Below are 288,358 nucleotides of genomic sequence, written 5' to 3' on the forward strand. Positions count from 1 at the left end.
ACCCTCAGTGAGAGGATAGGAAATATACACAAGATATATATACACAATAGCAAAAATATGCAGTATAGTCTTAGAAAACAGTGCAAACAATGTATAGTTACAATAGGATGCAATGGGGAAACATAGGGATAGGGGCAACACAAACCATATACTCCAAAAGTGGAATGCGAACCACGAATGGACCCCAAACCTATGTGACCTTGTAGAGGGTCGCTGGGACTATTAGAAAATAGTGAGAGTTAGAAAAATAACCCTCCCCAAGACCCTGAAAAGTGAGTGCAAAGTGCACTTAAGTTCCCCTAAGGACAAAATAGTCGTGTTAGAGGAATAATGCAGGAAAGACACAAACCAGCAATGCAACAACTGTGGATTTCCAATCTAGGGTACCTGTGGAACAAGGGGACCAAGTCCAAAAGTCACAAGCAAGTCGGAGATGGGCAGATGCCCAGGAAATGCCAGCTGTGGGTGCAAAGAAGCTTCGACTGGACAGAAGAAGCTGGTGTTTCTTCAGGAACGAAAAGGGCTAGAGACTTCCCCTTTGGTGGACGGATCCCTCTCGCCTTGGAGAGTCGTGCATAAGTGTTTTCCCGCCGGAAGGACGCCAACAAGCCTTGCTACACGCAAATCGTGCATTTGGCGTTTTTGGACGCTGCTGGGGCCCAGGAGGGACCAGGAGGTCGCAAATTGGACCTGCAGAGAGAGGGGACGTCGAGCAAGACAAAGAGCCCTCACTAAAGCAGGTAGCACCCGGAGAAGTGCCAGAAACAGGCACTACAAGGATGCGTGAAACGGTGCTCGCCGAAGTTGCACAAAGGAGTCCCACGTCGCCGGAGACCAACTTAGAAAGTCGTGCAATGCAGGTTAGAGTGCCGTGGACCCAGGCTTGGCTGTGCACAAAGGATTTCCGCCGGAAGTGCACAGGGGCCGGAGTAGCTGCAAAGTTGCGGTTCCCAGCAATGCAGCCCAGCGAGGTGAGGCAAGGACTTACCTCCACCAAACTTGGGCTGAAGAGTCACTGGACTGTGGGGGTCACTTGGACAGAGTCGCTGGATTCGAGGGACCTCGCTCGTCGTGCTGAGAGGAGACCCAAGGGACCGGTAATGCAGCTTTTTGGTGCCTGCGGTTGCAGGGGGAAGATTCCGTCGACCCACGGGAGATTTCTTCGGAGCTTCTGGTGCAGAGAGGAGGCAGGCTACCCCCACAGCATGCACAAGCAGGAAAACAGTCGAGAAGGCGGCAGGATCAGCGTTACAGAGTTACAGTAGTCGTCTTTGCTACTATGTTGCAGGTTTGCAGGCTTCCAGCGCGGTCAGCGGTCGTTTCCTTATCAGAAGGTGAAGAGAGAGATGCAGAGGAACTCGGCTGAGCTCATGCATTCGTTATCTAAAGTTTCCCCAGAGACAGAGACCCTAAATAGCCAGAAAAGAGGGTTTGGCTACCTTGGAGAGAGGAAAGGCTACTAACACCTGAAGGAGCCTATCAGCAGGAGTCTCTGACGTCACCTGGTGGCACTGGCCACTCAGAGCAGTCCAGTGTGCTAGCAGCACCTCTGTTTCCAAGATGGCAGAGGTCTGGAGCACACTGGAGGAGCTCTGGACACCTCCCAAGGGAGGTGCAGGTCAGGGGAGTGGTCACTCCCCTTTCCTTTGTCCAGTTTCGCGCCAGAGCAGGGGCTAAGGGGTCCCTGAACCGGTGTAGACTGGCTTATGCAGAATTGGGCACATCTGTGCCCAACAAAGCATTTCCAGAGGCTGGGGAAGGCTACTCCTCCCCTGCCTTCACACCATTTTCCAAAGGGAGAGGGTGTCACACCCTCTCTCAGAGGAAGTTCTTTGTTCTGCCATCCTGGGCCAGGCCTGGCTGGACCCCAGGAGGGCAACTGCCTGTCTGAGGGGTTGGCAGCAGCAGCAGCTGCAGTGAAACCCCAGGAAGGGCAGTTTGGCAGTACCAGGGTCTGTGCTACAGACCACTGGGATCATGGGATTGTGCCAACTATGCCAGGATGGCATAGAGGGGGCAATTCCATGATCATAGACATGTTACATGGCCATATTCGGAGTTACCATTGTGAAGCTACATATAGGTAGTGACCTATATGTAGTGCACGCGTGTAATGGTGTCCCCGCACTCACAAAGTTCAGGGAATTGGCTCTGAACAATGTGGGGGCACCTTGGCTAGTGCCAGGGTGCCCTCACACTAAGTAACTTTGCACCTAACCTTTACCAGGTAAAGGTTAGACATATAGGTGACTTATAAGTTACTTAAGTGCAGTGTAAAATGGCTGTGAAATAACGTGGACGTTATTTCACTCAGGCTGCAGTGGCAGGCCTGTGTAAGAATTGTCAGAGCTCCCTATGGGTGGCAAAAGAAATGCTGCAGCCCATAGGGATCTCCTGGAACCCCAATACCCTGGGTACCTCAGTACCATATACTAGGGAATTATAAGGGTGTTCCAGTAAGCCAATGTAAATTGGTAAAATTGGTCACTAGCCTGTTAGTGACAATTTGAAAGTAATGAGAGAGCATAACCACTGAGGTTCTGGTTAGCAGAGCCTCAGTGAGACAGTTAGGCACCACACAGGGAACATATACATGCACACCTATGAGCACTGGGGCCCTGTGTGACAGGGTCCCAGTGACACATACATATAGGCCACAAACCTATGAGCACTGGGGTCCTGACCAGCAGGATCCCAGTGACCCATAACAAACATACTGAAAACATAGTGTTTTCACTATGAGCACTGAGGCCTGGCTATCAGGATCTCAGTGAGACAGTGAAAACAGTGACAAACACCCTGACATACACTCACAAACAGGCCAAAAGTGGGGGTAACAAGGCTAGAAAGAGGCTACCTTCTCACACCGTCTTCGTCGGCGGTCTCGGTCATGGAGGTATATGGCAAGGAGCAGGGCTGGCATGATCTGCTACTCTCTATCCATGTATGCTTTGGCATGTTGTGTGTGCCTCCGGCGAGTGTTTCCTTTTATTTGGTTAGTTTCCACCTGGCTTGGCGAGGCGGTGGTTCCCATCCCGGAACTGACGGCGGTCCAGTGCTTCATTATTTGTTGGGTGGGTAGGGTCTTTCCGTCTGCCTGTGTTTAAGGTAGTTCATTATTTGGCGGTTCAGACCGCATGTCTGTTGTTACCACCACCGCCGGCGGTGCGCTGTTTACCGCCGTGTTCATAATGAGGGCCATAGTGTGCAGAGAGTCCAGGGGTTCCCCAGAGGCTTGATAGAGGCTGAAATAGATAATAGTAATGCTCTATGGTGGTACTGTTGTTGAGCAGTTAGGCTTATCAGACGGTAGTGTTTAGCATTTGTTGTACACACACAAGCAATAAAAGAAACACACACTCAATGACTTAACTCCAGACCAATAGGATTTTATATAGAAACATATGTTTTGTTAATTTATTTCTAGAACCACAATATTCAGTTTGCAGGTAACAACATAAAATAAAAGGTACTTTGCAAATATATATAATCAGGACTTTTGAATAGAATCGACAATGTATTATGGAAAAAAGCTATTTTAAAAGTGGGCACTGTGCATTTTTCAACAGTTCCTGGGGGAAGAAAAGATAGTACAGTGTTCCAGGTAAGTATACAACTTACAGTTCTTATCTCTGGGGTTTAGGTAGTCCGTTGTTGGGGGTTCAGGTTAACTCCAAACATCCAACACCCACCACCAGCAACACGGGCCAGTCAGGTGCAGAGGTCAAAGAAGAACCAAATTAATGTGGGTTCCTATGGGGACAGGGGGCACTCGGAACTTCGTTTGCTGGCAGGTACGTACCCGCGGTTCCAGAGGGCAGACCGGGGAGGGGGGGTTTAAGAGAGCACTGGAGGGGCCCCAAGTAGGCACCAAACACGCACCCTCAGCAGCACTAGGGTGGCCGGGTGCAGGGTGCAACATGGCATCGGGTCTTAAATGCAACTCTATGAGGGGAACCTGGAGGTCATTCTGAGGCTGCAGATGAGGTCCAGGGAGGCTTCTTGGGTAAACCACCGGCTGGACAGAGAGCAGGGCTGCCTGCAAGTCGATGCTGCACCAGGGGTTGGATTCTAAAGCCCCTTCTTGCTGGGTGGACTACCCAGACACGGGCCTTGGGCGTCAGGTGCACAGGGGTCACGACTCACACATCTGGAGTGAGGTGGGAGTCCTTGGTTGTAGGTTTCTTCAGACAGAGCCGCTGTCCTCAGGAGTTATTTTGGGTTGGCAGAGGTCGCTGGGTCAGCTGGATGCGTTTCTGGTCTTTTTGCAGGTTCTTTGAAGCAGGAGACAGGCAGATAGGGTTGGGGCCAAAGCAGTTGTCGTCTTCCTTCTTCTCTGCTAGGGGTTTCAGCTTCTTGTAAGTCGCCAGGAATCTGGTGAGCTGGGTTCAGGGAAGCCCTTAAATACAAGATTTAGCGGCGTTACAGGGGTCAGAGGGCAGTAGCCAATGGCTACTGTCCCTGGGGGTGGCTACACCCTACTTGTGTCCACTCCCTTTGGGGAGGGGAACACATTCCCATCCCTATTGGTCCCTGTCCTCCAAACCAAAATGGAGGATTCTGCAGGGAGGGGGTCACTTCAGCTCTGGACACCTTAGGGGTGGTCCCAGCTGAAGTGGTCACTCCCCCTTGGTTTTCTTAAGTTTCCCACCGAACTGGCCACCAAAAGTGGGGGCTTGCACGGGGGGCAGACATCTTTACCAGCTGGAGTACCCTGGGGCACTGTAACACGAAGCTTGAGCCCTTGAGGCTCACTGCCAGGTGTTACAGTTCCTGCAGGGGGGAGGTGTGAAGCAACTTCACCCAGGACAGGCTTTGTTCCTGGTCACAGAGTGCACAAAGGCCCTCACCCCATGGGGTCAGAAACTCGTCTGCTAGTGGCAGGCTGGCACAGAGCAGTCAGTTCTACACCAGAGGATTGGGTAAAAGAGATGCCGCCCTCTGTGTGCATTGTTTTTATAAATCCCACCCTGGCATCAGTGAGGGTTTATTGTGCTGAGAAGTTTGATACCAAACATTCCAGTATTCAGTGTAGCCATTATAGAACTGTGGAGTTCCTTTCGACAAACTCCCAGACCATATACTTCATATGGCCACACTGCACTTACAATGTCCAAGAATGGACTTAGACACTGTAGGGGCATATTGCTCATGCAGCTATGCCCTCACCTGTGGTATAGTGCACCCTGCCTTAGGGCTGTAAGGCCTGCTAGAGAGGCAACTTACCTATGCCACAGGCAGTGTTTTGTGGGCATGGCACCCTGAGGAGGATGCTATGCCGACTTTGCCTTTTTCTCCCTACCCACACACACAATCTGCAATGGCAGTATGCATGTGTTAGGTGAGGGGTCCCTTGGGGTGGCACAACACATGCTGCAGCCCTTAGGGGCCCTCCCTGGTCACAGGGCCCTTGGTACCACTGGTACCTTTTACAAGGGACTTATCTGTGTGTCAGAGGTGTGCCAATTGTGGAAACAATGGTACATTTTTAGGGAAAGAACACTGGTGCTGGGACCTGGTTAGCATGATCCCAACATACTCTCAGTCAAGTCAGCATCAATATCAGTTAAAAAGTGGGGGGGGGGTAAGGGGTAACTTCAACATGTGCCCGTTTCCTACACCCACCATGTGTTGCTTGCTTACACCAGTACTTGGAGCCTGAAATAATTGTATTTCAACTGTTCCTTGCTAACCTCATGTCTGATTTCAACTGGAGATGGGACCAAGGGACTCTGGTTTGAGCTAGTCTAGTACTGTCCTGTTCATCCCTGTTCATCCCTTCATACCTCTTCAACATCTCGTTCCCATCATACTAACGTGCAGAAGACATCTCTTAATGTGCCACCCCCTGGACCATGACAGTTCTTACCAATTAAAACCTTATGCATTACTTACTGAACTGCAGCAGAACTGTAGGGCAAGGCCACACAGTTGCAGGTGTTCAGATGCCTTCAGACATTAGGAATCCCACCATTCCCACCTACGCACATGTCAGGTCCTTCAAGTCACCCAATGCACTGATGTCCCTCCCCTAGGGGCACATGACACAGGCACACTGCGGTTGCTTGACATACATAATGATACCCCTATAAAGCAGGAGGGAAGATGCCCATATAGCAGACCTTAGATGTGTTTCTCTCTCCTGGGGATCTCACACCTCAGGTCTTACATGTCCATATTATTTTATATTGACCAGTTGAATAGATCAGGTCTCTTGGGAATACTTCTTTCAGATTGGCCTGAATGTGTTCCCTGTGTGGTGCCTAACTGTGTCACTGAGGCTCTGCTAATCAGAACCTCAGTGCTTATGCTCTCTCTGCCTTTAAAATTGTCACTGCAGGCTAGTGACCATTTTCACCAATTCTATTTGGCACACTGGAACACCATTATAATCCCCTAGTATATGGTACCTAGGTAGCATTTCTTTTGCCACCCTTAGGGTGCTCAAAAATTCTTACACAGGACGGCCACTGCAGCCTGAGTGAAATCACATCCACGTTATTTCACAGCCACTTTACACTGCACTTAAGTAACTTATAAGTTACCTACATGTCTAACCCTCACTTAGTGAAGGTTAGGTGCAAAGCTACTAAGTGTGAGGGCCCATAGTTCAGGGCACTTTCCCCAGACTTTGTGAGTTCCTGCTCTGGTGCGAAACTGGACAAAGAAAAGGGGAGTGACCACTCCCCTGTCCATCACCACCCTAGGGGTGGTGCCCAGACCTCTGCCATCTTGAATCCAGAGGTGTGAGGGCACAATGGAGGCCTCTGAGTGGCCAGTGCCAGCAGGTGATGTTAGAGACCCCTCCTGACAGGTGCTCACCTGACTAAGTGGTCAATCCTCCTCTGAGGGCTATTTAGGGTCTCTCCTGTGGGTTTCTCAGCAGATAACGAATGCAAGAGCTCACCAGAGTTTCTCTGCATCTCCCTCTTCGATGTCTGCCAAGGATCGACCGCTGACTGCTCCAGGACGCCTGCAAAACTGCAACAAAGTAGCAAGAAGACTACCAGTGACATTGTAGCGCCTAATCCTGCTGTCTTTCTCGACTGTTTCCTGGTGGTGCATGCTCTGGGGGCTGTCTGCCTTCACCCTCACTGGAAGCCAAGAAGAAATCTCCCGTGGGTCGACGGAATCTTCCCCCTGCTAACCAGGCACCAAACTTCTGCTTCACTGGTCCTCTGGGTCCCCTCTCACCATGACGAGCGTGGTCCCTGGAACACAGGAGCTGGATCCAAGTGACCCCGACAGTCCAGTGGTCCATCTGTCCAAATTTGGTGGAGGTAAGTCCTTGCCTCCCCATGCCAGACAGTAATCCTGTGTACTGCGTGAACTGCAGCTGCTAGGGCTTCTGTGCACTTTTGCAAGGAATCCTTTGTGCACAGCACAGCCCAGGTCCCCAGCACTCTATCCTGCATTGCTCAACTCGCTGAGTTGACCACCGGCTTCTAGGGACCCTCCTTTGTAGTGTTGAGACGACTGCTGTGATCAGTTTTCTTGAACCTGTGTTCAAGTACTTCTGCAGGTTCTGCCTTCTTTGGCATGGGCCCTCTGTGTTGCTGAGTGCCCCCTCTGTCTCCTCTTCCAAGGGGCGACCTCCTGATCCTTCCTGGGCCCGGGCAGCACCCATTTTCTTCAACAGCAACCTTTGCAGCTAGCAAGGATTGTTTGTGGTCTTTCTGCGTGGAAACAACTCTGCATCCTCCAGTATGCCGTGGGACATCTTCTTTGCAAAGGAGACGTTCCAGGCATCTTCAGTTGTTGCAGAATCTTCAGCTTCTTCCACCCGGAGGCAGCCATTTTGCACCTTCATCCGGGGTTTAGTGGGCTCCTGCCCCCCCGGACACTTTTGTGACTCTCGGACTTGGTCCCCTTCCTTTGCATGTCCTCTGGTCCAGGAATCCGTCTTCAGTGCTTTGCAGTCAGTTGTGGTCTTTGCAGAATCTCCCATCACGACTTTAGTGTATTTCTGGGGAAGAAGGGTAACTTTACTCCTGCTTTTCAGGGTCTTGGGGTGGGGTATCTTGGACACCCTTAGTGTTTTCTTAAACTCCTAGCGACCCTCTACACACTACACTAGGCCTGAGGTCCCTAAGTGGTTCGCATTCCACTTTCTTAGTATATGGTTTGTGTTGCCCCTAGGCCTATTGCATCCTATTGTATTCTACAGTGTTTGCACTACTTAGAATTACCTGATTTTGGTTTGTGCGTATATTGTGTGTATTTTACTTACCTCCCAAGGGAGTATATCCTCTGAGATATTTTTGGCACATTGTCACTAAAATAAAGTACCTTTATTTTCAGTAACTCTGAGTATTGTGATTCTTATGATATAGGCGGTCATTCTGACCGCGGTGGTCGGCGGTCGCCGCCCGCCAAGCGGTTCCCGCCGAAAGACCGCGGCGGCCATTCCGGCTTTCCCGCTGGGCCTGCGGGCGACCGCCAGAAGACCGCCGGCCGGCCCAGCGGGACAGCCCCTTCAACAATGAAGCCGGCTCGGAATGGAGCCGGCGGAGTTGAAGGGGTGCGATGGGTGCAGTGGCAACTGTCGCGATTTTCACTGTCTGCACAGCAGACAGTGAAAATCTTTGTGGGGCCCTGTTAGGGGGCCCCTGCACTGCCCATGCCACCGGCATGGGCAGTGCAGGGGCCCCCAGGGGCCCCACGGCAGCCGTTCCCGCCATCCTGGTTCCGGCGGTGGACACCGCCAGAAACAGGCTGGCGGGAAGGCGCTCGGAATCCCCATGGCGGTGCTGCAAGCAGCGCCGCCATGGCGGATTCCCTGGGCCAGCGGGAAACCGGCGGGAAACTGCCGGCTCCCCTTTTCTGACCGCGGCTTTACCGCCGCGGTCAGAATCGCCCAGGAAGCACCGCCAGCCTGTTGGCGGTGCTTCCGCCGCCCTCCGCCATGGCGGTCATGGACCGCCAAGGTCAGAATGACCCCCATAGTGCTCTATGATATAAGTGGTATAGTAGGAGCTTTGCATGTCTCCTAGTTCAGCAGAAGCTGCTCTGCTATAGCTACCTCTGTCAGCCTAAGCTGCTAGAACAATACTAATCTCCTAATAAGGGATAACTGGACCTGGCACAAGGTGTAAGTACCACCAGGTACCCACTAAAAGGCAGGCCAGCCTCCTACACCGGTTTCTGGGATGCTGCAGCAGCAGGACAGGTTAATTGCTCCTCAAGGGTCAGGTGCAGCAGACAGGCTGGCAGTGTTGGCGCCAAGTTGTCACAGGGTCCTTTCTTCTGGATCTGCACGTTACTGAACAAAGGCCCACCTCCTGGCGTCACCAACTCAGAAAGCTATTATAGCACAGAGTTATGGTGAAGCCAGTCGGGGTAAAGGGAATTAGGGAAGGGAACAGCAGGGAAAGAGATCTGAAAAGGAAAGGTTAGAACAATATGCATTTACTCATTCATAGAAAACGTAAATCACTTATAGACTCTTGACTAAATGTGTCTCCGAGATATCAGGTGGAGACTTCTTCTGAAATGCGGGCGAAGCCCCTTGTAAAACACGACCTCAGATTCAAGAGATGGCAAGAACGTTGAATTAAGATTTTACGCAGAATATCAATCCTGTAATATTTATATATTCACAACATAAACCTTTGATCATGACTTAGAAAATCTCAAAGACTTAACTATGTTTTTTCATATCTTAAGTTATTCAAAGAACAATGAAAACTTTGATTGGTGCATCTCCAAAATACTTTCACATTCATAACAATAAATGTCAAAAAGCTTTTACTCATTAAAACCTAAAACGCTTTACTTAATAACACCAGGAAGCGCTTTTACTCAAGTTGTCTAAATCACTTAGATCGTTGTGCCAATAACCTTTTCCTTCTATGAATTGAAGAGCCTTCTGTCTGGGAACTGAAGCGCCTGAATTATCATGCCCTGAGCGCTTTATGTCTAAGAACTGAAGCGCTTGGAATTACTGAGCAAAAAAAGGGCTTTACATCTGTGAACGCAAACACCTTGAATTACGTGTGTACAAAGCGCATTATCTCTGTGAACTGAAAAGCTTTGAATCACTGAGCCAAAAGAGCGCTTTCCATTTGTGAACGGAAACACCATGAATTACATGTGCACAAAGCGCGTTATCTCTATGAACTGACCTCTTGGAAGTAATAACTTCCTCCAGACTTGGTTTCAGCAAGGCCTTACCACCACAAGTACGACCTACCCATTTTTGTATGCGCCTATGGACTCTGGTTAGACGATACTCTGCCATTCAGAAACTCTGGACTTTTCCAGAGAAACCTCCATGAGGTCTGGCTGCATCGAAGTCTTCAAAATAGTGAGCAAGGTGCTTGGGTGTGGCTGGGCTTTCTAGGCCTGGCACACCCCAAGATGGCCGCTGCCTCTAAAAACATGGGAAATGTAGTCCCTTCATAGGATAGCACTGATAAGAGCATCTTAACCACCAATGCCCTGAACCTGCAGCTACGTGAGCTTTACCACAGGGCAGACGACGCTGATGGCCATTCTTGAAACTAGCGGGGATGACCAGTGGTGCGCATAAAGCGCCACAGAGTTGCTTAGTGGAATTTTGGGCGAGACCTGGACTGCGCCTGGCCTTATTCCTGACATTACACCCCTCTCCCAAGCGTGTTCCTAGGCCGGGTTTATTAGGATGGAGGAGGTGAAATCGTCGCACCAAACGTGGTGCATGAACATGTCTTGCAGGTTCCTAAGAGTCATATTCCGGTCCGTATCCTTTCCAGGACACCAAGTACCAAAGGGAATAACCCCTAAATTTAGAGTCTAGAATAGCTCGCACCTCATACTCCCAATGACCTTGAACTAATAGAGGAGCAGGTTGTGTGACGCTTGAGGGCGAAGCTGGTTTAAGAAGCGAAGTGTGAAAACACTGGATGAATTTTCAAAGATAACGGTAATTTTAGCTCATATGTTACTGGGTTCACTTGTCGTATTACTTCATAGGGCCCTATGAATTTTGGATGAAACATATTTTTCTTTTTGAATACAAAGTTTTTTGTGGACAACCAAACTCTATCTTTGGTTGTATATTGGAGGACGAGGCTGGTGTTTTTTTTCATATTGCATTTTGTATTTTTTCTTTGCTGGACAAAGATTTTTTTGTAATTGTGCATGTATCTTTTGCATATGTGTTAGCATGTCCTTGACTACTGGAGTGGTTTGAGTACATGTAGGTAACGTAACTGGCAAAATATGCGGATGACGTCCATATAAACCATAGAAAGGAGTTTAATTTATTGACGAGTGGTGAGAGTTATTGTAAGCCAGTTCTGCCAGCCATAAAAGATCCAGCCAGGTTGTCGGAGACTTTGCTGCATAAAATCGTAAATATTGTTTCAGAGTTTGATTTAGTCTCTCTGTTTGACCATCCGTTTGTGGATGATAACTAGTAGATAAAGTTGAATCAGTTTGTAGAGCCTTGCACCATTGTTGCCAAAAACGTGCAGAAAATTGTGTTCCTCTACCAGAGAGGATAATTCTTGGAAGTCTGTGAAGCCGAACTATATTTTTTAAGATGATAGTTGCTAAGGCATCGGAAATTGGGAGTCCTTTACAGGCAATGAAATGTGCATATTTAGTAAGACTGTCTATTACCACTAGAATAGTTGTAAATTGTTTTATCTGCAGAAGATCAGTGATAAAATCCATAGAGATATGTTCCCATGGATGATTGGGAACAGGTAGAGGTATCAATAGACCTTTGGGCTTACTATGTTCGCTTTTACATCTTGCACATACTTCACATGATCGTAGCATTTGCTTAAGGTTGTGAACGAATGTAGCCCACCAGAAATACCTGTTCATATGTTCTATTGTTTTTTGAGGACCTGGGTGACCTGCCAGAGGATGCTTGTGTAACCAATGAAAACCTGTCTCTCTTAACTCTTCAGTAGGTAGAAATACTTGAGATTCATGTAGAGGGATGCCTTGTTGAATAGACCTCTTGGTGTCTTGTTGTAACCACTCTTGCCACTAAGTGATGTGAAAATGATTATGTATGAGATCGAAAAATTTCTTGGCAGCTATTAAACACAACACTTTTGAAGGTGTTATAATAGGCATGGGTTTTTTGTTCAGTAGGTGTGATTGAAGAATCTTGTCTAGATAATGCATCTGCCTTACGATTATCTATTCCTGGTCTGAAAGTCACTATGAAATCAAATTCTGCAAAGAAGAGCATCCATCTTAGTTGTCTTGGAGTTAGTAGCCTGGCAGAACTCATAAATTGTAAATTTCTATGATCAGAATATATAGTTATGGTGTGTTTTGCTCCCAACAGATAATGTCTCCATTCTTTTAAGGCATTACGAATTGCTAGTAATTCTTTTTCTGCTATGGTGTAATTCTGTTCCCCTTCATTCAATTTTCTTGATGCATATGCTATGAGGTGCAAATGTCCAGTTTCTCGATGAAGTTGAGACAGGATGGCCCCAACGGCGACATAATTTTTTAAATCTTGAAATGGTTTTTCTGTCTCTTGGGACCAGTTGAAGACAGCCTTTTTTCTTAACAACTTGGTGATTGGGGCTACCTTTCGAGAGAAGTGATGGATGAAACGTCGATAAAAATTAGCAAAACCCCAAAAACATTGAATATCTCGCACTCATTTTGGTGTGGGCCATTCGGATACAGCTTGAATTTTTCTTTCAGTCATTTGCATGCCATCAGGTGTTAGAATGACTCCTAGAAATTCAACTTCTTTGGTATGGAATTCACATTTACTTAGTTTACAAAACAAATTATGTTTTTGTAGAGTTTTTAATACTTTTTTAACATGTTCTTCATGTATATCTTCAGAGTTTGAATAAATCAGAATATCATCAATGTAAACGATGACAAAGATGTCTAGATATTCTCTCAGAACATCGTTTAGGAAATATTGAAAGGCTGCTGGGGCATTACACAGACCAAACGGCATCACTAAATACTCAAAAAGGCCATATTGAGTCTTAAAAGCCGTTTTCCACTCATCTCCTTCTCGAATTCGAACTAGGTGATAAGCACCTCGTAAATCAAGTTTAGTATAGATAACGGTGGATTTTACCTGATCTAACAAGACTGGAATGAGAGGTAGTAGATATTTATTCTTAACTGTGATCTTATTAATTGCTCTAAAGTCAATAGAAGGTCTCAAATCGCCATTTGCTTTTGGTACGAAAAATAGTGGAGAAGCCGCTGGAGATCGTCATGGCCGGATTAACTTGTTGGCTAAACATTGATCAAGGTATTCTCGTAGGACTTGATTTTCTTTCTCTGATAGTGGATAGATCCTACAATTTGGTATATTGGTGGCAGGTACAAGATCGATCTGACAATCGTACGGCCTGTGAGGTGATAATGAGCTTGCTTCCTTTTCACTGAAAACATCTGTATATTCAGCATACTGTGATGGTAACTCAATTTCCTTCTCAACTGCAGTAGCTATGGCGTGTTGAAGATTTCCTTCTTTGTTTTGTTTTGATTGAAAACATTTCTTTGCACAAGAAGAGGAAAAACGCAAAACTTGGTTGCGCCAGTCTATGCATGGATTGTGTGACATTAACCACGGCATTCCTAGGATGAAACCATATTAAGGTGCTTGGATTATATCAAAACAAATTACCTCATAGTGAATCTGATTCTTCTCATCTTTACAAATCATTTGTATTCGTGAGGTTTGATTAGTAACAGGGCCTCTTGCCAAAGCAATTCCGTCAACTGCATACACGACTTCTGGAACCTTTTTCTTGACACTGGGTATATGCAGGTCTAGTGCAGTCTGTTGGTCCACAAAATTTCCTGTTGCCCCTCAATCAATTAGAACTTGAACATTATGGTGTTCCTGGCGGACGGTGTTAAAGTGGCGGTAAAACCGCCAACACGCCGGCGGTAAAAAAAATGGAAATTACGCCCGTGGCAGAAACCGCCAACATAGACATCCACTTTAACACTCCGACCGCCACGGCGGTACATACAAACACCGCAGCGGTAACCGCCAATAGACAGGCGGAAGACAATGTACCCCCTACAGAATTACAAGCCACCAATCCGCCACCTTTTCCAGGCCGGATTCACCGCGAACAAAAACACGGCGGAAACAGGACTTCGAAGGGAAAACGCTCACCTCTACACACCCCACGAGGAACAAGGATGCCATGGAACTGGAACTTCAGATACTGCCAGCCTTTATCTTCCTGCTCCTCTACCAGGAGCACAAATGCCGGCGGCGAAGACCACGGTGAGTGCTGCACCAACTACACCGGGGAGGGGGGAGGGAAAAAACAGTGACACACACACGCAAAACCCTCACCCACGACAACACACACACCAATACAGCAGTCCGTGGACCACTGGGCCCAAAAGGCATGGGCGAGGCCCACACTCAATACCCGAACAAGACGGAGAGAACACTGTAGGGGCATCAGATGGAAATAAAAAAGGCACCTCAGGGGGAAGGGAGGGGGGCACCTCAGCCAGATGAGTGCATGATGCCAGCTCCACGAGGGGGCTCCATGCCCATTGATGTATCCTGGGGAGTGCAAAGCCACAGTCTCTCAAGTCTCTACAGTGGGTGGGTTGCCCACTGTTCAATCCTGTGGAGTGGAAAGCCACAGTCTCTCAAGTCTCTACAGTGGGCGGGTTTCCCACTGTTCAATCCTGGGGAGTGCAAAGCCACAGTGTCTCAAGTCTCTACAGTGGGTGGGTTGCCCATTGCTTTATCCTGGGGAGTGCAAAGCCACAGTCTCTCAAGTGGATAACATTCTCCACTGGTTCTGGAGGGGGCTTGGTGCCCAGAGTGCTTCATCCTGCCAAGGACAGAGGTAGTGGATGCAACACCCCACTGGTTCTGGAGGTGGCTTGGTGCCCAGAGTGCTTCATCCTGCCAAAGACAGAGGTAGTGGATGTTAATCTCCACTGGTTCTGCAGGGGGCTTGGTGCCCAGAGTGCTTCATCCTGCCCGTGGCAGCCTCAGTAGCGTAGTTATCATTGGCGCTCACTGTCCTGCGGTGGTGCTGGCGGTCTTGTCCTGGGCAGCGGGCTGCTGCTGGCGGTCCTGTCTTGGGCAGCGGGCTGCTGGCGGTCTTGTCCTGGGCAGCGGGGCTGCTGCTGGCGCTCCTGTCTTGGGCAGCAGGGCTGCTGGCGGTCTTGTCCTGGGCAGCGGGGCTGCTGCTGGCGGTCTTGTCCTGGGCAGCGGGGCTGCTGGCGGTCTTGTCCTGGGCAGCAGGGCTGCTGCTGGCGGTCCTGTCTTGAGCAGCGGGGCTGCTGGCGGTCTTGTCCTGGGCAGCTGGGCTGCTGGCGGTCTTGTCCTGGGAAGCGGGGCTGATGGCGGTCTTGTCCTGGGCAGTGGGGCTGCTGCTGGCAGTCTTGTCCTGGGCAGCGGGGCTGCTGCTGGTGGTCCTGTCCTGGGCAGCAGGGCTGCTGGCGGGCTTGTCCTGGGCAGCAGGGCTGCTGCTGGCGGTCTTGTCCTTGGCAGCGGGGCTGCTGCTGGTAGTCTTGTCCGCCGTGCTGATCTTCCCAGACTAGCCGGTTTTAATGTGCCCCTTCCCCAGCTTGGATGGTGTCGCAGCTGTCTCCACACTCCCAACTGTACCCCTGGGAGCGGCTTTGGTGGCTGATTTCTTTCCCCTCTCCCGCTGGGCACTGGCCAACTTTTTATGCTTGACAGGTGGGGGACTGTCCGTACTCTGAATCCATGCCACACTGGCTGCCCTGCTGCCTGGTGCAGTCCATAACCCGTTGACTACTGGCACCACTGGTCCTGCCGATGTTGTGGCTGAGGTGCTAGGTTGGGACCTGGAGAGTTGGGCCCTAGGAGACTAAAGGGGTGGGGGAGGTGAGGGAAAGAGGTCAAGGTTGGCCAGGAGAACTTTTTTTGGAACACTGGGATGGGGAGCTGGAGGGGGTTTGGGAGTGGAGGAAGAGGTAGTGGTTGTAGGAGGTGTGCGTTTGCTGACTTTGGGTGAAGGTGCATGGGCTGGAGGCTGTCGTGAGGTGGATGGCTGTTGGGTGGGTGTGTGGCTGCATCTGTGTACCTTGGGAGGTGGCCCCACAGACACACTGGGAGAGGACACAGGTGACGTGTGAATGGTAGTGGGGGAGGTGACTGCACGTGAGCGGGGTGTGCTGGTGATGGACGTAGTGGCTGAGAATGTAGTGCATGCAGGTGTGAGTGGAGACGACACAGGGAGGGTGGAGGGAGACGAGGAGGGGGACAAGGTTGAGGCAGTGGATGTTGGTGTGTCTGCATGTGTGTGATGCTTGCGTGAGTGCCTGTGGGATGTTTGGTGCTTATGTTTGCCTGAGCTTCCCTTGTGTGTTGAGGTGTGTGCATGCTGGTCTTGGTGTGCTTGAGATAGGCTGAGGTATTGGGGTGTGGGTCTGGGTGGAGGAAGTTAGAGGGGGTAGGCTAGAGACAGGGACAATGCCTGCCATCAGTGCTGAGGCCAGAGTCTGAAATGCTTGCTGAAGGGCTGCCTGACCAGAGTGAATGCCCTCCAGGTATGCATTGGTTTGTTGCAACTGCCTCTCTACACCCTGGATGGCATTCAAAATGGTAGACTGCCCAACAGTGAGGGACCTGAGGAGGTCAATGGCCTCCTCACTGAGGGCAGCAGGTGTGACTGGGGCAGGGCCTTAGGTGCCTGGGGCGAAGGTGATGCCCACCCTCCTGGGTGAGCGGGCACGGGACAAAAGCTGAGGGGCTGCTGGGAGGGCGGTGCTGGTAGGGGGGGTGGCGGCTGTACCTGTAGATGCGGGGGACACAGATGGGCCCGCCACTGCAAGGGAGCTCCCATCAGAGGAGGGGTCCGTATCGCTGGTGTCAGCTCCTGTCCCCGTCGTGGAGCTCCCTTCGCCCTCAGTCCCACTGGTGAATTCAGACTCCATAGTTTCGCCCTCCAGGGCCATGTGGGATGCAGCTCCCTCCTGCTCCGGTGCCACTGCTCCTCCGCCTGATGATGCTAATGCACACAAGAACAGGGAGACCACAAAAAGGGGGGGTGGGGGAGACAGAAGAAAGACATGTTGTGTGCATGCAATACCGCTACCGTTGGCGGACACAACAGACACAGAAGCCCCCTGCACTACGCTGCGCACTTGGAGTCCACTATTCAATCCCAGGGACATGGGTTACAAGGCTATGGCCGATTTCTGCACACATGGATGTCACAGGAGCCTGACTAGGTGTAGTTGGCACTGTACACAGGTGGGGTGGGGTGCCACGGGGCTTGCCTGAAGAAGGGACCTTGCCTACTAAAGTCGCCCTGGCCTAGGGGAACCTACAGCACACCTCCCCCACCCAGACACCTACAATGCGCGCTGAATCAGCAGAATGAGAGAGAACTCACCCTCTTGTGGCTGCTGTGATGCCCTCAAGCGCCCATCCAACTCCGGGTACTCCACCGCCAGGATCCTGAACATCAGGAGGGTCATAGTGTGATGGGCACCCCTCCCACATTGGGAGGACAGCCGCAGCTGGGCCTCCGCCGTCTTCTTGCTCTAGCAGCGAATGTCCTCCCATCTTTTCCGGCAGTGGGTGCTCCGTCTGTAGTAGACCCCCAGGGTCCGGACTTCCTTGGCGATGGCACGCTAAATATCCTTCTTCTGGTGGGCGCTGACCTACAGGAATAGCACAGGGGAAAAGGAGAAGATATTACCTCCCGCACCGTCACAGTCATTGGCCCGCATCCCTATCCTTGCCATGACGCACATGCACTCACCGTCTTTTCATGCACGCCTCATTGTCACCCCCCCTAACTTTAATCCACCCTACTCCACACAGGCATTGCCCATACAGCATGCTCACAGTGTACTTACCTGTTTGTCTGGAGGACCGTAGAGTAGCGTGTACTAGGGGAGGACCCCATCCACGAGTTTCTCCAACTCCTCCGTGCTGAAGGCAGGGGCCCTTTCCCCAGACACACCAGCCATTGGTGGTCATTCTGACCTCGGCGGTAAAAGGCGCCTACCGCCGGTCAGAAATCATCCATAATCCCGCCGCGGTCGCGGAAACCCGCCACGGTCATTCTGACCCGCAGAAGGCAAACCTCCGAAAATCCGACCGCCACAACAGACCGCCAGACCAGCAGTCGGCGGAAAGGTGGAGGTGACCAAACCTCCACCGCCACGCCAACAGAAATACGCCCATCCCATTACGACCCACGAATCCACGCGGCGGTCATTCAAACGCGGTATTCCATTGGCGGGACACACCGCCGCGGTCAGAATACACACAAACGAACAAAACTCAGCCACATTGGACGATTTGAATCCCACACACCTGATACACATACACACACCACTCCCACACACACAATACAATATAAAACACACACCCACATCACCCACAAACCCCTACGCTAAAAAATTCGGAAAGAAGGCAAGAGCGAGACACCAGCATCCAAAAAATAACAGCCACAGCCACTCAACACCATCACCCACACACTATCCACACACAAAACAACACACACCACCACACTCAACTCACTTAAATACACATACTCCACCCCACACATCATACACACCACCCCATGGCACCCCAAAGACAACCCCGCTTCACAGACGAAGAACTCAGGGTCATGGTGGAGGAAATCGTTCGGGTAGAGCCCCAGCTGTTCGGCACACAGATACAATACACCAGCATTGCCCGGAGGACGGAGCTATGGCAGAGGATTGTCGACAGGGTGAACGCAGTGGGACAGCACCCCAGAAATCGGGAAGACATCAGGAAGCGATGGAACGACCTACGGGGGAAGGTGCGTTCCATGGTATCCAGGCACAACATCGCCGTGCAGAAGACTGGCGGAGGACCCCCACCTCAACCCCCACAATTCACATCATGGGAGGAGGAAGTCTTGAACATCCTGCATCCTGACGGCCTCGCAGGAGTCGGCGGAGGAATGGATACTGGTAAGTTGAAGCTTCAATACTGCTTCCCCCCCACCTGCATGCCAAATCAGACCCCAAACCTCACCCCCATCCTCGAACCCCACCCTCACCCCCACCCCCATCCTCACCCCCACCCTCACCCCCACCACCATCCTCACCCCCACCCCCAGCACACCTATTCCCCGCCAATGTCTCACCATCACAACCCACACATCCCAAAACCTAGGCCTGCATGCGTCCACTAAGCATGGACACCCATCACCAAAGCATGCCCAATGCATATACACATCCCCCCCACAAGCCACCCTCACCAAAGCCCCCACACACGAATGCCAGCACTTGGGGACACGAGAACCCACAGATACACCCATATGCGACACATTTAAACTATAACCATACCTCTATACCCCTGCAGGACCCGACCGTCAACACACCGCGGCGGAGGGGCCAGAATTCTCCACACCCCCCACCCAAGAGGCCGTCAGCGATGACAGCAGCTCTGTCGACCTGGACACCGATGACCAGCCCGGACCATCGGGGACCTCTGGACAGTCGGTTCCCCTCACACAGGCCCAGGCCACTACAGACCCAAACCCCTCTGGGAACACCAGCACAGCTCCCACCCAGCGGGCCCATGCCTCTGTCTCCAGGGCGCGTCAATCTGCGGTGTGTCTACCACTACAGGGCACCCAGGATAACCCACCACCCCAACAACAACAGGGACCTGGGGGCAGTGGTAGTGGGCACACCGGCCAGGGGGCAGAGGCCCAGGGAAACAGGGCAACTCGGCGGGCAGCTGTGTGACAGGGGGGGGAGGAGAGGCCCAGGGAACCCACTCTCCACGAGGTCCTCACCACCATCATGGGAGCATACAACCGCTCCCAGGAGACGATGGCGACGGTACTGGCCCGGTTCCAGGAGATCCAGGTGCTGCAGGAGGAACACTATCGGGGGTACAGGGAGGACATCAGAGCCATCAACACCACCCTGGTTACCATGGTAGGGCTGCTGCAGGACCTCGTAAACAGCAGGGCGGACACTGAACAACACCCAAGGGCCCCTGCCACTAGCCTGGACCAAGAACAGCCATCCACCTCCGCCGGCGCTAGTGGACAGGAGGCCCCCGCACAGCAGCAGCCCACCAGACCCCACCTCCTGCAGGAGAAGAACCACCCCGCAAGAGGGCCCTGAGATCTCGCAAGAAGACAGAGTAGGATGTCAAGACCCCCGCCAGCAAAGGATACCACCTGATGTCATCCCACTGTCCCACATTGTCACCCTGTCCATCCTTGAACTGCCCATGCTCCATCTCTCCACAGGCCTCTGGACAATGCACCTGTGTGACTGTTACTCTGGACTCTGCCATGGACATTCCTTCACCATAGCCCCCACCCACTTGAAACCACCCATCCCATTTTGAGCACTTAAATAAACACGTATTTTGCACCAAAATATCAGGAGTCTGGCTGTGATTTCAATAGATTGTAATTGACATGACAGTGCAAATATGTCCTTGTACATGGTGAAGTCAACAAACAGCTGCCACAAAGCTGTAGTCCATGGGGAAACGAAGCACAGGACTCGTAGTGGGGACCCCAGATCTGAAATAGGGAGGGAAAAGCCAAAACTCGGTCATCATACACTGGGGCAAATAGACAGGCAGCAGAGATGCTGGAGAGTAGTTAACATTTACTAAATTATCTTTGAAATGTTACCTGTGTCCTATTGGAAGTACTGTTCAATGATTCTGTCCCTGTTGTCTGTTTCAGCCCCGTCGTCTTCCTCCTCGTCACTCTCCTCAGGTTCCACCGCTGCCACAACACCACCGTCTCGACCATCCTCCTGCAGGAAAGGCACCTGGCGGCGCAAAGCCAGGTTGTGAAGCATGCAGCAGGCCACGATGATGTGACACACCTTCTTAGGTGAGTACATTAGGGATCCACCTGTCATATGCAGGCAGCGAAACCTGGCCTTTAGGAGGCCAAAGGTGCGTTCGATCACCCTCCTAGTACGCCCATGGGCCTCATTGTACCGTTCCTCTGCCCTGGTCCGGGGATTCCTTACTGGGGTCAGTAGCCACGACAGGTTGGGGTACCCAGAGTCCCCCACTAGCCATACACGGTGTCTCTGTAGCTGTTCCATCACGTAAGGGATGCTGCTATTCCTGAGGATGTAGGCGTCATGCACTGACCCTGGGAATTTGGCATTTACATGCGAGATGTACTGGTCAGCCAAACACACCACCTGGATGTTCATTGAATGGTAACTTTTTCTGTTCCTGTACACCTGCTCCCTGTCTCTTGGGGGAACCAAAGCCACATGGGTCCCATCAATGGCACCAATTACGTTGGGAATATGTCCAAGGGCGTAGAAATCACCCTTCACTGTAGCCAATTCGCCCACCTCAGGGAAAATGATGTAGTTCCTCACGGATTTCATCAGGGCAGACAACACTCTGGATAACACCTTCGAAAACATGGGCTGAGACATCCCGGAAGCAATTCCCACGGTTGTCTGAAATGACCCACTTGCCAAGAAATGTAGTACTGACATGACCTGCACCAGAGGGGGAATCCCTGTGGGTTGGCGGATGGGGGACATCAGGTCGGGCTCCAGCTGGGCACACAGTTCATGGATAGTGGCACGGTTAAGACGGTAGGTCAGGATAATGTGGCGTTCTTCCATTGTCGACAGGTCCACCAGCGGTCGGTACACGGGAGGATTCATCCGTCTCCTCGCCCAACCCAGCGGACGGTGCCTAGGAAGGACAACATGGAGCACACAGTCAAGCAACCCACAGGTACGTACTCACAGCTAGCACAGTATACGATTCTCTATGCAGTGAATGGCGTGTCTGAGTGGCTATGCAAGGCCTAGGCCTGTGTGACGCAGTTGAAATTGAGCCATGTGGGCCCTGGAAATGGCGGCTGCCTGACCTGTGAAGTGTGACAATGGGATGTGAGGTCAATGCGCTGGCGTGGCACACCGCGGCGGGCGGCGGGCGAAGACCGCGGCGCGAAGCCGCATTGGTTAACATTGAAGCCTATGGGTTTCAGGAGCCAAAGGCGAAGGGCGCCGGCGGTGGCGGGACGCACCGCCGCGGTACGCACCGCCGCGGACGTGACCGCCATTTTCTATCTACTTATCCACTTGCGACTTGAACTTTCACAGGAGAGGACCTATACTGCAAGTGTTGCTGTGACCTCGGTCTGGAAGGGACAATGGCTGCTGCGACTGGGGAAAGGGCCCCTGCCTTCACTGGAGAGGAGTTGGAGAAACTTGTGGATGGGGTCCTCCCCCAGTATGCGCTACTCTACGGTCCTCCAGACCAACAAGTGAGTTTAATTCAATATGGATTTGGGGCCACTGGCTGGCTTGGGGGCCTGGCGGGGATGGGGGGCATGTTGGGGCTGGCGGGGGGCCTGGCGGGGGGCCTGGCGGGGATGGGGGGCATGTTGGGCATGGCGGGGGGCCTGGCGGGGATGGGGGGCATGTTGGGCATGGCGGGGGCCTGGCGGGGGGCCTGGCGGGGATGGGGGGCATGTTGGGCATGGCGGGGGGCCTGGTGGGGATGGGGGGCATGTTGGGCATGGCGGGGGGCATGGCGGGGGGCCTGGCGGGGATGGGGGGCATGTTGGGCATGGCGGGGGGCATGGCGGGGATGGGGGGCATGTTGGGCATGGCGGGGGGCCTGGCGGGGATGGGGGGCATGTTGGGCATGGCGGGGGGCCTGGCGGGGATGGGGGGCATGTTGGGCATGGCGGGGGGCCTGGCGGGGATGGGGGGCATGTTGGGCATGGCGGGGGGCCTGGCGGGGATGGGGGGCATGTTGGGCATGGCGGGGGGCCTGGCGGGGATGGGGGGCATGTTGGGGCTGGCGGGGGGCCTGGCGGGGGGCCTGGCGGGATGGGGGTCATGTTGGGCATGGCGGGGGGCCTGGCGGGGGGCCTGGCGGGGATGGGGGGCGTTGGGCCACTGGAAAGGAAAATGCTGAGAAACTTGAACGTGGTATTTCTCCCTCCCTGTACGTGTCACATAGGTCCGCGCCCATGAGAAGATGCCATCGCCAAGGAAGTCCGGGCCCTGGGGGTCCACCATCGACGGGGCACCCACTGCCGCAAGAGGTGGGAGGACATCCGCCGCGGGACCAAGAAGACCGCCGAGTCTCTGCTGGGGATGGCCTCCCAACGTAGGCGGGGTGCCTGCCGTCAACTGAGCCCCCTGATGTTCCGGATCCTGGCGGTGGCCTACCCTGAATTGGATGTGCGCGTGAGGGCAGCACAGCAGACACAAGGGGGTGAGTACAAGCATTATCTACTCTGTTGTCGCGCAGTGGAGGTGTCTGGGTGGGGGAGGAGGGCTGGGGGTCCCCCTAGGCCAGGGCGATATCTGTAGGCTGGGCACCCCCGTAAGCCCCTGTGTCCCCAGCCACCACCCTCAGTAGTTTGTCAGTACAGCCATCCCTGGGCCGTGTCATCCATGGGTGCAGTTGTCAACTCTAGGCGTGTAGGGCATGTTCCACGGAATGCGTAGCGTACCCCAAGTGCGCAACTTAGTGCAGGGGGCATCTGTGTCTGTCATGTCCGCTAACTGTACCGGAGATCCATGTACTCAATATCCCTTTATTTCTCTCTCCCCCCCCCTTTTTGTTTGTCTTTCTGTGCTTGTGTGCATCAGCATCATCAGGCGGAGGAGAAGTGGCATCGGGGCAGGAGGGCCATGCCACAGAGTCAGACTGGACCAGTGAGACGGAGGGCGAGGGGAGCTCCACGACGGGGACGACTGGACCCTGCAGCGACACGGACACGTCCTCGGAAGGGGGCTCCCTTGCGGGGGTGGCACCATCCGTGCCCCCCGCCATTACAGGTACAGCCGCCACCCAGCGCACCATCTCCGCCCTCCCAGCAGCCCCTCAGCGTTCGCCCCGTGCCCGCTCTGCCAGGAAGCCGGGCATCTCCTTCGCCCCAGGCACCTCAGGCCCTGCCCCTGTTACCCCCGCTGCCCTCAGTGAGGAGGTCATTGACCTCCTCCGAACGCTCATTGTTGGGCAGACTACCCTTTTGAATGCCATCCAGGGGTGGAGAGGGAGGTTCATCGCAGCAATGCGTACCTGGAGGGCATTCATTCGGGTCAGGCTGCCCATCAGCGATCGTTCCAGGCTCTGGCCTCAGCACTGACGGCAGCCATTGTCCCTGTCTCCTGCCTGCCTCTACTAACTCCCTCCTCCCAGTCTCCTGTTCCTCTGCCTGTCCCACCCACACCATCAGACCAGCCTGCACACACCTCAACACCCAAGAGAAGCTCATCCAAACATAAGCACCACAGATCACGCAGACATTCACACACGCAACATTCCGATGCAGACATGCCAACAGTCACTACCACCTCTGTGACCCCCACCTCCTCGTCTCCCTCCTCCCTCCCTGTGACGTCTACACTCACACCTCCATTCACCTCACCATCAGCCAATGTTTCCATCACCAGCACACCCTCCACTCCAGTCCGCACACGTGCAGTCACCACCCCCACTGCCATTTACACGTCCCCTGTGTCCTCTCCCACTGTGTCTGTCACCCCCTCTTCCACACCACACAAACGCAGCCACCCACCCACCCAACAGCCATCCACCTCACGACAGCCTATCCCTCCTGCACCTGCACCCAAAGACAGCAAACGTGACTCACCTACAACCACATCCTCTCCCTCCACTCCCATTCCCACTGTACCTACCACTCTCCATTGTCCCAAGAAGCTCTTCCTCGCCACTACTAACTTCTTTCCTGACCCTGAGCCCCCCCCTCCTTCTCGTCGGGGTAAGAAGAGCACCTCAGCCACCACCAGCCCTGCAGCCCCCTTGACAAGGGTGCAGGGGTATTGGAGCCCGCCAGCCCGCATGTCTGGATCTTCGCCCAGCAGCAAGGGGACAGCCAGCCCACCCCCTGGGAAGAGGAGCAGAAGGCGGAAGGGTCGCCGCAGGAGCCCGCCTTCTACATCCCCCCGGACACCACCCAGAGACAGTCACCAGCCACAGCTCCAAAGGGAGGAAAGGGCCACAGGCCCACGACTAAGGAGGGCAAGGGCAGCAAGTCGGAGAGGTCAGGCAGCAGGCCTGCTGCCCAGGAGGAGCCCACAACCCCCATAGCCGCTGCCCCGGGAGGAACCGGCACAGCTGCCCCGGGAGAGCCCACCACCCCCATAGCCGCTGCCCAGGGAGGACCCAGCCCAGCTGGCCAGGAGGGCCCCACCACCCACAGCCCAGGTGGGCAGTGAAGGAGCACCATCCCCGCTGCCCAGGAGGGCACCACCAGGAAATTAGCAGTTGGCCATAGACCGGCCGCCGTCTCCAGAACCGCTGAACTGGGCCCCGCCGTCTCCAGAACCGCTGAACTGGGCCCCGCCGTCTCAAGAACCGCTGAACTGGGCCCTTCAAGGCAAGGAGCGCTGAACTGGGCCCCGCCGTCTCAAGAACCGCTGAACTGGGCCCCGCCGTCTCAAGAACCGCTGAACTGGGCCCCGCCGTCTCAAGAACCGCTGAACTGGGCCCTTCAGGGCAAGGAGCGCTGAACTGGGCCCCGCCGTCTCAAGAACCGCTGAACTGGGCCATTCAAGGCAAGGAGCGCTGAACTGGGCCCCGCCGTCTCAAGAACCGCTGAACTGGGCCCCGCCGTCTCAAGAACCGCTGAACTGGGCCCCGCCGTCTCAAGAACCGCTGAACTGGGCCCCGCCGTCTCAAGAACCGCTGAACTGGGCCCCGCCGTCTCAAGAACCGCTGAACTGGGCCCTTCAAGGCAAGGAGCGCTGAACTGGGCCCCGCCGTCTCAAGAACCGCTGAACTGGGCCCCGCCGTCTCAAGAACCGCTGAACTGGGCCCCGCCGTCTCAAGAACCGCTGAACTGGGCCCCGCCGTCTCAAGAACCGCTGAACTGGGCCCTTCAAGGCAAGGAGCGCTGAACTGGGCCCCGCCGTCTCAAGAACCGCTGAACTGGGCCCCGCCGTCTCAAGAACCGCTGAACTGGGCCCCGCCGTCTCAAGAACCGCTGAACTGGGCCCTTCAGGGCAAGAACCGCTGGCCCTTTGGCAGACGTGGCAGGGCAGGATCTGTCTCGGGCAGGGCTGCAGGATGTCCTCTGGCCAACATGCCTCCTCCAGTGGCAGTGGAGTCTGTTATGGACTGTTTGGACTGTGGCTTTGCTCTCCCCAGGATGGCCCAGTGGGCAGGCCACCCACTGTATGGACTGTATGGACTGTGGCTTTGCTCTCCCCAGGATGGCCCAGTGGGCAGGCCACCCACTGTATGGACTGTATGGACTGTGGCTTTGCTCTCCCCAGGATGGCCCAGTGGGCAGGCCACCCACTGTATGGACTGTATGGACTGTAGCTTTGCTCTCCCCAGGATGGCCCAGTGGGCAGGCCACCCACTGTATGGACTGTATGGACTGTGGCTTTGCTCTCCCCAGGATGGCCCAGTGGGCAGGCCACCCACTGTATGGACTGTATGGACTGTGGCTTTGCTCTCCCCAGGATGGCCCAGTGGGCAGGCCACCCACTGTATGGACTGTATGGACTGTGGCTTTGCTCTCCCCAGGATGGCCCAGTGGGCAGGCCACCCACTGTATGGACTGTTTGGACTGTGGCTTTGCTCTCCCCAGGATGGGCCAGTGGTCATGGAGTCCCCTCGTGGATCTGGCGTCGTGTACTCAAGTGGCTGAGGTGCCCCCCCTTCCCTTCCCCCTGAGGTGCCTGTCCTATTTTCTTTCTGATGCCCCTGCAGTGTTCTCTCCGTGGAGTTCTTGTCGTGGGACTGGGCCTTGCCCCTTTGCACAGGACCCCTGTGATCCACGGACAGTGGTTGGACTACATTTAGTAGCTGTATATATTTTGTACATAGTTTATTTATTTATTGGGATTAATGGTGTCCATATTTCAATATATCTGCCCGTTTATGATCTCTTCTTTTGGTCTTTGCATTATTTCGGAGGGGGGTGGTTTGTGGGTTGTGACAGTGATCTGTGGGAATGCATTGATGTGTGTGTTGTAGTGGGTGTGGGTGGGTGGGTGTGTGCCGGTAATCTTTTCCCTCCCCTGTGTCGTAGGTGCCGTACTCACCGATGTCTTCCGCGCCGCCGGGCGTGCTCCTGGTATATGAGCAGGAATAGGAGTGCGGGGATGACCTGCAACTCTGGCTCCATACTGCCGGAATCTCGCGTGGAGTGCGTAGAGGTGAGCGTTTTCCCGTTCGTAGTCTGTTTCCGCCGTGTTCTTATCGGCGGTGCTCCCGCCCCGGAAAAGGTGGCAGATTGGTGGGTCGTAATAGGGTGGGCGGTACTTTGTCTGCCGCCGGGCTGTTGGCGGGAACCGCCGCGCTGTTTGTTTGTACCGCTGTGGCGGTCGGAGTGTTAAGTTGGCGGGCTGTGTTGGCGGTTCCCGCCAGGGTCAGAATTGCATATTTTAGACCGCCGGCCTGTTGGCGGCTTGGCCGCCGCTTTATCACCGACCGCCAGGGTCAGAATGAGGGCCATTGTCTCTTCCAGACTGAGGTCACAGCAGCACTTGCAGTGTAGGTCCTCTCCTGTCGAAGTGATTAAACAGAGAGAAAATGGCGGTCACGTCCTCGATGGTGCGTACCATCACCGCCGGCGTACATCGTCATTGGCTCCTGGGACCCATAGGGTCCAATGTTAACCAATGCAGGATTGCGCTGCAGTCTTCGACCGCCTATCGCGACAGTGTACAACGCCAGCGCAGTTACCTCATATTCCCTTGTACCACTTTACAGGTCAGGCAGCCACCATTTCATGGGCCCACATGGCATTATTTTTGACTGCGTCACACATATGTAGGCCTTGCCTAAACACTCATACAGGCTAATTTCGAATTTCGAATATTTTCAGAGTAAGCTGTGTTTACGTACCTCAGAGTTGGTTGACTCTTTGCTCGCTGTTCTCCTCCATAGGCACCGTCCGCTGGGGCATGTGAGGAGATGGCGGCATCCTCCGGTGTACAGACCGCTGGTGGACCTGTCGACAATGGAGTAACGACATGTGATTATCACCTACAGGCTTGATCGTGCCACAATCCAGGAACTGTGTGCCCAGTTGGAGCCAGACCTGATGTCAGCTAGCCGCCATCCCACAGGAATCCCCCCTCAAGTGCAGATGCTGTCAGTATTCCATTTCCTAGCAAGTGGGTCTTTTCAAAGTACAGTGGCCATAGCATCAGGGATGTCCCAGCCTATGTTTTCCAACGTGTTGTCTGCCCTGCTGAAACACATGCTGAGCTACATCGTTTCCCCTGAGGTGGAGGATTTGCCTACAGTGAAAGGTGACTTCTATGCCCTGAGACATATCCCCAACATCCTAGGTGCCATTGATGGGACACATGTGGCCTTGGTACCCCCCCCGCAGGAGTGAACAAGAAACCGGAAGAGTTACCATTCCATGAATGTGCAGATGGTGTGTTTGGCAGACCAGTACATCTCCCATGTTAATGCCAAATTCCCTGGCTCAGTGCATGACGCTTACATCCTGCGGAATAGCAGCATCCCTTATGTGATGGGGCAACTTCAGAGGCACCGGGTATGGCTATTAGGTGAGCACATGGACCCAATACAGTGGGAATAGTTGTCTGGGTCTGTGGATGTCCCTATGAGTTTGTGTGTGTCTAACAGTTGTCCCTCTCCATTTGCAGGTGACTCTGGTTACCCCAACCTGTCATGGCTACTGACCCCAGTGAGGAATCCCAGGACAAGGGCAGAGGAACGCTACAATGAGGCCCATGGGCGGACTAGGAGGATTATAGAGCGGACCTTCGGCCTCCTGAAGGCCAGGTTCCGGTGCCTCCATATGACAGGTGGTTCCCTATTCTACTCACCAAAGAAGGTATGCCAGATCATCGTGGCCTGCTGTATGCTTCACAACTTGGCTTTGTGACGACAGGTGCCTTTTCTGCAGGAGGATGGTCCGGATGGAGGTCTTGTGGCAGCTGTGGACCCTGTGGACAGTGAAGACGAGGAAGCAGAAGAAGAGGACATCGACAACAGGAACACGGTGATCCTGCAATACTTCCAGTGAGACACAGGTAAGAAGACAACACTGCCTGCTACATCTGATTTAAATGTACTACCTCTCTACTGTCTGTCATGTTCACCCAGTGTATGGTCACTGAGTTGTCACTTTCCCTTACGATTTCACAGATGTGGGTCCCATTGTGTGACATCTGCTTTGTTTCCTTATGGACTATAGCTGTATGACATAGGTATGTTGACATTACATTTGAATGAGCATTTTACCACTGTAATTGCTAATACACTATTTAGAAATCACAGACAGACTCCTGATTGTTTTGTGCTTCAAGGGTGTTTATTTAAGTGCTCAATATTGGAGGGGGTTGTAAAATGGTGAGGGGTGATGGTGGAGGAATGTCCATGGCAGAGTCCAGTCTATTAGGCTCACAGGTGCATTGTCCAAAGGGGCATAGGAAGTGGAGCTGGGGCAGTTTAAGAATGGACAGGGTGACAAGGTGGGACAAAAGGATGACAATCATGGTGGTCTCATTTCTTGGTGGGGGTCTTGGCATCGTTCTCTGTCTTTGTCCTGGATCTCAGGGACTGTTTGTGGGGTGGTTCTCCCTCTGCAGGGGGTGGGGTGCTGGTGTGGTGGTCCTGTGGCGGTGCCTCCTGTCCACTAGTGCCGGTGTAGGTGGTGGGCAGTTCATCGTCCAGGCTAGTGTCAGGGGCCCCTTGTTCTGCCACAGTGTCCCTCCTGGTGTTGACGAGTTCCTTCAGCACCCCTACAGTGGTACCCAGGGTGGAATTGATGGATTTGAGTTCCTCCCTGAAGCCCAAATACTGTTCCTCCTGCAGCCGCTGGGTCTCCTGAAACTTGGCCAGTACTGTTGCCATCGTCTCCTGGGAATGGTGGTAGGCTCCCATGATGTTGAAGAGGGCCTCGTGGAGAGTGGGTACCCTGGGCCTGTCCTTCCCCTGTCGCACAGCAGCCCTCCCAGTTCCCCTGTGTTCCTGTGCCTCTGTCCCCTGAACCGTGTGCCCACTGCCACTGCCCCCAGTTCCCTGTTGTTGTTGGGGAGGTGGGTTAGCCTGGGTTCCCTGTAGTGGTGAACACACTGCTGCTTGACGTGTCCTGGGGACAGAGGTACGGGCACGCTGGGTGGGTGCTGTGCTGAAGTTTCCAGAGGGGGGAAGAGCTGTAGTGGCTTGTGCCAGTGTGAGGGGAACCGACTGTCCCGAGGTCCCAGATGGGCTGGGCTGATCATCTAGATCCAGTTGGACAGAGCTGCTGCCATCACTGTGGGCCTCTTCTGTGGGTGAAGTGGACATATCTGGACCCTCCTGTCCAGTGATGTTGGGTAGTGGTCCTGCAGGGGTGTAAAAGCATGATGATTGCATCTGTGTGTGCCATGGTGTGCAATGGGTGGGTGACAGTGTACCCCAGTGCTTACATTCCTGTGTAGGACCTTGTGTGATAATGGTTTAGGGGGGTGTATGGGTATGTGCAGTGGCCATGCTTTGGTGATGGGTGTCCATGCTTTAGTGTTGCATGCAGGGCTGGGTTTGGGATGTGTGGTTAGTGATATTGGGACATGTGTGAGGAGTTGGAGTGATGGGGGTGAGGGCGAGGGTGGGGGTATGTGTTGGCATGCAGGTAGGGTGGGGGATGAAGTAATAAAGATTTGTCTTACCAGGGTCCATTCCTCCAGCTACTCCTGCAAGGCCCTCAGGATGCAGTATAGCCAAGATCTGGTCCTCCCATGTTGTTAGTTGTGGGGGAGGAGGTGGGAGTCTGCCACCAGTCCTCTGTACAACGATATGGTGTCTTGAGACCACGGAATGCACCTTCCTCCGTAGGTCGTTCCACCTCTTCCTGATGTCATCCCTAGCTGTTGGGTGCTGTCCCACTGCGTTGACCCTGTCCATGATTCTTTGCCATAGATCCATCTTCCTAGCTATGGAGGTGTGCTGCACCTGTGATCCGAATAGCTGTGGCTCTACCCGGATGATTTCCTCCACCATGACCCTGAGCTCCTCCTCAGAGAACCTGGGGTGTCTTTGCGGTGCCATGGGGTGGTGTGGGTGATGTGTGGGGTGGTGTGTGTTGTGATGTGTGGGGTGATATTTAGAGGTGTGTTGTGTGAGGTGCGTGGATGTTATGTGGGTGATGGTGTTGAGCGCCTGTGGATGCTAGTTTGTTGATGGTGGTGTCTCTCTCTGGCCTTCTGTCGCGATTGTGGTCGTAGGGGATTGTGGGTGATGTGGGTGTGTGTTTTATATTGTATTGGATGTGTGGGAGTGGTGTGTGTATGTGTTTCAGGTGTGTGTATTTCGAATTGTCCAGTGTGGTAGTGTTTTGTAAGTGTGTGTGTATTTTGAGCGCGGCGGTGTGTACCGCCAATGGATTACCGTGGTTGAAAGACCGCCGCGTGGATTAGTGGGGCGTGATAGTGTGGGCATATTCCTGTTGGCGTGACGGTGTTGGTTTTGTTATCGCCAGTTTCTCACTGACCTTTGGTGTGGCGGACTTGTGGGGGTGTCTAGATTTTGGCGGATTCCGGGCTTTGGGTCATAATAACCGTGGTGGAATTCCGCGGCCGCGGCGGTGTGTTGGCGGTCTTCTGCACGGCGGTAAGCGGCTTTTACTGCCAATGTTGTAATGACCCCCATATCTTTTGCCCCGCACAGTCATTTGTACTAAGATTCGGAAATGTTTGACATAATGATTTCTGCAAGAGCACACTGAAAGGATTGTCAATTTGCCCAAGACGTCCCCTTCATTTTTTCTTGGGCATTTTAGTTTTCCTGTGAACTTTCTAAAGCAACTGCTATCTTTTTCTTTGTCACAACTGTTGGATCAATCTTGCCTTTGGATTTCTTTTGGCACTCTCTTATAAAATGACCCTTTTTTCCACAATACAAACACTGACCATTTTTTCACTGCAAGTCTTTCTCCTCTCAGGTCAGTGATGGGCGAACAGTTCCGATATCCATCAGTTCTATCATAGAATCTATGAATCGAAAGTGTCTGGATCTTTCCATTCGCCAATTTGTTTTTTTCCCATTTTTTCCTTGCTCCTTTTCTTTCCGAACGTCTGTGATCTATCCATAGGGTTAGATTGATTAAATCAGTACAAGTTTCTGATTGTGGTTCAACTTGGGCTAATACATCTTTTAGTTCGTCTTTTAGCCCCTGATAAAATACTGCTGACCTTTTTTCCTCAGGCCAAGCAGTTTCCACCACTAACCGGCTGAAATTGGACAAATAAGTTATCAAGTCTTTATCTCTGTGAACTGAAACGCTTTGAATCACTGAGCCAAAAGAGCGCTTTACATCTATGAATGTAAACACCATGAATTACATGTGCACAAAGCGCGTCACCTCTTGGAAGTAATAACTTCCCCCAAACTTGGATTCAGCTAGGCCTTACCGCCACGAGTACGACCTACTCGTTTTTGGATGCACCTATGGACTCAGGTTAAACAATACTCTGCCATTCAGAAACTCTGGACGTTTCCAGAGAAACCTCCACGAGGTCTGGCTGCATAGAAGTCTTCAAAATAGTGAGCAATGTGCTTGGGTGTGGCTGGGCTTTATAGGCCTGGCACACCCCAAGATGGCTGCTGCCTCTAAAAACATGGGAAATGTAGTCCCTTCACAGGATAGCACTGATTTTTTTTTCTTTTTTTTTTTAAATATATTTTTATTAACATTTTGCTGTTATGCAGTTACATACTTGTTTATTTCACATGCATTTTTGTTCCTGATTCTATGTTGTACTTTTCGTTTATTGTTTGATCTTTTTATTAACGTTAGTCTTATTTTTCTTTATTCAACAAACTGTGTTCTTTTATAGTTGTTGACTTGAGGGTACTATGACATATCCATTTTTTGAGCGGGGGGGAATGTCAGCCCAGGGCGCGCCGGCACATCGTGGGGATGGCGGTTCGCTCACATTGCTTGCCATGTCTGTCAGTGGGGTGGGGGTCTGAGGTCCATCTGTCTTCAAACCTTTACTCTCAATGAAAGCTATGGGTGGGCTGGGTCTGTTTTGGGTGCCTGCCTATGTGCTTCTATCGCTTGGTTCCATTCTCGGCGTGGGTTGGGATTCACTGGTTTCTATTACTGGGCTTGCCAGTCTCTTAGTTATACTCTCCCAGCTCGTCATTAAATTCTCCCACCCCAGAGCTATAAGAACCTGGCGGATATTCCTGGCTTCTTCTGCTTTTAGGACCTGTAGTTCAGCTCTAGACCATGTTGATATATCATTTTTCCAGTCGGTCAGCAGAGGGCGATCTGCGGCTTTCCAGCCCCTCGAGATTAGTCTCTTATAAAGGGCCAGAATGAGGTCCAGGAAGCGCCCCTTCACTTTTCCGCAGAGTGCAGCTGGTCTAAGACCCAGCAGGCACATCTCGGGGGTGGGTCTCAACTCAAACTCAAACAATTCAGTTAGGGTGGGCAATATTTCCCTCCAGCCAGTCTGGATCACCGGGCAAGTCCAAACCATGTGGTCAAAATTCGCCCCTCCTCCTCCGCATCTCGGGCAAGTCCCTGGGGTTCCTCCGTATATACGGAATAGCCTGTGGGGTTTGAGGTACGTTCTGTGCAAATAATTATATTGAAGGTACCTTAACCGTGTATTGCGTGATACCTTCCGGGGGTAAGCCAGTATTCTCTTCCACTCTGAGTCTGTGAGTTCCCGCCCAACTGTGCCCTCCCAACGTCCTCTCAGCGACCGTAGGGGGTCTAAGGCTGCCTCAACTTGGGCCCGATATATTTTGGTGATTAGATGTGTTTCCTCTCCTAATGTCAACAGCGAGTGCAGAACCCCATGTGTGTCAGGTTCCGCGTTCACCGTATCCCAGTGAGCTTTAAGAGTGTGTACTAGCCTCCCGTACAACAGGAACTGTCCCCTGGGGACACCCTCCTCCGTCAAATCAACAAATCCCCTCAACACTCCCTCCTTGAAGAGTCCTCCCACTGCTTCTATTCCAGCTGACAACCAGGGGCCAAGTCCCGTGTTTCCCGGCCCCCTCCCCCTAGTTTCTATGGCAAGCACCGCCAGTGGCAGAGCTGGGGAATATGGATGACCAACTCCCACTCTTTTCGTACATCTTTTCCAACATGCTATTGCCACTTTTATCATTATATTGTTCCGGGGGGGGGTTATCTTTCTGTTTGCCATGCATGCCGCAATCCACGCCGGATCAATTACTCCTTGGGCTGTATGTAAATCCAGTTGGCCCCGGCCCATAAGCCACCCGGGTATCCACCGTAATTGGGATGCCAAGTAATATGCCTCAAAGTCAGGGGCCCCCAAGCCTCCCGCGTGGGGAAGTCTGCAGATAGTTGTAAGTGTAGTTCGTCTTCGCCCATTGTCCCATATTAGTTCTCTGAGTAATGTGTTCAGACCACGGAACCATGCCCGGGGTATTAACAGTGGTAAGTTGGTGAAGTAATAGAGAAGTCGGGGGAGCATGATCATCTTGGAAAGCGCCACTCTGGCCATCACTGACAGTTTCAGGGAGCGCCAAAATACTACTGATGATCTCAGGGATCGGAGCGTTCTGCCAAGATTGCCCTCTCTTAAGTCTACCATGTCATGGTAGATCTGGATCCCCAGGTATCTAAATGTCCGTGGAGCCCATTTCAGGTCTGCTGGGCACGTTGCAGGACATTTATATCCAGCCGTCAGGGGGAACACATATGTTTTATTACGGTTAAGTCTTAATCCTGATACCTCTCCAAACTCCTCCAGCACGTTCAGGGCCCAGGGGAGACCACTCACCCCGTCTCTAAGATAAATCAAGATGTCGTCTGCATATAGCGAGATAATGTGATCCGTTGGTCCCCACTGAATCCCTCTGTCCGCTCCTTCTCCGCGTACCCACGCCGCCAGGGGCTCCATCGCCAGGGCAAACAACAAAGGAGATAGGGGGCATCCCTGTCTAGTTCCACGGTGCACTGGGTAAGCAGCAGAGATTGTCCTACCTGTCTTGACCCTTGCCAGTGGGGACGAATATAATAGGTCAACCCATCCCTCACCCAGGCCCATTTTTAACATTGTCGCCCTCAGGTAGTCCCATCTGATTGAGTCGAAGGCCTTTTGAAAGTCCACTGCTAGCATGGTCCCGGCTGGCGGCTTCGATTCACCGGGCATATGTATTATAGAGAGGATACGCCTAAGATTCAGGGAGGTGCTGCGACCAGGTATGAAACCGTTCTGGTCAGGATGTATCAGGGTTGGCATAAGAGGTAATAACCGGTTGGCCAGGATCTTACTCAGGATCTTAAAGTCGCTATTTAGCATTGATAGTGGGCGAAAGTCTGTTACCGATGCCTCCCTACTATTTGTTTTTGGAAGTGGCACTACCAATGCCTCACGTAGTGTGCGTGGGAGTACTCCGTTCTTTGCAGATTCCATATACATTTCTATCAGTCTGGGGGCTAATAAGGATTTATACTTTTTATAAAAATCCATCGGAAGACCATCTGTTCCAGGGGTCTTCCCAGGGGCCAGCTGCGTGATTGCCTCAGTTGTCTCCTCCGCGGTCACTGGACCCCCCAGGCCGATCCTGTCTTCTGGGCCCAATACCGGTAGGGGTATCCGAGTTAGGAAGTTATCAAGAATCCCCGTCTCCAAGTCTATGGGCTTCCTGTATAAGTACGTATAGTAATCTCTGAATGCGTCGTTAATGGATTCTGGACTGAGTCTGCGTGTCCCCCCCCTGTCTAGTACACTTGCAATAGGGTCACTATCTCCGTTCGAGCGCACTAGCCATGCCAAGAGTCTACCGGATCTCCCCTCCTCTGATTGTATGGATGCCAAGTATCTTTGCATACTGTGGCATCTGAGTCGCTCTTCTGCTTGGGAGTGCTCTCTGCGCGCACGCTCGTACTCTTCATCCGCCTGCCTTGTGGGGCCCTACCTCAGCTCCCCCTCGTGAATGACCTTCTCCAGTGCGTTTAATTCTCTCTCAAGTGTACGTTTTATCCCCACCGACTGTCCAAGACAGTGACCCCGCGTCCCCACTTTGAGTGTCTCCCACTCTATGCCTCTGGAGGAAGTGGATCCCTGGTTATCTTCTATATGTTCTGTTAGGTAGCATCGTAATTCCTCCCTGTATGCCTGGTCTTCTAACGCCGACGGAAGCATTTTCCATGCCGGTATGGGGGTCTGTCCTGTGATACCCTCATTGTCATTAATAGAGGGTTGTGATCTGATATTGTGCGGGCAAGGTACTCCGCGTGGGTCATACTTCGGGCCAGTCCCGCCGTGCAGACTATCCTATTGATTCTAGTGTGTACCTGGTGGAGGCCCGAGTAAAATGAATAATCCCTGGCCACTGGGTGTTGAAGCCGCCAAGCATCTACCAGCCCCCAGGCGTCTAGCCACTCTACTAGTTTTTTTGCTGTTTTAGTTGATGTTGCTCCCTGTAGTGGGGGGCTAGATCTATCTAAGTCGATGTCGAGCACTGTATTAAAGTCTCCTCCTATTAATACTTTCCCCATGTGTTGACGAGTGAGGTGCCCAGACAGGCCCGTCATAAATGATGTTTATTCCTGGTTGGGGGCGTATATACAACTCAGGATCAACTGGAGCCCCTGTAATTTCCCTTCTAAAATGACAAACCTTCCCTCCCTGTCTATGTTGGAGGAATCGATCACAAATGGGACCCCCGCTCTAATCCAAATCAGAGTGCGTAAGCTGAATATTCTGTGGCAAACACCTGACCCCTCCATCTCCGCCTTAGTTTCTCTCCCTCTCCGGGTGCGAGATGAGTCTCTTGTAACATAGCTATCTGCACTCCTCTTCTTTTTAAAAAGGAAAGAATTCTATGTCTCTTAGCAGGAGTACCCATCCCCCTAACATTCCAGGTTATGATATTGTAGTCCCCCATCTTATTCTTAGAGCCTGTTGTATATAGGGTCGGCACGCCCTTGGTCCCGACCGACCCCCCCAAAACCTTGTACCTTCATTATACTCAGACCATTTCACACATATAGTCGATATAACTAGTAACAGCAAACCCCAACTCCCCTTCCCCAGGGCACCTTCGAAACTGTAGGCTGCCCAGTAAGTTCTGCAACACTGCAAATCATACAAACACATCAATGCAATACTCGCCGGTCAGGGCTGACAGGCGAGAGACAGGTCCGGGGGAGTGGCCAGGTCCGGAGGGGCCATTTCACTTCTTATCTTGTCTCGCCTTTCAGCGCCGGTGCGGGTTCGATCTACACAAGTTCATCAGCTGTCTGCGGGGTCACCTCCGGTGCGCAAGCCGAGTCCCCAGAACCAGCAGGCGAGGACACCACCGTGTCGTCCGATTCTTCTTCAGAGACTTCCGGGGGCGATGACTCTCCGCCCATCTTGGCCGCCGCTTCTAGGGCCTCTCTTTTGCCAGTCTCACTCTGTGCCCGCGTGGGCGCCAGTCGCCGGCGGTCCCCGGGCCTTTTCCCCCTCGGGGCCCGCCGGGATCCGCCCGCCCCACGGTTCTCTGGTGCAGGCCGCGCCGGCCTTGACCCTGATCTCTCGAGCCACTCCCATGCCTCCTCCGGGGTTTGGAAGAAAGTGGTTTTCCCCTCCGCAATCACTCGTAGTCTTGCTGGGTAGAGCAGTGAGTACTGTATCCCCTCTTCTCGCAAAGTTCTTTTAACGGCTAAGAAGGAGGCGCACTTGTTTTGAACCTCCAAGGTGAAGTCAGGGAATAGTGTCGCTTCGCCATTGGCTACTTTAAACGGGCCCGTTTCCCTGGCTTTCTGCAAGAGGATGGCTCTGTCTCTGTAGTGCAGGAGTTTAGCAATTACAGCCCGGGGTGGCCTGCCAGGAGCGAGTGGTCTAGCCGGCACCCGATGTGCTCGTTCCAATGAGTAAAAGGGGGTCAGACATCCTGGTGCCACAACTGTGCATAGCCATTTCTCCAGGAACTCCACCATATTCGTCCCCTCGGCCCCTTCAGGGAGGCCCACCACGCGAATATTGTTCCTCCTGTTTCTACCTTCTGCGTCCTCAGCTCGTTGTTCGAGCTTCGCCACTCTGCTAGCCAAGGAGGTCACCTCCGCTGATACTTCTACTTGTTTTGGGACGACTTCCGCTAGCGTTGCTTCCGCTTCTTTTACTCTGTCAGTCAATTTGTGGTGATCAGCTCTCAGAAGGCCCACCTCTATCGCCACCTGATTGATGTCACGCTGTAATGTGGATTTGGTGTCTTCAATGGCACCCAGTATCTTGTCTAGGGTGTCTTGTACTTTGATTTGTGACTGGCTTTGCATGGTCGGCTCATTGTCCCCCATTGATGTCGGTGTCAGGGGGTCCATGACTTTGTTCTTATGCCTGCCCTTGGGGGGCATTGGTCAGGCAGAGAGGGGCGTCTCAGTGAGTCTGGCGCGCTGTGCAAGTGCCTATGCTGCTTGCTGTTGGTTTGTCCACTAGTCCAGGGCTCTGTTACCACGGTCTCAGGTTCCGGTCGCTTCAGGGGGAGTCACAGGCACCCCGCCAGCCACCCCCAGCACGGGCGGCGGCAAGCGGGCGCGCCGAGAATCTCCGCCAGTGTTGCGTAGTCCATCCTCGTCGAGGGTCCCCACCGGCGCCGCAGTCTGGCCCCAGTGGGACCCCTCGTTCGCGCGGGCCACCGCGTCCGTCCCTCGTTAGGGAGTCATCTGGTCCAGTGTGCTCATTCCCAGGTCCGCCGGCAGTCCACCACGGACCAACCGATCGTACGTGTGCTGTGCTCAGCCCCCCGGTCGCGTCCCAGCTACTCCATAGCTGAGAAAAAATTGTCTTAGGTTAAACCGGGGCTGATGTTTTCCTATAGAATTGCGTCGTTGTGTATGGAAAGGGTAGGTGCGACAGGCCTTCAGCTCGGCGTTGGACGTGGCAGTGAGAGGGGGCCCCGCTCCTGGCAACAAGGGTACACGGCCTCCAATCCTGACAGACAATGGCGACCGGCACAGGGTGATTCCGTGTTGCCACGCCCCGCAGTGGACAATCAATGGTTATCCCGGGCTGCCTCGGACACAGAGGGTTTCATCATTGGCATCTGGGGGCTCCCGGGTAGCAATCACCGACGCTTCGGTTGTGTGTTCCCCAGGGGGTGCATAAGAGGCAGGTTCCTCACCGGACAGCGTCGGGTGGCCCCTCGTCCCTTCAGTGTCAGTAGTCCTGCGGTTGGGAGGCACCAGGCCCCGCCCCCCGGGCGGCTGACTCTTCACTGGCAGGCGCCCACACCCGGTGCTCCGGCTTGCCCCCCACTCTTCAGGGTGGGCCCGTGACTGGTTTTGGTGCCGGGCGCTGCACGCCGCCCGGTTCGGGGCCGCGGCCGCAGTCCGCCGATGACCTCCCGGGCCTCGGTCCTCGCCGGGGCGCCCGAGTCCGCTGGGGGCCGCCCCTGGGGCAACGGCCTCGCGTCAGCGGCACCGCCTGTGATAGCCGCTCACCTACCCTGCTGTTCCGGCTCGGGGAGCCTCCCGGTTCAGCGCGATCTGGCCCCGCCTATCGACAGGGCCGCAGCCTCCTCACAGCCCCGAGCAGCTCCAGCCGCCCGTGTGCCCGCTCCGGGGGCGAGACCGCAACTCCGTTGTCCCCCCCCGTCCACAGCGGTCGTGTCACTCTTTTCTGAGTGCAATACCGCCCGCCACAGCGCGTCCAGGCACAAGTTTGCAGTCGGCCCCTCCGGAGCCGAACGGTTAAGCGTGCGCCATGCTCGGCTCCATGGCCACGCCCCCCATAGGATAGCACTGATAAGTGCATCTTAACCACTAATGGCCTGAACCTGCAGCTACGTGAACTTTACCACAGTGCAGACAACGCTGATGGCCATACTTGGAACAAGCGGGGATGACCAGTGGTGCGCATAAAGCACCGCAGAGTTGTGCAGCGGAATTTCGAGCGAGACCTGGACCGCGCCTGGCCTTATTCCTGACACAAATCCATTGTGCTCCTTGGTTCTCGGGTCAGCAGGCTTCTTGTCCACTCCTTCGTTTGTGTCCAGCAAAGATGTTTTCCTGCTATCAGGAGGTCAAATCAAATCAAATCAAATCATTAACATTTATAAAGCGCGCTACTCACCCGTGCGGGTCTCAAGGCGCTAGGGGGAAGGGGGGTTACTGCTGCTCGAAAAGCCAGGTCTTGAGGAGTCTCCGGAATGCGGAGTGGTCCTGGGTGGTCCTGAGGCTGGTGGGGAGGGTGTTCCAGATCTTGGCTGCCAGGTAGGAGAAAGACCTCCCACCCGCCGTGGAGCGGCGGATGCGAGGGACGGCAGCGAGCGAGAGGTTGGTGGAACGGAGGAGATGGGTGGGGGCGTAGAAGCTGAGGCGTCGGTTGAGGTATTCAGGTCCCTTGTCGTGGAGGGCTTTGTGTGCGTGGGTGAGAAGTCGGAAGGTGATCCTTTTGTTGACTGGGAGCCAATGCAGGTGTCTCAGGTGTGCAGAGATGTGGCTGTTGCGGGGTACGTCGAGGATGAGGTGGGCGGAGGCGTTTTGAATACGTTGCAGACGTTTTTGGAGTTTTGCGGTGGTCCCAGCATAAAGGGTGTTGCCGTAGTCCAGGCGGCTAGTGACTAGGGCGTGGGTCATGGTTTTTCTGGTGTCGGTGGGGATCCAGCGGAAGATCTTGCGGAGCATGCGGAGAGTGAGGAAGCAGGAGGAGGACACGGCGTTGACTTGTTTGGTCATGGTGAGAAGAGGGTCCAAGATGATGCCGAGGTTGCAGGCGTGGTCTGAGGGGGTCGGTGCGGTGCCAAGGGCCGTGGGCCACCAGAAGTCGTCCCATGCGGTCGGGGTGTTGCCGAGGATGAGGACTTCCGTTTTGTCAGAGTTCAGTTTTAGACGGCTGAGCCTCATCCAATCTGCGACGTCCTTCATGCCATCTTGTAGGTTGGTCTTAGCGCTGGCGGGGTCCTTGGTGAGGGAAAGTATAAGTTGAGTGTCGTCGGCGTAGGAGGTGCTGATGATGTTGTGCTTGCGTACGATGTCGGCGAGGGGGCTCATGTAGACATTGAAGAGTGTCGGGCTGAGCGAGGAGCCTTGAGGGACGCCGCAGATGATCTCGGTGGGGTCTGAGCGAAAAGGTGGGAGGTAGACTCTTTGAGAGCGGTTGGAGAGGAAGGAGGCGATCCAGTCCAGGGCCTGGCCTTGGATCCCGGTGGAGCGGAGGCGGGTTATTAGGGTGCGGTGACAGACGGTGTCGAAGGCAGCCGAGAGGTCGAGGAGGATGAGGGCGACTGTTTCACCGTTGTCCATCAGGGTTCTGATGTCGTCTGTGACTGAGATGAGGGCGGTTTCAGTGCTGTGGTTGGTTCGGAATCCGGATTGTGAAGGGTCGAGAAGGATGTTGTCTTCCAGGAAGTAGGTAAGCTGTTTGTTGACGGTCTTCTCTATTACCTTGGCAGGGAAGGGGAGGAGCGAGATGGGGCGGAAGTTCTTCAGGTCGCTTGGGTCAACCGTAGGTTTCTTTAGTAGGGCGTTGACTTCGGCGTGTTTCCAGCTTTCGGGGAAGGTAGCAGATGAAAATGAGGAGTTGATGATGGTCTGGAGGTGCGGGGCGATGATGTCGTCGGCTTTATTGAAGATGAAGTGAGGGCAGGTAGACTCTTTGAGAGCGGTTGGAGAGGAAGGAGGCGATCCAGTCCAGGGCCTGGCCTTGGATCCCGGTGGAGCGGAGGCGGGTTATTAGGGTGCGGTGACAGACGGTGTCGAAGGCAGCCGAGAGGTCGAGGTTGAGGGCAGGGGTCCGAGGGGGCGTCGGAGTGGATAGAGTTCATGGTGGTTTTGGTCTCTTCAGTGTTGATGTGGGTCCAGGCGTTGAGGGTGATGGCAGGGGGTGTGGGTTCGGTGTTGCTTGGCTGGGTCTGGTGTCCAAAGCTGTCGTGGAGGTCGGTGATCTTGCGATGGAAGAAGGTGGCGAGGGAGTTGCACAGGTCTTGAGAGGGCGTGATGGCGTTGGCGTTGGGGTTGGAGAACTCTTTAACGATGCTGAAGAGTTCTCTGCTGTTGTGGCTGTTTTTGTCCAGTCTGTCGGTGAAGAAATTCCTTTTGGCTGCGCGGATCAGGTGGTGGTGTTCGCGGGTTGCGTTCTTAAGGGCGGTCATGTTGTCAGCGGTGTGGTCCTTGCGCCAGGCTTTCTCGAGGGCGCGACAGGTTTTCTTCGATTCCTTAAAGGTGTCAGAGAACCAGAGAGGTTTTTTTTGTGATGGCCTGTCGATGCGTGCGTCTGAGGGGAGCAAGGTTGTCTGCGCAGTTGGTGATCCAGTTTGTGAGGCTGAGGGCTGCGTCGTTGGGGTCGGTGGTGAGGGTAGGTTGGTTGACGGTGAGCGCGGATGGAAGGTCCGAGGATGGAAGGTCCTATAAATACTCAATTTAGAGTCCATTGGGGGAGTGAAAGGTAGTAGCCATTGGGCTACTTGCCTTTGGGGTCACTACGCCCCCTCGATGAACACTTTCTTTGGGAAGTGGGCATCGCCCTGTCCTAGAATTCTTAATTCTACCACTCACACAATATGGCGAAATTCCTACAGATGTGCTCATTTCAGGCTTGTCCACCTAGGGGTGTGTCCAGGCTGGAAATTTGAAAACCTTCTGGATATCATATATGGAGGGAGTATTATCTGACTTGACAATAAACTGAACAATAATGAATAATGCCAAGTGAAACGGGGAGTTTAGGCTGATTAGTGAGGGATATTTGCTATTGTTTGAAGGGTGTCTTTTTGCACTTTAACAATAGTATGAATTACTAAAATACTCATTTTTTCGATGATAATTTGTAATCATAATTCATGAGAATAGTTTATAAAATTCAAAGGTTAGTTTTGCACTAATGTTGCGAGTTTAAGGCATGGCTCTTATATCTTCACCCTGTAAGATCAAGAGATTCTTTGACAGGTTTTTTGCAATACAAACAATCTCTCCTGTGCATTCAACTAAAATGCAAGAGTAAGAAATATTTGTCTTCTTTCCTTTTTCTGCAAGGTTTATAGCTTAGTTTGGGAGCTAGGAAGATCTACTTGGTTGTGACTTCAGTTAGAGCTTGGTTCTCAATGATTCACAAAAATGTGTCTGTTTTTGGTGAGCTTGTGGCTCACTTCTTTTTTTCTACTTCTTCCATTTATTCCTCAAGCATAATAGCCCTTCCCTCTAACTTAATGACCCACTCATTTAATTAATCAAATTTACCATCCAGAAATGATTTACATTTCTTGTATCTGTTCAGAGCCACTGATATTGGACCACTGATTGGCTACGTGGAATCGTCAGGGGACTGGTCATTGTCTTTTTGCCTGTATTTCAAGCAATTAAGGTTAAAAAAGTCAAATTCTTCATCATGCATGCATTGTCACTTGCAAGATCTATTGTATACAGCAAAAGGCTTGGAGCCCGCCCATTGCTACCATTTGTTGGCTTCATTGTCATTCTAATTTGCTGCCTCCTAACTGGACAGTGCGTGCCAGCTTCACTTCCTCTTCTTTTATCTGGCATGGACCAAGTACTGATTGCTTGGTTTTTCACTGTCCTTTCGACACTCCTGTTGTGATTAAGGGTCTATTTTCTTCTTCCCCATGTAATCCTAGTCCCATGTTGCTTATTCCGCTCCGAACCCACTTTGTCCATGTTGCTTCTGCCCCTTTCTCCCCCACACTTGTCTTTTTTGCGTCTTATCTTCCACCCTCCCATGCTTCTGTGTTGCCCGTCTAACGAATGAACTCCGTGTGGTAATACCATGTCCTTCCTGCTGTCTTGCTGTTTCATTCACCTGCCCCCATGAAATGTGCTTGTTTTGGGGTTTGGTTCAGGAATGACGATCACAGTGCCACAGTGGTGATATGAATTTGCACTTATGTGATTGGTTATTGTGAGCTACATAATGCACATGCAGAAATAATAAATGTTGGTATGCATGAAATATGAAACCACTGTAGGTAGTAAAGTATATCCAAATGCAACTTGTGGGCAACAGATAATAATCCCAGAGTGGGTAATTATGATTGGCTGGACGAGGAAAAAGCATAGCAGATGTATTCTTTACAAGATTACATTGAGGAAGAGCCAGAATTAACATGAAACGCAAGAAGGTTCAAGATTATGTATGTACATCACGTGAATCCCCTGCTTTAGCAGTTATGGCTGGGATGGGGTTTTTATAGGCCTCCTTTATCTGCAATATGGCAGATAAAAACTGACAATTAACACAAGAAGGGTGGGCTCAAAGAAAGGGGAAGAAGGATGATCGGGTGGATGCATGAATGGGGGAAAGTATGGATGGATGAGTAGGTGAAAGAATGGTGGGTGAAAGGATGGATGAGTGGGTGAAAGGATGGATGAGTGGGTGAAAGAATGAATGGATGAGTAGGTGAAAGGATGGGGGATGAAATGATGGATGGATGAGTGGGTGAAAGGACGGATGAGTAGGTGAAAGGATGGATGGAGGGATGAGTGGGTGAAAGGATGGGGTGAAAGAAAAGATGGGTGAATTAAAGGACAAGTGGGCGAAAGGATGGATAAGTGGGTGGCTGAAAGGATGGGTGAGTACAAGGATGGATGGGTGGGTAAAAGCATGGTTGGGAAAAGGGTGGATGGATGGGTTAGTGAAAGGATGAGTTGGTGAAAGGATAAGGGTGAATGGGTAAAATGATGGGTGGATGAGTGGGTGAGGAGATGGGTAGATGGGGGATGAAAAGATGGCAGAGTGAATGGAAGTTTGAGAGCCTGGTTGGGTGGTTAGGTGAAAAGGTGGGAGAGTAAATGGAAATCTATGCGGATGGATGGGTGGGTGAAAGGACGGTAGAGTGAATGGAAAACTCGGAGGATGGATGATGAATGCATGGATGGATGAATGGACAGGTGGGCGGATGGACAGACGTATGGATGGATGTGGGTTAATGGATGGATGAGTAGGTGAAAGGATGGATAAGTGGGTGAAAGGATGGGGTGAAAGAATGGATGGGTGAATTAAAGGATAAGTGGGTGAAAGGATGGATGAGTGGGTAAGTGAAAGGAGGGATGAGTGAGTGAATGGATGGTGGGTGAAAGGATGGATGGATGAGTGGGTGAAAGGATAGTGGGTGAAAGTATGGATGGATGAGTAGGTGAAATGGATGGGGGATGAAAGGATGGATGGATGAGTGGGGGAAAGGATGGATGAGTGGGTGAAAGGATGAGGGTGAATGGGTAAAAAGATGGGTGGATGAGTGGGTGAGGCGATGGGTAGATGGGGGATGGAAAGATGGCAGAGTGAATCGAAGTTTGAGAGCCTGGTTGGGCGGTTAGGTGAAAAGGTGGCAGAGTGAATTGAAAACTCAGAGGATGGATGATGAATGCATGGATGGATGGATGAACGGACGGGTGGGCGGATGGACAGACGTACGGATGGATATGGGTTAAAGGATGACAGTGTAAATTGGAATTTGAGAAGATGGATGATGAATGCATGGATGGATGGATGATGGATGGATAAACGGACGGTGGGAGGATGGACAGACGTATGGATGCATATAGGTTAAGGGATGACATTGTAAATTGGAATTTGAGAGGATGGATGGGTGGGTGAGGGACAAGATGGTATGGGAAATGGAAATCTAAGAGGATGGAAAGACTGGTTGTGAAAGGATGGCAGACAGCGGCAGACACTCCATTAGGGCAGAGGCGCATCGCCCCCCTGCTGACAGCGCCGTAAAGGTGAAAATTGAAATGGTAATAAAATGAATTTATTAAGATTTTATTTTTCCCTTTTGACAGCCGAGCTGTGTTTGGGGGCAGAGCCACTGCTGCTGACCGGCAGCAGGGAGGGATGCTCACTCCACCAGTTTACACTGCGCATGTCACTTGGGCCGGCTAACTTGCGACGGCCAGCCTGACATGCGCAGTGTAAACCTCTCCACCCAGCTGTCTAAGACAGTTAGGTGAAGAGCAGGCACAGGCCCCCCTGTAACTACAGGAGCATAGAGGCAGCCCGTGCCAGCCAATCCTGGCGCTGCTCTCATACTGCTGAACATTATCAGCAGCATGAGTGCAGCACCTAGATTGGTGTGGAGAATTTAATTGCTGCAGTCAGAGAGCCCAAGGTACTCAAGCACAAGGGCCAGAGGACGCGAACCAGCAGAGGTAAGTACATTTTTATTTTCTCACTAACAAAAACTGTATGTGTTCCTTCAACAAAAGCTGTGGCACGAATAAAACCACTGACCTGAGTGATTGACTGTAAACAATCAAATATATGGATGTGCCAAGGATGCACAAAGGCACAAACACAAGGGAAAAAAGCACAATATGACGTATTTGCAATAATCATATCAAAACAAGTGACTATTGCGGCATGATAGAGATGCAGAGATGTTCAGTTTACTTTTATACTTTGCCTATCCTCTGATATAGTTACCTCCAGCCAAATAAATAATTCAAGAAACATCAGTCAGGCAAAAAAGTGTTCTTGGTGAAGCTTATGATGGGTTTTGCTGCTGTTTGCTTCTCTTCAGAGAACTCAAACAGCCTCCGGTTCATAAAGTTGGTACTTATAATTGCAGACGATGTTAGGATTAATCCCTTAAAATTTATCTAGTTATGTCTAGACTGTTATGATGGTTTTGGCATAAAGAGCTGCTGTTAAAGCCTGTGAGTGCAGCACCCTGCTGTACTCACAGAGAGAAATGTTATTCTTGTTGGAGTGGCACCAAGGGAGCACACTGTGGACACTTTGAATCAGGGGCGGACAATGCAGCCCCTCTGAGAGCTGACCAGCACGGGCAGATTTTGACTGACCCACTTGAGAGAGGGAGATGGGCTTTGATTGATGACAGGTTGTTGTCTTGTTCTTAGGTCAGTAAACTGTCTTCTGGTTCCAAAATATACATTTTATACATTTAGCACACCACCCCTTGCTGTATATATATATATATATATATATATATATATATATATATAGCTAGAAGAAAGCCAGACAAGTGATAGAGCACTAATATTTATATAACTACTGAGGTATCTCGGTGGAATAGAGGGCCTGCTGCAATGCTGGTCTCAGCTTCATAGTGCTCTCTGTTGCCTTACTTTTTCCAGACAGTCTGGTGGTCATTATGACCCTGGCGGTATTATAACCGCAGGGCCAAAACGACGGGAGTACCGCCAACAGGTTGGCGGTGCCTCCCGGTGTATTTTGACCGCGGCAGTAGCGCCGCAGTCGCACCTCCGGGGCCGGCGGTTTACCGCCACAATGGCCCCGGCGGATGTAATCCGCCAGGGCAGTGCTGCTTGCAGCGCTGCCCAGGGGATTACGAGTCCCCGACCGCCAGCCTTTTTCTGGCGGTCTGAACCACCAGGAAAAGGCTGGTGGTACGGGGAGTCGTGGGGCCCCTGGGGGCCCCTGCACTGCCCATGCCACTGGCATGGGCAGTGCAGGGGCCCCCTAACAGGGCCCCGGACAGCTTTTCACTGTCTGCATAGCAGACAGTGAAAAGAGCGACGGGTGCAACTGCACCCGTCGCACGGCCGCAACACCGCCGGCTCCATTAGGAGCCGGCTCCTATGTTGCGGCCTCATTCCTGCTGGGCCGGCGGGCGCAAACTTGGTTTGCGCCCGCCGGCCCAGCGGGAATGTCGTAATGGGGGCCGCGGGAGTGCGGCCGCATTGGCGGCCGCACAGCGGTTACCGCTTGGCGGGCGCCGGTAGCCGCCCGCCAATGTCGTAATGACCCCCTCTGTCTTTCAGCTTGGAAAGGACAATATCTGTTGTTACAGTGCTCGGGACTAGAAGATATGACAACTCAAGATAGCAGGTGCTCTAAACCCTACATGGCTGGTGAGCACAGAGACGATATTCCACTCTGGGTTGGCTTTCTGTCTGCCTAATGACGTACACTGCCTTCAGCCTCACCCTCAATGCCACAGCTGTCAGTCATGGCTCGTTATAAACGCTGTTTATAACAAGCCATGACTGACAGCTTTGGTGTTCCCCTCATGCTGGTCAGTGGTTGGCTGGTTGCCCCACCAAATATTTAGGGTACCAGCCGCCACAGATGGCAGAGTGAATGGAAAGCTCAGAAGATGGATGGATGAATGGATAGATGGATGGTTGGACGGACAAATGGATGGATGGCAGAGGAAATAGAAATATTAAAGGAATGGATGGGAGGTTGAGAGGATGGATGAGTACGACCCCTCCACCACCAGAACCAGCTTCCACAGATGCATGACAAGTATTGCTGATTGGATGAAGAACAACTGCCTGCAGCTCAACACATACAAGACAGAAGTACTGATCTTTGGCAACATCAGTGTTAGAAATGGGGTCTTAAGTAGGCAGTTGGTTTGCACCCTGTCCAAGTAGGGACCCTCACTCTACTCAGGATAAGGGAGATACCCGCTCAGATAACCGTCACAACCAAAAACCAGAGTCCAAAAATATCTCAATATCTCTAGAAAGACACCAGAGAACAAAAAGGAAAACAGAGCACTCATTGCTGCCACAGACGACATCAGGACCATGCTCGACAAAGGAGAAACAGCAGCACTCATCCTCCTGGACCTCTCCGCAGCCTTCAACACGGTATGTCACCAGACTCTCCGCACACGCCTCCACAACGCTGGAATCTGCAACAAAGCACTGGATCTTGTCATTTCTCACGGGCAGAACCCAGAGAGTTCTGTCAGAAGCCTCTGGAATCACCTGTGACGTCCCCCAAGGATCCTCGCTCAGCTCCACCCTCTTCAACGTCTACATGGCCCCCCTCACCAACATCGCACAAACATACCACATGAACATAGTATCCTACGCAGACGACACCCAGCTGATCATCTCCCTCACGAAAGATCCCACAACAGCAAAGGACAACCTCCACAACAGACTTCATGCCATCGCCAGCTGGACAGAATCAAGCCACCTCAAGTTAAACACAGACAAGACAGAAATACTCATCTTTGGCACCAACCCCTCAGCTTGGAACGACTCCTGGTGGCCCACCTCCATAGGATCCGCGCCCTCACCCACCATCCACGCACGCAACCTGGGCTTCATCTTGGATTCCACACTCAGCATGACTCGGCAGGTCAATGCCATCTCCTCTTCCTGCTATAACACCCTCCACTTGCTCCACAAAATCTTCAAGTGGATTCCCGTCGACACCAGGAAAACCATCACCCACGCCTTGGTCAGCAGTTGACTGGACTACGGAAACGCCCTATATGCAGGAATAACAAACAAACTCCAAACAAAGTTGCAAAGAATCCAGAACGCGTCCGCCCGCCTCATTCTAGACGTCCCAGGCCGCAACCACATCTCACCCCACCTCAGAGACCTACACTGGTTACCAGTATCAAAGAGGATCACCTTCAAAATCCTCATCCACGCACACAAAGCCCTCCACAACACAGGTCCTGCCTACCTCAACGACAGACTCAACTTTCACACCCCCACCCGCAACCTTCGGCCTGCCAACCCCGCCCTCGCCTATATCCCCCGCATTCGCTGCAACACCGCTTGAGGAAGATCCTTCTCTCACCTAGCCGCCAAGACCTGGAACTCCCTACCGCTCCACCTCCACCTGACCCAAGACCTCCTCTCATTCAGGAAACGCCTCAAGACTTGGCTTTTCGACCAGTAGCTCCCCCCCCCAGTGCCTTGAGACCCTAACGGGTGAGTAGCGCGCTTTATAAATCATTGATTGATTGATTGATTGATTGATATAGTATGTGGTACGTAGTGGTCTACGATATGATACAGCAATCACTGTAGGTCAAGTGCAAATGCAACTCCTATCCTCACCACTGACAACCAATGTTAGAAATGGGGTCTCTAGTTGGTAATTGGTTTGGACCCTGTCTAAGTAGGGACCCTCACTCTAGTTAGGATAAGGGAGATACCCGCTCAGATAACCCCCGCTCACCCCGTGGTAGCTTGGCATGAGCAGTCAGGCTTAATTCAGCAGCAATGTGTAAAGCATTTGCACATAACACACAGTAATAAGTGAAAACACTACAAAAGGAAACCACACCAGTTTTAGAAAACTTATCTGTGTAAAACAAGACCAAAACAATAAAAATCCAACATACAGTGTTAAAGGTAAGAATTTTGCAAGATTTACTCAAAAATACAGTTCCTTGAAGTCGATAGCTCCACCTGGGGCTATCACGGCGTCGTGGTCAACAAAACCAACAGCTCAGGCTGGCTGCAGCGTTGCGGGCCAGCTACGGTGTCGGGGAGACCCGAAACAGTACCTTTGGAATTGCAGGGTGTTGTGATCCTCGAAGTAAGCTCCAGAGAGCTGCGTCGCTGGTGTTGCGGTGTTGGTTCCGAAGTCGGTGCGGGAGTCATCGGGCCCTTGAAGTCACAAGCGTTGCAGATCGAACTCCGGGCTGATGAAGTCAGGAGTACTGGTGTGGATGGCGTCAGGGCTGCAGTGCGAAGCAGGACGATGCGATGTGCGGTTCCCACAGGTCACGGTGCAGGCAGCGGCTCGGTGACAGCATCCAGCAGCGTCGGTGGGACCAGGGCTGCGGAGTGAAGCGGGGCGGTGGGACGTGCAGTGTCACCCGATCACGGTGCAGGCAGCGCAGTTGTCGTTGCTGAAGCGATGTCATCGGTAGGCCCAAGCCGGCGGTGCAGGACGGGACGGTGTTTCGTGACCCTCACGAGCGGTATCCACAGGCCACGGTGCAGGCAGGGATGCCTGGTGACGACATGGAGTCGATGGTGCTGACGTCAGTGGACCGGGGCTGCGGTGTGGGACGGGATGGTGCTTCCTATACCTCAAGAGCGGTGTCCACAAGCCACGGTGCAGGCAGCGGCACCGGTGTCAGAAGGAGCGGTGTGAGGAGGCGATGCCGGAGTGCAGGCCCACAGGTCGCAGTGCAAGCAGTGGCTCTGTGAATTCATCTGATGACGGCGTCGGTGAGACCAGGGTCGCGGTGCAAAGCTGGGCAGTGTGTCTCCCTGTGGTGTCAGCAGGTCACGGTGAAGGCCAGCGGCGTCGTTGATGGCGTCACAGTGGTTTTTCTCCTTGGACAGCACAAAACATACAGGTCCCAGTGCTGTAGGAAGAGGAAACTGAAGTCTTAGATATCCCTGAGACTTCCAACAGGAGGCAAGCTTTACTCCAAGCCATTGGAGAACTTTCTCAATCAGGACACACAGCAAAGTTCACCCTTTGCACTCTTTGCAGGCAGAAGCAGCAACTGCAGGCCAGTCCAGCAAGCAACATAGCAAAGGGACAGTACTCCTCCTCCAGCTCTTCAGCTCTTTTTCTGGTTCCTCTTGATTCCAGAAAGATTCTAAAAGTCTGGCGTTTTGGGTCTTCTTCTTATACCCCTTTCTGCCTTTGAAGTTGGTAAACTTCAAAGCAAAGTCTCAAGTGTTTGTGAGATCATTCCTTGTCCAGGCCAATCCCCAGATGCACACCAGGGGGTTGGAGACTGTATTGTGTGAGGGGAGGCACAGTCCTTTCAGGTGTGAGCGACCACTCCTCCCTCCACTCTAGCTCAGATGGCTCATCAAGATATGCAGGCTACATACCAGCTCCCTTTGTGTCACTGTCTAGAGGATAGGTGTGAACAGCCCAACTGCCAAACTGACCCAGACGGGGACTCCACAAACAGGCAGAGTCACAGAACGGTTTAAGCAAGAAAAGGCCTACTTTTTAAAAGTGGCATTTTCAAACTCACAATCCAAAAACCAACTTCACTAAAAGATGTATTTTTAAATTGTGAGTTCAGAGACCTCAAACTCGATATTTCTATCTGCCCTCAAAGGAAATCTGCGCTATAAAGTTATTTAAAGGGAGCCCCCATGTTAACCTATGAGGAAGATAGGCCTTGCAACAGTGAAACCAGAATTTGGCAGCATTTCACTGTGAGAACATATAAAACATACCAGTACATGTCCTACCTTTTAAATACACTGCACCCTGTCCATGGGGCTACCTTAGGTGTGCCTTACATGTACTAAAAGGGAAGGTTTGGACCTGGCAAGTGAGTACACTTGCCAGGTCGAATTGGCAGTTTAAAACAGGTCAAAAAAATTAGGAAAAAAGGAGGCAAAAATATTAGGGATGACCCTGCAAAAAGGGCCAGGTGCAACACAACCCCCACCAACCTAAAGCCAGGGGAGACCAATCAATACCTTGATGGACTTCCCTGATTGGGGTGATAGAACAGGGACCCTGGCCCACAACAGCAGGGGCATGTTCCAGTTCTACGCCATCCTGACTATAGTTGGATCCCTCTGTCCATACTCTCAGGCCCACTAAGCAAACCCATGGCGAACACTTTTCCTCACCTTCGGATACCATCTGTGCAGTATCTAACCTTACTTTGCTCACAGATGTATCCCAGGGGGCAGATAGCACCACTATCGGCAACACAGTGGTGTAGCCCACTCTACCCCCAGGGTGTGACTCTTGTCCCCCCCAGGGGCCAACTCTGTCCACCAGGACAGCAAGCCACAGTGCCACTGCCAGCTGTCAGGGATGAGAGCCAGGCCCCAGGCCTTTCAAGGCTCTCCAACCACTGTGGGGAGTGTTAGGCAGTAGGCCCAGGTGCCTGGCACCCTTTCACCACTCTCCCTTCCACCAGGTCAAGGGTGACAGCCTGACACTGGTCTTCCCCTCTGGGGCTCTGTACCCTCCCTCTAGAAGCAGCACCCACTGAGTCCAGAATTGTCAGGCTGCTTGTAGAAGTAGTCCTGAACAATTCTCCCACCAGTGCAGGGATGCTAACCTGCAACTGGTCTTCCAACCTAGGGCTGTACCTTCAACTTGGACCGTGGTCCGGAGTGAGGCTTCCCTCCCCTTGCCCCACCTTCTGGGGTCCTGCACCCCCCCACTTGGAGTGACCCCCCCATAATCTAGAATTGTCAGGGTGTTTCTTAAAGAAGCAGTCCTGTACAATTCTCCCACCAGTGCAGGGGTGTTAACCTGCAACTGGTCTTCCAATCTGGGGTCGGTACCCCCCGGTTGGACCAGGGTCAGTGGTGCGGCTTCCCTCCCCGTACTGTTCCTTCTCGAGTCCTGCACCCCCCAAATAGGAGTGACCCCCCCCCCCAGAATCCAACATGGTAGGGGCACTGTTAGCAGTAGCCCTTCTCTCCATGTCAGGGACGACACCCTGAACCTGATCATCCAATCCAGAGTCACCACCCTCAGGCTGGACCACTGCCTGGCAAGCCAGGACTTCCTGGGGAGCACACCAACCCCCACAAGGAAACCCCCTCCTGTAAGGACCATATGAAAGACTGGCTGGCGCTAGTCCCCTAACCTCTGCCCATCAGGCATAGCCTGGATCCTCCCAGAACAGAAATGGTATCACCAAGGTCATTCCTGGGGGGCTCTGACCTCAGAGCTAAGCCCTGGCCCTCCAGGTTCTCCACTGGGGCCCGCAACCCCCTCTCAACACTCTGTCTGGACTTCTGCACCCCCTCACTAAGAGTGGTGCCGTCAGACACCAGAACTGGTGGGGTGCCGCCCCTCCCAAGTTCTCCTGAAACTATGGGGTCTCCCTCAGCAGATGGCCCTACGGTACATGCTAGGTTCCCCTCCTGGCGTTCCCTCATGGAACCCTCCAGGACCTGGGACTGGATCTCGGGCACCCTGGACCTTGGCCCACCCCCATTCCCTCTCCTCTGAGACTGGACATGGGATCCCTCTCCCATCCCACTACACTGGGACCTACCTGGGACACTGCAATCCTTCCCCACCTCACCTTGTTGGGAAACACCGAGGCCATTCTCTTCAGGAGCACCCCCAAATGCCTCTTCAGACTCTCTGGTACTCAGCTAGAGGTCTGCCTCCAGTGTAAGCTCCCTGGGGTCAGAGAACTCACACTCCACTGGGTGTTGGCGTAGCTCTGGAAAACAATTACTGGACATATGCTCTCCAGCAATTACATCAAACAGCCCCTCACATGAATTAACCACACTACCCTTCACTCAAACATCAAGTGACTCAGCTTTGAAACAGTACCCCACATCACCCTCTTGAGACTGGTGAGACAGTACCTGACTGTCCCTGACACTCAAATCACACTCTTCTGAGATGTCTCTACACTCCATAACCAGGACTTCTACCTGGGGGGAACCCCTCTCCCTGTCACTCTCACCTAGAGCCAGGAGAGTGTCCCTCCCACCACTGGGAATATGACTCCCCATGCCAGTTCTACAATCCATCTCAGGGACCCTGAGCACCTCTGGGGCTACCTCATACTCCTGAACCTCCTGGTGTGTGTTAACCCCCTCCTTCAAGTCAGGCACCAAGTATCTGGGCATGTGCACCTCTTCATCAGCACTGGACATACGATTTTTGCTGCCACCATATGAACTGGACTCAGCCCTCATGGCTTCCAGCTTCAGCTCTTCACAGCTCAGTTCCTGAGCTGCACAAAAAATCTTTTTCCTTAGCTAAGGCTCTCTTAGCCTCAGTCCTCTCGAGCTGGTCATCCAGCTCTCTCATCCACTGCTCCTGAGCTAGGAGCCATCCTTCTTTCTCTGGTTCAATTTCAGGGCCACTGCTCTCCTCATCAGCGTAGTCCTCCCCTCAGAACGATTTGGTATGGCTGCTTCCCAGTATTTCATCTCATACTGAAACAGGGCTGTCTCAAAGACCCACCTCGGGGACCTTCTCTTCACAGCCAGCCCCCTTTCCTTGCAGAAAACCTTTAGCTCCCTCAGTGTGTAGTACTCTAGGTGCCAGAAGATAACTTCCATTCTGCAAAGGCCTCACAACCAAAAACCAGAGTCCAAAAATATCTCAATATCTCTAGGAGGACACCAGAGAACAAAAAGGAAAACACAGTATGTGCTACGTAGAGGTCTACGATATTGTATACCAATCACCGTAGGTCAAGTGAAAATGCAAGTCCTATCCTCACTGCTGACAACCAATGTTAGAAATGGGGTCTCTAGTTGGCTGTCGGTTTGCACCCTGTCCAAGTAGGGACCCTCACTCTAGTCAGGATAAGGAAGATACCCGCTCAGATAACCCCTGCTGACCCCCTTGGTAGCTTGGCAAGAGCAGTCAGGCTTATCTCAGAAGCAATGTGTAGAGCATTTGCACATAACACACAGCAATAAGTGAAAACACTACAAAAGGACACCACACCAGTTTTAGAAAAATACCCAATATTTCTCAGTGTAAAACAAGACCAAAACGATAAAAATCCAACATACAGTGTTAAAGGTATGACGTTTTGCAAGATTCACTCAAAAATACAGTTCCTTGAAGTTGATAGCTCCACCTGGGGCTATGATGGTGTTGTGATCCTCAAAACCAACAGTTCAGGCCGGCTGCAGCGTCACAGGCCAGCTACGGTGTCGGAGAGACCTGCAAACAGTACCTTTGCAATTGCAGGGCGTTGGGATCCTCGCAGTGAGCTCCAGAGAGTGGTGTCGCTGGCGTTGCGGTGTTGGTTCCGGAGTTAGTGCGGGAGTCGTCGGGCCCTTGAAGTCACACGCGTTGCAGATCGAACTCCGGACTGATGAAGTCAGAAGCGCGGGCGTGGATGGCGTTGGGGCTGCGGTGCGAAGGGGGACGATGAGACTTGAGGTGCCCACAGGTCACGGTGCACGCAGCGTCTTGGTGACAGCATCCAGCGGTGTCGGTGAGACCAGGGCTGCGGTGTGAAGCGGGACGGTGCAACGTGCAGTGTCACTCGGTCACGAGGCAGGTAGCGTCGTCGTCGTTGCTGAAGCACTGTTGTCAGTAGGCTCAAACCGGCGGTGCGGGATGGGACGGTACTTGGTGACCCTCACGAGCGGTGTCCACAGGCCACGGTGCAGGCAGGGTTGCCTGGTGATGACTTTGGAGTCGATGGTGCTGACGTCAGTGTACCGGGGCAGCTCTTAAGCTCTTCTTCTGAGCAGAGGTTCCTCTTGATTCCAGAAAGATTCTAAAAGTCTGGGGTTTGGGGTCTTCTTCTTATACCCCTTTCTGCCTTTGAAGTTAGCAAACTTCAAAGCAAAGTCTCAAGTGTTTGTGAGATCCTTCCTTGTCTAGGCCAGGCCCCAGAAACACACCAGGGGGTTGGAGACTGCATTGTGTGAGGGCAGGCACAGTCCTTTCAGGTGTGAGTGACTCCTCCTCTCTCCATTCTAGCTCAGATGGCTCATCAAGATATGCAGGCTACATACAAGCTCCCTTTATGTCACTGTCTATAGGAGAGGTGTGAACAGCTTAACTGTCAAACTGACCCAGGCAGGGAATCCACAAACAGGCAGAGTCATGGTTTAAGCAAGAAAATGCCTACTTTCTAAAAGTTGCCTTTTCAAACTCACAATCTAAAAACTAACTTCACTAAAAGATGTATTTTTAAATTGTGAGTTCAGAGACCCCAAACTCCATATTTCTATCTGCCCTCAAAGGGAATTTGCCCTTTAAAGTTATTTAAAGGGAGCCCCCATGTTAACCTATAAGAGAGATAGGCCTTGCAACAGTGAAACCCGAATTTGGCAGTATTTCACTGTTAAGACATATAAAACACACCAGTACATGTCCTACCTTTTAAATACACTGCACCCTGCCCATGGGGCTACCTAGGGCCTACCTTAGGGGTGCCTTACATGTACCAAAAGGGAAGGTTTGGGTCTGGCAAGTGGGTACACTTGCCAGGTTGAATTGGCAGTTTAAAACTGCACACACAGACACTGTAGTAGCAGGTCTGAGCCACGGTTACGGGGCTGCTTATGTGGGTGGCACAATCGGTGCTGCAGGCCCACTAGTAGCATTTGATTTACAGGCCCTGGGCACCTCTAGTGCACTATACTAGGGACTTACCAGTAAATTGAATATGCCAATCATGGATAAATCAATCAACAGTCTAATTTACACCAAGAGAACATGCACTTCAACACTGTTTAGCAGTGGTAAATTGCCCAGAGCCCCAAAGCCAACAAAAACGGGTCAGAAAAATTAGAAGGAAGGAGACAAAAAGATTAGGGATGACCCTGCAAAAAGGGCCAGGTTCAACAATCAGCAACATATGGAATGACTCCTGATGGTCATCAGATCTAGGACCCACACCCACTCCCTTTGACCATGACAGAAACCTCGGAATCATCATTGACAACAAGCTCACCATGAAATCACTGATCAACAACATCTCCTCCGCCTGCTTCCTCACTTTGCGCATGCTATGTAAGATCTTCAAGTGTCTACCTCTACATAGGAGATGCACCATGACACAGGCCCTAATCAACAACCGACTGCAGTACAGCAATCGCCGCAACCCTCCTACAGAGACTTCAGACCATACAGAACACTGCCACCAGACTCATCTTAGGCCTTTCCTGACAAACCCACATCACACCCCACCTCAGGCAACTCCACTAACTGCCCATACCGAAGAGATGCCAATTCAAGCTGCTAACCCATGTACACAAGGCTGAACACAACCAAGGACCCACGTACATTACCATCGCCTGAACTTCCACCAACGGTTGAGGAGACTATGTTCTTCCTCCCCCCTTTCACTTGCCCATACTCCCTGCATATACCCAAGCAGAAGTAGAGGACACTCCTTCTCTCACATCGCAGCAAAAACCTGGAACAGCCTCCCCACACATCTCTGGACCATCACCTCAGTTTGAGAATTCCAAATGGCCCTCAAGATGTGGCTGTTTGAATAAGCCTCTGGGACCTGCAAGCGCCTGGATACCCTATCAGGTGATTAGCCGCGCTTTATAAATCCTCATTGATTGATTGATTGATTAGGATAGGAGGATGGTTCGGAGGGTGAAAGGGTAGTAGAGTAAATGGAAATATGAGAGGATATAAAGATGGGTGCTTGAGAGTATAGCAGAATAAATGGAAATCTAAGAGGATGAATGAAATGATAGATGGCATAGTAAATGGAAATCTGAGAGGATGAACGGATGGACGGATGGATGGATGGACAAAATGATCAAATGTTGATGAAAGGCTTTATTGTTGGATGGCTGTAAAATTATTAATGTATCGGTAAATGGATGTGTAGATGGATACATGCATACATTATGGATGTGTGAGTGGACAAATGAAATTGCCAATGGATGGATACAGTGGGGAAAGATTAAATGATGGATGAAAGAATGAATGGCCAACAGAAAGTAAAGGTTAAATTGTGGGTGAAAGAATGAATTGATAGATGCTTGGATAGAAGAGAAAGGGAAGCTCTTCTACAGAGGTTAAGGCTCTCTTATTTCGATCGCTTGGTGCCATCAGAGCGTTGGTTTCAAGTATTTAAAAAAATAAATAAATCTGCTACTCTCTTGATGTGCACATTATTGATATTGTGATGATCTGTATGTTGATGAAATACACTATGTTTTTTAGATTTCTTTTTGCTTTTTTACGCTCACCATAGAGTTTTAGATTATTTCTCCTTTTGTAGATGGAAGTAATCAGTTGAGCAGTTAAGTACCATACTTCTTCTTATTGGACTCTCTATTTAAGAATTAAAGGCTTGTAAAATGTTGCAAGTACATTCGAGGCGAGGCCAGAGAGGTAGAAGGGCTTTGCTACCCGGAAATGTAATATATTGCATTTGAACGTGTGTTCATATGATGGAGGGGTGGAGTATTTATTTTACTTATTGGACACACAAGCTCCAATTCAGCACAGTAACATGGCGTCCATGACTGTCTTCCTGAGTGTGGTAATAAGTTTAGCAGTCTAGTTGTTTTGGAGAACTATATGTGTTTTTTTGCGTCTTTGTGTGCGCTTTCGAGTCTCTGGCCACCTGCCCAGTTCTAGTAGGGCGACATTTTGAAACACATTTTGTTTCAGGCTGGAGACGCCGTACATAACATATTTTCGAAGCCATGCCGTCACGCTTTTCTCATCCTAAAATACAATTAACTCTTTCTAATAAAATATTCCAGTATTTGCCAAATATACTAGTTTGAGATGCTACCTACATTATAATAACGTATTTATAATTATTTTTTCAATGTGCTGTGAACATGTGTTATAACGAAGATACCCATTTTTGGCAGCTCATTTGAGTGCTAGAAGCATCAAAGTCAGTCAGGGGCTATAAGCACCGCCTCGCTACAGGGGCGGTCATTTTAACATCTTGCCCTGTCACAGTTTGATAGCGCCACTGATTTGCCAATTTGTTGTTACTAAGCACGTTGGTCCTTCCTGACCCTAAGATGGCCGCCACTCCAACACGTGCACGCTCCTAGATCAAACTGTCACCGCAGCTTCCTAATTAGGGCTGCGTAAGGAGTGCGCACGCCCCGCCCACTAACAGTTGGACGTTGAGCGTCCTCCTTCCAGGAAGGTTCCGGAAGTCGCGTGCGGAGCAGGCTTTCGCAGTGTATTGTGGGAAGGTCTCTTTTTTTTGCCGGCTCCAGTGCAGACGGGTGTGAGACAATAACGGCCTCAAGATGATGGTGAGTTCATCCGCCGCCATCCGAGGCTGAGTTGCGGCCCGACAGTGGGGTCACTCTGGGCCGGGGCTCAGCTACTGAGGGTTGCACCGACTCTGGGGATTATGGGACCCTACCTGATGCGGAGTCACTGCCCCTGGGGGTGGGGTGACAGCGACACCGGCAGTTGGGCTTCATCTCCAGCCGCCCTCCTTTGTTTCTACACAAGTTCCCGGTGCTGGGTCCGGTCTTCTCTTCCCCCCCCCCTTCAAACTAGGTAGGGAGGCTTCAGCCTGGTGTTAATGCTGTTTGACCCTAAGCAAGGAGGGAGGGAGACAGACCCTATGCAAGGGGGGTGGGGGAGACAGACCCTAAGCAAGGGGGGGGGGAGGGAGACAAACCCTATGCAGGCGGGAGACTCCCTATTTCTGAAGCCAAAAGTGTTTTTACTTTGATTGTCTCTCGCCTAAAATATAAGTTAATGGGGGAAATGCATTCTCCAAATTATTTTAATCTCTCTTCTAAAATGTTGTCATGTATGGAGAGGGTCTGCTCTGCATCCAGTCTGTTCCTATCCAGTTTGCCGAAATAGTAGCATTTCCCCCGCCTCCTTCCAACACCCGCTCCCGGTCCCTCTAATATCAAGTTTATGACATGAGGCCAGATCGGTCTATGACTGTCCCCTTTACTGTTTTACTGCATGTGACACATAGACCACTTCCCCTCTGCCCACGACTGACTGCGTGACATCTCCCTGTCCCAGGAGCTCTGATGCACTGCTTGGTGCTCCAGGGCCGAAGTTCCCCGGTTGGTGGTTTCAGGAATCGACACTTCCTGGTCTTTCTTTACCCGAAGTGATTGTGTCTGATCCCTCACAACCTGACATTTCTTTGCTCCTGGGAGTGGTTGCAGCAGACCTGAGACTGCCTGGCAACGCTTGTCCCTGGGAGAGGTTTGCAGAATGGTCACTGCTGTGATTTCCCCAGGACTAACACGAGTTGACATTTCTCAGCACCTCTCCTGATTTAGGCACCGCCCGTACCCGGTCTTTCAGCAGCACTCTCTAGCGCCTTGGTTCTTGCTTCAGTTCGGCTCGTGTCATACATTTATATGGCCTACGGTTATTACTTCATTTCTGGCGTTGTCTGTTTAATTTCTCTCCAGAATAGCCGACATCTATTTTGACGTGCCTTTGGGCTCTCTCCTTTCGCCTACTATTGAATTCTTACTTGTAATGTTGGGTATTTGACGTGTGTGGCCGTCACATAGTGCCACCTCAAGCTTAAGATGAGCCTCGAAACCTTTACAACTCGCCTCGCAACTTTTTACAGGTTCACATTTGGGTGCAAAAATTGCACTTTGTAAACTTATACCAACGTTTTCTGAGGTCCTCTGAATCCTGCAGCAGGAACTACATTCACCAAATCTCACAATTTGGGAGGGCTCTCACAGTGACCTGTCCTATTCCCACTAAATAAATGAGTCATCAAAAACTGCCCCCACTCCCTGTATCTCTGCTATTCGTCTACTGATTACAGGGATCAGTATAGTCAGTGACCGACCTGGTTATGTCCTTTTTGACTTATTACAATATAGCATATGTACAGGTCTCCCTTTTTTTCTAAACTCCAGAGAATTTTTTTTCCCTTGCTTAAAGAGATACTATAATACCAGCCCAGAATTCCCTGTAAGTAACTTTACTGTTGAAAAAGTAAATCTCAGCCCTGCAGTGATTAGTCTACGCTGATGCACTTCTGGACCTTTGTGAGAGCGCACTGTAGTACACACCTCAATAATTTATATACCCTTGACTACATATACTCATTCTGCTTGGTGATTAGCTGTATTGAAACTTTTGTATATGTTTGCATAGTTTCGGGAGTGTTTGTATATTTGTATAAATGTTAGTTTTCATCCTGTTGATGTCGGTCATTGTTTTCAAGTGCCTTCTACATTCTGGACTTGAATATATATCATGCAGTGTTACATCCACGCAATAGCTTGTCTACATAATAAACCCAGTGTTGTGGAATCCCTATAGCCCAACTCCCAGGACGTGTTGTTTGGGGTCAAGGTCAACACATTTTCATGTTTATTTTGTCCTTTGGACAAGAAGGCTTAACTCCCTGCAACATAAACCCTTTGGTTGCCAGTTTACAGGTAAGAGAACTGTCTGCAGGTGAGGCAATGTTTGTGTTCATGTGTTAATGCTGTTCGCACTTGCATTTATGGTTCATCAAAGCAAAACCTTTATTATTAGGGTGAGCTGTCTTAAAAAAAAAAAAAAAGGTGTAAGCTTACTGCACTACTGACAGTAGTTCTACCCAAAAAAATGTGCATTCAGCTGTTTGAAAAGTTCAACAATATGAGGCTGTGTAATGCGCCCAGACTTTTCTCTAATTAGATGCAAATGAGTGCAGAACCGTGTAAGAAAGATCGATGATTCCTTGCTTTAAAAAAATGTTCAGAAAAAAAGGCAACTAGGAAAAAAGCTTTTGCTAAATTACTGTGAACGTTTAGGTACCATTTTCTATGAAGCATCATCTAGTAAAATCTGTTGATGCATGCTAGTATTTCACAAAAATATTCATAAAAGAAAATCAATGTAACCAGGTTCCACAAGATTATGGGAAACAAGAAAATAAACGAGCACTGGCGAAGCCAACCGATCTGACATTGGCTGTCAGTCTTTTGGATTTGTCAATGTGTCTTGTTTTGACATGGCTTTTGTAACACTTTATTGTTGTGGGAGCTGCCAGGACCTCACCATTGTAAACAAACATTGGTAAAAATACAACAAATCTCCAAAACTACACATTGCCACAATAGTTCCAGGCACTGAACAAAACAACTTTGTGTGCTAATATGCTCCTTTTGAAAAGCAGAATGCTGTCACTCCCGGTAAAGCCAGCTGATTGGTGGATTGCGAGAGAAATACAATTTTAATAAAAACAAAAAGCCTACGTTAAAGCCAGACTTAATTATCAGTCTAGTGATTAAAGAAAGTCCCAAAATGTTCCCATGGTATGTCTTTGGATTATTGCAGAATTATGGGCATTCGTGAATTCAGAAGAATTTACGGAAGTGGTCTGGGAAAGTATACTCATAGAAAATATTTGTGAACTGTATTTTAGCATGAGTAAATGTGCATGTGTAGATTTGCTCATGCAAGAATCTATTGAGTGGTTACAAGTTCACTTACCCTCCGACCACTTTCTCCCACCCCAGAAGAACCCCTATTTCGGGCCTTGTCGGGAGTAACCCTCTCTTAGTATGAGAAGATTTAAGAGGTGGTAAAAATCCTTCAAACATGCAAGTTAGTAGGTTTGCATTCCAACCCTGGAACTGTTGCTTACTGCTTCCTCCAACACGTAGCTCTGCAGAAAGGTGACAAAATAAAATTACTAGTATTCAAACCCTAAAATAGAATTAGCCCTGGCACCAGAGAGGATATTATCAGAACTCTTTTATAATGAGACTGTTGCCATAAGTTGTTGAACTACATGGTACCAAAGGGACACGTATATTTTTTTTTTCCAGGACAAGTAGCTTTAAGAAGTACCCTGTCTCATGGACAAGTAGATATTTTATTAAATCCCGCAACCCTGTAAACCACAAATGTGTCATGCATTTAACAGGCAGATTTTTAAGGCAGTTCGGGTTTAAGTGCTGTTGATTCTCAAATAGTTTCTAGTGATTTGATTTCTGCATTCCTTGTTTTGACCGTGTCAAGTGTCTTGTATTTTCTAGCTATCATTGGTGTATGTAGTGATGCTTGAGGAGCTCATGTTCAATAGTGCAGCTGTCTCTCCCTTAACTGGGAGCGTTACTTGACTGTTCATTGCATTCAGCAGTCAGCACCAAACTCAGCTAGTTATGTCATACTAGCTACTCGTTGGTGTGTTTGCTCTATTCAACATAACTGTCTTAATGCAGTCATCACAGCTTGGTTACAGGCTTCTTTGTTTACTGTTTGTTGTATTCAGCAATGAGCAGGGCTACCTTAATGCAGTCATGATAGCCTAGGCACAGTCTTGTGTGTTTGCTGTTTTGTAACATGTAACAACGAGCACAGTTGTAATAAAGGTATAAAGTAACCTGCTATACACTATAAGCAGGGCCACTGGAATTATGTGGCAGTAGAGGGCCAAATTATTTGGCAGGATTGAGTACATTTTGCAGCAAGATAAAGCAAATTATGCGGCGCAATACCACACATTTTGTAATAATATATATTTCGTAATTTCTAAACTTGGTAACACTTTCCCGGGCATTGGTAGCACCTCATTAGTACCAGTTTAGCACCCAAATACAGCAATAAGCAACAGAAGCGTGACCAGTCCAGCTTTGCAAAGGGCAGTCTACTGCACAGCAACAATTGTTGCTGCATTTTAGTAATAGTCGAACTGTTTGAGCTAGGAACATAATTTTTTTTGTCAAGACCTGCAGATTATGCTGCAGATAACGTATTATGTGGCAAATGCAGCAACACTGTAATTATGCAAAAATAGCATCAGCCACACAATCGCCTAATTCCACTGGCCCTGAATATAAGGATATTGCAAGTCACAGAGTAATTCCATAACCACATAGAGGAAAAAGGCCAAAGGTAGAGTTCCTTTATAAGTTCATGGAACTCTGAGATGTATTGCAATATTCTTGTGTGTGGCAAGGGGGTATGCTATCCCATATAATACATGGACACATCATCACCTTTCTCACAAACCACTTAACACCTTTGTGCATAAAGAAAGAGAAAACATGTTTGCAAAATTGAAGAATAAAAAGTAGAACTTCTAGTGCAAAATTAAACACGTCAAAAACCTGCTAGATATTTGTTGCAAAAAGATGTTAGAAACGGTTTAATACAATACAGTTAAAACACTGCAGTAGCTTAGAATGTGTGGAAACCTGCAGTAAGAGTCTAACTTTCCCTTAATTATGTAATGAGTGCAAAACGTAATTATGTGCTTTCTGGAAGTCACTGTAAGCTAGAATAATAGACCAGAAGAAAGGGAAGCAACATTTTATTTTTGTTGCTAGAAACGGTGACCTGACTTGTCTTCCATCTTGGATGGTGACCCTGGTTGCAGCCATTGCTTCGTCAGAGCTCGACTATTAACTTATTGCAGCCGAGTTTGGACGTCTTTTCTATTTAATCGGTGACTCCCAGCATCAGAAGCCTTTGATTATAAAGAAATTGGAGACAGGAATTTATACACTTGATTGCAAAATCCCATGTATTCTATAGTGCTTAATTCATGGCATACAGCAGTGAGCAGGGCTATCTAAAATGCAGTTCTGTCAGCCTGGTTACATGCTAGTGTTTGCTGCTCCTGGAGTACAGCATCAAGTGTTGCTGTCTTAAAGAAACTTTTGTCAGTCTAGATACAGGCTGGAGTGTTATCTGCTCGTGGACTGTAGCATTGAACAAGACATTGTTAAAGGTAGATTTTTCAGCCTACTTCATGTCATGGAAGTGTATTTAGAATCCTTGTAGTTGACTGCAGAGATGCGTGTTTTACGTTGAAACTAGCTGAATTATTGCTGTACAACCAGAAAGGACGTTCAGTTAGTAGTTGTGTGGCTCCAGTCTGTTACGCGCTGGTTGTACTATCCCACTGTTTGCTTGATTTGGGCTTGCAGTTGTGGAGGGCGAGACTTCATGTTCTATCGCCATTGATGGAGCACTGTGCTTCTTGCGCTGCTTTTGTGATCCCACGCTATGTACCATCTCTGACACTGGACAGGGTGGTACCTGGCTGGCAACACCCCGCTGTGCAGCAGCGCGTCATATATTACTTGCTGCATTGAACCCGTGTCGTTCCACGTCAGTGTTATGATAGGATAGTTAGTACTACTCACTACAGGCTTCCTTAATGCATATTCACCATCTTTATTTCCTGTCAGCGAGAGCAGGGTTATAGCATACTTCAAAATGTTGACATTTTATACTGACACTTTCAGAACCTTGTAAACATTGGCAGTGTATGCCAAGAAATTTTCAGAACCTTCTAAATGTTGACATTAATTTCTAAACCAGCATGTAAGAAGTATGCCCTGTGCCTTTCTGTTGGGGAAATTCAAGGAAAACAATTTTTGACCCACAATTTGTTTTGACTTTGGCATTCTTATTTAGATTCGTCATAAATGGCTTAAAGAAGTTAGAAAGATAATGAGGTTTCATTTTTAGGTTCAGTGCTCAAGGTCTTGTGACCCGTTGTAAGTACTTTGGGCTTCTAACCACACCCACCTCATGCCCATTACTTTCATTAGTTCGTGGGCTTGTGTAAAGAAATGGCTCCCTGTTGCAGTTACCCCCCACTTTTTTGCCTGATACTGATGCTGACTTGACTGAGAAGTGTGCTGGGACCCTGCTAACCAGGCCCCAGCACCAGTGTTCCTTCACCTAAAATGTACCATTGTATCCACAATTGGCACACCCTGGCATTCAGATAAGTCCCTTGTAACTGGTACTTCTAGTACCAAGGGCCCTGATGCCAAGGAAGGTCTCTAAGGGCTGCAGCATGTCTTATGCCACCCTGGAGACCTCTCACTCAGCACAGACCCACTGCTTGCCAGCTTGTGTGTGCTAGTGAGGACAAAACGAGTACGTCGACATGGCACTCCCCTCAGGGTGCCATGCCAGCCTCTCACTGCCTATGCAGTATAGGTAAGACACCCCTCTAGCAGGCCTTACAGCCCTAAGGCAGGGTGCACTATACCATAGGTGAGGGTACCAGTGCATGAGCATGGTACCCCTACAGTGTCTAAACAAAACCTTAGACATTGTAAGTGCAGGGTAGCCATAAGAGTATATGGTCTGGGAGTCTGTCAAACACGAACTCCACAGCACCATAATGGCTACACTGAAAACTGGGAAGTTTGGTATCAAACTTCTCAGCACAATAAATGCACACTGATGCCAGTGTACATTTTATTGTAAAATACACCACAGAGGGCACCTTAGAGGTGCCCCCTGAAACTTAACCGACTATCTGTGTAGGCTGACTAGTTTTAGCAGCCTGCCACAAACCGAGACATGTTGCTGGCCCCATGGGGAGAGTGCCTTTGTCACTCTGAGGCCAGTAACAAAGCCTGCACTGGGTGGAGATGCTAACACCTCCCCCAGGCAGGAATTGTCACACCTGGCGGTGAGCCTCAAAGGCTCACCTCCTTTGTGCCAACCCAGCAGGACACTCCAGCTAGTGGAGTTGCCCGCCCCCTCCGGCCAGGCCCCACTTTTGGCGGCAAGGCCGGAGAAAATAATGAGAAAAACAAGGAGGAGTCACTGGCCAGTCAGGACAGCCCCTAAGGTGTCCTGAGCTGAAGTGACTCTAACTTTTAGAAATCCTCCATCTTGCAGATGGAGGATTCCCCCAATAGGGTTAGGATTGTGACCCCCTCCCCTTGGGAGGAGGCACAAAGAGGGTGTACCCACCCTCAGGGCTAGTAGCCATTGGCTACTAACCCCCCAGACCTAAACACGCCCTTAAATTTAGTATTTAAGGGCTACCCTGAACCCTAGAAAATTAGATTCCTGCAACTACAAGAAGAAGGACTGCCTAGCTGAAAACCCCTGCAGAGGAAGACCAGAAGACGACAACTGCCTTGGCTCCAGAAACTCACCGGCCTGTCTCCTGCCTTCCAAAGATCCTGCTCCAGCGACGCCTTCCAAAGGGACCAGTGACCTCGACATCCTCTGAGGACTGCCCCTGCTTCGAAAAGACAAGAAACTCCCGAGGACAGCGGACCTGCTCCAAGAAAAGCTGCAACTGTGTTTCCAGCAGCTTTAAAGAACCCTGCAAGCTCCCCGCAAGAAGCGTGAGACTTGCAACACTGCACCCGGCGACCCCGACTCGGCTGGTGGCGATCCAACACCTCAGGAGGGACCCCAGGACTACTCTGATACTGTGAGTACCAAAACCTGTCCCCCCTGAGCCCCCACAGCGCTGCCTGCAGAGGGAATCCCGAGGCTTCCCCTGACCGCGACTCTTTGAACCTAAAGTCCCGACGCCTGGGAGAGACCCTGCACCCGCAGCCCCCAGGACCTGAAGGACCGGACTTTCACTGGAGAAGTGACCCCCAGGAGTCCCTCGCCCTTGCCCAAGTGGAGGTTTCCCCGAGGAATCCCCCCCTTGCCTGCCTGCAGCGCTGAAGAGATCCCGAGATCTCTCATAGACTAACATTGCGAACCCGACGCCTGTTCCTACACTGCACCCGGCCGCCCCCGCGCTGCTGAGGGTGAAATTTCTGTGTGGACTTGTGTCCCCCCCCGGTGCCCTACAAAACCCCCCTGGTCTGCCCTCCGAAAACGCGGGTACTTACCTGCAAGCAGACCGGAACCGGGGCACCCCCTTCTCTCCATTCTAGCCTATGTGTTTTGGGCACCACTTTGAACTCTGCACCTGACCAGCCCTGAGCTGCTGGTGTGGTGACTTTGGGGTTGCTCTGAACCCCCAACGGTGGGCTACTTTGGACCAAGAACTAAGCCCTGTAAGTGTCTTACTTACCTGGTTAACCTAACAAATACTTACCTCCCCTAGGAACTGTGAAAATTGCACTAAGTGTCCACTTTTAAAACAGCTATTTGCGAATAACTTGAAAAGTATACATGCAATTTTGATGATTTGAAGTTCCTAAAGTACTTACCTGCAATACCTTTCGAACGAGATATTACATGTAGAATTTGAACCTGTGGTTCTTAAAATAAACTAAGAAAAGATATTTTTCTATATAAAAACCTATTGGCTGGATTTGTCTCTGAGTGTGTGTACCTCATTTATTGTCTATGTGTATGTACAACAAATGCTTAACACTACTCCTTGGATAAGCCTATTGCTCGACCACACTACCACAAAATAGAGCATTAGTATTATCTATTTTTACCACTATTTTACCTCTAAGGGGAACCCTTGGACTCTGTGCATGCTATTCCTTACTTTGAAATAGCACATACAGAGCCAACTTCCTACAGCTTGGCTTTCAAAAATCCCTTGATGTCATTGGCAAATGCTTTACGTTTGTCCCACCTTAAGGCTGCTTTACTGCTGCCTTGGAGACCGACCCTATTGTGCGGATAATTACATGAGTGGCGATATGCTTTACTGTGAGTGAACTACTTTATTATTTGGTTTCTCCCCATTGCGCTTTCAAGTCTTACACAGTGCAAACTCGATTGGCAGTATTCGCTTTGCATAACTACTAGTTACTTTACATTATTTATTTTATTTATAACTGTTGCAGCGCGGTACGCTGCGCTTTATCCTTAGTTTGGCGGCCACACCGCTTGCTTTACTTCCTCTAGGTGTTCAGGCATTCACCCAACGGGAGTTGTTTGCAGGCATTCTGCAATTATCATTTTGTTTTGTTTAACAGTTGCAATGTATTTAATTAAATAGTTTTTTTTAGTCACAAGAGAGCCCACGCCAAGACTTAAACCTGGCTCCCCAGCTCTAAAGTCGGCCGCTGTAGATGCTATGCCTCATCCTCTCTATATTTGTGTGATTAAAACAGTTTCATGCTCTGTGTTTGATTTATAAGGGCTCGTTGTTGTATTTGTAACCATGCCCCACCCCACGTTCCCTTCCGGTCTGTCCTGGGATATCCGAAAATATTGTTTGGAACTCTTAACATGGGAACCACATGGCTGCAATATTTTGGCCTGCTATAGATTAGCTGAGTGAAACCACGAGCTGTATGAGGTGCTTGTCTGTTATGTGCATCTGATGTCTGAGGCGTAACCTCAGTTCCCTCTTTTTGACATTTTCACAGAACACACCTCTCCTCTTGTCTCCTTTTCATCATATCTCCTGTTTTCCTAGTTGCCTGTAGCATCCACATCCTGCCTTGTAACCTCCTCATGTATTGTGAATGTTATTTTAAGCTCTTATTATACACTTCTTTCTATTAAGTCCCACACTCTACGTCTTTCTCTCCATCCTCTTGCTTCCTTCTGTTTCTCTCCCCTTGCTTCCTGTCTAGCCCTCTCACACACTCAACCCTTATCCCCCACCATCTCGATTCCTCTTTTTTTGCCTTAACCCCTTTTTTCAGCTGTTTCCACCCTCTTACTTTTTCACACAATTCACACGTGCTCTTCTGACCGCCCTTTCTCATTCCTCTAACTCGTTTAGCCCCTCTTCACCCTTTCTCACTTTTTATGTTCAAGCCATTACATTGTCGCTCTCTCCCTACGTCCCTCTTCTACTTCCCAGACCTGTCTCAATCTTTTGTTGCACCAACACACTCGCACTGTTTCCTTCATTCCCTTCCTCTTTTACCCTAGCTCCATCTCACTCTCACATTGCTTTAGCCCCCTCACTCTTTCTCTTCTGCTCTCCGGTGAGCACCTGCCACTCCTCTGCCACCCCTGGCAAACGTCCCTATGTTGTGTGACACCTATGCCCAGACTTGGCCCTGTATCTAGCTGCTGTTTCCATACTTGAACTTTTTGCCCCAACTTGGTACTTTGATAACCACAAGTTCCAGAATGCCAAGTGCTGTTGTCTTTACAGTGTGGTACATGACAAAGGTGCAGTCAATGGCACTCATCCCCGTATTAGGTTTGGGTCTCTAGGGATGGGCCATCCCAGTTGCAGGCCCAGTGTATCGAGGGTGTATTTCCAGTATGCCACTAGGACAGGACATTGCCAAAAAGTGTGTAGTATATCTTCCTCCAGGTGGTTGAGATGCAAGCAACCATCCAAGGGGATCAACACCGTCATGTACAGTCATGTTCGTGTGAAGTACGTTCTATGTAGCAATTTGAAGTGTATTAATCTAAACTGGGAGGCGATGACCACTACTTGCTGGGCCGCTATGGCTTCATTCCAGTCCAGTCTTTGTGTTCGAGGGAGCCCATCAGATTTCCAAGCCCCCTGCACCCTAACCATACAGTCCAGCATGTTCTGAACAAGCTTGTAGTAAATGTCTGTTTATGTCCTTTGATGTTATTCAGAAGCAACTTAGCCTCCAAGGGGGAGTACTCCGGGACATCTCTCTACTGGGCAAGTAGAGCTGAAGTGCGTGCCGTAGTAGAAGGTATCTGAAAAATTGGGATTGGTGGAGGTCATATTCAGCTTGCATATCCAAAAAGGATGTAATGAATCCCTCTTGTATGACGTCTCCTAATGTGGAGATTCCAATAATGTCCCAGGCAGAAAAGCCACCAAGGGCCGTCACCTGTGTGAGTCGGGTCCCTTTCCACAGTGTGGTCTGGCGTGTAAATTTGGAAACTCACCCCATGGTTTGAAGTGTCTGTCCATGCCTTCAGCACGGTCTGGGTAGCAGAGGGCTTCTAGACTGCACCTCCATACAAGGGGTGAGCAAAGTTGGCATGTCCAACTACCCATTCCTCTGATGCATAGGCCAGGTCATTAAAGTCTTTAAACCACCAATCATTTAGGACTAAAAAATGGGCCACCTGATACCATGTTATTTTTAGATGATGACTGTTGTCCTTTGGTTGAAACTGTAAGCTTTGGTGATGAGAGCCCTTCAATTCTAAGTTACGTTACGCTTTTATTTAATAGCAGTAGCCAACTAAAATATTTAGCAGGTGAATGCAGTTTTGTCATAAGGCATCAATTTATAATTGGATAAGCTTGATGCAAGTTGCTCGGTCAAAAGCTTTTATCACCAGCCTCCCTCCACAGCACCCTTGTTATTGGACACACAGATGTCTTCATGAAGCTGGCAGTATCCTGGACTAGTTCTTTTTTGTAAATCTAGGACCAGGGTTAGTTTGCATTCTTCAAGGACTTAATTTCCTGTCTTTTTAACATGCATTCTGGTATACATCTGCCTCACGTTTCCCTCCCATGCAAAGAAAACTTTGTCCAGAAGCTGCTACAGTCTATGCTTTAGAATATGCCCAGAAGAAACCACTTGGGCACCAGGGATCTGTGTGTGTGTTGTTTGGGGCGGTCCATTGGGAAAGGGTCACTCCACATTGGGGCATATTACTGTTCGTTTCTGCCCACCTTGGGGGCAGATCAGCCTTTTTTTATTTATTAGGCCCGTCTGCCCTCAAGGAGGGCAGAAACCACTTAGGCACCAGGGATTGGTGTGTGTGTTTTGTTTGGGGGTGGGGGAAGGCAGCCCCTTGAGCAAGGGTTGCTCCCCATGGGGGCACATTACTGATGGCCATTTCTGCCCCCAGGGGGTCCAGAAAGCCCACTAGACACCAGGTAATATTTATTTTTATTTGTTTATTTATTTTTTAAAAAGAGTTGGGGGTATGTCCATACCCCCCCACCTCAAATAAATGGGAACAAAGTTGTGCCCACCGGTGGACAGCTGGGGTAATTACCCCCGATCCACTCCCTGCAAGTGGGGAGGGGGTGATGGCTAGAAGGCCTATTAGATGCCAGAGAATAAAAAAAAATAGAGGGGTTGGGGCTGCCAACCAGTATGGGCATGATTATGCCCCCACCCCAACTGAAGGTGGTAACAATCTTTCAGCTCCACCCCACAAACTAAAGAATCCTGTCCCAACAGCAAGCAAGAGGACATTTGATTATTTTGGTTTGGGATTTTACATTTGGGCCAAGGGAGCTTGGCCAACTTGGCTAACTCATTTTCGTCCCACTTGGAATGGTGAGTGGCTGCACTTACTTGGAATTTTGTGACGGTGCCACCTAGAAAAAGCTACCAGACCTAGACACATCTGAAAACTAAACATCAGGGTGAGTCCAGGGTGGTGTGCTTCACATGCATGCACCCCACACCATTTTCTTACCCACAATGCCCGCAAATCTCCAGCTTTGCTTGAAATCACTAATTTTCTCTACATTTTTGTAATGGAACCTTCTGGAATTCAAAAAATTCCTACCACCCCGCATTGTTGCATCTACACCGATGAAAATTCTGCCCCACTTGTCAGCTTCAAAACGTTTTTATTCAAACTGCCCTTTTGGACCCGCTTTGGTTCCCTCTCAATTTCAACATGTTTTTGGCCCTTCCCTGTCACAGGCACTTGGCCCACCTACTTACCTACCTACCAAGGAGAATGTTGGGTGGTAGGAAATTTGTGCCATTGTAGTAATTCCACACAGAAATTGTGAGAAAAATTAGATTTTAAAAAAATATATATATTTTATTTTTTAGCAAAATTTGAGATTTGCTGAGGATTCTGGTTAAAAAATCACTGGGGGATCTGCGTAAGTCACACCTCCCCAGACTCCCTTTAGTGTCTAGTTTTCAGAAATGTGAGAGTGTGGTAGGTTTCCCTAAATGGCTGCTGAGCCCAGGACCAAAAATGCAGGTCCCCCCCCTTTGCAAAAACAGTTAGTTTAGTAAAAGATAATTTTGATGTGCCTATGTTGTGTTTTGGGGCATTTCTTGTTGCGGACACTAGGCCTAACCACACAAGTGAGGTACCATTTTTATCGGGAGAATTGGGGGGGGAACGCTAGGTGGATGGACATTTGTGGCTCCTCTCAGATTCCTGAACTTTCTGTCACCAAAATGTGAGGAAAATGGTGATTTTTGCGGTGATAAAATCACCATCTTCCCAGCTTTCAGGAACAGGCAGACTTGAATCAGAAAACCCAGTTTTTCAACACAATTTTGGCATTTTACTGGGACATACCCAATTTTTACTATTTTGTATTTAATTTTTTTATGCTTTCAGCCTCCTTCCAGTTAGTGACAGAAATGGGTGTGAAAAGTAGACAAAATTCTGAATTCAGCAAGTGGTAATTTGTGTAGATCCTTTAGGGGTTTCCTACAGAAAATAACAGCTGAAAAAAAACAAAAAAAACATGGAAATTGAGGTAAACAAAAAGCCATTTTTCTCCCTGTTTCTCCCCCCCCCCCCCCCTTTTTTTTTAAAGCAATATACTGTTATGTTTGCTGGACTCTTCTGGGTACGGGGATATATAGGGCTGTTAGGTTCATCAATAACCCTAGGTACCGAGAGCCAAGAAATGAGCTGCACCTTGCAATGGGTTTTCATTCTATTCCGGGTATACAGCAATTCATTTGCTGAAATATAGAGAGTGAAAAATAGGTACCAAGGAAACCTTTATATTTCCAAAATGGGCACAAGATAAGGTGTGGAGAAGCAGTGGTTATTTGCACATCTCTGGATTCGAGAATCCCCCTACTAGCATGTGAATTATAGGGCATTTCTCAAATAGACATCTTTCTTACACACTACATTTGGAAGGAAAAAATGTAGAGAAAGACAATGGACAAGAACACTTGGTTTTCTAGCCTGTGTTCCAGAAATGGCCTAAAATAAATTTGCCTCCCAGGGGAGCGACCCTTGCCTAAGGGGTCGCTCCCCATACATAAAAACATAAAGTAAACAAAAATAAATACATCCCTGGTGTCTAGGGGTTTCTGCGCCCCCCTGGAGGCAGATCAACCTAATTATAATATCCCCATTTAAAACTTTGGCAAAGCTACATCATACAAGAGAACAAGATTCAGCATAAAGGAAATAGAAGTCTGCCTGGTGAAGTAGATGTACGTCTGGTGGGGATAATACCCCTAACACTCTACTTGGCAGTTCAGCTAGGGAAGTTATTTTCAGTTTTTTTCAGTTATGGCCTCTCTGGATTTCTCTTTAGTGGTATGGTGATCTGCGACACAGGCTACTATCTGACATGCTTCTTTGGTATAACATTGACTTAGTGTCTAACTTTACCGTTGTGAATATCAAAAAGTATTAAAGTTAGGCTTTTGGTTTAAGTTTACCTTTGTGAATTGGGCCTTAGTTTCTTAAACCAGTCTTGTATCAGGGCCTACCTGTTGCAACAGTCATGCAAAGTTCCTCCCTGTCGCCAGTATATGGTAAAGTCACTCCTACACTCCATTAACTCTCTGCTCCATAAAACCAGCAAAATGTATTATTTGCCCAGCCTCACAAACAGCATTGTAGTGCTCAGTTGTTATCATTCCCAGTGTAATGCCTGTGTGGGTCTTCCTTTGCCGCATTGTCTGTACTCCTTACTGTGTGCTCCTTAGCCTCTGCATTGCACCACAGACTTATTAAACCTGCCACCCACTCACTGTCTTTTAGCAGTCTGCTGTCATTGAATAGGCAGGACCCTATGCACTGCCTCCACAAGGCAGATGATCGCTGCAGTGATTCCCTTCTGGGCTGCGCCCCGTTGGGCTGCTCAGCAGCAATGCATTCGGCTGGCGCGTCTGCATACTGCAGCACCCACAGCTCCCTTTCACTGCTCACCCTCCCAGCGTAGTCTGCTCAGCAGCCAGACCACTCCCTTCTGTCCTTATTTAGTTGTCTGCCTCTCTGCACCTTGCAGCTCAGCCATCGGCAGGTACCGCCTGGCCACTCTGTATTTCCTTTGTGTGAGGGCCTGGAAGGGACAGCTTCATTGTTGAAGGCCACGCTATCTCATGTTGCTGTCTTCGACCACAGATGGTAAGATGCTCGGTTGTTCATCTTGGCACTGTGCAGGAGGGTACAAGCTGCCTAGGATGCCTGTTGGTTTTTTACAGTGGATAAAGAAGCCATGTTATAGTGTGACAATCTGCCAACTAGCATGCTGCCCCTCCTCCCCAGAGATCTGCTAGAGACATGGTACCAAAGATCTCGTGCACACAATTGCGTTGTCATGATAGCAGAACTAGACGTCCCAAGACTGTTGGGCAGTAAGTTAATTCAGGGTAGACAGTTACTCTTGTGACTGGGGCACTATAGATGTCTTAATTGAGCACCTTGTATAATGGCCCTGTATCTCTTAAGCAGCAGATCATACTCAAAACGTTTGCCATGTGCAGAGGGCACCCATGGTTCCTGAGGCACACACCTGTCCCACAACAAACTGAGATTTAAAGTGAAAGCCCTATCACATGCTTAACGGACAGCTAGCCTTGATCACAGGATATCATCCTAAGACTGATATATCGGTGAAGTGGTGTCAGCAAGTAAGAAGCTAGTTTTGGACAGGTAAGCATGGAAGGGAATATGATTAATTATTTTACGGGGGTGACTTGATTCAGATCATTGGGCATTGTTGCTACTCCTCAATGGCTGGCTTGAATGGTTGAACAAGCTGGGAAGAGGCATGATAAGAGTGAATTCAATTAAAGTAAAATATAAGCCAATGCCCATTGCTCTCTATTTAAAAAAAAAATTAATTACAGCATAAAAGACTAGGGGCTCGTATGGATATAATCAGTATTATCCTCTAAGCTATGTCCCCATGCTTATGTTTGAACTATTCTCATTGACGGAACTAATGGCTCCACGTTTTTTTTTTTTTTGTTTTTTTTTATTTATTTACGTTACACTGGCCTCTTTAATTTCACCTAGTGCTGAGCTTATTGGAGTCTGACATACTGAACCTTTCGTAAACTGTCACATTCAAATAGATTGGAATCAGAATCTATTAAATAAATTCGATGCTGTAGCATTAACTTTGATATTGCTTTGTAATTCTAACAATTCCACATTGAGTGATGACTTAAGAGCTGGCTTCTCAAGATCGGTATTTTTTAACGTTTGACTATGGTATAGAGAATCATTGAAATTGAACAGTCTGACCTGTCTTATATTTTATTTCCCCCGTATGGTTCCCTATTTCTAGCTGTGGAGAAAGGTGTAATTCTGAGGTACCTAGATTTTTAAAAACCGGTTGGGGAAGTTACATGGATGGCTCAAAAACTACACTTGTATTTTTGACCACGTCCCCAATTGTGTGTGTTTATTTTTTTAAATTTTTTTTTCATGCAATAACAATGATATAATCACAGAAATGTTTGTACGTTAGCTTGTGGCTGTCCTTCAGACTTTGTATGTAATGCTATGGAAATCCTGTAATGAGACTAAAGGTTACCCTTTTATCATAATTCCTTTTAGTCCGCACCAGTGATCCTGCTGAAGGAGGGAACAGACACCTCCCAGGGAGTACCTCAGCTTGTTAGTAACATCAATGCCTGCCAAATCATTGCTGAGGCCGTTCGCACCACTCTGGGTCCACGTGGCATGGATAAGCTGATCGTGGACGATAGAGGTAAGCTCTGCATTAAAGGCCTTTTATGTGTGTATTAGGTGCATCTTCATATATTAATATATAGCAAATAGGTCACCTTTTCAGTGCTTCTTGGTTCTCTTGTCTTACTTTTGGCGTCAAAGAAGGATACATTGCTTAATTTTTCTAAGCTATTGAAAGCACCTGTTGTACTTCTTTACATTTAGCAGTAAACTCTCGGCTTCATGAAATGCAGATGATTGTGTGTTTTAGAAAAGACCCAGTCAAATCCAGCCTCTAAAAGCAGCATCTCAGCTGGTCGTTTCTTACACCCCCCCCCATTTACTTTGTCCCGCTTGATGTTTTAATGGCACATTATAGCTAATAAATGCTGGTTGTGTGGTTTGCCCCTTCCTCACCTCCTGAAACTAAAGCATTTGACAAAGTTGGCTTTCTTATGAGACCGTATTGCATTAATAGACACTTCTAGTAGAGTTTAACTTAACCTTATTGCCAAGGATAACTTGGTGTAAGGAAATGCCTCTTTGGCATGGTTGCCCCCTGACTTTTTGCCTTTGCTGATGCTATGTTTACAATTGAAAGTGTGCTGAGGCCTGCTAACCAGGCCCCAGCACCAGTGTTCTTTCCCTAACCTGTACTTTTGTATCCACAATTGGCAGACCCTGGCATCCAGATAAGCCCCTTGTAACTGGTACTTCTGGTACCAAGGGCACTGATGCCAAGGAAGGTCTCTAAGGGCTGCAGCATGTCTTATGCCACCCTGGAGACCTCTCACTCAGCACAGACACACTGCTTGCCAGCTTGTGTGTGCTAGTGAGGACAAAACGAGTAAGTCGACATGGCACTCCCCTCAGGGTGCCATGCCAGCCTCTCACTGCCTATGCAGTATAGGTAAGACACCCCTCTAGCAGGCCTTACAGCCCTAAGGCAGGGTGCACTATACCATAGGTGAGGGTACCAGTGCATGAGCATGGTACCCCTACAGTGTCTAAACAAAACCTTAGACATTGTAAGTGCAGGGTAGCCATAAGAGTATATGGTCTGGGAGTCTGTCAAACACGAACTCCACAGCACCATAATGGCTGATACCAAACTTCCCAGTTTTCGGTGTAAACTTCTCAGCACAATAAATGCACACTGATGCCAGTGTACATTTTATTGCAAAATACACCCCAGAGGGCACCTTAGAGGTGCCCCCTGAAATTTAACCGACTATCTGTGTAGGCTGACTAGTTCCAGCAGCCTGCCACACTAGAGACATGTTGCTGGCCCCATGGGGAGAGTGCCTTTGTCACTCTGAGGCCAGTAACAAAGCCTGCACTGGGTGGAGATGCTAACACCTCCCCCAGGCAGGAGCTGTAACACCTGGCGGTGAGCCTCAAAGGCTCACCCCTTTGTCACAGCACCGCAGGACACTCCAGCTAGTGGAGTTGCCCGCCCCCTCCGGCCCGGCCCCCACTTTTGGCGGCAAGGCTGGAGGGAACAAAGAAAGCAACAAGGAGGAGTCACTGGCCAGTCAGGACAGCCCCTAAGGTGTCCTGAGCTGAGGTGACTCTGACTTTTAGAAATCCTCCATCTTGCAGATGGAGGATTCCCCCAATAGGGTTAGGATTGTGACCCCCTCCCCTTGGGAGGAGGCACAAAGAGGGTGTACCCACCCTCAGGGCTAGTAGCCATTGGCTACTAACCCCCCAGACCTAAACACGCCCTTAAATTTAGTATTTAAGGGCTACCCTGAACCCTAGAAAATCAGATTCCTGCAACTACAAGAAGGAGGACTGCCTAGCTGAAAAACCCCTGCAGAGGAAGACCAGAAGACGACAACTGCCTTGGCTCCAGAAACTCACCGGCCTGTCTCCTGCCTTCCGAAGATCCTGCTCCAGCGACGCCTTCCAAAGGGACCAGCGACCTCGATATCCTCTGAGGACTGCCCCTGCTTCGAAAAGACAAGAAACTCCAGAGGACAGCGGACCTGCTCCAAGAAAGGCTGCAACTTTGTTTCCAGCAGCCTTGAAAGAACCCTGCACGCTCCCCGCAAGAAGCGTGAGACTTGCAACACTGCACCCGGCGACCCCGACTCGGCTGGTGGAGATCCAACACCTCAGGAGGGACCCCAGGACTACTCTGATACTGTGAGTACAAAAACCTGTCCCCCCTGAGCCCCCACAGCGCCGCCTGCAGAGGGAATCCCGAGGCTTCCCCTGACCGCGACTCTCTGAAACCTAAGTCCCGACGCCTGGAAAAGACCCTGCACCCGCAGCCCCCAGGACCTGAAGGACTGAACTTTCACTGGAGAAGTGACCCCCAGGAGTCCCTCTCCCTTGCCCAGGTGGAGGTTTCCCCGAGGAACCCCCCCCTTGCCTGCCTGCAGCGCTGAAGAGATCCCGTGATCTCTCATTGACTAACATTGCGAACCCGACGCTTGTTTCTACACTGCACCCGGCCGCCCCCGCGCCGCTGAGGGTGAAATTTCTGTGTGGGCTTGTGTCCCCCCAGGTGCCCTACAAAACCCCCCTGGTCTGCCCTCCGAAGACGCGGGTACTTACCTGCAAGCAGACCGGAACCGGGGCACCCCCTTCTCTCCATTCTAGCCTATGCGTTTTGGGCACCACTTTGAACTCTGCACCTGACCGGCCCTGAGCTGCTGGTGTGGTGACTTTGGGGTTGCTCTGAACCCCCAACGGTGGGCTACCTTGGACCAAGAACTGAACCCTGTAAGTGTCTTACTTACCTGGTAAAACTAACAAAAACTTACCTCCCCCAGGAACTGTGAAAATTGCACTAAGTGTCCACTTTTAAAGTAGCTATTTGTCAATAACTTGAAAAGTATACATGCAATTGAAATGATTCAAAGTTCCTAATGTACTTACCTGCAATACCTTTCAAACAAGATATTACATGTTAAATTTGAACCTGTGGTTCTTAAAATAAACTAAGAAAATATATTTTTCTATAACAAAACCTATTGGCTGGATTTGTCTCTGAGTGTGTGTACCTCATTTATTGTCTATGTGTATGTACAACAAATGCTTAACACTACTCCTTGGATAAGCCTACTGCTCGACCACACTACCACAAAATAGAGCATTAGTATTATCTCTTTTTACCACTATTGTAAGGAAATGCCTCCTTGGCATGGTTGCCCCCTGACTTTTTGCCTTTGCTGATGCTATGTTTACAATTGAAAGTGTGCTGAGGCCTGCTAACCAGGCCCCAGCACCAGTGTTCTTTCCCTAACCTGTACTTTTGTATCCACAATTGGCAGACCCTGGCATCCAGATAAGTCCCTTGTAACTGGTACTTCTAGTACCAAGGGCCCTGATGCCAAGGAAGGTCTCTAAGGGCTGCAGCATGTCTTATGCCACCCTGGAGACCTCTCACTCAGCACAGACACACTGCTTGCCAGCTTGTGTGTGCTAGTGAGGACAAAACGAGTAAGTCGACATGGCACTCCCCTCAGGGTGCCATGCCAGCCTCTCACTGCCTATGCAGTATAGGTAAGACACCCCTCTAGCAGGCCTTCCAGCCCTAAGGCAGGGTGCACTATACCATAGGTGAGGGTACCAGTGCATGAGCATGGTACCCCTACAGTGTCTAAACAAAACCTTAGACATTGTAAGTGCAGGGTAGCCATAAGAGTATATGGTCTGGGAGTTTGTCAAACACGAACTCCACAGCACCATAATGGCTACACTGAAAACTGGGAAGTTTGGTATCAAACTTCTCAGCACAATAAATGCACACTGATGCCAGTGTACATTTTATTGTAAAATACACCACAGAGGGCACCTTAGAGGTGCCCCCTGAAACTTAACCGACTGTCTGTGTAGGCTGACTAGTTCCAGCAGCCTGCCACACCAGAGACATGTTGCTGGCCCCATGGGGAGAGTGCCTTTGTCACTCTGAGGCCAGTAACAAAGCCTGCACTGGGTGGAGATGCTAACACCTCCCCCAGGCAGGAGCTGTGACACCTGGCGGTGAGCCTCAAAGGCTCACCCCTTTGTCACAGCCCAGCAGGGCACTCCAGCTTACTGGAGTTGCCCGCCCCCTCCGGCCACGGCCCCCACTTTTGGCGGCAAGGCTGGAGGGAACAAGGAAAGCAACAAGGAGGAGTCACTGGCCAGTCAGGACAGCCCCTAAGGTGTCCTGAGCTGAGGTGACTCTGACTTTTAGAAATCCTCCATCTTGCAGATGGAGGATTCCCCCAATAGGGTTAAGATTGTGACCCCCTCCCCTTGGGAGGAGGCACAAAGAGGGTGTACCCACCCTCAGGGCTAGTAGCCATTGGCTACTAACCCCCCAGACCTAAACACGCCCTTAAATTTAGTATTTAAGGGCTACCCTGAACCCTAGAAAATTAGATTCCTGCAACTACAAGAAGGACTGCCTAGCTGAAAACCCCTGCAGAGGAAGACCAGAAGACGACAACTGCCTTGGCTCCAGAAACTCACCGGCCTGTCTCCTGCCTTCCAAAGATCCTGCTCCAGCGACGCCTTCCAAAGGGACCAGCGACCTCGACATCCTCTGAGGACTGCCCCTGCTTCGAAAAGACAAGAAACTCCCGAGGACAGCGGACCTGCTCCAAGAAAAGCTGCAACTTTGTTTCCAGCAGCTTTAAAGAACCCTGCAAGCTCCCCGCAAGAAGCGTGAGACTTGCAACACTGCACCCGGCGACCCCGACTCGGCTGGTGGCGATCCAACACCTCAGGAGGGACCCCAGGACTACTCTAAGACTGTGAGTACAAAAACCTGTCCCCCCTGAGCCCCCACAGCGCCGCCTGCAGAGGGAATCCCGAGGCTTCCCCTGACCGCGACTCTTTGAATCCTAAGTCCCGACACCTGGGAGAGACCCTGCACCCGCAGCCCCCAGGACCTGAAGGACCGGACTTTCACTGGAGGAGTGACCCCCAGGAGTCCCTCTCCCTTGACCAAGTGGAGGTTTCCCCGAGGAACCCCCCCCTTGCCTGCCTGCAGCGCTGAAGAGATCCCTAGATCTCCCATTGACTTCCATTACAAACCCGACGCTTGTTTCTACACTGCACCCGGCCGCCCCCGCGCTGCTGAGGGTGAAATTTCTGTGTGGGCTTGTGTCCCCCCCGGTGCCCTACAAAACCCCCCTGGTCTGCCCTCCGAAGACGCGGGTACTTACCTGCAAGCAGACCGGAACCGGGGCACCCCCTTCTCTCCATTCTAGCCTATGCGTTTTGGGCACCACTTTGAACTCTGCACCTGACCGGCCCTGAGCTGCTGGTGTGGTGACTTTGGGGTTGCTCTGAACCCCCAACGGTGGGCTACCTTGGACCAAGAACTAAGCCCTGTAAGTGTCTTACTTACCTGGTTAATCTAACAAATACTTACCTCCCCTAGGAACTGTGAAAATTGCACTAAGTGTACACTTTTAAAACAGCTATTTGTGAATAACTTGAAAAGTATACATGCAATTTTGATGATTTGAAGTTCCTAAAGTACTTACCTGCAATACCTTTCGAATGAGATATTACATGTAGAATTTGAACCTGTGGTTCTTAAAATAAACTAAGAAAAGATATTTTTCTATACAAAACCTATTGGCTGGATTTGTCTCTGAGTGTGTGTACCTCATTTATTGTCTATGTGTATGTACAACAAATGCTTAACACTACTCCTTGGATAAGCCTACTGCTCGACCACACTACCACAAAATAGAGCATTAGTATTATCTATTTTTACCACTATTTTACCTCTAAGGGGAACCCTTGGACTCTGTGCATGCTATTCCTTACTTTGAAATAGCACATACAGAGCCAACTTCCTACAACTATTTTACCTCTAAGGGGAACCCTTGGACTCTGTGCATGCTATTCCTTACTTTGAAATAGCACATACAGAGCCAACTTCCTACACTTGGTATGTACTGGGCATGTCCGTCGCTTGATCTGTTCAGGCTTCTGAAACTCTCTTCCTAGTTTTTATTAGATATTTGCATCTGGAGTTTCACTCTTAAGACTTCTTGGTTTTGATATTTATGTTGATATCCACCAAAAAGTTAGACGTTCCCTTAAATGAAACCGATTTTGGTCATTGTTCTACCATCTTCCGTTTTATTACGAATAATAATTGGAGAAGGCTAATTTATTGTACTCCACGATCTCCTCATCTATCATTAAGAGTCAACCCTTCAGAAAAAGATCTAAGCTGAGTACAACGAAGATGTAAAAATGGAGAAGCCAGATTTCTCGTGCTCTGAAAGCTCATCGCACACTACCACCCTAATCTGGTCTTGGAAAGCAGTGCTTCAGAATATTATGCCATTGTTCATTAAACATTCATCTGTCCCATTATTTGAGTCTCACCATGAGCAGGAATCTGAAAATCTTGTGAGGGTTAAAAAAAAAGATTTCAGAGGAATGCTTTCTCAGCATTTACATGCTGAAGTGATGTGATGACAGTGGTGTACAAAGCGGCGGTGTCACCCCTACGTTAATGGGGGTGTGATGCAGAGTCCAGTAAGGTGCAATGTCCAGATACACTGTACACTCATTCTGTGATTGAGTCCGTGTATCTTACTGGGATTAGGTTAAAAATACATTTAGAGGCTCCTATTCCCACCCCCTACTTCTGACCATCCAGGGATCTGCACTCCTTACCTGCACACTTGTCCACCCAACAATAAATTCAGGTTGAAGATGTTATAGATGCTTTTACCTCCTTACCAGTTTGTATTTTAATTTTTGTTTATGCTTTTTTGCCTCTGCTCCAAAAATAATGTATTATCAAAGACGATTTCATCAGCCTGGGTTACAGGCGTCTCTTGGGCGTCTCTTGGGGTGGGAATTGATATCAGCGTTAGGGAGTAAACTCTGGCTAAGAAGAGCACTTAGTATGTGTAGGACGTTGGCTCTGTATGTGCTATTTCAAAGTAAGGAATAGCATGCACAGAGTCCAAGGGTTCCCCTTAGAGGTAAAATAGTGGTAAAAATAGATAATACTAATGCTCTATTTTGTGGTAGTGTGGTCGAGCAGTAGGCTTATCCAAGGAGTAGTGTTAAGCATTTGTTGTACATACACATAGACAATAAATGAGGTACACACACTCAGAGACAAATCCAGCCAATAGGTTTTTATGTAGAAAAATATCTTTTCTTAGTTTATTTTAAGAACCACAGGTTCAAATTCTACATGTAATATCTCATTCGAAAGGTATTGCAGGTAAGTACTTTAGGAACTTCAAATCATCAAAATTGCATGTATACTTTTCAAGTTATTGACAAATAGCTGTTTTAAAAGTGGACACTTAGTGCAATTTTCACAGTTCCTAGGGGAGGTAAGTTTTTGTTAGTTTTACCAGGTAAGTAAGACACTTACAGGGTTCAGTTCTTGGTCCAAGGTAGCCCACCGTTGGGGGTTCAGAGCAACCCCAAAGTCACCACACCAGCAGCTCAGGGCCGGTCAGGTGCAGAGTTCAAAGTGGTGCCCAAAACACATAGGCTAGAATGGAGAGAAGGGGGTGCCCCGGTTCCGGTCTGCTTGCAGGTAAGTACCCGCGTCTTCGGAGGGCAGACCAGGGGGGTTTTGTAGGGCACCGGGGGGGACACAAGTCCACACAGAAATTTCACCCTCAGCAGCGCGGGGGCGGCCGGGTGCAGTGTAGGAACAGGCGTCGGGTTCGCAATGTTAGTCTATGAGAGATCTCGGGATCTCTTCAGCGCTGCAGGCAGGCAAGGGGGGGATTCCTCGGGGAAACCTCCACTTGGGCAAGGGAGAGGGACTCCTGGGGGTCACTTCTCCAGTGAAAGTCCGGTCCTTCAGGTCCTGGGGGCTGCGGGTGCAGGGTCTCTCCCAGGCGTCGGGACTTTAGGTTCAAAGAGTCGCGGTCAGGGGAAGCCTCGGGATTCCCTCTGCAGGCGGCGCTGTGGGGGCTCAGGGGGGACAGGTTTTGGTACTCACAGTATCAGAGTAGTCCTGGGGTCCCTCCTGAGGTGTCGGGTCTCCACCAGCCGAGTCGGGGTCGCCGGGTGCAGTGTTGCAAGTCTCACGCTTCTTGCGGGGAGCTTGCAGGGTTCTTTAAAGCTGCTGGAAACAAAGTTGCAGCCTTTCTTGGAGCAGGTCCGCTGTCCTCGGGAGTTTCTTGTCTTTTCGAAGCAGGGGCAGTCCTCAGAGGATGTTGAGGTCGCTGGTCCCTTCGGAAGGCGTCGCTGGAGCAGGATCTTTGGAAGGCAGGAGACAGGCTGGTGAGTTTCTGGAGCCAAGGCAGTTGTCGTCTTCTGGTCTTCCGCTGCAGGGGTTTTCAGCTGGGCAGTCCTTCTTCTTGTAGTTGCAGGAATCTAATTTTCTAGGGTTCAGGGTAGCCCTTAAATACTAAATTTAAGGGCGTGTTTAGGTCTGGGGGGTTAGTAGCCAATGGCTACTAGCCCTGAGGGTGGGTACACCCTCTTTGTGCCTCCTCCCAAGGGGAGGGGGTCACAATCCTAACCCTATTGGGGGAATCCTCCATCTGCAAGATGGAGGATTTCTAAAAGGTAGAGTCACCTCAGCTCAGGACACCTTAGGGGCTGTCCTGACTGGCCAGTGACTCCTCCTTGTTATTCTCATTATTTTCTCCGGCCTTGCCGCCAAAAGTGGGGCCTGGCCGGAGGGGGCGGGCAACTCCACTAGCTGGAGTGTCCTGCTGGGTTGGCACAAAGGAGGTGAGCCTTTGAGGCTCACCGCCAGGTGTGACAATTCCTGCCTGGGAGAGGTGTTAGCATCTCCACCCAGTGCAGGCTTTGTTACTGGCCTCAGAGTGACAAAGGCACTCTCCCCATGGGGCCAGCAACATGTCTCGGTTTGTGGCAGGCTGCTAAAACTAGTCAGCCTACACAGATAGTCGGTTAAGTTTCAGGGGGCACCTCTAAGGTGCCCTCTGTGGTGTATTTTACAATAAAATGTACACTGGCATCAGTGTGCATTTATTGTGCTGAGAAGTTTGATACCAAACTTCCCAGTTTTCAGTGTAGCCATTATGGTGCTGTGGAGTTCGTGTTTGACAGACTCCCAGACCATATACTCTTATGGCTACCCTGTACTTACAATGTCTAAGGTTTTGTTTAGACACTGTAGGGGTACCATGCTCATGCACTGGTACCCTCACCTATGGTATAGTGCACCCTGCCTTAGGGCTGTAAGGCCTGCTAGAGGGGTGTCTTACCTATACTGCATAGGCAGTGAGAGGCTGGCATGGCACCCTGAGGGGAGTGCCATGTCGACTTACTCGTTTTGTCCTCACTAGCACACACAAGCTGGCAAGCAGTGTGTCTGTGCTGAGTGAAAGGTCTCCAGGGTGGCATAAGACATGCTGTAGCCCTTAGAGACCTTCCTTGGCATCAGGGCCCTTGGTACTAGAAGTACCAGTTACAAGGGACTTATCTGGATGCCAGGGTCTGCCAATTGTGGATACAAAAGTACAGGTTAGGGAAAGAACACTGGTGCTGGGGCTTGGTTAGCAGGCCTCAGCACACTTTCAATTGTAAACATAGCATCAGCAAAGGCAAAAAGTCAGGGGGCAACCATGCCAAGGAGGCATTTCCTTACAGTATGCCACTTGGGAAAACAGAAAACATCATGCTGATAAATGCATGTAATTTAGTAAAAGGCACTCTTTATTGAATGCTGACATCATTTGTTAGTCCTTTCCTCGTTAGTCCTTTCCTCGTTCCTCGCTGGTACTTTGTGTCAGAGGTGGGCCTCCACCCCTTCGAAGGTCTCCATGTCTCACTTCCTTATTTCTGATATATATGATAACACTCTGGACACACTTAGGGTGACAGGCTTGTCAGGTGGTTGCTGGCATGTATTTGAGTGAACCTTTATCATGGATAACTAAACATAACAGCAATGTTAAGTAAAAAAAAAAAAATAATTCTAGCATGCCCAGTGCTTTTGGCTAAAAAGCCAGGACTGGGTCGAGGTGTCATGTGACTTGGATCTATTTACCAGCCCTGTCTAATATGAAAATAATACAACGGAAGAATGAATATCAGTTGTCAGTTTCCTTACACCATTTGTGGCTGCACTGCTTATGCCATTTTTTTATATTTTACTTAAGGGATTTGCTATAGAGAAAACATTTTGAAAATTACCTTTGAGAAATAAATTTATGACTTCACTGTAAGAGAGTGGCTTTATTAAAAGACTACAATCTGTCACCAGTAAACCAGCTCATTTATTTGCCTCACTGAGGCTGGAATTTGGTATATAAATTATTTTATAAGGCTGCGTCCACTTCTCCTGCGGATGAGAATTTGGTCTAGGAGCGAGACCGCTTGTAACAGAGCTGTGCTTGCTGCTTGCCTGAAATTGGACCGAGGTCTGTCCAGTCCCGGTATAAGATATCCGTGACACTTGCCTAAGTTTGGGGCTTGAAGTCCTGCCCACTTCTCCGGGGCAGCTGCGTACAACACTCCTGTTAAAAAAAAATACGTTTTTCAGCAAGTCGAATGGATGAGAGAATTCGGAGGGTGGTAGATATGCCTACTGTCAAAGGGTACATGCGGATTTGTGGATACACTGGCACTGCCCCTTACCTTACATGGGTGTGCACCGAATAGATTTTTGTTAGTCAGATTTAGACTATGCACTGTGCACTTTCTGGCTGCTCTTACCTGCCGGGGCGCCTATTACAGTAGTTCACCCATTTCCACTGTGACTATCATCCAGCACAAGTCACTTGATTTTTTGGAAATTTTACTAATTGCTGAGAACGCTGCTTGCTACTTGCTTTAAAAGAATTGAACATTTGTTTCTGCAAAGCACCTTCTAAATATTTACAGTCTCTTCCTTTTGTAAAAATGTGTTTAACTGCCACTTTTATTCCGTGTGTGATAAAGCAGAGGGTAGCGTTGATTATGTAGTTATTTATGTACTTTGTTTTAATGTGTATGTCTGCTTGGACCCTGTATATCTCATGACGATCTGTTTTCAGTGGCTCTTATTGTCTTTTAATTGGACCTCGCTTTCTGTATGATTTTATTTTGGTTTGTATTTATCTGTATGGATCTATTGTCTTGTACTTTTATGGTCTAGCTGGACCAGATAAAGTTGCTTCTGACTGTGTTGCAAATGTGGCCACCACTTGCTCTATTATAAAGATAAGACTGTATTTCTCTGTGTCCATTTTAGGAAAAGCAACAATTTCTAACGATGGCGCAACTATTCTGAAACTTCTGGATGTTGTACACCCTGCTGCAAAAACTCTTGTTGACATTGCAAAGTCCCAGGATGCTGAGGTAAGCATGTGATCTAATTTGCTAACTGTTTGTTGTTTAGGGCTTCTGGGCTGAAGTGTGTATTGAAGGCCCTGTGCCTGGATGCTTAATTCACGGGCTGTTGGACTATTCAACTTATTTTTTCTGTCTTAAGTAACAGTGGTGTTGCAGACAGGTGAATAGAAGCAACTGGGAAGGAAATTGTCCTAGTGCAGTGAACCAAGTTTATACTGAAGATCTTTTAGCTTTTTGTCAGGAGTAAGTTGTAATGAGAGGGTTTAGTAGTAAGTCATGGTTGGCAGTATTAAAGACCGCTTAACGATCAGGAAGGTGAGAAATTTAAAATGAGCTGAGGGTATGTAGTTAAAGGCATGGCTCGGTGTTATTGCCAGTAGTGTGACATTCCAACTCCCAACTAATAGGCAGCTGTAAGGAAATGCCTCCTTGGCATGGTTGCCCCCTGACTTTTTGCCTTTGCTGATGTTATGTTTACAATTGAAAGTGTGCTGAGGCCTGCTAACCAGGCCCCAGCACCAGTGTTCTTTCCCTAACCTGTACTTTTGTATCCACAATTGGCAGACCTTGGCATCCAGATAAGTCCCTTGTAACTGGTACTTCTAGTACCAAGGGCCCTGATGCCAAGGAAGGTCTCTAAGGGCCGCAGCATGTCTTATGCCACCCTGGAGACCTCTCACTCAGCACAGACACACTGCTTGCCAGCTTGTGTGTGCTAGTGAGGACAAAAACGAGTAAGTCGACATGGCACTCCCCTCAGGGTGCCATGCCAGCCTCTCACTGCCTATGCAGTATAGGTAAGACACCCCTCTAGCAGGCCTTACAGCCCTAAGGCAGGGTGCACTATACCATAGGTGAGGGTACCAGTGCATGAGCACTGTACCCCTACAGTGTCTAAGCCAAACCTTAGACATTGTAAGTGCAGGGTTGCCATAAGAGTATATGGTCTGGGAGTCTGTTTTACACGAACTCCACAGCACCATAATGGCTACACTGAAAACTGGGAAGTTTGGTATCAAACTTCTCAGCACAATAAATGCACACTGATGCCAGTGTACATTTTATTGTAAAATACACCCCTGAGGGCACCTTAGAGGTGCCCCCTGAAACTTAACCGACTGTCTGTGTAGGCTGACTAGTTCCAGCAGCCTGCCACACTAGAGACATGTTGCTGGCCCCATGGGGAGAGTGCCTTTGTCACTCTGAGGCCAGTAACAAAGCCTGCACTGGGTGGAGATGCTAACACCTCCCCAGGCAGGAGCTGTAACACCTGGCGGTGAGCCTCAAAGGCTCACCCCTTTGTCACAGCACCGCAGGACACTCCAGCTAGTGGAGTTGCCCGCCCCCTCCGGCCCCGGCCCCCACTTTTGGCGGCAAGGCCGGAGAAAATAATGAGAATAACAAGGAGGAGTCACTGGCCAGTCAGGACAGCCCCTAAGGTGTCCTGAGCTGAGGTGACTCTAACTTCTAGAAACCCTCCATCTTGCAGATGGAGGATTCCCCCAATAGGGTTAGGATTGTGACCCCCTCCCCTTGGGAGGAGGCACAAAGAGGGTGTACCCACCCTCAGGGCTAGTAGCCATTGGCTACTAACCCCCCAGACCTAAACACGCCCTTAAATTTAGTATTTAAGGGCTACCCTGAACCCTAGAAAATTAGATTCCTGCAACAACAAGGACTGCCCAGCTGAAAACCCCTGCAGAGGAAGACCAGAAGACAACAACTGCCTTGGCTCCAGAAACTCACCGGCCTGTCTCCTGCCTTCCAAAGAACTCTGCTCCAGCGACGCCTTCCAAAGGGACCAGCGACCTCTGAATCCTCTGAGGACTGCCCTGCTTTGACGACGACAAGAAACTCCCGAGGACAGCGGACCTGCTCCAAAAAGACTGCAACTTTGTTTCAAGAAGCAGCTTTAAAGAACCCTGCAACTCCCCGCAAGAAGCGTGAGACTTGCAACACTGCACCCGGCGACCCCGACTCGGCTGGTGGAGAACCAACACCTCAGGGAGGACCCCCGGACTACTCTACGACTGTGAGTACCAAAACCTGTCCCCCCTGAGCCCCCACAGCGCCGCCTGCAGAGGGAATCCCGAGGCTTCCCCTGACCGCGACTCTCTGAAACCTAAGTCCCGACGCCTGGAAAAGACCCTGCACCCGCAGCCCCCAGGACCTGAAGGACCGGACTTTCACTGCAGAAGTGACCCCCAGGAGTCCCTCTCCCTTGCCCAAGTGGAGGTTTCCCCGAGGAAGCCCCCCCTTGCCTGCCTGCAGCGCTGAAGAGATCCCTCGATCTCTCATTGACTTACATTGCGAACCCGACGCTTGTTCTAACACTGCACCCGGCCACCCCCGCGCCGCTGAGGGTGAAATTTCTGTGTGGGCTTGTGTCCCCCCCGGTGCCCTACAAAACCCCCCCTGGTCTGCCCTCCGAAGACGCGGGTACTTACCTGCAAGCAGACCGGAACCGGGGCACCCCCTTCTCTCCATTATAGCCTATGCGTTTTGGGCACCACTTTGAACTCTGCACCTGACCGGCCCTGAGCTGCTGGTGTGGTAACTTTGGGGTTGCTCGGAACCCCCAACGGTGGGCTACCTTGGACCAAGAACTGAACCCTGTAAGTGTCTTACTTACCTGGTAAAACTAACAAAAACTTACCTCCCCCTAGGAACTGTGAAAATTGCACTAAGTGTCCACTTTTGAAATAGCTATTTGTGAATAACTTGAAAAGTATACATGCAATTGAAATGATTCAACGTTCCTAATGTACTTACCTGCAATACCTTTCAAACAAGATATTACATGTTAAATTTGAACCTGTGGTTCTTAAAATAAACTAAGAAAAGATATTTTTCTATACAAAACCTATTGGCTGGATTTGTCTCTGAGTGTGTGTACCTCATTTATTGTCTATGTGTATGTACAACAAATGCTTAACACTACTCCTTGGATAAGCCTACTGCTCGACCACACCTCCACAAAATAGAGCATTAGTATTATCCATTTTTACCACTATTTTACCTCTAAGGGGAACCCTTGGACTCTGTGCATGCTATTCCTTACTTTGAAATAGCACATACAGAGCCAACTTCCTACAGCAGCGAAGTGGCCAATGGTGACAAGGTGATGTGTAAAACACCAGCGTTTAATTTGTTTAGAAGAGGTGTAGGAGAGCAACATTTCTAGTGTACTTGTGTTTGGTTGCATCAGTAAATCACTTTATTTTGGCTATAGCTGTTAAATTGGGGCTCAGAAATAGAGAAGAAACTGGTTAAAATAGTTTTTGTTTGCAAATAACTTTGTTGGTGTAAGTGTGGATATTGGAGCGTGATCTTTAGAAGTAGGTTGCAGGGGAGATTTAGGCATTGCAGGGTCTGAATGTTAAAAAGGAATATTTGGGAGTTTGTCAGCAACTATTTGGGAACTGAAACAGAAGCTCATATTTTTGTTGTCTGGAGGAGAGTGCCAGCTCGTGGAGGAGGCAGTTTCACCTCTGGGTGTGTAGAAGTAGGAATATAGTTAGCTGTGCTGCGGATCCAAATTCAGGGCTTGAAAAATCCACTCGCATTGGCGGGCCTTAATTGATCAGGTTGAGCTATTTTTAATACTTACTCATTGTAAAGAAATGGCTCCCTGTTGCAGTTACCCCCCACTTTTTGCCTGATACTGATGCTGACTTGACTGAGAAGTGTGCTGGGACCCTGCTAACCAGGCCCCAGCACCAGTGTTCTTTCAACCTAAAATGTACCATTGTCTCCACATTTGGCACAACCCTGGCACCCAGGTAAGTCCCTTGTAACTGGTACCCCTGGTACCAAGGGCCCTGATGCCAGGGAAGGTCTCTAAGGGCTGCAGCATGTCTTATGCCACCCTAGGGACCCCTCACTCAGCACAGACACACTGCTTGCCAGCTTGTGTGTGCTGGTGGGGATAAAATGACTAAGTCGACATGGCACTCCCCTCAGGGTGCCATGCCAACCTCACACTGCCTATGGCATAGGTAAGTCACCCCTCTAACAGGCCTTACAGCCCTAAGGCAGGGTGCACTATACCACAGGTGAGGGCATAGGTGCATGAGCACTATGCCCCTACAGTGTCTAAGCAAAACCTTATACCTTTTAAGGGCAGGGTAGCCATAAGAGTATATGGTCTGGCAGTCTGTCAAAAACGAACTCCACAGCTCCATAATGGCTACACTGAATACTGGGAAGTTTAGTATCAAACTTCTCAGAATAATAAACCCACACTGATGCCAGTGTTGGATTTATTGAAAAATGCACACAGAGGGCATCTTAGAGATACCCCCTGTATTTTACCCAACTGTTCAGTGCAGGACTGACTGGTCTCTGCCAGCCTGCTGCTGAGAGACGAGTTTCTGACCCCATGCGGTGAGAGCCTTTGTGCTCTCTGAGGACAGAAACAAAGCCTGCTCTGGGTGGAGGTGCTTCACACCTCCCCCTGCAGGAACTGGAACACCTAGCAGTGAGCTTCAAAGGCTCAAGCTTCGTGTTACAATGCCCCAGGGCACTCCAGCTAGTGGAGATGCCCGCCTCCTGGACCCAGCCCCCACTTTTGGCGGCAAGTCCAGGAGAGATAATGAGAAAAACAAGGATGAGTCACTGGCCAGTCAGGACAGCCCCTAAGGTGTCCTGAGCTGAGGTGACTCTGACTTTTAGAAATCCTCCATCTTGTAGAAGGAGGATTCCCCCAATAGGGATAGGAATGTGACCCCCTCACCTTGGGAGGAGGCACAAAGAGGGTGTACCCACCCTCAGGGCTAGTAGCCATTGGCTACTAACCCCCCAGACCTAAACACGCCCTTAAATTTAGTATTTAAGGGCTCCCCTGAACCTAAGAATTTAGATTCCTGCAACTACAAGAAGAAGAGGACTGCTGAGCTGAAAGACCCCTGCAGAAGAAGAAAAGAAGACACCAACTGCTTTGGCCCCAGACCTACCGGCCTGTCTCCTGCCTTCTAAAGAAACCTGCTCCAGCGACGCTTTCCCCAGGACCAGTGACCTCTGAATCCTCAAAGGACTGCCCTGCTTCAAGAAAGACAAGAAACTCCCAAGGACAGCGGCCCTGCTCCAAAAAGACTGCAACTTTGTTACAGAGGAGCAGATTTAAAGACCCCTGCAAATCCCCGAAAGAAGCGTGAGACTTGCACCCGGCGACCCCGACTCAACTGGTGGAGAACCAACACCTCAGGGAGGACCCTCCGGCGACTCCGAGCCCGTGAGTAACCAAAGTTGTCCCCCCTGAACCCCCACAGCGACGCCTGCAGAGGGAATCCCGAGGCTCCCCCTGACCGCGACTGCCTGACTCTAAAATCCTGACGGCTGGAAAAGACCCTGCACCCGCAGCCCCCAGCACCTGAAGGAACAGAACTTCAGTGCAGGAGTGACCCCCAGGAGGCCCTCTCCCTTGCCCAGGTGGTGGCTACCCCAGGAGCCCCCCCCCCCCCCTGCCTGCACCGCTGAAGAGACCCCTTGGTCTCGCATTGACTCCCATTGGAAACCCGACGCTTGTTAGCACACTGCACCCGGCCGCCCCCGCGCTGCTGAGGGTGTACTTTTTGTGTGGACTTGTGCCCCCCCCCCCCCCCCCCCCCCCCCCCGGTGCCCTACAAAACCCCCCTGGTCTGCCCTCCGAAGACTCGGGTACTTACCTGCTGGCAGACTGGAACCGGAGCACCCCTTTCTCTCCATTGAAGCCTATGCGTTTTGGGCACCTCTTTGACCTCTGCACCTGACCGGCCCTGAGCTGCTGGTGTGGGAACTTTGGGGTTGCTCTGAACCCCCAACGGTGGGCTACCTTGAACCCAAAACTGAACCCTGTAAGTGGGTTACTTACCTGCAAAAACTAACAATACTTTACCTCCTCCAGGAACTGTGAAAATTGCACTGTCCACTTTTAAAACAGCTATTTGTGTTTTATGTGAAAAGTATATATGCTACTGTAATTATTCAAAGTTCCTAAAGTACTTACCTGCAATACCTTTCAAATGAGATATTACATGTAGAATTTGAACCTGTGGTTCTTAAAATAAACTAAGAAAGGATATTTTTCTATAACAAAACCTATTGGCTGGAATTGTCTCTGAGTGTGTGTTCCTCATTTATTGCCTGTGTGTGTACAAAAAATGCTTAACACTACTCCTTTGATAAGCCTACTGCTCGACCACACTACCACAAAATAGAGCATTAGTATTATCTCTTTTGGCCAATATCTTACCTCTAAGGGGAACCCTTGGACTCTGTGTATGCTATTCCTTACTTTGACATAGCACATACAGAGCCAACTTCCTACACTCATCCCTTCTGGTGAGTTGACACTGAACAGGTTTTCTGTTCAGTTGAGAAGTGGAGTGTCAATAAAAGATGCCTTTAAATCTTGTTCTTATGTCACATTTGCCCTGTGTTCACAGAGGTCAAAAGTCAGTTTTTCTTAGGAATAGGACTTTGTAAGGTGAACTGTGACCTGCTGTTCAGAATGTATAATAAAGGGAAATAAGGTGTCAGGTTTTTCCTAACACACAACATTTAAATGTCAACTGTGCAAACATATGTATATATATTTTTTTAAATATTTCTATGTGATGAAGAACTATTTTAATAGGATGAAAATAAATCTGAATACTTTACCTGTTGGTAAAGGATATGTTTTCTGAAACCCAATTTTCATGGATTGTTAATATACTATATAGTTTTATCACCAAAGCTGCAAGTTAGTGGACATTTCTTGGAAAGTTACCTTGTGTAGATGACCATGTCACTACATCATGGTTTAGTAATAATCACAGCAATAAATTGAGTGTTTAAACAAACTGAGACACACTCCTGCCCTGATGGCAGTGCTCTTAGTAAACTAAAAGAAGTCCTAGGTTATGTGGGCTAGACCTCATGGGTCAGTGGGCTAGATTCTTGTGATGCATGCAGCAAACCTTAGTCTACTTAATCAAACAAAATAGTTTTGTTTTTTTTGTACTGCAGAAATGCTGAGCTCTAATATTTGAAGGTGCAATCATATCTGAGAATTAAGAAAAAGGCGAGACTGTAAACTATTCGCCTAGGATCACACAATTTGAGACCCGTTTACGGGTCAAGTACATTACAGTTAGGTCGAGTAGATTATCTAAGCTACTCGACCTGCAGGTCTAGTAACATTTTTATGATTTTTCGAGCCCTAATTGCTCGACCAAATTAGTAGTTTTTTTTTTTGTGTGGTTTTTTTTTTTTTTTTTTTTAAAGGTTAATTTGTTACTTTGGCAGTTATGGAACCTACATTGCTCTGACGGCATGGTGGTCTTGCAGTTTTAAGAATATGCACTGGCATGGCCTAACGTTTTGTCCTTGTACTTTATCCTGAAACCTACACTGAAATATAGTTGTTTCTTTTTGTATAAGACATATTTAAATCCCATAGTGTGATCCAGCCTTTTCCTAGGTGGCAGTCACTGATTTGCCCTTTATCCAGTTGCTTCTGCACAAGGGACTTGTGTGCGATGTCGCCTGCATTACTTCTCATTTCTTATTTGTTCTAGGTTGGGGATGGGACCACTTCAGTCACGCTCCTGGCTGCAGAGTTCCTGAAGCAGGTGAAGTCCTATGTGGAAGAGGGTCTACATCCCCAGATCATCATCCGTGCGTTCCGCACTGCAACCCAGCTGGTACGTTACTCGCCAGGATGTGGAAAGGACTCTTGTGAATTCTGGATGCTGTGAATGACCTTTATCAATATAGTCAGTGACTATCTATACAGACCCTTACATACATTCTACAGAAGCAAGCTTTCCTCCCAGTGCTTATGCTTTTAAAACAAAAAAGATGTACAAATTGCTGTGAGTTCCCCGAAAATAGTGGTTGCACACTCTTTATTCTATCTTAGGTTGTCATCGATTCAGTCGTCTGTGCCAACTTGTACGATTCACTCGACTTTAAAAACGTATAGTTGAAAGTAAATGTTCGATGGCATCTGTCGCTGTAGATACGCATGTTTTGCATAGCTCGCCATCTGGTTTTGGGCCGGAGTGTTACAAGTTGTTTTTCTTCGAAGAAGTCTTTCGAGTCACGGGACCGAGTGACTCCTCCTTTTGTCTCCATTGCGCATGGGCGTCGACTCCATCTTCGATTGTTTTTTTTCCGCCATCGGGTTCGGACGTGTTCCTGTCGCTCCGAGTTTCGGAACGGAAAGATAGCTAATTTCGGAAGATTTTCGTCGGTATTGTTGCGTTCGGGATCGGCGTAGTTAGATTCAACACCGCGTCTAAGATCGAAGTGCTCCGGTGCCCTTCGGGGTAATTTTTTCGATCCCCCGTCGGGGCCTGGTCGGCCCGACCGCGTGCAGAAGAACGCCGATGGAACGGACCCCGTTCCGTTTCTGTCCCAAATGCCACAATAAATACCCCTATACAGACCAACACTTGGTCTGCAACCTGTGCCTGTCACCTGAGCACAGTGAAGACACCTACGAGGCCTGTCGTGCGTTCCGGTCCCGAAAAACACTCCGAGACCGTCGAGCCAGAAGACTTCAGATGGCGTCCGCGCCGACAGCCCACCGGGAGTTCGAGGAACAAGAAGAGGAGGGAACCTTTTCGATCCAAGAATCGGACTCCGAAGGATTCGATGATACACAACCCGTGAGTAAGACGTCGAAAACCACTCAGAAGAAGATTTACAAGGCCCAGGGGACGCCACTGCCACCAGGCCATGGCTCGACCCATAAATTCGGTGACCGACCGTCGGCACCGAAAAAGGCCCAAACAGTGCTGAGATCGTCCGACTCTGGTCGAGACACCGGCACGCAGCCTTCTCGGGACCGAGAAAGTGCTGGAGACAAGCATCGACACCGAGATACCGGTGTAGACACGGCTCGACGCCGAGACAGCGGCACCGAAGAAGATCGACGCCGAGAGGTTTCGCACCCGAAAAAGAAAAGTCATCTCTGAGCCGAAAAAAGATGCAGACAGGGTTTCGGTGCCAAAACAAACTGCAACCGACCCAGTTTCAGGCTCTTATACAGAAGAGCACTCGCTAACCTCCCAAATGCAAAAGCATAGGTTTGAGGAAGAGCTACACTCAACTGATGTAGACCATACGCAAAAGCGTATTTTCATACAGCAGGGGACAGGAAAAATAAGCACCCTTCCCCCTATTAGAAGATTGGAGTTCCAAACTGAACAAACACCACAAACAAAAGTGGTGAAAAAAGTTACCCCACCACCCTCTCCTCCACCTGTGATTAACGTCTCACCAGCACAAACTCCATCACATTCCCCAGCTCACACCACCATGAGCCAGGGTGACCAAGATCAAGACGCATGGGACTTATACGACGCCCCAGTGTCAGATAACAGTCCGGAGGCATACCCTACGAAGCCATCTCCACCAGAGGACAGCACTGCGTATTCTCAAGTGGTGGCTAGAGCAGCACAATTTCACAATGTAAGCCTCCACTCAGAACAGGTCGAGGATGACTTTTTATTCAACACACTCTCCTCCACCCACAGCTCCTACCAAAAGCCTGCCTATGCTCCCTGTGCTCCCTGGTATGCTCCGGCACGCAAAAGAAATCTTTAAGGAGCCGGTCAAAAGTAGGGCAATCACACCAAGAGTGGAAAAAAAGTATAAGGTGCCTCCTACAGACCCGGCTTTCATCACTACACAGCTGCCACCAGACTTTGTCGTTGTAGGAGCAGCTAGGAAAAGGGCCAACTCCCACACATCTGGAGATGCACCACCCCCAGATAAAGAAAGCCGCAAGTTCGATGCAGCTGGTAAGAGTCGCAGCACAAGCTGCAAACCAGTGGCGCATCGCTAACTCCCAGGCACTACTTGCGCGCTATGACAGAGCCCATTGGGATGAGATGCAACATCTCATTGACCATCTGCCCAAGGACCTACAAAATAGGGCAAAACAAGTGGTTGAGGAGGGACAGACCATTTCCAACAACCAAATCCGCTCCTCCATGGACGCTGCAGATACAGCTGCACGGACAATTAATACATCTGTAACTATCAGAAGGCATGCATGGCTCCGAACGTCTGGATTTAAACCGGAGATTCAGCAAGCAGTTCTCAATGTGCCTTTTAACGAAAAAGAACTGTTCGGTCCAGAAGTGGACACAGCGATTGAGAAACTCAAAAAAGACACGGACACTGCTAAAGCCATGGGCGCACTCTACTCCCCGCAGAGCAGAGGGAATTACAGCACATTCCGTAAAACACCCTTTAGAGGGGGGTTTCGGGGTCAGAGCACACAAGCCAGCACCTCACAGGCAACACCGTCCAGTTACCAGGGACAGTACAGAGGAGGTTTTCGGGGACAATATAGAGGAGGGCAATTCCCTAGGAATAGAGGAAAATTTCAAAGCCCCAAAACCCCTACTACTAAGCAGTGACTCACATGTTACTCATCCCCTCCACACAACACCAGTGGGGGGAAGAATAAGTCATTATTACAAAGCATGGGAGGAAATCACTACAGACACTTGGGTTCTAGCAATTATCCAACATGGTTATTGCATAGAATTTCTACAATTCCCTCCAAACATACCACCAAAAGCACAAAATTTGACAAAACATCATTCCAATCTCCTGGAGATAGAAGTGCAGGCACTATTGCAAAAGAATGCAATCGAATTAGTGCCAAACACACAAATAAACACAGGAGTTTACTCACTGTACTTTCTGATACCAAAGAAGGACAAAACGCTGAGACCAATCCTAGACCTCAGAATAGTGAACACATTCATCAAATCAGACCATTTTCACATGGTCACACTACAAGAAGTATTACCATTGCTAAAACTACACGACTACATGTCAACTTTAGACCTCAAGGACGCGTATTTCCATATACCAATACACCCATCGCACAGGAAATACCTAAGGTTTGTATTCAAAGGAATACATTACCAATTCAAGGTACTGCCTTTCGGATTAACAACCGCACCAAGAGTCTTTACCAAATGTCTAGCGGTAGTCGCTGCACACATCAGAAGGCAGCAAATACATGTGTTCCCATATCTAGACGACTGGCTAATCAAGGCCCATTCGTTAATAGAGTGCTCAAATCACACAAATCAGATCATACAAACCCTCTTCAAACTAGGGTTCACCGTCAACTTCACAAAATCCAACATTCTGCTGTGCAAGGTACAACAATACTTAGGAGCCATAATAGACACAACAAAAGGAGTAGCCACTCCAAGTCCCCAAAGAATTCAAAATTTCAACACCATCATACAACGCATGTATCCAACACAAAAGATACAAGCAAAGATGGTATTACAACTCCTAGGCATGATGTCTTCATGCATAGCCATTGTCCCAAACGCAAGACTGCACATGAGGCCCTTACAACAGTGCCTAGCATCACAGTGGTCTCAAGCACAGGGTCATCTTCTAGATATGGTGTTAATAGACCGCCAAACTTACCTCTCGCTTCTGTGGTGGAACAACATAAATTTAAACAAAGGGCGGCCTTTCCAAGACCCAGTGCCACAATACGTAATAACAGATGCTTCCATGACAGGGTGGGGAGCACACCTCGATCAACACAGCATACAAGGACAATGGAACGTACATCAAACAAAACTGCATATAAATCACCTAGAACTTCTAGCAGTTTTTCAAGCACTAAAAGCTTTCCAACCAATAATAGTTCACAAATACTTTCTCGTCAAGGCAGACAACATGACAACAATGTATTATCTAAACAAGCAAGGGGGGACGCACTCCACGCAGTTAAGCCTGCTAGCACAAACAATTTGGCGTTGGGCAATTCACAACCAAATTCGCCTAATAGCACAATTTATACCAGGGATCCAAAATCAACTCGCAGACAATCTCTCTCGATTACCAACAGGTCCACGAATGGGAAATTCACCCCCAAATTCTGAACACCTATTTCAAACTCTGGGGAACACCTCAGACTTGTTTGCGACGAAGGAGAACGCAAAATGCCAAAACTTCGCATCCAGATACCCACACAAACAGTCCCAAGGCAATGCCCTATGGATGAACTGGTCAGGGATATTTGCTTACGCTTTTCCTCCTCTCCCTCTCCTTCCTTACCTGGTAAACAAACTCAGTCAAAGCAAACTCAAACTCATATTGATAGCACCAACTTGGGCAAGGCAACCCTGGTACACAACGCTGCTAGACCTATCAGTGGTACCCTGCATCAAATTGCCCAACAGGCCAGATCTGTTGACACAGCACAACCAAAAGATCAGACACCCAGATCCAGCATCGCTGAATCTAGCAATCTGGCTCCTGAAATCCTAGAATTCGGACACTTACAACTTACCCAAGAATGTATGGAAGTCATAAAACAAGCAAGAAGGCCATCCACCAGGCACTGCTATGCAAGTAAATGGAAGAGGTTTGTTTGCTACTGCCATATTAATCAAATACAACCATTACACACAACTCCAGAACATGTAGTGGGTTACTTGCTTCACTTACAAAAATCTAACCTGGCTTTCTCTTCCATTAAAATACACCTTGCAGCAATATCTGCATACCTGCAGACTACCTATTCAACTTCCCTATATAAGATACCAGTCATTAAAGCATTCATGGAGGGCCTTAGGAGAATTATACCACCAAGAACACCACCTGTTCCTTCATGGAACCTAAATGTTGTCCTAACTAGACTTATGGGTCCACCTTTTGAACCCATGCACTCCTGCGAAATACAGTTCCTAACCTGGAAGGTTGCATTTCTCATCGCCATTACTTCCCTAAGAAGAGTAAGCGAGATTCAGGTGTTTACAATACAAGAACCTTTTATACAACTACACAAGAATAAGGTCGTCCTAAGGACTAATCCTAAATTTTTGCCAAAGGTTATTTCACCGTTCCATCTAAATCAAACAGTGGAACTTCCAGTGTTCTTTCCACAGCCAGATACCGTAGCTGAAAGGGCACTACATACATTAGATGTCAAAAGAGCATTAATGTATTACATTGACAGAACAAAGAACATCAGAAAGACTAAACAACTATTTATTGCATTTCAAAAACCTCCTGCAGGAAACCCAATATCAAAACAAGGTATAGCCAGATGGATAGTTAAATGCATCCAAATCTGCTACCTTAAAGCTAAACGACAGCTGCCCATTACACCAAGGGCACACTCAACCAGAAAGAAAGGTGCTACCATGGCCTTTCTAGGAAACCTCCCAATGCAAGAAATATGTAAGGCAGCCACATGGTCTACGCCTCACACATTCACCAAGCACTACTGTGTAGACGTGTTATCCGCACAACAAGCCACAGTAGGTCAAGCCGTATTAAGAACATTATTTCAAACTACTTCAACTCCTACAGGCTGAGCCACCGCTTTTGGGGAGATAACTGCTTACTAGTCTATGCAAAACATGCGTATCTACAGCGACAGATGCCATCGAACTGAAAATGTCACTTACCCAGTGTACATCTGTTCGTGGCATCAGTCGCTGTAGATTCGCATGTGCCCACCCGCCTCCCCGGGAGCCTGTAGCAGTTTGGAAGTTACCTTCAACTATTTGTATATGTATCATCTCAACCTTAAATAGGTACATACTTAGTCACTCCATTGCATGGGCACTATTACTACAATTCAACTCCTACCTCACCCTCTGCGGGGAAAAACAATCGAAGATGGAGTCGACGCCCATGCGCAATGGAGACAAAAGGAGGAGTCACTCGGTCCCGTGACTCGAAAGACTTCTTCGAAGAAAAACAACTTGTAACACTCCGGCCCAACACCAGATGGCGAGCTATGCAAAACATGCGAATCTACAGCGACTGATGCCACGAACAGATGTACACTGGGTAAGTGACATTTTCAATTCTACCTAAGCCTCTGATCCTTTTGACCCTTATACACAGTGAATTATTAATTTTAATGAATGTTACTGCTCTATCTAGTGCTAACCTGGTAAAATTATGTCACGGTTTGAGGACAGAATGTGCAGTCATTCTTGGTCTGTTTGATTTGTCCTTTGATGCACATGGTTCCAACCCAGTTTTCATCTTCAGTAGGCAGTTTGCATGTTCACTCCCCTCCTTCATGATACTTGTAAAAGTACATACCTGAAATATTTTGATGAAACGTTCCTAAATGCTCTATGCTGCTGATGCTATAATTGTTTTATATATCTTCGTATGGTTGGGATGGGTTGGTCTAGCTTAGATGATGTTTTGTAGATCTTGATAATGAAAGCCTGTTTTAATTCAATTTCCAGGCTGTGGATAAAATCAAGGAGATTGCTGTAACTGTGAAGAAAGAAGATAAAATGTAGGTTTTCTGTCTTCATCCTTCTTTCCTAGTGTGATGTGCTTTGTGTAGCCAATGTTAAAATTCTACTCCAATAAATACAATTTGCATTCCTGTTTTAATCCTCATGAAGCACATATCTTGAAATACTTCCAAAACCAGGGTCTTAGGATATTGTTTGTTTCCAGGGAGCAGCGCCATTTGTTGGAGAAGTGTGCAGCGACCGCCCTGAGTTCCAAGATGATTGCCCAGCAGAAGGACTTTTTTTCCAAGATGGTGGTAGAGGCGGTCATGATGCTGGATGATTTGCTTCAGCTCAAAATGATTGGCATCAAGAAGGTTCAAGGTGGTGCTTTGGAAGTGAGTGTGATACTTTCTAGTGCAGTGCTAGAACATGAGTGCCTGAGAGGGTTAGGGAGTTCAGTGAAGTCTCATGCAATCACCTCTGTGGTTGAGCAGTTAAGCTTGATTTGCAGAACATCACCCTTTCTAGGTGCTGTATATTTTTTCTGGCAATAGTTAGATCAGTGAAGATACAGGAGTTTTTGTACTTTAGTGGACTGACAAAGAACATCCTCTGGAATGCCGACATTGGTGGCTGAATGATGGGAATAACATGGTGAGGTTGTTTGGTAAATGTCCGTAGTATCTTTTGTGACTCACTGACAGTTATTTAATAAACCACTTATCACACTCGCTTTCATCAGATGTCTGTAGCTGTGGTGTTTGTGCAAGCAGTGGCAAAACCAAAATGGATCTGCTGAAACTGGGTTATATAAAATAAGCCTGACAGAAAAGCCGTGTTTTAAACTTAAGTGAATTATATTTCAAGACTCAATGCAGCCAACAGAGTATTACATCGCAGTGCGCTTTAAGTATGTATAACCATGGCCTCTGGTCCTTTGGTTACGCCATCATTTGACCGTCAAAAGATTCTCTGAAGAAGAGCGAAGAGTCCTGATTAGACATTCTTTGGGGACCTCTAGTAATAATGCTGGGGAATGGCCTATTAATGCCTTATCCACAGTACAGAGGGCCTGGATTTGAACCCTAGGTTAGCATTTGCAAGGTTAGTTCCCCCACAAGCAGTCAAGGTGCTGTATCTTGTACAACTGTAATAAAAACAGTTGCAACTCCAGAACGAATAGGAATTAGCACACTAGAGGCGATGACCTATCGCACCCAAGAGTGGCATATGCCTACAGTCCAGCAAGAACCGAGGAGGCAATCTTTTTTTAAACACTGATGTTATCGTAGGACCATAAAACGGAAGACATGGGCTGCAAAACAAGTTAACAGTTGATCTTGACTCCTCAGCTCTTTACCTACATGGGAGCACCTGGTATAGGGCACTTCTCTGCTGACTGCTGAGCTTTCAACCAGTGACCATTAACTATGAGGATCTTTGTCTTGCCTGCATTTCTTGCCTGCGTTCAGCCTAAGTTAATTTCACCCCATCCAACATGAGTCTTAGTTTGCTGGAACAGTGTGATGTGGGCTATTATCACAGCAACAGTTCATTCATTAAGATGCAGTGTTTCGTTAGCAACCAGTGTGTGTGTGTGTGTGTGTGTGTGTGTGTGTATATATATGTATATATATATATATATATATATATATATGGAAATGCCTCCTTGGCATGGTTACCCCCTGACTTTTTGCCTTTGCTGATGCTATGTTTTGAATTGAAAGTGTGCTGAGGCCTGCTAACCAGGCCCCAGCACCAGTGTTCTTTCCCTAACCTGTACTTTTGATTCCACAATTGGCACACCCTGGCATCCAGATAAGTCCCTTGTATCTGGTACCAAGGGCCCTGATGCCAGGGAAGGTCTCTAAGGGCTGCAGCATGTATTATGCCACCCTGGAGACCCCTCACTCAATCAATCAATCATGGTATTTATAAAGCGCGCTATGTACCCGTCAGGGTTTCGAGGCGCTGAGGGGGGGGGGGGGGGGGGGGAGCGCTGCTGGATTAGCGGTCGAAGAGCCAGGTCTTGAGGAGCCTTCTGAATGTGAGGAGGTCCTGGGTCTGGCGAAGAGATGTGGGGAGAGAGTTCCAGGTCTTGGCGGCGAGGAAGGAGAAGGATCTGCCGCCGGATGTCTTGCGCTGAATTCGGGGTACGAGGGCGAGGTTGGCGGATCGGAGTTGACGTGTTGGAGTGTAGAAGTTGAGTCTGGTGTTGAGGTAGGAGGGTCCGGTGTTGTGAAGTGCCTTGTGAGCGTGGGTCAGGAGTTTGAAGGTTATCCTCTTGTCTACCGGGAGCCAGTGGAGTTCCTTTAGGTGAGGGGAGATGTGACTTCGGCGAGGTATGTTGAGGATCAGTCGGGCGGAGGCATTTTGGATACGTTGGAGGCGTTTGATGTCTTTGGTTGGTATGCCTGTGTAGAGTGCTTGCCACTGCTTGCCAGCTTGTGTGTGCTAGTGAGAACAAAATGAGTAAGTCGACATGGCACTCCCCTCAGGGTGCCTTGCCAGCCTCTCACTGCCTATGCAGTATAGGTAAGACACCCCTCTAGCAGGCCTTACAGCCCTAAGGCAGGGTGCACTATACCATAGGTGAGGGTACCAGTGCATGAGCACTGTGCCCCTACAGTGTCTAAGCAAAACCTTCGACATTGTAAGTGCAGGGTAGCTGTAAGGAAATGCCTCCTTGGCATGGTTGCCCCCTGACTTTTTGCCTTTGCTGATGCTATGTTTACAATTGAAAGTGTGCTGAGGCCTGCTAACCAGGCCCCAGCACCAGTGTTCTTTCCCTAGCCTATACTTTTGTATCCACAATTGGCAGACCCTGGCATCCAGATAAGTCCCTTGTAACTGGTACTTCTAGTACCAAGGGCCCTGATGCCAAGGAAGGTCTCTAAGGGCTGCAGCATGTCTTATGCCACCCTGGAGACCTCTCACTCAGCACAGACACACTGCTTGCCAGCTTGTGTGTGCTAGTGAGAACAAAACGAGTAAGTCGACATGGCACTCCCCTCAGGGTGCCATGCCAGCCTCTCACTGCCTATGCAAGTATAGGTCAGTCATCCCTCTAGCAGGCCTTACAGCCCTAAGGCAGGGTGCACTATACCATAGGTGAGGGTACCAGTGCATGAGCATGGTACCCCTACAGTGTCTAAACAAAACCTTAGACATTGTAAGTGCAGGGTAGCCATAAGAGTATATGGTCTGGGAGTTTGTCAAACACGAACTCCACAGCACCATAATGGCTACACTGAAAACTGGGAAGTTTGGTATCAAACTTTTCAGCACAATAAATGCACACTGATGCCAGTGTACATTTTATTGCAAAATACACCCCAGAGGGCACCTTAGAGGTGCCCCCTGAAACTTAACCGACTATCTGTGTAGGCTGACTAGTTCCAGCAGCCTGCCACACTAGAGACATGTTGCTGGCCCCATGGGGAGAGTGCCTTTGTCACTCTGAGGCCAGTAACAAAGCCTGCACTGGGTGGAGATGCTAACACCTCCCCCAGGCAGGAGCTGTAACACCTGGCGGTGAGCCTCAAAGGCTCACCCCTTTGTCACAGCCCAGCAGGGCACTCCAGCTTAGTGGAGTTGCCCGCCCCCTCCGGCCACGGCCCCCACTTTTGGCGGCAAGGCTGGAGGGAACAAAGAAAGCAACAAGGAGAAGTCACTGGCCAGTCAGGACAGCCCCTAAGGTGTCCTGAGCTGAAGTGACTCTAACTTTTAGAAATCCTCCATCTTGCAGATGGAGGATTCCCCCAATAGGGTTAGGATTGTGACCCCCTCCCCTTGGGAGGAGGCACAAAGAGGGTGTACCCACCCTCAGGGCTAGTAGCCATTGGCTACTAACCCCCCAGACCTAAACACGCCCTTAAATTTAGTATTTAAGGGCTACCCTGAACCCTAGAAAATCAGATTCCTGCAACTACAAGAAGGACTGCCTAGCTGAAAACCCCTGCAGAGGAAGACCAGAAGACGACAACTGCCTTGGCTCCAGAAACTCACCGGCCTGTCTCCTGCCTTCCAAAGATCCTGCTCCAGCGACGCCTTCCAAAGGGACCAGCGACCTCGACATCCTCTGAGGACTGCCCCTGCTTCGAAAAGACAAGAAACTCCCGAGGACAGCGGACCTGCTCCAAGAAAAGCTGCAACTTTGTTTCCAGCAGCTTTAAAGAACCCTGCAAGCTCCCCGCAAGAAGCGTGAGACTTGCAACACTGCACCGGGCGACCCCGACTCGGCTGGTGGCGATCCAACACCTCAGGAGGGACCCCAGGACTACTCTGATACTGTGAGTACCAAAACCTGTCCCCCCTGAGCCCCCACAGCGCCGCCTGCAGAGGGAATCCCGAGGCTTCCCCTGACCGCGACTCTTTGAACCTAAAGTCCCGACGCCTGGGAGAGACCCTGCACCCGCAGCCCCCAGGACCTGAAGGACCGGACTTTCACTGGAGAAGTGACCCCCAGGAGTCCCTCTCCCTTGCCCAAGTGGAGGTTTCCCCGAGGAATCCCCCCCTTGCCTGCCTGCAGCGCTGAAGAGATCCCGAGATCTCTCATAGACTAACATTGCGAACCCGACGCCCGTTCCTACACTGCACCCGGCCGCCCCCGCGCTGCTGAGGGTGAAATCTCTGTGTGGACTTGTGTCCCCCCCGGTGCCCTACAAAAACCCCCTGGTCTGCCCTCCGAAGACGCGGGTACTTACCTGCAAGCAGACCGGAACCGGGGCACCCCCTTCTCTCCATTCTAGCCTATGTGTTTTGGGCACCACTTTGAACTCTGCACCTGAGCTGCTGGTGTGGTGACTTTGGGGTTGCTCTGAACCCCCAACGGTGGGCTACCTTGGACCAAGAACTAAGCCCTGTAAGTGTCTTACTTACCTGGTTAACCTAACAAATACTTACCTCCCCTAGGAACTGTGAAAATTGCACTAAGTGTCCACTTTTAAAACAGCTATTTGTCAATAACTTGTAAAGTATACATGCAATTTTTATGCTTTAAAGTTCCTAAAGTACTTACCTGCAATACCTTTCGAATGAGATATTACATGTAGAATTTGAACCTGTGGTTCTTAAAATAAACTAAGAAAAGATATTTTTCTATAACAAAACCTATTGGCTGGATTTGTCTCTGAGTGTGTGTCCCTCATTTATTGTCTATGTGTATGTACAACAAATGCTTAACACTACTCCTTGGATAAGCCTACTGCTCGACCACACTACCACAAAATAGAGCATTAGTATTATCTCTTTTTACCACTATTTTACCTCTAAGGGGAACCCTTGGACTCTGTGCATGCTATTCCTTACTTTGAAATAGCACATACAGAGCCAACTTCCTACAATGAAAAAGAACTGTTCGGTCCAGAAGTGGACACAGCGATTGAGAAACTCAAAAAAGATACGGACACTGCCAAAGCCATGGGCGCGCACTACTCCCCGCAGAGCAGAGGGAATTACAGCACATTCTGTAAAACACCCTTTCGAGGGGGGTTTCGGGGTCAGAGCACACAAGCCAGCACCTCACAAGCAACACCGTCCAGTTACCAGGGACAGTATAGAGGAGGTTTTCGGGGACAATATAGAGGAGGGCAATTCCCTAGAAATAGAGGAAGATTTCAGAGCCCCAAAACCCCTACTACTAAACAGTGACTCGCATGTCACTCACCCCCTCCACACAACACCAGTGGGGGGAAGAATAAGTCATTATTACAAAGCATGGGAGGAAATCACTACAGACACTTGGGTTCTAGCAATTATCCAACATGGTTATTGCATAGAATTTCTACAATTCCCTCCAAACATACCACCAAAAGCACAAAATTTGACAACACACCATTCCAATCTCCTGGAGATAGAAGTGCAGGCACTATTGCAAAAGAATGCAATCGAATTAGTGCCAAACACACAAATAAACACAGGAGTTTACTCACTGTACTTTCTGATACCAAAGAAGGACAAAACGCTGAGACCAATCTTAGACCTCAGAGTAGTGAACACTTTCATCAAATCAGACCACTTTCACATGGTCACACTACAAGAAGTATTGCCATTGCTAAAACTACACGACTACATGGCAACTTTAGACCTCAAGGATGCTTATTTCCATATACCAATACACCCATCGCACAGGAAATACCTAAGGTTTGTATTCAAGGGAATACATTACCAATTCAAGGTACTGCCTTTCGGATTAACAACCGCACCAAGAGTCTTTACCAAATGTCTAGCGGTAGTCGCTGCACACATAAGAAGGCAGCAAATACATGTGTTCCCATATCTAGACGACTGGCTAATCAAGGCCCATTCGTTAATACAGTGCTCAAATCACACAAATCATATCATACAAACCCTCTTCAAACTAGGGTTCACCGTCAATTTCACAAAATCCAAAATTCTGCCGTGCAAGGTACAACAATACCTGGGAGCCATAATAGACACATCAAAAGGAGTAGCCACTCCAAGTCCACAAAGAATTCGAAATTTCAACACCATCATACAACGCATGTATCCAACACAAAGGATACACGCAAAGATGGTACTACAACTCCTAGGCATGATGTCTTCATGCATAGCCATTGTCCCAAACGCAAGACTGCACATGAGGCCCTTACAACAGTGCCTAGCATCACAATGGTCACAAGCACAGGGTCACCTTCTAGATCTGGTGTTAATAGACCGCCAAACTTACCTCTCGCTTCTGTGGTGGAACAACATAAATTTAAACAAAGGGCGGCCTTTCCAAGACCCAGTGCCACAATACGTAATAACAGATGCTTCCATGACAGGGTGGGGAGCACACCTCGATCAACACAGCATACAAGGACAATGGAACTTACATCAAACAAAACTGCATATAAATCACCTAGTACTTCGAGCAGTTTTTCAAGCACTAAAAGCTTTCCAACCAATAATAGTTCACAAATTCATTCTCGTCAAAACAGACAACATGACAACAATGTATTATCTAAACAAGCAAGGGGGGACGCACTCCACGCAGTTAAGCCTGCTAGCACAAAAGATTTGGCGTTGGGCAATTCACAACCAAATTCGCCTAATAGCACAATTTATACCAGGGCTCCAAAATCAACTCGCAGACAATCTCTCTCGAGATCACCAACAGGTCCACGAATGGGAAATTCACCCCCAAATTCTGAACACTTATTTCAAACTCTGGGGAACACCTCAGATAGACTTGTTTGCGACAAGGGAGAACGCAAAATGCCAAAACTTCGCATCCAGATACCCACACAAACAGTCCCAAGGCAATGCCCTATGGATGAACTGGTCAGGGATATTTGCTTACGCTTTTCCTCCTCTCCCTCTCCTTCCTTACCTGGTAAACAAACTCAGTCAAAACAAACTCAAACTCATATTGATAGCACCAACTTGGGCAAGGCAACCCTGGTACACAACGCTGCTAGACCTATCAGTAGTACCCTGCATCAAATTGCCCAACAGGCCAGATCTGTTGACACAGCACAACCAAAAGATCAGACACCCAGATCCAGCATCGCTGAATCTAGCAATCTGGCTCCTGAAATCCTAGAATTCGGGCACTTACAACTTACACAAGAATGTATGGAAGTCATAAAACAAGCCAGAAGGCCATCCACCAGGCACTGCTATGCAAGTAAATGGAAGAGGTTTGTTTGCTACTGCCATATTAATCAAATACAACCATTACACACAACTCCAGAACATGTAGTGGGTTACTTGCTTCACTTACAAAAATCTAACCTGGCTTTCTCTTCCATTAAATACACCTTGCAGCAATATCTGCATACCTGCAGACTACCTATTCAACTTCCCTATATAAGATACCAGTCATTAAAGCATTCATGGAGGGCCTTAGAAGAATTATACCACCAAGAACACCACCTGTTCCTTCATGGAACCTAAATGTTGTCCTAACTAGACTTATGGGTCCACCTTTTGAACCCATGCACTCCTGCGACATACAGTTCCTAACCTGGAAGGTGGCATTTCTCATCGCCATTACTTCCCTAAGACGAGTAAGCGAGATTCAGGCGTTTACAATACAGGAACTGTAGGAAGTTGGCTCTGTATGTGCTATTTCAAAGTAAGGAATAGCATGCACAGAGTCCAAGGGTTCCCCTTAGAGGTAAAATAGTAGTAAAAATAGATAATACTAATGCTCTATTTTGTGGTAGTGTGGTCGAGCAGTAGGCTTATCCAAGGAGTAGTGTTAAGCATTTGTTGTACATACACATAGACAATAAATGAGGTACACACACTCAGAGACAAATCCAGCCAATAGGTTTTTGTATAGAAAAATATCTTTTCTTAGTTTATTTTAAGAACCACAGGTTCAAATTCTACATGTAATATCTCATTCGAAAGGTATTGCAGGTAAGTACTTTAGGAACTTCAAATCATCAAAATTGCATGTATACTTTTCAAGTTATTCACAAATAGCTGTTTTAAAAGTGGACACAGTGCAATTTTCACAGTTCCTAGGGGAGGTAAGTATTTGTTAGGTTAACCAGGTAAGTAAGACACTTACAGGGCTTAGTTCTTGGTCCAAGGTAGCCCACCGTTGGGGGTTCAGAGCAACCCCAAAGTCACCACACCAGCAGCTCAGGGCCGGTCAGGTGCAGAGTTCAAAGTGGTGCCCAAAACGCATAGGCTAGAATGGAGAGAAGGGGGTGCCCCGGTTCCGGTCTGCTTGCAGGTAAGTACCCGCGTCTTCGGAGGGCAGACCAGGGGGGTTTTGTAGGGCACCGGGGGGGACACAAGCCCACACAGAAATTTCACCCTCAGCAGCGCGGGGGCGGCCGGGTGCAGTGTAGAAACAGGCGTCGGGTTCGCAATGTTAGTCTATGAGAGATCTCGGGATCTCTTCAGCGCTGCAGGCAGGCAAGGGGGGGGTTCCTCGGGGAAACCTCCACTTGGGCAAGGGAGAGGGACTCCTGGGGGTCACTCCTCCAGTGAAAGTCCGGTCCTTCAGGTCCTGGGGGCTGCGGGTGCAGGGTCTCTCCCAGGTGTCGGGACTTAGGATTCAAAGAGTCGCGGTCAGGGGAAGCCTCGGGATTCCCTCTGCAGGCGGCGCTGTGGGGGCTCAGGGGGGACAGGTTTTGGTACTCACAGTCTTAGAGTAGTCCTGGGGTCCCTCCTGAGGTGTTGGATCGCCACCAGCCGAGTCGGGGTCGCCGGGTGCAGTGTTGCAAGTCTCACGCTTCTTGCGGGGAGCTTGCAGGGTTCTTTAAAGCTGCTGGAAACAAAGTTGCAGCTTTTCTTGGAGCAGGTCCGCTGTCCTCGGGAGTTTCTTGTCTTTTCGAAGCAGGGGCAGTCCTCAGAGGATGTCGAGGTCGCTGGTCCCTTTGGAAGGCGTCGCTGGAGCAGGATCTTTGGAAGGCAGGAGACAGGCCGGTGAGTTTCTGGAGCCAAGGCAGTTGTCGTCTTCTGGTCTTCCTCTGCAGGGGTTTTCAGCTAGGCAGTCCTTCTTCTTGTAGTTGCAGGAATCTAATTTTCTAGGGTTCAGGGTAGCCCTTAAATACTAAATTTAAGGGCGTGTTTAGGTCTGGGGGGTTAGTAGCCAATGGCTACTAGCCCTGAGGGTGGGTACACCCTCTTTGTGCCTCCTCCCAAGGGGAGGGGGTCACAATCCTAACCCTATTGGGGGAATCCTCCATCTGCAAGATGGAGGATTTCTAAAAGTTAGAGTCACTTCAGCTCAGGACACCTTAGGGGCTGTCCTGACTGGCCAGTGACTCCTCCTTGTTTTTCTCATTATTTTCTCCGGCCTTGCCGCCAAAAGTGGGGCCTGGCCGGAGGGGGCGGGCAACTCCACTAGCTGGAGTGTCCTGCTGGGTTGGCACAAAGGAGGTGAGCCTTTGAGGCTCACCGCCAGGTGTGACAATTCCTGCCTGGGGGAGGTGTTAGCATCTCCACCCAGTGCAGGCTTTGTTACTGGCCTCAGAGTGACAAAGGCACTCTCCCCATGGGGCCAGCAACATGTCTCGGTTTGTGGCAGGCTGCTAAAACTAGTCAGCCTACACAGATAGTCGGTTAAGTTTCAGGGGGCACCTCTAAGGTGCCCTCTGGGGTGTATTTTACAATAAAATGTACACTGGCATCAGTGTGCATTTATTGTGCTGAGAAGTTTGATACCAAACTTCCCAGTTTTCAGTGTAGCCATTATGGTGCTGTGGAGTTCGTGTTTGACGGACTCCCAGACCATATACTCTTATGGCTACCCTGCACTTACAATGTCTAAGGTTTTGTTTAGACACTGTAGGGGTACCATGCTCATGCACTGGTACCCTCACCTATGGTATAGTGCACCCTGCCTTAGGGCTGTAAGGCCTGCTAGAGGGGTGTCTTACCTATACTGCATAGGCAGTGAGAGGCTGGCATGGCACCCTGAGGGGAGTGCCATGTCGACTTACTCGTTTTGTCCTCACTAGCACACACAAGCTGGCAAGCAGAGTGTCTGTGCTGAGTGAGAGGTCTCCAGGGTGGCATAAGACATGCTGCAGCCCTTAGAGACCTTCCTTGGCATCAGGGCCCTTGGTACTAGAAGTACCAGTTACAAGGGACTTATCTGGATGCCAGGGTCTGCCAATTGTGGATACAAAAGTACAGGTTAGGGAAAGAACACTGGTGCTGGGGCCTGGTTAGCAGGCCTCAGCACACTTTCAATTGTAAACATAGCATCAGCAAAGGCAAAAAGTCAGGGGGCAACCATGCCAAGGAGGCATTTCCTTACAGGAACCTTTTATACAACTACACAAGAATAAGGTCGTCCTAAGGACCAATCCTAAATTTTTGCCAAAGGTTATTTCACCGTTCCATCTAAATCAAACAGTGGAACTTCCAGTGTTCTTTCCACAGCCAGGTACCGTAGCTGAAAGGGCACTACATACATTAGATGTCAAAAGAGCATTGATGTATTACATTGACAGAACGAAAAACATCAGAAAGACTAAACAACTATTTATTGCATTTCAAAAACCTCATGCAGGAAACCCAATATCAAAACAAGGTATAGCCAGATGGATAGTTAAATGCATCCAAATCTGCTACCTTAAAGCTAAACGACAGCTGCCCATTACACCAAGGGCACACTCAACCAGAAAGAAAGGTGCTTCCATGGCCTTTCTAGGAAACATCCCAATGCAAGAAATATGTAAGGCAGCCTCATGGTCTACGCCTCACACATTCACCAAGCACTACTGTGTAGACGTGTTATCCGCACAACAAGCCACAGTAGGTCAAGCTGTATTAAGAACATTATTTCAGACTACTTCCACTCCTACAGGCTGATCCACCGCTTTTGGGGAGATAACTGCTTACTAGTCTATGCAAAACATGCGTATCTACAGCGACAGATGCCATCGAACTGAAAATGTCACTTACCCAGTGTACATCTGTTCGTGGCATCAGTCGCAGTAGATTCGCATGTGCCCACCCGCCTCCCCGGGAGCCTGTAGCAGTTTGGAAGTTACCTTCAATTATTTATATATGTATCATCTCAACCTTAAATAAGTGCATACTTAGTCACTCCATTGCATGGGCACTATTACTACAATTCAACTCCTACCTCACCCTCTGCGGGGAAAAACAATCGAAGATGGAGTCGACGCCCATGCGCAATGGAGACAAAAGGAGGAGTCACTCGGTCCCGTGACTCGAAAGACTTCTTCGAAGAAAAACAACTTGTAACACTCCGGCCCAACACCAGATGGCGAGCTATTGCAAAACATGCGAATCTACTGGGACTGATGCCATGAACAGATGTACACTGGGTAAGTGACATTTTCATTGTCCCCCCTGAGCCCCCACAGCGACGCCTGCAGAGGGAATCCCCAGGCTCCCCCTGACCGCGACTGTCTGAACTCCATTTCCCCGACGGCTGGAAAAGACCCTGCACCCCCAGCCCCTAAAGAAACGTAACTTCTGTGCAGGAGTGACCCCCAGGAGGCCCTCTCCCTTGCCCAGGTGGTGGCTACCCCGAGGAGCCCCCCCCCTTGCCTGCCTGCATCGCTGAAGAGACCCCTTGGTCTCCCATTGAAAACTGAAGGAAACCCGACGCGTGTTTGCACACTGCACCCGGCCACCCCCGCGCTGCTGAGGGTGTACTTTCTGTGCTACTTTGTGTCCCCCCCCCGGTGCCCTACAAAACCCCCCTGGTCTGCCCTCCGAAGACGCGGGTACTTACCTGCTGGCAGACTGGAACCGGGGCACCCCCTTCTCTCCATTATAGCCTATGTGTTTTGGGCACCTCTTTGACCTTTGCACCTGACCGGCCCTGAGCTGCTGGTGTGATAACTTTGGGGTTGCTCTGAACCCCCAACGGTGGGCTACCTTGGACCAAAAACTGAAACCTGTAAGTGCCTTACTTACCTGTTGAAACTAACAATAACTTACCTCCCCCAGGAACTGTGAAAATTGCACTAAGTGTCCACTTTTAAAACCGCTTATTGTGTTTTATGTAAAAAGTATACATGCTAAAGTAATGATTCAAAGTTCCTAGAGTACTTACCTGCAATACCTTTCAAAAGAGCTATTACATGTAAAATTTGAACCTGTGGTTCTTAAAATAAACTAAGAAAATATATTTTTCTATACAAAACCTATTGGCTGGATTTGTCTCTGAGTGTGTGTACCTCATTTATTGTCTATGTGTATGTACAACAAATGCTTAACACTACTCCTTGGATAAGCCTACTGCTCGACCACACTACCACAAAATAGAGCATTAGTATTATCTCTTTTTGCCACTATCTTACCTCTAAGGGGAACCCTTGGACTCTGTGCATGCTATTCCTTACTTTGAAATAGCACATACAGAGCCAACTTCCTACAATATATATATATATATTGTAAGGAAATGCCTCCTTGGCATGGTTGCCCCCTGACTTTTTGCCTTTGCTGATGCTATGTTTACAATTGAAAGTGTGCTGAGGCCTGCTAACCAGGCCCCAGCACCAGTGTTCTTTCCCTAACCTGTACTTTTGTATCCACAATTGGCAGACCCTGGCATCCAGATAAGTCCCTTGTAACTGGTACTTCTAGTACCAAGGGCCCTGATGCCAAGGAAGGTCTCTAAGGGCTGCAGCATGTCTTATGCCACCCTGGAGACCTCTCACTCAGCACAGACACACTGCTTGCCAGCTTGTGTGTGCTAGTGAGGACAAAACGAGTAAGTCGACATGGCACTCCCCTCAGGGTGCCATGCCAGCCTCTCACTGCCTATGCAGTATAGGTAAGACACCCCTCTAGCAGGCCTTACAGCCCTAAGGCAGGGTGCACTATACCATAGGTGAGGGTACCAGTGCATGAGCATGGTGCCCCTACAGTGTCTAAATAAAACCTTAGACATTGTAAGTGCAGGGTAGCCATAAGAGTATATGGTCTGGGAGTCTGTCAAACACGAACTCCACAGCACCATAATGGCTACACTGAAAACTGGGAAGTTTGGTATCAAACTTCTCAGCACAATAAATGCACACTGATGCCAGTGTACATTTTATTGTAAAATACACCACAGAGGGCACCTTAGAGGTGCCCCCTGAAACTTAACCGACTATCTGTGTAGGCTGACTAGTTTTAGCAGCCTGCCACAAACCGAGACATGTTGCTGGCCCCATGGGGAGAGTGCCTTTGTCACTCTGAGGCCAGTAACAAAGCCTGCACTGGGTGGAGATGCTGGCACCTCTCCCAGGCAGGAATTGTCACACCTGGCGGTGAGCCTCAAAGGCTCACCTCCTTTGTGCCAACCCAGCAGGACACTCCAGCTAGTGGAGTTGCCCGCCCCCTCCGGCCAGGCCCCACTTTTGGCGGCAAGGCCGGAGAAGATAGTGAGAATAACAAGGAGGAGTCACTGGCCAGTCAGGACAGCCCCTAAGGTGTCCTGAGCTGAGGTGACTCTAACTTTTGGAAATCCTCCATCTTGCAGATGGAGGATTCCCCCAATAGGGTTAGGATTGTGACCCCCTCCCCTTGGGAGGAGGCACAAAGGGGGTGTGCCCACCCTCAGGGCTAGTAGCCATTGGCTACTGACCCCCCAGACCTAAACACGCCCTTAGGTTTGGTGTTTAAGGGCTACCCTGAACCCTAGAAAATTAGATTCCTGCAACAAGAAGAAGGACTGCCCAGCTGAAAACCCCTGCAGCGGAAGACCAGAAGACGACAACTGCCTTGGCTCCAGAAACTCACCGGCCTGTCTCCTGCCTTCCAAAGATCCTGCTCCAGCGACGCCTTCCGAAGGGACCAGCGACCTCGACATCCTCTGAGGACTGCCCCTGCTTCGAAAAGACAAGAAACTCCCGAGGACAGCGGACCTGCTCCAAGAAAAGCTGCAACTTTGTTTCCAGCAACTTTAAAGATCCCTGCAAGCTCCCCGCAAGAAGCGTGAGACTTGCAACACTGCACCCGGCGACCCCGACTCGGCTGGTGGCGATCCAACACCTCAGGAGGGACCCCAGGACTACTCTAAGACTGTGAGTACAAAAACCTGTCCCCCCTGAGCCCCCACAGCGCCGCCTGCAGAGGGAATCCCGAGGCTTCCCCTGACCGCGACTCTTTGAACCTAAAGTCCCGACGCCTGGGAGAGACCCTGCACCCGCAGCCCCCAGGACCTGAAGGACCGGACTTTCACTGGAGAAGCGACCCCCAGGAGTCCCTCTCCCTTGCCCAAGTGGAGGTTTCCCCGAGGAACCCCCCCCTTGCCTGCCTGCAGCGCTGAAGAGATCCCGAGATCTCTCATAGACTAACACTGTGAACCCGACGCTTGTTTCTACACTGCACCCGGCCGCCCCCGCGCCGCTGAGGGTGAAATTTCTGTGTGGACTCGTGTCCCCTCCGGTGCCCTACAAAACCCCCCTGGTCTGCCCTCCGAAGACGCGGGTACTTACCTGCAAGCAGACCGGAACCGGGGCACCCCCTTCTCTCCATTCTAGCCTATGTGTTTTGGGCACCACTTTGAACTCTGCACCTGACCGGCCCTGAGCTGCTGGTGTGGTGACTTTGGGGTTGCTCTGAACCCCCAACGGTGGGCTACCTTGGACCAAGAACTGAACCCTGTAAGTGTCTTACTTACCTGGTAAAACTAATCAAAACTTACCTCCCCTAGGAACTGTGAAAATTGCACTAAGTGTCCACTTTTAAAACAGCTATTTGTCAATAACTTGAAAAGTATACTTGCAATTTTGATGATTTGAAGTTCCTAAAGTACTTACCTGCAATACCTTTCGAATGAGATATTACATGGAGAATTTGAACCTGTGGTTCTTAAAATAAACTAAGAAAAGATATTTTTCTATATAAAAACCTATTGGCTGGATTTGTCTCTGAGTGTGTGTACCTCATTTATTGTCTTGTGTATGTACAACAAATGCTTAACACTACTCCTTGGATAAGCCTACTGCTCGACCACACTACCACAAAATAGAGCATTAGTATTATCTATTTTTACCACTATTTTACCTCTAAGGGGAACCCTTGGACTCTGTGCATGCTATTCCTTACTTTGAAGTAGCACATACAGAGCCAACTTCCTACATTGGTGGATCAGCGGTGGGGTACAAGACTTTGCATTTGCTGGACTACTCAGCCAATACCTGATCACACGACAAATTCCAAAATTGTCATTAGAAATTGATTTTTGCAATTTGAAAAGTTTTCTAAATTCTTAAAAGACCTGCTAGGGCCTTGTGTTAGATCCTGTTTAGCATTTCTTTTAAAGTTTAAAAGTTTGGTAAAAGTTTGAATTAGATTCTAGAACCAGTTTTAGTTTCTTAAAAAGTATTCCAACTTCTAGAAGCATAATGTCTAGCACAGATGTGAATGTGGTGGAACTCGACACCACACCTTACCTCCATCTACAGATGAGAGAGCTAAGGTCACTCTGTAAACTAAAGAAAATAGCAATGGGCCCCAAACCTACCAAAGTACAGCTCCAGGAGCTTTTGGCAGAGTTTGAAAAGGCCAACCCCTCTGAGGATGGCAACTCAGAGGATGAAGATAGTGACTTGGAGGGAAATTCCCCCCCTCCAGTCCTACTTAGGGAGAGCAGGGCTTCTCAAGCCCTGACTCCACAAATAATAGTCAGAGATGCTGGTTCCCTCACAGGAGGGACCAACAACTCTGAAATCACTGAGGATAACTCCAGTGAAGAGGACATCCAGTTAGCCAGGATGGCCAAAAGATTGGCTTTGGAAAGACAGATCCTAGCCATAGAGAGGGAAAGACAAGAGATGGGCCTAGGACCCATCAATGGTGGCAGCAACATAAATAGGGTCAGAGATTCTCCTGACATGTTGAAAATCCCCAAAGGGATTGTAACTAAATATGAAGATGGTGATGACATCACCAAATGGTTCACAGCTTTTGAGAGGGCTTGTGTAACCAGAAAAGTGAACAGATCTCACTGGGGTGCTCTCCTTTGGGAAATGTTCACAGGAAAGTGTAGGGATAGACTCCTCACACTCTCTGGACAAGATGCAGAATCTTATGACCTCATGAAGGGTACCCTGATTGAGGGCTTTGGATTCTCCACTGAGGAGTACAGGATTAGGTTCAGGGGGGCTCAAAAATCCTCGAGCCAGACCTGGGTTGACTTTGTTGACTACTCAGTGAAAACACTAGATGGTTGGATTCAAGGCAGTGGTGTAAGTAATTATGATGGGCTGTACAATTTATTTGTGAAAGAACACCTGTTAAGTAATTGTTTCAATGATAAACTGCATCAGCATCTGGTAGACCTAGGACCAATTTCTCCCCAAGAATTGGGAAAGAAGGCGGACCATTGGGTCAAGACAAGGGTGTCCAAGACTTCAACAGGGGGTGACCAAAAGAAAGGGGTCACAAAGACTCCCCAGCAGAAGGGTGATGAGACAACCAAAACTAAAAATAGTAAAGAGTCTTCTACAGGCCCCCAAAAACCTGCACAGGAGGGTGGGCCCAGAGCCTCTTCACAAAACAATGGGTACAAGGGTAAAAACTTTGATCCCAAAAAGGCCTGGTGTCATAGCTGTAAACAGCATGGACACCAAACTGGAGACAAGGCCTGTCCCAAGAAAGGTTCCACTCCAAACTCCCATCCAGGTAACACTGGTATGGCTAGTCTCCAAGTGGGATCAACAGTGTGCCCAGAGCAAATCAGGGTCCACACTGAAGCTACTCTAGTTTCTGAGGGTGGGGTGGATTTAGCCACACTAGCTGTCTGGCCGCCTAACATGCAAAAATACAGACAGCAACTCTTAATTAATGGGACTAGAATAGAGGGCCTGAGGGATACAGGTGCCAGTGTCACCATGGTGACAGAGAAACTGGTTTCCCCTGGCCAATACCTGACTGGAAAAACTTACACAGTCACCAACGCTGACAATCAGAGAAAAGTACATCCCATGGCGATGGTTACTTTAGAATGGGGAGGGGTCAATGGCCTGAAACAGGTGGTGGTCTCCTCAAATATCCCAGTGGACTGTCTGCTTGGAAATGACCTGGAGTCCTCAGCATGGGCTGAGGTAGAACTAAAAACCCATGCAGCAATGCTGGGTATCCCTGAACTGGTGTGTGTGAAAACAAGAGCACAATGCAAGGCACGGGGTGAAAAAGTAGAGCTGGAGTCTGGAAAAATGGCCCAGCCTACCAAGAGAACAGGAAAGTCAGTTGGGAAACCAACTGCAACACAGCAAAAGAAAGGGAACCTCTCTTCTCAGGAAGAAGTTCTGCCCTCTGAGGGAACTGAGCCTTTGGAGCTTGAACCTTACCAGGTTGAGCTCTTAGGCCCAGGGGGACCCTCCAGGGAGGAGCTGTGTAAGGGACAAGAAACCTGTCCCTCTCTTGAAGGCCTTAGGCAGCAAGCTGCTGAAGAGTCCAAAGGCAAGAAAAATGGAACGCATAGGGTCTATTGGGAAGATGGACTCCTGTACACTGAGGCCAGAGACCCCAAACCTGGTGCCACTAGGAGAGTGGTAGTGCCTCAGCTGTTCAGAGAGTTCATCCTAACATTGGCCCATGACATTCCCCTTGCTGGACATTTGGGACAAACCAAGACGTGGGAGAGGTTAGTCAACCACTTCTACTGGCCCAATATGTCCAACATGGTTAAGGAGTTTTGCCTCTCCTGCCCCACCTGTCAAGCCAGTGGTAAGACAGGTGGGCACCCAAAGGCCCCCCTCATTCCACTTCCAGTGGTGGGGGTGCCCTTTGAAAGAGTGGGTGTGGACATAGTTGGTCCACTGGAACCTCCCACAGCCTCAGGAAATATGTATATCCTGGTAGTAGTGGATCATGCTACCAGGTATCCTGAAGCTATTCCCCTTAGGTCGACTACTGCCCCTGCAGTAGCCAAGGCCCTCATTGGTATCTTTACCAGAGTGGGTTTCCCTAAGGAGGTGGTGTCTGACAGAGGTACCAACTTCATGTCAGCATACCTAAAGCACATGTGGAATGAGTGTGGAGTGACTTATAAATTCACTACACCTTACCATCCACAAACTAATGGCTTAGTTGAGAGATTCAACAAGACATTAAAAGGCATGATCATGGGGCTCCCAGAAAAACTCAAAAGGAGATGGGATGTCCTCCTGCCATGTCTGCTTTTCGCTTACAGGGAGGTACCACAGAAGGGAGTAGGGTTCTCACCCTTTGAACTTCTGTTTGGTCATCCTGTAAGGGGACCACTTGCCCTTGTTAAAGAAGGCTGGGAGAGACCTCTCCATGAGCCTAAACAGGACATAGTGGACTATGTACTTGGCCTTCGCTCTAGAATGGCAGAGTACATGGAAAAGGCAACCAAAAACCTTGAGGCCAGCCAACAGCTCCAGAAGTTTTGGTATGACCAAAAGGCTGCACTGGTTGAGTTCCAACCAGGGAAGAAAGTCTGGGTTCTGGAACCTGTGGCTCCCCGGGCACTCCAGGACAAATGGAGTGGCCCTTACCCAGTACTAGAGAGGAAGAGTCAGGTCACCTACTTGGTGGACCTGGGCACAAGCAGGAGCCCCAAAAGGGTGATCCATGTAAACCGCCTTAAGCTCTTCCACGACAGGGCTGATGTCAATCTGTTGATGGTAACAGATGAGGATCAGGAGGCAGAGAGTGAGCCTCTCCCTGATCTTCTGTCATCAGACCCAAAAGATGGTACAGTAGATGGAGTGATCTACTCAGACACCCTCTCTGGCCAACAGCAAGCTGATTGTAGGAGAGTCCTACAACAGTTTCCTGAACTCTTCTCCTTAACCCCTGGTCAGACACACCTGTGTACCCATGATGTGGACACAGGAGACAGCATGCCTGTCAAGAACAAAATCTTTAGACAGTCTGTAGGAAGTTGGCTCTGTATGTGCTATTTCAAAGTAAGGAATAGCATGCACAGAGTCCAAGGGTTCCCCTTAGAGGTAAAATAGTGGTAAAAATAGATAATACTAGTGCTCTATTTTGTGGTAGTGTGGTCGAGCAGTAGGCTTATCCAAGGAGTAGTGTTAAGCATTTGTTGTACATACACATAGCCAATAAATGAGGTACACACACTCAGAAACAAATCCAGCCAATAGGTTTTTATATAGAAAAATATCTTTTCTTAGTTTATTTTAAGAACCACAGGTTCAAATTCTACATGTAATATCTCATTCGAAGGGTATTGCAGGTAAGTACTTTAGGAACTTCAAATCATCAAAATTGCATGTATACTTTTCAAGTTATTGACAAATAGCTGTTTTAAAAGTGGACACTTAGTGCAATTTTCACAGTTCCTAGGGGAGGTAAGTTTTGATTAGTTTTACCAGGTAAGTAAGACACTTACAGGGTTCAGTTCTTGGTCCAAGGTAGCCCACCGTTGGGGGTTCAGAGCAACCCCAAAGTCACCACACCAGCAGCTCAGGGCCGGTCAGGTGCAGAGTTCAAAGTGGTGCCCAAAACACATAGGCTAGAATGGAGAGAAGGGGGTGCCCCGGTTCCGGTCTGCTTGCAGGTAAGTACCCGCGTCTTCGGAGGGCAGACCAGGGGGGTTTTGTAGGGCACCGGGGGGGACACGAGTCCACACAGAAATTTCACCCTCAGCGGCGCGGGGGCGGCCGGGTGCAGTGTAGAAACAAGCGTCGGGTTCGCAATGTTAGTCTACGAGAGATCTCGGGATCTCTTCAGCGCTGCAGGCAGGCAAGGGGGGGGTTCCTCGGGGAAACCTCCACTTGGGCAAGGGAGAGGGACTCCTGGGGGTCACTTCTCCAGTGAAAGTCCGGTCCTTCAGGTCCTGGGGGCTGCGGGTGCAGGGTCTCTCCCAGGCGTCGGGACTTTAGGTTCAAAGAGTCGCGGTCAGGGGAAGCCTCGGGATTCCCTCTGCAGGCGGCGCTGTGGGGGCTCAGGGGGGACAGGTTTTGGTACTCACAGTATCAGAGTAGTCCTGGGGTCCCTCCTGAGGTGTTGGATCGCCACCAGCCGAGTCGGGGTCGCCGGGTGCAGTGTGGCAAGTCTCACGCTTCTTGCGGGGAGCTTGCAGGGTTCTTTAAAGCTGCTGGAAACAAAGTTGCAGCTTTTCTTGGAGCAGGTCCGCTGTCCTCGGGAGTTTCTTGTCTTTTCGAAGCAGGGGCAGTCCTCAGAGGATGTCGAGGTCGCTGGTCCCTTCGGAAGGCGTCGCTGGAGCAGGATCTTTGGAAGGCAGGAGACAGGCCGGTGAGTTTCTGGAGCCAAGGCAGTTGTCGTCTTCTGGTCTTCCGCTGCAGGGGTTTTCAGCTGGGCAGTCCTTCTTCTTGTTGCAGGAATCTAATTTTCTAGGGTTCAAGGTAGCCCTTAAATACTAAATTTAAGGGCGTGTTTAGGTCTGGGGGGTTAGTAGCCAATGGCTACTAGCCCTGGGGGTGGGTACACCCTCTTTGTGCCTCCTCCCAAGGGGAGGGGGTCACAATCCTAACCCTATTGGGGGAATCCTCCATCTGCAAGATGGAGGATTTCTAAAAGTTAGAGTCACCTCAGCTCAGGACACCTTAGGGGCTGTCCTGACTGGCCAGTGACTCCTCCTTGTTATTCTCATTATTTTCTCCGGCCTTGCCGCCAAAAGTGGGGCCTGGCCGGAGGGGGCGGGCAACTCCACTAGCTGGAGTGTCCTGCTGGGTTGGCACAAAGGAGGTGAGCCTTTGAGGCTCACCGCCAGGTGTGACAATTCCTGCCTGGGAGAGGTGTTAGCATCTCCACCCAGTGCAGGCTTTGTTACTGGCCTCAGAGTGACAAAGGCACTCTCCCCATGGGGCCAGCCACATGTCTCGGTTTGTGGCAGGCTGCTAAAACTAGTCAGCCTACACAGATAGTCGGTTAAGTTTCAGGGGGCACCTCTAAGGTGCCCTCTGTGGTGTATTTTACAATAAAATGTACACTGGCATCAGTGTGCATTTATTGTGCTGAGAAGTTTGATACCAAACTTCCCAGTTTTCAGTGTAGCCATTATGGTGCTGTGGAGTTCGTGTTTGACAGACTCCCAGACCATATACTCTTATGGCTACCCTGCACTTACAATGTCTAAGGTTTTGTTTAGACACTGTAGGGGTACCATGCTCATGCACTGGTACCCTCACCTATGGTATAGTGCACCCTGCCTTAGGGCTGTAAGGCCTGCTAGAGGGGTGTCTTACCTATACTGCATAGGCAGTGAGAGGCTGGCATGGCACCCTGAGGGGAGTGCCATGTCGACTTACTCGTTTTGTCCTCACTAGCACACACAAGCTGGCAAGCAGTGTGTCTGTGCTGAGTGAGAGGTCTCCAGGGTGGCATAAGACATGCTGCATCCCTTAGAGACCTTCCTTGGCATCAGGGCCCTTGGTACTAGAAGTACCAGTTACAAGGGACTTATCTGGATGCCAGGGTCTGCCAATTGTGGATACAAAAGTACAGGTTAGGGAAAGAACACTGGGGCTGGGGCCTGGTTAGCAGGCCTCAGCACACTTTCAATTGTAAACATAGCATCAGCAAAGGCAAAAAGTCAGGGGGCAACCATGCCAAGGAGGCATTTCCTTACACAACCCCCCCCCAAACGAAAGAGGATGAGACTAACCTTTCCCAAGAGAGTCTTCATTTTCTAAGTGGAAGAACCTGGAAAGGCCATCTGCATTGGCATGGGCAGTCCCAGGTCTGTGTTCCACTATAAAGTCCATTCCCTGTAGGGAGATGGACCACCTCAACAGTTTAGGATTTTCACCTTTCATTTGCATCAGCCATTTGAGAGGTCTGTGGTCAGTTTGAACTAGGAAGTGAGTCCCAAAGAGGTATGGTCTCAGCTTCTTCAGGGACCAAACCACAGCAAAGGCCTCCCTCTCAATGGCACTCCAACGCTGCTCCCTGGGGAGTAACCTCCTGCTAATGAAAGCAACAGGCTGGTCAAGGCCATCATCATTTGTTTGGGACAAAACTGCCCCTATCCCATGTTCAGAGGCATCAGTCTGCACAATGAACTGCTTAGAATAATCTGGAGCTTTGAGAACTGGTGCTGAGCACATTGCCTGTTTCAGGGTGTCAAAGGCCTGTTGGCAGTCCACAGTCCAGTTCACTTTCTTGGGCATTTTCTTGGAGGTGAGCTCAGTGAGGGCTGTCACAATGGATCCATATCCCTTCACAAACCTCCTGTAGTACCCAGTCAAGCCAAGGAATGCCCTGACTTGAGTCTGGGTTTTTGGAGCTACCCAGTCCAGAATAGTCTGGATCTTGGGTTGGAGTGGCTGAACTTGGCCTCCACCTACAAGGTGTCCCAAGTAAACCACAGTTCCCTGCCCTATCTGGCATTTGGATGCCTTGATAGAGAGGCCTGCAGATTGCAGAGCCTTCAAAACCTTCCTCAGGTGGACCAGGTGATCCTGCCAGGTGGAGCTAAAGACAGCAATATCATCAAGATAAGCTGTGCTAAAGGACTCCAAGCCAGCAAGGACTTGATTCACCAACCTTTGGAAGGTGGCAGGGGCATTCTTTAAACCAAAGGGCATAACAGTAAACTGATAATGCCCATCAGGTGTGGAGAATGCTGTCTTTTCTTTTGCTCCAGGTGCCATTTTTATTTGCCAGTACCCTGCTGTCAAGTCAAAGGTACTTAGAAATTTGGCAGCACCTAATTTATCAATGAGCTCATCAGCTCTTGGAATTGGATGGGCATCTGTCTTGGTGACAGAATTGAGCCCTCTGTAGTCCACACAAAACCTCATCTCTTTCTTTCCATCTTTGGTGTGAGGTTTGGGGACTAAGACCACTGGGCTAGCCCAGGGGCTGTCAGAGCGCTCAATTACTCCCAATTCCAGCATCTTGTGGACTTCCACCTTGATGCTTTCCTTAACATGGTCAGACTGTCTAAAGATTTTGTTCTTGACAGGCATGCTGTCTCCTGTGTCCACATCATGGGTACACAGGTGTGTCTGACCAGGGGTTAAGGAGAAGAGTTCAGGAAACTGTTGTAGGACTCTCCTACAATCAGCTTGCTGTTGGCCAGAGAGGGTGTCTGAGTAGATCACTCCATCTACTGTACCATCTTTTGGGTCTGATGACAGAAGATCAGGGAGAGGTTCACTCTCTGCCTCCTGATCCTCATCTGTTACCATCAACAGATTGACATCAGCCCTGTCGTGGAAGAGCTTAAGGCGGTTTACATGGATCACCCTCTTGGGGCTCCTGCTTGTGCCCAGGTCCACCAAGTAGGTGACCTGACTCTTCCTCTCTAGTACTGGGTAAGGGCCACTCCATTTGTCCTGGAGTGCCCTGGGAGCCACAGGCTCCAGAACCCAGACTTTCTGCCCTGGTTGGAACTCAACCAGTGCAGCCTTTTGGTCATACCAAAACTTCTGGAGCTGTTGGCTGGCCTCAAGGTTTTTGGTTGCCTTTTCCATGTACTCTGCCATTCTAGAGCGAAGGCCAAGTACATAGTCCACTATGTCCTGTTTAGGCTCATGGAGAGGTCTCTCCCAGCCTTCTTTAACAAGGGCAAGTGGTCCCCTTACAGGATGACCAAACAGAAGTTCAAAGGGTGAGAATCCTACTCCCTTCTGTGGCACCTCTCTGTAAGCGAAAAGCAGACATGGCAAGAGGACATCCCATCTCCTTTTGAGCTTTTCTGGGAGCCCCATGATCATGCCTTTTAATGTCTTGTTGAATCTCTCAACTAAGCCATTAGTTTGTGGATGGTAAGGTGTAGTGAATTTATAAGTCACTCCACACTCATTCCACATGTGCTTTAGGTATGCTGACATGAAGTTGGTACCTCTGTCAGACACCACCTCCTTAGGGAAACCCACTCTGGTAAAGATACCAATGAGGGCCTTGGCTACTGCAGGGGCAGTAGTCGACCTAAGGGGAATAGCTTCAGGATACCTGGTAGCATGATCCACTACTACCAGGATATACATATTTCCTGAGGCTGTGGGAGGTTCCAGTGGACCAACTATGTCCACACCCACTCTTTCAAAGGGCACCCCCACCACTGGAAGTGGAATGAGGGGGGCCTTTGGGTGCCCACCTGTCTTACCACTGGCTTGACAGGTGGGGCAGGAGAGGCAAAACTCCTTAACCATGTTGGACATATTGGGCCAGTAGAAGTGGTTGACTAACCTCTCCCACGTCTTGGTTTGTCCCAAATGTCCAGCAAGGGGAATGTCATGGGCCAATGTTAGGATGAACTCTCTGAACAGCTGAGGCACTACCACTCTCCTAGTGGTACCAGGTTTGGGGTCTCTGGCCTCAGTGTACAGGAGCCCATCTTCCCAATAGACCCTATGTGTTCCATTTTTCTTGCCTTTGGACTCTTCAGCAGCTTGCTGCCTAAGGCCTTCAAGAGAGGGACAGGTTTCTTGTCCCTTACACAGCTCTTCCCTTGAGGGTCCCCCTGGGCCTAAGAGCTCAACCTGATAAGGTTCAAGTTCCAAAGGCTCAGTTCCCTCAGAGGGCAGAACTTCTTCCTGAGAAGAGAGGTTCCCTTTCTTTTGCTGTGTTGCAGTTGGTTTCCCAACTGACTTTCCTGTTCTCTTGGTAGGCTGGGCCATTTTTCCAGACTCCAGCTCTACTTTTTCACCCTGTGCCTTGCATTGTGCTCTCGTTTTCACACACACCAGTTCAGGGATACCCAGCATGGCTGCATGGGTTTTTAGCTCTACCTCAGCCCATGCTGAGGACTCCAGGTCATTTCCAAGCAGACAGTCCACTGGGATATTTGAGGAGACCACCACCTGTTTCAGGCCATTGACCCCTCCCCATTCTAAAGTAACCATTGCCATGGGATGTACTTTTCTCTGATTGTCAGCGTTGGTGACTGTGTAAGTTTTTCCAGTCAGGTATTGGCCAGGGGAAACCAGTTTCTCTGTCACCATGGTGACACTGGCACCTGTATCCCTCAGGCCCTCTATTCTAGTCCCATTAATTAAGAGTTTCTGTCTGTATTTTTGCATGTTAGGCGGCCAGACAGCTAGTGTGGCTAAATCCACCCCACCCTCAGAAACTAGAGTAGCTTCAGTGTGGACCCTGATTTGCTCTGGGCACACTGTTGATCCCACTTGGAGACTAGCCATACCAGTGTTACCTGGATGGGAGTTTGGAGTGGAACCTTTCTTGGGACAGGCCTTGTCTCCAGTTTGGTGTCCATGCTGTTTACAGCTATGACACCAGGCCTTTTTGGGATCAAAGTTTTTACCCTTGTACCCATTGTTTTGTGAAGAGGCTCTGGGCCCACCCTCCTGTGCAGGTTTTTGGGGGCCTGTAGAAGACTCTTTACTATTTTTAGTTTTGGTTGTCTCATCACCCTTCTGCTGGGGAGTCTTTGTGACCCCTTTCTTTTGGTCACCCCCTGTTGAAGTCTTGGACACCCTTGTCTTGACCCAATGGTCCGCCTTCTTTCCCAATTCTTGGGGAGAAATTGGTCCTAGGTCTACCAGATGCTGATGCAGTTTATCATTGAAACAATTACTTAACAGGTGTTCTTTCACAAATAAATTGTACAGCCCATCATAATTACTTACACCACTGCCTTGAATCCAACCATCTAGTGTTTTCACTGAGTAGTCAACAAAGTCAACCCAGGTCTGGCTCGAGGATTTTTGAGCCCCCCTGAACCTAATCCTGTACTCCTCAGTGGAGAATCCAAAGCCCTCAATCAGGGTACCCTTCATGAGGTCATAAGATTCTGCATCTTGTCCAGAGAGTGTGAGGAGTCTATCCCTACACTTTCCTGTGAACATTTCCCAAAGGAGAGCACCCCAGTGAGATCTGTTCACTTTTCTGGTTACACAAGCCCTCTCAAAAGCTGTGAACCATTTGGTGATGTCATCACCATCTTCATATTTAGTTACAATCCCTTTAGGGATTTTCAACATGTCAGGAGAATCTCTGACCCTATTTATGTTGCTGCCACCATTGATGGGTCCTAGGCCCATCTCTTGTCTTTCCCTCTCTATGGCTAGGATCTGTCTTTCCAAAGCCAATCTTTTGGCCATCCTGGCTAACTGGATGTCCTCTTCACTGGAGTTATCCTCAGTGATTTCAGAGTTGTTGGTCCCTCCTGTGAGGGAACCAGCATCTCTGACTATTATTTGTGGAGTCAGGGCTTGAGAAGCCCTGCTCTCCCTAAGTAGGACTGGAGGGGGGGAATTTCCCTCCAAGTCACTATCTTCATCCTCTGAGTTGCCATCCTCAGAGGGGTTGGCCTTTTCAAACTCTGCCAAAAGCTCCTGGAGCTGTACTTTGGTAGGTTTGGGGCCCATTGCTATTTTCTTTAGTTTACAGAGTGACCTTAGCTCTCTCATCTGTAGATGGAGGTAAGGTGTGGTGTCGAGTTCCACCACATTCACATCTGTGCTAGACATTATGCTTCTAAAAGTTGGAATACTTTTTAAGAAACTAAAACTGGTTCTAGAATCTAATTCAAACTTTTAACAAACTTTTAAACTCTAAAAGAAATGCTAAACAGGATCTAATACAAGGCCCTAGCAGGTCTTTTAAGAATTTAGAAAACTTTTCAAATTGCAAAAATCAATTTCTAATGACAATTTTGGAATTTGTCGTGTGATCAGGTATTGGCTGAGTAGTCCAGCAAATGCAAAGTCTTGTACCCCACCGCTGATCCACCAATGTAGGAAGTTGGCTCTGTATGTGCTATTTCAAAGTAAGGAATAGCATGCACAGAGTCCAAGGGTTCCCCTTAGAGGTAAAATAGTGGTAAAAATAGATAATACTAGTGCTCTATTTTGTGGTAGTGTGGTCGAGCAGTAGGCTTATCCAAGGAGTAGTGTTAAGCATTTGTTGTACATACACATAGCCAATAAATGAGGTACACACACTCAGAAACAAATCCAGCCAATAGGTTTTTATATAGAAAAATATCTTTTCTTAGTTTATTTTAAGAACCACAGGTTCAAATTCTACATGTAATATCTCATTCGAAGGGTATTGCAGGTAAGTACTTTAGGAACTTCAAATCATCAAAATTGCATGTATACTTTTCAAGTTATTGACAAATAGCTGTTTTAAAAGTGGACACTTAGTGCAATTTTCACAGTTCCTAGGGGAGGTAAGTTTTGATTAGTTTTACCAGGTAAGTAAGACACTTACAGGGTTCAGTTCTTGGTCCAAGGTAGCCCACCGTTGGGGGTTCAGAGCAACCCCAAAGTCACCACACCAGCAGCTCAGGGCCGGTCAGGTGCAGAGTTCAAAGTGGTGCCCAAAACACATAGGCTAGAATGGAGAGAAGGGGGTGCCCCGGTTCCGGTCTGCTTGCAGGTAAGTACCCGCGTCTTCGGAGGGCAGACCAGGGGGGTTTTGTAGGGCACCGGGGGGGACACGAGTCCACACAGAAATTTCACCCTCAGCGGCGCGGGGGCGGCCGGGTGCAGTGTAGAAACAAGCGTCGGGTTCGCAATGTTAGTCTACGAGAGATCTCGGGATCTCTTCAGCGCTGCAGGCAGGCAAGGGGGGGGTTCCTCGGGGAAACCTCCACTTGGGCAAGGGAGAGGGACTCCTGGGGGTCACTTCTCCAGTGAAAGTCCGGTCCTTCAGGTCCTGGGGGCTGCGGGTGCAGGGTCTCTCCCAGGCGTCGGGACTTTAGGTTCAAAGAGTCGCGGTCAGGGGAAGCCTCGGGATTCCCTCTGCAGGCGGCGCTGTGGGGGCTCAGGGGGGACAGGTTTTGGTACTCACAGTATCAGAGTAGTCCTGGGGTCCCTCCTGAGGTGTTGGATCGCCACCAGCCGAGTCGGGGTCGCCGGGTGCAGTGTGGCAAGTCTCACGCTTCTTGCGGGGAGCTTGCAGGGTTCTTTAAAGCTGCTGGAAACAAAGTTGCAGCTTTTCTTGGAGCAGGTCCGCTGTCCTCGGGAGTTTCTTGTCTTTTCGAAGCAGGGGCAGTCCTCAGAGGATGTCGAGGTCGCTGGTCCCTTCGGAAGGCGTCGCTGGAGCAGGATCTTTGGAAGGCAGGAGACAGGCCGGTGAGTTTCTGGAGCCAAGGCAGTTGTCGTCTTCTGGTCTTCCGCTGCAGGGGTTTTCAGCTGGGCAGTCCTTCTTCTTGTTGCAGGAATCTAATTTTCTAGGGTTCAGGGTAGCCCTTAAATACTAAATTTAAGGGCGTGTTTAGGTCTGGGGGGTTAGTAGCCAATGGCTACTAGCCCTGGGGGTGGGTACACCCTCTTTGTGCCTCCTCCCAAGGGGAGGGGGTCACAATCCTAACCCTATTGGGGGAATCCTCCATCTGCAAGATGGAGGATTTCTAAAAGTTAGAGTCACCTCAGCTCAGGACACCTTAGGGGCTGTCCTGACTGGCCAGTGACTCCTCCTTGTTATTCTCATTATTTTCTCCGGCCTTGCCGCCAAAAGTGGGGCCTGGCCGGAGGGGGCGGGCAACTCCACTAGCTGGAGTGTCCTGCTGGGTTGGCACAAAGGAGGTGAGCCTTTGAGGCTCACCGCCAGGTGTGACAATTCCTGCCTGGGAGAGGTGTTAGCATCTCCACCCAGTGCAGGCTTTGTTACTGGCCTCAGAGTGACAAAGGCACTCTCCCCATGGGGCCAGCCACATGTCTCGGTTTGTGGCAGGCTGCTAAAACTAGTCAGCCTACACAGATAGTCGGTTAAGTTTCAGGGGGCACCTCTAAGGTGCCCTCTGTGGTGTATTTTACAATAAAATGTACACTGGCATCAGTGTGCATTTATTGTGCTGAGAAGTTTGATACCAAACTTCCCAGTTTTCAGTGTAGCCATTATGGTGCTGTGGAGTTCGTGTTTGACAGACTCCCAGACCATATACTCTTATGGCTACCCTGCACTTACAATGTCTAAGGTTTTGTTTAGACACTGTAGGGGTACCATGCTCATGCACTGGTACCCTCACCTATGGTATAGTGCACCCTGCCTTAGGGCTGTAAGGCCTGCTAGAGGGGTGTCTTACCTATACTGCATAGGCAGTGAGAGGCTGGCATGGCACCCTGAGGGGAGTGCCATGTCGACTTACTCGTTTTGTCCTCACTAGCACACACAAGCTGGCAAGCAGTGTGTCTGTGCTGAGTGAGAGGTCTCCAGGGTGGCATAAGACATGCTGCATCCCTTAGAGACCTTCCTTGGCATCAGGGCCCTTGGTACTAGAAGTACCAGTTACAAGGGACTTATCTGGATGCCAGGGTCTGCCAATTGTGGATACAAAAGTACAGGTTAGGGAAAGAACACTGGGGCTGGGGCCTGGTTAGCAGGCCTCAGCACACTTTCAATTGTAAACATAGCATCAGCAAAGGCAAAAAGTCAGGGGGCAACCATGCCAAGGAGGCATTTCCTTACATCTGACCATGTTAAGGAAAGCATCAAGGTGGAAGTCCACAAGATGCTGGAATTGGGAGTCATTGAGCGCTCTGACAGCCCCTGGGCTAGCCCAGTGGTCTTAGTCCCCAAACCTCACACCACAGATGGAAAGAAAGAGATGAGGTTTTGTGTGGACTACAGAGGGCTCAATTCTGTCACCAAGACAGATGCTCATCCAATTCCAAGAGCTGATGAGCTCATTGATAAATTAGGTGCTGCCAAATTTCTAAGTACCTTTGACTTGACAGCAGGGTACTGGCAAATAAAAATGGCACCTGGAGCAAAAGAAAAGACAGCATTCTCCACACCTGATGGGCATTATCAGTTTACTGTTATGCCCTTTGGTTTAAAGAATGCCCCTGCCACCTTCCAAAGGTTGGTGAATCAAGTCCTTGCTGGCTTGGAGTCCTTTAGCACAGCTTATCTTGATGATATTGCTGTCTTTAGCTCCACCTGGCAGGATCACCTGGTCCACCTGAGGAAGGTTTTGAAGGCTCTGCAATCTGCAGGCCTCTCTATCAAGGCATCCAAATGCCAGATAGGGCAGGGAACTGTGGTTTACTTGGGACACCTTGTAGGTGGAGGCCAAGTTCAGCCACTCCAACCCAAGATCCAGACTATTCTGGACTGGGTAGCTCCAAAAACCCAGACTCAAGTCAGGGCATTCCTTGGCTTGACTGGGTATTACAGGAGGTTTGTGAAGGGATATGGATCCATTGTGACAGCCCTCACTGAACTCACCTCCAAGAAAATGCCCAAGAAAGTAAACTGGACTGTGGAATGCCAACAGGCCTTTGACACCCTGAAACAGGCAATGTGCTCAGCACCAGTTCTCAAAGCTCCAGATTATTCTAAGCAGTTCATTGTGCAGACTGATGCCTCTGAACATGGGATAGGGGCAGTTTTGTCCCAAACAAATGATGATGGCCTTGACCAGCCTGTTGCTTTCATTAGCAGGAGGTTACTCCCCAGGGAGCAGCGTTGGAGTGCCATTGAGAGGGAGGCCTTTGCTGTGGTTTGGTCCCTGAAGAAGCTGAGACCATACCTCTTTGGGACTCACTTCCTAGTTCAAACTGACCACAGACCTCTCAAATGGCTGATGCAAATGAAAGGTGAAAATCCTAAACTGTTGAGGTGGTCCATCTCCCTACAGGGAATGGACTTTATAGTGGAACACAGACCTGGGACTGCCCATGCCAATGCAGATGGCCTTTCCAGGTTCTTCCACTTAGAAAATGAAGACTCTCTTGGGAAAGGTTAGTCTCATCCTCTTTCGTTTGGGGGGGGGTTGTGTAAGGAAATGCCTCCTTGGCATGGTTGCCCCCTGACTTTTTGCCTTTGCTGATGCTATGTTTACAATTGAAAGTGTGCTGAGGCCTGCTAACCAGGCCCCAGCACCAGTGTTCTTTCCCTAACCTGTACTTTTGTATCCACAATTGGCAGACCCTGGCATCCAGATAAGTCCCTTGTAACTGGTACTTCTAGTACCAAGGGCCCTGATGCCAAGGAAGGTCTCTAAGGGCTGCAGCATGTCTTATGCCACCCTGGAGACCTCTCACTCAGCACAGACACACTGCTTGCCAGCTTGTGTGTGCTAGTGAGGACAAAACGAGTAAGTCGACATGGCACTCCCCTCAGGGTGCCATGCCAGCCTCTCACTGCCTATGCAGTATAGGTAAGACACCCCTCTAGCAGGCCTTACAGCCCTAAGGCAGGGTGCACTATACCATAGGTGAGGGTACCAGTGCATGAGCATGGTGCCCCTACAGTGTCTAAATAAAACCTTAGACATTGTAAGTGCAGGGTAGCCATAAGAGTATATGGTCTGGGAGTCTGTCAAACACGAACTCCACAGCACCATAATGGCTACACTGAAAACTGGGAAGTTTGGTATCAAACTTCTCAGCACAATAAATGCACACTGATGCCAGTGTACATTTTATTGTAAAATACACCACAGAGGGCACCTTAGAGGTGCCCCCTGAAACTTAACCGACTATCTGTGTAGGCTGACTAGTTTTAGCAGCCTGCCACAAACCGAGACATGTTGCTGGCCCCATGGGGAGAGTGCCTTTGTCACTCTGAGGCCAGTAACAAAGCCTGCACTGGGTGGAGATGCTGGCACCTCTCCCAGGCAGGAATTGTCACACCTGGCGGTGAGCCTCAAAGGCTCACCTCCTTTGTGCCAACCCAGCAGGACACTCCAGCTAGTGGAGTTGCCCGCCCCCTCCGGCCAGGCCCCACTTTTGGCGGCAAGGCCGGAGAAGATAGTGAGAATAACAAGGAGGAGTCACTGGCCAGTCAGGACAGCCCCTAAGGTGTCCTGAGCTGAGGTGACTCTAACTTTTGGAAATCCTCCATCTTGCAGATGGAGGATTCCCCCAATAGGGTTAGGATTGTGACCCCCTCCCCTTGGGAGGAGGCACAAAGGGGGTGTGCCCACCCTCAGGGCTAGTAGCCATTGGCTACTGACCCCCCAGACCTAAACACGCCCTTAGGTTTGGTGTTTAAGGGCTACCCTGAACCCTAGAAAATTAGATTCCTGCAACAAGAAGAAGGACTGCCCAGCTGAAAACCCCTGCAGCGGAAGACCAGAAGACGACAACTGCCTTGGCTCCAGAAACTCACCGGCCTGTCTCCTGCCTTCCAAAGATCCTGCTCCAGCGACGCCTTCCGAAGGGACCAGCGACCTCGACATCCTCTGAGGACTGCCCCTGCTTCGAAAAGACAAGAAACTCCCGAGGACAGCGGACCTGCTCCAAGAAAAGCTGCAACTTTGTTTCCAGCAACTTTAAAGATCCCTGCAAGCTCCCCGCAAGAAGCGTGAGACTTGCAACACTGCACCCGGCGACCCCGACTCGGCTGGTGGCGATCCAACACCTCAGGAGGGACCCCAGGACTACTCTAAGACTGTGAGTACAAAAACCTGTCCCCCCTGAGCCCCCACAGCGCCGCCTGCAGAGGGAATCCCGAGGCTTCCCCTGACCGCGACTCTTTGAACCTAAAGTCCCGACGCCTGGGAGAGACCCTGCACCCGCAGCCCCCAGGACCTGAAGGACCGGACTTTCACTGGAGAAGCGACCCCCAGGAGTCCCTCTCCCTTGCCCAAGTGGAGGTTTCCCCGAGGAACCCCCCCCTTGCCTGCCTGCAGCGCTGAAGAGATCCCGAGATCTCTCATAGACTAACACTGTGAACCCGACGCTTGTTTCTACACTGCACCCGGCCGCCCCCGCGCCGCTGAGGGTGAAATTTCTGTGTGGACTCGTGTCCCCTCCGGTGCCCTACAAAACCCCCCTGGTCTGCCCTCCGAAGACGCGGGTACTTACCTGCAAGCAGACCGGAACCGGGGCACCCCCTTCTCTCCATTCTAGCCTATGTGTTTTGGGCACCACTTTGAACTCTGCACCTGACCGGCCCTGAGCTGCTGGTGTGGTGACTTTGGGGTTGCTCTGAACCCCCAACGGTGGGCTACCTTGGACCAAGAACTGAACCCTGTAAGTGTCTTACTTACCTGGTAAAACTAATCAAAACTTACCTCCCCTAGGAACTGTGAAAATTGCACTAAGTGTCCACTTTTAAAACAGCTATTTGTCAATAACTTGAAAAGTATACATGCAATTTTGATGATTTGAAGTTCCTAAAGTACTTACCTGCAATACCTTTCGAATGAGATATTACATGGAGAATTTGAACCTGTGGTTCTTAAAATAAACTAAGAAAAGATATTTTTCTATATAAAAACCTATTGGCTGGATTTGTCTCTGAGTGTGTGTACCTCATTTATTGTCTTGTGTATGTACAACAAATGCTTAACACTACTCCTTGGATAAGCCTACTGCTCGACCACACTACCACAAAATAGAGCATTAGTATTATCTATTTTTACCACTATTTTACCTCTAAGGGGAACCCTTGGACTCTGTGCATGCTATTCCTTACTTTGAAGTAGCACATACAGAGCCAACTTCCTACATATATATTTTATTTTTTTGGCCTAGTGCACATAATGCATGTGTAAAGCCCCAGAATGATTCTGTGACTGTGAAGTGTATATTTGTTCCTTGTTGCACTCTGGCGAAGAAACTGTTGCTGTAATTGAGTCTAAACAAGCCACCAGAAAAGATTTGTGTGCGCTCGGATCTATGGCGAATTGTCAGGAGAGAGACTGGCTCAGTCCAGAAGGCTACATCTGAGGCAACACTTATTTGAGAGACAAAGAATAAGTCGATAAGACACCTAACACAGGGTTGCAGGTAAACTAGTTCAAGGTGTGGATTGGACGGCTAGCCTTGTAATTGGGGTGAGACATCTTGGTCCATCTGTAGTTCCTAGATTTGAGGCGTTCAGGCACAAGGTTTGATCATCAGTCCCTGCATATGAAGTCCTTTGGAAAAATCCTATATTCTATGAATATGGTGTAGTTTATTATTTTTTTTATCAACATTTTTAAATGTCTCCCCGCCCTCCCCACCCCCTGAGAGTGATGTAAGTGTACGTTTTTATTTAAGCATATTGCAGTTGATGCTGCAGATGGACCCACGTGTTTCCAGCTTAAGTATTGTGTGTCGCAGGATTCTCAAATGTTCCCTTTTTGTTAGGTAAGCTGTCGCATAACTTGTACCCCATGGAAGATGTGATTAACTCTAACCCAGAATTATCCTATTTTCACAGGACTCCCATCTGGTCGCTGGAGTAGCTTTTAAGAAGACCTTCTCTTATGCAGGCTTTGAAATGCAGCCGAAAAAGTATGAGTCTCCGAAAATTGCTCTGCTGAACATCGAGCTGGAACTGAAAGCTGAGAAAGATAATGCAGAAGTGAGAGTGAACAACGTAGAGGTAGGCTCCAGAGAGAGTGTGATCGATACCCGAAGGAACAGCCCCACTATTAGTTATTCTTTTATAATGTGTGTTACTAGCACTGTCTTTTTTGGACACGCCTCCGGCCAGGCTGCTTCTAAAAACTGAGTCTTCTATATTGAGATCTTATAATTTGGAGCATAAAAGTGTACTGCAGTATTGGGTTCTATAGTAAATTGTGTATTGCTCAAATACTTGCTTAAAAGACACTTATAAGAATCACACAACTATAAACAATGAGAATCCAGAGAGCTTTAATGCTCTGTTGGGTTAGATAGATCCTCCAGCTTTTTTGTGGATTGCTAATTCGATGTGAATTTAACAAAGGCAATTTCTACCTAGCTGCTCGGCAAAAAAAAAAAGAGAAAAAAAAGTTTGCCTGTTGCCATTGTTTTCCTTTCTTGTTGCCGAGCTTTCCCCCCACCCCCCCCCCCTTTTTTTTTTTTTTTTTAAATATGAGGTGGACAACCAGCTTATTGTTCTCCCTGTCTCCCGGCTGTGAACCATGAATTAAGCCACTAACAAGGCGTACACATAACAAAATTTGATTCGCTTCTTGTTCCATTGAGGTCAAACTGTGGGGTCAGTAAATTGTGTATCTTGGTATCCTATGGTTCTCTTCCAGGGGATCCTCATCAATAATCATAAACCATGAATATTCCCGCCCACGTGCGGGGACCCTAGAGCAAATATAAACACATGTATATGTATCAAATGTATATAAAAAAATAATGATTCTAGTAGAGAATATTAATACAAATATATACATGTGTAAGCAATAATGCAGTCAATGTTGAGAAACAGCCTACAAATGCTTTATTTGTGAAGTTTCTTGATATAAATTAAACTCTTCAATTAAAGGAAAAAAAACCTTCCTGCATTCAAAATAGAAAGTTTAAACAATCCACTGTAAAAGAAAAAACTACATTGAAAATAAAGGAGCATTATTAGCCAATAACCTCCATGCAGCCTAACACAGCAGAACCCAAAAAACTGTCACTGTGCCTTTAAGGCCCTGAGCACCTCCAGTATCCCACCATGCCTCAGGGGTGAAAGTGAGGTGACAGTTGGTTCACAGTTAGGTCACTTCTTTTTTCCGGCTCCTTCTGTGAGTATCCTAGTCGATTGAGCTCTTATTTTTTCTGAGTTTTTTGCCAGAAAAACTCTTTGGAAGCATTATTTCTCTGCTTTACTCAGGTAGTAAGGTAAAACATCGAGTAAAGTAACATTTTTCTTTAAAAAATGCCTTCACTTTTTGTGAAATGCCCTGTTTGTGGCAAAAAGAAGGCCCAGTCAAATTCACACTCGGTGTGCATAGTGTGTTTGCCACAGAGTCACTGTCTTGAGACCTGCAGACACTGTAAAAATATGTCTAAGAACTTTGAAGGACAGAGAAAGGATTTGTCTGCATGGGCTGCATGAGAGAGAAAACATAATCCTCTCTTCATAAGATCATCTCCAGAGACCAAGACTCTTCTGATAAGCGGCGAGCAAGATCAATGTCGGCTGGTAGGAAAATTCCTGTTTGTTCGCTGTCGACATCATCGCTTCTGTCGTCACATCAAAATCGCCAACCAATGTCGGAGTACTCCTCCGTCGACAGCGATTCAGACGACGTCTAAAACAACTCCCTCAACGGGATAGATCTCCTTCGACGGCCACCCACCGATCAATGTCGAGTAAGCACAGCTTTGCTCATACGCCGTCAGAGGCAGACCAAGATTGTCTGATGTTGAAACATCCAACGTCAAAATCGACGTCAATGTCGCGGTCTGAGCTGACGACAAAACTTCACTCGGCGCCAAGGCACTTGCCACCGTTGGGCCATCACTCGACGTCGAGCCGGTCAGCGCCGAGACATACCCCATTGTTGGGTCATCAGTCGCCATCGAGGCGGTCAACTTCGAAACTACTGAAGTCAAGAAGGTCACATTTGGCGGCAAGGGTTCAACTATCTCCGTCAACATTACATCGCCGTTAGACGTTGAGACACTCCTCACCTTTGACGGTTGCATCACAAATGGCTTCTCAATGTCCCAGTCCTCCTCAAAAGACAGCGGCGGGGCAAATTTCAACTCCTGAGACGAATTTACCTCCTCAGGACCAAGTTGTCGCTATACCAAGTACATCATCTGTGGCATCCTCAAGGGCCTCATCTCAAGGCCAGCTCTCCCCTATAAATCTGTCTCCGAGGTGGTTGGAAAGCCTTACTAAAACTCTGGCTAATCAAACTCCAGATTCACAATAATCCCGGCTATATTCTCCTCTGCTTCTTTTCCACTAACGCCATCTCCAGCAACTCCTGCCAAGCGGATGACAATTCCATCCTCTGACAAGCTGGTCGCGCACAAGGAGTAGATCACATTCCAGGCGAAGATCAAGATGCCGGGTCTCTAGATCCCGTCACCAGAGACGCAGATCCCCTTCATGATCCACGGCTTCTGACACTTCGATAAAAGACTGTTCGCATACTCTGACAAATACTCCGGCGGCAAGAGTTTCTCAAGTGGACAATATAACCACTTTCAATTAGGTGTTGGTTAGAGGAGCCCAGAAACTCAATATAGACCTTTCGGAACCGACAACATAATGGTCGGTAACTTTTGAGACCCTACACCATCGTCGTACTTCCAGGCAGCAGCTGCCATTAGTTCCTGGTCTTCTGCAGCCAGCCATGTACACTTTTCTGACACCAGCAACCCTGCATGCAGTGCAGCGCAGGCGCTGATCCTAAAGAAATATGAAGTCACAGACCAGGATCCTTTATTTCTCAGAGCTGTTCCGCCGCCGGACTCGGTCATTCTAGCTGTAGCCCGAAAGACTCATTCTGTGGCCTCCTCATCAACGGTCCCTCCAGATAAGGAGAGCAAGCATCTGTATTCGCTCGGTAGGAAAATGTGTGGTACCTCGGCAGCTTTTATGACGGTCTCTAGTGGTTCTGCACTTCTAGGAAGATACGCCTGTTCTTTGTGGGACTCTCTGAACAGGTTTGTAGATAAATTGCCGCGAGAAGACAGACAGGATTTCCAAGAGATCCTTCAGGAAGGAGGTCTAGTAGCCAACCAGGTGATCAGTGCATCTGCGGATGGCTCGGACTTAGCGGCTCATGGATATGCACATGGCATATGTGCAAGGAGGTCATCTTGGCTGTGCCTCACAGGTTTAAAACAGGAGGCTCAACATCGCATCCTCAACCTGCCATTCACTGGGAACTCCTTGTTTGGGACCCATTCGGATGATGAGATGGCCAAAATGAAGACGGAGTTGGACACACTGAAAGCCGTAGGGCTAGACAGATGTAAGGAATACCGATGAAGGTATAGGCCATTTGATAGGCTTACTTATCAGCAGAGGGTTCAAACCCCTCATTGGCCCCAAAAGCCACAGCAAAGACAAGGACGACTGTTCTATCAGTCCAGCAAGACAACAAGAGAACATGGTTCAAGTAGGCAAAATCCGTCTACCCCCAAAACATCGGGCAAACAATGAGAACTCTCTTCCCCTGATTCTGACAACCACTCCAGTGGGTGGGCGGGGGAAGTATTGCAAATTTTATAAACGAGTGGCACGCCATAACATACAACAAATGGGTGCTAAATATTGTCAAGAATGGGTATTCTCTACGTTTCAAGTCTCCTTCTCCGGTGCTACCAGCAAAGTGTCTTCCCCAGTCTTTGCTACAGAAAGAGGTTATCATTCTGCTACAAAAGCAAGCTATTGAAAAAGTTCCACCTTCGCAAAGAGGAAAAGGGGTGTACTCCCGCTTATTTCTAGTACAAAAGAAAGGTCAAGATGGGGTTTTCAGACCCATTTTGGATCCGAGACATCTGAACAAGTACATTGTAGGAAGTTGGCTCTGTATGTGCTATTTCAAAGTAAGGAATAGCATGCACAGAGTCCAAGGGTTCCCCTTAGAGGTAAAATAGTGGTAAAAAGAGATAATACTAATGCTCTATTTTGTGGTAGTGTGGTCGAGCAGTAGGCTTATCCAAGGAGTAGTGTTAAGCATTTGTTGTACATACACATAGACAATAAATGAGGTACACACACTCAGAGACAAATCCAGCCAATAGGTTTTTATATAGAAAAATATATTTTCTTAGTTTATTTTAAGAACCACAGGTTCAAATTCTACATGTAATATCTCATTCGAAAGGTATTGCAGGTAAGTACTTTAGGAACTTCAAATCATAAAAATTGCATGTATACTTTTCAAGTTATTGACAAATAGCTGTTTTAAAAGTGGACACTTAGTGCAATTTTCACAGTTCCTAGGGGAGGTAAGTATTTGTTAGTTTTACCAGGTAAGTAAGACACTTACAGGGTTCAGTTCTTGGTCCAAGGTAGCCCACCGTTGGGGGTTCAGAGCAACCCCAAAGTCACCACACCAGCAGCTCAGGGCCGGTCAGGTGCAGAGTTCAAAGTGGTGCCCAAAACACATAGGCTAGAATGGAGAGAAGGGGGTGCCCCGGTTCCGGTCTGCTTGCAGGTAAGTACCCGCGTCTTCGGAGGGCAGACCAGGGGGGTTTTGTAGGGCACCGGGGGGGACACAAGTCCACACAGAAATTTCACCCTCAGCGGCGCGGGGGCGGCCGGGTGCAGTGTAGAAACAAGCGTCGGGTTCGCAATGTTAGTCTATGAGAGATCTCGGGATCTCTTCAGCGCTGCAGGCAGGCAAGGGGGGGGTTCCTCGGGGAAACCTCCACTTGGGTAAGGGAGAGGGACTCCTGGGGGTCACTTCTCCAGTGAAAGTCCGGTCCTTCAGGTCCTGGGGGCTGCGGGTGCAGGGTCTCTCCCAGGCGTCGGGACTTTAGGTTCAAAGAGTCGCGGTCAGGGGAAGCCTCGGGATTCCCTCTGCAGGCGGCGCTGTGGGGGTTCAGGGGGGACAGGTTTTGGTACTCACAGTATCAGAGTAGTCCTGGGGTCCCTCCTGAGGTGTTGGATCGCCACCAGCCGAGTCGGGGTCGCCGGGTGCAGTATTGCAAGTCTCACGCTTCTTGCGGGGAGCTTGCAGGGTTCTTTAAAGCTGCTGGAAACAAAGTTGCAGCTTTTCTTGGAGCAGGTCCGCTGTCCTCAGGAGTTTCTTGTCTTTTCGAAGCAGGGGCAGTCCTCAGAGGATGTCGAGGTCGCTGGTCCCTTTGGAAGGCGTCGCTGGAGCAGGATCTTTGGAAGGCAGGAGACAGGCCGGTGAGTTTCTGGAGCCAAGGCAGTTGTCGTCTTCTGGTCTTCCGCTGCAGGGGTTTTTCAGCTGGGCAGTCCTTCTTCTTGTAGTTGCAGGAATCTAATTTTCTAGGGTTCAGGGTAGCCCTTAAATACTAAATTTAAGGGCGTGTTTAGGTCTGGGGGGTTAGTAGCCAATGGCTACTAGCCCTGGGGGTGGGTACACCCTCCTTGTGCCTCCTCCCAAGGGGAGGGGGTCACAATCCTAACCCTATTGGGGGAATCCTCCATCTGCAAGATGGAGGATTTCTAAAAGTTAGAGTCACCTCAGCTCAGGACACCTTAGGGGCTGTCCTGACTGGCCAGTGACTCCTCCTTGTTATTCTCATTATTTTCTCCGGCCTTGCCGCCAAAAGTGGGGCCTGGCCGGAGGGGGCGGGCAACTCCACTAGCTGGAGTGTCCTGCTGGGTTGGCACAAAGGAGGTGAGCCTTTGAGGCTCACCGCCAGGTGTGACAATTCCTGCCTGGGAGAGGTGTTAGCATCTCCACCCAGTGCAGGCTTTGTTACTGGCCTCAGAGTGACAAAGGCACTCTCCCCATGGGGCCAGCAACATGTCTCGGTTTGTGGCAGGCTGCTAGAACTAGTCAGCCTACACAGATAGTCGGTTAAGTTTCAGGGGGCACCTCTAAGGTGCCCTCTGTGGTGTATTTTACAATAAAATGTACACTGGCATCAGTGTGCATTTATTGTGCTGAGAAGTTTGATACCAAACTTCCCAGTTTTCAGTGTAGCCATTATGGTGCTGTGGAGTTCGTGTTTGACAGACTCCCAGACCATATACTCTTATGGCTACCCTGCACTTACAATGTCTAAGGTTTTGTTTAGACACTGTAGGGGTACCATGCTCATGCACTGGTACCCTCACCTATGGTATAGTGCACCCTGCCTTAGGGCTGTAAGGCCTGCTAGAGGGGTGTCTTACCTATACTGCATAGGCAGTGAGAGGCTGGCATGGCACCCTGAGGGGAGTGCCATGTCGACTTACTCGTTTTGTCCTCACTAGCACACACAAGCTGGCAAGCAGTGTGTCTGTGCTGAGTGAGAGGTCTCCAGGGTGGCATAAGACATGCTGCATCCCTTAGAGACCTTCCTTGGCATCAGGGCCCTTGGTACTAGAAGTACCAGTTACAAGGGACTTATCTGGATGCCAGGGTCTGCCAATTGTGGATACAAAAGTACAGGTTAGGGAAAGAACACTGGTGCTGGGGCCTGGTTAGCAGGCCTCAGCACACTTTCAATTGTAAACATAGCATCAGCAAAGGCAAAAAGTCAGGGGGCAACCATGCCAAGGAGGCATTTCCTTACATACATTTAAAAAGAAAAGTTCAGAATGTTGGCCCTTCATCAGATTTTTCCTCCGCTCCAAGCATCCTACAGGATGCATATTTTCACATCCCGGTTATAGTGAAACACCGCAAATTCCTTAGCTTCGTTGTTGCATCCCAACATTACCAATTCAGGGTACTGCCCTTCGGGCTGAAATCAGCTCCTCAAACATTCTCCAAATGTGTAGCAACAGTAGCAGCACCCTTGAGAAAGAAGAATATCTTCATTTACCCGTATGTCGACAATTGGTCACTAAAAGGCAGCACTGCAGAGCAAACTTTGAACCACCTTGATGGGCACCTTCAACACTCAGGTCTGCAGGTCAACCTTCAAAAGTCCATACTAACTACAACCCAGAGGCTCCATTACCTAGGGGCAATACTGGACACCAATCTAGAAAGTGTATCTTTCGGAGGAGAGACTATTATCAATAGCACAGAAGTGTCACACCATTCTTCACTCTATGACCTACAGTTAGGCAAATAGCGTCACTACTGGGCTCCATGGCCTCCTGCATTTTCATTGTCCCGAATGCCAGATTACGCATGAGACCTCTTCTTCAGGAGAACCTGGAAGATCAGTGGAGTCCACTCGCAGCCAGATGGGAAGACAGAATAATCCTCTCACCTGTGGCAAAAACCTCGCTACAGTGGTGGACTCGCCAACAACATCTGTTAGTAGGGGTTCCTTTTCATCAGAGCACTCCTACTGAGACTCTTGTAACGGATGCATTGCTACAAGGTTGGGGAGCTCACATGGGTCCTCTCCAAGCCCAAGGCCTCTGGTTGAAAAAGGAGCAGCAATACCACATCAATCTGCTGGAGCTGAGGGCAGTTCATCTGGCTCTCAAGTCGTTTTACCCATCCATCAAGGGCACATACATTTGAGTCCAAACAGACAACATGACCACAATGTACTATTTAAACAGTTAAGGGGAACCAGATCTCCCCCTCTGCCTCCTGAATCACAAACCATTTGGCACTGGTTACTAGCGAGGAGGTTGTCAGTCACAGTGGTTCACCCGCCGGGGGAACATAACACAAAAGTCGATTCCCTAAGCCAAAATCTATCAGACTTGCACGACTGTTTGCTTCACAATGACGTTGTAGCAGACATTTTCCGGCTATGAGGGCATCCTCAATTAGATCTGTTTGCTGACAAAACCAACAAAAAATGCCCAGACTTCGCATCCAGGTTTTATCGACCAGGGAGAAGGGGAATCCCCTGTTGATTGGTCAGACATTTCTCTATGCTTTTTCCCACCAGTTCCCCTAATTCCCATGGTGATCAACAGACTCTACAGGTCCAGAACCAGGATGATACTAATAGCCCCGAAATGGCCTCGCCTATATTGGTACACAGATCTCCTTCAGTTGTCAGAAAAAACTCACAAGGGGTTGCTGTGCAGACCTGATCTTCTCCACAGACTAGAGGGGAAAGTTCTACATCCCAATCTTCCCTCGCTGAGCTTGACGGCATGACTCCTGAATTCTTGCAGTATGGGCATCTAGGCCTCTCACAGGAATGCACAGATATTTTATAGGCATCCAAAAGACCCTTAATGCAACGCTCCTATGTGTTCAAATGGGAAAAGATTCTTCAGGTGGTGCAGACAGAAAGATTAATCCTGGCTCAAGAGGAGGTTATTCTGCCTTACCTCTTTCACCTTGCGAAGTCAGGACTGCAGTTTCCTCCATTATGGTACATTTGTCTGCCATTACGGCTTATCGTAAATCGCCATCACAAAAGTCCTTCTTTACTATGCCAGTGGTTAAGGATTTTTTAGAGGGTTTGAAAAAGTTTTTCTACCAACTTGTACACCTTCACCTCCATGGGAGTCGAATGTGCTCTTGTCTAGATTTATGGCCGCTCCCATTGCTTTATTGCAACACCTTACGTGAAAGACCGCTTTTCTTTGTGCCATTACTTCGGCTAGAAGGGTCAGCCAAATTTAGCTTCTCTGTTCAAAAGAACCCTATACAGTTTTTCACAATAACAGAGTAGTTCTATGGACCCAACCGAGTTGTCGTGTGTTTTTTTTTTTTTTTTTTCTTTTTCTTTTTTCAACTTAAGATGGTTTTGGACTTCCATATTAATCAAACCATATCGCTTTCAACTTTCTTTCCCAAACCAGCTACTCTGGCAGAGAGAACCTTGCACTCACTGGACTTGAAGAGGGTGCTAACATTTTATCTTGATAAGACCAAGAGCATCAGACAATCTGATCACTTGTTTGTGAACTACGGACACATGGGAACAGTCAGGGCGGCCACAAAACAAACTATTTCTAGATGGATTAGTTTTCATGTATTGTGACTGCATACCAATTGGCTAACATACAGTTGGCTGCCAAGCCTAAAGCTCATTCTACAAGAGGCAAGGCAGAGACAATAGCACTTAGGAATGTACCCATCTCTGAAATTTGCAAGGCAGCAACATGGAGATCGGTGCATACCTTTACAAGACATTACTGTCTGGATTCAGATGCTAAGACAGACACTCAAGTGGGTCAGGCTTCATTAAGAAATTTATTTAACTAAGACAAATAGACTGCTTGTGCTTCTACCTCTCCATCCGCAGGGGTATGGGATGGGCTTGCTAATCTATTCAGTGTTTATGACTACTGATGAGGATCCCCTGGAAGAGAAGGATAAGTTACTTACCTGTAAATCCAAGTTCTCTTCCAGGGGTATCCTCATCAAAGTCCTAAACAACCCACCCTCCTCCTCAGACGTGATCTTAGAGGTACAACAGTACTCATTTGTCTAATCTATCTCTTCTTAGCACTGTAAAAAAGGTACTGACCTAACTGTGAACCAACGGTCACCTCACTTTCAGCCCTGAGGCATGGTGGGATACTGGAGGTGCTTGGGGCCTTAAAGGCACAGTGCCAGTTTTTGGTTCTGCTGTGTTAACCTGTATGCAGCCTATTAGCTAATAATGCTCCTTTATTTTCAATGTCGTTTTTCTTTTACAGTGGATTGTTTAAACTTTCTATGCAATCTACTTTGATTGCAGAACATTTTTTTATCTTTAATTGAAGAGTTTAATAAAAAAGAAAATCACAAAAAAAGCATTTTTAGCCCGTTTCTCAACATAGACTGCATTATTGCTTACACATGTATATAATTTTTATTAAGTCTCTACTAGAATTATTTTTTTTAATATACATTTGATACAAATACATGTGTGTTTTATATATGCTCTGGGGTCCCCACAGGTGGGCGGGAATATTCAGTGTTGGACTTTGATGAGGATACCCCTGGAAGAGAACCAGGATTTACAGGTAAGTAACTTATCCTTTTGTCTGCGCTATCTGTCCTTAGGATCTCTTTCACTTCTCATGTGTGGTCCATGCTCATATTTGTTCCAGACTTACAGGTGAATTCTATTTTTTTTAATGTAAATCAGTATTTCAGTATAAGCAATGTAGCAGACATGGCATTTATCCGATGTATGCATCTTGTTATAATTCTACTTCATGTTTATTTCATGCTCCTTAGCAGTTTAGTATCGAAGTTGATATTCAGCTGTTTGCCTTCCCAGGACTACCAAGCCATTGTGGATGCAGAGTGGAACATTTTGTACGACAAATTGGAGCGGATCCACAAATCCGGGGCCAAGGTGGTATTATCCAAACTTCCCATCGGTGATGTGGCCACCCAGTACTTTGCTGACCGAGACCTTTTTTGTGCCGGCAGAGTCCCAGAGGAAGACCTCAAGAGGACGATGATGGTAACTAACATTTGTATAAAAGGAGTGGTTGCTGATTATTATTTTTCTTATTCTTATTATTCTTTTTTGCAAACTATTCCCACTTGATGGTGAGAAAGCTGTGTTTTTTTTGTTCTTCTTTTTTGTTTGGTTTTTTTTTGTTCTCTTAAGTTATTTGGCTGCCTGTTAGTCTGGTCACCATGTCGGTCACATTGTATTGAGCAGCCGATTCTTTTTAAAGTTCAGTTTACAGCCCGATCTCTTATTTTTTCCATTTGAAACAGGCCTGCGGTGGCTCGATCCAGACCAGCGTGAATGCTTTGACTGATGATGTGCTGGGACAGTGTTCACTCTTCGAGGAGGTTCAAGTTGGAGGAGAAAGGTTTGTTAACATCATTTACAGTGCAGCGTCTACCTGATCTTCCACTGTGGGTATTGGGCGCAAATATTTTTAGTACTTATTTGTTTCATTTGGGACATGTCAAGATTTCTGTTCACGGGCCCACACACGATCTGTAACCTCCTTTCTGTTTCATGCATACACCCTGACCATGATTCACTTTAAGAGTTTCAACCAGCCTGTGTTACTATTTTTTTAGAGCTAGTGCGACAGAAAATGTAGTGAATCTTGGACTCGTGGGTTTATAGTTACGGTTTTCATAGATTACGATTTTTGGAGATTCACAAGTGTCCTAGGTGTGTGTTCAGTCCCAGTGCAAGTATGTTTAACAACTTCGAGTGGAGGGTTCTCCAAACATTCCACTGGCCACCTACCATCTCCTGGTACCTCATGTTTTCTACTACTAACCCAGACTGATCAGTATGCACACTTTTTTTTTTATCTTCGCAGACTTTACACAGTTCTCAGTTTTGCGTATTCGCACACATCTGCGAATTCTGGAATCTGTACCTCACAATCTATTATTTGCACATGAAACTTTTCTTGCTTCTAAAATTTGTGTACAAAAAAAGATACAGGCCATTAAAAGTTACTGTACAGTAAAACAGAAAAAGGGTATTTTACAAAACCATATAGAAAACGAAAAATAAGCCTGATAAACCGATGCGCTGTCAAATATGATTCATTGTAATATACTGAATAATGCAAAATGTTACAACTTTGATGCTTTTGAGCAAGAGCCCCTGGGTGCCATCTGTCTTGTCACCTTCACTGGCTCAGTCTTCCTTTTGTATTCTCAGATCTGCTGATTCTATTCTGATGCTATTTCCGATAAATAGAAATAAATAAAAAAATCCCACGTTAGTGTTTGGGGGGGTAGTGGGTATTTGGAGGACTATAGGCATCGGTGGAAAGTCTGGGTTCTAGGCTGCTCGCGCTCTGAGTGCTTTGTGCTTCCCTGCGTATGCCCAGTTGAGTCAACCGTATTGTAATGATCATAGATGCGCACAACAAAGAAATCCAGTGCACACGTGTCATGCGGCAGCCATATTAAGAAAAGTTCTGGGGTCATTCATACTTCTCGGATACACCTGCAGCCCAGTGTGTTATGGGAAGAATTCCAAAGACCGCTAGTTGGAGTGTGCACACTTGTTATAGACTGAATTGCCAGTTCCAGTAAAGCCTAGTACTGACCATGGATTATCAGCTGTTTCCTGAAAGGCGAGCATGTCTGCAATACTCGTGGCCAAGAACTAGGACTATCAGGAAGTAGCTTTCTTTTTATGGGCACTGCATAGAGTATCAAACTTTCCAAAAATCACTGGAAAATATTGCTTAGGGGAAGGTATGGATTTGTAAATTAAGACATTTGAGTAACAAGTTTTGTTTAAACAGTACCTGAAAACACAGTTAATATCCAGGCTCAAGTCCAAAAGCATTGAAGTAAGCCAGTTAGAAAATGGCTGTGCAGCTTGTATTGTCAGCCATACACTCGGTGGCTATTGATTGGTCAAGACTGACCAGAAAACATCAGCTAGTACTGCAGGTCCAGCTCAGATGCTAAAGCTCGTCCTTAGACACATTCAAGCCTAGCCTTACATTCATTTTTCTAGACCAGGAGTAGTGCCATGTGTGTTTTTTTTTTTTTTTTTTTTTCTCCAAGCTGTCCATTTTTTTTCAAGCTGTCCATTGAATATGTAAATGCATTAAAATTCAATGAATTGCATGTAATTTTATTTTATGTGGATAATCCTGAGAATCTGGCATGAACTAGCCTTCCTCCTGGACAGCGTTGAGCTAGATGGAGGGCGCACTCCAAGCAGAAGCACAGCATTTTCACTACAAAAGCCAGAGACACGTACAGCCCCCGAGCCAATCCGATTCAAAGAAGATCACATAGAACTATCTGTCAATCTTATTATAGTACACATTCCCTTAATTTTCTAGAATCAAGACCACTCACAATGTCACCTATATATAAACATTTAAAGCCTTTTAATTACAACTTGAATAGATGTCACCTAAAAAACACTTAAGCAAAGTAACCACAAGTACAGTTATTTCAGAATATCGTTTTTTAAAATTGTAGTATTGCCCACTTTCAAAGTTGTTTAACTATTGGTGCCAGTTTGTTACCAGCCTCAGCCAAACTGAACAAAGCAAACTAGTAACCCAGGCCAGGGTCTTTTGAGTATCCAGCCGTTCAGAGAAAGTCTCGGTGCTGTGTGGTTCATCTGCTTTACCCATTTAAAAGCTATGTGTGGATTCAGAGACTGAAACATCTGTGGCACTTCTGCCACATTTTGTACTCCGAGTGCTACATCTCAGTTGCTACTCCAGTTTCGGTGGGCATTATCCTGCACCCAGTGGAACATATGTCCAGAGTAAAAGCAAGCTCTAAAGTCAGTCATAGCAAGACCTATGTCCTATTTTTTTTATTTTTATTTATAGGCTGCTTGACTGCCTCATTGTGTTACTGCGTGACCATGAACGTTGCCTTTTGTAACAATGTAACTCGTTCTTCCTATCCCGAAGTTCATTATCATTGTAGCGCATAGACTATTGTTTAACAGTGACAATGTTTATCCTGCTTGTAAAGAACTGGCTCCCTGTTGCAGTTACCCCCCACTTTTTGCCTGATACTGATGCTGACTTGACTGAGAAGTGTGCTGGGACCCTGCTAACCAGGCCCCAGCACCAGTGTTCTTTCACCTAAAATTTACCATTGTCTCCACACTTGGCACAACCCTGGCACCCAGTTAAGTCCCTTGTAACTGGTACCCCTGGTACCAAGGGCCCTGATGCCAGGGAAGGTCTCTAAGGGCTGCAGCATGTCTTATGCCACCCTAGGGACCCCTCACTCAGCACAGACACACTGCTTGCCAGCTTGTGTGTGCTGGTGGGGAGAAAATGACTAAGTCGACATGGCCCTCCCCTCGGGGTGCCGTGCCAACCTCACACTGCCTATGGCATAGGTAAGTGACCCCTCTAGCAGGCCTTACAGCCCTAAGGCAGGGTGCACTATACCACAGGTGAGGGCATAGGTGCATGAGCACTATGCCCCTACAGTGTCTAAGCAAAACCTTAGACATTGTAATGCAGGGTAGCCATAAGAGTATATGGTCTGGGAGTCAGTCAAAAACGAACTCCACAGCTCCATAATGGCTACACTGAATACTGGGAAGTTTGGTATCAAACTTCTCAGAATAATAAACCCACACTGATGCCAGTGTTGGATTTATTTAAAAAAATGCACACAGAGGGCATCTTAGAGATGCCCCCTGTATTTTACCCAATTGTTCAGTGCAGGACTGACTGGTCTGTGCCAGCCTGCTGCTGAGAGAAGAGTTTCTGACCCCATGTGGTGAGGGCCTTTGTGCTCTCTTGAGGACAGAAACAAAAGCCTGCTCTGGGTGGAGGTGCTTCACACCTCCCCCCTGCAGGAACTGTAACACCTAGCAGTGAGCCTCAAAGGCTCAGGCTTCGTGTTACAATGCCCCAAGGCACTCCAGCCAGTGGACTGGTTTATGCACAGAGGGCACCATATGTGCCCTTCAAAGCAAACCAGTGGCTTGGGAAGACTACCCCTCCCAAGCCAGTCACACCTATTTCCAAAGGGAAGAGGATGTTACCTCCCTCTTCCCAAAGGAAATCCGTTGTTCTGCCTTCCTGGGCTTGATCAGATCAAGCAGCAGAAGGGCAGAAATCTGAGGGGTGGTAGCAGCTGAGCTGCCTGGAAAACCCTATAAGATTGGTGGTAGCAATGCTGGGGGTCCTCTAAGGAGTCCCCAGAGTGCATGGAATCATACTTCATATACTTGCAGCAGTTTTGGGGTATGATTCCGACATGTTTGATACTAAACATGCCCAGGTTCAGAGTTACCATTATGTAGCTGGACAGAAGTAGTGACCTATGGCCAGTACACGTGTAAAATGGCGCCCCCGGTCTTACAAAGTCCAGGAAAATGGATCTGGAGTTTGTGGGGGTACCTCTGCTAGTGGTACCCCCACACACAGGTACTTGCACCCTGCCCTCTGGGCTGAGAGGTCCTACCATAGGGGTGACTTACAATGACCTGGTGCAGTGACCTGTAGTGAAAACAGGTGCATGCACTAGTTTCATGCAGGCTGCAATGGCGGGCCTGCAGAAGCCTTTGCATGGGCTCCCTATGGGTGACAGAATAACTGCTGCAGCCCATAGGGATCCCCTGGAACACCAGTGTCCTGGGTACCTAAGTACTATGTACTAGGGACTTACATGGGGGGGACCAGTATGACAATTGTGGAAGAAAAAGGTACAATTTAGAGGAGAGAGCAAAACTACTGGGGTCCTGGTTAGCAGGAACCCAGTAGCCACTGTCAAACATACTGAAAACAGGCAGAAAATGGGGATAATAATGCCAAAGAAAGAATGTACTTTACTGCAAAATGGGTAATGATTTTGTTTCGTGAGTTGTGGTAGAGTGAGTGGACATTATAGTACAGATTTTCATTAGGGGGCTACTTTTTTTTTTTGTATGGTTTTAGCGATTCAGTGCTTCATCCCGATGCTGTACACATGGCTGAAGAGCAAACAGAAAAAATGGCGCTATGACTAGACCATCTTTACCTTTTTGTAGGCATGGACAACACACATACACAAGACTACAAAATGACTCTGGTACTTATTTTCTTTTTATTTACCATTCTGAGTTGGACTGGTAAAATATTTTAAAGTATTGCAAAGGCATTTTTATTTTTTGATGTGCAGATAGGAGGAAGCAACACTGAGCGGTGGCAAAGGAAGCAGCAGAGGGAGGAAGCATGTGCAACATTGGGCATGGGCAGAGGAAACTAAGGAGGGTGGGATGTGAAACAAGGAGGGAGAGAGTGTAGCGTAAGAGAACCACACAGGCTAGAGAGGCACATTGGCAGTCTTGAAGGAAGCATGCAGGCGAGAAAGCAGCACATGGAGAGAAGAATATGAGGGCAAGCACAACATGAAAGGGGACAGCGGAGAAGCACACAGATGAGAGAGCAATTTGGAAGGGTGAAAGCAGTAGAAGCGCTGAACCCCCCAAAAAATGCAGTGCTTCAAAAGTCAACAGTCTAAGGACACAAGTAATGTGACTATGCTCCAGGGGAAAGACAAACACAAGAAAAGTAAGTAAAGTCCATACATACTTATAGTCCGTAAGTAAAGGTGAGTTCTAAAAACCGTCATCCAATCTAGCAGAAGCAACACTGATCTGACTGACAGCTGGGGGCAATGTTAGAATTCCATGACCATCTGAGTTACACTTCATAAACCACTCTGAGACAATGCCTTGATGAGCATTGCATCCAGGACTAAACCAAATGTGCTGACAAGGAATCAAATGAGGCCTCTTAATATTGACGAAGAAGCATAGCATGGCTCTAGTGGAAAGGAGATGAAAGTGGAGGCTTTCCTGACAAGTAGCCCTCACCGGGTAGGTAAGGTTACAGAAATTGTTGTTGGTATTTATCCATATTTATTTTGTTTTGAGAATAAATGGAGTCATAAAATGGTATATTTACACATTTATTTAACTGACAAACATGCATTTATACTTTGCTGCCTGACACGTTTTAGCAAATTAAGCAGTCAAATATAGTAAAACACTACACCAACCTGTAAACAGTAGCATTATAATACAAATAAATGTTAACATATGCTTGTGTTTAGGGAAATCTTTTCCGTTTTTGTAACTTCCCATGTGGTCTATCTGCTCAGTCAGTTATCCTGGAAATCACAAAAGACAGCTTGGGAAGTCTCCAACAACAAGCTCAATTTTCTGTATTTTGGTGCATTTAAAAATAGAAAGAACCTATTGTTTTCTGTCTGTATTTATCTGTAAAAATCAGTGAAAATGGAAACCTGGGAGTTTTAATTAAAAAGGGAGGTTTGCAGTTTGCCATTACTTTACAGCTGCTAACTCGACTTAGCAATTTAAACTGCCCCTCCAGTCTACAATGCCATATTCTAATCCATGTTTCACCTTTTTGTACTCTGGGTGGCGCAACTATTGCTGCAGTCCACGAGAAAAACCTCACCTTACAGGCCCTAGGTCTCCCTAGTGCTGTTACCAGGAACTTACAAGTAAGGTGATGTAAGGAAATGCCTCCTTGGCATAGTTACCCCCTGACTTTTTGCCTTTGGTGATACCAAGTTATGATTTGAAAGTGTGCTGGGACCCTGATAACCAGGCCCCAGCACCAGTGTTATTTCCCTACACTGTACCTTTGTCTCCACAATTGGCACAACCCTGGCACCCAGGTAAGTCACCTGATGCCAGTGAAGGTCTCTATGGCATAGATAAGTCACCCCTCTAGCAGGCCTTACAGCCCTAAGGCAGGGTGCACTATACCACAGATGAGGGCATAGGTGTATGAGCATTATGCCCCTACATTGTCTACGCAAAACCTTAGGCATTGTAAGTGCAGGGTAGCCACAAGAGTATATGGTCTGGGAGTCATTCAAACACGAACTCCACAGCACCATAATGGCTACATTGAAAACTGTGAAGTTTGGTCTCAAACTTCTTCGCACAATAAATGCACTCTGATGCCAGTGTGCACTTTATTGTAAAAATACACCCAGAGGGCATCTTAGAGATGCCCCCTGAAAACATACCCGACTTCTAGTGTGGCTGACTAGTTTTTGCCAGCCTGCCACACACCAGACGTGTTGCTGGCCACATGGGGAGAGTGCCTTTGTCACTCTGTGGCAAGGAACAAAGCCTGTACTGGGTGGAGGTGCTTCTCACCTCCCCCTGCAGGAACTGTAACACCTGGCGGTGAGCCTCAAAGGCTCTCACCCCCTTTGTTACTGCGCCACAGGGCATCCCAGCTAGTGGAGATGCCCGCCCCTCCAGTCACTGCCCCCACTTTTGGCGGCAAAGCTGGAGGAGATAATGAGGAAAACAAGGAGTCACCACTCCCCAGTCAGGACAGCCCCTAAGGTGTCCTGAGGTGACTCTTACTTTTAGAAATCCTCCATCTTGCAGATGGAGGATTCCCTCAATAGGATTAAGGATGTGCCCCCCTCTTCACAGGGAGGAGGCACAAAGAGGGTGTAGCCACCCTCGGGGCCAGTAGCCATTGGCTACTGCCCTCCCAGACCTAAACACGCCCCTAAATTGAGTATTTAGGGGCTCCCAGAACCGAGGAAGATAGATTCCTGCAACCTAAAGAAGGAGGACTGCTGACCTGAAGCCCTGCAGTGAAGTCGGAGACGACAACTGATTTGGCCCCAGCCCCACCGGCCTGTCTCCCTACTTCGAAGAAAACTGCAGCAGCATTGCATCCAACAGGGTCCAGCAACCTCTGAAGCCTCAGAGGACTACCCTGCATCTAAAGGACCAAGAAGCTCCTGAGAACAGCTGCCCCGTTCAAGAAACTACAACTTTTTGAAACAAAGAAGCAACTGTTAGACCACACGTTTCTCGCCGGAAGCGTGAGACTTTCCACTCTGCACCCGATGCCCCTGACTCGACCTGTGGAAAACTAACACTACAGGGAGGACCCCCCGGCGACTGCGAGCCCGTGAGTAGCCAGAGATGACCCCCTCCCCCCCCCGAACCCCCACAGCGATGCCTGCAGAGGAAATCCAGAGGCTCCCCCGGATCGCGACTGCCTGCTTCAAGGAACCCGACGCCTGGAAACCACACTGCACCTGCAGCCCCCAGGACCTGAAGGAACCGAACTCCAGTGCAGGAGCGACCCCCAGGCGACCCTCTGCCTAGCCCAGGGGGTGGCTACCCCGAGGAGCTCCCCCTGTGCCTGTCTGCATTGTTGAAGAGACCCCCCGGGTCTCCCTATTGAAAACCCGACGCCTGTTTGCACTCTGCACCCGGCCGCCCCTGTGCCACTGAGTGTGTACTTCCTGTGCCCCCCACCCCGGTGCCCTACAAAACCCCCCCTGGTCTGCCCTCTGAAGTCGCGGGTACTTACCTGCTGGCAGACTGGAACCGGAACACCCCTATTTCCATTGAAGCCTGTGTGTTTTGGGCACCACTTTGACCTCTGCACCTGACCGGCCCTGAGCTGCTGGTGTGGTAACTTTGGGGTTGCCTTGAACCCCCAACGGTGGGCTACCTTGGACCCAACTTTGAACCCTGTAAGTGTTTTACTTACCTGTGAACTTAACCTTTACTTATCTCCCCCAGGCACTGGTTATTTTTGCACTGTGTCCACTTTCAAAATAGCTTATTGCCATTTTTGTCAAAACTGTATATGCTATTGTGATTATTCAAAGTTCCTAGACTACCTGAGTGAAATACCTTTCATTTAAAGTATTGTTTGTAAATCTTGAGCCTGTGGTTCTCAAAATAAACAAAGAAAATATATTTTTCTATATAAAAACCTATTGGCCTGGAGTAAGTCTTTGAGTGTGTGCTCCTCATTTATTGCCTGTGTGTGTACAACAAATGCTTAACACTACCCTCTGATAAGCCTACTGCTCGACCACACTACCACAAAATAGAGCATTAGAATTATCTCTTTTTGCCACTACCTTACCTCTAAGGGGAACCCTTGGACTGTGCACACTATTTCTTACTTTGAAATATTATGTTCGATGGCATCTGTCGCTGTAGATACGCATGTTTTGCAATAGCTCGCCATCTGGTGTTGGGCCGGAGTGTTACAAGTTGTTTTTCTTCGAAGAAGTCTTTCGAGTCACGGGACCGAGTGACTCCTCCTTTTGTCTCCATTGCGCATGGGCGTCGACTCCATCTTCGATTGTTTTTTTTCCGCCATCGGGTTCGGACGTGTTCCTGTCGCTCCGAGTTTCGGAACGGAAAGATAGCTAATTTCGGAAGATTTTCGTCGGTATTGTTGCGTTCGGGATCGGCGTAGTTAGATTCAACACCGCATCGAAGATCGAAGAGCTCCGGTGCCCTTCGGGGTAGTTTTTCGATCCCCGTCGGGGCCTGGTCGGCCCGACCGCATGCTGAAGAACGCCGATGGAACGGACCCTGTTCCGTTTCTGCCCCAAATGCCACAATAAATACCCCTATTGTAAGGAAATGCCTCCTTGGCATGGTTGCCCCCTGACTTTTTGCCTTTGCTGATGCTATGTTTACAATTGAAAGTGTGCTGAGGCCTGCTAACCAGGCCCCAGCACCAGTGTTCTTTCCCTAACCTGTACTTTTGTATCCACAATTGGCAGACCCTGGCATCCAGATAAGTCCCTTGTAACTGGTACTTCTAGTACCAAGGGCCCTGATGCCAAGGAAGGTCTCTAAGGGCTGCAGCATGTCTTATGCCACCCTGGAGACCTCTCACTCAGCACAGACACACTGCTTGCCAGCTTGTGTGTGCTAGTGAGGACAAAACGAGTAAGTCGACATGGCACTCCCCTCAGGGTGCCATGCCAGCCTCTCACTGCCTATGCAGTATAGGTAAGACACCCCTCTAGCAGGCCTTGCAGCCCTAAGGCAGGGTGCACTATACCATAGGTGAGGGTACCAGTGCATGAGCATGGTACCCCTACAGTGTCTAAACCAAACCTTAGACATTGTAAGTGCAGGGTAGCCATAAGAGTATATGGTCTGGGAGTCTGTCAAACACGAACTCCACAGCACCATAATGGCTACTCTGAAAACTGGGAAGTTTGGTATCAAACTTCTCAGCACAATAAATGCACACTGATGCCAGTGTACATTTTATTGTAAAATACACCCCAGAGGGCACCTTAGAGGTGCCCCCTGAAACTTAACCGACTATCTGTGTAGGCTGGCTAGTTTTAGCAGCCTGCCACAAACCGAGACATGTTGCTGGCCCCATGGGGAGAGTGCCTTTGTCACTCTGAGGCCAGTAACAAAGCCTGCACTGGGTGGAGATGCTAACACCTCCCCCAGGCAGGAATTGTCACACCTGGCGGTGAGCCTCAAAGGCTCACCTCCTTTGTGCCAACCCAGCAGGACACTCCAGCTAGTGGAGTTGCCCGCCCCCTCCGGCCAGGCCCCACTTTTGGCGGCAAGGCCGGAGAAAATAATGAGAATAACAAGGAGGAGTCACTGGCCAGTCAGGACAGCCCCTAAGGTGTCCTGAGCTGAGGTGACTCTAACTTTTAGAAATCCTCCATCTTGCAGATGGAGGATTCCCCCAATAGGGTTAGGATTGTGACCCCCTCCCCTTGGGAGGAGGCACAAAAAGGGTGTACCCACCCTCAGGGCTAGTAGCCATTGGCTACTAACCCCCCAGACCTAAACACGCCCTTAAATTTAGTATTTAAGGGCTACCCTGAACCCTAGAAAACTAGATTCCTGCAACTACAAGAAGAAGGACTGCCTAGCTGAAAACCCCTGCAGAGGAAGACCAGAAGACGACAACTGCCTTGGCTCCAGAAACTCACCGGCCTGTCTCCTGCCTTCCAAAGATCCTGCTCCAGCGACGCCTTCCAAAGGGACCAGCGACCTCGACATCCTCTGAGGACTGCCCCTGCTTCGAAAAGACAAGAAACTCCCGAGGACAGCGGACCTGCTCCAAGAAAGGCTGCAACTTTGTTTCCAGCAGCCTTGAAAGAACCCTGCAAGTTCCCCGCAAGAAGCGTGAGACTTGCAACACTGCACCCGGCGACCCCGACTCGGCTGGTGGAGATCCAACACCTCAGGAGGGACCCCAGGACTACTCTGATACTGTGAGTACCAAAACCTGTCCCCCCTGAGCCCCCACAGCGCCGCCTGCAGAGGGAATCCCGAGGCTTCCCCTGACCGCGACTCTTTGAACCTAAAGTCCCGACGCCTGGGAGAGACCCTGCACCCGCAGCCCCCAGGACCTGAAGGACCGGACTTTCACTGGAGAAGTGACCCCCAGGAGTCCCTCGCCCTTGCCCAAGTGGAGGTTTCCCCGAGGAATCCCCCCCTTGCCTGCCTGCAGCGCTGAAGAGATCCCGAGATCTCTCATAGACTAACATTGCGAACCCGACGCCTGTTCCTACACTGCACCCGGCCGCCCCCGCGCTGCTGAGGGTGAAATTTCTGTGTGGACTTGTGTCCCCCCCGGTGCCCTACAAAACCCCCCTGGTCTGCCCTCCGAAGACGCGGGTACTTACCTACAAGCAGACCGGAACCGGGGCACCCCCTTCTCTCCATTCTAGCCTATGTGTTTTGGGCACCACTTTGAACTCTGCACCTGACCGGCCCTGAGCTGCTGGTGTGGTGACTTTGGGGTTGCTCTGAACTCCCAACGGTGGGCTACCGTGGACCAAGAACTGAGCCCTGTAAGTGTCTTACTTACCTGGTTAACCTAACAAATACTTACCTCCCCTAGGAACTGTGAAAATTGCACTAAGTGTCCACTTTTAAAACAGCTATTTGCGAATAACTTGAAAAGTATACATGCAATTTTGATGATTTGAAGTTCCTAAAGTACTTACCTGCAATACCTTTCGAATGAGATATTACATGTAGAATTTGAACCTGTGGTTCTTAAAATAAACTAAGAAAAGATATTTTTCTATATAAAAACCTATTGGCTGGATTTGTCTCTGAGTGTGTGTACCTCATTTATTGTCTATGTGTATGTACAACAAATGCTTAACACTACTCCTTGGATAAGCCTACTGCTCGACCACACTACCACAAAATAGAGCATTAGTATTATCTATTTTTACCACTATTTTACCTCTAAGGGGAACCCTTGGACTCTGTGCATGCTATTCCTTACTTTGAAATAGCACATACAGAGCCAACTTCCTACACCTATACAGACCAACACTTGGTCTGTAACCTGTGCCTGTCACCTGAGCACAGTGAAGACACCTGTGAGGCCTGTCGTGCGTTCCGGTCCCGAAAAACACTCCGAGACCGTCGAGCCAGAAGACTTCAGATGCCGTCCGCGCCGACAGCCCACCGAGCGTTCGAGGAACAAGAAGGGGAAGTTACCTTCTCGATCCAAGACTCAGACTCCGAAGGATTCGACGATACACAAACCGTGAGTAAGACGTCGAAAACCACACAGAGGAAGATTTACAAGGCCCAGGGGACGCCACTGCCATCAGGCCATGGCTCCACCCATAAATTCGGTGACCGACTGTCGGCACCGAAAAAGGCCCAAACAGTGCCGCGATCGTCCGACTCCGGTCGAGACACCGGCACACAGCCTTCTCGGGACCGAGAAAGTGCTGGAGACGAGCCTCGACAACGAGATGCCGGTGTGGACACAGCTCGACGCCGAGACAGCGGCACCGAAGAAGATCGGCGCCGAGAGGTTTCGGCCCCGAAAAAGAAAAAAGTCACCTCGGAGCCGAAAAAACACGCAGACAGGGTTTCCGTGCCAAAACAAACTGCAAGCAACCCAGCTTCAGGCTCTTATACAGAAGAGCACTCGCTAACCTCCCAAATGCAAAAGCATAGGTTTGAGGAAGAGCTACAATCAACTGATGTGGACCATACGCAAAAGCGTATTTTCATACAGCAGGGGACAGGAAAAATAAGCACCCTTCCCCCCATTAGAAGAAAGAGAAGGTTGGAGTTCCAAACTGAACAGACACCACAACCAAAAGTGGTGAAAAGTTACCCCACCACCCTCTCCTCCGCCCGTGATTAACGTCTCACCAGCACAAACTCCATCACACTCCCCAGCTCACACCACCATAAGCCAGGGTGACCAAGATCAAGACGCATGGGGACCTATATGACGCCCCAGTGTCGGATAACAGTCCGGAGGCATACCCTACGAAGCCATCTCCACCAGAGGACAGCACCGCGTATTCTCAAGTGGTGGCTAGAGCAGCACAATTTCACAACGTAAGCCTCCACTCAGAACAGGTCGAGGATGATTTTTTATTCAACACACTCTCCTCCACCCACAGCTCATACCAAAGCCTGCCTATGCTCCCTGGTATGCTCCGGCACGCAAAAGAAATCTTTAAGGAGCCGGTCAAAAGTAGGGCAATCACACCAAGGGTGGAAAAAAAGTATAAGGCGCCTCCTACAGACCCGGTTTTCATCACTACACAGCTGCCACCAGACTCTGTCGTTGTAGGAGCAGCTAGGAAAAGGGCCAACTCCCACACATCTGGAGATGCACCACCCCCAGATAAAGAAAGCCGCAAGTTCGATGCAGCTGGTAAGAGTCGCAGCACAAGCTGCAAACCAGTGGCGTATCGCGAACTCCCAGGCACTACTTGCGCGCTATGACAGAGCCCACTGGGACGAGATGCAACATCTCATTGAACATCTGCCCAAGGACTTACAAAATAGGGCAAAACAAGTGGTTGAGGAGGGACAGACCATTTCCAACAACCAGATCCGCTCCTCCATGGCCGCTGCAGATACAGCTGCACGGACAATTAATACATCTGTAACTATCAGAAGGCATGCATGGCTCCGAACATCTGGATTTAAACCAGAGATTCAACAAGCAGTTCTCAATATGCCTTTTAACGAAAAAGAACTGTTCGGTCCAGAAGTGGACACAGCGATTGAGAAACTCAAAAAAGATACGGACACTGCCAAAGCCATGGGCGCACTCTACTCCCCGCAGAGCAGAGGGAATTACAGCACATTCCGTAAAACACCCTTTCGAGGGGGGTTTCGGGGTCAGAGCACACAAGCCAGCACCTCACAAGCAACACCGTCCAGTTACCAGGGACAGTATAGAGGAGGTTTTCGGGGACAATATATAGGAGGGCAAATCCCTAGGAATAGTCGAAGATTTCAGAGCCCCAAAACCCCTACTACTAAACAGTGACTCACATGTCACTTACCCCCTCCACACAACACCAGTGGGGGGAAGAATAAGTCATTATTACAAAGCATGGGAGGAAATCACTACAGACACTTGGGTTCTAGCAATTATCCAACATGGTTATTGCATAGAATTTCTACAATTCCCTCCAAACATACCACCAAAAGCACAAAATTTGACAACACACCATTCCAATCTCCTGGAGATAGAAGTGCAGGCACTATTGCAAAAGAATGCAATCGAATTAGTGCCAAACACACAAATAAACACAGGAGTTTACTCACTGTACTTTCTGATACCAAAGAAGGACAAAACGCTGAGACCAATCCTAGACCTCAGAGTAGTGAACACTTTCATCAAATCAGACCACTTTCACATGGTCACACTACAAGAAGTATTGCCTTTGCTAAAACTACACGACTACATGGCAACTTTAGACCTCAAGGATGCTTATTTCCATATACCAATACACCCATCGCACAGGAAATACCTAAGGTTTGTATTCAAGGGAATACATTACCAATTCAAGGTACTGCCTTTCGGATTAACAACCGCACCAAGAGTCTTTACCAAATGTCTAGCGGTAGTCGCTGCACACATAAGAAGGCAGCAAATACATGTGTTCCCATATCTAGACGACTGGCTAATCAAGGCCCATTCGTTACTAGAGTGCTCAAATCACACAAATCAGATCATACAAACCCTCTTCAAACTAGGGTTCACCGTCAATTTCACAAAATTCTGCCGCGCAAGGTACAACAATACCTGGGAGCCATAATAGACACATCAAGAGGAGTAGCCACTCCAAGTCCACAAAGAATTCAAAATTTCAACACCATCATACAACGCATGTATCCAACACAAAGGATACACGCAAAGATGGTACTACAACTCCTACGCATGATGTCTTCATGCATAGCCATTGTCCCAAACGCAAGACTGCACATGTGGCCCTTACAACAGTGCCTAGCATCACAATGGTCACAAGCACAGGGTCACCTTCTAGATCTGGTGTTAATAGACCGCCAAACTTACCTCTCGCTTCTGTGGTGGAACAACATAAATTTAAACAAAGGGCGGCCTTTCCAAGACCCAGTGCCACAATACGTAATAACAGATGCTTCCATGACAGGGTGGGGAGCACACCTCGATCAACACAGCATACAAGGACAATGGAACATACATCAAACAAAACTGCATATAAATCACCTAGAACTTCGAGCAGTTTTTCAAGCACTAAAAGCTTTCCAACCAATAATAGTTCACAAATTCATTCTCGTCAAAACAGACAACATGACAACAATGTATTATCTAAACAAGCAAGGGGGGGACGCACTCCACGCAGTTAAGCCTGCTAGCACAAAAGATTTGGCGTTGGGCAATTCACAACCAAATTCGCCTAATAGCACAATTTATACCAGGGATCCAAAATCAACTCGCAGACAATCTCTCTCGAGATCACCAACAGGTCCACGAATGGGAAATTCACCCCCAAATTCTGAACACTTATTTCAAACTCTGGGGAACACCTCAGATAGACTTGTTTGCGACAAGGGAGAACGCAAAATGCCAAAACTTCGCATCCAGATACCCACACAAACAGTCCCAAGGCAATGCCCTATGGATGAACTGGTCAGGGATATTTGCTTACGCTTTTCCTCCTCTCCCTCTCCTTCCTTACCTGGTAAACAAACTCAGTCAAAACAAACTCAAACTCATATTGATAGCACCAACTTGGGCAAGGCAACCCTGGTACACAACGCTGCTAGACCTATCGGTAGTACCCTGCATCAAATTGCCCAACAGGCCAGATCTGTTGACACAGCACAACCAAAAGATCAGACACCCAGATCCAGCATCGCTGAATCTAGCAATCTGGCTCCTGAAATCCTAGAATTCGGGCACTTCCATACATTCTTGGGTAAGTTGTAAGTCATAAAACAAGCCAGAAGGCCATCCACCAGGCACTGCTATGCAAGTAAATGGAAGAGGTTTGTTTGCTACTGCCATATTAATCAAATACAACCATTACACACAACTCCAGAACATGTAGTGGGTTACTTGCTTCACTTACAAAAATCTAACCTGGCTTTCTCTTCCATTAAAATACACCTTGCAGCAATATCTGCATACCTGCAGACTACCTATTCAACTTCCCTATATAAGATACCAGTCATTAAAGCATTCATGGAGGGCCTTAGGAGAATTATACCACCAAGAACACCACCTGTTCCTTCATGGAACCTAAATGTTGTCCTAACTAGACTTATGGGTCCACCTTTTGAACCCATGCACTCCTGCGAAATACAGTTCCTAACCTGGAAGGTGGCATTTCTCATCGCCATTACTTCCCTAAGAAGAGTAAGCGAGATTCAGGCGTTTACAATACAGGAACCTTTTATACAACTACACAAGAATAAGGTCGTCCTAAGGACCAATCCTAAATTTTTGCCAAAGGTTATTTCACTGTTCCATCTAAATCAAACAGTGGAACTTCCAGTGTTCTTTCCACAGCCAGATACCGTAGCTGAAAGGGCACTACATACATTAGATGTCAAAAGAGCATTGATGTATTACATTGACAGAACAAAAAACATCAGAAAGACTAAACAACTATTTATTGCATTTCAAAAACCTCATGCAGGAAACCCAATATCAAAACAAGGTATAGCCAGATGGATAGTTAAATGCATCCAAATCTGCTACCTTAAAGCTAAACGACAGCTGCCCATTACACCAAGGGCACACTCAACCAGAAACAAAGGTGCTACCATGGCCTTTCTAGGAAACATCCCAATGCAAGAAATATGTAAGGCAGCCACATGGTCTACACCTCACACATTCACCAAGCACTACTGTGTAGACGTGTTATCCGCACAACAAGCCACAGTAGGTCAAGCCGTATTAAGAACATTATTTCAGACTACTTCCACTCCTACAGGCTGATCCACCGCTTTTTGGGAGATAACTGCTTACTAGTCTATGCAAAACATGCGTATCTACAGCGACAGATGCCATCGAACTGAAAATGTCACTTACCCAGTGTACATCTGTTCGTGGCATCAGTCGCAGTAGATTCGCATGTGCCCACCCGCCTCCCCGGGAGCCTGTAGCAGTTTGGAAGTTACCTTCAACTATTTATATATGTATCATCTCAACCTTAAATAGGTGCATACTTAGTCACTCCATTGCATGGGCACTATTACTACAATTCAACTCCTACCTCACCCTCTGCGGGGAAAAACAATCGAAGATGGAGTCGACGCCCATGCGCAATGGAGACAAAAGGAGGAGTCACTCGGTCCCGTGACTCGAAAGACTTCTTCGAAGAAAAACAACTTGTAACACTCCGGCCCAACACCAGATGGCGAGCTATTGCAAAACATGCGAATCTACTGCGACTGATGCCACGAACAGATGTACACTGGGTAAGTGACATTTTCAATACAGAGCCAACTTCCTACAGGTGAGTTATGCCAATTGAGGGCAAGAGAAATAAACATAGACAATTTTAAGTGTCAGAGTACATGCTCCTAGTCCTGTTTTGCAGGGCTCGGTGCATTTCACAGCCATTACACCAGTGCCTAGTAGTCAAAATGGGAGGAGGCGGGAGGGAGAGAGAGTGTGTGTGTGTGTGAACGAGAGAGAGAGAGTGAGTGTGTGTGTGAACGAGAGAGAGAGTGAGTGTGTGTGTGAACGAGAGAGAGTGAGTGTGTGTGTGAACGAGAGAGAGTGTGTGTGTGAACGAGAGAGTGTGTGTGAACGAGAGAGAGTGAGTGTGTGTGTGAACGAGAGAGAGAGTGAGTGTGTGTGTGAACGAGAGAGAGAGTGAGTGTGTGTGTGAACGAGAGAGAGTGAGTGTGTGTGTGAACGAGAGAGAGAGTGAGTGTGTGTGTGAACGAGAGAGAGAGTGAGTGTGTGTGTGAACGAGAGAGAGAGTGAGTGTGTGTGTGAACGAGAGAGTGAGTGTGTGTGTGTGAACGAGAGAGAGTGAGTGTGTGTGAACGAGAGAGAGTGAGTGTGTGTGAACGAGAGTGAGTGAGTGTGTGTGAACGTGAGTGAGTGTGTGTGAACGAGAGAGAGAGTGTGTGTGAACGAGCGGGAGAGAGAGTGTGTGCGAACGAGCGGGAGAGAGAGTGTGTGCGAACGAGCGGGAGAGAGAGTGTGTGCGAACGAGCGAGAGAGAGAGTGTGTGCGAACGAGAGAGAGAGAGAGTGTGTGCGAACGAGCGAGAGAGAGAGTGTGTGCGAACGAGCGAGAGAGAGAGTGTGTGCGAACGAGCGAGAGAGAGAGTGTGTGCGAACGAGCGAGAGAGAGAGTGTGTGCGAACGAGCGAGAGAGAGAGTGTGTGCGAACGAGCGAGAGAGAGAGTGTGTGCGAACGAGCGAGAGAGAGTGTGTGCGAACGAGCGAGAGAGAGAGTGTGTGCGAACGAGCGAGAGAGAGAGAGTGTGTGCGAACGAGCGAGAGAGAGAGAGTGTGTGCGAACGAGCGAGAGAGTGTGTGCGAACGAGCGAGAGAGTGTGTGCGAACGAGCGAGAGAGTGTGTGCGAACGAGCGAGAGAGTGTGTGCGAACGAGCGAGAGAGTGTGTGCGAACGAGCGAGAGAGTGTGTGCGAACGAGCGAGAGAGTGTGTGCGAACGAGCGAGAGAGTGTGTGCGAGCGAGCGAGAGAGTGTGTGCGAGCGAGCGAGAGAGTGTGTGCGAGCGAGCGAGAGAGTGTGCGAGAGAGCGAGAGAGTGTGTGCGAGAGAGAGAGAGAGAGTGTGTGTGCGAGAGAGAGAGAGAGAGTGTGTGTGCGAGAGAGAGAGAGAGAGTGTGTGTGCGAGAGAGAGAGAGAGAGTGTGTGTGCGAGAGAGAGAGAGAGAGTGTGTGTGCGAGAGAGAGAGAGAGAGAGAGTGTGTGTGCGAGAGAGAGAGAGAGAGTGTGTGAACGAGAGAGAGTGTGTGTGCGAACGAGAGAGAGAGAGAGTGTGTGCGAACGAGCGAGAGAGAGAGTGTGTGCGAACGAGCGAGAGAGAGAGAGTGTGTGCGAGCGAGAGAGAGAGAGTGTGTGCGAGCGAGAGAGAGAGAGTGTGTGCGAACGAGCGAGAGAGTGTGTGCGAACGAGCGAGAGAGTGTGTGCGAACGAGCGAGAGAGTGTGTGCGAACGAGCGAGAGAGTGTGTGCGAACGAGCGAGAGAGTGTGTGCGAACGAGCGAGAGAGTGTGTGCGAACGAGCGAGAGAGTGTGTGCGAACGAGCGAGAGAGTGTGTGCGAACGAGCGAGAGAGTGTGTGCGAACGAGCGAGAGAGTGTGTGCGAACGAGCGAGAGAGTGTGTGCGAACGAGCGAGAGAGTGTGTGCGAACGAGCGAGAGAGTGTGTGCGAACGAGCGAGAGAGTGTGTGCGAACGAGCGAGAGAGTGTGTGCGAACGAGCGAGAGAGTGTGTGCGAACGAGCGAGAGAGTGTGTGCGAACGAGCGAGAGAGTGTGCGCGAACGAGCGAGAGAGTGTGCGCGAACGAGCGAGAGAGTGTGCGCGAACGAGCGAGAGAGTGTGCGAGAGAGAGCGAGCGAGTGTGTGCGAGAGAGAGAGAGAGAGTGTGTGCGAGAGAGAGAGAGAGAGTGTGTGTGCGAGAGAGAGAGAGAGAGTGTGCGAGCGAGAGAGAGAGAGTGTGTGAGCGAGAGAGAGAGAGTGTGTGAACGAGAGAGAGTGTGTGTGCGAACGAGAGAGAGTGTGTGTGCGAACGAGAGAGAGTGTGTGTGCGAACGAGAGAGAGTGTGTGTGCGAACGAGAGAGAGAGAGAGAGTGTGTGCGAACGAGAGAGAGAGAGAGAGTGTGCGAACGAGAGAGAGAGAGAGAGTGTGTGCGAACGAGAGAGAGAGTGTGTGCGAACGAGAGAGAGAGAGAGAGTGTGTGCGAACGAGAGAGAGTGTGTGCGAACGAGCGGGAGAGAGTGTGTGAGACCCTACCTACAAAAAGCCTGTTTATTACAGTTGCAAAGAATTTACATGCCTTTGTTATGATGAAAAGGAGGTTCAGATGGTCCCTTGGTCATATCCTGAGCAAGTGATGGTGAACCATCCGAAGGGTGGTAATTTGCACGAGTAATTTAATAATTTATGGTAGTCTGTCAAGGTTAACCATTGTTTCAGGTCAGTACGCGTTGCCTATTAACAAATTAAAAGCATACTATAAGCCTAGATTCAATCCATTTCTGAAAACTCGATGCAAATAGCATTCTTACTGTTCACTTTTGTGTTACTAAGTTTCACTATATCTTTTGATAGGTATAACTTCTTTAAGGGGTGTCCAAAAGCAAAGACCTGCACAATAATCTTGAGAGGTGGTGCAGAGCAGTTCATGGAAGAAACAGAGAGATCGTTGCATGATGCCATCATGATCGTCAGGCGAGCAATCAAGGTATGAAACAACCCCAGAAGGTATTGCATTTTTTTTGTAGAAACATTGGTTCCATATGGGAAACCTTTTTTTAAATGTACTCTAAAGTTTGAAGATATCTGACAATTTTGCAAACTGTAAATTTTAATGTCGCTCAGGGTATTTTCAACTTGATCCTTGACGACTTCAGTGTTACTGTCACTTTGGCTCTAGCCTACGCTTATGCTTTCCTTTCACTCTGGCAGTTGAAAAATTGGCTAAAATGTGGAACCAAACCTATTACCATTATTGTATGAGAATCGCTGAAATTCTAGGGCTCGGAGTGTTACAAGTTGTTTTTCTTCGAAGAAGTCTTTTCGAGTCACGAGATCGAAGGACTCCTCCCCTTTCGGCTCCATTGCGCATGATAGTTAGAATCTCGGAAAATTCTACGGTATTGTTTGCGTTCGGTATTGGGTTAGTTACAACAGATCGACACCGAATTTTGAAGAGCTCTGGGTTTTCGATCCCCCGTCGGGGCCTGGTCGGCCCGACCACGTGTCTCTTCAAGGCTAATGGAACGGACCCCATTCCGCTTCTGCCCCAAATGTCACAACAAGTATCCTTATACAGATCATCATCTGGTCTGTAACTTGTGTTTGTCTCCAGAACACAAAGAAGATACTTGTGAAGCCTGTCGAGCGTTTCGGTCAAGAAAGACATTAAGAGACCGAAGAGCGAGAAGACTACAGATGGCGTTGGCGCCGACAGGACAAAAACACTTGGAGGAGGAAGAAGAAACCTTCTCCATCGAGGATTCGGACAAGGTCGATCCCGAACAGACGCTGAAAACCGTGAGTAAGACGTCGACACACAAAACTCACGGAAAGACCACTAAAGCCCAGGGGACGCCACCGCCAGCTGGCCATGGCTTAACGCGAAAAATAGGTGACCGATCATCGGCACCGAAAAAGGGCACGCATGTGTCGACATCCGACTCCGATCGAGATACCGGCACACAGCAGACTCGACCCCGAGACAGCGGGTCAGAGCAAGTTCGGCATTGAGAGGGTGGCACTGAAACGAGTCGGCACCGAGAGACCGGAATGCCGAAAAAAAAAAAAAAAAAAAGTGTTGTCGGAGCTGAAAAAGACTGCCGAAAAAGTTTCCATACCGAAACATCTGGCCCCGGAACCGAAAACAAGTTCCTACACAGAGGAACAGGGACTGTCCTCACAAATGCAAGGACATAGGTTCGGACAAGAACTAGAGTCAGTGGAACCAGACTACACTCGTAGAAGGCTCCACATCCAAAAGGACACAGGGAAGATAAGTACTCTTCCCCCAATTAGGATGAAAAGAAGATTGTCCTTTTCAAGAAAAGGACAAGCAGCCACAGGCAAAGGTGGCAAGACAAGTAACCCCGCCACCATCTCCACCACGCTCAACGCAGACATCACCGGTAGCCACTCCACCACTGATGCAGTCCCCAACTCCTACTGGAATGAGTCAGGATGATCCCGACGCATGGGATCTTTATGATGCGCCAGTATCAGATAACAGCCCAGACTGTTATCCAGCGAGACCGTCGCCACCTGAGGACAGTACAGCCTACACACAGGTGGTGTCAAGAGCAGCGGCGTTTCATAATGTCACCCTGCATGCAGAGCCTATTGAGGACGACTTTTTATTTAACACACTATCCTCCACACATAGCCAATACCAAAGTCTCCCTATGCTACCTGGAATGCTAAAACACTCCAAACAGGTGTTTCAGGAGCCTGTGAAGGGCAGGGCTATAGCTCCAAGGGTGGAGAAGAAATACAAACCGCCGCCAACAGACCCCGTATATATCACGCAGCAATTAACACCAGACTCTGTGGTAGTAGGGGCAGCTCGCAAGAGAGCGAACTCACACACCTCAGGAGACGCACCACCTCCAGACAAGGAGAGTCGCAAGTTCGACGCTGCGGGGAAAAGGGTTGCAGCACAAGCGGCCAACCAATGGCACATTGCCAACTCGCAGGCATTGCTGGCGAGATATGATAGGGCTCATTGGGACAAAATGCAACATTTCATTGAACACTTGCCCAAAGAGTTCCAAAAAAGGGCACAACAGGTGGTGGAGGAAGGACCGAGTATCTCGAACAATCAGATACGCTCGGCAATGGATGCAGCAGATACAGCTGCTAGGACAGTAAATACAGCAGTGACCATAAGGAGACACGCATGGCTGCGGACATCAGGATTCAAGCCGGAAATACAACAAGCCGTGCTGAATATGCCATTTAACGGACAGCAGTTGTTTGGGCCGGAAGTGGACACTGCTATCAAAACTTGAAAAGGACACTGATACGGCCAAAGCCATGGGCGCACTCTACTCCCCACAGACCAGAGGCACATTTCGTAAAACAGTTTCGAGGGGGGTTTCGAGGACAAAGCACGGAACCTACAACCTCACAAACAAGGCCCACTTATCAGAGCCAATATCAGCGGGGAAGTTTTCGGGGACAATATAGAGGGGGCCAATTCCAAAAGAGTAGAGGGAAGTTCCAAAGTCCCAAAATTCCTCAAAACAAGCAGTGACTTCGACGTCACAAATCCCCAACACAACACCTGTGGGGGGGAGACTAACCAAGTTCTACAAACATTGGGAGGAAATAACAACAGACACTTGGGTCCTAGCAATTATCCAGCATGGTTATTGCATAGAATTTCTCAAATTCCCTCCAAATGTCCCACCGAAAACACACCATGTCAAAACAACACATGGATCTTCTAGAACCAGAGGTCCAAGCGTTGTTACAAAAAGATGCAATAGAACTGGTACCAATTCATCAGAGAGGAACAGGAGTTTACTCGCTGTACTTTCTCATACCCAAAAGGACAAAGCTCTAAGACCTATATTAGATCTCAGAACATTAAATATCTACATCAAATCAGATCACTTTCACATGGTGACATTACAGGACGTAATCCCATTGCTCAAACAACAAGACTACATGACAACACTAGACCTAAAGGATGCATACTTCCATATAACGATACATCCTTCAAACAGAAAGTACTTAAGGTTTGTATTCCAAGGTGTACATTGCCAATTCAAAGTGTTGCCATTCGGGATAACAACTGCGCCAAGAGTTTTTACAAAATGCCTGGCAGTAGTGGCTGCTCATATCAGGAGGCAGCAAATATGTGTTCCTGTACCTAGACGATTGGTTAATCAAAACCAACACGCAAGAACGGTGTTCACAACACACAAAGTATGTCATAGAAACCCTCCACAAACTAGGTTTCTCACTCAACTACAGTCACACCTTCAGCCGTGTCAAACACAGCAATACTTAGGGGCGACAATCAACACAACAAAAGGGATTGCCACTCCAAGTCCACAAAGGGTACAGGCATTTCACAATGTAATATAGGCCATGTATCCAAAACAAAAATACAAGTCAAGATGGTTGTAAGGAAATGCCTCCTTGGCATGGTTACCCCCTGACTTTTTGCCTTTGCTGATGCTATGTTTTGAATTGAAATTGTGCTGAGGCCTGCTAACCAGGCCCCAACACCAGTGTTCTTTCCCTAACCTGTACTTTTGTTTTAACAGTTGGCACACCCTGGCATCCAGGTAAGTCCCTTGTAACTGGTACCCCTGGTACCAAGGGCCCTAATGCCAGGGACGGTCTCTAAGGGCTGCAGCATATCTTATGCCACCCTGGGGACCCCTCACTCAGCACAGACACACTGCTTGCCAGCTTGTGTGTGCTGGTGAGGACAAAACGAGTAAGTCGACATGGCACTCCCTTCAGGGTGCCATGCCAGTCTCTCACTGCCTATGCAGTATAGATAAGTCACCCCTCTAGCAGGCCTTACAGCCCTAAGGCAGGGTGCACTATACCATAGGTGAGGGCACCAGTGCATGAGCACTGTGCCCCTACAGTGTCTAAGCCAAATCTTAGACATTGTAAGTGCAGGGTAGCCATAAGAGTATATGGTCTGGGAGTCTGTCAAACACTAACTCCACAGCACCATAATGGCTACACTGAAAACTGGGAAGTTTGGTATCAAACTTCTCAGCACAATAAATGCACACTGATGCCAGTGTACATTTTATTGTAAAATACACCCCAGAGGGCACCTTAGAGGTGCCCCCTGAAACCTTAACCAACTACCTGTGTAGGCAGACTGGTTTTAGCAGCCTGCCACACTCGAGACATGTTGCTGGCCACATGGGGAGAGTGCCTTTGTCACTCTGTGGCTAGTAACAAAGCCTGCACTGGGTGGAGATGCTTATCACCTCCCCCTTGCAGGAGCTGTAACACCTGGCGGTGAGCCTCAAAGGCTCACCCCCTTTGTTCCAGCACCACAGGGCATTCCAGCTAGTGGAGTTCCCGCCCCCTCCGGCCAGGGCCCCACTTTTGTCGGCAAGGCCGGAGGAGATAATGAGAAAAACAAGGAGGAGTCGCTGACCAGTCAGGACAGCCCCTAAGGAAACCTGAGCTGAAGTGACTCTGACTTTTAGGAATCCTCCATCTTGCAGATGGAGGATCCCCCCAATAGGGATAGGAATGTGACCCCCTCCCCTGGGGAGGAGGCACAAAGAGGGTGTAGCCACCCTCAGGGCTGGTAGCCATTGGCTACTGCCCTCCCTGACCTAAACACACCCCTAAATTCTGTATTTAGGGGCTCTCCTGAACCTAGGAACTCAGATTCCTGCAACCTAAGAAGGAGAGGACTGCCGAGCTGAAAAACCCTGCAGAGAAGACGGAGACACCAACTGCTTTGGCCCCAGCCCTACCGGCCTGTCTCCCCCCTTCGGAAGAAAACTGCTCCAGCGACGCTTTCCCCAGGACCAGCGACCTCTGAATCCTCAGAGGACTGCCCTGCTCTAAAAGGACCAAGAAACTCCAGAGAACAGCGGCCCTGTTCAACAAAGACTGCAACTCTGTTTCCAAAGGAGCAACTTTAAAGACCCCTGCAATCCCCGCCAGAAGCGTGAGACTTGCAACTCTGCACCCGGCGACCCGACTCGACTGGTGGAGAAACAATGCTACAGGGAGGACCCCCCCGGCGACTCCAAGACTGTGAGTAACCCAAGTTGTCCCCCCTGAGCCCCCACAGCGACGCCTGCAGAGGGAATCCTGAGGCTCCCCCTGACCGCGACTGCCTGAATCCAAAATCCCGACGCCTGGAAAAGACCCTGCACCCGCAGCCCCCAGGACCTGAAGGATCGGAACTCAGTGCAGGAGTGACCCCCGAGGACCCCCACCCCCCTCCCCCCCTTGCCTGCCTGCATCGCTGAAGTGACTCCTTGGTCTCCCATTAAAACCCATTACAAACCCGACGTGTGTTTGCACACTGCACCCTGCCGCCCCCGTGCTGCTGAGGGTGTACTTTCTGTGCTAACTTGTGCCCCCCCCCCAGTGCCCTACAAAACCCCCCTGGTCTGCCCTCCGAAGACACGGGTACTTACCTGCTGGCAGACTGGAACCGGGGCACCCCCTTCTCCATTGAAGCCTATGTGTTTTGGGCACCACTTTGAACTCTGCACCTGACTGGCCCTGAGCTGCTGGTGTGGTAACTTTGGGGTTGCTCTGAACCCCCAATGGTGGGCTACCTTGGACCCAAACTTGAACCCCATAGGTGGTTTACTTACCTGCAAGAACTAACAATTACTTACCTCCCCTAGGAACTGTGAAAATTGCACTGTCTAGTTTTAAAATAGCTATATGTGTTTTATCTGAAAAGTATATATGCTATTGTGATTATTCAAAGTTCCTAAAGTACTTACCTGCAATACCTTTCAAATGAGATTACATGTAAAATTTGAACCTGTGGTTCTTAAAATAAACTAAGAAAAGATTTTTCTATACAAAAACCTATTGGCCTGGAATTGTCTCTGAGTGTGTGTTCCTCATTTATTGCCTATGTGTATGTACAACAAATGCTTAACACTACTCCTTTGATAAGCCTACTGCTCGACCACACTACCACAAAATAGAGCATTAGTATTTATCTCTTTTTGCCACTATCTTACCTCTAAGGGGAACCCTTGGACTCTGTGCATACTACTCCTTACTTTGAAATAGTGCATACAGAGCCAACTTCCTACAATGGTGATGAAACTACTAGGCATGATGTCCTCCTGCATAGCCATTGTCCCAAACGCAAGGTTGCACATGCAGCCCTTACAACAGTACCTAGCATCACAATGGTCACAGGCACAGGGTCAACTTCTAGATCTAGTGTTGATAGACCGCCAAACATACACCTCGCTTCAATGGTGGAACAGTAAAAATGTAAACCAGGGACGGCCTTTCCAAGACCCAGTGCCACAATACGTAATAACGACAGATGCCTCCATGACAGGGTGGGGAGCCCACCTCACTCAACACAGTATCCAAGGACAATGTGACACTCAGCAGAGACAGTTTCATATAAATCACTTAGAACTACTGGCAGTATTTCTGGCGTTGAAGGAATTTCAACCCATAATAAGCCACAAACACATTCTTGTCAAAACAGACAACATGACAACAATGTATCATCTGAACAAACGGGGAACAAACCGGGAGGAACACACTTGACAGTTGTCTCCTGGCACAGCGAATATGGCATTGGGCGATTCACAACCACATTCGCCTAATAGCAGTTTATTCCAGGAATTCTGAATCAGTTAGCAGACAATCTCTCGGGATCACCAACAGATCCACGAATGGGAGATTCACCCCCAAATACTAAACACTTACTTCCAAAGATGGGGAACACCACAAATAGACCTATTTGCAACAAAAGAAAATGCAAAATGCCAAAACTTGGTACCCACAAGATCAATCTCAGGGCAAAGCGTTATGGATGAGTTGGTCAGGGATATTTGCATACACTTTTCCCCCTCTCCCACTCCTTCCGTATCTAGTAAACAAATTGAGTCAAAACAAACTCAAACTCATAGCACCAACCTGGGCAAGACAACCTTGCTACACAACACTACTAGACCTCTCAGTAGTGCCTCATATCAAGCTTCCAAACAGACCAGATCTGTTAACTCAACACAAACAGATCAGGCATCCAAATCCAGCATCACTGAAACTAGCAATTTGGCTTCTGAAGTCTTAGAATTCGGACATCTAGACCTTACACAGGAATGTATGGAGGTCATAAAACAAGCAAGGAAACCAACCACAAGACATTGCTATGCAAATAAGTGGAAAAGATTTGTTTATTATTGCCATAAGAATCAAATTCAGCCATTACACGCATCTGCTAAAGACATCGTAAGCTACTTACTACATTTACAAAAGTCAAAGCTAGCTTTTTCATCCATTAAAATACATCTTACCGCAATTTCAGCTTATCTGCAAATTACGCACTCAACTTCATTATTTAGGATCCCAGTCATAAAAGCATTTATGGAGGGCCTAAAGAGAATTATCCCACCAAGAACGCCACCAGTTCCTTTGTGGAACCTTAACATTGTCTTAACACGACTCATGGGTCCACCTTTTAAACCCATGCACTCGTGAGATGCAATACTTAACGTGGAAAGTAGCATTTCTAATTGCCATCACATCTCTAAGAAGAGTAAGTGAGATACAAGCATTTACCATACAAGAACCCTTTATTCAGATACACAATGTAGGAAGTTGGCTCTGTATGTGCTATTTCAAAGTAAGGAATAGCATGCACAGAGTCCAAGAGTTCCCCTTAGAGGTAAAATAGTGGTAAAAATAGATAATACTAATGCTCTATTTTGTGGTAGTGTGGTCGAGCAGTAGGCTTATCCAAGGAGTAGTGTTAAGCATTTGTTGTACATACACATAGACAATAAATGAGGTACACACACACTCAGAGACAAATCCAGCCAATAGGTTTTGTTATAGAAAAGTATCTTTTCTTAGTTTATTTTAAGAACCACAGGTTCAAATTTAACATGTAATATCTTGTTTGAAAGGTATTGCAGGTAAGTACATTAGGAACTTTGAATCATTTCAATTGCATGTATACTTTTCAAGTTATTCACAAATAGCTATTTTAAAAGTGGACACTGCAATTTTCACAGTTCCTGGGGGAGGTAAGTTTTTGTTAGTTTTACCAGGTAAGTACGACACTTACAGGGTTCAGTTCTTGGTCCAAGGTAGCCCACCGTTGGGGGTTCAGAGCAACCCCAAAGTTACCACACCAGCAGCTCAGGGCCGGTCAGGTGCAGAGTTCAAAGTGGTGCCCAAAACGCATAGGCTTCAATGGAGAGAAGGGGGTGCCCCGGTTCCAGTCTGCCAGCAGGTAAGTACCCGCGTCTTCGGAGGGCAGACCAGGGGGGTTTTGTAGGGCACCGGGGGGGGACACAAGCCCACACAGAAATTTCACCCTCAGCGGCGCGGGGGCGGCCGGGTGCAGTGTTAGAACAAGCGTTGGGTTCGCAATGGAAGTCAATGAGATCAAGGGATCTCTTCAGCGTTGCAGGCAGGCAAGGGGGGGCTTCCTCGGGGAAACCTCCACTTGGGCAAGGGAGAGGGACTCCTGGGGGTCACTTCTGCAGTGAAAGTCCGGTCCTTCAGGTCCTGGGGGCTGCGGGTGCAGGGTCTTTTCCAGGCGTCGGGACTTAGGTTTCAGAGAGTCGCGGTCAGGGGAAGCCTCGGGATTCCCTCTGCAGGCGGCGCTGTGGGGGCTCAGGGGGGGACAGGTTTTGGTACTCAGTCGTAGAGTAGTCCGGGGGTCCTCCCTGAGGTGTTGGTTCTCCACCAGCCGAGTCGGGGTCGCCGGGTGCAGTGTTGCAGGTCTCACGCTTCTTGCGGGGAGATTGCAGGGTTCTTTAAAGCTGCTCCTTTGGATAAAGTTGCAGTCTTTTTGGAGCAGGTCCGCTGTCCTCGGGAGTTTCTTGTCGTCGTCGAAGCAGGGCAGTCCTCAGAGGATGCAGAGGTCGCTGGTCCCTTTGGAAGGCGTCGCTGGAGCAGAGTTCTTTGGAAGGCAGGAGGCAGGCCGGTGAGTTTCTGGAGCCAAGGCAGTTGTTGTCTTCTGGTCTTCCTCTGCAGGGGTTTTCAGCTAGGCAGTCCTTCTTCTTGTTGTTGCAGGAATCTAAATTCTTAGGTTCAGGGGAGCCCTTAAATACTAAATTTAAGGGCATGTTTAGGTCTGGGGGGTTAGTAGCCCATGGCTACTAGCCCTGAGGCTGGGTACACCCTCTTTGGGCCTCCTCCCAAGGGGAGGGGGTCACATTCCTATCCCTATTGGGGGAATCCTCCTTCTACAAGATGGAGGATTTCTAAAAGTCAGAGTCACCTCAGCTCAGGACACCTTAGGGGCTGTCCTGACTGGCCAGTGACTCCTCCTTGTTTTTCTCATTATCTCTCCTGGACTTGCCGCCAAAAGTGGGGGCTGGGTCCAGGAGGCGGGCATCTCCACTAGCTGGAGTGCCCTGGGGCATTGTAACACGAAGCTTGAGCCATTGAAGCTCACTGCTAGGTGTTACAGTTCCTGCAGGGGGGAGGTGTGAAGCACCTCCACCCAGAGCAGGCTTTGTTTCTGTCCTCAGAGAGCACAAAGGCTCTCACCGCATGAGGTCAGACACTCGTCTCTCAGCAGCAGGCTGGCACAGACCAGTCAGTCCTGCACTGAACAATTGGGTAAAATACAGGGGGTATCTCTAAGATGCCCTCTGTGTGCATTTTTTAATAAATCCAACACTGGCATCAGTGTGGGTTTATTATTCTGAGAAGTTTGATACTAAACTTCCCAGTATTCAGTGTAGCCATTATGGAGCTGTGGAGTTCGTTTTTGACAGACTCACAGCCCATATACTCTTATGGCTACCCTGCACTTACAATGTCTAAGGTTTTGCTTAGACACTGTAGGGGCATAGTGCTCATGCACATATGCCCTCACCTGTGGTATAGTGCACCCTGCCTTAGGGCTGTAAGGCCTACTAGAGGGGTGACTTACCTATGCCACAGGCAGTGGGAGGTTGGCATGGCACCCTGAGGGGAGTGCCATGTCGACTTAGTCATTTTCTCCCCATCAGCACACACAAGCTGGCAAGCAGTGTGTCTGTGCTGAGTGAGGGGTCCCTAGGGTGGCATAAGACATGCTGCAGCCCTTAGAGACCTTCCCTGGCATCAGGGCCCTTGGTACCAGGGGTACCAGTTACAAGGGACTTACCTAGGTGCCAGGGTTGTGCCAATTGTGGAAACAATGGTACATTTTAGGTGAAAGAACACTGGTGCTGGGGCCTGGTTAGCAGGGTCCCAGCACACTTCTCAGTCAAGTCAGCATCAGTATCAGGCAAAAAGTGGGGGGGGTAACTGCAACAGGGAGCCATTTCTTTACACAAGCCCTGTAAGGAAATGCCTCCTTGGCATGGTTGCCCCCTGACTTTTTGCCTTTGCTGATGCTATGTTTACAATTGAAAGTGTGCTGAGGCCTGCTAACCAGGCCCCAGCACCAGTGTTCTTTCCCTAACCTGTACTTTTGTATCCACAATTGGCAGACCCTGGCATCCAGATAAGTCCCTTGTAACTGGTACTTCTAGTACCAAGGGCCCTGATGCCAAGGAAGGTCTCTAAGGGCTGCAGCATGTCTTATGCCACCCTGGAGAACTCTCACTCAGCACAGACACACTGCTTGCCAGCTTGTGTGTGCTAGTGAGGACAAAACGAGTAAGTCGACATGGCACTCCCCTCAGGGTGCCATGCCAGCCTCTCACTGCCTATGCAGTATAGGTAAGACACCCCTCTAGCAGGCCTTACAGCCCTAAGGCAGGGTGCACTATACCATAGGTGAGGGTACCAGTGCATGAGCACTGTACCCCTACAGTGTCTAAGCAAAACCTTAGACCTTGTAAGTGCAGGGTAGCCATAAGAGTATATGGTCTGGGAGTCTGTTTTACACGAACTCCACAGCACCATAATGGCTACACTGAAAACTGGGAAGTTTGGTATCAAACTTCTCAGCACAATAAATGCACACTGATGCCAGTGTACCTTTTATTGCAAAATACACCCCAGAGGGCACCTTAGAGGTGCCCCCTGAAACTTAACCGACTATCTGTGTAGGCTGACTAGTTCCAGCAGCCTGCCACACTAGAGACATGTTGCTGGCCCCATGGGGAGAGTGCCTTTGTCACTGAGGCCAGTAACAAAGCCTGCACTGGGTGGAGATGCTAACACCTCCCCCAGGCAGGAGCTGTAACACCTGGCGGTGAGCCTCAAAGGCTCACCCCTTTGTCACAGCACCGCAGGACACTCCAGCTAGTGGAGTTGCCCGCCCCCTCCGGCCCCGGCCCCCACTTTTGGCGGCAAGGCCGGAGAAAATAATGAGAATAACAAGGAGGAGTCACTGGCCAGTCAGGACAGCCCCTAAGGTGTCCTGAGCTGAGGTGACTCTAACTTTTAGAAATCCTCCATCTTGCAGATGGAGGATTCCCCCAATAGGGTTAGGATTGTGACCCCCTCCCCTTGGGAGGAGGCACAAAGAGGGTGTACCCACCCTCAGGGCTAGTAGCCATTGGCTACTAACCCCCCAGACCTAAACACGCCCTTAAATTTAGTATTTAAGGGCTACCCTGAACCCTAGAAAATTAGATTCCTGCAACAACAAGAAGGAGGACTGCCCAGCTGAAAACCCCTGCAGAGGAAGACCAGAAGACAACAACTGCCTTGGCTCCAGAAACTCACCGGCCTGTCTCCTGCCTTCCAAAGAACTCTGCTCCAGCGACGCCTTCCAAAGGGACCAGCGACCTCTGAATCCTCTGAGGACTGCCCTGCTTCAACGACGACAAGAAACTCCCGAGGACAGCGGACCTGCTCCAAAAAGACTGTAACTTTGTTTCAAGAAGCAGCTTTAAAGAACCCTGCAACTCCCCGCAAGAAGCGTGAGACTTGCAACACTGCACCCGGCGACCCCGACTCGGCTGGTGGAGAACCAACACCTCAGGGAGGACCCCCGGACTACTCTACGACTGTGAGTACCAAAACCTGTCCCCCCTGAGCCCCCACAGCGCCGCCTGCAGAGGGAATCCCGAGGCTTCCCCTGACCGCGACTCTCTGAAACCTAAGTCCCGACGCCTGGAAAAGACCCTGCACCCGCAGCCCCCAGGACCTGAAGGACCGGACTTTCACTGCAGAAGTGACCCCCAGGAGTCCCTCTCCCTTGCCCAAGTGGAGGTTTCCCCGAGGAAGCCCCCCCTTGCCTGCCTGCAGCGCTGAAGAGATCCCTTGATCTCTCATTGACTTACATTGCGAACCCGACGCTTGTTCTAACACTGCACCCGGCCGCCCCCGCGCCGCTGAGGGTGAAATTTCTGTGTGGGCTTGTGTCCCCCCCGGGGCCCTACAAAACCCCCCTGGTCTGCCCTCCGAAGACGCTGGTACTTACCTGCAAACAGACCGGAACCGGGGCACCCCCTTCTCTCCATTATAGCCTATGCGTTTTGGGCACCACTTTGAACTCTGCACCTGACCGGCCCTGAGCTGCTGGTGTGGTAACTTTGGGGTTGCTCTGAACCCCCAACGGTGGGCTACCTTGGACCAAGAACTGAACCCTGTAAGTGTCTTACTTACCTGGTAAATCTAACAAAAACTTACCTCCCCCAGGAACTGTGAAAATTGCACTAAGTGTCCACTTTTAAAGTAGCTATTTGTGAATAACTTGAAAAGTATACATGCAATTGAAATGATTCAAAGTTCCTAATGTACTTACCTGCAATACCTTTCAAACAAGATATTACATGTTAAATTTGAACCTGTGGTTCTTAAAATAAACTAAGAAAAGATATTTTTCTATAACAACCTATTGGCTGGATTTGTCTCTGAGTGTGTGTACCTCATTTATTGTCTGTGTATGTACAACAAATGCTTAACACTACTCCTTGGATAAGCCTACTGCTCGACCACACTACCACAAAATAGAGCATTAGTATTATCTATTTTTACCACTATTTTACCTCTAAGGGGAACCCTTGGACTCTGTGCATGCTATTCCTTACTTTGAAATAGCACATACAGAGCCAACTTCCTACAAGCCCCCCCCAGCCCACAGGCCAGGAGACTCAGCCAAAGCTGGGAGAGTCTTCCTAGTCTGTCAGGCAAGGAAGAGTAGAGGAAATAGGCTGGTTTGTTGCAGGGCCTACTCTGCCTTACATTCTCCTGTTCAGGTCATTCCCTCTGGGGAACTGAACCACTTCCACAGTGATAGGACCTAGTCTGAACTGCCTCTTGTCTGTGCTTTTTATGTCTTCACCCATTCTCTCTATTTTGGGGTTAGAGGTATCCACCTCTGCTAATCTTATCTTAGCCAGGGTCACCCCTAGCTTACCCAAAGAGGTTACCCAGAGCTGGAGTAACCCCACCATGACCAACAGGGTCAGGGGGCCTAACTTGCTATTTGGCATGGGGTCAGACCACCATGCCAAGGATAGTGCAGCCATAAAGGCTAACACCCAGCAGAGGCCACTGACAGCTATCAGTGCCCAGAACCACACCTTTAGCTCTTCACCTACAAGGGAAGGGGCTAAGTTACAGGCTTCTTTGGGTTCAGGGTGCCTGTCTGCTGTATTAGAGTGAGGGGTTACCACATCTTGTAGTAAACACCCTTCTTCCACTCAGGCTTAACAGTTGCCTGACTAGCCAGGACTTCTTGTGGGTCAGGTTGGACTTTATCAGAGCCACTTTTGGAGTTCTCCCCTACTGGAGCAGAATCTCCTTGACTTGCTGGAACCTTGGCTAAAGGTTGTCCACCTTTCCTACTCTGTTTCCTTTTCTTTTTCTTCTGGGGCCTACTTGCATTTACTGCAGAGGCAGGCACTCCAGAATCCTTGGGAGAGGACTGGCACTGGACCAGTTCCTCTCTTGGGCTCTGACTAACCTCTGGGTAGTCATTTCCAAGGAGACAATCAAGGGGGAGGTCTGTACTGACTACCACCCTTCTCCAGCTAAAAGTCCCACCCACTTCTATGGGCACAAAAGCCACTGGCCTACAAGTGACCCTGTCTGGGCTAACTCTTACTCTGGCAGTCTCACCTGGGATGTACTGGTTTGAGAACACCAGCCTGTCATGCACAATAGTGTGACTGGCACAAGTGTCTCTCAGGGCAGTGGCTGGGATTCCATTCACCTGTAGGTGGTGGAAGTGTCTACTTCCCTCTGGAATCTCCAACTCACCTGTTGGGCCCTTTTTCCAGTTGAAGGCTATGAAGACCTCCTCATCTGAGGAGTCATCCCCAATGGCTACACTGGTCACCCCTGGAATTTTGCTAGGGGGTTTGTTTTTGGGACAAGAAGTGTCCTTGGTGTGGTGCCCTGTCTGTGTACAGTTATGGCACCATGCCTTAGTGGCATCCCAGTTCTTACCCTGGTACCCACCTTTGTCTTGGGTTGTGTCTCTGTGCCCACCCACCTGGTCTGGTTTTTGGGGGCCTACAGGGGACTCTTTTTCTTTGTTTCTAGTGTCACCCACTTTCTCCTGGGGAGGCTTTGTAACCCCTTTCTTTTGGTCACCCCCAGTGGAAGTTTTGGTTACCCTAGTCTTGACCCAGTGGTCTGCCTTCTTTCCCAATTCTTGGGGAGAAATTGGACCTAGGTCTACCAGATACTGATGCAACTTTTCATTGAAGCAGTTACTTAAAATGTGTTCTTTCATAAACAAATTATAAAGCCCAACATAGTCATACACTTCATTTCCAGTTACCCAACCATCCAGTGTTTTCACTGAGTAGTCAACATAATCAACCCAGGTCTGGCTCGAGGATTTTTGAGCCCCCCTGAATCTAATTCTATACTCCTCAGTGGAGAATCCAAAGCCCTCAATCAGGGTACCCTTCATGAGGTCATAAGATTCTGCATCTTTTTTAGAGTGTGAGGAGTCTATCCCTACACTTTCCTGTGAACATTTCCCAAAGGAGAGCACCCCAGTGAGATTTGTTCACTTTTCTGGTTACACAAGCCCTCTCAAAAGCTGTGAACCATTTGGTGATGTCATCACCATCTTCATATTTTGTTACAATCCGTTTGGGGATTTTCAACATGTCAGGAGAATCTCTGACCCTATTTATGTTGCTGCCACCATTGATGGGTCCTAGGCCCATCTCTTGTCTTTCCCTTTCTATGGCTAGGATCTGTCTTTCCAAAGCCAATCTTTTGGCCATCCTGGCTAACTGGATGTCCTCTTCACTGGAGTTATCCTCAGCGATTTCAGAGGTGTTGGTCTCTCCTGTGAGGGAACCAGCATCTCTGACTATTATTTGTGGAGTCAGGGCTTGAGAGGCCCTGTCCTCCCTAGATAGGACTGGTAGGGGGGAATCACCCTCCAAGTCACTATCATCATCCTCTGAGTTGCCATCCTCAGAGGGGTTGGCTCTTTCGAACTCTGCCAACAGCTCCTGGAGCTGTGGTTTGGAAGGTCTGGAGCCCATTGCTATTTTCTTTAGTTTACAGAGTGACCTTAGCTCTCTCATCTGTAGATGGAGGTAAGGTGTGGTGTCGAGTTCCACCACATTCACATCTGTATTAGACATTATGCTTCTAAAAGTTGGAATACTTTTTAAGAAACTAAAACTAGTTCTAGAATCTAATTCAAACTTTTACCAAACTTTTAAACTCTAAAAGAAAATGCTAACAGGGACTAACACAAGGCCCTAGCAGGACTTTTAAGAATTTAGAAAACTTTTCAAATTGCAAAAATCAATTTCTAATGACAATTTTGGAATTTGTCGTGTGATCAGGTATTGGCTGAGTAGTCCAGCAAATGCAAAGTCTTGTACCCCACCGCTGATCCACCAATGTAGGAAGTTGGCTCTGTATGTGCTATTTCAAAGTAAGGAATAGCATGCACAGAGTCCAAGAGTTCCCCTTAGAGGTAAAATAGTGGTAAAAATAGATAATACTAATGCTCTATTTTGTGGTAGTGTGGTCGAGCAGTAGGCTTATCCAAGGAGTAGTGTTAAGCATTTGTTGTACATACACATAGACAATAAATGAGGTACACACACTCAGAGACAAATCCAGCCAATAGGTTTTGTTATAGAAAAGTATCTTTTCTTAGTTTATTTTAAGAACCACAGGTTCAAATTTAACATGTAATATCTTGTTTGAAAGGTATTGCAGGTAAGTACATTAGGAACTTTGAATCATTTCAATTGCATGTATACTTTTCAAGTTATTCACAAATAGCTACTTTAAAAGTGGACACTTAGTGCAATTTTCACAGTTCCTGGGGGAGGTAAGTTTTTGTTAGTTTTACCAGGTAAGTACGACACTTACAGGGTTCAGTTCTTGGTCCAAGGTAGCCCACCGTTGGGGGTTCAGAGCAACCCCAAAGTTACCACACCAGCAGCTCAGGGCCGGTCAGGTGCAGAGGTCAAAGTGGTGCCCAAAACGCATAGGCTTCAATGGAGAGAAGGGGGTGCCCCGGTTCCAGTCTGCCAGCAGGTAAGTACCTGCGTCTTCGGAGGGCAGACCAGGGGGGTTTTGTAGGGCACCGGGGGGGGGACACAGGCCCACACAGAAATTTCACCCTCAGCGGATGGGGGGCGGCCGGGTGCAGTGTTGGAACAAGCGTTGGGTTCGCAATGGAAGTCAATGAGAGATCAAGGGATCTCTTCAGCGCTGCAGGCAGGCAAGGGGGGGCTTCCTCGGGGAAACCTCCACTTGGGCAAGGGAGAGGGACTCCTGGGGGTCACTTCTGCAGTGAAAGTCCGGTCCTTCAGGTCCTGGGGGCTGCGGGTGCAGGGTCTTTTCCAGGCGTCGGGACTTAGGTTTCAGAGAGTCGCGGTCAGGGGAAGCCTCGGGATTCCCTCTGCAGGCGGCGCTGTGGGGGCTCAGGGGCGACAGGTTTTGGTACTCAGTCGTAGAGTAGTCCGGGGGTCCTCCCTGAGGTGTTGGTTCTCCACCAGCCGAGTCGGGGTCGCCGGGTGCAGTGTTGCAGGTCTCACGCTTCTTGCGGGGAGATTGCAGGGTTCTTTAAAGCTGCTCCTTTGGATAAAGTTGCAGTCTTTTTAGAGCAGGTCCGCTGTCCTCGGGAGTTTCTTGTCGTCGTCGAAGCAGGGCAGTCCTCAGAGGATGCAGAGGTCGCTGGTCCCTTTGGAAGGCGTCGCTGGAGCAGAGTTCTTTGGAAGGCAGGAGGCAGGCCGGTGAGTTACTGGAGCCAAGGCAGTTGTCTTCTGGTCTTCCTCTGCAGGGGTTTTCAGCTAGGCAGTCCTTCTTCTTGTTGTTGCAGGAATCTAAATTCTTAGGTTCAGGGGAGCCCTTAAATACTAAATTTAAGGGCGTGTTTAGGTCTGGGGGGTTAGTAGCCAATGGCTACTAGCCCTGAGGGTGGGTACACCCTCTTTGTGCCTCCTCCCAAGGGGAGGGGGTCACATTCCTATCCCTATTGGGGGAATCCTCCTTCTACAAGATGGAGGATTTCTAAAAGTCAGAGTCACCTCAGCTCAGGACACCTTAGGGGCTGTCCTGACTGGCCAGTGACTCCTCCTTGTTTTTCTCATTATCTCTCCTGGACTTGCCGCCAAAAGTGGGGGCTGGGTCCAGGAGGGGGGCATCTCCACTAGCTGGAGTGCCCTGGGGCATTGTAACACGAAGCTTGAGCCTTTGAAGCTCACTGCTAGGTGTTACAGTTCCTGCAGGGGGGAGGTGTGAAGCACCTCCACCCAGAGCAGGCTTTGTTTCTGTCCTCGGAGAGCACAAAGGCTCTCACCGCATGAGGTCAGACACTCGTCTGCAAAACCTTAGACCTTGTAAGTGCAGGGTAGCCATAAGAGTATATGGGCTGTGAGTCTGTCAAAAACGAACTCCATAGCTCCATAATGGCTACACTGAATACTGGTAAGTTTGGTATCAAACTTCTCAGAATAATAAACCCACACTGATGCCAGTGTTGGATTTATTAAAAAAAAGCACACACAGGGCATCTTGGAGATGCCCCCTGTATTTTACCCAATCCTTCAGTGCAGGACTGACTGGTCTGTGCCATCCTGCTGCTGAGAGACTAGTTTCTGACCCCCTGGGATGAGGGCCTTTGTGCCCTTTGAGGCCAGAAACAAAGCCTCCTCTGGGTGGAGGTGCTTCACACCTCCCCTCTGCAGGAGCTGTAACACCTAGCAGTGAGCCTCAAGGCCCAGGCTTGGTGTTACAATGCTTCAGGGCACTCCAGCTAGTGGAGATGCCCGCCCCCTGGACACAGCCCCCACATTTGGCGGCAAGTCCAGGGGAGATAATGAGAACAACAAGGAAGAGTCATCCACCAGTCAGGACAGCCCCTAAGGTGTCCTGAGCTGAGGTGACCCCTGCCTTTAGAAATCCTCCATCTTGAGTTTGGAGGATTCCCCCAATAGGATTGGGGATGTAGCCTCCCTCAAGGATTGTAGCCATTGGCTACTGCCCTCCCAGACCTAAACACACCCTTAAATGTAGTATTTAGGGTCACCCCAGAACTTAGGAAATTAGATTCCTGCAACCTGAAGAAACAAGGACTGCTGACCTACAAGCCTGCAGAGAAGGAGGAAGGTGACAACTGCTTTGGCCCCAGCCCTACCGGCCTGTCTCCAGATTCGAAGACCTGCTCCAGCGACGCATCCGACAGGAACCAGTGACCTCTGAAGCCTCAGAGGACTGCCCTGGACTAAAGGACCAAGAGTCCTGTGAGCAGTGGCTCTGCTCAACAACAGCAACAACTTTGCAACTTTCTTGCAACTTCTAAAGACTTCACTCTTCCTGCCGGAAGCGTGAGACTTCACCCTCTGTACCCGACGCCCCCAGCTCGAGGTCCAGAGAACACCACAGGGAGTACTCCCAGGTGACTGCGACCTTGTGAGTAGCCTGAGGCGACCCGCCTGGACCCCACAGCGACGCATGCAGAGAGAATCCAGAGGCTCCCCCTGACAGTGACTGCCTGTAACCAGGAACCCGACGCCTGGACCAAGCACTGCACCCGCAGCTCCCAGGACCAGAAGGAACTGGACCTCAGCGCAGGAGTGACCCCCAGGCGACCCTCTGCCTTGCCCAGGTGGTGGCTGTCCCGAGAAGTCCCCCCTGTGGCTGCCTGCACCGCTAGTGACCCCTGGGTCCCTCCATTGTTTTCTACCTAAAAACCCACGCCTGCTTTGCACACTGCACCCGGCTGCCCCTGTGCCACTGAGGGTGTGCTTTGTTTGCATACTTGTGTACCTCCCCACCCCCCGTGTGCTACAAAATCCCCCTGGTCTGCTCTCCGAGGACGCGGGTACTTACCTGCTGGCAGACTGGAACCGGAGCACCCCCTGTTCTCCATAGGCGCCTATGTGTTTTGGGCACCTCTTTGACCTCTGCACCTGACCGGCCCTGAGCTGCTGGTGTGGTAACTTTGGGGTTGCCTTGAACCCCCAATTGTGGGCTGCCTATGCCCAGGAACTGAGACTTGTAAGTGCCTTACTTACCTGACAAACTAACCATTACTTACCTCCCCCAGGAACTGTTGATGTTTGCCCTGAGTCCACTTATAAAATAGCTTATTGCCATTTAAACCAAAACTGTAGATGTTAGTGCTCAAATTCAAAATTCCTAACTTACTTGTGTGGAGTACCTTGCATTTTATGTATTTACTTCAAATCTTGAACTTGTGGTTCTAAAAATAAATTAAGAAAATATATTTTTCTATATAAAAACTATTGGCCTGGAGATACGTCTTTGAGTGTGTGTTCCTCATTTATTGCCTGTATCTGTACAACCAATGCTTAACACTACCCTCTGAAGAGCCTACTGCTTGGCCACACTACCACAAAATAGAGCATTAGCATGATCTAATTTTATCACTATCTTACCTCTAAGGGGAACCCTTGGACTCTATGCACGCTATCTCTTACTTAGAGATAGTATATACAGAGCCAACTTCCTGCAGCAGTCATGTGGAAATCTTGGCATATTTACAAGTCTCATTTGTCTTAATACTTACACAAGCGGATTTGAGTGTGAATTAAGTCCTGCCTAAGAATCTCTTTGCCTGGCAACTGGCAGTGTTTTCTCCTGGCTTCTGTCTTTCAGATTCTTATCCCTGAAGGTTGAGTGCCATATTGTTGGGGTTACCATGATACTCTGTTCTAAAGTTTGACTATTAATCAAGATTCTGCCTACTTGTATTTCTGGTTCTGCAGCCTTTAGTTATGTTCCTTGAAGTCATGAACAACCCTATGGCATCCCTGGCTTTTTCTTGGCCATCCAGTAAGTGTAAGGTTCTTTTAGTTAGGATTCACTCATACTCCTCATTTGAAAAGCACTGGCTAAGCGGCAACTGCCAGTACAAGGCACCATAGAATTGGAAGCTCTTACTCTCTTAAAGGCACAGGGGACTTTGTTTTTAACACTTGTAACACTAAGCCAATCCTATTCCTTTTTTTGCCTACGTTGTAGGGCGATTTAGGCATCAAATGTTGTTAAGATGCTATTGTTTAATTATTTTATGGAGGAGTTAATTTTGATTTTAATTCCAGGAAAGTAAAAAAAAAAAAAAAAAAGGCTTTTTCGAACCCTGATTACGTTGAGTTTTGCGACTGTTTTTGTATATGATCTAAGTGCTCCCAGGTCCCTGCACATTGCAGGGAAGTAATCTGACGTTTATTTTATTTAAGATCTCTACAATGCAGAACCAGCAATAAAAGTAAGCATCCTCTCGGATACTCTTTGTGCTCTGGGACCCCCTCTCCTAATTCCAAATGCTTTGATCCTTCCAGGTGTTCTCAGTGTTTGTCATGTTTCTCTTAATGACTTCAGCGTTTAATGCTCTTGAAGGAAATCTTTAGATTCATGTCTCTGGATCTCACCTTGGGTTCCCGTTGGGGTCTCGCATGGGATTTAAGCTGCTCTCCCTCTTGGTTACACTGTGCAGGAGGCTGTTCACATCAGTCGTCTGTCTTGTGGCCTCTTATCATCTTCTCACTGTTGATAGTGGCGGAAATAAGCAGACTTGCATAAATAAGGGGCTCTACATGCTCGCACAGCCCTATGACTCCACCCTCAGCAGCTTAACAGTACTATAGTGCAGTGTGATGAAATAACCAACAGAAGCCTGGTAGATGTTTCAGACTTTGCAGGTACACCACGTTCGATGGCATCTGTCGCTGTAGATACGCATGTTCTGCAATAGCTCGCCATCTGGTGTTGGGCCGGAGTGTTACAAGTTGTTTTTCTTCGAAGAAGTCTTTCGAGTCACGGGACCGAGTGACTCCTCCTTTTGTCTCCATTGCGCATGGGCGTCGACTCCATCCTCGATTGTTTTTTTTCCGCCATCGGGTTCGGACGTGTTCCTGTCGCTCCGAGTTTCGGAACAGAAAAAATAGTTAATTTCGGAAGATTTTCGTCGGTATTGTTGCGTTCGGGATCGGCATACTTACATTCAACACCGCATCGAAGATCGAAGAGCTCCGGTGCCCTTCGGGGTAATTTTTCGATCCTCCGTCGGGGCCTGGTCGGCCCGACCGCGTGCTGAAGAACGCCGATGGAACGGACCCCGTTCCGTTTCTGCCCCAAATGCCACAATAAATACCCCTACACAGACCAACACTTGGTCTGCAACCTGTGCCTGTCACCTGAGCACAGCGAAGACACCTGCGAGGCCTGTCGTGCGTTCCGGTCCCGAAAAACACTCCGAGACCGTCGAGCCAGAAGACTTCAAATGGCGTCCGCACCGACAGCCCGACGGGAGTTCGAGGAACAGGAAGAGGAAGGTACCTTCTCGATCCAAGACTCAGACTCCGAAGGATTCGACGATACACAAACCGTGAGTAAGACGTCGAAAACCACACAAAGAAACATTTACAAGGCCCAGGGGACGCCACTGCCACCAGGCCATGGCTCAACCCATAAAATCGGTGACCGACCGTCGGCACCGAAAAAGGCCCAAACAGTGCCGAGATCGTCCGACTCCGGTCGAGACACCGGCACGCAGCCTTCTCGGGACCGAGAAAGTGCTGGAGACAAGCCTCGACACCGAGATGCCGGTGTGGACACGGCTCGACGCCGAGACAGCGGCACCGAAACAGATCGACGCCGAGAGGTTTCGGCCCCGAAAAGGAAAAAAGTCACCTCGGAGCCGAAAAAACACGCAGACAAAGTTTCGACACCGAAACAAACTGCAAGCGACCCAGCTTCAGGCTCTTATACAGAAGAGCACTCGCTAACCTCCCAAATGCAGAAGCATAGGTTTGAGGAAGAGCTACAAGCAACTGATGCGGACCATACGCAAAAGCGTATCTTCATTCAGCAGGGGACAGGAAAAATAAGCACCCTTCCCCCCATTAGGAGAAAGAGAAGGTTGGAGTTCCAGACGGAACAAGCACCACAACCAAAAGTGGTGAAAAGAGTTACACCACCACCCTCTCCTCCGCACGTGATTAACGTTTCACCAGCACAAACGCCATCACACTCCCCAGCTCACACCACCATGAGCCAGGGTGACCAAGACCAGGACGCATGGGACCTATACGACGCCCCAGTGTCAGATAACAGCCCAGAGGCATACCCTACAAAACCATCTCCACCAGAAGACAGCACCGCGTACTCTCAGGTGGTGGCTAGAGCAGCACAATTTCACAACGTAAGCCTCCACTCAGAACAGGTCGAGGATGATTTCTTGTTCAACACACTCTCCTCCACCCACAGCTCCTACCAAAGCCTGCCTATGCTCCCTGGTATGCTCCGGCACGCAAAAGACATATTTAAGGACCCGGTCAAAAGTAGGGCAATCACACCAAGGGTGGAAAAAAAGTATAAGCCGCCTCCTACAGACCCGGCTTTCATCACAACACAGCTGCCACCAGACTCTGTTGTTGTAGGAGCAGCTAGGAAAAGGGCCAACTCTCACACATCTGGAGATGCACCACCCCCAGATAAAGAAAGCCGCAAGTTTGATGCAGCTGGTAAAAGAGTCGCAGCACAAGCTGCAAACCAGTGGCGCATCGCGAACTCCCAGGCACTACTTGCGCGCTATGACAGAGCCCACTGGGACGAGATGCAACATCTCATTGAACATCTGCCCAAAGACTTCCAAAATAGGGCAAAACAAGTGGTTGAGGAGGGACAGGCCATCTCCAACAACCAGATCCGCTCCTCCATGGACGCTGCAGATACAGCTGCACGGACAATTAATACATCTGTAACTATCAGAAGGCATGCATGGCTCCGAACGTCTGGATTTAAACCAGAGATTCAACAAGCAGTTCTCAATATGCCTTTTAATGAAAAAGAACTGTTCGGTCCAGAAGTGGACACAGCGATTGAGAAACTCAAAAAAGATACGGACACTGCTAAAGCCATGGGCGCACTCTACTCCCCGCAGAGCAGAGGGAATTACAGCTCATTCCGTAAAACGCCCTTTCGAGGGGGGTTTCGGGGTCAAAGCACACAAGCCAGCACCTCACAAGCCACACCGTCCAGTTACCAAGGACAGTATAGAGGAGGTTTTCGGGGACAATATAGAGGAGGGCAATTCCCTAGAAATAGAGGAAGATTCCAAAGCCCCAAAACCCCTACTACTAAACAGTGACTCACATGTCACTCACCCCCTCCACACAACACCAGTGGGGGGACGAATAGGTCATTATTACAGAGCATGGGAGAAAATCACTACAGACACTTGGGTTCTAGCAATTATCCAACATGGTTACTGCATAGAATTTCTACAGTTCCCTCCAAACATACCACCAAAAGCACAAAATTTAACAACACACCATTCCAATCTCCTAGAGATAGAAGTGCAGGCACTATTGCAAAAGAATGCAATCGAATTAGTGCCAAACACACAAATAAACACAGGAGTTTACTCACTGTACTTTCTGATACCAAAGAAGGACAAAACACTGAGACCAATCCTAGACCTCAGAGTAGTCAACACTTTCATCAAATCAGACCACTTCCACATGGTCACACTACAAGAAGTATTGCCATTGCTAAAGCTGCACGACTACATGGCAACTTTAGACCTCAAGGATGCTTATTTCCATATACCAATTCACCCATCGCACAGGAAATACCTAAGGTTTGTATTCAAAGGAATACATTACCAATTCAAGGTACTGCCTTTCGGATTAACAACCGCACCAAGAGTCTTTACCAAATGTCTAGCGGTAGTCGCTGCACACATCAGAAGGCAGCAAATACATGTGTTCCCATATCTAGACGACTGGCTAATCAAGGCCCATTCGTTAATAGAGTGCTCAAATCACACAAATCATATCATACAAACCCTCTTCAAACTAGGGTTCACCGTCAATTTCACAAAATCCAAAATTCGGCCACGCAAGGTACAACAATACCTGGGAGCCATAATAGACACATCAAAAGGAGTAGCCACTCCAAGTCCACAAAGAATTCAAAATTTCAACACCATCATACAACGCATGTATCCAACACAAAACATACAAGCAAAGATGGTATTACAACTCCTAGGCATGATGTCATCATGCATAGCCATTGTCCCAAACGCAAGACTGCACATGAGGCCCTTACAACAATGCCTAGCATCACAGTGGTCTCAAGCACAGGGTCACCTTCTAGATCTGGTGTTAATAGACCGCCAAACTTACCTCTCGCTTCTGTGGTGGAACAACATAAATTTAAACAAGGGGCGGCCTTTCCAAGACCCAGTGCCACAATACGTAATAACAACAGATGCTTCCATGACAGGGTGGGGAGCACACCTCGATCAACACAGCATACAAGGACAATGGAACGTACATCAAACAAAACTGCATATCAATCACCTAGAACTTCTTGCAGTTTTTCAAGCACTAAAAGCTTTCCAACCAATAATAGTTCACAAATACATTCTCGTCAAAACAGACAACATGACAACAATGTATTATCTAAACAAGCAGGGAGGGACGCACTCCACGCAGTTAAGCATGTTAGCACAAAAAATTTGGCATTGGGCAATTCACAACCAAATTCGCCTAATTGCACAGTTTATACCAGGGATACAAAATCAACTCGCAGACAATCTCTCTCGAGATCACCAACAGGTCCACGAATGGGAAATTCACCCCCAAATACTGAACACTTATTTCAAACTCTGGGGAACACCTCAGATAGACTTGTTTGCGACAAGGGAGAACGCAAAATGCCAAAACTTCGCATCCAGATACCCACACAAACAATCCCAAGGCAATGCCCTATGGATGAACTGGTCAGGGATATTTGCTTACGCTTTTCCTCCTCTCCCTCTCCTTCCTTACCTGGTAAACAAACTCAGTCAAAGCAAACTCAAACTCATATTGATAGCACCAACTTGGGCAAGGCAACCCTGGTACACAACGCTGCTAGACCTATCAGTGGTACCCTGCATCAAATTGCCCAACAGGCCAGATCTGTTGACACAGCACAACCAAAAGATCAGACACCCAGATCCAGCATCGCTGAATCTAGCAATCTGGCTCCTGAAATCCTAGAATTCGGGCACTTACAACTTACCCAAGAATGTATGGAAGTCATAAAACAAGCAAGAAGGCCATCCACCAGGCACTGCTATGCAAGTAAATGGAAGAGGTTTGTTTGCTACTGCCATATTAATCAAATACAACCATTACACACAACTCCAGAACATGTAGTGGGTTACTTGCTTCACTTACAAAAATCTAACCTAGCTTTCTCTTCCATTAAGATTCACCTTGCAGCAATATCTGCATACCTGCAGACTACCTATTCAACTTCCCTATATAAAATACCAGTCATTAAAGCATTCATGGAGGGCCTTAGGAGAATTATACCACCAAGAACACTACCTGTTCCTTCATGGAACCTAAATGTTGTCCTAACTAGACTTATGGGTCCACCTTTTGAACCCATGCACTCCTGCGACATACAGTTCCTAACCTGGAAGGTGGCATTTCTCATCGCCATTACTTCCCTGAGAAGAGTAAGCGAAATTCAGGCGTTTACTATACAGGAACCTTTTATACAACTACACAAAAATAAAGTCGTCCTAAGGACCAATCCTAAATTTTTGCCAAAGGTTATTTCACCGTTCCATCTAAATCAAACAGTGGAACTTCCGGTGTTCTTTCCACAGCCAGATACCGTAGCTGAAAGGGCACTACATACATTAGATGTCAAAAGAGCATTAATGTATTACATTGACAGAACAAAGAACATCAGAAAGACTAAACAACTCTTTATTGCATTTCAAAAACCTCATGCAGGAAACCCAATTTCAAAACAAGGTATAGCCAGATGGATAGTTAAATGCATCCAAATCTGCTACCTTAAAGCTAAACGACAGCTGCCCATTACACCAAGGGCACACTCAACCAGAAAGAAAGGTGCTACCATGGCCTTTCTAGGAAACATCCCAATGCAAGAAATATGTAAGGCAGCCACATGGTCTACGCCTCACACATTCACCAAGCACTACTGTGTAGACGTGCTATCCGCACAACAAGCCACAGTAGGTCAAGCTGTATTAAGGACATTATTTCAGACTACTTCCACTCCTACAGGCTGATCCACCGCTTTTGGGGAAATAACTGCTTACTAGTCTATTGCAGAACATGCGTATCTACAGCGACAGATGCCATCGAACTGAAAATGTCACTTACCCAGTGTACATCTGTTCGTGGCATCAGTCGCAGTAGATTCGCATGTGCCCACCCGCCTCCCCGGGAGCCTGTAGCAGTTTGGAAGTTACCTTCAATTATTTATATATGTATCATCTCAACCTTAAATAAGTGCATACTTAGTCACTCCATTGCATGGGCACTATTACTACAATTCAACTCCTACCTCACCCTCTGCGGGGAAAAACAATCGAGGATGGAGTCGACGCCCATGCGCAATGGAGACAAAAGGAGGAGTCACTCGGTCCCGTGACTCGAAAGACTTCTTCGAAGAAAAACAACTTGTAACACTCCGGCCCAACACCAGATGGCGAGCTATTGCAGAACATGCGAATCTACTGCGACTGATGCCACGAACAGATGTACACTGGGTAAGTGACATTTTCATTCCCACTCACACACTTAGTTCCTGCATCTCTGTCATCTGTCAACTCTCAGAGGCCTTTTCAGGCACAAATTCCAATGTTTGAGGCACATTCTTAAAATGCTAGAAATGTGCAGAAAATTGTAGAAATGGGCAAAAAGTTGTAGTCAGTTGCCAGCCCACCTTGAAGAGGGGGCTGGGTTTAATGTGGCAAGAAACTCCTTTGTTCAATATGAAAGGAATGAAGAAATTGGCAGATTATCTCATGAGTTAAAAATGTTCTAAATACCGGGTTTATCTGATCGCATGTCTTTGTAGAACGGCGGTCTTAAAATTTTTATTGCTGCGTCTGCACACGCTGAAGGAATTTTTTTTCACAATTCTATTAAATTGGCAATGTTTAAATATGTCTAGACTTACATAACCATTGCAGTTAAGTTCTGTTATTGTTTTTAAAAATGGAATCAAATATATGATGCTAAACTACTATTCTGTTCAAGTAGGTCTTACTATCATGTAAAAGTATCCACTGTGTAATGAATAGAAGTGGGGGTTTTGAAGAGTAGTTTGAGTCTTTTACCATTTGACACACACACACACACCAAGTTTGGATATAAATGCCAACAAATGTTAGCGATGGCCCATTACAGAGCGGTTTACTGCAGCTCATTTTTTTCAGTTTAAACCAAAGCCTTGTTACCAGCATAATGCTCTTGGCTAGAGCCTGCCAACACCTCCACCCTCCTGGATCACTTGAGGCCAGCCAGTTTGACGACCCCTGCTACAGTTATGGCATAGAAAGTGTATTCAGTTGTGATGTGTGGGACTATGGTTGTGTTGACCACTCTTGTCTGCTGCATTGTCTTGTAGTGTGTGCATTTGCTCGACCTACACAGTCTAATGTGTTGCTACATATGTAAACGTTTTTATTATGTTTCGTAGAGGACAAAGATCAAGTTGCTAACATTTCAGCATGCTACAGATTTTTAGAGGTCTCCTACTGGACAGCTCAAGCAGTCTGGTTGCGAAAGACCTCATGTGGGCTTCCCAAAAACATAGTGGGCTTAGAGTCCACCCATTGCTCACCATTGGGTGGTTTTATTGTTACTTTTGTATTTGAATCCTATTCAGTGGCTTGCCTTACCCTTTTTTTCTGTTTGTCCATCCCCCAAAGCATTTCCTCTTTACCTTCCTTTTGTTTGGATGGCTTGCATCCTTCCACTGCTTCCAGTTATACTTTCTTTCAGCACTCTGAGCCCATCTTTTTTTAGCTCTCTCCTTTAGTTGCTGCTTCCCTACTCCAACAAAATCCACGCTCCATGTTGCTCTCTCTTTCGTGTGCTGTTCTCATATTTGGCAGGTGCCCTTTGCTGGTGATTGCTCCCTTACATTTCACACACTTTATTTTCCAATTCCAAAGTTGTCCAGTGTCCTAGATTGGTCAATCAAAAAACAAACTGTGCACCTGCCTTTTTCTGAAGGCACATGATGACATGCACATGCCTACAGAATGATGATGCTGGCAACAGCAGCCACACCCTAAAGCATTTTCTTTCTACTTTTTTGTTGATGCTGTGCATCATGACCACAGCATTGGCAAAGCCAATAGATCAAAGGCAAGATCTATATACTTTGCCAGTGCTTTTTTACTTGGGGTGCGAGGTGGAAAACTCTGTATGTAAATAATCTGGACTGTTTATTGTTTCAGAATGATTCAGTTGTTGCTGGTGGAGGAGCGATAGAAATGGAGCTATCCAAGTATCTTCGTGACTACTCCAGAACCATCCCAGGCAAGCAGCAGCTTCTCATTGGAGCTTATGCCAAGGCCCTTGAGATAATTCCTCGACAACTATGCGACAATGCAGGGTTCGATGCCACGAATATTCTGAACAAGCTGAGAGCCAAGCATGCACAGGTGAGTTACCCACACAGGACCAGCTGAGCATGGGATTGCTCATGTTCAAGTTGTTCTGCATTATGTATGTATATGGCATTTCTTAAGCTCGAATCTAGCCAAAATGCAGCTGAGCATTGTACAGCGTCCAGGCCAACAAGTGTGATTGGATAGGTAGTTTAGCTTGTGAACTGTTGATGCATTGTCATGTTGTCGTCTTTAAATATCTTAACTAAATGGATTTGGAGATGTTGTCCTAGGTTCCTAGATGTAAATATTCTGCTGCCTTGCTTATATTCTTGTTTTACTCTTCTTCATTGCCAGTCTTAGGTGTGCTGAGAAACACCAGAGGTAGTGAGCTTGTCTGCAAGATAAGTGGGTAACTGGGCATAATTGCTTTGTACATGATGCTGCTGGTTTTGAAGATGGTGCCGGTCAGCGAGGCGCTCTATTGGTGTTCCATCAGGGTGGGGGGTCATGTGATCTTATTTCTCCAGGCCCTGGATGAGACCTGCCCTTAGAGGTGTAATCTGCAAGACCTTGGAGTAGGGTGTTTCCACTGTCCAGATGCAAGAGTAGGACGGAGGACAGCAGCTCTGAAACAGTTTTCAGGGAGAAACAGTTACTTTTTTTTATTTTTTGTTTGTTTTAATAGACAAGACCGTTGCAGACTGTCTGTGTTTTTGGCATTGTATTCTTTGAGGGCGAGGTTGGTGTCCTGAGTGAATCCAACTGACTTGGCATTCAGTTGGAGTTCCAAGCCCTCAAGTTGTATGTTGAGTCAGGCTTGTACAGTTAGTTTGTTGATCTCGGTGAATGACAGGAATTCTGTCTTGGTTGGCTTGGCTTCCGATAGACTCTGGTCCTCCAGAACTGGATGATGTCCATGCAGTGTTTGAGGAGTCTGATGCAGAGAAGGGTTTCAAGTAGAGTTGTGTATCATGGGCATATTGGTAAATCTTGATGTTTGTGCATAGCGCATCAAGTTGCTGTATTTACAGGTGGAACATTACTGGGGATAGAATAGAGCCCTGCGGGACTCCATAGGTGATAGGAGTTTTTGCGACTGTGAGGTGCCCATTTGAAACTGGTGCCAGTTGGAAAGGTAGGAGGAGAACCAGTAAAAGACACTGCTGGTGAACACCATTCAAGACTTCAGGGTGCGTATGAGTTGGTCAACTGTGTTGAAGGCAACAGAGTTCCAGCAATTTCAAGAGGAAGGGGTCATTTTCATCAGGGTTGAGGTGGGCATAGTCTATGATGCTTAAGGGAGCAGTTTCCATACTGCATTGTGATTTGAAACCAGACTGCTAGCAGTGCAGGACATGGTTAGAATTAATGTGATTTTGGTGATGATTGCTAGGTGAGTGATGGCCCGGCAGTTGCGAAGGCATGAAAGACTAGTGTAAGTTTCTTTAGGAGTGTCTTCAGAGTTTCTGGGAATTTGCCTTGAGTGAGGGATGTAATGACCATGGCAAGCAGACATGAGAGGGTGCCCAGAGAGAGAGCTTTGAAGAAGTGGTGTATTTTATTTTTATTATTTATACAGCACTAACCTAGCTCCAAAGTGGAGCAATTCACTTTATTTAGTAACAGGATACATTTTAAAATGCAAAGTTATACAATTACATTCACAATGTGACCAGAAGATAATAAGTACCTACAGACATTAAGGGAATTACTAACAAGTCATCATATTTGGGTTGGGAAGGTATGGTTTAGAACAGTAGAAACAATAATAGGACAGTTTTGAGATTTTCTAAATTTCACCAGCAACGTAGAAACTCAAGGGAGGTAGCGTCAGAGCCTTGATTCAAATGCAGAAAGTGGCCTGTTGGCATTTGCATTTTGGCCAAGAAATTGCTAATTGCATTGGCGTTTCCACCATGCAGGATGACTTTCAAAGCAAAGTAGAATTGTTTGCTCAACTGAAGTACCTTTTCGATCTTACAACAGACTTCGAACTGGAATCTGACCAGGACTATGAGTAAATGCTGGTCTTTCTGGAAATATGCTTAAACTTTCTTTGGTTGGTAATTGGTTAAACCTCTGCATGAAGAGAATGCCTTTGATTGCTTTGAGTGAAGACTGAAGATTATCATTGCCCGGACCACTCACTTGGAAGTTCATAAGAGGGAGGATCAGCTTTGTTTTGCACAGTATAGTAAACTGTAACCTTTCAAGTTTGTTTTCCTTTGTGGGTTCTTGTCTGAATGTGATTTATATGTGCCACGTAATCACAAATATGTAATTTTAATGTTTGAAATATTCACGTACTGGAAAGAAGAGGTCATAAATATGCGAGTGAGTTTAGAGCAGGCAAGGTTTTAATTAACGTTTTTACTCAAATCGTTCTTGGTTTTTGATTCTTAAGGTTTGAGCCAGTCCTGCAGTTGGTCCTGTCGTTACAGGTTTTCCAGTGGTTCATTGCTAAAATAAAGCAGTTCCTTCCACTACACAATATTTGTGTTAGTCACCCAATCCTGCTTTGTAGGAACCTCCATTTCTGACCTTGGTGCCTGAGCAATTCACTAATGGGCAGTTAAGGAATGAAAGTACTTTGTTGCCTCTCTTTCTCATCTTGCTTGGCTTTGTTCATCTGACTAGCAAGGTCACAAATGGGATCCATCCCAATGAATGGCAGCTGGCTTTATTATAATATTCTATATTCCCTCCCAAAAAGGTCTAGTTCTTGGGCACTTTTATTCCATATCACTCTAATACCCCAAAGGTTCCTTGCAGAGATGAGTTACCTATAGAGGTTTTATTAATTCTTTCTAGGTTGGGACTATATGCACAATGGCATAATTTCATACCAATTTATGTCTGTAGTTTACCATCCTCAACCCACTTTTCTTTGACCTTATAGCCCTTGGAATTTTCAAAATTACACGATTTGTAATTAAACTGTTTGCTTGCTGTCCTGCTGGGTGGATGGCAGAGGCTTCATCAAATCTGTCTTGTGCTATTCGACAAAGCACCTTATTTGTAGCAATGTCAAATCTCAGAAATTAAACTGCTCACTGCCTGAAAGAGAGTACCCCTTTCTGCTCCAGTAGTGCCTACAGACATTTTGTACATAATAGAAGACACATCTCCTTATTTGAAATCTTGTCCGCCGAGCATACACTTGGGAGGGAGATAGTAATGTTCTGGGCTGTTTTTCATTATTATTTAAACTTCGGGCTATACTCCTTATCTGTGAACACTTCAAGTGAAAGACCGTAGTCATCTGTGTAAGTGGTACTGCGATATTTTGAATGTTCTTTTCGATGAATACAGTTTTTTTGGAGCGAGAGTGATAATAGATATACTACATTGGGCAGAGACTGCCTCAGGGTCTAAGGATGCTAGGCTTCTCCCTAATTGCTCGAGGCTTTTTCCATGCTTTTTATAAGGTTTAATAATATTGAATTTGTTAAAGAAGCTCTTCTGAAAGTAGTATGACAGGCCTTGAGACAGAAAATGACAGTTGTGGGAGTTCTTCCATATAAACTTGACCCACAATAGATGGGAAAATATCCTGCTGTGTTTTAAGGCCCTTCATTATTTTTTGTATTAAGTCTGTGCCTTCAAGATTTTCTTTTTGACTATCTTTCCGAAGATCTATGTTCACAGATAAGTTTTCTATTTCTGCTACCTTTCACTCCGATTTCATTGGCGAAATCATCTGAAATTTTAGAGACTTGAGTGTGGTTATAGCTATTTGGAAGGGCCTCCGTTTTTGATTCGTTGACTGGGATTTATAAATATTACCCAGTCATGGCAAGCTCGAGATCCTTTCCTTATTACAGAAAAAGAACCAGATTACCATGGCGGAAAGTAGTGGGGTGCAATTTTAAGTAAGTTAAATATCTCTGCTAACAGTGGTGCCTGAATCCCTGAGAAGATCTGGTCCTTTTTAAGATTTTCCAAATGCTTATGCTGTTTAAAATCCCTACGTAAGAAATGTGCTGCATACAGTCTTTTCTTGATTTTTCTCTTCTTGAATCTCCCTTTATTGGAGCCACAGAGGAACAAGGCAGAGGCCCACTGGAAGCAAAGGTTTCCCTGGAGACCACTTCACTTATCTTTTGATCTTGATGCCTTCCAACCTCCCCTACTGCTTGCTGATAACGCTCCTGCCTTAAACTTTTTCTTTAATATTCGTAAGCTAAATTCACACTCCTTAACAATGTGAGGCTGGGAGAAAGACTATACAGTCCTCGCGATGTTTGTGTAGCAGCTTTTGTTCTCGCCACAATAAAAACACTTCACAAAAGGTGAAGGCACTGCTGGAAAAGGAGTTGAAAAGACAGGGGAAACTCTTTAAATTATGCCTACCAACTAAAGATGTTGAGGGAAGATTTAAAAGAGAAAAAAAAAGTGACAAATGACCAGTGTTCCAAACGTCTGCTAGCATGAGCTGAAGTAGTTCTGTGAGGCAACTGCAAGTAGAAGCACACTAGGGTGTGGAAGCTCCTAGACTCTTACAGGATCAAAGCCCTTTTTTCTTTTTTTCTGTAGTAAGGAGGTAAGCCTATCAGGCTGTGCTTTTCCTGTTTTAATTTGACCTTGTATGCATCAAATTGGGCTTTAGGTAGTTGTAATTGTATTTTGTATAGTGCTTACTACTCCAAGGCATCAAATTGCTTTTTGGCGAGTAGCACATTACTCCGCAACACAAAATGATTAGTGGTGGATTAGTATAGGGGAATAGGAGTTAATTTGAGTGGTGGACTTAAGTCTGTTAGTTGGATTGAAGAGAATAATGGAGGGTTAGAAGAGGGAAGAACTAGAAAGTGTTAATTGGGGCGAACATGGTAGTAAGATGAGGTTTGGGATGAGTAAAGAGATGGAGGAGGCAAGAGTGCAAAACGGGATTAGGGGGATCGTAGTAGTAAATTGAGGTTTGGGATAAGTCAAAGGAGACACATGAAGGAAGAATTTAGAAGGGTTGTTTAGGGGAACTGAGGTTTGGGGTTAGCCAGGAGGGAGTAGTCTCAACGGTTATTTTAGTGACCATAGTAGAAGATAAGGTTTGGGACTAGTTTGGGTGTTGCTTTGTAGAGTTGAAAAGCCAAAACATTCAGCAAATTGTAACTGAACAACCTTGCTGAGTGTGATTCTTGGAATTTTGCCATGGTAGACCATTCGTTCTGTCAGTCTGATATATTGGATGAAAAATGTTGAGGGATTTCTGCATGCAGTGGGAATGTATTACGACATTTAATGACTAATAAAGATGACTATGAGTCAGGAACCTTATTTTATTCTATTATCACGGTCTTCTCTCTGGGTCTGGATCACAATCTTGGCAGACTGGCGACTGATTCTGATTTGTCACACTATTCTTTTCCTACTAACTTCCAACAGCATTAAAAATTCTCAAAGGTGAATGTGCACTTTTGAAATAACATCGGATATAGTGCTCTGATTCACAAAAGGGGTGGGGGGGGGGGGGAGTAACACTAGTAGAAGTTGTTAGAAGCCTTAGTACGTGGCTTGCCCTCCTCTTCTGCGGTCTCCTTTCAGAAGCAGCAGCAGTCTTGCAGGTCAAACATTGAGTCTTCATGTGCAGCAAGCGTTCTGAACCAAATGCAAACTCTGCGGTGTGGAGGTTTCATCGTGTGCCAAGCTTCCTACTTACAAACCTCACTTGGAAGTTTTTAAAGCTCACGCTAATACTTTTATACTAGCTGTTTCTTTATGGAGAGAGTTTAGTTCGATGGCATCTGTCGCTGTAGATACGCATGTTCTGCAATAGCTCGCCATCTGGTGTTGGGCCGGAGTGTTACAAGTTGTTTTTCTTCGAAGAAGTCTTTCGAGTCACGGGACCGAGTGACTCCTCCTTTTGTCTCCATTGCGCATGGGCGTCGACTCCATCCTCGATTGTTTTTTTTCCGCCATCGGGTTCGGACGTGTTCCTGTCGCTCCGAGTTTCGGAACAGAAAAAATAGTTAATTTCGGAAGATTTTCGTCGGTATTGTTGCGTTCGGGATCGGCATACTTACATTCAACACCGCATCGAAGATCGAAGAGCTCCGGTGCCCTTCGGGGTAATTTTTCGATCCTCCGTCGGGGCCTGGTCGGCCCGACCGCGTGCTGAAGAACGCCGATGGAACGGACCCCGTTCCGTTTCTGCCCCAAATGCCACAATAAATACCCCTACACAGACCAACACTTGGTCTGCAACCTGTGCCTGTCACCTGAGCACAGCGAAGACACCTGCGAGGCCTGTCGTGCGTTCCGGTCCCGAAAAACACTCCGAGACCGTCGAGCCAGAAGACTTCAAATGGCGTCCGCACCGACAGCCCGACGGGAGTTCGAGGAACAGGAAGAGGAAGGTACCTTCTCGATCCAAGACTCAGACTCCGAAGGATTCGACGATACACAAACCGTGAGTAAGACGTCGAAAACCACACAAAGAAACATTTACAAGGCCCAGGGGACGCCACTGCCACCAGGCCATGGCTCAACCCATAAAATCGGTGACCGACCGTCGGCACCGAAAAAGGCCCAAACAGTGCCGAGATCGTCCGACTCCGGTCGAGACACCGGCACGCAGCCTTCTCGGGACCGAGAAAGTGCTGGAGACAAGCCTCGACACCGAGATGCCGGTGTGGACACGGCTCGACGCCGAGACAGCGGCACCGAAACAGATCGACGCCGAGAGGTTTCGGCCCCGAAAAGGAAAAAAGTCACCTCGGAGCCGAAAAAACACGCAGACAAAGTTTCGACGCCGAAACAAACTGCAAGCGACCCAGCTTCAGGCTCTTATACAGAAGAGCACTCGCTAACCTCCCAAATGCAGAAGCATAGGTTTGAGGAAGAGCTACAAGCAACTGATGCGGACCATACGCAAAAGCGTATCTTCATTCAGCAGGGGACAGGAAAAATAAGCACCCTTCCCCCCATTAGGAGAAAGAGAAGGTTGGAGTTCCAGACGGAACAAGCACCACAACCAAAAGTGGTGAAAAGAGTTACACCACCACCCTCTCCTCCACCCGTGATTAACGTTTCACCAGCACAAACGCCATCACACTCCCCAGCTCACACCACCATGAGCCAGGGTGACCAAGACCAGGACGCATGGGACCTATACGACGCCCCAGTGTCAGATAACAGCCCAGAGGCATACCCTACAAAACCATCTCCACCAGAAGACAGCACCGCGTACTCTCAGGTGGTGGCTAGAGCAGCACAATTTCACAACGTAAGCCTCCACTCAGAACAGGTCGAGGATGATTTCTTGTTCAACACACTCTCCTCCACCCACAGCTCCTACCAAAGCCTGCCTATGCTCCCTGGTATGCTCCGGCACGCAAAAGACATATTTAAGGAGCCGGTCAAAAGTAGGGCAATCACACCAAGGGTGGAAAAAAAGTATAAGCCGCCTCCTACAGACCCGGCTTTCATCACAACACAGCTGCCACCAGACTCTGTTGTTGTAGGAGCAGCTAGGAAAAGGGCCAACTCTCACACATCTGGAGATGCACCACCCCCAGATAAAGAAAGCCGCAAGTTTGATGCAGCTGGTAAAAGAGTCGCAGCACAAGCTGCAAACCAGTGGCGCATCGCGAACTCCCAGGCACTACTTGCGCGCTATGACAGAGCCCACTGGGACGAGATGCAACATCTCATTGAACATCTGCCCAAAGACTTCCAAAATAGGGCAAAACAAGTGGTTGAGGAGGGACAGGCCATCTCCAACAACCAGATCCGCTCCTCCATGGACGCTGCAGATACAGCTGCACGGACAATTAATACATCTGTAACTATCAGAAGGCATGCATGGCTCCGAACGTCTGGATTTAAACCAGAGATCCAACAAGCAGTTCTCAATATGCCTTTTAATGAAAAAGAACTGTTCGGTCCAGAAGTGGACACAGCGATTGAGAAACTCAAAAAAGATACGGACACTGCCAAAGCCATGGGCGCACTCTACTCCCCGCAGAGCAGAGGGAATTACAGCTCATTCCGTAAAACGCCCTTTCGAGGGGGGTTTCGGGGTCAAAGCACACAAGCCAACACCTCACAAGCCACACCGTCCAGTTACCAAGGACAGTATAGAGGAGGTTTTCGGGGACAATATAGAGGAGGGCAATTCCCTAGAAATAGAGGAAGATTCCAAAGCCCCAAAACCCCTACTACTAAACAGTGACTCACATGTCACTCACCCCCTCCACACAACACCAGTGGGGGGACGAATAGGTCATTATTACAGAGCATGGGAGAAAATCACTACAGACACTTGGGTTCTAGCAATTATCCAACATGGTTACTGCATAGAATTTCTACAGTTCCCTCCAAACATACCACCAAAAGCACAAAATTTAACAACACACCATTCCAATCTCCTAGACATAGAAGTGCAGGCACTATTGCAAAAGAATGCAATCGAATTAGTGCCAAACACACAAATAAACACAGGAGTTTACTCACTGTACTTTCTGATACCAAAGAAGGACAAAACACTGAGACCAATCCTAGACCTCAGAGTAGTCAACACTTTCATCAAATCAGACCACTTCCACATGGTCACACTACAAGAAGTATTGCCATTGCTAAAGCTGCACGACTACATGGCAACTTTAGACCTCAAGGATGCTTATTTCCATATACCAATTCACCCATCGCACAGGAAATACCTAAGGTTTGTATTCAAAGGAATACATTACCAATTCAAGGTACTGCCTTTCGGATTAACAACCGCACCAAGAGTCTTTACCAAATGTCTAGCGGTAGTCGCTGCACACATCAGAAGGCAGCAAATACATGTGTTCCCATATCTAGACGACTGGCTAATCAAGGCCCATTCGTTAATAGAGTGCTCAAATCACACAAATCATATCATACAAACCCTCTTCAAACTAGGGTTCACCGTCAATTTCACAAAATCCAAAATTCGGCCACGCAAGGTACAACAATACCTGGGAGCCATAATAGACACATCAAAAGGAGTAGCCACTCCAAGTCCACAAAGAATTCAAAATTTCAACACCATCATACAACGCATGTATCCAACACAAAAGATACAAGCAAAGATGGTATTACAACTCCTAGGCATGATGTCATCATGCATAGCCATTGTCCCAAACGCAAGACTGCACATGAGGCCCTTACAACAATGCCTAGCATCACAGTGGTCTCAAGCACAGGGTCACCTTCTAGATCTGGTGTTAATAGACCGCCAAACTTACCTCTCGCTTCTGTGGTGGAACAACATAAATTTAAACAAGGGGCGGCCTTTCCAAGACCCAGTGCCACAATACGTAATAACAACAGATGCTTCCATGACAGGGTGGGGAGCACACCTCGATCAACACAGCATACAAGGACAATGGAACGTACATCAAACAAAACTGCATATCAATCACCTAGAACTTCTTGCAGTTTTTCAAGCACTAAAAGCTTTCCAACCAATAATAGTTCACAAATACATTCTCGTCAAAACAGACAACATGACAACAATGTATTATCTAAACAAGCAGGGAGGGACGCACTCCACGCAGTTAAGCATGTTAGCACAAAAAATTTGGCATTGGGCAATTCACAACCAAATTCGCCTAATTGCACAGTTTATACCAGGGATACAAAATCAACTCGCAGACAATCTCTCTCGAGATCACCAACAGGTCCACGAATGGGAAATTCACCCCCAAATACTGAACACTTATTTCAAACTCTGGGGAACACCTCAGATAGACTTGTTTGCGACAAGGGAGAACGCAAAATGCCAAAACTTCGCATCCAGATACCCACACAAACAATCCCAAGGCAATGCCCTATGGATGAACTGGTCAGGGATATTTGCTTACGCTTTTCCTCCTCTCCCTCTCCTTCCTTACCTGGTAAACAAACTCACTCAAAGCAAACTCAAACTCATATTGATAGCACCAACTTGGGCAAGGCAACCCTGGTACACAACGCTGCTAGACCTATCAGTGGTACCCTGCATCAAATTGCCCAACAGGCCAGATCTGTTGACACAGCACAACCAAAGGATCAGACACCCAGATCCAGCATCGCTGAATCTAGCAATCTGGCTCCTGAAATCCTAGAATTCGGGCACTTACAACTTACCCAAGAATGTATGGAAGTCATAAAACAAGCAAGAAGGCCATCCACCAGGCACTGCTATGCAAGTAAATGGAAGAGGTTTGTTTGCTACTGCCATATTAATCAAATACAACCATTACACACAACTCCAGAACATGTAGTGGGTTACTTGCTTCACTTACAAAAATCTAACCTAGCTTTCTCTTCCATTAAGATTCACCTTGCAGCAATATCTGCATACCTGCAGACTACCTATTCAACTTCCCTATATAAAATACCAGTCATTAAAGCATTCATGGAGGGCCTTAGGAGAATTATACCACCAAGAACACTACCTGTTCCTTCATGGAACCTAAATGTTGTCCTAACTAGACTTATGGGTCCACCTTTTGAACCCATGCACTCCTGCGACATACAGTTCCTAACCTGGAAGGTGGCATTTCTCATCGCCATTACTTCCCTGAGAAGAGTAAGCGAGATTCAGGCGTTTACTATACAGGAACCTTTTATACAACTACACAAAAATAAAGTCGTCCTAAGGACCAATCCTAAATTTTTGCCAAAGGTTATTTCACCGTTCCATCTAAATCAAACAGTGGAACTTCCGGTGTTCTTTCCACAGCCAGATACCGTAGCTGAAAGGGCACTACATACATTAGATGTCAAAAGAGCATTAATGTATTACATTGACAGAACAAAGAACATCAGAAAGACTAAACAACTCTTTATTGCATTTCAAAAACCTCATGCAGGAAACCCAATTTCAAAACAAGGTATAGCCAGATGGATAGTTAAATGCATCCAAATCTGCTACCTTAAAGCTAAACGACAGCTGCCCATTACACCAAGGGCACACTCAACCAGAAAGAAAGGTGCTACCATGGCCTTTCTAGGAAACATCCCAATGCAAGAAATATGTAAGGCAGCCACATGGTCTACGCCTCACACATTCACCAAGCACTACTGTGTAGACGTGTTATCCGCACAACAAGCCACAGTAGGTCAAGCTGTATTAAGGACATTATTTCAGACTACTTCCACTCCTACAGGCTGATCCACCGCTTTTGGGGAAATAACTGCTTACTAGTCTATTGCAGAACATGCGTATCTACAGCGACAGATGCCATCGAACTGAAAATGTCACTTACCCAGTGTACATCTGTTCGTGGCATCAGTCGCAGTAGATTCGCATGTGCCCACCCGCCTCCCCGGGAGCCTGTAGCAGTTTGGAAGTTACCTTCAATTATTTATATATGTATCATCTCAACCTTAAATAAGTGCATACTTAGTCACTCCATTGCATGGGCACTATTACTACAATTCAACTCCTACCTCACCCTCTGCGGGGAAAAACAATCGAGGATGGAGTCGACGCCCATGCGCAATGGAGACAAAAGGAGGAGTCACTCGGTCCCGTGACTCGAAAGACTTCTTCGAAGAAAAACAACTTGTAACACTCCGGCCCAACACCAGATGGCGAGCTATTGCAGAACATGCGAATCTACTGCGACTGATGCCACGAACAGATGTACACTGGGTAAGTGACATTTTCATTTTTGTTGTTTCTTTTTAGTGTCCTGTTGGGCAAAGCACCCCGGATCTAATTGATGGATCAGATCTGTTTTATTGTCAGTTACTAGTGGATTCACACACCCACGTATATCCACTGTATGTAATTTAAAGCATTTGCTAAGCTGTGGGCATGCCTTGGTTTCTGGTAATAAGTACCTCTGCCAAGGAACTGCATTATTTCCTAAAGGAAGCCTTGTGGTACTTCAATTAGCCCTCATTTGTGAGCTACGTTCTCTACCGAGAAGCCAACTTTTCCTTATTCCTCATCACATTACGAGGGAGGGCATAATGATTGCCTTGTTGAACATGTGACTATATTGGAAGAAGTCCATTGTTTCTTTATATGAATATGTTCAATTAGGAAACTGGCATCAGTTCTGTACATGCACACCATCTGACTAATCGTGTAATATTTATCTTTAAACTGGTATTCTTTGAAAACAAATGTTAGAATGGTCTGATCCTGTTTTTTGCTGTACTGTTAAGTATGGTTTTTCAGGTTGAAAGAGTATTTGTGTGCCAGAATAATTTTAAGCAAACATTTTCTAATATTTACTTTACTTTAAACTGGTTGTCATTTTATTGGTTAGAAAATACCCTTTAGCTGCACTAATTCTAGTAAACGCCTCATTTTGTTTTTGTGCAGGGAGGCATTTGGTTCGGAGTGGATGTCAACAATGAAGACATTGCAGACAATTATGTTGCATGTGTTTGGGAACCAGCTATTGTACGAATCAATGCTTTAACAGCTGCATCTGAGGCCGCCTGCCTTATTTTATCAGTGGATGAAACCATCAAGAATCCCAGATCCACAGTAGAGGCACCTCAGGGTGGCCGTGGTCGAGGAAGAGGAAGGCCACACAACCACTGAAAACAACCCATCTCCATTCCACAAATGTTGAGCTCCAGCATCAGTTCACCATAGTTACATGCCTTTTTGGAGTGGATAAAGATAATGACATTCAGTTATCTTTGGGTAGCTTCATTCTCTGTATGAAAGAAGATGTGCCCCTGGAGCGAGACTTTGCTCCCTTCTTTAATATCACTGGTCACACTAGCCTCCTTCAGTTTCCTTCCAAAATGTTTTGCAGTGTGCTGGAAAGAAAAAGTGGTGATTGTTTCTGTATTTATTATTTTTTTTAAGATTGTGTTGGCAAAGACACAAATTTACACAATACTTATTAAAAGCACTTTGCAAACTTTCCGATGTCAACCTGTGCAATGTTTTCTCTCATTTACAATGAACTTTGATGATTTGTATATTGTAGACAACAAGAAAAGGAATGTTTTTCAAGCATTGGATCCTCCACAGTAATAGTTTTGGAATAGTGCCTTGTCAAGAGGTTTATTTGGGAGTTGTCTACTTATGGGACCTTCCATAAATTAACATTGTTAGAAACTGGGGCCCATATTTTTGGATGGTTAGTGTCATTTATTTTGGTGCAAAAAAAGGCGCTAACCTAACTCTGTATTTAAATTTTGACGCTAGACCCGTCTAGCATCAACATATTGGAGTTAGCGCCATGTTTAGGATGCACGAACCCACCTTGCGTCAATGAGATGCAAGGTATGCATTTCTGTCCTAACCAGAATGCTAACTCCCTAGCGCCATATTTACCTCCCGATGCAAAAAAAAAAACCCTAACCAAGGAAGCGGACTCTAAAAATGATGCTAAGTCTAATTAGTGTCACATTTTAACACCTGGTCAGAAGATGTTAAAATGAGGCTCACACACCACCACTCAAGGAAAACACACAGAAGGAGCTTTGGAAACATCAAGGCCAACATGGAAGTGGTACTGCTCCAGCTTTGTAGATGCCACAGACGTCTTCAAAGACAGCAGCTCCTTCCACCACAACGGCAGCAACCCCAAACACCACTACAGGAGCCACAAAGGCAGCACAGAAGGAGGGAGAGGATCTTCAGACAGTGCACAGCCATCCTTTGAATGAGGGAAATACGATGTGGTTCGGATGCATGGACTCAACTGGGAGCCCATTGTACGCCTGCTGCACCATATTGCTCCTGACAAAACTCCTCGCTGTCCTCCATATGATGGTGTCTGGGTCATGCCAGATAACGGGTGCATAAGTGGCTGGTATCTCCCAGTCATCCTTGGTCTTTCTACCAAATGTCCTGGATGTTATCCTCCGCCTCGCACCCCACATCTGCTTTCCAAACACCCAGCATCTGCAGCAGGAGACCAAGCAAGGTTTTTAACAAATTGCTGGGTTTCAATGAACTTGTACCCATGTGCCGCTGGTGCCACCTGTAGCAACAGAACACCTATATAGGAACTGCAAGCACACACATTCTATCAATGTGCAGACCATTGTGGACTACCATGAGCTCTTCACCAACATCCTTGCGAAATATTCCAGCAGCGTCAATGATTCATACATCTTTTGCCATTGCACCATCAACAAGCGGTTCCAGGATGAGCAATATGGCAATGGGCTACTCATTGGTAAGCCACCATACCAATCATAACACACCAACGATCTAGGGCAAACAAGACAAACACCACCGTAAATACACATCGGCAGGGCCACAGAGATGTACAGGCAACAACACATGCAACATGCCACTCTGCACTACATACATTGCATGTCACAAACACATACACCCAAATGTACATAACACAGCCACACCCTGACTGGCACACCACATGTGGACAGGTGGAACCAAGTCCCCTTTTTATATAGAGGCTGCTCACAAACCACTACAAGTGTCCAAAGGTTGACAACTAAATACAGATCTCACACACACACACACACACAGTACACTAAATAAAGAAGTGCACAGGCATGTCAATGGCATAGGCCATTGTCATATTGAGGAAGTCACACATAGGCACAGTCCCACATAAAGCATGGTGTGCAAGCCTCTGGCAGAACCTAAATCAAATGCCACCCAAGTGGTCTCATAACCAAATACATATCTACACATATCTGACATACCTGTAGTGTGCACATACACCTGTCTGCTGCATTGTGGCACACAATACGTATACAAAAATATGTGCCATTGAAGACCATGGGCTGAAGTAGGAGAAATGGGGCAGCACCTACTCCAGTGCCACCTCATATGTGCCCCTAAAGACTTTCTGGAATCCTGGTGACGGGTGGATAACCTACCCCTGGCTGCGCTCCCGAGGCCAGGGGTAGGTTATCCACCCGTCACCAGGATTCCAGAAAGCTTTTGAAAGCCTGGCTAATGGCCTGTGTGATCCCATGAAGCCCGGTCCCGACTTGGGAGGGGTGACTAGTAGGAACAGCAAGTTCGGGTCAGATTGGACTAGTGTAATTGACCTGGTAACATTATTACTGACAGTTTCAGATTACAGGAGTCAATTCAGTTTATTGAAGGAGAAGTTTAGATGCATTAGGTCCTGAAGAAGCGTCATCTGATCCTTTTGGACCATAGAGACGCAAAACATGTCGACCTCATTTTGAGGATGGTCTGGTAGTTCCTGACCTCCTTCCTTTCTTCCTAAAAAAGTTGGTAGAGTGGTTGGCATTACCTCTATTCCACTCTCCTGTTACATTTTTAATCTTGGCCATCGCCCAACGCAGACAAATAAATCTATTGTGTTGGATCCTGAGCCAATTTTAATTTTTCTGTTGATCTCTCCTTTCCTTTTCTCCTTACTCACTTTTGGCATTTTGGCATCATCGAGAAAAGATCTCCGGCAAAGAGCCCTCCTGCGGGGGTGCCCGTCAGACATTGCAGCGCCGGTCTGACGAGGAGATGTCCGATGATGAAGCATGGCACCCAAGTGGGTGTGTGAGGACTCTTGCTCCTAATAATTATTGTAGGAGGCTGGACTGGCTTGTAGTGAGTACCAAGGGGTACTTGCACCAGGCCCAGTTATCCCTTATTAGTGTATAGGGTGTCTAGCAGCTTAGGCTGATAGATAATGGTAGCTTAGCAGAGCAGCTTAGGCTGAACTAGGAGACGTGTGAAGCTACTACAGTACCACAAGTGTCACTTGCACAATATCATAAGAAAACACAATACACAGTTATACTAAAAATAAAGGTACTTTATTTTTATGACAATATGCCAAAGTATCTTAGAGTGTACCCTCAGTGAGAGGATAGGAAATATACACAAGATATATATACACAATAGCAAAAATATGCAGTATAGTCTTAGAAAACGGTGCAAACAATGTATAGTTACAATAGGATGCAATGGGGACACATAGGGATAGGGGCAACACAAACCATATACTCCAAAAGTGGAATGCGAACCACGAATGGACCCCAAACCTATGTGACCTTGTAGAGGGTCGCTGGGACTATTAGAAAATAGTGAGAGTTAGAAAAATAACCCTCCCCAAGACCCTGAAAAGTGAGTGCAAAGTGCACTAAAGTTCCCCTAAGGACAAAGAAGTCGTGTTAGAGGAATAATGCAGGAAAGACACAAACAAACAATGCAACAGCTGTGGATTTCCAATCTAGGGTACCTGTGGAACAAGTGGACCAAGTCCAAAAGTCACAAGCAAGTCGGAGATGGGCATATGCCAAGGAAATGCCAGCTGTGGGTGCAAAGAAGCTTCAACTGGACAGAAGAAGCTGAGGTTTCTGCAGGAACGAAAAGGGCTAGAGACTTCCTGTAAGGAAATGTCTCCTTGGCATGGTTACCCCCTGACTTTTTGCCTTTGCTGATGCTATGTGTAGGAAGTTGGCTCTGTATGTGCTATTTCAAAGTAAGGAATAGCATGCACAGAGTCCAAGGGTTCCCCTTAGAGGTAAAATAGTGGTAAAAATAGATAATACTAATGCTCTATTTTGTGGTAGTGTGGTCGAGCAGTAGGCTTATCCAAGGAGTAGTGTTAAGCATTTGTTGTACATACACATAGACAATAAATGAGGTACACACACTCAGAGACAAATCCAGCCAATAGGTTTTTATATAGAAAAATATATTTTCTTAGTTTATTTTAAGAACCACAGGTTCAAATTCTACATGTAATATCTCATTCGAAAGGTATTGCAGGTAAGTACTTTAGGAACTTCAAATCATCAAAATTGCATGTATACTTTTCAAGTTATTCACAAATAGCTGTTTTAAAAGTGGACACTTAGTGCAATTTTCACAGTTCCTAGGGGAGGTAAGTTTTTGTTAGTTTTACCAGGTAAGTAAGACACTTACAGGGTTCAGTTCTTGGTCCAAGGTAGCCCACCGTTGGGGGTTCAGAGCAACCCCAAAGTCACCACACCAGCAGCTCAGGGCCGGTCAGGTGCAGAGTTCAAAGTGGTGCCCAAAACACATAGGCTAGAATGGAGAGAAGGGGGTGCCCCGGTTCCGGTCTGCTTGCAGGTAAGTACCCGCGTCTTCGGAGGGCAGACCAGGGGGGTTTTGTAGGGCACCGGGGGGGACACAAGTCCACACAGAAATTTCACCCTCAGCGGCGCGGGGGCGGCCGGGTGCAGTGTAGAAACAAGCGTCGGGTTCGCAATGTTAGTCTATGAGAGATCTCGGGATCTCTTCAGCGCTGCAGGCAGGCAAGGGGGGGGTTCCTCGGGGAAACCTCCACTTGGGCAAGGGAGAGGGACTCCTGGGGGTCGCTTCTCCAGTGAAAGTCCGGTCCTTCAGGTCCTGGGGGCTGCGGGTGCAGGGTCTCTCCCAGGCGTCGGGACTTTAGATTCAAAGAGTCGCGGTCAGGGGAAGCCTCGGGATTCCCTCTGCAGGCGGCGCTGTGGGGGCTCAGGGGGGACAGGTTTTGGTACTCACAGTATCAGAGTAGTCCTGGGGTCCCTCCTGAGGTGTTGGATCGCCACCAGCCGAGTCGGGGTCGCCGGGTGCAGTGTTGCAAGTCTCACGCTTCTTGCGGGGAGCTTGCAGGGTTCTTTGGAGCTGCTGGAAACAAAGTTGCAGCTTTTCTTGGAGCAGGTCCGCTGTCCTCGGGAGTTTCTTGTCTTTTCGAAGCAGGGGCAGTCCTCAGAGGATGTCGAGGTCGCTGGTCCCTTTGGAAGGCGTCGCTGGAGCAGGATCTTTGGAAGGCAGGAGACAGGCCGGTGAGTTTCTGGAGCCAAGGCAGTTGTCGTCTTCTGGTCTTCCGCTGCAGGGGTTTCAGCTAGGCAGTCCTTCTTCTTGTAGTTGCAGGAATCTAATTTTCTAGGGTTCAGGGTAGCCCTTAAATACTAAATTTAAGGGCGTGTTTAGGTCTGGGGGGTTAGTAGCCAATGGCTACTAGCCCTGAGGGTGGGTACACCCTCTTTGTGCCTCCTCCCAAGGGGAGGGGGTCACAATCCTAACCCTATTGGGGGAATCCTCCATCTGCAAGATGGAGGATTTCTAAAAGTTAGAGTCACCTCAGCTCAGGACACCTTAGGGGCTGTCCTGACTGGCCAGTGACTCCTCCTTGTTATTCTCATTATTTTCTCCGGCCTTGCCGCCAAAAGTGGGGCCTGGCCGGAGGGGGCGGGCAACTCCACTAGCTGGAGTGTCCTGCTGGGTTGGCACAAAGGAGGTGAGCCTTTGAGGCTCACCGCCAGGTGTGACAATTCCTGCCTGGGAGAGGTGTTAGCATCTCCACCCAGTGCAGGCTTTGTTACTGGCCTCAGAGTGACAAAGGCACTCTCCCCATGGGGCCAGCAACATGTCTCGGTTTGTGGCAGGCTGCTAGAACTAGTCAGCCTACACAGATAGTCGGTTAAGTTTCAGGGGGCACCTCTAAGGTGCCCTCTGTGGTGTATTTTACAATAAAATGTACACTGGCATCAGTGTGCATTTATTGTGCTGAGAAGTTTGATACCAAACTTCCCAGTTTTCAGTGTAGCCATTATGGTGCTGTGGAGTTCGTGTTTGACAGACTCCCAGACCATATACTCTTATGGCTACCCTGCACTTACAATGTCTAAGGTTTTGTTTAGACACTGTAGGGGTACCATGCTCATGCACTGGTACCCTCACCTATGGTATAGTGCACCCTGCCTTAGGGCTGTAAGGCCTGCTAGAGGGGTGTCTTACCTATACTGCATAGGCAGTGAGAGGCTGGCATGGCACCCTGAGGGGAGTGCCATGTCGACTTACTCGTTTTGTCCTCACTAGCACACACAAGCTGGCAAGCAGGGTGTCTGTGCTGAGTGAGAGGTCTCCAGGGTGGCATAAGACATGCTGCAGCCCTTAGAGACCTTCCTTGGCATCAGGGCCCTTGGTACTAGAAGTACCAGTTACAAGGGACTTATCTGAATGCCAGGGTGTGCCAATTGTGGATACAATGGTACATTTTAGGTGAAGGAACACTGGTGCTGGGGCCTGGTTAGCAGGGTCCCAGCACACTTCTCAGTCAAGTCAGCATCAGTATCAGGCAAAAAGTGGGGGGTAACTGCAACAGGGAGCCATTTCTTTACACAAGCCCCCCCCAGCCCACAGGCCAGGAGACTCAGCCAACGCTGGAAGAGTCTTCCTAGTCTGTCAGGCGAGGAAGAGTAGAGGAAATGGCTGGTTTGTTGCAGGGCCTACTCTGCCTTACATCCTCCTGTTCAGGTCATTCCCTCTGGGGAACTGACCCACTTCCACAGTGATAGGACCTAGTCTGAACTGCCTCTTGTCTGTGCTTTTTATGTCTTCACCCATTCTCTCTATTTTGAGGTCAGAGGTATCCACCTCTGCTAATCTTATCTTAGCCAGGGTCACCCCTAACTTACCCAAAGAGGTTACCCAGAGCTGGAGTAACCCCACCATGACCAACAGGGTCAGGGGGCCTAACTTGTTATTTGGCATGGGGTCAGACCACCATGCCAAGGATAGTGCAGCCATAAAGGCTAACACCCAGCAGAGGCCACTGACAGCTGTCAGTGCCCAGAACCACACCTTTAGCTCTTCACCTAAAAGGGAAGGGGCTAAGTTACAGGCTTCTTTGGGTTCAGGTTGCCTGTCTGCTGTATTAGAGTGGGGGGTTACCACATCTTGTAGTAAAAACCCTTCTTCCACTCTTTCTTCTGTTAGCTGAGGAGCCACCCACTCAGGTTTAACAGTTGCCTGACTAGCCAGGACTTCTTGTGGGTCAGGTTGGACTTTATCAGGGCCATTTTTGGAGTTCTCCCCTACTGGAGCAGAATCTCCTTGGCTTGCTGTAACCTTGGCTAAAGGTTGTCCACCCTTCCTACTCTGTTTTCTTTTCTTCTTCTTCTGGGGTCTGCTTGCATTTACTGCAGAGGCAGGACTTCCAGAATCCTTGGGAGAGGACTGGCACTGGACCAGTTCCTCTCTTGGGCTCTGACTAACCTCTGGGTAGTCATTTCCAAGGAGACAATCAAGGGGGAGGTCTGTACTGACTACTACCCTTCTCCAGCTAAGAGTGCCACCCACTTCTATGGGCACTAAAGCCACAGGCCTCTTAGTGACCCTGTCTAGGCTAACTCTTACCCTGGCAGTCTCACCTGGGATGTACTGGTTTGAGAGTACCAGCCTGTCATGCACAATAGTGTGACTGGCACAAGTGTCTCTCAGGGCAGTGGTTGGGATTCCATTCACCAGTAGGTGGTGGAAGTGTCTACTTCCCTCTGGAATCTCCAACTCACCTGTTGGGCCCTGTTTCCAGTTGAAGGCTATGAAGACCTCCTCATCTGAGGAGTCATCTCCCATGGCTACACTGGTTACCCCTGGAATCTTGTTCTGGGGTTTGTTTTTGGGACAAGAAGTGTCCTTGGTGTGGTGCCCAGACTGTTTACAGTTGTGGCACCATGCCTTAGTGGCATCCCAGTTCTTACCCTGGTACCCACCTTTGTTTTGGGTTGTGTCTTGGGGCCCACCCACCTGTTCTGGTTTTTGGGGGCCTACAGAGGACTCTTTTTCTTTGTTTCTAGTGTCACCCACTTTCTCCTGGGGAGTTTTTGTAACCCCTTTCTTTTGGTCACCCCCAGTGGAAGTTTTGGTTACCCTAGTCTTGACCCAGTGGTCTGCCTTCTTTCCCAATTCTTGGGGAGAAATTGGACCTAGGTCTACCAGATACTGATGCAACTTTTCATTGAAGCAGTTACTTAAAATGTGTTCTTTCATAAACAAATTATAAAGCCCAACATAGTCACACACTTCATTTCCAGTTAACCAACCATCTAGTGTTTTTACTGAGTAGTCTACAAAATCAACCCAGGTCTGGCTCGAGGATTTTTGAGCCCCCCTGAATCTAATTCTATACTCCTCAGTGGAGAATCCAAAGCCCTCAATCAGGGTACCCTTCATGAGGTCATAAGATTCTGCATCTTTTCCAGAGAGTGTGAGGAGTCTATCCCTACACTTTCCAGTGAACATTTCCCAAAGGAGAGCACCCCAGTGAGATCTGTTTACTTTTCTGGTTACACAAGCCCTCTCAAAAGCTGTGAACCATTTGGTGATGTCATCACCATCTTCATATTTTGTTACAATCCCTTTGGGGATTTTTAGGATATCAGGAGAATCTCTGACCCTATTTAAGTTGCTGCCACCATCGATGGGACCTAGGCCCATCTCTTTTCTTTCCCTTTCTATGGCTAGGAGCTGCTTTTCCAAAGCCAATCTTTTGACCATCCTGGCTAACAGGGGGTCATCTTCACTGGAGTTATCCTCAGTGATTTCAGAGGTGTTGGTCTCTCCTGTGAGGGAACCAGCATCTCTGACTATTATTTTTGGAGTCAGGGTTTGAGGGACCCTGTTCTCCCTAGATAGGACTGGTAGGGGGGAATTTTCCTCCAAGTCACTATCCTCTTCCTCTGAGTTGCCACCCTCAGAGGGGTTGGCCTTTTCAAACTCTGCCAAAAGCTCCTGGAGCTGTATTTTGGTAGGTTTGGGGCCCATTGTTATTTTCTTTATTTTACAGAGTGACCTTAGCTCCCTCATCTTAAGATGGAGGTAAGGTGTGGTGTCGAGTTCCACCACAGTCACATCTGTGCTAGACATTTTGCTTCTAAAAGTTGGAATACTTTTTAAGAATCTACAACTGGTTCTAGAATCTAATTCAAACTTTTACAAACTTTTAAGCTCTAAAAGAAATGCTAAACAGGATCTAACACAAGGCCCTAGCAGGTCTTTTAAGAATTTAGAAAACTTTTCAAATTGCAAAAATCAATTTCTAATGACAATTTTGGAATTTGTCGTGTGATCAGGTATTGGCTGAGTAGTCCAGCAAATGCAAAGTCTTGTACCCCACCGCTGATCCACCAATGTAGGAAGTTGGCTCTGTATGTGCTATTTCAAAGTAAGGAATAGCATGCACAGAGTCCAAGGGTTCCCCTTAGAGGTAAAATAGTGGTAAAAATAGATAATACTAATGCTCTATTTTGTGGTAGTGTGGTCGAGCAGTAGGCTTATCCAAGGAGTAGTGTTAAGCATTTGTTGTACATACACATAGACAATAAATGAGGTACACACACTCAGAGACAAATCCAGCCAATAGGTTTTTATATAGAAAAATATCTTTTCTTAGTTTATTTTAAGAACCACAGGTTCAAATTCTACATGTAATATCTCATTCGAAAGGTATTGCAGGTAAGTACTTTAGGAACTTCAAATCATCAAAATTGCATGTATACTTTTCAAGTTATTCACAAATAGCTGTTTTAAAAGTGGACACTTAGTGCAATTTTCACAGTTCCTAGGGGAGGTAAGTTTTTGTTAGTTTTACCAGGTAAGTAAGACACTTACAGGGTTCAGTTCTTGGTCCAAGGTAGCCCACCGTTGGGGGTTCAGAGCAACCCCAAAGTCACCACACCAGCAGCTCAGGGCCGGTCAGGTGCAGAGTTCAAAGTGGTGCCCAAAACACATAGGCTAGAATGGAGAGAAGGGGGTGCCCCGGTTCCGGTCTGCTTGCAGGTAAGTACCCGCGTCTTCGGAGGGCAGACCAGGGGGGTTTTGTAGGGCACCGGGGGGGACACAAGTCCACACAGAAATTTCACCCTCAGCGGCGCGGGGGCGGCCGGGTGCAGTGTAGAAACAAGCGTCGGGTTCGCAATGTTAGTCTATGAGAGATCTCGGGATCTCTTCAGCGCTGCAGGCAGGCAAGGGGGGGGTTCCTCGGGGAAACCTCCACTTGGGCAAGGGAGAGGGACTCCTGGGGGTCGCTTCTCCAGTGAAAGTCCGGTCCTTCAGGTCCTGGGGGCTGCGGGTGCAGGGTCTCTCCCAGGCGTCGGGACTTTAGATTCAAAGAGTCGCGGTCAGGGGAAGCCTCGGGATTCCCTCTGCAGGCGGCGCTGTGGGGGCTCAGGGGGGACAGGTTTTGGTACTCACAGTATCAGAGTAGTCCTGGGGTCCCTCCTGAGGTGTTGGATCGCCACCAGCCGAGTCGGGGTCGCCGGGTGCAGTGTTGCAAGTCTCACGCTTCTTGCGGGGAGCTTGCAGGGTTCTTTGGAGCTGCTGGAAACAAAGTTGCAGCTTTTCTTGGAGCAGGTCCGCTGTCCTCGGGAGTTTCTTGTCTTTTCGAAGCAGGGGCAGTCCTCAGAGGATGTCGAGGTCGCTGGTCCCTTTGGAAGGCGTCGCTGGAGCAGGATCTTTGGAAGGCAGGAGACAGGCCGGTGAGTTTCTGGAGCCAAGGCAGTTGTCGTCTTCTGGTCTTCCGCTGCAGGGGTTTCAGCTAGGCAGTCCTTCTTCTTGTAGTTGCAGGAATCTAATTTTCTAGGGTTCAGGGTAGCCCTTAAATACTAAATTTAAGGGCGTGTTTAGGTCTGGGGGGTTAGTAGCCAATGGCTACTAGCCCTGAGGGTGGGTACACCCTCTTTGTGCCTCCTCCCAAGGGGAGGGGGTCACAATCCTAACCCTATTGGGGGAATCCTCCATCTGCAAGATGGAGGATTTCTAAAAGTTAGAGTCACCTCAGCTCAGGACACCTTAGGGGCTGTCCTGACTGGCCAGTGACTCCTCCTTGTTATTCTCATTATTTTCTCCGGCCTTGCCGCCAAAAGTGGGGCCTGGCCGGAGGGGGCGGGCAACTCCACTAGCTGGAGTGTCCTGCTGGGTTGGCACAAAGGAGGTGAGCCTTTGAGGCTCACCGCCAGGTGTGACAATTCCTGCCTGGGAGAGGTGTTAGCATCTCCACCCAGTGCAGGCTTTGTTACTGGCCTCAGAGTGACAAAGGCACTCTCCCCATGGGGCCAGCAACATGTCTCGGTTTGTGGCAGGCTGCTAGAACTAGTCAGCCTACACAGATAGTCGGTTAAGTTTCAGGGGGCACCTCTAAGGTGCCCTCTGTGGTGTATTTTACAATAAAATGTACACTGGCATCAGTGTGCATTTATTGTGCTGAGAAGTTTGATACCAAACTTCCCAGTTTTCAGTGTAGCCATTATGGTGCTGTGGAGTTCGTGTTTGACAGACTCCCAGACCATATACTCTTATGGCTACCCTGCACTTACAATGTCTAAGGTTTTGTTTAGACACTGTAGGGGTACCATGCTCATGCACTGGTACCCTCACCTATGGTATAGTGCACCCTGCCTTAGGGCTGTAAGGCCTGCTAGAGGGGTGTCTTACCTATACTGCATAGGCAGTGAGAGGCTGGCATGGCACCCTGAGGGGAGTGCCATGTCGACTTACTCGTTTTGTCCTCACTAGCACACACAAGCTGGCAAGCAGGGTGTCTGTGCTGAGTGAGAGGTCTCCAGGGTGGCATAAGACATGCTGCAGCCCTTAGAGACCTTCCTTGGCATCAGGGCCCTTGGTACTAGAAGTACCAGTTACAAGGGACTTATCTGAATGCCAGGGTGTGCCAATTGTGGATACAATGGTACATTTTAGGTGAAGGAACACTGGTGCTGGGGCCTGGTTAGCAGGGTCCCAGCACACTTCTCAGTCAAGTCAGCATCAGTATCAGGCAAAAAGTGGGGGGTAACTGCAACAGGGAGCCATTTCTTTACACTATGTTTTGAATTGAAAGTGTGCTGAGGCCTGCTAACCAGGCCCCAGCACCAGTGTTTTCTCTAACCTGTACTTTTGATTCCACAATTGGCACACCCTGGCATCCAGATAAGTCCCTTGTAACTGGTACCTCTGGTACCAAGGGCCCTGATGCCAGGGAAGGTCTCTAAGGGCTGCAGCATGTATTATGCCACCCTGGAGACCCCTCACTCAGCACAGACACACTGCTTACCAGCTTGTGTGTGCTAGTGAGAACAAAATGAGTAAGTCGACATGGCACTCCCCTCAGGGTGCCATGCCAGCCTCTCACTGCCTATGCAGTATAGGTAAGACACCCCTCTAGCACGCCTTACAGCCCTAAGGCAGGGTGCACTATACCATAGGTGAGGGTACCAGTGCATGAGCACTGTGCCCCTACAGTGTCTAAGCAAAACCTTAGACATTGTAAGTGCAGGGTAGCCATAAGAGTATATGGTCTGGGAGTCTGTTTTACACGAACTCCACAGCACCATAATGGCTACACTGAAAACTGGGAAGTTTGGTATCAAACTTCTCAGCACAATAAATGCACACTGATGCCAGTGTACATTTTATTGTAAAATACACCACAGAGGGCACCTTAGAGGTGCCCCCTGAAACTTAGCCGACTATCTGTGTAGGCTGACTAGTTCCAGCAGCCTGCCACACTAGAGACATGTTGCTGGCCCCATGGGGAGAGTGCCTTTGTCACTCTGAGGCCAGTAACAAAGCCTGCACTGGGTGGAGATGCTAATACCTCCCCCAGGCAGGAGCTGTAACACCTGGCGGTGAGCCTCAAAGGCTCACCCCTTTGTCACAGCACTGAGGACACTCCAGCTTAGTGGAGTTGCCCGCCCCCTCCGGCCACGGCCCCCACTTTTGGCGGCAAGGCTGGAGGAAACAAAGAAAGCAACAAGGAGGAGTCACTGGCCAGTCAGGACAGCCCCTAAGGTGTCCTGAGCTGAAGTGACTCTAACTTTTAGAAATCCTCCATCTTGCAGATGGAGGATTCCCCCAATAGGATTAGGGATGTGACCCCCTCCCCTTGGGAGGGGGCACAAAGAGGGTGTACTCACCCTCAGGGCTAGTAGCCATTGGCTACTAACCCCCAGACCTAAACACGCCCTTAAATTTAGTATTTAAGGGCTTCCCTGAACCTAAGATTTCAGATTCCTGCAACTAACAAGGACTGCTGAGCTGAAAAACCCCTGCAGAGGAAGACCAGAAGACACCAACTGCCTTGGCCCCAGACTTACCGGCCTGTCTCCTGCTTTCCAAAGAAACCTGCTCCAGCGACGCTTTCCAAGGGACCAGCGACCTCTGAATCCTCTGAGGACTGCCCTGCTTCGAAAAAGACAAGAAACTCCCGAGGACAGCGGCACTGCTCCAAAAGAACTGCAACTTTGTTACAAGGAGCAGATTTAAAGACCCCTGCAACTCCCCGCAAGAAGCGTGAGACTTGCAACACTGCACCCGGCGACCCCGACTCGACTGGTGGAGAACAACCAACTCAGGGAGGACCCTCCGGCGACTCTACGACTGTGAGTAACCAAAGTTGTCCCCCCTGAGCCCCCACAGCGACGCCTGCAGAGGGAATCCCCAGGCTCCCCCTGACCGCGACTGTCTGAACTCCATTTCCCGACGGCTGGAAAAGACCCTGCATCCGCAGCCCCTAAAGAAACGCAGGAGTGACCCCCAGGAGGCCCTCTCCCTTGCCTAGGTGGTGGCTACCCCGAGGAGCCCCCCCCCCCCTTGCCTGCCTGCGACGCTGAAGAGATCCCTTGATCTCTCATTGACTTCCATTGAAAACCCGACGCGTGTTTGCACACTGCACCCGGCCGCCCCCGCGCTGCTGAGGGTGTACTTTCTGTGCTGACTTGTGTCCCCCCCGGTGCCCTACAAAACCCCCCTGGTCTGCCCTCCGAAGACGCGGGTACTTACCTGCTGGCAGACTGGAACCGGGGCACCCCCTTCTCTCCATTGAAGCCTATGTGTTTTGGGCACCTCTTTGACCTCTGCACCTGACCGGCCCTGAGCTGCTGGTGTGATAACTTTGGGGTTGCTCTGAACCCCCAACGGTGGGCTACCTTTGACCAAAAACTGAAACCTGTAAGTGACTTACTTACCTGTTAAAACTAACCATAACTTACCTCCCCCAGGAACTGTGAAAATTGCACTAGTGTCCACTTTTAAAACAGCTTATTGTGTTTTATGTAAAAAGTATACATGCTAAAGTAATGATTCAAAGTTCCTAGAGTACTTACCTGCAATACCTTTCGAATGAGATATTACATGTAGAATTTGAACCTGTGGTTCTTAAAATAAACTAAGAAAAGATATTTTTCTGTAACAAAACCTATTGGCTGGATTTGTCTCTGAGTGTGTGTACCTCATTTATTGTCTATGTGTATGTACAACAAATGCTTAACACTACTCCTTGGATAAGCCTACTGCTCGACCACACTACCACAAAATAGAGCATTAGTATTATCTCTTTTTGACCACTATTTTACCTCTAAGGGGAACCCTTGGACTCTGTGCATGCTATTCCTTACTTTGAAATAGCACATACAGAGCCAACTTCCTACATTGGTGGATCAGCGGTGGGGTACAAGACTTTGCATTTGCTGGACTACTCAGCCAATACCTGATCACACGACAAATTCCAAAAATTGTCATTAGAACTTGATTTTTTGCAATTTGAAATTTTTCTAAATTCTTTAAAGTCCTGCTAGGGCCTTGTGTTAGTCCCTGTTAGCATTTCTTTTTACAGTTTAAAAGTTTGAATTAGATTCTAGAACCAGTTTTAGATTCTTAAAAAGCATTCCAACTTTTAGAAGAATGTCTAGTACAGATATGAATGTGGTGGAACTCGACACCACCCCTTACCTCCATCTCCAGATGAAAGAGCTAAGGTCACTCTGTAAAATAAGAAAAAATAACAATGGGCTCCAGACCTACCAAACTACAGCTCCAGGAGCTGTTGGCAGAGTATGATAGAGCCAACCCCTCTGTGGATAACACAGATGAAGATGATAGTGAATTGGAGGAAGATTCCCCCCTACCAGTCCTATCTAGGGAGGACGGGGCCTCTCAAGCCCTGACTCCAAAAATACTAGTCAGAGATGCTGGCTCCCTCACAGGAGGGACCAACAACTCTGAAATCACTGAGGATAACTCCAGTGAAGAGGACATCCAGTTAGCCAGGATGGCCAAAAGATTGGCTTTGGAAAGACAGATCCTAGCCATAGAAAGGGAAAGACAAGAGATGGGCCTAGGTCCCATCAATGGTGGCAGCAACATAAATAGGGTCAGAGATTCTCCTGACATGTTGAAAATCCCCAAAGGGATTGTAACTAAATATGAAGATGGTGATGACATCACCAAATGGTTCACAGCTTTTGAGAGGGCTTGTGAAACCAGAAAAGTGAACAAATCTCACTGGGGTGCTCTCCTTTGGGAAATGTTCACAGGAAAGTGTAGGGATAGACTCCTCACACTCTCTAAAAAAGATGCAGAATCTTATGACCTCATGAAGGGTACCCTGATTGAGGGCTTTGGATTCTCCACTGAGGAGTATAGGATTAGATTCAGGGGGGCTCAAATCCTCGAGCCAGACCTGGGTTGACTTTGTAGACTACTCAGTAAAAACACTAGATGGTTGGATTCAAGGCAATGGTGTAAATGATTATGATGGGCTGTACAATTTATTTGTGAAAGAACACCTATTAAGTAATTGTTTCAATGATAAACTGCATCAGCATCTGGTGGACCTAGGACCAATTTCTCCCCAAGAATTGGGAAAGAAGGCGGACCATTGGGTCAAGACTAGGGTGTCCAAAACTTCCACAGGGGGTGACCAAAAGAAAGGGGTCACAAAACCTCCCCAGGGGAAAGGTGGTGAGACAGCCAAAAACAAAAATAGTAAAGAGTCTTCTACAGGCCCCCAAAAACCTGCACAGGAGGGTGGGCCCAGAGCCTCTTCACAAAACAATTCTGGGTACAAGGGTAAAAACTTTGATCCCAAAAAGGCCTGGTGTCGTAGCTGTAGTCAGTCTGGACACCAAACTGGAGACCAGGCCTGTCCCAAGAAAGATACCACTTCTAACTCCCATCCAGCTAAAACTGGAATGGCCAGTCTCCAAGTGGGATCAACAGTGTGCCCAGAGCAAATCAGGTGTCACACTGAAGCTACATTAGTCTCTGAGGGTGGGGTGGATTTAGCCACACTGGCTGCCTGGCCCCCTAACATGCAAAAATACAGGCAGCAGCTCTTAATTAATGGGACAAGTGTAGAGGGCCTGAGGGATACAGGTGCCAGTGTCACTATGGTGACAGAGAAACTGGTTTCCCCTGGCCAATACCTGGCTGGACAAACTTATCCAGTCACCAACGCTGACAATCAGACTAAAGTACATCCCATGGCTATGGTAACTTTAGAGTGGGGAGGGGTCAATGGCCTGAAACAGGTGGTGGTCTCCTCAAATATCCCAGTAGACTGTTTGCTTGGAAATGACCTGGAGTCCTCAGCATGGGCTGAGGTAGAACTGAAAACCCATGCAGCCCTGCTGGGTATCCCTGAACTGGTGTGTGTCAAGACAAGGGCACAATGCAAGGCTCAGGGTGAAAAAGTAGAGCTGGAGTCTGGAAAAATGGCCCAGCCTACCAAGAGAAAAGGAAAGTCAGCTGGGAAACCAGCTGCAACACAACACCAAAAAGAGAACCTCTCTTCTCAGGAAGAAGTTCTGCCCTCTGAGGGAACTGAGCCAATGGAGCTGGAACCTTATCAGGTTGAGCTCTTGGGCCCAGGGGGACCCTCAAGGGAAGAGTTGTGTAAGGGACAAGAAACCTGTCTCTCTCTTGAAGGCCTTAGGCAGCAAGCTGCTGAAGAGTCCAAAGGCAAGAAAAATGGAACACATAGGGTCTATTGGGAAGATGGACTCCTGTACACTGAGGCAAGAGATCCCAAACCTGGTGCCACTAGGAGAGTGGTAGTGCCTCAGGGTTTCAGAGAGTTTATTCTGACCTTAGCCCATGATATTCCCCTTGCTGGGCATTTGGGACAAACCAAGACGTGGGAGAGGTTAGTCAACCACTTCTACTGGCCCAATATGTCCCAGAAGGTTAAGGAGTTTTGCCTCTCCTGCCCCACCTGTCAAGCCAGTGGTAAGACAGGTGGGCATCCAAAGGCCCCCCTCGTTCCACTTCCAGTGGTGGGGGTCCCCTTTGAAAGAGTGGGTGTAGGAAGTTGGCTCTGTATGTGCTATTTCAAAGTAAGGAATAGCATGCACAGAGTCCAAGGGTTCCCCTTAGAGGTAAAATAGTGGTAAAAAGAGATAATACTAATGCTCTATTTTGTGGTAGTGTGGTCGAGCAGTAGGCTTATCCAAGGAGTAGTGTTAAGCATTTGTTGTACATACACATAGACAATAAATGAGGTACACACACTCAGAGACAAATCCAGCCAATAGGTTTTGTTATAGAAAAATATATTTTCTTAGTTTATTTTAAGAACCACAGGTTCAAATTTAACATGTAATATCTTGTTTGAAAGGTATTGCAGGTAAGTACATTAGGAACTTTGAATCATTTCAATTGCATGTATACTTTTCAAGTTATTCACAAATAGCTACTTTAAAAGTGGACACTTAGTGCAATTTTCACAGTTCCTGGGGGAGGTAAGTTTTTGTTAGTTTTACCAGGTAAGTAAGACACTTACAGGGTTCAGTTCTTGGTCCAAGGTAGCCCACCGTTGGGGGTTCCGAGCAACCCCAAAGTTACCACACCAGCAGCTCAGGGCCGGTCAGGTGCAGAGTTCAAAGTGGTGCCCAAACGCATAGGCTAGAATTGAGAGAAGGGGGTGCCCCGGTTCCGGTCTGCTTGCAGGTAAGTACCCGCGTCTTCGGAGGGCAGACCAGGGGGGTTTTGTAGGGCACCGGGGGGGACACAAGCCCACACAGAAATTTCACCCTCAGCGGCGCGGGGGCGGCCGGGTGCAGTGTTAGAACAAGCATCGGGTTCGCAATGTAAGTCAATGAGAGATCAAGGGATCTCTTCAGCGCTGCAGGCAGGCAAGAGGGGGCTTCCTCGGGGAAACCTCCACTTGGGCAAGGGAGAGGGACTCCTGGGGGTCACTTCTGCAGTGAAAGTCCGGTCCTTCAGGTCCTGGGGGCTGCGGGTGCAGGGTCTTTTCCAGGCGTCGGGACTTAGGTTTCAGAGAGTCGCGGTCAGTGGAAGCCTCGGGATTCCCTCTGCAGGCGGCGCTGTGGGGGCTCAGGGGGGACAGGTTTTGGTACTCACAGTCGTAGAGTAGTCCGGGGGTCCTCCCTGAGGTGTTGGTTCTCCACCAGCCGAGTCGGGGTCGCCGGGTGCAGTGTTGCAAGTCTCACGCTTCTTGCGGGGAGATTGCAGGGTTCTTTAAAGCTGCTTCTTGAAACAAAGTTGCAGTCTTTTTGGAGCAGGTCCGCTGTCCTCGGGAGTTTCTTGTCGTCGTCGAAGCAGGGCAGTCCTCAGAGGATTCAGAGGTCGCTGGTCCCTTTGGAAGGCGTCGCTGGAGCAGAGTTCTTTGGAAGGCAGGAGACAGGCCGGTGAGTTTCTGGAGCCAAAGCAGTTGTCTTCTGGTCTTCCTCTGCAGGGGTTTTCAGCTGGGCAGTCCTTCTTGTTGTTGCAGGAATCTAATTTTCTAGGGTTCAGGCCAGCCCTTAAATACTAAATTTAAGGGCGTGTTTAGGTCTGGGGGGTTAGTAGCCAATGGCTACTAGCCCTGAGGGTGGGTACACCCTCTTTGTGCCTCCTCCCAAGGGGAGGGGGTCACATTCCTATCCCTATTGGGGGAATCCTCCTTCTACAAGATGGAGGATTTCTAAAAGTCAGAGTCACCTCCACTCAGGACACCTTAGGGGCTGTCCTGACTGGCCAGTGACTCCTCCTTGTTTTTCTCATTATCTCTCCTGGACTTGCCGCCAAAAGTGGGGGCTGGGTCCAGGAGGCGGGCATCTCCACTAGCTGGAGTGCCCTGGGGCATTGTAACACGAAGCTTGAGCCTTTGAAGCTCACTGCTAGGTGTTACAGTTCCTGCAGGGGGGAGGTGTGAAGCACCTCCACCCAGAGCAGGCTTTGTTTCTGTCCTCAGAGAGCACAAAGGCTCTCACCGCATGAGGTCAGACACTCGTCTCTCAGCAGCAGGCTGGCACAGACCAGTCAGTCCTGCACTGAACAATTGGGTAAAATACAGGGGGTATCTCTAAGATGCCCTCTGTGTGCATTTTTTAATAAATCCAACACTGGCATCAGTGTGGGTTTATTATTCTGAGAAGTTTGATACTAAACTTCCCAGTATTCAGTGTAGCCATTATGGAGCTGTGGAGTTCGTTTTTGACAGACTCCCAGCCCATATACTCTTATGGCTACTGTAAGGAAATGCCTCCTTGGCATGGTTGCCCCCTGACTTTTTGCCTTTGCTGATGCTATGTTTACAATTGAAAGTGTGCTGAGGCCTGCTAACCAGGCCCCAGCACCAGTGTTCTTTCCCTAACCTGTACTTTTGTATCCACAATTGGCAGACCCTGGCATCCAGATAAGTCCCTTGTAACTGGTACTTCTAGTACCAAGGGCCCTGATGCCAAGGAAGGTCTCTAAGGGCTGCAGCATGTCTTATGCCACCCTGGAGACCTCTCACTCAGCACAGACACTCTGCTTGCCAGCTTGTGTGTGCTAGTGAGGACAAAACGAGTAAGTCGACATGGCACTCCCCTCAGGGTGCCATGCCAGCCTCTCACTGCCTATGCAGTATAGGTAAGACACCCCTCTAGCAGGCCTTACAGCCCTAAGGCAGGGTGCACTATACCATAGGTGAGGGTACCAGTGCATGAGCATGGTACCCCTACAGTGTCTAAACAAAACCTTAGACATTGTAAGTGCAGGGTAGCCATAAGAGTATATGGTCTGGGAGTCCGTCAAACACGAACTCCACAGCACCATAATGGCTACACTGAAAACTGGGAAGTTTGGTATCAAACTTCTCAGCACAATAAATGCACACTGATGCCAGTGTACATTTTATTGTAAAATACACCCCAGAGGGCACCTTAGAGGTGCCCCCTGAAACTTAACCGACTATCTGTGTAGCCTGACTAGTTTTAGCAGCCTGCCACAAACCGAGACATGTTGCTCTCCCCATGGGGAGAGTGCCTTTGTCACTCTGAGGCCAGTAACAAAGCCTGCACTGGGTGGAGATGCTAACACCTCCCCCAGGCAGGAATTGTCACACCTGGCGGTGAGCCTCAAAGGCTCACCTCCTTTGTGCCAACCCAGCAGGACACTCCAGCTAGTGGAGTTGCCCGCCCCCTCCGGCCAGGCCCCACTTTTGGCGGCAAGGCCGGAGAAAATAATGAGAAAAACAAGGAGGAGTCACTGGCCAGTCAGGACAGCCCCTAAGGTGTCCTGAGCTGAAGTGACTCTGACTTTTAGAAATCCTCATCTTGCAGATGGAGGATTCCCCCAATAGGGTTAGGATTGTGACCCCCTCCCCTTGGGAGGAGGCACAAAGAGGGTGTACCCACCCTCAGGGCTAGTAGCCATTGGCTACTAACCCCCCAGACCTAAACACGCCCTTAAATTTAGTATTTAAGGGCTACCCTGAACCCTAGAAAATTAGATTCCTGCAACTACAAGAAGGAGGACTGCCTAGCTGAAAACCCCTGCAGCGGAAGACCAGAAGACGACGACTGCCTTGGCTCCAGAAACTCACCGGCCTGTCTCCTGCCTTCCAAAGATCCTGCTCCAGCGACGCCTTCCAAAGGGACCAGCGACCTCGACATCCTCTGAGGACTGCCCCTACTTCGAAAAGACAAACTCCCGAGGACAGCGGACCTGCTCCAAGAAAAGCTGCAACTTTGTTTCCAGCAGCTTTAAAGAACCCTGCAAGCTCCCCGCAAGAAGCGTGAGACTTGCAACACTGCACCCGGCGACCCCGACTCAGCGGGTGGAGATCCGACACCTCAGGAGGGACCCCAGGACTACTCTGATACTGTGAGTACCAAAACCTGTCCCCCCCGAGCCCCCACAACGCCGCCTGCAGAGGGAATCCCGAGGCTTCCCCTGACCGCGACTCTTTGAACCTAAAGTCCCGACGCCTGGGAGAGACCCTGCACCCGCAGCCCCCAGGACCTGAAGGACCGGACTTTCACTGGAGAAGTGACCCCCAGGAGTCCCTCTCCCTTGTCCAAGTGGAGGTTTCCCCGAGGAATCCCCCCCCTTGCCTGCCTGCAGCGCTGACGAGATCCCGAGATCTCTCATAGACTAACATTGCGAACCCGACGCTCGTTTCTACACTGCACCCGGCCGCCCCCGCGCTGCTGAGGGTGAAATTTCTGTGTGGGCTTGTGTCCCCCCCGGTGCCCTACAAAACCCCCCTGGTCTGCCCTCCGAAGACGTGGGTACTTACCTGCAAGCAGACCGGAACCGGGGCACCCCCTTCTCTCCATTCTAGCCTATGTGTTTTGGGCACCACTTTGAACTCTGCACCTGACCGGCCCTGAGCTGCTGGTGTGGTGACTTTGGGGTTGCTCTGAACCCCCAACGGTGGGCTACCTTGGACCAAGAACTAAGCCCTGTAAGTGTCTTACTTACCTGGTTAATCTAACAAATACTTACCTCCCCTAGGAAATGTGAAAATTGCACTAAGTGTCCACTTTTAAAACAGCTATTTGTGAATAACTTGAAAAGTATACATGCAATTTTGATGATTTGAAGTTCCTAAAGTACTTACCTGCAAAACCTTTCGAATGAGATATTACATGTAGAATTTGAACCTGTGGTTCTTAAAATAAACTAAGAAAAGATATTTTTCTATATAAAAACCTATTGGCTGGATTTGTCTCTGAGTGTGTGTACCTCATTTATTGTCTATGTGTATGTACAACAAATGCTTAACACTACTCCTTGGATAAGCCTACTGCTCGACCACACTACCACAAAATAGAGCATTAGTATTATCTATTTTTACCACTATTTTACCTCTAAGGGGAACCCTTGGACTCTGTGCATGCTATTCCTTACTTTGAAATAGCACATACAGAGCCAACTTCCTACAGCTACCCTGCACTTACAATGTCTAAGGTTTTGCTTAGACACTGTAGGGGCATAGTGCTCATGCACATATGCCCTCACCTGTGGTATAGTGCACCCTCCCTTAGGGCTGTACGGCCTACTAGAGGGGTGACTTACCTATGCCACAGGCAGTGGGAGGTTGGCATGGCACCCTGAGGGGAGTGCCATGTTGACTTAGTCATTTTCTCCCCATCAGCACACACAAGCTGGCAAGCAGTGTGTCTGTGCTGAGTGAGGGGTCCCTAGGGTGGCATAAGACATGCTGCAGCCCTTAGAGACCTTCCCTGGCATCAGGGCCCTTGGTACCAGGGGTACCAGTTACAAGGGACTTACCTAGGTGCCAGGGTTGTGCCAATTGTGGAAACAATGGTACATTTTAGGTGAAAGAACACTGGTGCTGGGGCCTGGTTAGCAGGGTCCCAGCACACTTCTCAGTCAAGTCAGCATCAGTATCAGGCAAAAAGTGGGGGGTAACTGCAACAGGGAGCCATTTCTTTACACAAGCCCCCCCCAGCCCACAGGCCAGGAGACTCAGCCAAAGCTGGGAGAGTCTTCCTAGTCTGTCAGGCGAGGAAGAGTAGAGGAAATAGGCTGGTTTGTTGCAGGGCCTACTCTGCCTTACATCCTCCTGTTCAGGTCATTCCCTCTGGGGAACTGACCCACTTCCACAGTGATAGGACCTAGTCTGAACTGCCTCTTGTCTGTGCTTTTTATGTCTTCACCCATTCTCTCTATTTTGGGTTTAGAGGTATCCACCTCTGCTAATCTTATCTTAGCCAGGGTCACCCCTAGCTTACCCAAAGAGGTTACCCAGAGCTGGAGTAACCCCACCATGACCAACAGGGTCAGGGGGCCTAACTTGTTATTTGGCATGGGGTCAGACCACCATGCCAAGGATAGTGCAGCCATAAAGGCTAACACCCAGCAGAGGCCACTGACAGCTGTCAGTGCCCAGAACCACACCTTTAGCTCTTCACCTACAAGGGAAGGGGCTAAGTTACAGGCTTCTTTGGGTTCAGGGTGCCTGTCTGCTGTATTAGAGTGGGGGGTTACCACATCTTGTAGTAAACACCCTTCTTCCACTCTTTCTTCTGTTAGCTGAGGAGCCACCCACTCAGGCTTAACAGTTGCCTGACTAGTCAGGCCTTCTTGTGGGTCAGGTTGGACTTTATCAGAGCCACTTTTGGAGTTCTCCCCTACTGGAGCAGAATCTCCTTGGCTTGCTGGAACCTTGGCTAAAGGTTGTCCACCTTTCCTACTCTGTTTTCTTTTCTTTTTCTTCTGGGGCCTACTTGCATTTACTGCAGAGGTAGGCACTCCAGAATCCTTGGGAGAGGACTGGCCCTGGACCAGTTCTTCTCTTAGGTTCTGACTAACCTCTGGGTAGTCATTTCCAAGGAGACAATCAAGGGGGAGGTCTGTACTGACTACCACCCTTCTCCAGCTAAAAGTTCCACCCACTTCTATGGGCACAAAAGCCACAGGCCTATTAGTGACCCTGTCTGGGCTAACTCTTACTCTGGCCATCTCACCTGGGATGTACTGGTTGGAGAACACCAGCCTGTCATGCACAATAGTGTGACTGGCACAAGTGTCTCTCAGGGCAGTGGCTGGGATTCCATTCACCTGTAGGTGGTGGAAGTGTCTACTTCCCTCTGGAATCTCCAACTCACCTGTTGGGCCCTTTTTCCAGTTGAAGGCTATGAAGACCTCCTCATCTGAGGAGTCATCCCCAATGGCTACACTGGTCACCCCTTGAATTTTGCTAGGGGGTTTGTTTTTGGGACAAGAAGTGTCCTTGGTGTGGTGCCCTGTCTGTTTACAGGTATGGCACCATGCCTTAGTGGCATCCCAGCTCTTACCCTGGTACCCACCTTTGTTTTGGGTTGTGTCTCTGGGCCCACCCACCTGGTCTGGTTTTTGGGGGCCTACAGGGGACTCTTTTTCTTTGTTTCTAGTGTCACCTACTTTCTCCTGGGGAGGCATTGTAACCCCTTTCTTTTGGTCACCCCCAGTGGAAGTTTTGGTTACCCTAGTCTTGACCCAGTGGTCTGCCTTCTTTCCCAATTCTTGGGGAGAAATTGGACCTAGGTCTACCAGATACTGATGCAACTTTTCATTGAAGCAGTTACTTAAAATGTGTTCTTTCATAAACAAATTATAAAGCCCAACATAGTCATACACTTCATTTCCAGTTACCCAACCATCCAGTGTTTTCACTGAGTAGTCAACATAATCAACCCAGGTCTGGCTCGAGGATTTTTGAGCCCCCCTGAATCTAATTCTATACTCCTCAGTGGAGAATCCAAAGCCCTCAATCAGGGTACCCTTCATGAGGTCATAAGATTCTGCATCTTTTCCAGAGAGTGTGAGGAGTCTATCCCTACACTTTCCTGTGAACATTTCCCAAAGGAGAGCACCCCAGTGAGATTTGTTCACTTTTCTGGTTACACAAGCCCTCTCAAAAGCTGTGAACCATTTGGTGATGTCATCACCATCTTCATATTTTGTTACAATCCCTTTGGGGATTTTCAACATGTCAGGAGAATCTCTGACCCTATTTATGTTGCTGCCACCATTGATGGGTCCTAGGCCCATCTCTTGTCTTTCCCTTTCTATGGCTAGGATCTGTTTTTCCAAAGCCAATCTTTTGGCCATCCTGGCTAACTGGATGTCCTCTTCACTGGAGTTACCTTCAGTGATTTCAGAGAGGCTGGACCCTCCTGTGAGGGAGCCAGCATTTCTGACTACTATTTTTGGAGTCAGGGTTTGAGAGACCCTGTTCTCCCTAAATAGGACTGGTAGGGGGGAATTTTCCTCCAAGTCACTATCTTCATCCTCTGTGTTGCCATCCTCAGAGGGGTTGGCCTTTGCAAACTCTGCCAACAGCTCCTGGAGCTGTAGTTTGGAAGGTCTGGGGCCCATTGTTGTTTTCTTTATTTTACAGAGTGACCTTAGCTCCCTCATCTTAAGATGGAGGTAAGGTGTGGTGTCGAGTTCCACCACAGTCACATCTGTGCTAGACATTTTGCTTCTAAAAGTTGGAATACTTTTTAAGAATCTAAAACTGGTTCTAGAATCTAATTCAAACTTTTACAAACTTTTAAACTCTAAAAGAAATGCTAAACAGGATCTAACACAAGGCCCTAGCAGGTCTTTTAAGAATTTAGAAAACTTTTCAAATTGCAAAAATCAATTTCTAATGACAATTTTGGAATTTGTCGTGTGATCAGGTATTGGCTGAGTAGTCCAGCAAATGCAAAGTCTTGTACCCCACCGCTGATCCACCAATGTAGGAAGTTGGCTCTGTATGTGCTATTTCAAAGTAAGGAATAGCATGCACAGAGTCCAAGGGTTCCCCTTAGAGGTAAAATAGTGGTAAAAAGAGATAATACTAATGCTCTATTTTGTGGTAGTGTGGTCGAGCAGTAGGCTTATCCAAGGAGTAGTGTTAAGCATTTGTTGTACATACACATAGACAATAAATGAGGTACACACACTCAGAGACAAATCCAGCCAATAGGTTTTGTTATAGAAAAATATATTTTCTTAGTTTATTTTAAGAACCACAGGTTCAAATTTAACATGTAATATCTTGTTTGAAAGGTATTGCAGGTAAGTACATTAGGAACTTTGAATCATTTCAATTGCATGTATACTTTTCAAGTTATTCACAAATAGCTACTTTAAAAGTGGACACTTAGTGCAATTTTCACAGTTCCTGGGGGAGGTAAGTTTTTGTTAGTTTTACCAGGTAAGTAAGACACTTACAGGGTTCAGTTCTTGGTCCAAGGTAGCCCACCGTTGGGGGTTCAGAGCAACCCCAAAGTTACCACACCAGCAGCTCAGGGCCGGTCAGGTGCAGAGTTCAAAGTGGTGCCCAAAACGCATAGGCTAGAATGGAGAGAAGGGGGTGCCCCGGTTCCGGTCTGCTTGCAGGTAAGTACCCGCGTCTTCGGAGGGCAGACCAGGGGGGTTTTGTAGGGCACCGGGGGGGACACAAGCCCACACAGAAATTTCACCCTCAGCGGCGCGGGGGCGGCCGGGTGCAGTGTTAGAACAAGCATCGGGTTCGCAATGTAAGTCAATGAGAGATCAAGGGATCTCTTCAGCGCTGCAGGCAGGCAAGGGGGGGCTTCCTCGGGGAAACCTCCACTTGGGCAAGGGAGAGGGACTCCTGGGGGTCACTTCTGCAGTGAAAGTCCGGTCCTTCAGGTCCTGGGGGCTGCGGGTGCAGGGTCTTTTCCAGGCGTCGGGACTTAGGTTTCAGAGAGTCGCGGTCAGGGGAAGCCTCGGGATTCCCTCTGCAGGCGGCGCTGTGGGGGCTCAGGGGGGACAGGTTTTGGTACTCAGTCGTAGAGTAGTCCGGGGGTCCTCCCTGAGGTGTTGGTTCTCCACCAGCCGAGTCGGGGTCGCCGGGTGCAGTGTTGCAAGTCTCACGCTTCTTGCGGGGAGATTGCAGGGTTCTTTAAAGCTGCTTCTTGAAACAAAGTTGCAGTCTTTTTGGAGCAGGTCCGCTGTCCTCGGGAGTTTCTTGTCGTCGTCGAAGCAGGGCAGTCCTCAGAGGATTCAGAGGTCGCTGGTCCCTTTGGAAGGCGTCGCTGGAGCAGAGTTCTTTGGAAGGCAGGAGACAGGCCGGTGAGTTTCTGGAGCCAAGGCAGTTGTTGTCTTCTGGTCTTCCTCTGCAGGGGTTTTCAGCTGGGCAGTCCTTCTTCTTGTTGTTGCAGGAATCTAATTTTCTAGGGTTCAGGGCAGCCCTTAAATACTAAATTTAAGGGCGTGTTTAGGTCTGGGGGGTTAGTAGCCAATGGCTACTAGCCCTGAGGGTGGGTACACCCTCTTTGTGCCTCCTCCCAAGGGGAGGGGGTCACATTCCTATCCCTATTGGGGGAATCCTCCTTCTACAAGATGGAGGATTTCTAAAAGTCAGAGTCACCTCAGCTCAGGACACCTTAGGGGCTGTCCTGACTGGCCAGTGACTCCTCCTTGTTTTTCTTATTATCTCTCCTGGACTTGCCGCCAAAAGTGGGGGCTGGGTCCAGGAGGCGGGCATCTCCACTAGCTGGAGTGCCCTGGGGCATTGTAACACGAAGCTTGAGCCTTTGAAGCTCACTGCTAGGTGTTACAGTTCCTGCAGAGGGGAGGTGTGAAGCACCTCCACCCAGAGCAGGCTTTGTTTCTGTCCTCAGAGCACAAAGGCTCTCACCGCATGAGGTCAGACACTCGTCTCTCAGCAGCAGGCTGGCACAGACCAGTCAGTCCTGCACTGAACAATTGGGTAAAATACAGGGGGTATCTCTAAGATGCCCTCTGTGTGCATTTTTTAATAAATCCAACACTGGCATCAGTGTGGGTTTATTATTCTGAGAAGTTTGATACTAAACTTCCCAGTATTCAGTGTAGCCATTATGGAGCTGTGGAGTTCGTTTTTGACAGACTCCCAGCCCATATACTCTTATGGCTACCCTGCACTTACAATGTCTAAGGTTTTGCTTAGACACTGTAGGGGCATAGTGCTCATGCACATATGCCCTCACCTGTGGTATAGTGCACCCTGCCTTAGGGCTGTACGACCTACTAGAGGGGTGACTTACCTATGCCACAGGCAGTGGGAGGTTGGCATGGCACCCTGAGGGGAGTGCCATGTTGACTTAGTCATTTTCTCCCCATCAGCACACACAAGCTGGCAAGCAGTGTGTCTGTGCTGAGTGAGGGGTCCCTAGGGTGGCATAAGACATGCTGCAGCCCTTAGAGACCTTCCCTGGCATCAGGGCCCTTGGTACCAGGGGTACCAGTTACAAGGGACTTACCTAGGTGCCAGGGTTGTGCCAATTGTGGAAACAATGGTACATTTTAGGTGAAAGAACACTGGTGCTGGGGCCTGGTTAGCAGGGTCCCAGCACACTTCTCAGTCAAGTCAGCATCAGTATCAGGCAAAAAGTGGGGGGTAACTGCAACAGGGAGCCATTTCTTTACAGTGGGTGTGGACATAGTTGGTCCACTAGAACCTCCCACAGCCTCAGGAAATATGTATATCCTAGTAGTAGTGGATCATGCTACTAGGTATCCTGAAGCTATTCCCCTTAGGTCGACTACTGCCCCTGCAGTAGCCAAGGCCCTCATTGGTATCTTTACCAGAGTGGGCTTCCCTAAGGAGGTGGTGTCTGACAGAGGTACCAACTTCATGTCAGCATACCTAAAACACATGTGGAATGAGTGTGGAGTGACTTACAAATTCACTACACCATATCATCCACAATCTAATGGCCTTGTTGAGAGATTCAACAAGACATTAAAGGGCATGATCATGGGGCTCCCAGAAAAACTCAAAAGGAGATGGGATGTCCTCTTGCCATGTCTGCTTTTCGCTTACAGAGAGTGTAGGAAGTTGGCTCTGTATGTGCTATTTCAAAGTAAGGAATAGCATGCACAGAGTCCAAGGGTTCCCCTTAGAGGTAAAATAGTGGTAAAAATAGATAATACTAATGCTCTATTTTGTGGTAGTGTGGTCGAGCAGTAGGCTTATCCAAGGAGTAGTGTTAAGCATTTGTTGTACATACACATAGACAATATATGAGGTACACACACTCAGAGACAAATCCAGCCAATAGGTTTTGTTATAGAAAAATATCTTTTCTTAGTTTATTTTAAGAACCACAGGTTCAAATTTAACATGTAATATCTTGTTTGAAAGGTATTGCAGGTAAGTACATTAGGAACTTTGAATCATTTCAATTGCATGTATACTTTTCAAGTTATTCACAAATAGCTACTTTAAAAGTGGACACTTGGTGCAATTTTCACAGTTCCTGGGGGAGGTAAGTTTTTGTTAGTTTTACCAGGTAAGTAAGACACTTACAGGGTTCAGTTCTTGGTCCAAGGTAGCCCACCGTTGGGGGTTCAGAGCAACCCCAAAGTTACCACACCAGCAGCTCAGGGCCGGACAGGTGCAGAGTTCAAAGTGGTGCCCAAAACGCATAGGCTATAATGGAGAGAAGGGGGTGCCCCGGTTCCGGTCTGCTTGCAGGTAAGTACCCGCGTCTTCGGAGGGCAGACCAGGGGGGTTTTGTAGGGCACCGGGGGGGACACAAGCCCACACAGAAATTTCACCCTCAGCAGCGCGTGGGCGGCCGGGTGCAGTGTAGAAACCAGCGTCGGGTTTGCAATGTTAGTCAACGAGAGATCAAGGGATCTCTTCAGCGCTGCAGGCAGGCAAGGGGGGGCTTCCTCGGGGAAACCTCCACTTGGGCACGGGAGAGGGACTCCTGGGGGTCACTTCTCCAGTGAAAGTCCGGTCCTTCAGGTCCTGGGGGCTGCGGGTGCAGGGTCTTTTCCAGGCGTCGGGACTTAGGTTTCAGAGAGTCGCGGTCAGGGGAAGCCTCGGGATTCCCTCTGCAGGCGGCGCTGTGGTGGGCTCAGGGGGGACAGGTTTTGGTACTCACAGTCGTAGAGTAGTCCGGGGGTCCTCCCTGAGGTGTTGGTTCTCCACCAGCCGAGTCGGGGTCGCCGGGTGCAGTGTTGCAAGTCTCACGCTTCTTGCGGGGAGTTGCAGGGTTCTTTAAAGCTGCTTCTTGAGACAAAGTTGCAGTCTTTTTGGAGCAGGTCCGCTGTCCTCGGGAGTTTCTTGTCTTCGTCGAAGCAGGGCAGTCCTCAGAGGATTCAGAGGTCGCTGGTCCCTTTGGAAGGCGTCGCTGGAGCAGAGTTCCTTGGAAGGCAGGAGACAGGCCGGTGAGTTTCTGGAGCCAAGGCAGTTGTTGTCTTCTGGTCTTCCTCTGCAGGGGTTTTCAGCTGGGCAGTCCTTCTTCTTGTGGTTGCAGGAATCTAATTTTCTAGGGTTCAGGGTAGCCCTTAAATACTAAATTTAAGGGCGTGTTTAGGTCTGGGGGGTTAGTAGCCAATGGCTACTAGCCCTTAGGGTGGGTACACCCTCTTTGTGCCTCCTCCCAAGGGGAGGGGGGTCACAATCCTAACCCTATTGGGGGAATCCTCCATCTGCAAGATGGAGGATTTCTAAAAGTTAGTCACCTCAGCTCAGGACACCTTAGGGGCTGTCCTGACTGGCCAGTGACTCCTTGTTATTCTCATTATTTTCTCCGGCCTTGCCGCCAAAAGTGGGGGCCGGGGCCGGAGGGGGCGGGCAACTCCACTAGCTGGAGTGTCCTGCGGTGCTGTGACAAAGGGGTGAGCCTTTGAGGCTCACCGCCAGGTGTTACAGCTCCTGCCTGGGGGAGGTGTTAGCATCTCCACCCAGTGCAGGCTTTGTTACTGGCCTCAGAGTGACAAAGGCACTCTCCCCATGGGGCCAGCAACATGTCTCTAGTGTGGCAGGCTGCTGGAACTAGTCAGCCTACACAGATAGTCGGTTAAGTTTCAGGGGGCACCTCTAAGGTGCCCTCTGGGGTGTATTTTGCAATAAAATGTACACTGGCATCAGTGTGCATTTATTGTGCTGAGAAGTTTGATACCAAACTTGCCAGTTTTCAGTGTAGCCATTATGGTGCTGTGGAGTTCGTGTTTGACAAACTCCCAGACCATATACTCTTATGGCTACCCTGCACTTACAATGTCTAAGGTTTTGCTTAGACACTGTAGGGGTACAGTGCTCATGCACTGGTACCCTCACCTATGGTATAGTGCACCCTGCCTTAGGGCTGTAAGGCCTGCTAGAGGGGTGTCTTACCTATACTGCATAGGCAGTGAGAGGCTGTCATGGCACCCTGAGGGGAGTGCCATGTCGACTTACTCGTTTTGTCTTCACTAGCACACACAAGCTGGCAAGCAGTGTGTCTGTGCTGAGTGAGAGGTCTCCAGGGTGGCTTAAGACATGCTGCAGCCCTTAGAGACCTTCCTTGGCATCAGGGCCCTTGGTACTAGCAGTACCAGTTACAAGGGACTTATCTGGATGCCAGGGTCTGCCAATTGTGGATACAAAAGTACAGGTTAGGGAAAGAACACTGGTGCTGGGGCCTGGTTAGCAGGCCTCAGCACACTTTCAATTGTAAACATAGCATCAGCAAAGGCAAAAAGTCAGGGGGCAACCATGCCAAGGAGGCATTTCCTTACAGAGAGGTGCCTCAGAAGGGAGTAGGATTCTCACCCTTTGAACTTCTGTTTGGTCATCCTGTAAGGGGACCACTTGCTCTTGTTAAAGAAGGCTGGGAGAGACCTCTTCATGAGCCTAAACAAGGCATAGTGGACTATGTACTTGACCTTCGCTCCAGAATGGCAGAGTACATGGAAAAGGCAAGTAAAAACCTTGAGGCCAGCCAACAACTCCAGAAGTTGTGGTATGACCAAAAGGCTGCACTGGTTGAATTTCAACCAGGGCAGAAAGTCTGGGTTCTGGAGCCTGTGGCTCCCAGGGCACTTCAGGACAAATGGAGTGGCCCTTACCCAGTACTAGAGAGGAAGAGTCAGGTCACCTACCTGGTGGACCTGGGCACAAGCAGGAGCCCCAAGAGGGTGATCCATGTGAACCGCCTTAAGCTGTTCCATGACAGGGCTGATGTAAATCTGTTGATGGTAACAGATGAGGACCAGGAAGCTGAGAGTGAACCTCTCCCTGATCTCCTCTCATCAGACCCTAATGATGGCTCAGTGGATGGAGTGATCTACTCAGACACCCTCTCTAGCCAACAGCAGTCTGACTGTAGGAAGGTCCTACAGCAGTTTGCTGAACTCTTTTCCCTAACCCCTGGTCAGACACACCTGTGTACCCATGATGTGGACACAGGAGACAGCATGCCTGTCAAAAACAAAATATTTAGACAGTCTGACCAAGTTAAGGAAAGCATCAAGGTGGAAGTCCACAAGATGCTGGAATTGGGAGTAATTGAGTACTCTGACAGCCCCTGGGCTAGCCCAGTGGTCTTAGTCCCCAAACCTCACACCAAAGAAGGAAAGATAGAGATGAGGTTTTGTGTGGACTACAGAGGTCTCAACTCTGTCACCAAGACAGATGCCCATCCCATTCCTAGAGCTGATGAGCTCATAGACAAATTAGGGGCTGCCAAATTCGTAAGTACCTTTGACTTAACAGCAGGGTACTGGCAAATCAAAATGGCCCCTGGAGCAAAAGAAAAGACAGCATTGTCCACACCTGATGGGCATTATCAGTTCACTGTTATGCCCTTTGGTTTAAAGAATGCCCCTGCCACCTTCCAAAGGTTGGTGAATCAAGTCCTTGCTGGGTTGGAATCCTTTAGTGCAGCTTATCTTGATGATATTGCTGTCTTCAGCTCCACCTGGCAGGATCACCTGGTCGACCTGAAGAAGGTTTTGAAGGCTCTGCAATCTGCAGGCCTCTCTATCAAGGCATCCAAATGCCAGATAGGGCAGGGAACTGTGGTTTACTTAGGACACCTTGTAGGTGGAGGCCAAGTTCAGCCACTCCAACCCAAGATCCAGACTATTCTGGACTGGGTAGCTCCAAAAACCCAGACTCAAGTCAGGGCATTCCTTGGCTTGACTGGGTAGTATAGGAGGTTTGTGAAGGGATATGGATCAATAGTGACAGCCCTCACAGAATTGACCTCCAAGAAAATGCCCAAGAAAGTAAACTGGACTGTAGAGTGCCAACAGGCCTTTGACACCCTGAAACAAGCTATGTGCACTGCACCAGTTCTAAAAGCTCCAGATTACTCCAAGCAATTCATTGTGCAAACAGATGCCTCTGAACATGGGATAGGGGCAGTTTTGTCCCAAACAAATGATGGCCTTGACCAGCCTGTTGCTTTCATTAGCAGGAGGTTACTCCCCAGGGAGCAGCGTTGGAGTGCCATTGAGAGGGAGGCCTTTGCTGTGGTTTGGTCCCTGAAGAAGTTGAGACCATACCTCTTTGGTACTCACTTCCTAGTTCAGACTGACCACAGACCTCTCAGATGGCTGATGCAAATGAAAGGTGAAAATCCAAAACTGTTGAGGTGGTCCATCTCCCTACAGGGAATGGACTTTATAGTGGAACACAGACGTGGGACTGCCCATGCCAATGCAGATGGCCTTTCCAGGTTCTTCCACTTACAAAATGAAGACTCTCTTGGGAAAGGTTAGTCTCATCCTCTTTCGTTTGGGGGGGGGGGGGTTGTGTAAGGAAATGCCTCCTTGGCATGGTTACCCCCTGACTTTTTGCCTTTGCTGATGCTATGTTTTGAATTGAAAGTGTGCTGAGGCCTGCTAACCAGGCCCCAGCACCAGTGTTCTTTCCCTAACCTGTACTTTTGATTCCACAATTGGCACACCCTGGCATCCAGATAAGTCCCTTGTAACTGGTACCTCTGGTACCAAGGGCCCTGATGCCAGGGAAGGTCTCTAAGGGCTGCAGCATGTATTATGCCACCCTGGAGACCCCTCACTCAGCACAGACACACTGCTTACCAGCTTGTGTGTGCTAGTGAGAACAAAATGAGTAAGTCGACATGGCACTCCCCTCAGGGTGCCATGCCAGCCTCTCACTGCCTATGCAGTATAGGTAAGACACCCCTCTAGCAGGCCTTACAGCCCTAAAGCAGGGTGCACTATACCATAGGTGAGGGTACCAGTGCATGAGCACTGTGCCCCTACAGTGTCTAAGCAAAACCTTAGACATTGTAAGTGCAGGGTAGCCATAAGAGTATATGGTCTGGGAGTCTGTTTTACACGAACTCCACAGCACCATAATGGCTACACTGAAAACTGGGAAGTTTGGTATCAAACTTCTCAGCACAATAAATGCACACTGATGCCAGTGTACATTTTATTGTAAAATACACCGCAGAGGGCACCTTAGAAGTGCCCCCTGAAACATAGCCGACTATCTGTGTAGGCTGACTGGTTCCAGCAGCCTGCCACACTAGAGACATGTTGCTGGCCCCATGGGGAGAGTGCCTTTGTCACTCTGAGGCCAGTAACAAAGCCTGCACTGGGTGGAGATGCTAACACCTCCCCCAGGCAGGAGCTGTAACACCTGGCGGTGAGCCTCAAAGGCTCACCCCTTTGTCACAGCACCGCAGGACACTCCAGCTTAGTGGAGTTGCCCGCCCCCTCCGGCCACGGCCCCCACTTTTGGCGGCAAGGCTGGAGGAAACAAAGAAAGCAACAAGGAGTCGTCACTGGCCAGTCAGGACAGCCCCTAAGGTGTCCTGAGCTGAAGTGACTCTAACTTTTAGAAATCCTCCATCTTGCAGATGGAGGATTTCCCCAATAGGATTAGGGATGTGACCCCCTCCCCTTGGGAGGGGGCACAAAGAGGGTGTACTCACCCTCAGGGCTAGTAGCCATTGGCTACTAACCCCCCAGACCTAAACACGCCCTTAAATTTAGTATTGAAGGGCTTCCCTGAACCTAAGATTTCAGATTCCTGCAACTAACAAGAAGGACTGCTGAGCTGAAAAACCCCTGCAGAGGAAGACCAGAAGACACCAACTGCCTTGGCCCCAGACTTACCGGCCTGTCTCCTGCCTTCCAAAGAAACCTGCTCCAGCGACGCTTTCCAAGGGACCAGCGACCTCTGAATCCTCTGAGGACTGCCCTGCTTCGAAAAAGACAAGAAACTCCCGAGGACAGCGGCACTGCTCCAAAAGAACTACAACTTTGTTACAAGGAGCAGATTTAAAGACCCCTGCAACTCCCCGCAAGAAGCGTGAGACTTGCAACACTGCACCCGGCGACCCCGACTCGACTGGTGGAGAACAACCAACTCAGGGAGGACCCTCCGGCGACTCTACGACTGTGAGTAACCAAAGTTGTCCCCCCTGAGCCCATACAGCGACGCCTGCAGAGGGAATCCCCAGGCTCCCCTGACCGCGACTGTCTGAACTCCATTTCCCGACGGCTGGAAAAGACCCTGCACCCGCAGCCCCCAGCCCCTAAAGAAACGGAACCTCTGTGCAGGAGTGACCCCCAGGAGGCCCTCTCCCTTGCCTAGGTGGTGGCTACCCCGAGGAGCCCCCCCCCCCCCCCCTTGCCTGCCTGCGACGCTGAAGAGATCCCTTGATCTCTCATTGACTTCCATTGAAAACCCGACGCGTGTTTGCACACTGCACCCGGCCGCCCCCGCGCTGCTGAGGGTGTACTTTCTGTGCTGACTTGTGTCCCCCCCGGTGCCCTACAAAACCCCCCTGGTCTGCCCTCCGAAGACGCGGGTACTTACCTGCTGGCAGACTGGAACCGGGGCACCCCCTTCTCTCCATTGAAGCCTATGTGTTTTGGGCACCTCTTTGACCTCTGCACCTGACCGGCCCTGAGCTGCTGGTGTGATAACTTTGGGGTTGCTCTGAACCCCCAACGGTGGGCTACCTTTGACCAAAAACTGAAACCTGTAAGTGACTTACTTACCTGTTAAAACTAACCATAACTTACCTCCCCCAGGAAATGTGAAAATTGCACTGTGTCCACTTTTAAAACAGCTTATTGTATTTTATGTAAAAAGTATACATGCTAAAGTAATGATTCAAAGTTCCTAGAGTACTTACCTGCAATACCTTTCGAAGGAGATATCACATGTAGAATTTGAACCTGTGGTTCTTAAAATAAACTAAGAAAAGATATTTTTCTATAACAAAACCTATTGGCTGGATTTGTCTCTGAGTGTGTGTACCTCATTTATTGTCTATGTGTATGTACAACAAATGCTTAACACTACTCCTTGGATAAGCCTACTGCTCGACCACACTACCACAAAATAGAGCATTAGTATTATCTCTTTTTGACCACTATTTTACCTCTAAGGGGAACCCTTGGACTCTGTGCATGCTATTCCTTACTTTGAAATAGCACATACAGAGCCAACTTCCTACACTTCCCCTTTGGTGGACGGATCCCTCTCGCCGTGGAGATTCGTGCAGAAGTGTTTTCCCGCCGAAAGAACGCCAACAAGCCTTGCTAGCTGCAAATCGTGTGGTTAGCATTTTTGGACGCTGCTGTGGCCCTGGAGGGACCAGGAGGTCGCAAATTGGACCAGGAGAGAGAGGGGACGTCGAGCAAGACAAGGAGCCCTCTCAGCAGCAGGTAGCACCCGGAGAAGTGCCAAAAACAGGCACTACAAGGATGCGTGAAACGGTGCTCACCCGAGGTTACACAAAGGAGTCCCACGTCGCCGGAGACCAACTTAGAAAGTCGTGCAATGCAGGTTAGAGTGCCGTGGACCCAGGCTTGGCTGTGCACAAAGGATTTCCGCCGGAAGTGCACAGGAGCCCGAGTAGCTGCAAAAGTCACGGTTCCCAGCAATGCAGTCTAGCGAGGTGAGGCAAGGACTTACCTCCACCAAACTTGGACTGAAGAGTCACTGGACTGTGGGAGTCACTTGGACAGAGTTGCTGGATTCGAGGGACCTCGCTCGTCGTGCTGAGAGGAGACCCGAGGGACTGGTAATGCAGCTTTTTGGTGCCTGCGGTTGCAGGGGGAAGATTCCGTCGACCCACGGGAGATTTCTTCAGAGCTTCTGGTGCAGAGAGGAGGCAGACTACCCCCACAGAGTGCACCACCAGAAAAACAGTCGAGAAGGCGGCAGGATCAGCGTTACAGAGTTGCAGTAGTCGTCTTTGCTACTATGTTGCAGGTTTGCAGGCTTCCAGCGCGGTCAGCAGTCGATTCCTTGGCAGAAGGTGAAGAGAGCGATGCAGAGGAACTCGGATGAGCTCTTGCATTCGTTATCTAAAGTTTCCCCAGAGACAGAGACCCTAAATAGCCAGAAAAGAGGGTTTGGCTACCTAGGAGAGAGGATAGGCTACTAACACCTGAAGGAGCCTATCAGAAGGAGTCTCTGACGTCACCTGGTGGCACTGGCCACTCAGAGCAGTCCAGTGTGCCAGCAGCACCTCTGTTTCCAAGATGGCAGAGGTCTGGAGCACACTGGAGGAGCTCTGGACACCTCCCAGGGGAGGTGCAGGTCAGGGGAGTGGCAACTCCCCTTTTCTTTGTCCAGTTTCGCGCCAGAGCAGGGCTAAGGGTTCCCCTGAACCGCTGTAGACTGGCTTATGCAGAATTGGGCACATCTGTGCCCAAGAAAGCATTTCCAGAGGCTGGGGGAGGCTACTCCTCCCCTGCCTTCACAAAGAGAGAGGGTGTAACACCCTCTCTCAGAGGAAGTTCTTTGTTCTGCCATCCTGGGACAAGCCTGGCTTGACCCCAGGGGGGCAGAAACCTGTCTGAGGGGTTGGCAGCAGCAGCAGCTGCAGTGAAACCCCTGAAAAGGCAGTTTGGCAGTCCCCGGGTCTGTGCTACAGACCACTGGGATCATGGGATTGTGCCAACTATGCCAGGATGGCATAGAGGGGGCAATTCCATGATCATAGACATGTTACATGGCCATATTCGGAGTTACCAATGTGAAGCTATATATAGGTAGTGACCTATATGTAGTGCACACGTGTAATGGTGTCCCAGCACACTCAAAGTCCGGGGAATTTGCCCTGAACAATGTGGGGGCACCTTGGCTAGTGCCAGGGTGCCCACACACTAAGTAACGTTGCACCTAACCTTTACCAGGTAAAGGTTAGACATATAGGTGACTTATAAGTGACTTAAGTGCAGTGAAAATGGCTGTGAACTAATGTGTGCATTATTTCGCTCAGGCTGCAGTGGCAGGCCTGTGTAAGAATTGTCAGAGCTCCCTATGGGTGGCAAAAGAAATGCTGCAGCCCATAGGGATCTCCTGGAACCCCAATACCCTGGGTACCTCAGTACCATATACTAGGGAATTATAAGGGTGTTCCAGTAAGCCAATGTAAATTGGTAAAATTGGTCACTAGCCTGTTAGTGACAATTTGAAAGAAATGAGAGAGCATAACCACTGAGGTTCTGGTTAGCAGAGCCTCAGTGAGACAGTTAGGCACCACACAGGGAACACATACATATAGGCCACAAACTTATGAGCACTGGGGTCCTGACTAGCAGGGTCCCAGTGACACATAATAAACATACTGAAAACCTAGGGTTTTCACTATGAGCACTGGGCCCTGGCTAGCAGGATCTCAGTGAGACAGTGAAAACACCATGACATACACTCACAAACAGGCCAAAAGTGGGGGTAACAAGGCTAGAAAGAGGCTACTTTCTCACAATTAGGACTCCTTAGTGTTTCCCTTGTCTCCTTTTGGAACAGTGTATTTCATTGCATAGCATGTATAGAAAGTGTCTGTCAGAAATCATGTGTTGGAAGCTAGGAGATAAACTGCACCAAATTACATCATCCTACTAATGTGTGATGCACACTCATACACTTGATGGATGGCACAGCCATTATCCGCCACAAAGGATCACTAAGTGTCACAATGCATGCGTAGTGCTGCATGGTAACATGGATGGCAGTCTGGCTTTGTAGGGCAACCATGGTGTCTCAACATCTGATGCCATTGTGGTTCTAGGAGGTGGTAGGTTCCATCTAACAATAGAGCAAATATAGATTACGCAACACATGTACCTAAATCATAACCATCATTTTGGGATCAACACAAAAATTCCCAGACCCTTGAGCAACTACCCAAGATTGTCATGTTCATCAACCCAGTCCAATGAAACCCTTTCACAAGAACAGGAACATACACTATACCACAAACAAGTCTGTGTCACCACTCCAACTAAAAAGTACAACTGCCATGGTATGTTCCAAACCACCATCAACACTTACCAACACATCTTCTCTCTATCCTTTGCAGCTTATCAAGAGTACGACATATAGCAATGGGCAATGAGCCTATTTGCCAATCCCACAACGGTGGAAGAGTGGGCCTTCAGTGAGGCACAGGAAAACTCGCAATGTGGTGGAGAGGACATTTGGGCTCCTGAAATCCAGGTTCAGGTGCCCTACCCTGGCAGGAGGAAGCCTCTTTTTTGCAAGATAATTCTGGCATGTGCAATCCTGCACAACATCTGTTTCAGAACAAATATCCCCTGGGATGACCAGGTTGATGTACCAAACGAAGAGGAGGATGAAGATGGAGCAGATAATGTGGAGGGGGAACAACTGAACACTGCTGCAGGAGTTTGTAGGAGACTCCACTTTGTTGAACTTCCACACACAGTCACTATAATATAAACATTGCATTGTAAATAGCACAAATACATTACTTTACACCTGATTCTTCTTGGTCTACTGATTCTCCACTACATACATCATTGGGATGTGACTCGAACATCAGTGGGCAGGTAAGTAACACAAAGATGACCAGTATGGTAGCAACATTGTTTGTGAAGTAAGAGGGTCTGCTGCCATAATCTCACATATCAGTGACACCGTTTGCAGTCATGTGACTCCTAGATGCACCACTTATTACTGTTCCATCAAGTGGGCAAGGTGCTCACTCCTAGGCCATTCACCACAACAGCACCATGCCTAAAAGGATGTATGCAAGGAGGGCACACAAGGTAGGGGTTGTCAACAAATGAATATCAAGTTATATAGGAACAGAACACTCTCACATGGTGACAGTAGCTTTGCCTGCATGGTACATGTATGACAAGGGTGGAACATCATTGGTAACTGTGGTTCTTCAGTAAATGTCCAGTGATTGTTACCAATGTCCGATGCTGAGCCTGCACAGTTGAGCTATGGGATTGCATCCTGGCACTGCCATTGGGCACAACCCTGGCACAAGGAGGATTGTACATCACGTATGGCACATACAAGGCTGTGGATTGCGCAATGGGTTGCCAGACTAAATCTGCTATTGGTGCAGAATCACTATCCAAACACATGACCCATAGTCAGGATCTATGGATTTATTGGGACAGTGCACTACATCACACAGCACAAAGTAATACACACCACTCATCACTCACATGACAGAACAAGTGCATGATAGCAACAGTTACAAATTGTCCCATACATGTTCTGGCCTCCAACATCGCAGTCAGGTGTGGAATGTGCTAGTATGTTCAGCATTGTTGAAAAATGTCTGCAACACAACACCAAACTGAGTAAGAGTAGATCTAGCCATATATGTTGCAACTGGCATATGTACAGTACAGCGCTGAGATGATTTCACACTTCAATATCATTTAGTCATGGTAAGAGTTACCTGGGTTGTGGGATGCTGGAAGAAATGCATACCCATGTTTAATGGCGGTTGTGGATGGACAACTTCGAAACACCCACAGATACTTACAAATGCAACACTGGAGGTGAAATGGAGACAACACAAGTGCTGTGGCAGGAGTAATGTGTGTCAAACTCATTACATCTCATGAATACGGTCAATGGAACCGTAACTATTAAGTAGCCAGTAGGAGATGTGTACATCTTTCAATTACACAAGTCATATGTTGCATCATGTCAATATATGACCAGATAATGTTGCTGTAGAAGATGTGTACAAAGTGCAAGCAGCCTAAAGAATGGGAGCAATGTCGGTGACCATGCATGCCTTACCAGCAGTGCAGAAATACATGGAGAAGGGACACACAGAGACCAACACTGACTGTAAAACACATCAATGTCTACATGTCAACATTTAACTTAAGTACAGATAGGGTGGCCTGGTCACTACACGACCCAACCATGATGGCCACTATTATACTGTGGTATTTGACCACTGCATGCCACCATAACAGAAGGCTGACGGGCAACACGATCTTTACCCTGGCATGTTTCCAATATTGAAGTCGCAACAGATATACAAGCCCAACAAGCTGCCCAAAGAAACAACTAAGGACATCAAATAATGTCACATGTCCCATATGTGCAAGCACCCGAGGTCTGTACATGAGAGGGGAAAGCTAACATCAAGTACTGCAGAGGAAAATGTGATATCCTGGTCTGTATGACCACAATTGCGCATGTGTCTGCTGGGGAGTGTGCATAGCTCTGCTTAGAAGCATTCATGAAGAAGCTAGGTCCCTGTGCAATAAACCCACACACCACTGCTCTCGCTACATATGACATTGTCAGGGGCCTGATGCATGTGCACAGAGGGCTCAGTAAACTGGAGCTCCATTAACTTGCCCCTTCAGATGCAACAATGGGTTTGTGTTGCAATACTAACTCACCCAGTTGTGATGATGAGTAGGCTGTCATCTCTGACAGACTGCAACACTGTTACACAGTGGTATGCCATTGTTTCTGACAGTCATAACAAACATGATGTAGACAAATGTGCCTAGTTGGTGGCATGCACGCATATGCCACATATCTCAGCACACGTACCACTGTAATGGCTCCGACATGGTAATGCGTATGGATTCTGAACAAAAGGCAACCTAGCACAAAAGTAAGGGCATAGGTATCACAAGATCAGTGACTGTAAGAAATGACCTTCACATGTGTTCCGACATATGGAAACATAGGTGGCACTGATGTGACAATACGTGCATTTGTCAAATGCCAACATGTGTCCATGCAGGAAGATAGTAATTTGAGGTTTCACATCCCATGAACACACCGTCACATGTTACAGAAATTACACAACACATGTCTATATACACACACAGCATATAACAACCTTCACCAAAACATGTGCATATAACATCTGGAACTAAGATGCATGGGGGACCAAATGGCACACGTAGCACAGCAACATGAAGGAAAATCCAACAACACACCACAGAGTTGACACATGCACACGCAAATTGACAGGTTTTATGTGATGTCCATGCTGTTGAAGTCCGGTAAATACCCGAGTAGAAATTGTCATGGTTGTCGCATGCTTTACCATGTGTTGGACGTAGGCCACCGTGTGTGTGTGTGTGTGTGTATATATATATATATGTTCGATGGCATGTGTAGCTGCAGATACACATGCTGTGCACAGTCCGCCGTCTGGTGTTGGGCTCGGAGTGTTACAAGTTGTTTTTCTTCGAAGAAGTCTTTTCGAGTCACGAGACCGAGGGACTCCTCCCCTTCCGGTTCCATTGCGCATGGGCGTCGACTCCATCTTAGATTGTTTTTTTTTCACCATCGGGTTCGGACGTGTTCCTTTTCGCTCCGTGTTTCGGGTCGGAAAGTTAGTTAGAATCTCGGAAAAAATCGTCGGTATTGTTCCGTTCGGTATCTGGTTAGTTAGAACAAATCGACACCGAATTTGGAAGAGCTCCGGTGGCCCTTCGGGGTAATTTCGATCCCCTGTCGGGGCCTGGTCGGCCCGACCGCGTGCGACTTCAAGACTGATGGAACGGACCCCGTTCCGCTTCTGTCCAAAATACCATAATAAATATCCGTGTACGGATCAGCATTTGGTCTGTAACTTGTGCTTGTCCCCCGAGCACAAGGAGGATACTTGTGAGGCCTGTCGAGCGTTTCGGTCCAGGAAGACGCTGAGGGACCGAAGAGCCAGGAGACTACAAATGGCGTCTACGCCCACAGGTCCACATCGGTTTGAGGAGGAAGAAGAAGAAACTTTCTCCATCCACAAGTCGGATTCCGAAGAACTTGACGCCGAAGAAACGTCAACCGTGAGTAAGACGTCGAAAATTAGGACTCACAAAAAGTCCACAAAAGCCCAGGGGACGCCACCGCCAACAGGCCAGGGCTTAACCCAAAAACAAGGTGACCGAGCCAAGGCACCGAAAATGGGCATGCTGGTGTCGAAGTCATCCGACTCCGGTCGTGATACCGCCACACAGCAACCTCGGAGCCGAGACAGCGGCTCCGAGAAACCTCGACACAAAGTCGGCACCGAAAAGATTCGGCACCAAAACATCGAACCTAAGCAAAAGAAAATTTCTTCGGAGCCGAAAAGAACTTCAGAAAAGGTTACGGTCCCGAAACACCCAGCCTCGGAGCCGAAAAGTAGTTCCTATACAGAGGAACAAGGGCTAACCACCCAATTACATAGATTTGGAGAGGACCTTCAAACTGTGGAACCTGACCACACACAGAGAAGGCTTCATATCCATGAAGACACAGGGAAGATAACCACTCTTTCCCCAATCAAGATCAAAAGGAAACTTGCCTTTCAACAAGGGGACAAGCAACCACAGGCAAAGGTGGCAAAGAGAACAACCCCACCACCTTCTCCACCACCATCAACACATGCATCACCAGCAACCACTCCACCACTAATGCACTCACCAGCTCATACCGCAATGAGTCAGGATGACCCCGATGCATGGGATCTCTACGATGCTCCAGTGTCTGACAACAGCCAGACTCTTATCCCACAAAACCTTCGCCGACTGAGGACAGTACATCTTATACACAGGTGGTCGCAAGAGCAGCCGAGTTTCACAATGTATCATTACATTCGGAACCAATTGAGGATGACTTTCTCTTTAACACCCTATCCTCCACCCATAGCCAGTGCCAAAGTCTTCCCATGCTCCCAGGAATGCTAAGACATTCAAAACAAATATTTCAGGATCCAGTTAAAGGCAGGGCCATAACTCCAAGGGTGGAGAAAAAATGCAAGCCATCACCCACAGATCCTATATATATTACAACACAACTGACACCGGACTCAGTAGTTGTGGGGGCAGCTCGTAAGAGAGCCAACTCTCATACCTCAGGCAACGCACCACCTCCGGACAAAGAGAGCCGCAAGTTTGATGCTGCGGGTAAAAGGGTTGCAGCACAAGCAGCAAATCAGTGGCGTATTGCCAACTCTCAGGCACTTTTGGCAAGATACGACAGGGCTCATTGGGATGAAATGCAACATTTCATCGAACACTTACCCAAGGAGTTCCAGAAAAGAGCGCAACAAGTGGTGGAAGAGGGACAAAGTATCTCCAACAATCAGATACGGTCTTCCATGGATGCAGCAGACACAGCTGCAAGGACAATAAACACTGCAATCACAATAAGAAGGCACGCATGGCTGCGCACTTCTGGGTTCAAACCAGAAATCCAACAGGCTGTGCTCAATATGCCGTTTAATGAACAGCAATTGTTTGGGCCGGAGGTAGACACTGCCATTGAAAAACTCAGGAAGGACACCGATACAGCCAAGGCCATGGGCGCACTCTACTTCCCGCAGAGCAGAGGAACATTTCGGAAAACACCTTTTAGGGGAGGGTTTTGAGGTCAACCCACAGAAGCCACAACCTCTCAAACAAGACCTACCTACCAGGGGCAATATCAGAGGGGAGGTTTTCGCGGGCAATTTAGAGGGGGCCAATTCCCCAAAAATCGAGGGAAATTCCAAGGCCCCAAAACACCTCAAAATAAGCAGTGACTCACAAGTCACACACCCCCATCACATAACACCTGTGGGGGGAAGACTAAGCCAGTTTTACAAACTTTGGGTGGAAATAACAACGGATACTTGGGTCCTAGCAATTATCCAGCATGGTTATTGCATAGAATTTCAACAATTCCCTCCAAACGTCCCACCGAAAACACACAATATGTCAAAACAACATATAGATCTTCTAGGACTAGAAGTTCAAGCACTGCTACAAAAGGACGCAATAGAATTAGTACCAATTCAACAAAAGAACACAGGAGTTTACTCACTGTACTTTCTAATACCCAAAAAGGACAAAACTCTGAGACTAATACTAGATCTCAGAACACTAAATACCTACATAAAATCAGACCACTTTCACATGGTCACGCTACAAGATGTAATCCCCCTGCTCAAACAGCAAGACTACATGACAACATTAGATCTAAAGGATGCGTATTTCCATATACCAATACATCCTTCACACAGGAAATACCTAAGGTTTGTATTTCAAGGAATACATTACCAATTCAAAGTGTTACCATTCGGAATAACAACTGCGCCAAGAGTTTTTACAAAATGCCTGGCAGTAGTAGCTGCGCATATCAGAAGGCAGCAAATACATGTGTTCCCGTACTTAGACGACTGGTTAATCAAAACCAACACGCTAAAACAATGCTCACAGCACACAAGATATGTCATACAAACCCTCCACAGACTAGGGTTCTCCATAAACTACGCGAAGTCACACCTTTTACCGTGTCAAACGCAGCAATACTTAGGAGCGACAATCAACACAGAAAAAGGGATTGCCACTCCAAGTCCACAACGGGTTCAAACATTTCACAAAGTAATTCAGGTCATGTATCCAACACAAAAGATACAAGTCAGAATGGTAATGAAACTACTGGGCATGATGTCTTCATGCATAGCCATTGTCCCACACGCAAGGTTACACATGCGGCCCTTGCAACAGTGCCTAGCATCACAATGGTCACAAGCACAGGGTCAACTTCTAGATCTGGTGTTGATAGACCGCGAAACATACATCTCGCTTCTATGGTGGAACAGTACAAATTTAAACCAAGGGCGGCCTTTCCAAGACCCAGTGCCACAATACGTCATAACAACAGATGCTTCCATGACAGGGTGGGGAGCACACCTCAATCAACACAGCATCCAAGGACAATGGGACATACATCAGAGACAGTTTCACATAAATCACTTGGAAATGTTAGCAGTATTTCTAGCGCTGAAAGCATTTCAACCCATAATAACCCAAAAATACATTCTTGTCAAAACAGACAACATGACAACAATGTATTACCTAAACAAACAAGGAGGGACACACTCAACACAGTTGTGCCTCCTAGCACAAAAAATATGGCATTGGGCGATTCACAACCACATTCGCCTAATAGCACAATTTATTCCAAGAATTCAGAACCAGTTGGCAGACAAACAAACCCACGAATGGGAAATTCACCCCCAAATACTAAACAATTACTTTCAAATTTGGGGGACACCTCAAATAGATCTATTTGCAACAAAGGAAAACTCAAAATGCCAAAACTTCGCATCCAGGTACCCACAAGATCAATCCCAAGGCAATGCTCTATGGATGAACTGGTCAGGGATATTTGCGTACGCTTTTCCCCCTCTCCCTCTTCTTCCATATCTAGTAAACAGGTTGAGTCAAAACAAACTCAAACTCATACTAATAGCACCAACATGGGCAAGGCAACCTTGGTACACAACACTACTAGACCTGTCAGTAGTACCTCATGTCAAACTACCCAACAAACCAGATCTGTTAACACAACACAAACAACAGATCAGACATCCAAATCCAGCATCTTTGAATCTAGCAATTTGGCTCCTGAAATCCTAGAATTCGGACACTTGCACCTCACACAAGAATGTATGGAGGTCATAAAACAAGCTAGAAAACCTACCACTAGACACTGCTATGCAAATAAGTGGAAAAGATTTGTGTATTACTGCCATAATAATCAAATTCAGCCATTACACGCATCTCCAAAAGATATAGTAGGATATTTGCTACATTTACAAAAATCAAATCTAGCTTTCTCTTCCATAAAGATACATCTCACCGCAATATCAGCTTACCTGCAAATTACTCATTCAACTTCACTATTTAGAATACCAGTCATTAAAGCGTTAATGGAAGGCCTAAAGAGAATTATACCACCAAGAACACCACCTGTTCCTTCATGGAACCTCAACATTGTCTTAACAAGACTCATGGGTCCACCTTTCGAGCCCATGCATTCTTGTGAAATGCAATACTTAACGTGGAAAGTTGCATTTTTAATTGCCATCACATCTCTAAGAAGAGTGAGTGAGATTCAAGCATTTACCATACAAGAACCATTTATTCAAATACATAAAAATAAAGTAGTTCTAAGGACAAATCCCAAATTTTTACCAAAGGTTATCTCACCATTCCACTTAAATGAAACAGTAGAATTACCAGTGTTCTTCCCACAACCAGACTCTGTAGCTGAAAGAACACTACATACATTAGACATCAAAAGAGCACTAATGTACTACATTGACAGAACAAAACAAATTAGAAAAACAAAACAACTATTTATTGCCTTTCAAAAACCTCATACAGGAAATCCAATTTCAAAACAAGGCATTGCTAGGTGGATAGTTAGGTGTATTCAAACCTGCTATCTTAAAGCAAAGAGAGAGCTGCCTATTACACCAAAGGCACACTCAACCAGAAAGAAAGGTGCTACCATGGCCTTTCTAGGAAATATTCCAATGAACGAAATATGTAAGGCAGCAACATGGTCTACGCCTCATACATTTACCAAGCACTACTGTGTAGATGTGTTAACTGCACAACAAGCCACAGTAGGTCAAGCTGTACTAAGAACATTATTTCAAACTACTTCAACTCCTACAGGCTGAACCACCGCTTTTGGGGAGATAACTGCTTACTAGTCTATGCACAGCATGTGTATCTGCAGCTACACATGCCATCGAACGGAAAATGTCACTTACCCAGTGTACATCTGTTCGTGGCATTAGTCGCTGCAGATTCACATGCGCCCACCCACCTCCCCGGGAGCCTGTAGCCGTTTAGAAGTAGATCTTGAACATTTGTACATTTGTAAATATATTACTTTACCTTTATTATGTACATACGTATTCATTCCATTGCATGGGCACTATTACTAACATACACAACTCCTACCTCACCCTCTGCGGGGAAAACAATCTAAGATGGAGTCGACGCCCATGCGCAATGGAATCGAAATGGGTGGAGTCCCTCGGTCTCGTGACTCGAAAAGACTTCTTCGCAGAAAAACAACTTGTAACACTCCGAGCCCAACACCAGATGGCGGACTGTGCACAGCATGTGAATCTCCAGCGACTAATGCCACGAACAGATGTACACTGGGTAAGTGACATTTTCCATATATATATATATATATATATATATATATATATATATATTAATATATATATATTTGATGGCATTTGTAGCTGCAGATACACATGCTGTGCACTGTTCCTGCCATCTAGTGTTGGGCTCGGAGTGTTACAAGTTGTTTTTGTTCGAAGACGTCTTTTCGAGTCACGGGACCGAGTGACTCCTCCCTTTCGGCTCCACTGTACATGGGTGTCGACTCCATCTTAGATTGTTTTCTTTCCGCCATCAGGTTCGGACGTGTTCCTCTTCGCTCCGTAATTAGAATCGGGAAACTTAGAAAATCATCGAAATTCGTCGGTATTGTTTACATTCAGGACCGGTTTAGTTTCATCACATCGGCACCGACAACAAGACTGCTTCGGCGGCCCTTCGGGTCTTCCACACTTCACCAAGGCCTGGTCGGCCCGACTACACCCATCGTCGAAGACTAATGGACCGGACCCCCTTCCGTTTCTGTCCGAAGTGTCACTCCAAGTATCCTTATACAGACCAGCATCGGATCTGTAACCTGTGTTTATCGCCCGAACACAGAGAGGATACTTGTGAGTCTTGCCGAGCGTTTCAATCCAAAAAGACCTTAAGGGAATCCACGCGCAAGACGTTTACATATGGCGTCGAAGCCGACACAACATCTCGACGTCGAAGAAGAGATGCGGACATCCATTCAAGTTTCGGACTCGGATGAATCCGACGGGGATCGACCTTCGGCGGCACAAAAAGTGAGTACACCTACCCAGTCCCACACCCAAGGTCAGACCAAAAAACTAAAGGCCACGGGGACGCCACTGCCAGAAGGCCATGGCTTGACCCACAGAAAAGAAGGTGACCAAGTAACATTGGCACCGAAAAAGGCCAAAACATTGCCGAAGACTTCCGACTCCGGTCGATAAACCGGCACCGAAAAAAGTCAGCATCGAGTCTAGCAAGCCTCAAAAGAGCCTATTGGAACCGAAAAAGACAATTTCCATGGGAATTTCGGTACCGAAAAAACCGGCTTTGGAGCCGAAAAGGACTTCCTACACGGAAAAGCAATGGCTCTCTTTACAGCTCAAAGAAAGGCACAGATTCGAGCAGGAACTGGATTTGGAAAAGCATGACCAAACTCAGCAGAGGCTACAAATCCAGAAAGACACAGGGAAGATACAAACCATCCCTCCGCTCAAAATCAAAAGAAAACTGGCTTTTCATGAGACTGAGATGCAACCAAAAGCCAAAGTGGTTAGAGAAAAGTCTCCATCCCCACATTTCTCACCACAAGCGTCCCCACTTCAATCACCACATTTGTCACCAGTGGGTACACCAATGGCATAGTCACCCACACATACTGGGATGACTCAAGACGATGTGGACCCCTGGGATCTATACGAGACCCCAGTTTCGGACAACAGTCCAGAGTGTTACCCAACCAAACCTTCACCGCCAGAGGACAGTACGTCCTATACGCAGGTACTGGCCAGAGCAGCAACATTTCACAATGTGACAATGCACTCGGAACCAGTGGAAGATGACTTCCTATTTAACACTCTAGCAACCACGCATGCATCGTACCAAAGCCTGCCAATGTTACCGGGCATGCTTAAACATGCACAACAGGTTTTTCAAGAACCAGTAAAAGGGCGAGCCATCACACCAAGGGTCGAAAAGAAATATAAACCGCACCCGTCAGACCCTGTGTTTATTACACAACAGCTCCCTCCGGACTCAGTGGTTGTGGGGGCTGCAAGAAAACGGGCAAATTTGCAGTCATCAGGGGATGCGCCACCCCCTGAAAAAGAAAGTCGTAAATTTGACGCGGCGGGGAAAAGAGTGGCATCGCAAGCAGCCAATCAGTGGCGAATTGCTAACTCACCAGTCCTACTTGCCCGGTACGACAGAGCACATTGGGACGAGATGCAGGATATCATCCAGCACCTACCCAAAGAGCATCAAAAACGTGCCCAACAAGTGGTTGAAGAAGGACAAGCCATATCAAACAACCAGATCTGCTCTGCACTAGACTCTGCTGATACAGCAGCACGGACTGTCAATACAGCAGTAACCATTAGAAGGCATGTGTAGGAAGTTGGCTCTGTATATACTATCTGAAAGTAAGAAATAGCGTGCACAGAGTCCAAGGGTTCCCCTTAGAGGTCAGATAGTGGCAAAAAGAGATAATTCTAATGCTCTATTTTGTGGTAGTGTGGTCGAGCAGTAGGCTTATCAGAGGGTAGTGTTAAACATTTGTTGTACACACACAGGCAATAAATGAGGAACACACACTCTAAGACAATTCCAGGCCAATAGGTTTTTATATAGAAAAATATATTTTCTTAGTTTATTTTAAGAACCACAGGTTCAAGATTTACAAACAATACTTTAAATGAAAGGTATTTCACTCAGGTATCTCAGGAACTTTGAATGATCACAATAGCATGTACAGTTTTGGCATAAATGGCAATAAGCTATTTTAAAAGTGGACACTGCAAAAATTAACTGTTCCTGGGGGAGGTAAGTAATTGTTAAGTTCACAGGTAAGTAAAACACTTACAGGGTTCAAAGTTGGGTCCAAGGTAGCCCACCATTGGGGGTTCAAGGCAACCCCAAAGTTACCAGACCAGCAGCCCAGGGCCGGTCAGGTGCAGAGGTCAAAGTGGTGCCTAAAACACATAGGCTTCAATGGAAATGGGGATGCCCCGGTTCCAGTCTGCCAGCAGGTAAGTACCCATGACTTCGGAGGGCAGACCAGGGGGGTTTTGTAGGGCACCGGGGGGACACAAGCAGGCACAGAAAGTACACCCTCAGCGGCACAGGGACGGCCGGGTGCAGAGTGCAAACTGACGTCGGATTTTCAATAGGAATCAATGGGGAGACTGGGGGGGGGGGTCTCTTCAACGATGCAGGCAGGCACAGGGGGGGGCTCCTCTGGGTAGCCACCACCTGGGCTAGGCAGAGGGTCGCCTGGGGGTCGCTCCTGCACTTGAGTTCCGTTCCTTCAGGTCCTGGGGGCTGCGGGTGCAGAGTGGTTTCCAGGCGTTGGGTTCCTTGAAGCAGGCAGTCGCGGTCAGGGGGAGCCTCTGGATTTCCTCTGCAGGCGTCGCTGTGGGGGGTCAGGGGGGTCAACTCTGGCCACTCAGGCGCTCGCAGTCACCGGGGAGTCCTCCCTGTAGAGTTTGTTTTCCGCAGGTCGAGCCGGGGGCGTCAGTCAGGCTTCCGGCGGGAAATATGTGGTCTTTAAAAGTTGCTTTTTTGTTGCAAAGTTGCAGGTTTGTTGAACAGGGCCGCTGTTCTCTGGAGCTTCTTGGTCCTTTCTAAAAGACTCAGACTTTTAGAAATCCTCCATCTTGCAGATGGATGATTCCCCCAATAGGATTAGGGATGTGACCCCCTCCCCACAGGGAGGAGGCACAAAGAGGCTGTAGCCACCCTCGGGCCAGTAGCCATTGGCTACTACCCTCCCAAACCTAAAGCACACCCCTAAATTGAGTATTTAGGGGCTCCCAGAACACAGCAAGATAGATTCCTGCAACCTAAGACGAAGAAGGACTGCTGACCTGAAAGCCCTGCAGAGAAGAAGGAGACACCAACTGCTTTGGCCCCAGCTCTACCGGCCTGTCTCCCCACTTCAAGAAAAACTGCAACAGCGACGCGTTCTACAGGGTCTAGAGACCTCTGAAGCCTCAGAGGACTACCCTGCATCTAAAAGGACCAAGAACTCCTGAGGACAGCGGCTCTGCTCCAAAGAAGAAACATCTTTGCAACAAAGAAGCAACTTTTAAAGAACACACGTTTCCCGCCGGAAGCGTGAGACTTTACACTCTGCACCCGACATCCCTGGCTCGACTTGTGGAGAAACAACACTACAGGGAGGACTCCCCGGTGACTGCGAGCCCGTGAGTAGCCAGAGTGGACCACCCTGAGCCCCCACAGCGACGCCTGCAGAGGGAATCCAGAGGCCCCCCCTGACCGCGACTGCCTGCTTCAAAGATCCCGACGCCTGGTAAAGACTCTGCACCCGCAGCCCCCAGGACCTGAAGGATCCGACCTCCAGTGCAGAAGCGACCCCCAGGTGGCACTCTCCCTTGCTTAGGTGGTGGCTTCCCCGAGGAGCCCCCCCCCCTTGCCTGCCTGCTTCACTGAATTTGCACTGTCTAGTTTTAAAATAGCTTATTGCCATTTTTGTGAAAACTGTACATGCTATTTTGCTGATTCAAAGTTCCTAAGTTACCTAAGTGAAATACCTTTCATTTGAAGTATTACTTGTAAATCTTGAACCTGTGGTTCTTAAAATAAACTAAGAAAAGATATTTTTCTATACAAAAACCTATTGGCCTGGAATTGTCTTTGAGTGTATGTTCCTCATTTATTGCCTGTGTGTGTACAACAAATGCTTAACACTACCCTCTGATAAGCCTACTGCTCGACCACACTACCACAAAATAGAGCATTAGAATTATCTCTTTTTGCCACGATCTTACCTCTAAGGGGAATGCATGCTATTTCTTACTTTGAAATAGTATATACAGAGCCAACTTCCTACATTGGTGGCTCAGCGGTGGGGTACAAGACTTTGCATTTGCTGGACTACTCAGCCAATACCTGATCACACAACTAAATTCCAAAAATTGTCATAAGAAACTGATTTTTGAAATTTGAGCTATTTTTCAAAATTTTTAAAAGTCCTGCTAGGGCCTTGTGTTGGTCCCTGTTAGCAAGTTGTGTAAAAGTTTGGATTAACTTCTAGCGATAGTTTTAGATTCTTAAAAAGTATCCCAACTTTTAGAGAAATAATGTCTACTGCAGAAGAGATGGTGGTGGAGCTCAACCTCACCCCTTACCTGCATCTTAGGATGTCAGAGCTAAGGACTCTCTGCAAAATCAAAAAGATAAAAGCTGGATCAAACCCTACCAAATTACAGCTCCAGGAGCTCTTGGCAGAGTTTGCTAGGGACAAACACTCTGAAGATACCCTTACAGAGGGGGAAACTAGTGATGGGGAGGAAAACTTCCCACCTCCACTCCTAGTTAGGGAGAACAGGGTTCCTCCAATCCTGACTCAACAAGTGATAGTCAGAGATGTTGCTTGTCTCACAGGAGAGTCCAACAGCTCTGGAAGCATTGAGGGCAGCCTCAATGAAGATGACCTCCTGTTAGCCAGGATGACCAAAAGATTGGCTTTGGAGAGACAGCTCATAGCCATAGAAAGGGAAAGACAAGAGATGGGCTTAGCTACCATCAATGGTGGCAGCAATTTAAATAGGGTTAGAGATACTCCTGACATGCTAAAAATCCCCAAAGGGATTGTAACATAATATTAAGATGGTGATGGCATCACCAAATGGTTCACAGCTTTTGAGAGGGCTTGTGCCACCAGAAAAGTGAACAGCCAGCCAGGGCCCCAGTTCTCATAAGTGTGCCCTGTATGTGTTACCTGTGTTATGACTAACTGTCTCACTGAGGCTCTGCTATCCAGAACCTCAGTGGTTATGCTCGCTCATTTCTTTCCAAATTGTCACTAACAGGCTAGTGACCAATTTCACCAATTTACATTGGCATACTGGAACACCCTTATAATTCCCTAGCATATGGTACTGAGGTACCCAGGGTATTGGGGTTCCAGGAGATCCCTATGGGCTGCAGCATTTCTTTTGCCACCCATAGGGAGCTCTGACAATTCTTACACAGGCCTGCCACTGCAGCCTAAGTGAAATAACGTCCACGTTATTTCACAGCCATTTACCACTGCACTTAAGTAACTTATAAGTCACCTATATGTCTAACCTTTACCTGGTAAAGTTTGGGTGCTAAGTTACTTAGTGTGTGGGCACCCTGGCACTAGCCAAGGTGCCCCCACATTGTTCAGGACAAATTCCCCGGACTTTGTGAGTGCGGGGACACCATTACACGCGTGCACTATACATATGTCACGACATATGTATAGCGTCACAATGGTAACTCCGAACATAGCCATGTAACATGTCTAAGATCATGGAATTGTCACCCCAATGCCATTCTGGCATTGGGGAGACAATTCCATGATCCCCCGAGTCTCTAGCTCAGACCCGGGTACTGCCAAACTACCTTTCCCGGGGTTTCACTGCAGCTGCTGCTGCTGCCAACCCCTCACACAGGTTTCTGCCCTCCTGGGGTCCAGCAAGGCTTCGCCCAGGAAGGCAGAACAAAGGACTTCCTCAGAGAGAGGGTGTTACACAATCTCCCTTTGGAAAAAGGTGTCAGGGCTGGGGAGGAGTAGCCTCCCCCAGCCTCTGGAAATGCTTTGATGGGCACAGATGGTGCCCATCTCTGCATAAGCCAGTCTACACCGGTTCAGGGATCCCCCAGCCCTGCTCTGGCGCGAAACTGGACAAAAGAAAGGGGAGTGACCACTCCCCTGACCTGCACCTCCCCTGGGAGGTGCCCAGAGCTCCTCCAGTGTGCTCCAGACCTCTGCCATCTTGGAAACAGAGGTGCTGCTGGCACACTGGACTGATCTGAGTAGCCAGTGCCAGCAGGTGACGTCAGAGACTCCTTGTGATAGGCTCCTTCAGGTGTTGCTAGCCTATCCTCTCTCCTAAGTAGCCAAACCTCCTTTTCTGGCTATTTAGGGTCTCTGCTTTGGGGAATTCCTTAGATAACGAATGCAAGAGCTCATCAGAGTTCCTCTGCATCTCTCTCTTCACCTTCTATCAAGGAATCGACTGCTGACCGCGCTGGAAGCCTGCAAAACTGCAACAAAGTAGCAAAGACGACTACTGCGACCTTGTAACGCTGATCCTGCCGCCTTCTCGACTGTTTTCCTGGTGGTGCATGCTGTGGGGGTAGTCTGCCTTCTCTCTGCACTAGAAGCTCCGAAGAAATCTCCCGTGGGTCGACAGAATCTTCCCCCTGCAACCGCAGGCACCAAAGAACTGCATCACCGGTCCTCTGGGTCTCCTCTCAGCACGACGAGCGAGGTCCCTTGAACTCAGCAACTCTGTCCAAGTGACTCCCACAGTCCAGTGACTCTTCAGTCCAAGTTTGGTGGAGGTAAGTCCTTGCCTCCCCACGCTAGACTGCATTGCTGGGAACCGCGTGTTTTGCAGCTACTCCGGCTCCTGTGCACTCTTCCAGGATTCCCTTTGTGCACAGCCAAGCCTGGGTCCCCGGCACTCTAACCTGCAGTGCACGACCTCCTGAGTTGTCCTCCGGCGTCATGGGATCCTCCTTTGTGACTTTGGGTGAGCTCCGGTTCACTCCACTTCGTAGTGCCTGTTCTGGCACTTCTGCAGGTGCTGCTTGCTTCTGAGTGGGCTCTTTGTCTTGCTGGACGCCCCCTCTGTCTCCTCACGCAATTGGCGACATCCTGGTCCCTCCTGGGCCACAGCAGCATCCAAAAACCCTAACCGCGACCCTTGCAGCTAGCAAGGCTTGTTGGCGGTCTTTCTGCACAGAAACACCTCTGCACGACTCTTCACGACGTGGGACATCCATCCTCCAAAGGGGAAGTTTCTAGCCCTTGTCGTTCTTGCAGAATCCACAGCTTCTACCATCCGGTGGCAGCTTCTTTGCACCCACAGCTGGCATTTCCTGGGCATCTGCCCACTCCCGACTTGATCGTGACTCTTGGACTTGGTTCCCTTGTTCCACAGGTACTCTCGTCAGGAAATCCATCGTTGTTGCATTGATGGTGTTGTTCTTCCTTGCAGAATTCCCCTATCACGACTTCTGTGCTCTTTGGGGAACTTAGGTGCACTTTGCACCCACTTTTCAGGGTCTTGGGGTGGGCTATTTTTCTAACCCTCACTGTTTTCTTACAGTCCTAGCGACCCGCTACAAGGTCACATAGGTTTGGGGTCCATTCGTGGTTCGCATTCCACTTCTAGAGTATATGGTTTGTGTTGCCCCTATCCCTATGTGCCCCCATTGCAATCTATTGTGACTATACATTGCTTGCACTGTTTTCTATTGCTATTACTGCATATTTTGGTATTGTGTACATATATCTTGTATATATTTGCTATACTCATACTGAGGGTACTCACTGAGATACTTTGGCATATTGTCATAAAAATAAAGCACCTTTATTTTTAGTATATCTGTGTATTGTGTTTTCTTATGATATTGTGCATATGACACTAGTGGTACTGTAGGAGCTTCACTCGTCTCCTAGTTCAGCCTAAGCTGCTCTGCTAAGCTACCTTTTCTATCAGCCTAAGCTGCTAGATACCCCTCTACACTAATAAGGGATACCTGGGCCTGGTGCAAGGTGTAAGTACCTCTTGGTACCCACTACAAGCCAGTCCAGCCTCCTACATTGGTTGTGCAGCGGTGGGATAAGTACTTGCAACTACTTACCACTTTGTCATTTTGTACTTTTCATAAGAGAAAAATATACAAAACAAGTTCAGTGTATGTACACCTAACCAAAAAGTTTTGCTTTTCTTCTCTTACTCCTTTGCTAAGTGCTGAAAAGTACTTCTAAAACTTTCGAAAAGTTCTTAAAACGTTTTAAAAGTTTTTTTTTCTGTTCTTTAAAAAGTTCTGAAAACTTTTTCTTTCTTTTTCTGTCCCTTAAACCTTTTCTATAATGTCTGGTACAGGTCAAACTCTGGATCTGTCCAAGACTGCTTATGACCACCTTAGCTGGAAAGCAGCAAGGAGTCTCTGCGTTGAAAGAGGTTTAGGGGTAGGGAAGAATCCCTCTAGAGAACTATTAGTTAACATGCTCGTTGAACAAGATAAGACCTTAGTTGGCACTTCTGGTGAGAGATTAGCTGATGGTTCCCACTCTGATTCTGGGGCACCCCCAGTTAAGGATTTAGAAGGGAACCTTCCCAACCTGCCCCTTAGCAGGCCACCTAGCATAGATGGTACTAATGTGACATGTCATCACAGTAAGAGTGTTACTTCTCATCACAGTACGAGTGTGACTTCTGTAGGCCAGGTTGTTAGAGTGCCATCTGTTAGGGACAGGTCTCCCTCTGTTCATTCACTCCATTCTTCTGTGTCAAGGCATGCCCAACCCACCCACCCTGAAGACAGAGTGTTAGAAAGGGAACTCAATAGATTGAGAGTGGAAGAGTCCAGGCTGAAGCTCAAAAAGCAACAGCTGGAACTAGACAGGGAAGCATTTGACTTAGAAAAAGAAAGACAGAGTTTGGGGTTTGGACCCCATGGTGGCAGCAGCAGTATTCCAAATAGTCATCCTGTAAAAGAGCATGATTCTAGGAATTTGCACAAGATAGTTCCCCCTTACAAGGAGGGGGATGACATTAACAAGTGGTTTGCTGCACTTGAGAGGGCCTGTGTTGTACAGGAGGTCCCTCAAAGGCAATGGGCTGCTATCCTATGGCTATCTTTCAGTGGAAAGGGTAGGGCTAGGCTCCTTACGGTTAAAGAAAGTGATGCCAATAATTTTACAGTTCTTAAGAATGCACTCCTTGATGGTTATGGCTTAACCACTGAACAGTACAGGATCAAGTTCAGAGAAACCAAAAAGGAGTCTTCACAAGACTGGGTAGACTTTGTTGACCAATCAGTGAAGGCCTTGGAGGGGTGGTTACATGGCAGTAAAGTTTCTGACTATGAAAGCCTGTATAACTTAATCCTGAGAGAGCATATTCTTATTAATTGCGTGTCTGATTTGTTACACCAGTACCTGGTAGACTCTGATCTGACCTCTCCCCAAGAATTGGTAAAGAAGGCAGACAAATGGGTCAGAACAAGGGTGAACAGAAAAGTTCATACAGGGGGTGACAAGGATGGCAAGAAGAAGGATGGTAAGTCTTCTGACAAGGGCGGGGACAAATCTAAAAATGAGTCTTCATCAGGCCCACAAAAACACTCTGGTGGGGGTGGTGGTCCCAAATCCTCTTCAAATCAAAACAAAGAAAAGAAACCATGGTGCTATTTATGTAAAATAAAAGGCCATTGGACAACTGACCCCAGTTGCCCAAAGAAAAGCACCAAGCCTCCTACCACTACTACTCCTGCTGCTACACCTAGTGCCCCTAGTAATAGCAGTGGTGGTGGGAGCAAACCTACTAATAGCCAATCCAAGGGAGTAGCTGCGCTCACTTTTGGTAATTTAGTTGGGGTTGGTCTTGTTAGGGAGACCACAGAGGCTGTGTTAGTTTCTGAGGGGGCCATTGATTTGGCCACCTTGGTTGCTTGTCCCCTTAATATGGATAAGTACAAGCAACTTCCCCTAATAAATGGTGTTGAGGTTCAGGCCTACAGGGACACAGGTGCCAGTGTTACCATAGTAATAGAGAAACTGGTCCACCCTGAACAACACTACTTGGTCACCAGTACCAAGTGACTGATGCTCATAACAACACTCTTAGCCACCCCATGGCTGTTGTGAATCTCAACTGGGGGGGGGGGTTACTGGTCCAAAGAAAGTTGTGGTTGCCTCAGATTTACCTGTAGACTGTCTACTAGGGAACGATTTAGAGACATCAGCTTGGGCAAAAGTGGAGTTGGAGGCTCATGCAGCAATGCTGGGCATTCCAGGGCTGTAAGGCCTGCTAGAGGGGTGACTTACCTATGCCACAGGCAATGTGAGGTTGGCATGGCACCCTGAGGGGAGTGCCATGTCGACTTAGTCATTTTCAAAAACCACCAGCACACACAAGCTGGCAAGCAGTGTGTCTGTGCTGAGTGAGGGGTCCCTAGGGTGGCATAAGACATGCTGCAGCCCTTAGAGACCTTCCCTGACATCAGAGCCCTTGGTACCAGGGGTACCAGTTACAAGGGACTTACCTGGGTGCCAGGGTTGTGTCAATTCTGGAGACAAAGGTACAGTTTAGGGAAAGTACACTGGTGCTGGGGCATGGTTAGCAGGCCTCAGTACACTTTCAAATCATAACTTGGCATCAGCAAAGGCAAAAAGTCAGGGGGTAACCATGCCAAGGAGGCATTTCCTTACAGCATGCATGGCTGCGAAGTTCTGGGTTTGAACCAGAGATACAGAAGGCGGTATTGAATATGCTGTTTAATCAACATCAGCTATTCGGGCCAGGAGTGGATACCGCAATAGAAAAAATGAAAAAGGACACGGACACGGCAAAAGCCATGGGCGCGCTCTACTCCTCTCAATACAGGGGAACATTTAGGAAACCACAGTTTAGGGGAGGGTTTAGACAGCAACCCTCAGAAACATCCACCTCCCAAACAAAACCCACTTACCAGCCTCAGTACCAGAGAGGTGGGTTTTGTGGTTCCTACAGAGGACAGTTCCCAAGAGGAAGAGGGAGATTCCAGCCTGCCAAGCCAACCCCTAGTAGCAAGCAGTGACTTCAATGTCACACTTCCCCAACACATATCACCGGTGGGGGGGGGGGGGAGATTAACCAAATACCACCACAATTGGACACATATTACCACGGACACGTGGGTCCTAGCAATTATCCAAGATGGTTACTGCATAGAGTTCACAAGATTCCCTCCAGATGTTCCCCCAAGAACGCACAAAATGTCCATACAACACTTGGACCTATTACAAATAGAGGTCCAAGCACTGCTAGCAAAAGAGGCCAAAAAACTAGTACCTTATCACCAGAAAGGAACAGGGGTTTACTCCTTGTATTTCCTTATCCCAAAGAAGACAAAACGTTAAGGCCTATCTTAGATCTCAGAACACTGAATCTCTTCATCAAATCAGATCATTTCCACATGGTAACACTACAGGAAGTAGTCCCCTTACTAAAAGAAGGGGAATACATGGCAACACTGGATCTGAAAGATGCGTATTTTCACATACCCATCCATCCATCTCACTGGAAATGCCTCAGGTTTGTAATACAAGGCAAACATTATCGATTTAAGGCATTGCCATTCGGAATAACAACAGCACCCAGGATACTTACAAAATGCCTAGCTGTAGTAGCAGCTCATGCACGTATTCCCATATCTAGATGATTGGCTAATAAAAGCCAACACTCAACGACAATGTCACGTTCACACGCAATATGTAATAGATACTCTACACAAACTAGGGTTTTCTATAAATTACCTAAAATCACATTTGCAACCATCCCAAATCCAACAATACTTGGGAGCAACCCTCAACACAAAAAGAGCAATTGCCACTCCAAGTCCACGAAGAGTTCTATCGTTTCAAAATATAATATCAACCATGCAGCCAAAGCAACAATACACGGTCAGGTTTGTGATGAAACTACTAGGCATGATGTCATCATGCATAGCTATTGTCCCAAACGCAAGGCTAAACATGCAGCCCTTACAACAGTGCCTAGCAAAAACAATGGACGCAGGCACAGGGTCAACTACAAGATCTAGTGTTGATAGACCACCAAACACACTCTTCGTTTCAATGGTGGAACCCTGTAAATTTAAACAAAGGGCGGCCTTTTCAAGACCCAGTGCCTCACGCCATTATCACAACAGACGCATCCATGATTGGGTGGGGAGCACACCTCAACAATCACAGCATACAACAAGGTCAATGGGACAATCAACAAAAACAACATCACTTAGAACTGCTAGCAGTCTTTTTAGCACTAAAAGCCTTTTAAACCCTTCTAGCATACAAACACATTCTTGTCAAAACGGACAATATGACAACAATGTATTATCTAAACAAACAGGGGGGGACACGTTCGTCACAGCTGTGTCTCCTAGCACAAAAAAATTGGCATTGGGCAATTCACAACAACATTCGCCTGATAGCACAATATATACCAGGCATTCACAATCAGTTAGCCGACAATCTCAGTCGAGATCACCAACAAACTCATGAGTGGGAAATACATCCCCACATTCTACAACATCACTTCTACCGCTGGGGGACACCAAACATAGATCTGTTTGCAACAAAAGAAAACGCAAAATGCCAAAACTTCGCGCCCAGATACCCACACCCTCGGTCCAAGGGCAATGCTCTATGGATCAGTTGGTCAGGGATATTTGCTTTCGCTTTTCCCCCTCTCATTCCTTTTCTGGTCAACAAACTGAGTTAAAACAAACTCAAACTAATACTCATAGCACCAACGTGGGCTCCCCAACCGTGGTACACCACACTGTTGGACTTATCAGTAGTACCCCACATCAAACTACCAAACAGACCAGATCTGTTAACACAACACAAATAACAGATCAGACACCCGAATCCAGCATCGCTCAACCTAGCAATCTGGCTCCTGAGGTCTTAGAATTCGGATATCTAAACCTTTCAAAAGAGTGTATGGAGGTGTAGGAGGCTGGACTGGCTTGTAGTGAGTACCAAGGGGTACTTGCACCTTGCACCAGGCCCAGTTATCCCTTATTAGTGTATAGGGTGTCTAGCAGCTTAGGCTGATAGATAATGGTAGCTTAGCAGAGCAGCTTAGGCTGAACTAGGAGACGTGTGAAGCTACTACAGTACCACAAGTGTCACTTGCACAATATCATAAGAAAACACAATACACAGTTATACTAAAAATAAAGGTACTTTATTTTTATGACAATATGCCAAAGTATCTTAGAGTGTACCCTCAGTGAGAGGATAGGAAATATACACAAGATATATATACACAATAGCAAAAATATGCAGTATAGTCTTAGAAAACAGTGCAAACAATGTATAGTTACAATAGGATGAAATAGAGACACATAGGGATAGGGGCAACACAAACCATATACTCCAAAAGTGGAATGCGAACCACGAATGGACCCCAAACCTATGTGACCTTGTAGAGGGTCGCTGGGACTATTAGAAAATAGTGAGAGTTAGAAAAATAACCCTCCCCAAAACCCTGAAAAGTGAGTGCAAAGTGCACTAAAGTTCCCCTAAGGACAAAGAAGTCGTGTTAGAGGAATAATGCAGGAAAGACACAAACCAACAATGCAACAACTGTGGATTTCCAATCTAGGGTACCTGTGGAACAAGGGGACCAAGTCCAAAAGTCACAAGCAAGTCGGAGATGGGCATATGCCCAGGAAATGCCAGCTGTGGGTGCAAAGAAGCTTCTACTGGACAGAAGAAGCTGAGGTTTCTGCAGGAACGAAAAGGGCTAGAGACTTCCCCTTTGGTGGACGGATCCCTCTCGCTGTGGAGAGTCGTGCAGAAGTGTTTTCCCACCGAAAGAACGCCAACAAGCCTTGCTAGCTGCAAATCGTGCGGTTAGCGTTTTTGGACGCTGCTGTGGCCCTGGAGGGACCAGGAGGTCGCAAATTGGACCAGGAGAGAGAGGGGACATCGAGCAAGACAAAGAGCCCTCTCAGCAGCAGCTGGCACCCGGAGAAGTGCCAGAAACAGGCACTACGAGGATGTGTGAAATGGTGCTCACCCGAAGTTACACAAAGGAGTCCCACGTCGCCGGAGACCAACTTAGAAAGTCGTGCAATGCAGGTTAGAGTGCCGTGGACCCAGGCTTGGCTGTGCACAAAGGATTTCCGCCGGAAGTGCACAGGGGCCGGAGTAGCTGCAAAAGTCGCGGTTCCCAGCAATGCAGTCTAGCGAGGTGAGGCAAGGACTTACCTCCACCACACTTGGACTGAAGAGTCACTGGACTGTGGGAGCCACGTGGAAAGAGTTGCTGGATTCGAGGGACCTCGCTCGTCGTGCTGAGAGGAGACCCAAGGGACCGGTAATGCAGCTTTTTGGTGCCTGCGGTTGCAGGGGGAAGATTCCGTCGACCCACGGGAGATTTCTTCGGAGCTTCTAGTGCAGAGAGGAGGCAGACTACCCCCACAGCATGCACCACCAGGAAAACAGTCGAGAAGGCGGCAGGATCAGCGTTACAGAGTTGCAGTAGTCGTCTTAGCTACTATGTTGCAGGTTTGCAGGCTTCCAGCACGGTCAGCAGTCGATTCCTTGGCAGAAGGTGAAGAGAGAGATGCAGAGGAACTCGGATGAGCTCTTGCATTCGTTATCTAAAGTTTCCCCAGAGACAGAGACCCTAAATAGCCAGAAAAGAGGGTTTGGCTACTTAGGAGAGAGGATAGGCTAGCAACACCTGAAGGAGCCTATCAGAAGGAGTCTCTGACGTCACCTGGTGGCACTGGCCACTCAGAGCAGTCCAGTGTGCCAGCAGCACCTCTGTTTCCAAGATGGCAGAGGTCTGGAGCACACTGGAGGAGCTCTGGACACCTCCCAGGGGAGGTGCAGGGGAGTGGTCACTCCCCTTTCCTTTGTCCAGTTTCGCGCCAGAGCAGGGCTAAGGGGTCCCCTGAACCGGTGTAGACTGGCTTATGCAGAATTGGGCACATCTGTGCCCAAGAAAGCATTTCCAGAGGCTGGGGGAGGCTACTCCTCCCCTGCCTTCACACCATTTTCCAAAGGGAGAGGGTGTAACACCCTCTCTCAGATGAAGTCCTTTGTTCTGCCATCCTGGGACAAGCCTGGCTTGACCCCAGGAGGGCAGAAACCTGTCTGAGTGGTTGGCAGCAGCAGCAGCTGCAGTGAAACCCCAGGAAAGGCAGTTTGGCAGTACCAGGGTCTGTGCTACAGACCACTGGGATCATGGGATTGTGCCAACTATGCCAGGATGGCATAGAGGGGGCAATTCCATGATCATAGACATGTTACATGGCCATATTCGGAGTTACCATTGTGAAGCTACATATAGGTAGTGACCTATATGTAGTGCACGCGTGTAATGGTGTCCCCGCACTCACAAAGTTCAGGGAATTGGCTCTGAACAATGTGGGGGCACCTTGGCTAGTGCCAGGGTGCCCTCACACTAAGAAATTTTGCACCTAACCTTTACCAGGTAAAGGTTAGACATATAGGTGACTTATAAGTTACTTAAGTGCAGTGTAAAATGGCTGTGAAATAACGTGGACGTTATTTCACTCAGGCTGCAGTGGCAGGCCTGTGTAAGAATTGTCAGAGCTCCCTATGGGTGGCAAAAGAAATGCTGCAGCCCATAGGGATCTCCTGGAACCCCAATACCCTGGGTACCTCAGTACCATATACTAGGGAATTATAAGGGTGTTCCAGTAAGCCAATGTAAATTGGTAAAATTGGTCACTAGCCTGTTAGTGACAATTTGAAAGAAATGAGAGAGCATAACCACTGAGGTTCTGGTTAGCAGAGCCTCAGTGAGACAGTTAGGCACCACACAGGGAACACATACATATAGGCCACAAACTTATGAGCACTGGGGTCCTGACTAGCAGGGTCCCAGTGACACATAACAAACATACTGAAAACATAGGGTTTTCACTATGAGCAATGGGCTCTGGGTAGCAGGATCCCAGTGAGACAGTGAAAACACCCTGACATACACTCACAAACAGGCCAAAAGTGGGGGTAACAAGGCTAGAAAGAGTCTACTTTCTCACAGGAGGTCATTAAACAAGCAAGGAAACACACAATAAGACATTGTTACGCTAATAAATGGAAAAAGTTTGTCTGCTACTGCCAGGCTAATCAAATTATGTCGTTAGACGCCTCCACACAAGACATCCTAAGTTATTTACTACACTTACAAAGATCAAATCTAGCCTTCTCTTCCATTAAAATCCATCTCACTGCAATATCTGCTTATCAGCAGATTAAACATACAAAATCGCTCTTTAGAATCCCAGTTATTAAAGCCTTTATGGAAGAACTAAAGAGGATCATACCCCAAGGACACCACCAGTACCTTCGTGGAATCTTAATATTGTACTAACACGACTCATGGACCCTCCATTTGAACCCATGCATTCTTGTCAAATTCAATTTTTGACTTGGAAAATAGCCTTTCTAATAGCCATCACTTCACTTCGACGAGTTAGCGAAATACAGGTGTTTACTATTCAAGAACCCTTTATACAAATACATAAACATAAAGTGGTTCTCTGTACAAATCCACAATTTTTACCAAAAGCCATATCACTGTTTCATCTAAACCAAACTGTGGAACTCCCAGTCTTCTTTCCACAACCAGACTCGGTAGCAGAAAGGGCATTGTATACATTAGACATAAAAAGAGCGCTAATGTATTACATTGACAGAACAAATCAATTTCGTAAAACAAAACAATTGTTCATAGCTTTCCAAAAACCTCATGCAGGTAACCCTATATCCAAACGGGGCATTGCCAGATAGATAGTCAAATGCATTCAGACCTGTTACCTGAAAGCTAAAAGAGAATTACCCATTACTCCAAGGGCACACTCCACTAGAAAGAAAGGGGCCACAATGGCTTTTCTTGGTAATATACCAATGACAGAGATTTGTAAGGCAGCCACCTGGTCTACGCCCCATACATTTACTAAGCATTACTGTGTAGATGTGCTAGCAACACAACAAGCCACAGTAGGACAGGCTGTACTAAGAACATTATTTCAAACAACTTCAACTCCTACAGGCTGACCACCGCTTTTAGGGAGATTACTGCTTTGTGGTCTATGCACAGCATGTGTATCTGCACCTACACATGCCATCGAACGGAAAATGTCACTTACCCAATGTACATCTGTTCGTGGCATGTTGTGCTGCAGATTCACATGCGCCCTCCCACCTCCTCGGGAGCCTGTAGCTGTTTTAGTTGCATGTAAATTGTAAATATGTAAATAAATATTCCTTTACTACACACTATGTACATACATATCTACTCCATTGCATGGGCACCTCTAGTATCCTTACTTTACCAACTCCTACCTCGCCCTTTGCGGGGAAAACAATCTAAGATGGAGTCGACACCCATGAGCAATGGAGCTGAAATGGAGGAGTCACTTGGTCCCGTGACTTGAAAAGACTTCTTCGAACAAAAACAACTTGTAACACTCCGAGCCCAACACTAGATGGCAGGGACAGTGCACAGCATGTGAATCTGCAGCGCAACATGCCACGAACAGATGTACACTGGGTAAGTGACATTTTCCATATCTATATAGATATATATAGTATGTATATTTGTATCTCAGACATGACAATGTAGTCCACCCACTAATTAGTATATATATACACACATAGCACATATTTGTCAACATGTATGTGGACACAGTGTAGATACACATGCGCCCAAGGTATGAGTAATCATGTGCAGCAGACTCATAGATAAACCTATAGGTTCAGAATACCATTGTCACCGTAAATACATTACTGGACAGTCACGCACATGTTGCCATACAACATATACAACACTGTTGCACAGCCCATGTGACATGTTAAGTTAATCAGGGTGCACTCAAGGCCCACAATGCAAAAATACATGCAATTCCGTCATGCTTAAAAAAAAAAAAGACGCAAATGCATCAACTACATATCACAACGTTAGTAAAATGACGCCTGGGCCCTGAGCGGCAATTACATGTAGATACGCTTTTTAACGCATCATGGTGTATAATCCACGCATGACCGTCATGCGTCGAAATTTTTCACGTGTACACATATACCATACAATACCCCTAAGCTAAAAGATGCCTAGCTCCTGAGCGTCTATTGCACGTCCACAGACCTTTTCACGCAAATGGTTAGAAAAGTGACGCATGACCGTAATACATACATTTTTAACACCTATACCATACAATACCCCTAGCCCCTGAGCATCTATCGCATGTCCACAGGCCTTTTCACGCTAATGGTGAGAAAAACGACTCATGACCGTAATGCATAAATTTTTTTTTTTAAAAAGACGCTTGACTGGAAATGTGATGCACACAACCAAGAAGGGATGAGACAGGACATCCTGCCTGCAAACATGGTACAGTGAGTTCACTTTCACTTCACAGTCTTATTGTCTGACTGTGTGTGTGTGTGTAGCTGGTGCTGTAGGTGGATTGGTGTTTTTGGAATGTTTGTAGTGTTTATTGTGCTGTGTCTTGTAGATGTTGTCCTTAGTTGTCTTTAAACTTGTCTTTTGTAGTGAAATCGTACTGTATTTGTCTCTGTATTGTGGGGTGTTTGGGCTAGTATAGTTGTTGGGGTAGTTGGGTTGGGTGTTAGGTTTTCTTTATTTTCTTGTTTTGGGTGAACTGCATTTGCAGTATGCCTGGGAAAGGGAGGATGTTGCAGATGTCTGCTGATGAGGTGGGGGGGGGGGGGGTCATCTGGCTTGTTTAGCACTAACTACCTTTGATGCTGCAACTGGGTGGCCGTGCGATCCTTGGCTACCCCACAGAGGCAAGGCGGCTGCGGTAGGGGAAGGTGCTCCACCATCTCACACGGATCTTTGGCAGTGGAAGGAACAACCACCATTTCAAACATCGATGGGCATATCTGGTTACAAGGGAGCAGGATCTGCTGGATCATCTGGGTATTGAGATAGGTGGAGCAGTTGGTAAATAACACATTTCGATACAAAGTCCTTACTTTAGCATGTGCATGACCGTTGCAGATACAGTTGAGTGCTGTAAGTAATACTTGTGGATGTGGACATGTATGCTACCTGTATGAGTCCCAGCACCACCTTAGGCCTGCAAGTCAGATATGCAATAATGAAGCCAATGTTGGGCAGATGTACCATTTATCCTGCAACACCATTACAAAGTATTGTGATGCATGGATAGGGCAACTAGGTAATGAGCAGCACCAGATGAGGCATGCACCATTCATCATGTAAGGAAGAGGGCCCCAAAACCTGTTTGGATGACATATGTATAAGCCACTGAGTAAGATGAGAAATACTTTGGTTCAGTTATATTGGCACACTGAATGGCTGCTGAGAGCAGGTGTGATATATAGGCATAAAAATGTATGAGATGGGCCCCCAATGTACTCAGCAGATGTTGTGATGGTCTGTTGCAACTTCTGCTGAATGCATCATTTACCTACACATAAATAAAATTAATTTGGACCCTACCTGCATCATGCTATGCCTTAATTCTTGTTAGGCGCACACATGTCGGAGGTAAGGGGTGCACTGAGGCCACAAGGATTATTGATGCAATTGTTTCCGCACCCCTGTTGTTCTATTGGTCCCTTTGTGACATTGGCCAATGCCATGTAAGGGAGCTTGACCATGCACTGGGTCCATATTACTTCCTTGTGTATCACATACCCTATACTTTGTATATTACCACACACACGTGCAGTCAGTTCTATAGGCCTACTGCGTCTCACTGACAGTACGGGGCTGCCCTGCATCTGCTTCTTCACTGGCACATCATTCAGTAGCGTGTACCAACAAATGCATCCTTGGATTACAGTAAAGAGCAAGTGTTTCTGTGTTGAGGCATTTTCTATGCCCATGTACTTATCTCTTCCTGGGCAAATAATGGTATACCATGGCAACAATGCCTGGCCACACACTATTGGCAATACATCCATGATTTCAATCAGCCAGTGTGTATGTAGATATAACATTCTTCACATGAGTATAGTCCCACAGCATTATTGCTCATGTGTGTGCCTTGTGATGGCACACACACGCTTTACTTACTTCACTGAGGGATGTATCACGTCATTCCTCAACACCTTGGAATACCCACACAACCCCTGGGCAGTAGTTTGTCAGTTTGCCGTGGCAATGAGGTGATGTCTACAACATCTGAGGCAGGCTCAAATTCTATGGATGTCACCATGGGACAGCCAGTGCAACAACCATTGCATGCCCGCGGATGCAATATACAGTGTCAAGCAGTCCCATATGGTCATGGAGGTGTAGAGCTAACAGACACCTGCATGACAATGCCATGTATTAATAGTGCAGTGAGAAGCACAGCAGGAGTGTCCGGGACAGTGATGGTTTGTAGGTGTGTGGGTCTACATTATCTGAGACAAAGTGTGATTGACTGATCATAGATGTCAGTTGCTCTGCTCTACCACTAGGATGACGTGCTCACTCAGCCTAACATTTAACAGTATACAATGTCATCCATTAACTGATATCTATGAATTACACTAAGAAATGTTTTAGATCCATGTCTTGCAGGTGGTCCTGCAACCTACACCGTAGGAGAGATTGCGCGATTTGAAGACCCCGATGCCTCCAGTAAGTGTCATCTTGTGTGTCATGGGTGCTAATCCAGGGTTTGGTGTCAGTGTGAAGTAAGGAATGCTATGGAAGATGTTTTACCTGACCAATGATCTGATATCATTGGAGAATGGATGGTGACATCATGTATGTTGGAATGTTGTGCAATGAGAATGGCTTTCATGTAGTTCAAGAGGAAACGTGCTGGCATGGAATTGTGTGAAATGGGAATTGTTATGGCTGTCCAGTTATTCATGGGTGACTGTCAACAACAGGGCAGTGCGCGCTCTATTGGCGACTAGAATGCAAAAACCCAGCACTCTCAAAACAACGTAATTTATGCATTGGGCTGATATGTTGTTGTTTAACCTTTTGCATTGCAGAGTTCAATCCGGAAGACTTATTTTTAATGTGCTTACAAATGCTGTTCATTTGCAATGTATTGCTGCAGGCTTTCAGAGTGTGTTAGGGTGTGGTCCCTTTCCAGTGCCTTCTAGAGACTTTCCCTGCAACATGCCTGGGTGTGGTTGTGGGCTGGGCCAAGACTCTATACAAAGGAGCCAGCCCAGCTCCAAGTGCTCACTATTCAGAGGTCCTGGTGCAGAGCAGCAGCTACTTCCTGAGCTCCTGTCCCGGTGGCCTATTTGATCTTCCAGACATCTGACTTTCATTCTTCATTTGGAGATCCTTGTTGTGGGCGGTAAGGTGGTGGTTGGGCTGGCCTCCCGACGCCGTTATCGAGAACTCTCATGTTCTTGGGCCTAATTCTTTTATGATTTGACAGAGTACTTTGCGCGTGTGAAATATGCGCTTGAGTGTTTGTGACATTTGCAGGGTGACTTGCGAATCGGCAAGACACACGATTCGTTTCATGATAATTTAATCTTGTTAATTATTGCGCGCTACCATTTCTTGACATTTACATGGTGGCTTAAGAATCGGCAAGATGCGCGATTCGTTTTATGGTGTTTTAAGTTTGTTGTTTATTGCGCGCTACTATTTCTTGACATTTACATGGTGGTTTCAGAATCGGCAAGACGCGCGATTCGCTTTATGGTGTTTTAACTTTGTTGTTCATTGCGCGCTACAATTTCTTGACATTTACATGGTGGCTTAAGAATCGGCAAAAGACGCGCGATTCGTTTCATTGTACTTTGATCTTGTCATTCACGATTCTCTCCTCAAGTTTAATTCATGTTGTTTATTGTATGCCACCATTCTAAGATATTTATCATGTAATATTCGAGTTGACAAGTTATGTGATTTGTTTTTCCTGAATCCATATTGTGTTATTCATGGTGCGCAATCCTTTTATGGTGTTTACTATATATATATATATATATATATATATATATATATATATATATATATATATATATATATATATATATATAAATCTACAATATGCGCAATTTGTGTTGAAACATTTTAAGAGTACACAGAAGATCAGAGTGTCTAGATGCAATATTGTATGGTCCTAGTATGCATTCTCAAAAAAGGATTTATATGACTGGATTAAAATTTAGTCAGAATGTTTTTCTGATTCTCATGTAAAGGAAAGTACTTGAATAAGAAAGTTTTCATTTAATCCATCTTGATTCCCTTACAGGTATCCAGCCATCTTGAAACTTAGTCATTTTAAACTTAATTCTTAGATTGTTCATGTTTTCAGAATGACTATGCTTAGTGTTGGACTTTTGCTTATGCAGGGTCATCCCCAGACTTTTTTGCCTCCTGCCTCCTATTTTTTTCTGACATGTTGCTGTTGGCTTTTCAACTCTGAGCACTTTACCACTGCTAACCAGTGCTAAAGTGCATATGCTCTCCTGTTTAAATTGTATGTAAGTGGTTTATCCATGATTGGCATATTTGATTTACTAGTAAGTCCCTAGTAAGGTGCACTAGAGGTGCCAGGGCCTGTAAATCAAATGCTACTAGTGGGCCTGCAGCACTGGTTGTGCCACCCACATAAGTAGCTCTGTAATCATGTCTCAGACCTGCCACTGCAGTGTCTGTATGTGTATTCTTACACTGTAAATTCGACTTGGCAAGTGTACCCACTTGCCAGGCCTAAACCTTCCCTTTTCTTACATGTAAGGCACCCCTAAGGTAGGCCCTAGGTAGCCCCAAGGGCAGGGTGCAGTGTATGGATAAGGTAGGACATATAGTAATGTGGTTTATATGTCCTGACAGTGAAATACTGCCAATTTCGTTTTCACTGTTGCAAGGTCTGTCTCTCTCTCATAGGATAATATGGGGGCTACCTTTAAATATGATTAAAGTGTAGATTCCCCTAGAGAGTAGATGGACATGTGGAGTTTGGGATCCCTGAACTCACAATTTAAAAATACATCTTTTAGTAAAGTTGATTTTGAGATTGTGCGTTTGGAAATGCCACTTTTAGAAAGTGAGCATTTTCTTGCTTAAACCATTCTGTGACTCTGCCTGGTTTGTGGATTCCCTGTCTGGGTCAGTTTGACAGTTGGGTTGTTTTTCACCTCACACCAGACAGTGACACAAAGGGAGCTGGGGTGTGATCTGCATTTCCTGATTAGCCATCTCTGCTAGGAGGGAGGGGTGGAGTGGTCACTCTCATCTGAAAGGACTGTGCCTGCCTCTGACAATGCTGTCTCCAGCCCCCTGGTGTGTGTCTGAGGCCTTGCCTGGGCAAGGCAGGATTTCACAAGAAGGTGTGAGTCCCCTTTGAAGAAAGGTGACTTCAAAGACTAAAATGGGTATAAGAAGGGCACCCAAACTTACAAACTTTAGAAACACTTCTGGAATCAAGAGGAACCTCTGCCTGGAGAAGAGCTGATCGCTGAGGAACAAGTGCTGCCCTGCCTGTGACTGTGCTTTGTGGAGCTTTCCTGCAGTGCTGCTTCTGCCAGAGTAAGAGGGCAAAGACTGGACTTTGTGTGCCTTCCATCTTGAAGAAGAAATCTCCAAGGGCTTGATGTAGAGCTTGCCTCCTGTTATTGAAGTCTCAGGGATAGCAAAGACTTCTTCCTGCCAGCACCTGGAGTCTCTGGAGAGACCCCTACTCTGCTCTGTGGTGCCCTTCCAGTTCCTGGGACCCTGAAAGGAGAGGCTGGCAGCCTAAGGACAAAAATACACGCACCGAGCGCCGTGCGGAGAAAAGATCGACGCGAATCCGATCGCGGCTGAGAAAACGACGCGACGCCGGCTCCGCAGCTGAGAAACGACGCCGCAAGAAACGCGACCGAAGAATCGACGCCCGGAGCAGGAGAAACGACGCGCAGCATCGCTGACGAAGGCTGAGAGATCGCAACCTGCGCCGCGGGACTTTCGGACCGTCGCGGGGCTGGCTTTTTCGACGCGCATCGCCGTGCCGAGCTGTTTTCGACGCATATAACCGTGCAGGGTTATTTTCGACGCACACCGCCCGTGCGGGGTTATTTTTGACGCAAACCAGGTACATTTACACGCTAGCAGCGCTAGTGTGTTGTTACAACTACCTAAAGACTCTTTTTATTTTAAACCTTTTAAAAATCATAACTTGACTTGTGTATGTTGGATTTTTGTCGTTTTGGTCTTGTTTTGTCTAGATAAATATTTCCTATTTTTCTAGACTGGTGTTGTGTCATTTTGTAGTGTTTTCATTAAGTTACTGTGTGTGTTGGTACAAATACTTTACGCCCAGCACTCTGAGGTTAAGCCTACTGCTCTGCCAAGCTACCAAGGGGGTAAGCAGGGGTTAGCTGAGGGTGATTCTCTTTTATCCTAACTAGAGTGAGGGTCCTTGCTTGAACAGGGGGTAACCTGACTGTCAACCAAAGACCCCATTTCTAACATTGGTGACCAGCGGTCGGGATTGGACTTGTATTTGTACTTGACATACAGTAATTAAGTGTACACTACTGTTTTGATCTCAGACCACTACGTGACCACATACTACTTGTTTGGTGATCTTTTGATTTTTCTCTTAAGGACTCTCTTTGTTCTACTTCCATGATTTTGCTGATCCCTTGACTGATTCTTTTTACTTCATTGGGAACTTATTTTCTGCCTTTGGAACTTTGCACTTGTGACCATCATGTCTCAATCTGGAGATGCAACAGCTGGAGCTGTGTTTGAAATGGAGAAACTGAAGGAGTACTCAGTTGCTCAATTGAAACAGTTCCTTAAAGATCTTGACTGTCCCACTAAGAGCTCCACCAGGGAGGGGGAGCTGCAAACGGCACAGAGGGCCGGGGTGACAATCAAGAAGGCTGGAGGGCACACAGAGGAGGAGAATGTGGGTGGGGAAGTGCAGAGGATACACAGTGGTGTAGTGGAAGAACCTGTTACGCCTGGGGGGAGGGTCCCCAGGAGGGATGGCAGGGTGTCACCCAAGGGTCTGACTCCTGAAGAGTTACAGGACAGACAGGCAGAAAGGGTTCGCCGGTTGGAGGCAGAAAAGTTGAGGATACAAAGGGAGTATGACAGGTGGGAAAAGTTGGAAGAAAGGAGGAGGAACTTAGAGATTAAAAAAATGATTTATGCTTACGAGCTTAAATTGAAAGAGCTGGAAGTCATGAGGGCTGAGTCCAGCTGGAATGGTGGCAGCAACAATTGTATATCCAGTGATGCTGCAGAAGTGCACATGCCCAGAGAGGTGGTGCCCTACTTGAAGGAGGGAGTTAACACACGCCAGGAGGTTCAGGGGTATGAGGTAGCTCCAGTGATGCACAGGGTCTCTGAGGTGGATTGGGGAACTGGCATGGGGAGTCATATTCCTACTGGTGGGAGGGACACTCTACTGACTCTAGGTGAGAGTGACAGGGAGAGGGGTTCCCCCCAGGTAGAAGTCCTGGTTATGGAGTGTGAAAACATCCCAGAAGAGTGTGGGTTGAGTGTCAGGGACAGTCAGGTACTGTCTCACCAGTCTCAGGAGGGTGATGTGGGGTGCTTTTTCAAAGCAGAGTCACTGGATGGTTGGGTGAAGGGTACTTTGGTTAATTCATGTGAGGGGCTGAGTGATGTAATTGCTGGAGAGCATATGTCTAGTCCTTATTTTCCAGAGCTATGCCAACACCAGGTGGAGTGTGAGTTCTCTGACCCCAGGGAGCTTACAATGGAGGCAGACTTCTGGGTGAGTACCAGAGAGTCTGAAGAGGCATTTGGGGGTGCTCCTGAGAGGAGTGGTCTAGGTAGTTCCCAACCAGGTGAGGTAGGGAAGGATTGTAGTGCCCCAGGTAGGTCCCAGTGTAGTGGGATGGGTGAGGGACCCCATGTCCAGTCTCAGAGGAGAGGGAATGGGGATGGGTTGAGGCCCAAGGTGCCCGAGATCCGGTCCCAGGTCCTGGAGGGTTCCCTGCGGGAACACCAGGAGGGGAGCCTAGCCTGTACCATAGGGCCATCTGTTGAGGGAGACCCCACAGTGTCAGGAGAACTTGGGGGGGCCGCTGTAGCCAGCGTCCCACCAGTTCTGGTGTCTGGCAGTACCACTCCTAGTGAGGGGGTGCAGAAGTCCAGACAGAGGGTTGAGAGGGGGTTGCGGACCCCAGTGGAGAACCTGGAGGGTCAGGGGTCAGCTCTGAGAGCAGAGCCCCCCATGAATGACCTTGGTGAGACCATTTCTGGGTTGGGGGGAATCCAGACTCTGTCAGATGGGCAGAGGTCAGGAGACCTGCGCCAGCCAGACTCTTGTGTGGCCCTTCGGGACAGTGTGTCCCTTGAGGGGGGTAAGTGTGCCCCCCTGGAAGTCCTGGTGTGCCAGGCAATGGTTCAACCGCAGGGTGGTGACTCTGGGTTGAATGATCAGGTTCAGGGGGTAAACTCTGACCTGATGGGGGGTAAGTGTGCTCCCAAGGAAGTCCTGGTGTGCCAGGCAGTGGTTCAACCGCAGGGTGGTGACCCTGGGTTGGATGACCAGGTTCAGAGGGTAAACTCTGACCTGGTAGGGGGTAGGTATGCCCCCCAAGAAGTCCTGGATTGCCAGGCAGTGATCCAGTCTGTGGGTACAGGCCCTGGATTGGGAGGCCAGGTTAAGGGTGTCCCCCCTGACCTGGAGGAAGGGGCTACTGCTAACAGTGCCCCTACCATGTTGTCTTCTGGGGGGGCCGCTCCTAGTTGGGTGGTTCAGGACCCCAGAAGAGAGGGCAGGGGGAGGGAAGCCTCACCCCTGGCCCTGGTGGAAGAGAGAGTGGTCAAAGGGTGCCAGGCACCTGGGGCTACCACCCCCCACTCTCCACAGTCACAGTGGTTAGAGAGGCCTGAGGTCGGGCTCTCATCCCTGACAGTTGTCTGGGGCCACTGTGGCTTGCTGTCCTGGTGGACAGAGTTGCCCCTGGGGGGGGGAGGACGAGAGTCACACCCCGGGGGTGGAGTGGGCAACACCACTGTGTTGGCCCTGGTGGTACTATCTGCCCATTGCAATACATCTGTGAGCAAAGTAAAGTTAGGTGTTGCACAGATGGTGTCTGTAGATGTGGAGAAGGGTTCCCCATGGGTTAGCTTAGTGGGCCCTGAGAGTATGGACAGAGGGATCCAACTGGAGTCAGGAAGGCGTAGAACTGGAACATGCCCCTGCTGTTGTGGGCCTGGGTCCTTGTTCTATCGCCCCAATCAGGGAAGTACATCAAGGTATTGATTGTTCTCCCCTGGCTTTAGGCTGGTAGGGGGTCGTGTTGGACTTTTGCTTATGCAGGGTCATCCCCAGACTTTTTTGCCTCCTGCCTCCTATTTTTTTCTGACATGTTGCTGTTGGCTTTTCAACTCTGAGCACTTTACCACTGCTAACCAGTGCTAAAGTGCATATGCTCTCCTGTTTAAATTGTATGTAAGTGGTTTATCCATGATTGGCATATTTGATTTACTAGTAAGTCCCTAGTAAGGTGCACTAGAGGTGCCAGGGCCTGTAAATCAAATGCTACTAGTGGGCCTGCAGCACTGGTTGTGCCACCCACATAAGTAGCTCTGTAATCATGTCTCAGACCTGCCACTGCAGTGTCTGTATGTGTATTCTTACACTGTAAATTCGACTTGGCAAGTGTACCCACTTGCCAGGCCTAAACCTTCCCTTTTCTTACATGTAAGGCACCCCTAAGGTAGGCCCTAGGTAGCCCCAAGGGCAGGGTGCAGTGTATGGATAAGGTAGGACATATAGTAATGTGGTTTATATGTCCTGACAGTGAAATACTGCCAATTTCGTTTTCACTGTTGCAAGGTCTGTCTCTCTCTCATAGGATAATATGGGGGCTACCTTTAAATATGATTAAAGTGTAGATTCCCCTAGAGAGTAGATGGACATGTGGAGTTTGGGATCCCTGAACTCACAATTTAAAAATACATCTTTTAGTAAAGTTGATTTTGAGATTGTGCGTTTGGAAATGCCACTTTTAGAAAGTGAGCATTTTCTTGCTTAAACCATTCTGTGACTCTGCCTGGTTTGTGGATTCCCTGTCTGGGTCAGTTTGACAGTTGGGTTGTTTTTCACCTCACACCAGACAGTGACACAAAGGGAGCTGGGGTGTGATCTGCATTTCCTGATTAGCCATCTCTGCTAGGAGGGAGGGGTGGAGTGGTCACTCTCATCTGAAAGGACTGTGCCTGCCTCTGACAATGCTGTCTCCAGCCCCCTGGTGTGTGTCTGAGGCCTTGCCTGGGCAAGGCAGGATTTCACAAGAAGGTGTGAGTCCCCTTTGAAGAAAGGTGACTTCAAAGACTAAAATGGGTATAAGAAGGGCACCCAAACTTACAAACTTTAGAAACACTTCTGGAATCAAGAGGAACCTCTGCCTGGAGAAGAGCTGATCGCTGAGGAACAAGTGCTGCCCTGCCTGTGACTGTGCTTTGTGGAGCTTTCCTGCAGTGCTGCTTCTGCCAGAGTAAGAGGGCAAAGACTGGACTTTGTGTGCCTTCCATCTTGAAGAAGAAATCTCCAAGGGCTTGATGTAGAGCTTGCCTCCTGTTATTGAAGTCTCAGGGATAGCAAAGACTTCTTCCTGCCAGCACCTGGAGTCTCTGGAGAGACCCCTACTCTGCTCTGTGGTGCCCTTCCAGTTCCTGGGACCCTGAAAGGAGAGGCTGGCAGCCTAAGGACAAAAATACACGCACCGAGCGCCGTGCGGAGAAAAGATCGACGCGAATCCGATCGCGGCTGAGAAAACGACGCGACGCCGGCTCCGCAGCTGAGAAACGACGCCGCAGGAAACACGACCGAAGAATCGACGCCCGGAGCAGGAGAAACGACGCGCAGCATCGCTGACGAAGGCTGAGAGATCGCAACCTGCGCCGCGGGACTTTCGGACCGTCGCGGGGCTGGCTTTTTCGACGCGCATCGCCGTGCCGAGCTGTTTTCGACGCATATAACCGTGCAGGGTTATTTTCGACGCACACCGCCCGTGCGGGGTTATTTTTGACGCAAACCAGGTACATTTACACGCTAGCAGCGCTAGTGTGTTGTTACAACTACCTAAAGACTCTTTTTATTTTAAACCTTTTAAAAATCATAACTTGACTTGTGTATGTTGGATTTTTGTCGTTTTGGTCTTGTTTTGTCTAGATAAATATTTCCTATTTTTCTAGACTGGTGTTGTGTCATTTTGTAGTGTTTTCATTAAGTTACTGTGTGTGTTGGTACAAATACTTTACGCCCAGCACTCTGAGGTTAAGCCTACTGCTCTGCCAAGCTACCAAGGGGGTAAGCAGGGGTTAGCTGAGGGTGATTCTCTTTTATCCTAACTAGAGTGAGGGTCCTTGCTTGAACAGGGGGTAACCTGACTGTCAACCAAAGACCCCATTTCTAACACTTAGAATCATAGTCTAGTATTGATTTCAGGAGATATAATTTTCATATTGTGTGTTCTATCCTTTTTCTTACTACAGGCCTCCTTCCCAGCTGTTTCCCTTCCTAATCCCCTCTTCCGCCCTTGAACTCTCTTAGCCTCTGTGATTTATCTATCAGAGTCTTGGAGCTGTTCAGTGGTGGACGTGTTGGGAATGTGCGCAGACCCCGAGGATCTGGTGACTCTGACAGAATAGTGAGCCCACAAATTATTATCCTCCTGGTTTGTGTATGTTCTCAGCATGGCCACGCTGGACGAGTTAGTCAAGGCTATCACCCAGCTCCAGGCAGAGGTGGTATCATCCAAAGAATTGACAACTAGCTTAGCTGAGAGAGTGAGTCAGTTGCAAGATAAGGTAGAGAAGAAGGAACAAAGTCCCACAGGTGTGTCCTGGCCAGGTACTTCTTCTCAGGCTTCTGGAAGTAATCCGACAAACATTTCCCTAAATGTTCCTTCTGCAATTCCTTTAGCTCCCCCAGAACGTTTCTCAGGTGACCCTTTGAAAGCACAATCTTTCTTGGTTCAAGTGGGACTACACTTCACATGCAGACCACATACTTTCCCCGATGCCCAGTCCAAAGTAGCTTTCTTGTTATCATATTTGGCTGGGGATGCAGCTACTTGGGCAATTCCTTTTGTGCGTAAAAATAGTCCCTTGTTGTACAACTGGAGAAATTTTGTTCGTGAGTTTGAGAGAGTTTTTGATCGTAGAACTGTAACACAGTCAGCAGACAGTGAATTATTATATTTACGCCAAGGGAATCAAGACCTAGTGTCGTATTTAGCCAACTTTAACCGGCTGGTTGCCGAGACATCCTGGCCTGAAGAAAAGCAAGCGGTCTTGTTTTACAAAGGACTCAAAGAGGAACTAAAAGATACCTTAGCGCAAATCGACCCACAACCTACAGACTGTCAAGAATTAATAAACCTTGACTTGAGGCTTGATCATCGTTTAGCAGAACGTAAAGGAACGCGCAATAAGATTGAAAAATATTAATGGCATGTTCATGATAACAGAGACTCAAGAACTCCGAAAGAGAGAACGGCGGAACCGATGCAAATTGGAACCATCAGAAGACCTTTGACCAAAGATGAAAAGGACCTACGCAGAAAAAATGGACAATGTCTTTATTGTGGGCGGAAGGGTCATTTTGCCAAAGATTGTCCAATCAAACCAAAGAACAACCAAGGTCCAGTTCAGAAGGTAGCAGCCAATGCACCAGTCGAGTTGGAAAACTAGAACACCCAAGATGCAGAGAAGGGTTGCTCTTGGGTGTCACCGTGGACCCTTCACAATCTAGACATCTTAAACTGGAAATAAGAGTTCAGGTCAAGAAAAAGATCTATTTCAAAAAGGCTCTAGTCGATTCTGTGGCTACTGGGAACTTTGTTGATGTCCAATTGGTTCGTGCATGGGGGATCCCATGTATTGAAAAGAAGACCCCAGAAATCATCCAGGCAGTCGATGGAAAACTCTTGACTGGAGGTCCAGTAACTCTTCAGACTATCCCCTTGTCGATGATTTGTGAAGATAAGAATCAAAGAAAGAAACATAAAGAGAAAATCATTCTTGACATGATCCATGCTCCCCAATATGGGATTATCCTCGGCTTGCCATGGTTAACTCATCACAATCCAGAGATCAATTGGGCAGAACGAAAAATCGTGTTCTCATCTGCGCTATGTAACGAACAGTGTCTCCAAAAGATTCAAGTACCAAAAGTTTGTAACTCTTACATAGCTACTGCCGCGGAGAAAGAAATTCAGCTGCCCAAACAATATTCATCTTACAGAGATGTATTTGATGAGAAAGGAGCAGAGACTCTACCTCCTCATAGATCTTAGGACTGTCAAATTGATCTAGCCCAGGTGCGATACTTCCCAACTGTCGTGTATATGCCCTGTCAGAACATGAAAATCAACATTTACGAAAATACCTAGATCAATTTTTGGAGAATGGCTTCATTCTCCCCTCTAAGTCTCCTGCAGCTTCGCCTTTGTTTTTTGTTCCAAAAGCTAATGGAGAACTTCGAACCTGCATTGACAATAGGGGTTTGAACAAAGTCACCATCAAGAATAAATATCCTTTACCCCTAATTCCGGTATTATTGGAACAAGTAAAGAGAGCAAAAATCTACACAAAGCTTGACCTTCGAGGTGCTTATCATTTGGTCAGAATGAGAGAGGGTGACAAATGGAAGACAGCATTCAAGACAAGATATGGCCTTTTTTAATACACTGTCATGCCTTTTGGTCTGTGTAATGCTGCAGAAGCATTTCAATTTTTCTTGAATGACGTTCTTAGAGAGTACCTCAACATATTTGCCATAGTCTACATCAATGACATTTTGATCTACTCTGACAATGAAAGCAAACATGTCCAACATGTCAAGAAAATTCTTGCAGCCCTTCGAAAGCACCATTTATATTGCAAATTAACCAAGTGTGAGTTTCATGTTACCACAGTTGAGTTTTTTTAGGGGTTATTCTTACCCCTCAAGGTATGGTGATGGCAGAAAAGAAAGTAAAAGCCGTATCTGATTGGACCATCCGAAAGACTGTTCGTGATGTACAATGTTTCCTGGGGTTTGCAAATTTTTACCGGAGATTCATAAATCATTTCTTCCAGACAGTGGCTCCAATCACTAAGCTACTAAGAAAGAAAGAAAAGTTTGTATGGTCCCCAGAAGCTGATCAAGCCTTCTCGACTTTGAAGAAAGCTTTCTCCACTGCCCCAGTCTTGACTCATCCTGATGCGAATCGACCTTTCATGGTGGAAGCTGATGCTTCAGATGTAGCAATAGGAGCCGTCTTGTCACAACGAAATAAAGACAATGGTCAACTTCATCCTGTA

At 48.4% G+C, this 288,358-nt stretch overlaps 1 protein-coding gene across 1 annotated transcript; it reads left to right on the forward strand.

Moving 5' to 3' along the window:
• Positions 1-59,085: 59,085 nt before the first annotated feature.
• Positions 59,086-208,602, forward strand: CCT7 (chaperonin containing TCP1 subunit 7). The gene is made up of 12 exons (XM_069205603.1): positions 59,086-59,222; positions 76,036-76,189; positions 87,305-87,411; positions 94,947-95,072; positions 101,640-101,692; positions 101,860-102,031; positions 136,062-136,226; positions 146,342-146,530; positions 146,794-146,891; positions 166,876-167,008; positions 195,602-195,808; positions 208,047-208,602. The coding sequence occupies exons 1-12, from the start codon at positions 59,217-59,219 to the stop codon at positions 208,269-208,271; spliced, it is 1,635 nt and encodes a 544-aa protein (XP_069061704.1). The 5' UTR covers positions 59,086-59,216; the 3' UTR covers positions 208,272-208,602.
• The last annotated feature ends 79,756 nt before the right edge of the window (positions 208,603-288,358 follow it).

The sequence above is a fragment of the Pleurodeles waltl genome, chromosome 1_2 (assembly GCF_031143425.1).
Source record: "Pleurodeles waltl isolate 20211129_DDA chromosome 1_2, aPleWal1.hap1.20221129, whole genome shotgun sequence".
In the NCBI taxonomy this organism is placed as follows: Eukaryota; Metazoa; Chordata; class Amphibia; order Caudata; family Salamandridae; genus Pleurodeles; species Pleurodeles waltl.

Coding starts and splice junctions, on each gene's coding strand:
- CCT7 (XM_069205603.1), top strand. Junction 95,073..101,639: donor TCCGCACTGCAACCCAGCTG/GTACGTTACTCG, acceptor TTCAATTTCCAG/GCTGTGGATAAAATCAAGGA. Junction 102,032..136,061: donor TTCAAGGTGGTGCTTTGGAA/GTGAGTGTGATA, acceptor CTATTTTCACAG/GACTCCCATCTGGTCGCTGG.